The sequence below is a fragment of the Rhinichthys klamathensis genome, unplaced genomic scaffold (genome assembly GCF_029890125.1).
Source record: "Rhinichthys klamathensis goyatoka isolate OS25496 unplaced genomic scaffold, OSU_Roscu_1.1 h1tg000090l_1, whole genome shotgun sequence".
Lineage (NCBI taxonomy): Eukaryota > Metazoa > Chordata > Actinopteri > Cypriniformes > Leuciscidae > Rhinichthys > Rhinichthys klamathensis.
In genome coordinates, this window is record NW_026606629.1 from 4067703 (window position 1) to 4306254 (window position 238552).

General features: G+C 39.5%; 9 protein-coding genes across 11 annotated transcripts; 4 read left to right on the forward strand and 5 right to left on the reverse strand.

Moving 5' to 3' along the window:
* The first annotated feature begins 1023 nt into the window (after positions 1-1023).
* Positions 1024-22405, forward strand: rif1 (replication timing regulatory factor 1). Its single transcript, XM_056251890.1, has 38 exons — positions 1024-1196; positions 2469-2590; positions 4933-5011; positions 5186-5282; positions 5372-5502; positions 5586-5677; positions 5771-5960; positions 6048-6140; positions 6245-6383; positions 6714-6865; positions 6999-7113; positions 7589-7765; positions 9116-9226; positions 9399-9461; positions 9555-9655; positions 11476-11562; positions 11687-11760; positions 11934-12114; positions 12209-12316; positions 12409-12558; positions 12652-12751; positions 12834-13113; positions 13194-13236; positions 13317-13516; positions 13654-13747; positions 13880-14011; positions 14115-14257; positions 15590-15679; positions 15754-15814; positions 15928-16150; positions 16409-18270; positions 18319-19188; positions 19312-19434; positions 19537-19623; positions 21194-21309; positions 21486-21639; positions 21719-21839; positions 21927-22405. Exons 2-38 carry the CDS (start codon positions 2478-2480, stop codon positions 22160-22162), a joined length of 7188 nt encoding a protein of 2395 aa, XP_056107865.1. The 5' UTR covers positions 1024-1196; positions 2469-2477; the 3' UTR covers positions 22163-22405.
* Positions 22406-55741: 33336 nt separating this feature from the next.
* Positions 55742-61127, reverse strand: LOC130085896 (nebulin-like). Its single transcript, XM_056251894.1, has 8 exons — positions 60652-61127; positions 60132-60224; positions 59664-59771; positions 58548-58734; positions 58284-58376; positions 58052-58195; positions 56711-56814; positions 55742-56577 (listed from the first exon to the last, which is right to left on the reverse strand). The coding sequence occupies exons 1-8, from the start codon at positions 60688-60690 to the stop codon at positions 56404-56406; spliced, it is 942 nt and encodes a 313-aa protein (XP_056107869.1). The 5' UTR covers positions 60691-61127; the 3' UTR covers positions 55742-56403.
* Positions 61128-61291: 164 nt separating this feature from the next.
* LOC130085895 (nebulin-like) lies at positions 61292-123427 on the reverse strand. 3 transcript variants are annotated; one of them, XM_056251891.1, is made up of 132 exons: positions 123360-123427; positions 122550-122662; positions 122211-122279; positions 118399-118458; positions 117422-117538; positions 116755-116862; positions 116467-116571; positions 111729-111833; positions 111524-111628; positions 111253-111357; positions 110817-110921; positions 110540-110647; positions 107966-108082; positions 107415-107516; positions 107228-107335; positions 107025-107129; positions 106845-106943; positions 106270-106374; positions 106030-106137; positions 105838-105951; positions 105544-105741; positions 104638-104745; positions 104440-104538; positions 104237-104341; positions 104034-104141; positions 103621-103932; positions 103284-103490; positions 103091-103195; positions 102874-102981; positions 102443-102754; positions 102133-102339; positions 101934-102038; positions 101272-101379; positions 100830-101141; positions 100493-100699; positions 100300-100404; positions 100083-100190; positions 99664-99975; positions 99361-99567; positions 99128-99232; positions 98662-98769; positions 98256-98567; positions 97937-98143; positions 97680-97784; positions 97478-97585; positions 97079-97390; positions 94881-95084; positions 94674-94778; positions 94356-94463; positions 93961-94272; positions 93525-93728; positions 93289-93393; positions 93056-93163; positions 92651-92962; positions 92217-92420; positions 92009-92113; positions 91745-91852; positions 91326-91637; positions 90981-91184; positions 90782-90886; positions 90591-90698; positions 90190-90501; positions 89882-90085; positions 89549-89653; positions 89277-89384; positions 88836-89147; positions 88531-88734; positions 88284-88388; positions 88063-88170; positions 87661-87972; positions 87366-87569; positions 86912-87016; positions 86689-86796; positions 86203-86514; positions 85999-86103; positions 85809-85907; positions 84688-84789; positions 84479-84586; positions 84081-84392; positions 83782-83886; positions 83586-83690; positions 83380-83484; positions 83178-83285; positions 82861-82971; positions 82539-82736; positions 82356-82460; positions 82155-82259; positions 81943-82047; positions 81748-81855; positions 81535-81648; positions 81250-81447; positions 81005-81109; positions 80805-80909; positions 80610-80717; positions 80416-80523; positions 80223-80330; positions 80028-80132; positions 79835-79939; positions 79631-79729; positions 79418-79522; positions 79200-79304; positions 78576-78680; positions 78374-78478; positions 78177-78281; positions 77982-78086; positions 77761-77865; positions 77380-77484; positions 76367-76471; positions 75154-75255; positions 74902-75009; positions 74704-74808; positions 74514-74618; positions 74322-74426; positions 74135-74239; positions 73924-74034; positions 73705-73815; positions 73523-73624; positions 72821-72925; positions 72289-72378; positions 69219-69332; positions 69031-69135; positions 67485-67589; positions 66817-66921; positions 66290-66400; positions 65104-65214; positions 64550-64663; positions 64347-64451; positions 63951-64055; positions 63535-63639; positions 62924-63016; positions 62410-62502; positions 61292-61607 (listed from the first exon to the last, which is right to left on the reverse strand). In XM_056251891.1, the coding sequence occupies exons 3-132, from the start codon at positions 122256-122258 to the stop codon at positions 61446-61448; spliced, it is 18075 nt and encodes a 6024-aa protein (XP_056107866.1). In that variant the 5' UTR covers positions 122259-122279; positions 122550-122662; positions 123360-123427; the 3' UTR covers positions 61292-61445. The 3 variants fall into 3 exon arrangements, with proteins under 3 accessions (XP_056107866.1, XP_056107867.1, XP_056107868.1); XM_056251892.1 differs by lacking the exons at positions 61292-61607; positions 72289-72378 and having other exon boundaries at positions 61830-62502; XM_056251893.1 differs by lacking the exons at positions 61292-61607; positions 72289-72378; positions 76367-76471 and adding an exon at positions 76896-76997 and having other exon boundaries at positions 61831-62502; positions 123360-123426.
* Positions 123428-125879: 2452 nt separating this feature from the next.
* Positions 125880-140658, reverse strand: arl5a (ADP-ribosylation factor-like 5A). The gene is made up of 6 exons (XM_056251895.1): positions 140314-140658; positions 131381-131441; positions 130326-130473; positions 130166-130249; positions 129037-129188; positions 125880-126413 (listed from the first exon to the last, which is right to left on the reverse strand). The coding sequence occupies exons 1-6, from the start codon at positions 140357-140359 to the stop codon at positions 126365-126367; spliced, it is 540 nt and encodes a 179-aa protein (XP_056107870.1). The 5' UTR covers positions 140360-140658; the 3' UTR covers positions 125880-126364.
* A 677-nt stretch (positions 140659-141335) lies between these two features.
* On the forward strand, positions 141336-144516 carry tsn (translin). Its single transcript, XM_056251896.1, has 6 exons — positions 141336-141605; positions 141926-142019; positions 142102-142198; positions 142284-142399; positions 142488-142567; positions 142978-144516. Exons 1-6 carry the CDS (start codon positions 141540-141542, stop codon positions 143203-143205), a joined length of 681 nt encoding a protein of 226 aa, XP_056107871.1. The 5' UTR covers positions 141336-141539; the 3' UTR covers positions 143206-144516.
* Positions 144517-144764: 248 nt separating this feature from the next.
* si:dkey-91i10.2 (uncharacterized protein LOC555224 homolog) lies at positions 144765-182916 on the reverse strand. Its single transcript, XM_056251897.1, has 8 exons — positions 182785-182916; positions 162169-162319; positions 158524-160046; positions 153449-153632; positions 151617-151815; positions 149142-149719; positions 148414-148559; positions 144765-147094 (listed from the first exon to the last, which is right to left on the reverse strand). The coding sequence occupies exons 3-8, from the start codon at positions 160014-160016 to the stop codon at positions 146290-146292; spliced, it is 3405 nt and encodes a 1134-aa protein (XP_056107872.1). The 5' UTR covers positions 160017-160046; positions 162169-162319; positions 182785-182916; the 3' UTR covers positions 144765-146289.
* Positions 182917-207087: 24171 nt separating this feature from the next.
* Positions 207088-211203, forward strand: eaf2 (ELL associated factor 2). Its single transcript, XM_056251899.1, has 6 exons — positions 207088-207304; positions 207763-207857; positions 207949-208085; positions 208189-208352; positions 209945-210172; positions 210258-211203. Exons 1-6 carry the CDS (start codon positions 207202-207204, stop codon positions 210305-210307), a joined length of 777 nt encoding a protein of 258 aa, XP_056107874.1. The 5' UTR covers positions 207088-207201; the 3' UTR covers positions 210308-211203.
* Positions 211204-212660: 1457 nt separating this feature from the next.
* LOC130085900 (sterol 26-hydroxylase, mitochondrial) lies at positions 212661-219224 on the forward strand. The gene is made up of 9 exons (XM_056251898.1): positions 212661-213039; positions 214141-214331; positions 215187-215386; positions 215799-215996; positions 216821-216984; positions 217139-217305; positions 217607-217688; positions 217777-217980; positions 218600-219224. The coding sequence occupies exons 1-9, from the start codon at positions 212677-212679 to the stop codon at positions 218711-218713; spliced, it is 1683 nt and encodes a 560-aa protein (XP_056107873.1). The 5' UTR covers positions 212661-212676; the 3' UTR covers positions 218714-219224.
* A 3692-nt stretch (positions 219225-222916) lies between these two features.
* Positions 222917-228062, reverse strand: rnd3b (Rho family GTPase 3b). The gene is made up of 5 exons (XM_056251900.1): positions 227677-228062; positions 227440-227527; positions 225501-225610; positions 224366-224494; positions 222917-223865 (listed from the first exon to the last, which is right to left on the reverse strand). Exons 1-5 carry the CDS (start codon positions 227782-227784, stop codon positions 223623-223625), a joined length of 678 nt encoding a protein of 225 aa, XP_056107875.1. The 5' UTR covers positions 227785-228062; the 3' UTR covers positions 222917-223622.
* Between the last annotated feature and the right edge of the window lie 10490 nt (positions 228063-238552).

Here is a 238552-nt window from a genome sequence, read left to right on the forward strand (position 1 = left end):
TGCTTCTTCTGAAATTAGGGCTATGACAAAGATGATTGCTTTAAAAAAAACATTTTATTTATGGGACAGTTTACAAAAAATGAAAATCCTGTCATCATTTACGTTGTTCCAAACATGATTTTCTTTTTCTGTATAACATAAAAGAAGATTATTTTTTTCAGGGATTTTTCTTGAGTGTTTTTTGTGTGTGTATGTAGGCCTACATATAATATAAGTTAATGGTAAGTTAACCAAAGCATTTTTTGCATGTTGGTTTACCAACATTCTTCATAATATATTATATGCCTGCATAAGTCATACAGGTTTAGAACGCATAAGGAAGAGAAAATTATGACATAATTTCATTCTCTTGAGGCAAAATTTGTTACTGTGTAGACATTCTTCGTAGCAACTCTGCTTAACAGAACATAACTACTAATAAAAAAAAACATAATTTGCCAATACAAAGTTATTGAACACTGCAGCGAATAACTGATGGAAAAAAATTGTTGAACGAGAACTTAAGAGTGCATATCAAATTCTTGATTTTTCTTCAGAGTAAGAATTATGATGCAGGTTACACTTTATGGAGTGCCATCTGAAATTTTCTTCTAGAATGATCATTTTTATCAAGCTCGTATGTTTATATTCAGTTATTTCACTTTAATGGCAATGACAATTACCTATTAATTGTCATTAAAGTGAAATTACTGAACTTTAATATAGGAGCTTGATAAAAATGCTCATTTTAAAAGAAAATTTCAGATGGCACTTAGAGGCTTTTGCATCTGAAGTCTTCATATTTTACCTTATGAAGGTAAAATATGAAGATACCTCAATATGAAAATACCTCAATTCTCTTTCCCTCGATCAGAGAATTGAGGTATATCTTTAAATGTACATTTGCAAACTGTAATGTTAGGTGAGCAATTTTACTAATAATAAACTAATCAAATGACCATAGTGTCTTAATTTGATGTCTTTTCATTCAATAAATAATTTATGAGAGGGCGGAGTTGACGTCGGGTTGAAGGTGACGCGTCAATCGCGCGTCATGTTTGGCGCCAGCATTTTCGCGGGGAGTGAGGAGTGGACAAACGCAGCGCAGTCTTGATCGTTTACAAACACTGTAGTATAAACCCCTCCAATTTCTCTGATATACATCGTGTGTCGATGATATCGCCTTCATTGGTTGTTAGCGTGTCCTCAAGCGCGAGGTGAGACATCTTGAGTTGTGTCTGTTCATGAGTGTGTTCAGGGGGTTGGGTGGGTAACATGATGATGGTAACTAGCTCGCTAACTCTGCAGTCTTTGTAGGGGAAGTTCCTGTTGGATTAGATTGATTACAGCAAAAACTTACATGGCGTTTTAAAGTTTTCAATTAACGGCATATTTTGACCTCTGTATTTTTCTGCTCGCGAGGTGCCCACAAGTTGTAACGTTACGCTCAACGCACATGTTAACACAATAGCTTTAAAATGCAAACGATAATGTGTACTAATATTTGCACATTAGACAGATAAGTTAGACATTAGTGCACACCCATCAGTAAAAACTTTATATTTCAAAGCAAAGACGTTACGATCTTTCGCAGAGAGGTTTAATAAAGATGGACGGCGTAACGTTATTGTTATTAGCCTCTCTGGCTAGCTAAACGTCGTATTTAGGGTTTATTCTCCAAAAATGTGTCCTTAATGAATAGTAGATCAATACAAGAGCACAAAATAGAAATGTAGTCAAGTCATTAGTGCCATTTGTGCGTCTGATATCTTATCATAACAAGAGAACACGATGTCCCGCATGCATCGATCTATTCTAGCTCACTTTCACTACCAATATAACATGACATGGTTAAAATATTAACTTTTCATACATGCTGATTAACTTATGCATAGTTTTTCATAATCGACTATTAATCGCAGGAATGTGTGATGCAAAACTCCCAGCCAGGGCTGTAGCATGTGAGGTGGAAGGTGAGAGTCACTCTAGGGTCCTAAAGGTCCAAGGGGCACAGTAGTTTCTAAATATATTTTGAAAAGATTAAGAGGTCCAGAATTTAAAACTTCAGCCCTTCTCCGGTTACTCAACTGAATTGGTACTCCTTAAAATTGAAAACGTTTAATACATTTTTTTTTTTTTTTTGCATTACATTCTCTCTTGTAATTAATGCTACAAGCACATCTTGATTTCGCCGAGTTAGACATATATTGTTGATCCTGGAACAAAATTCCTATCTGAAGCTGTAATCCTAAACATATCCCTACCCCTTTACCTAACCCTACCCACAAGCTATCCCTAAAATCAGAGGGAAATGATAGATGAAAACACTGATGAAGAGGCATCTAACCCTGGTTGTAAGCCTGAATTTGACAAACTGTAAACGCGTCCCTCAAATCTGATTGATTGATTGGCATGTTGTTCCAGGAACATGTACTTTGTGAAATCAGGTTCTGCTGATGTGCTATGCATTGCTTCAATGTGCTTTTCAGGTTGTGAGGATGATGGCTGCAGTGCCTCTATCTAGTGCTAGCCTCCTTCCTCTTCTAGACTGTCTGGAAGATGAAGCAGCTGGGCTGTCAGAGCAGACAGATGCCTACATCACCATCGCAAAGTAAGTGTTAGCTTACAGTTTTGGTGTCTGTCACTGTTGAGTAGGTTTTAGTCAAATGTATGTATTTCTGCTTTATTTTATAAGTTCTTTTAGCATTGTAGTGTTAGTTTTGTCAGCAACTACTGTATACACTGAATTTGAAATTGCAATTCAGAAGCTGTTTGATGTGTAGTGTTAGTTCATTTAAAAAAATAGCATTTTTGTCATTAACTCACCCTCTTGTCATTCCAAACCCATTACACTTTAGTTCATCTTCAAAACAAGTGAAGATATTTTTAATGAAATCTGAGAGATTTCTGTCCCCGTTTACTTCATTTTTTTCATTTCACCAAAGTTGTCTCGCTTAAAAAAGTTCTTAAGAGGTTGTAAACCAAGTCCATGTAAATAGAGCGATTTAATCCAAGTCTTCTGAAGAGACTTAAATGCTTTATAATGTGAACAGATTTCATTTGGGTTTTTATTCACATATAAACTAGGGCTGGCCAAAAAAAGTTATTTTTCGATTAATCGTTTTTTAAAATGTGGTTGATTCGATATTGATTCTCAAAAGCCATGAATAGATTTTTTTCCCCCGTATTTCTGCAAACGAACTATCTGATTGACGTTAATCTTATTACTAGTCTTCTCCACTAGATGTCATCGTCTTTTTTTGCCTTGTGCAATGTTACAGTGGGACCCTGTCATTCATTCAGTTCTTAACATGCTGGATACAGGTGCGCTTTTCAGTGTGAAAGACGTTTGTTGAAGGAACTGTCAGTGTCCCGATCGGGCCAGTACTGCATGGTCACGAAAGTTTACCAATTTAAACATTGAAGTGAAAGAGAAGTTTTGTGAGCGCGCACACCCAGCACAGACAGCGTCCAAATAATACAATTAATTCTTTCACGTCTCCTTGCACCTAAACGGACAAATTCACACATTTATCTCAAAATGCGCGCTTTGCGAGTATCCAAGTAAACATAGTCAGTTATGGCTTAAGTAAGCAGTAGAGAAAGAACGCATGTGTATCCTTATTGGATCCGTGCTTTAGTCTTAAAGTGACAGCAACCTCATATCCTTGTTGCTGTCTGTTTTTAATGTTAATCAAACTGCAAAAGACAAAGAGAAAATCACTCTCTGCTCTTCACTTAACTTTTTTGTAACTTTAATAAGGATTAACCTTTATTTAATTTGATTTTTTACTATGAAGATTATATGCAGTGTTATTTTACATTTAATTACTTTATTCAATTTCTGTACCTGAAAACTACTGTTAGACCTACCTGAAAAACTTAAAAAGCACTGATTATTTCATTTGTATCTTTGTTCTAAATGTATTTTTTTGTGCTATTGCTTGTAGTTTGATTATTTGCTCTTTTGTTCTTTTTTTTTATTAATGAATGTTTTTGTCTTTAAAAAACTTTGAAATTTATATTAGTAGTTTTAGCTGTGGTATAGAAAATGGAATCGAGAATCGTTAAATTTCACTGTTATTTAAAATATTGGGTGTCAAACTTATTTATTACAAAACAAAGATACATTGGTAAAAAAAAAAAAACCTAATTTATTCACTTATTACTTTTTTGTGGTGGGGCTAGTGAATTTAATCATTGAATTCATTGAATTGAATCGAAAATCGAATTTAATTGAGATCTTGTGAATCGAATCGAGACATCTGAATTGATACCCAGCCCTAATATAAACGCACATACTTAATGGTATAGCGGAGGATCTTTCCGAATTTTAGAGAAGACCCGCCCTCTCCAATTTTTTTAAAAATGCACATGCGCAACACTCTATTTGCTCCCGAGAGGGAACGCCTATTAAACTTTTACTAGCAGTGATTTTAAATGGATTTCTCCAAATAGCATGACAAACTTTACCTGTCTAGTAAAATCTTCGCGACTGCGGCATCAGTGGGAAGCCCAACCTGTGCTTTTAGCGCACGCCAGCGTGTGAAATATTCACCCAAAATCATTCTGGTCTTGTTTCTATATTCTGCGGCCTTTCTCTTATCATACACTTCGTATAAATTTTTTCTCTTTCGACCCTCAGCCATTTTCAAAGGAATGGCTGAAACCGTAACTCATCACACATAATACACCTGAAAGTGCGCATGCGCAGAAAGCGAAAACTACATAGGGACGAGCACGTACGACGGCCTTACGTAAACATATCACCAGAATGATTGACACTTAGGTGGAGCAATAGTATAGGCTACCCACCCGGAAAAAGAAAATCCTCCGCTATACCTTTAAGCACATCAAATATTGTGTAAATAATGCTCAACTGTTTTTGCTTGATGTATGATTAAGTTATTTATAGATTGATTATAAGTCTTTGTCGTTCTTTCTTTCTCCTAGCCGTCTCAATGGAGAGGAAGGGCGTCAGTTTCTGCCTGTGGTTGTAAAGCATTTTGCACGTCTTAGTAAAGTCCTTTTGGTAAGTTGTCGTCTCTGTGAATTAAGACTCATTCACTGGCACTTTGTGTATGTAACTGAATATTTAGCATTATATTTCTTTCTCCAAAATAAACAAGAAAATGTTATTTCAGAAAGCTGTATATCTTAACTACGCATCAACCCTGTAAACCTTTTTTTTTTTTTTTTTTTTTAGGTTCATATCTCCAGTGAGAATGAGGAGCTGTGTCAAGCTGCACTGCAGGCTTTGGGATTCTGTGTCTTCCACTCACACATCGTTTCAGTCATACCAGGTATATAAAAAGTTTAATTCTCTAGTATAATATACCCCCCCCCCATAATAAGTAGCATCCATAATCCTTTTTTTCATTCTTTCCTTCAGCAAATATTTCAGAAGATATTCTGTCTACACTCTGTAATGTTGTGGTAAAGTCCAAGGAGAAGTTTACGTGTACACGAGCATTATGGGTGATTTCAAAACAGAATTTTCCGCCGGAGGTGGCATCCAAAAAGGTTTGCTTGAAATAAACTTGTTTTTAATGTTCTTTCCCCCTGATTTTCCATCTTGTGTGGCTAAAATGTTTTCTACATTTCAGGCCCCAGAGATTCTCAAGAGTCTAGAGGCCATGCAGACTCGAGAGGTTCAGTCAATCCTCATTGACCATGAGTCCCTCAATGTTGTTATAAGGTTTGATGAAATTTCTCTTTCTTGGTACTGCCATCTTGCAATGTCCTTCATACTTGCGATAATCTGTAAATAAGATTTTGTGATGACCGTCAGGTTGCTGGAGCAGGCCCCCACTCAGATGGCTGCTGGAGCCGTGTGCTGGGCCAAGCTGGTTGTTCCTCTCGTGGTTCACTCAGCCAATAAAGTGCGCTTGCGTGCGGCAGCAGCACTGGAATTGGGCATGCCTCTTCTTCTGGAGAAACAGCAGGAGGTGGCGGCCATTGTAGAGCCAATGATGTCCTCTGTAAGTGTTATGCGGATGTACACAGCAGCTTTTTTTTTGTTGTGCATATATTTATGTATGCACTCTCTATTGCTCTGCTGCCTCCAGATGCTCATCCCTGAAATGCAGAAGCTGTTTGCCTCTAAGAATGAGACAAATATGCTGAAGCTCTGGCCCTTGTTTGTGAAACTTCTGGGGAAGGTAAGATTCTCAGTCACCAAATGCTGCTCTTCAAGTCTCCCTTTTTCAGTTCTGAATCTTGATGTTGTCAGTGTCGATAAGGATGTGTTTCTGTCTCTTTTCAGTTGCTCCACAAAGGCGGTGCTTTTATTAATTCCTTGCTGTATTTAGAGGAGCTGGGTTTCCGCAACTCTTCCCCTAATATTAAGAAGATTGCTTTCATAGCTTGGAAGAGCCTCATTGACAATTTTGCCCTTAATCCAGGCAAGTTTCTTTTGAATTTTGGTGTAATAGCCACTGTCATGGAAAACCTGAGAATATCAGAGAATTACAAAATTGTGTTTTGTGGAAAGTCATGATAATAAAGTCATGGATATTTTTTATGCTTAGCTCAAATATTTTATTGGTTAAAAACTGATGTTAGTGAGTGTTTAAAAATCCTCGTCTAGTGATCATGACTGACATGCCATTGAAATGTATTGGTCAATAAGTGTGACAACTCTTAGTAACCGGCCAGCGACAGGTCATGATTATTTAGCATTCTACATTTTCTCCCCTTATGTTTTAAAGTCGTAACTGGTTTCTCTTGAGCAGATATCCTGTGCAGCAGTAAGCGTCTGAAGCTCCTCATGCAGCCCCTCAGTTCCATCCAAGTCAGGACTGAAGCTCTTCTGCTCACCAAGCTGGAAGTGTGGTGGTATCTCGTAGTCAAGCTCGGGCCCAACTTGTCCGCTAACTTTGAGCAGGTAAAATTCACTGTTTATGTTGATAGATGATTTTTGGTCTTTGCAGACAGTTGTATCTAATGTATGGCCATGGTTCCAATGGTTAATTACAGCAACAATTTCTCTATCCTTTCTTTCCACCTCCTTCTTAAAGGTTGGTGTGCCTCTACTACACAGCACACTTCCTCCTGATTCTCCACTGCAGTCCCCCACTACACCTGCTCGAACCCCTAACCCAAGCAATGGCACCCCTAATACACCTAAAACAGGTACAGCTCATTTCCTCTCATTGTTCCTTCATCATAACATCATATAAAGGAGATGGAATGAGACGGCAGCTTAGATTAGTTTTATATGTAAAATGTAAAAAAAAAAAAACCCACTTCTACTTAAAGGTACAATATGTAAGAATTTTGTAATAAAATATCCAAAAATCACTTGCACAGTGTGATATATTTCCTGCAGTTGTGTACTTACAATATCCCAAAAGTCTCCAAAGATTTTTTATTTCAGAGAAATTCCAATTTTAAATAAGTGGCCGTCGCGGAAAAAAATGTCGCCTGTCAATGACGCAATATCCACGCTTTCCTCGGTTTCCGCTCGTACTGCCATAGCCATGACGTAACCATGGCGACAGACGTGGACATCTGCGTAGTGCGTAACGTTTAGCTGCACGCTGTTGTTGTTGCGTTCAAACATTATGGACCATGGCAAGCAGACTTTCTTCATTTTCCTGTTCTCTAGGCATTCCCTCCTGCAGCACGACGAGCACTACTCCTCGCATGAATCTGAACAGCAGCATGCAGGCGTCTCAGTCCTACCGCTCCATTCAGCTCCTGGGACTAGAGATGATTCTGCACTGGCTCCTGGGTCCAGAGGTCACGGCCATAGCTGCTAAAGAAAGTCTTCAACTCAGCTTGGGTAATCATACACAGTATTGTCTGAGCTTTGGAAATTGTTTTCTATCAGTGATGCATTGGGCATCAAGGTCTGTACAAAATTTAACATGTGTGACATAGGGGTGTAACGGTACACAAAAATCACGGTTCGGTACGTACCTCGGTTTTAAAGTCACGGTTCGGTACGTTTTCGATACAGCAAAAAGCAATAAATGCCAGAGAATTTCCTATTTGTTAAAAGAAAGCATATTTTTTAAATAAGTGTGAGTTTTCCTACATCTTGAAATTTTCAGGTCTATAAATGGGGGTCATCTTTGAAGGATGAACAAATAATGTTTTGGTCATCACATTAAAAATAACATTTAAATATATGAAGAGTTCAGATGCAAAAGCCATTTGAAATTTTCTTCTAGAATGATCATTTTTATCAAGCTTGTATATTTAAGTTCAGTAATTTCACTTACATGGCAATGAAGATTACCTATTAATTGTCATTTGAGTGAAATTACTGAACTTAAATATACAAGCTTCATAAAAATGATCATTCTAGAAGAAAATGGCATTTAGAGGCTTTTGCATCTGAACTCTTCATATATTTATTTATATAATATTTGAGTTTTGAAGTGCTGGAAAAAGATGTGTGAAGTACTTGAAAGCATTTCACTATTCCAGCCAAACTGGTTACAGTTAGTGTTACTGTATTAAATCCATGGTGAATGTTGCTGGTCTGTGGACGTAAAGTATTACTAGTTCATTCACGGCACAATGTTTCTCCTGGTTTCCACGTCAGCGTTGTTTGATCTAATAGAGATCTACGGTTAATAACGGAGAAATGTGAATGCTTCTCACTAGATCTCGCCGCGATGTTATTTCAGTGGCGAATTCAAATGTTTTCTTTACTGGATCTCATAGCGCTGTGTAGTAACAGTGTCGCTTGATCGAGATCGGCTCGCGCTGCACAGATGTTGCTGGTCCGAACTTATAAACGGTCCGTGAAGCACAATAATGAGTAGCGCAGTTTCGTTCCGCTTTCATTACGCTTGCCATTTGATGTTGCGCAACGTTGTGGTGATCGCGCCAGCGCGAATTTTGTCGGCAGGAAAAATGGTCCAAGGAATCGTTCGGTTTGTTTGCGTACCGAACCGGAAGCCTCGAACCGAAACGGTTCAATACGAATACATGTACCGTTACACCCCTAGTGTGACATAAATGTGTATTTGATTTGTAATCTAGAGATGTTCATGTACTACTACAGCCTAATATGTTGAACCTCACGTTACGGTGAGAAGTTCATATAATTGCAGTGATGAAACGAAACTTCAGATATAGCAGATGTCAACATATCATGTCTTTTTTTTTTTTTTTTTTTCAGAGCCCTTGACACACCCGTTCCTCACCAGCCCTTCCTTCTTCAGCAGACATGCCTCTACCCTCATATCAGCCATCAGCGATGGCTTCATTACTGTGGGAAAACATGCTCCAGGTATTCAACAATGTCATCTGCATAATGTAGCCTAGACTCCTGATGCCAACTTAACTTTCATCTTTAGTTGTTTGTCTTTTTAAGGTTGTTTATTGTTATTTAGATCAGTCAGTTAAGGAAATGTATGCTAATGCTGTCCATGTTCATCACTTTGAGTATTTATTTTCCACAGAAGCACTTCTTAATCTCATTTGGAGCAACCTGATCGGTTCTGTCAGCACAGCTATAGAAGCTGGTTGGTGAACATTTAAGTCAAAGATAATTTGCACATTCTTTTGTTGTGAATACTGGCTAATTTAAAAAGTTTTCCTGTCACACTCGTCAACAGGTAACAAGAAGGAACGGCAGGGTTCAGAGGTCCTTACGCTTCTCCTACAGGCTCTTCAGTCCATCTTGTCCTCAGATGCTCTGCCTGCTGAACGTGCACTGGTAAGATGGCACTTCATGGTGAAAATGACCTGTTAAATTACTTTGAAGCTGGGTTAAGCATCACTGTTTCAGCATCAGTCTACCATGCTGCTCACTGAACATGTACTACTTTTTTACTAAGTTTTTAACTTTCTTTTTTTGTTAAGGAAATTAATACTTTTATTCAGCAAGGATGCATTAAACTGTTCAAAATTGAAGTAAAGACATTTGTTACAAAATATTGATTTTAAATAAATGCTTTTCTTTTGAATTTCTATTCATCAAAGTATCCGGATTTCCCCCAAAATATTAAGCAGCACATCTGTTTTCAACATTGATAATAAGACATGTTTCTTAAGCAGCAAATCAGTATATTAAAATGTAGGGGTGTGACTAGACACTTATCTCACAAGATGAGACTAGACGAGATTGGGTTCACGAGAACAAGACGAGATTTTTCAGAAATCCTCAATGACAAAATTCATGACTGGAAAAATAGTATGCAGGTGCATTTTGAAATGTTTTAACTAATAATCTTCTAATGCATGTCATTTCAGGTCTACTTTATGAGTATGAATTATCAAATGCATTGAAAGAAAACAATATACAATATACAAGCACTGTAAAATGTTTTTACTGACTGGCTTTTCTCCTGTATGATTTCACATGAGTCTCTTCAGACCTTACTGTACATTTGAGCTTTCAGAACTTCTGATTGAGGCTGTGTGTGACGACCTAACTGAACTCTTTTACACAAATTGAACACAGAAATAAAAACAGTATAAAAAACACAAATAAATAAGTTTTCTCTTAGTCTTATTAAGTGCAAAACAATAAGTGCAGTAAATCGGTTTATCAAACAATAAGTTCAAGTGCAAATAATCAAAGTACTGTAGTGCACAGACTCTTTATAATTGTTGTGAAATTGCCGTTTTATTTTGCACCGGCAGTTATAGAGTTCGTAGCGAGAAGCGAGAGAAACGAGGCTGGTACGTTTGTGTACAGTTGTTCTTGCGTTCCGATTTATACGGAGCCTCCTTTGTCTGTTGTCCTTAACGTTACAGTACAGTCCAGAGATGGGTATTGTGAGACAGACTATTGTCTTTATGCAGCCTAATTTGTGCTCATCAGGGAGCTTGTGTTTTACTTTCACTTTCAAATTCGTGATCGCGCATACTACGTGTATAGGGATTCTACAAGATAGGACATTTATCAGACGTTTTCTGTTGCGCAACGAATCCTCCGCCATCGTCACGCGATCAGTGAATTGTGATTCCTGCTGCACTGATTGCGACGGCAACTCGTGCTGGATGAGCAGAGCAGACTTTTACATTAGTTAATGGTTTTTATTTTTTATAAAAACAGCAAAACGACAGTTGAGGTGAATGTGAGTGTAGCGGTGGAATATTCTATGCTTATTTCACCCTCACGCTCCGTCATGGTGATATATCGCGAGACAGCTTTTCACTCAACGGGAAATCCTGTCACATTTTAGTCTTGCGAGATCTCGTCACACCCCTATTAAAATGATTTCTGAAGGATCAAATGACACTGAGGACTGGAGTAATGATGCTGAAAATTCCACTTTGCCATCACAGGAATAAATTACTTTTTCACATTAAGATTATTACTTGAAATAAGATTTTTAAATTGACAATTTGGCAATATTAGAGTTATTACTATATTTTTCATTACATAAATGCAGCCTTGGTGAGCATAAGAAACTTGTTTCAAAAACATAAATATTTAATAAAATAGACTACAATTCAAATTTTTTTATGTAGGTTGTTGGTTCGATCCTGCTGTTCTAACATTTTCTTTGCTTAAATTATTTGCTGCAGCTTTTGTTGGAAGCCACCATTAAAGGAATCCCTCAGAAGGTGCTTGGTTCTGCAGCTTATCAAGTGGCAAACATGGATTTGTTGAACGTAAGTTCTGTTTTACCACTTATGGTAAAGCCTTGGTAAATTTTCAATTTTTCATCCATTGAATTCATGCACATCTTTGTATTATGAATGTGTGAATAAGATTTTTCCACATGTACTTTTCCAGGGTACACCTGCACTTTTCCTAATACTGCTATTTTACAAAAGTAACCAGCTTTCATCATTTCTTGAAGATGAGAGGTAACCATAAGACTTTTAATTTTTAAGTCTTTTAATACCTAATATCAAGACCAAAAGTTATATTTTGGAGAACTTTTTTTTTTTTTTTGCATTAAACCTAAGAGTTATACTAATTGCTTTATTTACATTGAAATTGTTTGCTTGCTTAACTTGTTTTCTTTGTCATCTGGCAGGTTTTTCTCAAGCCTGGAGACCCTTGTGAGCTGTGGGTTTTGTGGACCTACATCGCCCCTGGCATTTGGAGAGGCTGTTTTAGGAGCGGTTAGTGGGAGTGCGGAGGTTGTAAAGAACAAGAAACAGCTCTGGAGGATGTGGAGTGTGGTGGTAAACCCTCTGACGGACACAATCACTCAGGTACTAAAATCATCTGTGGTATAGAATGAATGCATTTAAGTGCCAGTCAAACCTTGTATTTCACTACTATTGATAAATCATTGTTCCAACATAGACCAATGAAGTGAATCAAGGAGATGCTCTGGAGCATAACTTCAGTGCCATTTACAGTGCCTTGATGTTTCCAGTCTTTCATCTGCTTCCTGGTTCAGCCCTACCCCAGGTAAGAGCCCGTCATAGCTTTTGTACAATGATTTCTCCAGTATTATGCAAGTATTTAATTTTATTTGTCCTTTGACTTAATTTCTTGAATAGATCACTCAGAAAGCCATGATCAGTACTTGGTCCAGGCTTTACAAGGCATTTGCTCGCTGCTCCGCTTTGGTAGCCACAGCTGAGGAGAATATATGCTGTGAAGAGCTGTGTGCCAAGATATCTGCCTCTCTTGAAAGCGATGCTCTGAAAGTACGGCACTTCCAACATTATATTTGGAAAATGTTATTAAATTGTGCGCTGAGTCTATTATAATTGGTCTCATCCTTTATTTATTTGTTTTAGAGTTTGCCTATGCTAGATGCAATAGCAAACATCTTGCTGGTCATCATTGAGAGTATGGACTTTTCTCCTTACACCCCACAATTTCAACAGAAGATGAAATGTAAGGATTTTGCTTCAGTTTCAAATGGGTAAAGTTGTGTTAATGGCACTGTGTGACCATATTTTCATGTGCTAATCCCTAGCTCCTCATACACCTTTGAGTTGGGTACGCAAGAGAAGCAAAGCTCTGGGGAATCTCTCAACCTTCCACACTCTCCTGATGCAGACTCTAGATGCATTTCTTTCTGTGAACCCCTCAGAAGAATCTGTGGAGCCCACCTGTGGAGCTTTAAATGGACTTGGCTTGGCGATGGTCTCCATCTTGTCTACTCTTTTGACTAATATCACACTGCCCACGTTCATACAAGAGGTGCTGTCCACCCTCACCAAACCACTCTCACACCTTTATGAACGGTTCTCCAGGTTTGTGGAGTCTTCTCATCCTTCATACATTCGTCCCCCCCCCCCTTGTGTGACACTGTTTGTTTTTTCATTTATAAAAGTTATGATGAACCCTCAAAGCCCAGTGCAACGCTCGGACACAAGGTAAGAATTTACCCATGTATAAATTTTAAATCGAAACCACAGCAGCTCTGATATGTATATTTATGTTCTCTCTGTTCTAGTTGGAGAAACTGGCCACAGACCTGCTTGGCTGCCTTCAGACACAATTGACTCTGCACAACGATGAGATGCTTGGTCTGTTGTCACCCTTGCTCTGTGTGCTTTTTCCGCACAAGAGCAAGCAAATTCGCACTGTGGTCACTCAGTTCTGGAATGCCACCTTTGGAAATGCACTCACCTTGACTTACCCTGAGCCTCTGAAGTACGTTTTCATGCCATTGCTGGGAATTTGTGTAACATGTTGTGTAGGCAGATTTTCAGATCTTTAAATCAAGTATGCAATTTTTTCCCTTTTGATACTGACAAAGAGACACTTTTTTTCTTTTTCTTTTTTTTTAGGTCTGTTTTAAGTCAGGCTAAGCAGAAAACTCTCTTGATTTTACCTGGTTTTGAAGCTGTTGATGCACCAGATGATTGCAGTGGACAGTATACGGTGCGTATAGTGTTGCTAACAATAATGCAAATCCTGAAGAACGCAGAGCAGTTTACCTTAAACATGTTGTCTCCTCTGTTAGTTTTTAGCTTTTGTTCCTAAGAGCATACTAAATTTATGTTCTCTAATAAGGGTGAGAGTTCTCAGCTGGACACACAAATTAGTGGGGTGAAGATGACCTCTTTGGGAAAGAGGGACTCTCTCCTGGCGAGGGCAGAAGAGCTTAAAGGAAGAGGCTCTGTACATGTAGCAAAGCCAGTGTCTGTAAGTAAAAACAAAAAAAGCATCTGAACTTGAAAATGTCAATGGTGGTGCTTAATTGGCTACAACAGCACGTCCCTCAACAAATCATCTGGTCCCTCTCTAGGTGAAGCTGGATTTTGGATCGCCCAAGCCTTTGCGACGAGAAGCTATTGAGGAGGCGGCATCAGTAGATTTTGTTTTCATTCCACCTGAGACAAAGGAGAGAGTGCTGACTGAGCACCAGAAAGAGGTCAAAAGGACTAAACGGTAAGTTTAAGTTCTCAAGTTTAGACCTCTGCCATGTCATGAAAAAAGTGTGTAATTGTGCAAGGCAGTAAAGTTTTAATTTTATACTTATAGGTCCAGTTTCACAGACAAGCTTGGATTAAGCACGGATTAGGCCTTAGTTTATTTAGGATATTTAAGTACCTTTTATAACGTGCCCTAGAAAAAAACATTACTGGTGTTATATATGTCAGTGCAAGTTGCTTTCAGTTAAGACAGTTCAAACATGCATTCTAGTCTGGGACTAGGTTCAAGCCTTGTCTGTGACGGTCTGGTAGTCTGTCACCTTTAAAGGGATAGTTCACCAAAAATGTTTTAATTGTCCCATGATTTAATCTCAAGCCATCCTAGGTGAATATGACTATTTTCTTTCAGACGAACACAATCGGAGTTATGTTAAAAAATATCCTTGCTCTTCCAAGCTTTATAATGGCAGTGAATGGCACTCCTGATTTTGAAGTCCAAAAAAGTACATCCATCCTTCATAAAAGTAATCTATTTTCTAAAATTTAGTTTATACTATATAAACTAAAATAACTAGCTTTCGACTTGCAACTTGCGCTAAAAGAGTAACTTCTGATGTGATGTAGGAGTAGCTTAAGCTTACTTACTCTTGCGGTTAAAACAAATATGGCTCTTCTCTTATATCGAAATACATTATACCTCTGATATTTATTTTTTAAAATTCTCGTTTTAGACTTCTAATTCGTGACCAGTGTTTTGTTTTGCTCTATCCTCTGTGCTTCCGTGTTTGTCAATGTGTCAGGCGTCAGGGCAGAGATTACTCTTTTGGCGTAAATCGATTTGCATAGGCCGTCTGCCGGAAGCTAGATATTTTAGTTTGTAAAGTTTTAAATATGGATATTTTTCTTACAAAAACCCATCGCTTCGCTTCAGAAGGCCTTTGTTAACCCCCTGGAGCGAAGTGAATTGTGAATTACTTTTATGATGGATGGATGCACTTTTTTTGGACTTCAAAATCAGGAGTGCCACTCACTACCATTATAAAGCTTGGAAGAACCAGGATATTTTTTAATATAACTCAGAAATCCAAATGTAGTAAGGTTTTTAGAAAAATGTATTAAACATCTTTTAGTTTTATTTTTGAATAACTAAACCTGCCTCTCGCCATGAACATAGCCATAGAAGCTGAAATGGTGTCAAAAAAGGGAAAGAAAAACAATTATAACTCTGATTGTGTTAGTCTGAAAGAAGATACTCTTTTGGGGGGTGAACTATCCAATTAAGATTCTCTAAGCATTTTGAAAAGAAATTGTCATTTGTTTTTTTGATTGGTTATTTATTTTGCATAAGGGTTGACATTCCTGCTCTCTATAATAATCTGGATGCCTCCCAGGACACCACAGTCTTTTCACAGTGTACTCAGAGTCAGGAGGAGTCCATGTACGTATTGGAATCATGGTTTTGCTTTTACTCCAGTTTTTTTACCCACTGTATTAAAACATGTTTCTTCTTAGGGACAAATTGACAAAAGATGAAAGCGATCAACCTGAGGAAGAGGCTAAGGTGCAGCTGAAGGTAAAACGGCAATTTTCAGACTCTGGCACTGCTGATTTGATTATGTGGGGGATATGCGTGCATGCTTTCTCTTATGTGTATTAATTGGTTTTAATGTTGTTTCCTCCCCCAAGGAGATTACCACAAGTGATGAACCATCCCCAGATGTTAAAGTAACCCAAGAAGGCACCAGATCAGACGTAGAAACACCAGAGAAATCTGTGCAAAATAAAGATCAAACTTTAGAGAAGGATCAGTCTCCATCCAATGGCATCACAGTTGATGCGAGTGGGCATGAGAAAAGTGGACTAGAGGGGACCAGCCCTAATGTTTCGGGTTCATCTGATATGATATCAGGTACACCTCCTAAACCCAATAGCAGACGTCAATCGTTTGTTACCACAAGTGAAGAACCATCCACAGATGTTAAAGTAACCCAAGAAGGCACCAAATCAGACGTAGAACCATCAGAGAAATCTGTGCAAAATAAAGATCAAACTTTAGAGAAGGATCAGTCTCCATCCAATGGCATCACAGTTGATGCAAGTGGGCATGAGAAAAGTGGACTAGAGGGGACCAGCCCTAATGTTTCGGGTTCATCTGATATGATATCAGGTACACCTCCTAAACCCAATAGCAGACGTCAATCGTTCATAACATTAGAGAAATATGTTGAAGGGAAATCAAGTCCTGCAACTGTTGCATTTACTGGTCCACTCACCCGGAAATCAGGTAGACTGGATTCTTCAAAGGAATCAGAGTGCACGCCAAATGACTCACAACCTCAGACTACAAAAGAGGATTCTCAGAAATCTCAAAAGATAAGCAGCACTGACCCATCTGCTCAAAATGAGAAAGCTGGGGAAGAGGCAAAAGATGAGATTAAGTCAATGGGAGGTCATCCTTGTGAAGGTACTGATGAGGAAGAGGATGATGTGGTCCCTGACACCCAGACCCAAGTATCTAGTGAAGCATCAGGTGTTAAGAGCAGTCCTGTGTCCAAAGCCAGCATGGAGGAAGACTCTCCTGAAAAAGATTCACAAAGTCTTGCTAATTCTCAATCTAGTCAAGAACCAAGAAGGTCGAGCAGACGGCGAAGTAAACCTGTTCGCCCAGGGGAAGATCCAGGGGAGATGAAAAGCAAAGAACAAGTCAGTCAGGTTGCAGACTCAATGACAAATACACAGAAGTCAATACTAACGCCACCAAGTAGCACTTTAACTGGAAGAAGAATTAAGGTTCTGGAGGACAGTAAAGTTGAAGGTGACCTGCAGAAAAGTAAAGGGATGAAAGGAGAGCTTAGCCAAAGTGGTTCACAGATTTTCTCTGCAGAGTCTTCACAGGCACTTCCACGGGTAAGTCAAGCTGAGACTTCTCACGAAAGTTCACCTGTAGCCCAATCGGATAGCCAAAGCAGAGAGAGACTGCCAACTCTCAATGAGTCTAAAAGTCTGTCATTGGGTAGACCTACGAAGAAGACTAGAACACAACATGACGAATCCACAGACAAGGAGGCAGATGAAAACTCTCAAAATGATTCTCAAAATGCCACATCCTCTTTGAAAAAGAAACATTTACAGACACCTCTTTCTGATTCTGAGGCTGATGGCCAGCAATCTGTACGAACACGAAGAACAAGGAGATCTGAATCTCAATTACTGCAGACCAAAGAAGATTCGAGTCAGACAGATTCCCAAACAATGACAAAGATGAAGGGAAGAGCTATGAGGAGGAGAACTGCAGAAGAAGAGAACGACTCTAGTAGAGATGTTACATCAACTGTAAATGCTGAGGAGTTAAGTGCAAGCCAATATTCCTCTCAAGGGCTTGGTAGATACAGAACTCGACGATCTAAAGGTTTGTTGGCTGCCGACAATATGGAGTCTGAAACCCCTGATAGCCAAGAAGATGGGCCAAGGCCTAAAAAGAGACTGCGGAAACCCCTGTCAACTGAGGTGCTACCAGTTGCCACAGAACCTAAAGTTACTGAGATGCTGCCAGATAAGGAGGATGCTAATATTCAATCAGAAGTCTCAATGGAGATGTCACAGGATGAGGTGGATCCTGAAGCTAGTTTGGGAATTTCAGTTAGTGAGACCAATGAACTTAAGAAAAACAAAACAGAGATTCCTTCCCCTTATAGTGTACCACATGAACAGATCAGCTCTGAAAAAGGAGCAGAAGATGACAAAGTTGAGACAAAATTGAAAACTGAAACTGATGCAGAATTAAAAACTGAAACTGTTACCGAAGAAAAAGAGATTATCAGTGATAAGGGAGAGGGTGAAGAAGCAAATTCATCTTCACAGGCTGGATCAGAAGATTTAAAGTTTGGCAGTTTGCGTAAATGCCCACATACCAGGGGACGGGGCCGTGGACGTAGGCGATCTAGAAGCTGCAACTGCTTTTTAAACAACCAGGAAGTGTTCTCACAGGGCAGTGACGTCCAAGAATCAAAGGATCTGAAAAATGAGCAGGTTCCACTTGCTGTTGTCACACCGAACTCTCAACCTGAGCATGAGCAGGTTCCACTTGTTGTTGACACCCTGAACTCTAAACTTGAGCAGTCAAGCCCAACATCCGTATTGGAGGAAAGCAAGAGCTCACCAATTGTAGATTTACCAGTTGCTGATGTTCAGCCGTATTCAACCTTGCCTGCTCAACTCCCATGTGAGGTTTTGTCTTCTGAAAGCCCCATTACAAAGCTTGGTGTAATTGTTTCTCAGCTGTCTGAAGCAGAGGAAGGAGCACAGCTTGAATTATCCAACCTGAGGGATGAATCAAACAATGTGTTTGTAAAAGTCCTGGAGGTAGAGTCAAATCAGTTTGAGAGTTCTGGGTGCACAGATAGTCCAAAGCACAACAAAGAATTAGACAACCCTTCAGTAAGTCAAGAACCTCCCCAGAGTTCAACACCTCAAGACACCTCTCCTAGTCAAGGTCGCCCAGTGGAAGATGCACCTATATGCCAAGAGCAACTAGAGTCTTCCCATGTCCATCAGGAGGATGCAGTGAAGGAAAGTGAAGACCTTGCTGTTCCAGAGCCGAGTGAAGAAAAGGTTGTGTTGCTAGAAGAGTCAAATGGCAAAGAATTGCTTGACAAGGATGTTGGTCATATCGAGAAGGATGAAGACACTCAGATTGACAACCGGGCTCTTTCTGCTGATATACAAGAGTTGTCTGTACCACCTCAAAGTAGTACCTCTAAAGCCTGCTTAGATTCTCCACCCAAGCCTAAACCTTTAGACGCTCTCAGTGGTGAGCTAGAGCCTGGTCAGAGCCCGAGCAGAAACCGATCTCGTGTCTGGTCTCCATCCGCTTCTCCATCTACCAGTATTCTGAAGAAGGGACAGAAGAGAACATGTGAAGAAGATACCCCATCCCCCCTTCAAAAGGTATTGGACAGTATTCTTAATTTGAGTCCAGTTATCTAAATGTTCAATGAAACAGCTGTAATGTAAGCTTATAGTGGTTTCATACAAAGAGAAAATCATCTATGTAACGTTGTTGTTGTGCAGTCTCGTCGAGTGTCTTTTGCAACTCCAATTTACCATCAAGAACTGGCTGATGATATTGATCGACGTAGTCCGGTTATTCGCACAAGCTCACCTAGGTCAAAAGTCTTGAGTGGACAGTCGAAGGTGTGTGATAAGAGTTTTGAAATTATTAGATCTAGATGTAAAACTGTGCTTGAATTGTTTTTACATTTCTTTCATGGCCTGTTGTTAAATGTCTTCATACAGTATATCACTACACCCACAAAAGGCTATTCGAGTCTAAGTCCACGTAACCTCCGTAGCCCTGGATCCAAAAGCTCTAAAAAATGCCTGGTAAGTACTTTAGTACTCTTGCAATGTACTAAAATTTTTTATTCTGTTTATTTTAATCTCATACAGTCTACTTATTCAAATCATTTATTTATCAAATTCAAAGCAATTAAGACAATGTGAAAGTTGCTAATGTTTGATACAGTTCATGTTAGAGGTTGAACGACTTTAGATTTTTTGAAGTCGACTGTTATGACATCAAAGTCGAGTCGACGTCGACTAGTCGCTGACGTCATTCATAAAAACACAAATGAGACTGCTGTGCAACATGCCACAATTTGCAATTTATTAGCAGAAAATTATACAGATGCTGACAGACAGCTCATATTGGGGCTGTTTACACCTGGCCACTTCGTGCGCTTTCTCAGATCGGATAGCTATCTGATTTATCAAAACGACTCCATTTACACCTGGTCACATAAATGTGTTTTCGCAAAACGGATATAAATCCAATCTTCAAACCCCGCGCTATATGCAGATTTAATGGAGTGCACGTCACCGAAAGCAACAGTTCGAGTTGCATTTTATTGATCATCAGCTAAAATTCAAAATCAAAGACAGCAATAAGAGAGAGCGGCAACAGCCCTGGTAAGATCATTTTGTTTCTATACTTTCAACGAAGATGATTGTGTGTTAAGCGTCTGCGACTTACTTTCACTTTGATTTGCGATAGTGCACGTTGGCTTGATGAATAGATGCTCATCTGCGGTGATGCGTGTTGCCATAGCTTCGTCATATCTTACTATAACATGACATATAGCCTATAACGCTCTCACACGTTTATTTTTAGCATTGTTGGGAGGAGACGAGGAGTCCAATTTACATATGTGGTTTCAACAACCAGATACATTTACACTTGTCCACCAGTTTTGTCTGGAATGCGGCCCAGATCTCCTCCTGAAGTGGTTTGGGCGATCGGATTTAAATCCGTCTCGAATGCGTTTCGGAGGGAATTTAACTCCTGGTCTTTTCACGATTGGATAGCTATCAGATAACAGAAACATATGAAGTGGCGAGGTGTAAACAGCCCGCTGTTTACATCATCATTTAGGATGAAAAGAAAAAAAAAAGCTATAAATTCACATCTGCGTGTTAATGATTCGCAGATCCAAGTAATACAAAATAATATTCCAATTAATTGCGGGTGAATTCGAGATAAATAATTAATGTTTAAATAAATATATGAAAAAAATAATGTGTTGATTTTAATAAAGAGACTGAACTCTCATTTCCCGATAAAACACAATGAGCGTGCGTTTTCAACAATATCAAGTGTTAAGTTAGTGAAGTATTTCCACGCAATTGATGAACCACTGCTGCTTTCTTGCTGCAACGACCCTCTGGGCTCTTCATATGCTGTCGTCTGCAACGCGGCCATGTTGTTAGTATCAAAATAGCGCAATCATAGTGTCACATGATCAACGCGACTAGTCGACGTCAAGCTTAAAGCGTCACGGCATTGCATTAAAGTCGACTAATCGACTAGTCGGTTCAACCCCTAGTTCATGTTATTTAGTTTGAGCGGTACCTCCAATGGAAATGGTGTTAAAATGTTCCTGTTTCTTTATCATAGATTTCGGAAATGAGCCAGGAGCCACGTCCTATTGCTAAAGATTGTGTTTATCCAGCACTTGTTGGCTGCTCTACCCCTGTAGAGGCAGTTTTACCGCAGATATCCTCCAACATGTGGTAAGCCAGATTTCCTCTTCACTAGGGTTTGGGTTCAGTTTAAGGTCATTTCTCATTTTTAATTTACTGACATTTTTAGAGGATTTGGTGAACTCCTAATACATTAGTTTTTTCTTCTTCTTTGATATCTGTAGTAAGAATGTAACTAATTGCTGTTTATTTCTCTGTATGTTCAGGCCTCGTGGCTTTGGCCAACTTGTTAGAGCCCGGAACATTAAAACGGTTGGAGATCTGAGTGCCCTTACCCCTAGTGAAATCAAGTCCCTTCCTATTCGTTCACCTAAGCTGTCCAATGTGAGGAAAGCACTTAAAACCTATTATGAACAGCAGGTAATGTGTAGCTTATTTAAATAGTGTCTTACACTTTATTATGGAAGATCATTCTTACACCTCAAATTTGGCTGTACAGAGAAAAGGGCGTTCTGATGACCTCAAGAGTTTTGACGAAATGGAGAAAATGACATCTGAGCCTGAAGAGATGGAGCTTCCTCAAAACCAAGATGAGGAGCAAACACCAGGAGAGGCTCAAGGTAACCCCACCCCAATCAAGTTCATTGGTGATACATAATACATATTGATGACTTGCCTCATTACTTTTTTCTCCGAACTTTTGCCAGATGACAAACCATCAGAAGCGGGAGTAGATTCAGGACTGATGGCTGAGGAGAACAAATCTAATGATTTGCTCTCAGATGTTGTAGCCCTTGGTGGACGCTTAACTTCAGAGGAACTTGGTCACTGTTCACCCAACCAGTTGGGCCTGATGCACGAACATCTGAGCGGAATGATGAGAAGCATTGTGACCCATCTGCAGTCCCGCTTGCTGAGTAATCTTGATGATAGCTTGCCATAAGGACATTGAGACATTTTCCTGACACAAGAATTCACTTTTAACTTGAATATTAACAGTGGACTGCTCATCCCTCAAGTTTTAGCTTGAATTTTAGAGTAGATGTATTTCTAATTATGCTCTCTCAGAGAATAGACTTAAATGGTCAAAATGGCCATTTCCATTGCTACTTAAGTGTCTGTGTATTTTATGGAGTGATTTTTAAGACTGTAAAATTGTACGGAGATGCCAAGGAACCTTTTTTTTTTAAAATAAAACTATAATATTAATCATTTGTTTTCATTTAACATTTGTTGCATTTTTTCCCAGTCTTTTATTCAAACCACAAAATTGCAAATTAGATGATTTTTGTTGCCAAAGACACTGGCTTGATGATATTTTACAATGTTTAATTTAACAAATACATTAGTTAAAAAAAAAAACTAACAATGGACTGCTTCTACAGCATTTAGAAATTAACATTAAGATTAAAACAAATACATTTTAGAAATCGCAATGTATTTTTTTTAGCATGCACTGTGAAAATGAACATGTAAATAAATGAAATTGTATTTTTACTTGACGTTAGCAATAAGCAATTTATTTTTACAGCATTTATTAAAGGTAGGTTAGGCAGTTTTGGAGAGGCTAGCAATAGCAAGCTAGCTTTGAAAGCATGAGATCCCACCCTCCCTTTATAGCCAAAGCCATGCCTCTTCCAAAACATAAACGCACAGCAGAGTCTGCTAAGTGTAATGAGACCTGGGGCTTATACCATGAAGCCAGTTTAGGTGGCTAGCCTGATATGTTTCAATTTAGTTTGCGCCAACCTTGGGTTTTAGGCACCATGAAAGTGGTTTGGCTTTTAGCAGTGTTCATCGCCATAGTAATTTGCGCTCAATGGCTAACCTGGTCCGGGTCAGGTAAGGGGTTGCAAACCGAACTTGGACCAATCAGCAGTGAGCAAAGTGACATGTCTGATGCTGTAAAGTCACTCCACCTGTTTCCACTCGAAGTTATAAATCAAATAGATCCCTACGGTCCTCTGATCAGTCACTTTTAACGATCCCTAGATCCAGATTTAAACATAGGGGGGATCGTGCTTTCTCGATCGCTGCCCCGAAACTTTGGAATCTGTTACCAGTTCACATTAGATTGGCTCAGACTATTTCCAGTTTTAAATCATTACTGAAAACCCACCTATTAACTCAGGCGTTTAATTCCTCTGGGTGTTGAGGCTAAATCCTCTGTTGTTGTCCTATATGTATGTGTGATGTCTATGTATTTTACTTTTTATTAGGGGTTCAAGGACTTCAGTGCTGAAACCCTATTGTTATTGTTAATTTTCCCATCATGCAACATTCTCCATGTAAAACTGATCGGGCAGGACGAACCGTAAGTCGTAGAGACTTGAAACTTTGGGGGCTGGTATTACTCACACCGCCTACAGCCTCACCAAGGCACGCCCCGATTGGCCCATAGGTGGCGCTACAGCGGGCAAAAGTACGAAATGGCTCATAACTCCTCAACCGTCGGGCGTAGGCTCAAGTGTCTTACATCGTTGGAATCCTTGGCTCGAGCCGGACAAGATGCATACCTCCGATTGGCTCGCCCTTCAGGCTCCAATTTCGAGTAAATTGCGTTTTTGTGTAAAACCTACTTTTGCAAACTACTCCTAGGTTTTTGGCCTGATCGGAACCAAACCACTGCAGAAATATTCTCTGGAGTCCGATTGTCAATAATCATAAAAAAAAAATTTCAATTTCAATTGTCGGTTGCTAAGGGGAACCAAAACGTTTGATGGCACCAGAGCCACTTTTACTTAAATGGTTATAACTTGTGAACGGAAAGAGATATTTTCGCTAAATTTGGGACACATGTTCATGAGCACAATCTGAGGTGGCATGAAAAAAATTGCGACGATTGGCCACTTTGTGGCGCTATAACATGGAAAAAAATCATGACAATGGTTATAACCGCATCCAAACGTTAGTCTAATGAAAGATGGCATGCAGTGTCTTTGTCCAGGGTACCTTGATAGTCTATGAGAACATTGGTGTAGCTAAAAAAACTCAGTATACGTCATCGGCAAAATGCCCTGAAGGAGCCTGAGACTTTTCAAGCCAGCGTTTTTTCACGGGAGTGACCTCCTTATACTCCTGCTGAGTCCAACAATACCAAACATGCCAGGTTTTGCCTTTTGGTTTTGTAACGTGTCATTTAGAGCTTAAAAAGAATTACTGTTATCTTCAAAGACCATTAGTCCGATCGAGACAAAAAAAAAAAAAAAATACAGGCAATTTGAAAACATAAGTAAATAGCTAAACAATAATGCCCAAATGTCAAAATTATGATAGGAACTGAAAAAAAAAAAATCCAATCAATATCACCGATGCATAATTTTTATGCTCTCATAAATATAAGTGTCTCAACTTCAAAACAAAATGAGATATTTACAACAAATTTGAGACATGTATATGGGCACACTTTTAGGACTACTAATAAAAGTGGTGCAGATCAGGCAGGTCAAGCTGCTATAACTGTCAAAAAAAAAACTTACAAAAAATATCATTCCTTAGTAAATTGCCTGTATTGGCTGTAAATGGTCTTTCCTATGATCTAAGATCATTTATTTATTTATTTGGATCCCCATTAGCCAGTACAGAGGCAGAGGCTTCTCTTCCTGGGGTCCCAACAATTAAATACAACTACATTTAATCAAAAAAATAAAAAGTTAAGTCAATTAACCTAACATTCATTCCAAATATCAAAATCATCAATTTACTATATATAGTGCTTTTAAATGTTCCTTAAAATATTTTTTAAAACTCATTTTTCTTGTGTAGAGTGTCTCTTGTCAAAATGTGTAATATCAATGGTAAATCCTTCAATAGTTTCATTCTTCTTTACATTATACAGTCCGATGTTTTGCAGTGGTTTTCGAAATAAAATAAAAATCCCATTTATGCATGCCTGCTGTTAAAATCATGACTAGCACTACTATACAAAAATTGAGAGTATCGGAAATTAGAAATTCTAGACACAGAAATATTTCTTCAGAGACAATCTTTCACCTGTACATTTTTTGTCTATATGCACTCGACCAAACAACTGGGCAATAATCTAAGCTAGAACCATTGTTTTAGAAATACATTTGTAACCCAGGCCACCAGTAAATGACTTGAGAGTTGGAAAAAGTTAATAAATATAAAGAATTAAAGTGTTCTACAAAGAAACGCGATTCATCCAATCACTGATTGCGCTGCATTGACTGACAGCCCTAAGAACCAACAGTAGCGGCATATTCATTAGGCCCGCCTACAGTTCGCGCCGGTGCCGTCGTCAGCATTCAACAGACGGAATCAGATGAGAACAGGTCAGACAATGCAGCAGCACACGGAGCATTTCTCCACAAACTTCTTTCACAAAATCATAATCGAACGGGAACTGTGATTGAGTGCACTTGGAAACTTTGGATATGTCAGGCTGGTGTGTTGTCATAGAGAGAAAAGTGGAGTGGAAATCTGTATTGAATTTGGTTTTGGTGAGTGATTTTTTTAAAATATTAAATCTGAATATAAAAAGACATGAAAGATATAGCTAGATATGTCAATTTCAGAAATGATTTGATATGAGTAGGCCGCACTCACAGCGCGAGCTGAGCTAGTTAGCTAAAGCTACCACGTGTAACGATGCTTATTGTATCATGAGTTGAGACAATGAGTGATTCATGAGTGTTGATCTGTTCTATAAATGTCGATAAGTTAGATTAATGTGTCATTTGAGATGCGCATACTTAATTATTGTACGTTTGTCTTGTGTTTTGCAAGGCTGTGTTTCCTTGTTCTGTTTTTTCCTATGTGAACGTGATCCACAAGTATCCTGTTTTGAAACTATCTACTGGTAAAGATGTTTCCAATTTTCTTTTGTTTTTTACGGACTCAAAGGACTTTGATTCATGGGATTTAGTGATTGATTGGTTTATTTTTGCTTCTGAAATGGACAGACTTTGTTTTTTGTACTTGAACTGATCGGAGAAGTTTGAACAACTCTTTAAACTGAATCCTTTGATTCACAAACTTTGTTCAACTGAGTCGTTTTATTCATGAACTTTGTTCAACTGAATCTTTTCATCTTTCCAGCATTTCCAATTCATATTGTGGAACATACTGTTTACTATTGACAGTAAATGTGTTTATTGGAAGGAATTCTGAATCATTGTGTTTTGAGTCGAATCCAATATCTGATTACATTTCTTTTTTTACATTTCATCATTCATTCATCCCAAAATAAATGACTAGTCGTTAAGGCTGTAAGGTTAGTCAACCAGAGAAATCCTTAGTCAACCAAAGTCCTGTCCTGTACAACGATCAGTAAAAAAAAAAAAAAAAAAGTGACGTTTTGCATTTTTATTGAACATTTATTAAACAATTGTCATAGAGCATTTATAAAACAACAACGAAAAATCAATACTACATAAAACTATAATAATAAAATTACTTGAAAAGTGATTTTAGTAGTGATTTTTTTTAACTGCAAAGTGAGAAGTTCTGTCCTAGATCTATAGTGTCACAATCACGCACCTGATCACACCACACGCTACAAAAAATATAACTGCTAAAACTGCCAAATAATGAAAAATCATAACAAAAGCTCTAGTTTATACTGGTGTATATTCTTCTTTACTTTCAAAGCTTTGGGTTAACTTTTGTTCAGCCGATCTAGGCATTTTAAAACACACAAACCCAAATAGCCTAAAAAACAATCCTAATAATTATAGCCTGTATAGTAGGAAGGCATATAGGTTTATTTTCATTTTGTTACATTATTTAGGCTATTTTCAAACGCGTCAAGTGTACAAATAAAAACAAAAACATAAAACACAATCTATTGAGTGAGTCTAATAAAGCCGTTAAGGCTACTTACAGATTTGCAGGCCTAGTCCACCTTTTTTAGGTTGTGGACCAAAAACACTAACATGTCCACATTCTTGGGTAAAAGACAGCTCCTCGACTTAACAATAAATCCTGCTTTGGAAAATATGTGCTCTGCAGGAATGGAGGTTGCAGGGATGCAGAGCAGGCGTCTTTTGCGCTTAAGTACGTTATTTCAAATGTAGGCGCACGGCATGCGCGCTCATAATGGAAGCGACGCGCTCATTTTTTCCAAGCGCGTTCGCGTCGCATCAAGATAAAAACATCTTAACTTTTCAGAATGCTGCAAGCGCACCGTAGGTCACGTGACAAGAACCTTAACAACAACAAGCTTAGAAACGACAGACGCCTCCGGAGCGCAACCGCCCTAGCGCTTTGGAAAAAGGAGAACGCGCCGCGCCTAGCGTTTTCTACGCCTATGTGTGAATGGCGCAGCAGCATAGCTTGCACTCCACAGTCTTGTCTTTTTTTGTAAAATGCAGCCAGACAAAAGATTTAGATTTCTTGGAGATTTTGTTGACTAAAGCCAAAACAAATAGCGTTCTAACTGAATGAATACAGCAAAACTACCTATATTCCTTACTGAGCACAAAGCAGCAGTGCAGCCAGCCGCAGGTGCGGTTCCCGAGTGTTCTACGTGGTGCGCTAAACTGGCGCAGAATAGCCTAAATTAAAACATTTAAATTTGGGGATAAAACATAGGCTAATTATATTTAAAATACAGTAATATATAACTGCTTATAAAGGAATAAATATCAGTAAATCAATTAATTTATTTCTGTTGGTAAATTATGCAACTGGTCGACCAATGAGAAGACGGCATCAACTGATTAGTCGACTAAACGACTAAAGTTGACAGCCCTACTAGTCAGTGATGTCTGTTTTGATTTATTGACTGTTATAAATTGTTTATATTTGTCACTCATCTTTCTGAAACAAACTACAAAGAGAACTACCGGTAATTCCTTTTTATAAGGAAATAAATATAATTTTCTATTTGATAGCAATACCACTGTCACATGACGACTACCACAGGTCTGAGCTCGTCACTGTCATCACTGCAAAAAACAAAACAAAAAAAACCTTTACATGTTAAAGGTATAGGGGAGGATTTTCTTTTTCTGGGTGGGTAGCCTATACTATTGGTCCACCTAAGTGTCAATCATTCTGGTGATATGTTTACGTAAGGCCGTCGTACGTGCTCGTCCCTATGTAGTTTTCGCTTTCTGCGCATGAGCACTTTCAGTTGTATTATGTGTGATGAGTTACGGTTTCAGCCGTTCCTTTGAAAATGGCTGAGGGTCGAAAGAGAAAAAATGTATACGAAGTGTATGATAAGAAGAGAAAGGCCGCAGAATATAGAAACAAGACCAGAGTGATTTTGGGTGAATATTTCGCACGCTGGCGTGCGCTAAAAGCACAGGTTGGACTTCCCACTGATGCCGCAGTCGCGAAAATTCTACTAGACAGGTAAAGTTTGTCATGCAAACTTTTTAAAATCCATTTAAAATCACTGCTAGTAAAAGTTAATGTAAGCTATGATTAGCGATGCTAGCCCTGGCACAAGTCATGCACCGCGTAGACACGGTAAACATCTCAATTTGTCTAAAGTAGCCTTATGACCAAATGGTAAATGATATCACGCTGAAATATTCTAAAACCTTGTGTGTTCATTTTCGATAATTCCAATGTATTCACCATAGTATTTATTACACAAATGCAACAAGCTACTTCTCCATTGCATATCATGTCTTGAGTCCTCGGTCACTCAATCGATCAGTATAATAAGTAAATAAAACACAGAAGGGCATTTGACATTTTGTCTTGCATGAATGTTTTTGAGTTAGTTTATAATTTGCAACATAATTGTGCCACCAAACGTGACTACCCAAATTTGGATGCCCTTCCAAACAATCTACTTTGCATATCTGTGCGCCCTCTCGGGAGCAAATAGAGTGTTGCGCATGTGCATTTTAAAAAAAATTGGAGAGGGCGGGTCTTCTCTAAAATTCGGAAAGATCCTCCGCTATACCTTTAACATTGTGTCGAATAACATGGATTCATTGATTGTAATGACATGGATTGTGTCTAATGACATTGTGTCTTACATGGATTCATGGTTTTCTAAACAAACCTTATCAAAACATGGAGCAAATCTGACCTTTCGCGAGTTGGGGCGCGCAATGTTCCATGACGCATAATAACATTCCATTCGTAGGGTATTGACTGTAACCCCTTATTTACACTCTTAGTGCGTTAGAGCTGTGATGCTCGGCTACCGGAGCTGATTGCGCCCAATCTAATGAATGCTTGATTGACGCAGCATTTCAGAAGCATCTCTCCACGCCACTTCCCTAAAGATAGGCACCTAGTTTATATTCGACGGACACCATGTCCAAGCCACACCACACCGTATACAAAATAAGAGTAAAAGTCAATTTCAAATATTTCGCAAACTAGTCCCTGGTTTTTTGCCCAAACGGGACCAGACCAGTCTAGGACAATTCTCTGGACTCTCTAGGTCAATAATTATCGAAAAAGTTGAACTTTTGCATTTTTCATATTGTTATAACAGGATGATTTAGAAAAGGGGCGTGGCAATAAAAACTCAAAAGCCTATAAATCATAAATAAAAACTCAAAACTTCACAAATTGGTGAGCATGTGACAACATAGTTAACAAACATGCTACATTTTATGGAGATCGGACCATAGGTGGCGCTATAACTGTTAAAAAGCTTTAAAACCATATATTTCTTATGGTAAATTGCCTGTATTGGCTGTAAATTGTTGTTTCCATCTATTATGTCACTGGTTAGGGTTAAGAGGTGCAAAATGAACGTTTTGGGAGGAGCCTATTTTTCTAAAATGGCTATAACTCGAGAAGTAAATGATATCTTCACCAAACTTGGTACACATGTGAATGAGTTCAATCTGAGCTCACAGTAAAAAAAATTGCAATGATTGAACAGTAGGTGGCGCTATAACATGGAAAAAACATAAAAATGGCTATGACCACGTGACCGTTAGTCCGATTGACCTGAAATTTGGTGTGCAGTGTCTTGGTACCATGTATGTGTAAAAGGATAATGGCGTATCTAAAAAAACAAGGCCGCCATCGACCAATGAAGTTTGAGCACCTATTAAACAAGGTTAACGGAGGCCGATCAGAACGAAACTCGATGGGCATGTTCAACTCGTGGCCCTAGAGGTCTGTAAGAATTTTGAAATAAATCGGCCACTTGTTGGCGCTAACGAGTTTTACAGCTCTGTAATCACGTGGTGTAGCACACATCCACACAATATGCATATCGTTTGATACATCTAGTTATCAACGAAAATGTTAAAAACCTACTTTTGCGAACTAGTCCTAGCTTTTTCCCTCAATCGGAACCAAACCAGTCTAGGACAATTCTCTGGACTCTGTTGAATTTCCTATGGTAAAATGCCTGTATTGGCTGTAAATGGTCTTTTACATCTATTATGTCAGTGGTTAAATGTATGCTAAATAAAACTTAATGTCTTAAATGCTTATGTGCTTAAAGGCCTTAACTGCTTGAACCCCGATAAATGCTGCTTGCAGCTTTAATTTTTTATTTGTTATTGCTGGAAAGCACATTGGTGCAACTGTAGTTGCAATAAATTGTGCTATATAAATACAATAAAGAAAGAAAGAAATTAAAGATCACAACACATCAAATGATTTTTAAAGACAAAATTGTCCGGCTTTAAAGGTGCCCTAGAATGTTTTTTTTTATTATTTTATAATGTTTCCTGGGTTACCCTTATAATGTTAGTATGTTTTTTAGATAAAAAATAATCATAATTTAGAAATAAATGGCATTTTTCCTAGCCTGCTTTTAGCCTCTGATTTGAACACTCTGTTTGAAGGGGCGTGTCTGCTGTGGGATTCAGTGTAACCGCGGCCACTGCTGTGATTGGCTGACATGCTTGCATATGAAATAGCTACGCATTACATGTGAAACTCTCTCCCGAATACTTTTACTACTGCTATTATACGTTTTTACTATAACAGCTATCGAGATTAACGAATCGTGAGATGTTTTTAAAGTATTTAGATCTATTCCCATCACATAAAATGTTGCCGTGATGAGCATTGAGCAGATGACAGTGTGTTGATCGCGAGAATGAAGATCTTATCATTGCAAAGCAGTTTCTGCACTCTCTCTGCTTTCACCAATGCAAACACGATGATGTAAATACAGTAAGAGCTTCGTTGTGCAGTAACGTGCGTCATTGATTTCATAACGAGTTTGGCAAGTGTCCAGAAACTCGCGCTGTGTGGAAAGATTGTTCTTTGATCGCTTTCTAATTTGTTCACAATTTAAATACGATTATTTTCATTAGGGGTGGGCGATATCTCGATATTTAAAATATATCGAGATATTTTTTAAACACGATATGGATTTTGACATATCGTATATGTCGATATATTGTTTATATTTAATCCTGATTTCGCCACTTTGCTTGTTTGCCTTCTCTGTGCTGTGCTCGCCCCCGCCTCCTTGCTTTTGTTCCCCCTCACCTCGCGTGTTGTCTCATTCAACAATTGTCTCATCCGCAACCAGCCCGGAGGCTACAGAACTCCGAGTGTGTCTGCGCGCGAGCGACAGAGCACGAGAGAAACCGAGTGTGAGCATTAATTGCATTAGTAAATTGGTAGCCTACATACTACAATATATAATTACTATATAAGAGGCATGGAAGTTCGATTAATGGACTCCAGTAATCAGAAGGCTACTACAAACGTCTTGTATATTGCAGGGCTCGAATTTCGGCGCGGGTATTGCGCATAATTCTAATCATTCCCGCAGGTCTCCCATTTATAATGCGGGAAATTCCCGCAATCGTAATCCACACAGATTATAAAATCAAATCATTCTTTTAACAACTATCTGCCAGACGCAATTTCACAAACAGCGTGAGTGTTCAGCGGTGCCGCTTCTTTCTCGTCTCTCATAATGTGTTGTGCAAGGCAAGCATCAAGAGCTGCGGCGATAAAACACACTCGCGTTTAGGAGTCGGGACATGATGGATATTCACTCGCACAATCGGGCCAGCAGTGCATCGTGACTGAAGTTTACCATTTGCACGTCTTTTTAAGTCTTACCAGTTTAAACATTCAAGCGATTTTAAACTAATCTCGCGCGCTCTCTGAGAGATTATTTTCTATGCGCACATTCATAGAAAATCCGCCTTAAGAACAGCTGGCCAGTAACAAAAGTTATTTTTCGCGGATTATATTGCTTTAACACGCAAAATTGTCAATTTCGGTCGTCGTGAGTATACTCTAAACATAGTCGGTTTTGTCTTTAATAAGCATAAAACGCATGCCAGTATAATGAACACAGGATCCGTGCACTAAGTTACCTCTTAAAGTGACGGCAGCCATATGTGTCATTCATTTTGTTGTCAATACAACAAAAGATAGCTTTAAGTTAAAGGAATCAGGATTAATAACCTATGTATTTAATTTATTCAGGACTAAAATACTACTCAGTGTTATTTTCCATTTGATTACTTTATTCAGTTTCTGTATATGAATCACGTGATTAATAATGATGACGAAATTCAGGCCCTGTGTTTAATTTTTCTCATTTGGTTACATTCTGTTTTGGAAAATTAATTTTCTATTGATTGTAGGCCTATATTTTGAGTTGTATTCACATCCATTTTCCTGTAAAGATATCGAGATATATATCGAATATCGAGATATAGCAAAATATATCGAGATATATTTTTTGCTCCATATCGCCCAGCCCTAATTTTCATCCTACTAAAAGAAACGATGTGAAGCTGATATTTTAGTCACTGGCTTGACTTACTAATGCATAAACAGTATTGAACGATTTTGAGAGAAAGATTACCTGTCTGAACTTGAACAATTACACATCAGAAAGTGTTGCTTGGTAGCTCGATCCGAGGCCAGCTCTGTATTGGCCCAAGTTGAGGAAACAGTCAGTTAAATGTTTGGAAATTTCCAGAGAAAATAAAATTAACCCATTGTTTCTTCAGAGGCTCAGATGAAGGAACTAAAAAATACTTTTGTGTTCATGTGTACATCCACACTGAGCAACTGCCATGCTTCGGCTGCGCAGTTCCGCCTGGCATTGAGGGCTGGCATTATGCAAATATTTGGAGGCGTACATATTAATGATCCCGACTATTGCGTCACAGTCGGTATTGTGTGGAGAACCGACCGTTTTTCAGGGGTGTTTTTCATAAACGTGAATTAAATGAGAACGCGAAAACAGTCCAGTTTGAGATTCACTCTATGTCATGTCCATGCACTGAACTCTTGTTATTTGACCATACCAAGGTAAATTCAATTTTGAATTATAGGTCACCTTTAAGTAATGCTTATCTAAATCATACAAAATTATTATTCTAAATATGTAATTATTGTACCCTAAGCTTAAGCCTGGTTCAGACGGGACGATTTTAAAATTGTTGGCCGATTTTCCAAACCTGAGAGACCCCACGCGGCGATAAAAAATCACGGGTCTAACAGTTTTGGTCGTACAGTGTGTGGTGCGCTGCCACACAGCGTAATCAACTGCGGTCACGCCATCTGTGCTTCAGAAAAGCGCGGTCACGCCATCTACGCTTAAAAATATATTGCGCGTCTACACGAGGTTGCGTGGTAGGCTCAAGGTGTATGCGCTTGGTGTCGGCAGACTTTTAAAAAAAAAAATCATAATAAAATAAATAAAATCTAATTGTTTTCTGCAAACTCCACCAGATTATTGTTCTACATCTCACAGACTACCACTGTGGTGATTTTCATGTTGATCTACTGTTTTATTATTTAATAATTAACTGCCAAAGTCCTATACTGTATACCTTGTTATACAGCAATATTTAATAAATTCATAAAAAAATAAAATCAAGTTGTTTTCTGCAAACTCCACCAGATTATTGTTCTTCATCTCAATGACTACAACTGTGGCGATTTTCATGTTGATCTACTGTTTTATTATTTAATAATTAATTGCCGAAATCCTAGACTGTATACCTTGTTATACAGCAATATTTAATAAATTCATAAAAAATTCTAATCAAATTGTTTTCTGCAAATTCCACCAGATTATTGTTCTACATCTCACTGACTACCACTGTGGTGATTTTCATGTTGATCTACTGTTTTATTATTTAATAATTAACTGCCAAAGTCCTATACTGTATACCTGGCTATATAGGCATATTTGATAAATTCATAAAAAATTTAAATCAAATTGTTTTCTGAAAATTCCACCAGATTATTGTTCTTCATCTCACTGACTACCACTGTGGTGATTTTCATGTTGTTCTACTGTTTTATTATTTAAGATTTCCATTACACGAGAGTAGATGTTAAAACTTCATGCTGATTTGTACTCGGCTTTCGCCAAGATAAGCAAAACTAAGACGTAGCTTTACAGTAAACTATGCTTCTCCATCCATTTACGCTTCTTTCCATAAGGTAGTGTGACTCCCCTTCTGTCCAGCGTTAACGGCAGCAGTGTACTTGGCGCGTTAGCGCACGCGACGGCTGCAACTACAGGACCAGCACGACAACCGTCTGGATTGAACCGAGTAGGGGACATCTCTAGGGTCTTCAAGTGGGCACCTTCCGTCCTCAGTGTTTCGTCGACTAGCCCACGACACCTCAAAGAGGGCTCGACAGTGACTCTGGCGTCCCAGAGACACCCCCCTCCGTCCCCCACTCAACTCAGCCCAGCTTACTGACCTCTACATCCCTCCTGCTGCTGAGACCTAACCACAATATCACAATCTCTCCGCGACCCAACCATACGCGCCAACCCGTTGACTAAGGCTGTCGAGCCCCACTGGTGCGTTAATATGCAGTTTCAGTGGACAACGGTTCCGTATGGCATACCACCTACCGCAAAACACAATATCTACCCAACCACCCGTCATTCACGCAATATCCACAGGAACGTATACAAACAAACCAACAGACTCTTCAAGTTCCCTTTCGAGAGGTTCCTCCTATTGCGTAAGCTTACGCTATGGGAAAACTCCTTTTCTCGAGAAATATTGAAGTCTTTATGTAAAACGCATTGCAGCTGCACAGCATACAGCAATGAGCGAGGCAGCTCGGTCATTGGCTGTGCTGCGGCAACTTGCACGAACCAATGACGGGGCGACTCTGAACCCGCTTCCAATGAGCGTGCTTCGCGCCCACGCGCGTCAGAGCCCGCCAAGATGGGCGTGGCCAAGGGCTATATATTGGGCGCCCCGTCGTCTGAGTTCTTTAGATTTAATCTCCTTCAGCAAAGAACCTTCTCTTCGCTGGATCCTCCGGATTTGTTGGAGTCTTTTCGCCGCCGCCGTCGGCAAGCCTACAGCAGGACTGCTTCGAGGACGCCGGCGCCTTCAGCCGCCTTCGATCGCCCTTCTGCTAAGCCATCCGGCGCGCATCATCTATATCCTTTTTAAAAGCTTTCAGTGTTCGCCCCCGCGACACTTTCTAAAAGAGCAAATTTAACAAGGCGTTGTTTCAAATGCCTTCCTGCGCCTCGTGTCGAGGCCCTCTTCAGGACGGGGATCGTCACATCATTTGCGCCCGCTGCCTGGGACCGGACCACGCAGAAGCTGCCCTTACTCGAGGCGGATGTCCCGAGTGTGACGCCCTGGGCCTCACCGAGCTGCGCGCTCGCTTCGCCGTTTTCACCGCGAAAGAGCCCACCTCTTCCGTGCTGCCATCTCCTCTAGTCGAGCCGCGAAAGAAAAAACGCCGCTCACAGAGGCCGCCGGAGCACGCGGTTTGCAGTGATGTCACGCCGGGCCAATCCCCGCGTGCTTCACCACCACCCGAAGACTCCCCGCCGCCAGTCCAGTTCACACAGGCGGACCAGCACCCCTCCAGCGGAGCGATGGGGCTCGTCTCGTTTGGCGCGTCAGGGGATGACGATGATAAGGATTACAGTTTTTCCTGTTATGCTGCATCCGACGACTGGCCGGGCTCGTCCTTCGACCCCGCGCCATCGACATTAGCGGGCACGAGTGCGGGCTCCAGCATGGACTCGGAGATCGTCCGCATTCTCTCTAAGGCCGTGGAAGACCTCGGGCTCGATTGGTCTTCCCCGGAAGAACCCGCCCGCAGCCGACTGGACGAGTGGTTCCTGCAGGGGCGCCGACAGGCCCCTCGACAAAGACCCTCCCCCTTCTTCCCGGAAGTTCACGACGAACTCACGAAGTCGTGGAAAGCCCCGCACTCCGCTCGCCTGAAGCCTTCTTTTTCTTTGTCGCTCTCCTCTGTGGACGGCGCGATAGAAAGAGGCTATGAGGGGACTCCGCCCCTCGAGGAGGCTGTGGCCAATCATCTGTGTCCACCCTCCAACGCTGGATGGAAAGCTAAAGCTTCTCATCCCTCGAAGCCTTGCCGGTCCACTTCAGCTCTCGCCGGTCGCGCATACGCCGCCGCCGGCCAAGCTGCATCAGCGCTTCACTCTATGGCTGTCCTCCAGGTGTTTCAAGCCAAACTTCTCCGCAGTATGGACGAGTCTGGACCCGATCCTGAGGCATTTAAGGACCTACGCAGCGCCACTGACATAGCGCTGCGAGCTACAAAAGCCACCGCCCAATCCATCGGCCGTGCTATGGCTAACCTGACTGTCCTTGAGCGCCATCTGTGGCTGACGCTAACAGAGATGAAGGATGCAGATAAGGCGTCATTTCTCGACGCGCCTATCTCCCAAAGCGGCCTGTTTGGACCAGCGGTGAAGGAGTTCGCCGAGCGCTTCACCGAAGCCCGTAAGGACTCACAGGCTATGCGTCACTTCCTGCCCAAGCGATCTAGCTCATCGCAGAGCCGGCAACGGCCGCCTCAGCAGCAGCGAGCTAAGACGGCGCCCCCCGTCTCTCAGCCCAAACCTGAAACGGATTTTCGACGCCGCTCGCGCTCTGCCAACAGGAGACAACCGCCCGAGCGACGGGGACCTCGGCCCAAGATTGTGCTGAACCCAGAGCCTCGTAAGTCCTCCTAGCTACAGGGAGGAAAAGGGAGAGCGCGTGTCTCGCAAGAGCCGGACCGTTCTCTCCAAAACGTTTAAAGCATTACCCAGTCCCCTTACAGGCGGCTGGAAATGTCTATACAGCAGCCAATGTGCCAGCCACACAGCTCGCCCACCTGCAAACAAACGCCGTTTTTACGGCGACACACAGAAATCACATAAAGAGCTATTGTCTGCCTGCGTCATTAAAGGGTCACGTGTCCACACCAAAGTGCGCATTCCCACATATCAAAATTGTAAACACAGTGCCAAATGCTTTCCCAGCTCAGGCTGGACGCCCCATAAATGTAGATTGTGTGCCAACTGTCACGTACGCACCACTACACACAAGCACTGTTCCCACAGTTATAAACACTTCCCCAGTAAAAGCGGGAAGTTGTTTAAGAGTAGCGCGTGTGCCCGCTGTTATGCACGCACCCCAACTCACAAACACTGTTTATATGGCCAAAAACCTCCCGCCACGAGCGGGAAGTTTTATGAAAGTGGCGCGCGTGCCTACCACAGTCTATGCACCCCCACCCATAAACACTATACACACAGTGTTAAACATTTCCCCATCTCACTCTGTGAGCATTACAGCGAGCGTGCCTGTAATCTCACACGCACCCCTGCACTCGGCATTCAACAGAGCTGCTCAGCGCGCGCCCGCGCCGCTGAGAGCTGTGAGCTCGGTATTAACACAGAACGATTCGCTGGCGGGAGCCATACGTCACTGCGACACGCCCCCGGCCAGCATTCAGCCCATATCTGTGCGAGCGAAAGCTTGGGAAAATATCCCCGACATGCCGAAATGGGTTTTGAACATAATAAAACACGGTTACTCGCTCCAATTCGCTCGCAGACCGCCCCGCTTCACAGCAGTGGTAGAGACGAAAGTGAGAAAAGATGTTTCACATGTTCTACGCACCGAGATGCTCAAACTGATAGAGAAAGGCGCTATAGAAACAGTCCCCCCCTCTATGAGCGAGGCAGGTTTTTACAGCCGCTATTTTCTCGTCCCGAAAAAGGATGGCGGTCTCCGCCCCATTCTAGATCTCAGACATCTGAACAAAGCTTTAATGATTCGCTCGTTCAGAATGATAACAACCAAGCATATCCTCGCGCAAGTTCGCCCGAGGGATTGGTTTCTGTCAGTGGATCTGAAAGACGCTTACTTTAACATTCCAATAGCGCCTCATCACAGGCCATTTCTGAGATTCGCTTTCGAGGGACAGTCATACCAGTACACAGTACTACCTTTCGGCCTGTCACTGGCACCCCGTACATTTACGAAATGTATGGATGCAGCACTTTCCCCCCTGAGACAGCGGGGAGTGCGAATACTAAATTATCTCGACGATTGGCTAATACTAGCACAATCAGAGAGCCAGTTAGTGACACACAGGTCTTGGATTATCAGTCATCTAGAGTGCCTAGGTCTAAAAATAAATTTTGCAAAGAGCATGCTATCCCCCAGCCAGAATATTTCTTTTCTGGGAATAGTGCTAGACTCAGTGCAGATGACGGCGCGCCTCTCATCAGAGCGCACGCTCACTATCCGGCGCCTTGCAACATCATTCAGAGCGGGTGCGCGCGCCCCCGTCAAGCGATTTCAGAGGATGCTCGGTCTCATGGCCTCAGCATCAGCTGTACTCCAGCTAGGATTGTTGCACATGCGTCCTCTCCAACGCTGGCTCAAAAGCCGTGTCCCCACTCACGCGTGGAGCTCGGGCCACTTTTTAATCAGAGCAAATCACGGCTGCATAAAAGCCCTGACGCCCTGGAAAGCTGTCGACTGGTATCAGTCCGGTGTGAGTTTGGGCGTGAATGCAAGGAGAAAAATGATCACGACAGATGCCTCCAAAATAGGTTGGGGGGCCCTTTACGAGGGCAGGCCTGTCTCCGGTTTGTGGTCAAACCCGGAGAAGCGCCTACATATAAACTGTCTGGAATTGAAAGCGGTCGCTTTGGCTCTCAGAGCCCTGCTCCCGTACCTGAAGGACGAGCACATCCTAGTCCGAACGGACAACATGACGGTAGTCTCGCATATAAATCGTCAGGGTGGACTCAGATCGAGCTCCCTGCACTCGATGGCCAGGGAGCTCCTCCTATGGTCCCAGCGCAACCTGCGCTCGCTGAGAGCAGCGCATGTGCCAGGTGTTCTGAACCAGGGAGCGGACATGCTGTCCAGAGACAAAGTTCTCCCAGGAGAATGGTCTCTCCACCCCCTGACGATTCAGTGGTTATGGCAAACCTTTGGCAGAGCAGAGGTCGACCTCTTTGCCTCCAAGGAAAATGCGCACTGCCCTCTCTTCTTTTCAAAGAGCACAGACGCGCTCGCCCAAGTCTGGCCGAGCCGCCCGCTGTATGCCTTCCCTCCGGTCGCGATGCTACCTCAGGTCATCAGTCGGATCAGGGAGGAGAAATGTGCAGTGCTCCTGGTAGCCCCACTCTGGAAGAACCAGACGTGGTTTCCAGAACTGATGCAGATGATGCAATCTGCCCCATGGCCGATTCCACTGAGGCTAGATCTCCTCAGGCAGGCCAACGGGACGATCCTCCATCCCCGCCCCGATCTGTGGGCCCTCCATGCGTGGCCCCTCAACGGATTCCCGGGAACCTCCCCAGTGGAGTGCTGAGAACCATCACTGAGGCGCGAGCGCCCTCTACGAGGCGCTTATACGCCCAGAAATGGAAGGTGTTCAGTGAATGGTGTAAATCCAGGAACCTGAATCCTGAGACATGCGAAGTACTGAGTGTGCTCGTTTTCTTACAAGAGCTGTTGGAGGCAGGCCGCACCCCCTCCACGCTCAAAGTATATGTGGCTGCCATAGCGGCATCACATGAACCGGTCGAAGGACGCACACTAGGAAAAAACTACCTAGTTGTTCGTTTCCTGAGGGGCGCCAGGAGGATAAATCCCCCACGCCCCCCCTCGGTGCCGATTTGGGACCTGGCCACGGTCCTGGACGCACTTAAGCGTGCCCCGTTCGAACCCCTCCGAACTGTGCACCTTCAACAGCTCTCGCTCAAAACTGCTCTCTTGCTGGCTCTCGCCTCGGTCAAGAGAGTGGGCGACCTGCACGCGCTGTCATCAAGCGCTACTTGCCTGGAGTTTGGACCTAACGACAGCAGGGTTGTCCTCAGGCCAAAACACGGGTATATTCCTAAGGTGCTCTCTACTCCTTTCAGAGCACAGGTGATATCTTTGGCCGCGCTATCGTCCCCAGCAGACGAAAGTGACGCTAATTTACTCTGCCCGGTCAGGGCACTCAGAGTATATTTGGAACGCTCTGCCCTGTTCAGACAGACAGAGCAGTTGTTCGTATGCTTTGGCGGCCGCACTAAAGGTCTGGCTGTGTCAAAGCAAAGAATATCGCGCTGGATAGTTGATGCTATAGCGCTGGCTTATGAAGCCAAGGGCCTTCAGTGCCCCTTGGGCATCAGAGCTCACTCTACGAGAGGCATGGCCTCCTCGTGGGCGTGGTCGAGTGGGATACCCATTCAAGATATTTGTGCGGCTGCAGGCTGGGCCTCACCGTCCACATTTATCAGGTTTTATAACCTACAGGTCCCCTCATTGCACTCTAACATACTGTCGGTCTAACCATGCATAGGCTGGGGTGTGTACATGCTGAGCATTGTCTCCTCCCTCATAGAATCACATCTTTGAAACTGATGTGGAGGATTTTTCATACATGACAGTACATAAAAATGTGCTTGTGTGTGTCTCTGGTCGCCCATCGGGCCGTTCCACGTTGTCCTTTTATAAAGCCCGCCTTCGGCTGGCTCGTTGGATAATTACTTCGCTCAAAGGCTCAGGCACCGGCCTCCGGCTTAATAGAAGCGAAGTCAGCACGCACGGCGTTTTACATGGCGTTCCCATAGCGTAAGCTTACGCAATAGGAGGAACCTCTCGAAAGGGAACGACTCGGTTACTAACGTAACCTCGGTTCCCTGAGAGGAGGGAACGAGTATTGCGTAATCTGCCGTGCTTGTGCTTGGTCAGTTTGCTTCAGTCGATTGAACCTAAAGAACTCAGACGACGGGGCGCCCAATATATAGCCCTTGGCCACGCCCATCTTGGCGGGCTCTGACGCGCGTGGGCGCGAAGCACGCTCATTGGAAGCGGGTTCAGAGTCGCCCCGTCATTGGTTCGTGCAAGTTGCCGCAGCACAGCCAATGACCGAGCTGCCTCGCTCATTGCTGTATGCTGTGCAGCTGCAATGCGTTTTACATAAAGACTTCAATATTTCTCGAGAAAAGGAGTTTTCCCATAGCGTAAGCTTACGCAATACTCGTTCCCTCCTCTCAGGGAACCGAGGTTACGTTAGTAACCGAGTCGTTTTCAAGAACTCTACGAAACCGTAGCGTGGCGGCCTGTACACAGCCAGCTAGAATCTTTCCGTCTCAACCACAGCCAGTTGCTGCTCCTTTCTGCTGCTTCAGATAAGTTCTTTACTGTGCGACGCAACTCTTGGCCACTGAATCCGACGTCTCTGAGGAACCGGGTTGTAGAGTGTGCCACAAAACCTCGACAACCCACTTCCACTGGATAAACCTGGACTCTCCATCCTCGCTGTTCTGCTTCAGTGGCCAGATGAGCATACCGCAGTTTCTTCCTCTCATATGCCTCATCTACCGCATCCTCCCATGGCACTGTTAACTCTATCAGTTGAACAATGCGTGCTGATCCAGACCACAAAACAATATCTGGTCGTAGGTTAGTGGTGGCAATCTCAGGTGGAAAAATAAGCCGTTGGTCAAGATCAGCCAGCATCTTCCAGTCCCTAGCAGCTTCCAGTTGTCCTGGGCGAGAATTGGTGTTAACACCTTTTCTTGGTGGTTGCTCGCCTGGGCGGAGGAATATTGTCTTCTGCGTGTAATGTTTTGCTAGAACAGGTGGCAACTTATTGGTCATGTTACGCTTGCCTTCTAATGCTAAAGCCAAACATCGCAGTACTTGGTCATGGCGCCAAGTAAACCGACCTTGGCTAAGAGCCACCTTACATCCTGTCAAAATGTGCCTTAATGTGGCAGGTGATGAACACAAAGGACAAGAGGGATCCTCTCCTACCCAGAGGTTTAGGTTCTGCGGTGATGGGAGAACATCATATGTTGACCTAATAAGGAAACTGATCCTACTCTCTTCCATTGACCAAAGGTCTTGCCAGCCCATCTTACGTTGTTCCACACTCTCCCATCTCATCCACTCTCCCTGCTTGGCCTGTGAAATGGCCTTTATACACCTCATCCTCTCCTCCTGCTGTCGCACCTCGTTGACTACCAGCTTCCTCCTTTGAGCTGGGCCTGCCTTGTGCCATTTAGGAGGAGCTAAACTGAGCCCAAAACCCCCTCTTCCATGCTGTACCTGTCCCACGATATCCCTAATTTGAAGGGCAGCCTTTGCCTCTACTACAGATTTCTTTGCTGACCACTTTCTACCAGTTTTTAACACAGGGGCTGCCTCCCTTACACATTTGTCGCGTGACTCTACTAAGGTCATTTCCAGTCTGACCTTGGCACACTTGAACTCCTCGGTTAAAGCAGAGACTGGCAGCTGCAATATTCCTTTACTATAAAGTCCTACTCTGCTGAGGCAGCGTGGAACTCCCAACCATTTCCTGATGTATGAACTTACCAACGCTTCCAGCTTATCCACTGTTGTCAAAGAAACCTCGTACACGGTCAGTGGCCACAGCAACCTCGGCAGTAGACCAAACTGAAAGCACCAGAGTTTTAGTTTACCAGGTAGAGCACAGCTGTTTATGCTCTTCAACCCTTCCACTGCTTGTCTTCTAACTTCTCCCACCCGAACTGTGTCCTTTAGATCCCCATCGTACCATCTCCCAAGACTCTTCACTGGCTTCTCAGAAACTGTTGGTATTGCCTCACCATTAATGAAGAATGTTTTATCTACTACCTTTCCTTTAACTATCGAGATGCTCCTTGATTTAGAGGGCTTAAATTTCATTCGTGCCCATTCAATATTATCTGTTAACTTCCCCAATAACCGATTAGTGCAGGCTACTGTTGTAGTCATGGTTGTCATGTCATCCATGTATGCTCTGATTGGTGGTAGTCGCATCCCAGAAGCCAAGCGCTCTCCTCCTACTACCCATCTTGATGCCCTCATGATTACTTCCATCGCCATGGTAAAAGCCAGTGGAGAAATGGTGCATCCTGCCATTATTCCAACCTCTAGGCATTGCCATGCAGTGCTGAATTTTGGAGTTGAGAAACTGAATTGCAAATCTCCAAAATAGGCTTTCACTAAATTTGTTATTGACATTGGTACTCTGAAAAAATCAAATGCTGCCCAAAGAAGCTCATGTGGCACTGAACCATATGCATTAGCCAAATCCAGGAATGTCACATGGAGCTCCTTCCTCTCCTTTTTAGCTGACTGAATTCGTTGCCAGATAACATTGATGTGTTCTAAGCATCCTGAGAACCCTGGAATACCCGCTTTTTGAACTGAGGTGTCAATGAAGCCATTCTTTAACAGGTAGGTGGACAATCTCTGGGCAATAATGCTGAAGAAAATCTTACCCTCAACGTTTAATAGTGAAATAGGACGAAACTGACTGATGCTTGTAGCATCTTTTTCTTTAGGTATAAAGACTCCACCTGCTCTGCGCCATGCTCTAGGTACAACCTGTTTTTCCCATGCCACTTTTATCAATTTCCACAGAATTCGCAGAACTCCTGAAGCACTCTTGTACACTCTGTACGGAACTCCATTAGGCCCTGGAGATGATGAAGCCCTTGCCTTTCTCACAGCCTGCTCTACCTCTTTCCACTTAGGTGCACAGACCTCCATTTGGTATTCTGGTGGGTTGATAGGTGGTATGTCTGATGGAATTGACATAGGCTCATGCCTTTTTGCATCTGTATGCGTGTCCTCCAAATATCTCTCTAGCTCAATCCTAGGTTTTTTTAAAAGTACCATTCTTCTAACTGGTGAATAACTTCTTTACGAATTTGAATGGGTCTTTATAGAAATTAGCCCTCGCACGTTCCTTCTTTTTGTAGCGTTTCCGTAGGCGCTCAGCTCTGCGTAATGTTGCCAGCTTATCTTTTATGGCCCTTTGTAAGAGATTGAGTCCCTCCTTCTGACTTTGTTCTGCTCTTTTCCATTGCTTCCTCAGCTGTCTCCTTTCTCTAACTAACCCTTCAATTTTCTGCTGCCGTCTAGACATTCCAGGAGTAGTTTGTACTTTTTCCTTCCTTTTTTCCACACCAAACCTCTCACTTCCATATGCGTAAATGATGTCCCCAAAGTTATCCAGCTTCTTTTCAACTGTACCAGTTAATCTTTCCAATGCAAAGCATAGATCTGTGTTTACCGTGTCCCATGCAGTTTTCTCACAAGCTCTTGGCCATCTAACTCCAGGCCTATGCCCGTTGAGGTTCTTTTCTCTCTTATGCTGGTTAGCCTGACCGGGTTCACAAGTATGAATATGTTCATCACTAACTGTGCAAGCCCTCCTTTCGTCAATGACAGGGGTGCTGATATCCTGCGAGCTGTGGTTTGCTTCCTGTCGCTGGATTTCATTCGACTGACTTGACTGACTTCGTAAGAAGTACTGATCAATGCGAGGCCCTTGTCCCTTCTCCCTCAAGCATTTCATTTTCCCTTGATGAACCTTCAAACCCCTGACCGTTGTCACCTTGCTCCAGCCACAGACACAAACTTGGAGTTCAATGACTTTACTTACTGCAGATCTTGAACTAGTCTTACTCTCCATACTCATATCCGTTTCCATTCCTAAGTCGTTAACCATGTTGTCCAACATTGAGTCATCTTCCGCCCCCGCTCTCGCAGACTCTAGGGGTATTTTTCTCTTTAATTTCTCAGAAGCCTTGGGCGGGTGTCTCCAGCATCCTGTAAACACGGAGCTGGATACTGCCGACAAGGGTAGCTAACCCTTACCAGCCCCATTGGGGTCTCTTTCCTCCTGTCAGCTGTCTCTCCAGGCTGTCACAAGGTCTTTCCCTGGTTGCCAGCAGCACTATTCACCGCAGTCACTGGATGTATCCAGATCTTCATGATTTCCATTACACGAGAGTAGATGTTAAAACTGATTTGTACTCGGCTTTCGCCAAGATAAGCAAAACTAAGACGTAGCTTTACAGTAAACTATACTTCTCCATCCATTTACGCTTCTTTCCATAAGGTAGTGTGACTCCCCTTCTGTCCAGAAGCGCACGCGACGGCTGCAACTACAGGACCAGCACGACAACCGTCTGGATTGAACCGAGTAGGGGACATCTCTAGGGTCTTCAAGTGGGCACCTTCCGTCCTCAGTGTTTCGTCGACTAGCCCACAACACCTCAAGAGGGCTCGACAGTGACTCTGGCGTCCCAGAGTCACCCCCCTCCGTCCCCCACTCAACTCAGCCCAGCTTACTGACCTCTACATCCCTCCTGCTGCTGAGACCTAACCACAATATCACAATCTCTCCGCGACCCAACCATACGCGCCAACCCGTTGACTAAGGCTGTCGAGCCCCACTGGTGCGTTAATATGCAGTTTCAGTGGACAACGGTTCCGTATGGCATACCACCTACCGCAAAACACAATATCTACCCACCCACCCGTCATTCACGCAATATCCACAGGAACGTATACAAACAAACCAACAGACTCTTCAAGTTTTCAAGAACTCTACGAAACCGTAGCGTGGCGGCCTGTACACAGCCAGCTAGAATCTTTCCGTCTCAACCACAGCCAGTTGCTGCTCCTTTCTGCTGCTTCAGATAAGTTCTTTACTGTGCGACGCAACTCTTGGCCACTGAATCCGACGTCTCTGAGGAACCGGGTTGTAGAGTGTGCCACAAAACCTCGACAACCCACTTCCACTGGATAAACCTGGACTCTCCATCCTCGCTGTTCTGCTTCAGTGGCCAGATGAGCATACCGCAGTTTCTTCCTCTCATATGCCTCATCTACCGCATCCTCCCATGGCACTGTTAACTCTATCAGTTGAACAATGCGTGCTGATCCAGACCACAAAACAATATCTGGTCGTAGGTTAGTGGTGGCAATCTCAGGTGGAAAAATATCAGCCAGCATCTTCCAGTCCCAAGCAGCTTCCAGTTGTCCTGGGCGAGAATTGGTGTTAACACCTTTTCTTGGTGGTTGCTCGCCTGGGCGGAGGAATATTGTCTTCTGCGTGTAATGTTTTGCTAGAACAGGTGGCAACTTATTGGTCATGTTACGCTTGCCTTCTAATGCTAAAGCCAAACATCGCAGTACTTGGTCATGGCGCCAAGTAAACCGACCTTGGCTAAGAGCCACCTTACATCCTGTCAAAATGTGCCTTAATGTGGCAGGTGATGAACACAAAGGACAAGAGGGATCCTCTCCTACCCAGAGGTTTAGGTTCTGCGGTGATGGGAGAACATCATATGTTGACCTAATAAGGAAACTGATCCTACTCTCTTCCATTGACCAAAGGTCTTGCCAGCCCATCTTACGTTGTTCCACACTCTCCCATCTCATCCACTCTCCCTGCTTGGCCTGTGAAATGGCCTTTATACACCTCATCCTCTCCTCCTGCTGTCGCACCTCGTTGACTACCAGCTTCCTCCTTTGAGCTGGGCCTGCCTTGTGCCATTTAGGAGGAGCTAAACTGAGCCCAAAACCCCCTCTTCCATGCTGTACCTGTCCCACGATAATAATTAACTGCCAAAGTCCTATACTGTATACCTGGCTATAAAGGCATATTTGATAAATTCATAAAAAAATAAAATCAAATTGTTTTCTGCAAACTCCACCAGATTATTGTTCTTCATCTCATTGACTACCACTGTGGTGATTTTCATGTTGATCTACTGTTTTATTATTAAATAATTGTCTGTCAAAGTCCTATACTGTATACCTTGTTATACAGCAATATTTAATAAATTCATAACATTTTTAAATCAAATTGTTTTCTGCAAATTCCACCAGAATATTGTTCTACATCTCTCTTGACTACCACTGTGGTGATTTTCATGTCGATCTACTGTTGTATTATTTAATAATTAACTTCCAAATTCCTATACTGTATACCTTGTTATACAGCAATATTTAATAAATTCATAAAAAAATAAAATAAAATTGTTTTCTGCAAACTCCACCAGATTATTGTCCTACATCTCACTGACTACCACTGTGGTGATTTTCATGTTGTTCTACTGTTTTATTATTTAATAATTAACTGCCAAAGTCCTATACTGTATACCTGGCTATATAGGCATATTTGATAAAAAAAATAAAATCAAGTTGTTTTCTGCAAACTCCACCAGAATATTGTTCTTCATCTCAATGACTACAACTGTGGCGATTTTCATGTTGATCTACTGTTTTATTATTTAATAATTAACTGCCGAAATCCTAGACTGTATACCTTGTTATACAGCAATATTTAATAAATTCATAAATTCTAATCAAATTGTTTTCTGCAAATTCCACCAGATTATTGTTCTACATCTCTCTGACTACCACTGTGGTGATTTTCATGTTGATCTACTGTTTTATTATTTAATAATTAACTGCCAAAGTCCTATACTGTATACCTTGTTATACAGCAATATTTAATAAATTCATAAAAAAATAAAATCAAATTGTTTTCTGCAAACTCCACCAGATTATTGTCCTACATCTCACTGACTACCACTGTGGTGATTTTCATGTTGTTCTACTGTTTTATTATTTAATAATTAACTGCCAAAGTCCTATACTGTATACCTGGCTATATAGCCATATTTGATAAATTCATAAAAAAATAAAATCAAGTTGTTTTCTGCAAACTCCACCAGATTATTGTTCTTCATCTCAATGACTACAACTGTGGTGATTTTCATGTTGATCTACTGTTTTATTATTTAATAATTAACTGCCGAAATCCTAGACTGTATATACCTTGTTATACAGCAATATTTAATAAATTCATAAATTCTAATCAAATTGTTTTCTGCAAATTCCACCAGAATATTGTTCTACATCTCTCTGACTACCACTGTGGTGATTTTCATGTTGATCTACTGTTTTATTATTTAATAATTAACTGCCAAAGTCCTATACTGTATACCTTGTTATACAGCAATATTTAATAAATTCATAAAAAAATAAAATAAAATTGTTTTCTGCAAACTCCACCAGATTATTGTTCTACATCTCACTGACTACCACTGTGGTGATTTTCATGTTGTTCTACTGTTTTATTATTTAATAATTGCCTGCCAAAGTCCTATACTGTATACCTGGCTATATAGCCATATTTGATAAATTCATAAAAAAATAAAATCAAGTTGTTTTCTGCAAACTCCACCAGATTATTGTTCTTCATCTCAATGACTACAACTGTGGTGATTTTCATGTTGATCTACTGTTTTATTATTTAATAATTAACTGCCGAAATCCTAGACTGTATACCTTGTTATACAGCAATATTTAATAAATTCATAAAAAATTCTAATCAAATTGTTTTCTGCAAATTCCACCAGAATATTGTTCTACATCTCTCTGACTACAACTGTGGTGATTTTCATGTTGATCTACTGTTTTATTATTTAATAATTAACTGCCAAAGTCCAATACTGTATACCTTGTTATACAGCAATATTTAATAAATTCATAAAAAAATTATCAAATTGTTTTCTGCAAACTCCACCAGATTATTGTTCTACATCTCTCTGACTACCACTGTGGTGATTTTCATGTTGATCTACTGTTTTATTATTTAATAATTAACTGCCAAAGTCCTATACTGTATACCTTGTTATACAGCAATATTTAATCAATTCATAAAAAAATCAAATCAAATTGTTTTCTGAAAATTCCACCAGATTATTGTTCATCTCACTGACTACCACTGTGGTGATTTTCAGGTTGTTCTACTGTTTTATTATTTAATAATTGCCTGCCAAAGTCCTATACTGTATACCTTGTTATACAGCAATATTTAATAAATTCCTAAAAAAATCAAATCAAATTGTTTTCTGCAAACTCCACCAGATTATTGTTCTTCATCTCACTGACTACCACTGTGGTGATTTTCATGTTGTTCTACTGTTTTATTATTTAATAATTGCCTGCCAAAGTCCTATACTGTATACCTTGTTGTACAGCAATATTTAATAAATTCATAAAAAATTTAAATCAAATTAAACAGTATTGGTCTTTGGCAGGCAATTATTAAATAATAAAACAGTAGAGCAACATGAAAATCACCACAGTGGTAGTCAGTGAGATGTAGGACAATAATCTGGTGGAATTTGCAGGAAACAATTTGATTTAAAAATGTTATGAATTTATTAAATATTGCTGTATAACAAGGTATACAGTATAGGACTTTGGCAGTTAAATAATAAAACAGTAGATCAACATGAAAATCACCACAGTGGTAGTCAGTGAGATGTAGAACAATATTCTTGTGGAATTTGCAGAAAACAATTTGATTCGATTTTTTTATGAATTTATCAAATATGCCTATATAGCCAGGTAAACAGTATAGGATTTTGGCAGTTAATTATTAAATAATAAAACAGTAGATCAACATGAAAATCACCACAGTGGTAGTCAGAGAGATGTAGAACAATATTCTGGTGGAGTTTGCAGAAAACAATTTGATTGAATTTTTTTATGAATTTATTAAATATTGCTGTATAACAAGGTATACAGTATAGGACTTTGACAGACAATTATTAAATAATAAAACAGTAGATCAACATGAAAATCACCACAGTGGTAGTCAGAGAGATGTAGAACAATATTCTGGTGGAATTTGCAGAAAACAATTTGATTTTATTTTTTTATGAATTTATCAAATATGCCTTTATAGCCAGGTATACAGTATAGGACTTTGGCAGGCAATTATTAAATAATAAAACAGTAGATCAACATGAAAATCACCACAGTGGTAGTCAATGAGATGTAGAACAATAATCTGGTGGAGTTTGCAGAAAACAATTTTATTTTTATTTTTTTATGAATTTATTAAATATTGCTGTATAACAAGGTATACAGTATAGGACTTTGACAGACAATTATTAAATAATAAAACAGTAGATCAACATGAAAATCACCACAGTGGTAGTCTGTGAGATGTAGAACAATAATCTGGTGGAATTTGCAGAAAACAATTAGATTTTATTTATTTTATTATGAATATTTTTTAAAAAGTCTGCCGACACCAAGCGCATACACCTTGAGCCTACCACGCAACCTCGTGTAGACGCGCAATATATTTTTAAGCGTAGATGGCGTGACCGCAGTGCAAAATCAACACATCACACACGAACCGATTTGACTCCCGAGCATTCCCAGATCAGACGGAAAATCTCGCAAAATCCCTCGAGATAAACAATCATGGCGGACGAAGAGGATGCAGTGGCGATAGTTTGTTTTTAACCGAAAAAAAACGTTATCAAAAGAAAAGGCGATGGTCAAAGAATCTCCGACGTCCACCGGACTTTCTGGTGCGCCTTGCCGCCGGCTGTTTTGATTTTGTTTCCCGGTGCTTCCTCTGTGCCTCGTCACCTCGCTTTCTGATTGGCTACATGGCACAGTCCACAGGCTGCGTGCTCGTTTGTCCCCCAGTCTATGGTCCCCCGCGGACACCACACACGAGGACAAATCGGGCCAAAAAAATCCAACATGTTGGATATCCCCGATTGGAGATCGGAGCGGTCGTCCTTCCGAGCAGACGAGAGCAGTCTTAACACACCACACACTGCAGGAATATGTGATCAGATTATTTTACGATAATCGGAGCATCCTTAAGATTGTCGGAAGGGGTAAATCGGGACTAAAATCGGCCTAATTATCCTGCCGTGTGAACCAGGCTTTAATCGATCACACATACTGTCTACAACTCTGCATGGCCTCATAGAACGAGCTGATGACGTGTGATGTCTGTGAGTAGGGTGCGCGGAGGTATAGAAATATATGTTGATAGGCAGGTAGGAGGACATTCGGAATGCAATGATTGGATAAACAATTTTTGGTCCTGACACATCTACAGAAGCAACATGACATCATGACTTTGCGTAAACATACACGCCACTTTCAATTCAAGTGGCGTGTTATCTATACGCATTTTGATCTATCCGCGTGTATGTCCACGCCGAAATCTTTTGCGTGTATGTCTACGCCATTAAACGTCCGAGTGATTCCGCGTGTATGTGTACGCCGTTAAATGTCCGAGCGAAACGAAGCAAAATCTATATTCTACATCTGTGGAGCGATATTTCTTTTCCTAGGATGGTAGGAGAAGACTCATAAATGGTATTAACCCCAGTGACGGGTAGGTTTAGGGACGGGGTTGGGGTAGGTCATATATTTATATGTACATAATACAGTAATATAACGTTAAGTCAAAGGCGTTGATAAACACGCTGAAAAGCGATTATGCGTGTTGATAGCACGCCAAAAATGGAAATACGAATTGGCGTGTCATACATACGCCATTTCATGAGATCAGTCTGACAGAAGACCTAGTCTCAATTTCAGCCTAGCGTTGCGCTCACGGACCGGTGGCTGAATGTCTGATGCATATGGCACACACATTTCTTGAAACACTTCGGGAGTTTCGAAGTCAGGACAGAGCCCGTCTAACGGAGAGCCTTGGCACTTCCTATTAGCCCCATTGTGTATCATATTGGTTGCAGTTCCATTAGAATTCCACTGGAGGTGATGAATGAATGGGAGTCTATGGAGCAAAACGGCTAAATGTATCTCTTTCTCCTGCTTGTCGTTGAATCAACATAGATTTTATTGTTGATTGCGCAAGTTCAATATAGATTATTGGCCAAAAGTCGAATGAACGAGTACTTATGTCCTTTCGATTTCTTACAGGTTAGGCCGTTGTTGGCCGGAACACGCTAGCATTCTGCTATTATGTGACGCCATCACATTTTTGAACGGATTTTTAGAACAGATAAGTGAACTTAAAAATGCTATTTTCAGCTGAGTGTATTATCTTAGCCCTCCCTTTTGAATGCAACTTTCAAATTACTTGACAAAAATTACATCCTGAGAAAAGTGGATTTCTGGGGGTGAAACCCCATAGACTCCCATTCATTCTGCACTCGCCTGCGAGCGCCCCCGCATGGACAGAGACGTGTTACTGCAGCCAGTCCAGAAACCGGAAGTAACCAGGTCAGGATCTGACTGGTTGAATTCTACAGGATGTCCGGGAGGCGCGTGTGTCGCGTTCTTTACTGGTCCGCCTGGAAACAAATGTCGTGACGTCAAAACAACTCGTGGAAGAAGAAAGCCGTCGTGTTTACGACTGTGACTGTGACTGAGCGCTTACCAGGATCAACTAAACGCTGGATTTTCAAAAGTATGTGAGGTTCGCGGCTCCATTGTTGCAGTAAACTTGTATAACGTTCTTGAATTAGCCTAATCATTTATTAGATGCACGCCGGTCAGTTATTGTTGGGACATCGACATTATATTTTCATGCCCCTAAACATGAAGCGGAACAAAACGAACTGTGATTGATTGCGTTACATGTGTGGCCTGTGAGTTTTGAGCATAGGCAGTAAAAGAAAAGTCGTCTATTCACTGTCTATTCACCCAATCACTACTGCAAAAAGGTACGTTATGGCTCTGATTATAATGTGTTTGGTAAAAAGTAAAGCGTGTAACAGTTATGTGCTCAATGGTTCTTGTTGAAAGAAGTAATGGTAGAGGACTTTTCTCTTAGTAATTCTATCGGCTCACGTCTGGCTAGGACATACCAGTATTCAATTCATGGGTTTTGTGTTCGGCGTGTGTTTAGTAGCCATACAGTGGGGCCAAAAAGTATTTAGTCAGCCACTGATTGTGCAAGTTCTCCTACTTAGAATGATGAGAGAGGTCTGTAATTTTCATCATAGGTACACTTCAACTATGAGAGACAAAATGAGAAAAAAAAATCCAGGAAATCACATTGTAGGATTTTTAAAGAATTTATTTGTAAATTATGGTGAAAAATAAGTATTTGGTCACCCACAAACCAGCAAGATTTCTGGCTCTCACAGACCTGTAACTTCTTCTTTAAGAAGCTCTTCTGTCCTTCTGGCACCTGTTTGAACCCGTTATCTGTATAAAAGACACCTGTCCACAGCCTCAAACAGTCACACTCCAAACTCAACCATGGCCAAGACCAAAGAGCTGTCGAAGGACACCAGGAAGAAAATTGTAGACCTGCACCAGGCTGGGAAGAGTGAATCTGCAATAGGCAAGCAGGTTGGTGTGAAAAAATCAACTGTGGGAGCAATTGTAAGAAAATGGAAGACATACAAGACCATTGATAATCTCCCTCGATCTGGGGCTCCACGCAAGATCTCATTCCGTGGAGTCAAAATGATCATGAGAACGGTGAGCAAAAATGCCAGAACTACATGGAGGGACCTGATGAATGACCTGCAGAGAGCTGGGAGTGGGACCAAAGTAACAAAGGCTACCATCAGTAACACACTACGCCGAGAGGGACTCAAATCCTGCAGTGCCAGACGTGTCCCCCTGCTTAAGCCAGTACATGTCCAGGCCCGTATGAAGTTTGCTAAAGAGCATATGGATGATCCAGAAGAGGATTGGGAGAATATCATGTGGTCAGATGAAACCAAAATAGAACTTTTTGGTAAAAACTCAACTCGTCGTGTTTGGAGGAAGAAGAATGCAGAGTTGCATACCTACTGTGAAGCATGGGGGTGGAAACATCATGCTTTGGGGCTGTTATTCTGCAAAGGGGACAGGAAAACGGATCCGTGTTAAGGGAAGAATGAACGGGGCCATGTATCGTGAGATTTTAAGCCAAAACCTCCTTCCATCAGTGAGAGCCTTGAAGATGAAACGGGGCTGGGTCTTCCAGCATGACAATGATCCCAAACACACCGCCCGGGCAACGAAGGAGTGGCTCCGTAAAAAGCATTTCAAGGTCCTGGAGTGGCCTAGCCAGTCTCCAGACCTCAATCCCATAGACAATTTGTGGAGAGAATTGAAAGTCTGTGTTGCCCAGCGACAGCCCCAAAACATCACTGCTCTAGAGGAGATCTGCATGGAGGAATGGGCCAAAATACCAGCTACAGTGTGTGCAAACCTGGTGAAGACTTAAGCCCAATTTATACTTCTGCGTCGAACTCACGCCGTAGCTACGTCGTAGGCTGTGTGTAGCGCGCGTACCCTTCGGCGTACCCTGACGTGCACCTCTCCAAAAATGTTACAACGCGTCAATTCTACGCGTATCGCAAGCACTGTGATTGGTCTGCTAGAACCGCTCCCCGGCTTTCACATGCTCCCTCTGCATGTGTAATTGCGCGTAACGCGGACAACGACGCAGAAGTATAAATGAAAACCAACGCGTAGTCTATAGCGTAGAGGCTCCGGCGTAGGTCCGACGCAGAAGTATAAATCAGCCTTTACAGGAAACGTTTGACCTCTGTCATTGCCAACAAAGGTTATGTTACAAAGTATTGAGTTGAACTTTTGTTATTGACCAAATACTTATTTTCCACCATAATCTACAAATAAATTCTTTAAAAATCCTACAATGTGATTTCCTGGATTTTTTTTTTCTCATTTTGTCTCTCATAGTTGAAGTGTACCTATGATGAAAATTACAGACCTCTCTCATCATTCTAAGTAGGAGAACTTGCACAATCAGTGGCTGACTAAATACTTTTTGGCCCCACTGTATGTAAATAGACTGACTGACTGACTATGAATCTTAGGCGCACAGAGCACTCAACTGGGTCTCTTGTTTCTTTTTTTTATATAGAGGCTACAGCCAATCCGATTGTCGGCTGCTGTTCTCTTGAATGTGTATGAATGTGCAGGTGCTGCTTTTTAGACACACTTCCGTTTTGTTTATATATATATTTTTTCTTTTCCCACTAGCCGGTGGGCTGTAAGAGATTTGTGTAGTGAACTGATTGTGGCCACCGGCTAGCGTTTTTTATATATATATATATTTATTTCACCCCCTTTGTAAAATAGAGTCCCCTTACTCTTACCAGTCTTGTTCAAGGGGTGGCGTAGGTAGCACTGCCATAGACTTGCAGGGGGCCACACATGTCAGTCAAACATCCTCTTGGGCAGTCCTCCTTGGCCAAGAAAAGCTGCAATAGAGTCCAGACCTTCTGCCGTCAGTCTGAAGGTCTGGCTACAGAATACCTATGTGTTTTAATATTTAGACCACTTCTATTATTGATAGCTATCAGGATGTCAAGGGAGTTTCAACCAGTATAACAAAAAGTGTTTAGAAAATGAATTGCCTACCCTACCTTTAACATGTGTTAATGTTAACCAGCTCTTGAATTAAGTGAACCTATATTTAATATCAAACTGAAATAGTCTTTACAGAATCAAACATTATGTGATGGTTTCACAGATTAAATGAATATGGGTTAAATACTATTAAAGTGGTATTTCTTAAAAAAAAATTTATTCTGTAATTTACTCAAATGGACGGACAAAAAAAGTGAATATTAAAAATGTTGTCATTTGTGTTGCAAAGATTAATGAAAATTAGAGGTTTGGAACGACATGAGAGTAAAAGAAAGTGTACATTTTTATGATATATTTTAAACTTAAAAAAAATGTCAACCCTTTGTTGTTGACCAATATTTAACAATAATAATCTTATCACAAAATCCATGACAGGAAACAGATTTACTGCAGAAGCGTGGTGTGCTTTATTGGCTACTGATTCAAGGTATACATCTTCCTCTAATCCTACACCCACAGAATCAAAGAAACAAAACACACATGCAAATAGTGGCCAGCCTTCAGCAAGGGAGGGAGGAGGCTTGGTTTAAATCAATACATTTCACGTTAGAGTAACTGATGGCTTGTCCTCAACATTCTCAAGTTTTTTTTTGTTTTTTTTTGTTCATTTTCATGTGGCAACTTTAGTGCCTCTGTTCGGTTTTTATAAAACACTGAACTTCTGGTTTTCCTTTTCACATATAAAGTGAACCATGAGCCCATCTCTCTTTGTGCAAAAGTTTAATTGTTAAAACTTTCACAATGGCCTTCTTTGAATGTTGTGTAATTGCAATATACAAAAATAATGGGCTCCAGTTACTTAACTGTTAGAATAGAAGAAAAAGATAAATACAATTGTCTGTGACTTAAATAGGTATGTATAGTTTCTCATGCCACAACCACAATAGACTTAGTGACATGGGCACAAACGAAATTGCATAACAGTAATGAGGACAAACAGTAACGTAACTACTTAGACTAACAGTACACATAAAATGCTTGTTTCTGTCTTAGTGGATATCAAACTCCCCTATCCACAAGGAGTTTGACAGGGCAGTAGTTGTATTTAGATGGCTTCCACATAGTTGGCGGGCAGCATACCGGTTTTTCCAGTACGCTGCACAGTGCCATACATCCAACCCTCATCAATGGACTGCACGTTCACGATGACGTCACCATCCTTGAAGGACACCTCATCATTGTCAGCACCAGCGTAGTCATACATGGCACGGACAGTTTTCTGTTTAGGGCAGAGGGGAGAATATTAAACGAACAGCTTCACTTATGGAATATGCTGTTACTATTTAGACTAAGATATTGTAAAGTATATGCATAGAGCTTATTAAAGTTGCCATTGGTCTCTCAGTACTTACTCCAGTGGTTGAGGGATGTGAGGGGACAGAAGAAACAGTGGTCTGTTGTGTTGCCACAGAGGAGGATCTCTGCTGAACCTCTGTAGTCTTGGTCTGTGTGTATCCTAAATGAGAAAACAGCAGATTTAATAGCATATATATCTCTTCAGATAATTAGCATTCAGATTTTGGCTCCTTACAGGCAATTTTCAACGGTCATTAGTACCACTGAGATGGTAGACCAGATGAACACTTTTACATATCACTTTAAAGGGGAACTTGGCAACTCTAGTCATTTCTTCGCTGATTTTCACTTTTGTTGTCGCATGTTTTCTCAACAAGCTCCCCCTACAGCTGTGCAGCGTATATTTTCACAACACTGTCATAAAAAAAACTCACTTGCGGCACCTTCCTCCCGCTTTCTACCACTGTTCATGTGCATTTGTTATTATCGGAGCCGGCCAACTCTATCGTGTGGAGCTATGTCTACCAAGGTAGTAATACATCATACACAGTGTCATAGAATTATGTCGAATTGCCATAAAGCAGTACGTGTTTCTCGCTCGTTCTCGCTTCTCACGAGACTTCCTATTTCCAATTTACCGGGACGTTAGTCCCCATGTTGCAAGTTTGGTTTTCCGCCTGGGAACGCTGGGGGGAGCAGGGAAAGTCACCATTCTCTCCAGAACAGGTTATTAAACCATTCAAATGATTTCTAAACGGTTTTATTAAGTTGAAATAGTTGCCAAGTGCCCCTTTAAAGCCTCAGCAGTTACATAGAATGATATGATGTTGCATATGGTGCACTAAACAGTTGATGTGCATAACAGCATGGAGCTTATGTTGTAATGGATTTTGAAGATTTTTCAGGTTAAATCAAACAATTTAAGATAATTTAAACTTTGCTCAGTTTTAAAAAAAGACTATAATATAAAAAAGATTAAAAAAAATCTAAAAGAAATAAAAAAAATGTTTAAATATATTTGTTAATTTATTTTTGACCATCCTTAATGTTGCAATCTAACTCTATCCATCGGTTCCTGATTGGATATTGAGATGTGGACATTGCACTCAAAATTATGAGCTTGCAGTCCATTGTGGAGAGACAGGGTTTAAGCAGACTAAATGACTGGATAAGTCCGGCATACGTCAGAGAAGTCTGTAATTTTCACTGAAAGATCGAGTTATGATATTTTGAATAAACATTACGAGGTCAAGTTCAACGTTTTTTTTTTTAAATGAACAATGAATAATTTACAAAAAGATCAATAGCATGCAATGCATTAAAAAAAATAGATACAGTTGGCATGAAATGAAAATTCAACCTAAGGACAAAAGAAATGAGGCACTTTAAACATGTACCGTGTAAAGTGGAGACACCAAAGCCATTGCTGTAGAGCGATGCATGGTGGTCCACGTTCTCAGACACCTCGGACTTCTCATCGCCCACCCCACTCATTGCGCTGGTGGAGCGGGAGTGCTCCTTGCTGCGGCGCTGGGCTTGGACTGAATAATGGGACAAACATGTCAATGCTCCCTCCTCTTTGAAAGACTGTCTTCAATCGTAATAACCCTTTTATGTACAGTGACCCACCTGACATCATGTGAAGACTTCTGGACTGGATGTTGTCCTCGGCAGGGTCATAGTCAAAGACAGAGCCAGGGTTTGTGCGCCACACACGCAGGTCTTTGAGAACGTAAACTCAGATTTAGTGAATGTCTCTATTCAAAACTCATTTGGTTTCTGTGTATCATTTATTACATAGGCGTCATGCTTTTCTAGATTTACAGGAAGAGAAATCAGTTTCTAAACTCAAGTGTGTTTAGTGTGTACAGGAAACAGTATGTGTCAGCTGACCAGTGATGGTCTCCTGATCGTGTTCCTCTGCACGTCTCCTCTCCATCTCCACCACACGTCGCTGGATGCCGCGGTAGTTGATGTCACTGAAGTCCTGTGTGTTCCTCTTCACACGCTCAGTTATGGGGTCAGAGATGGTGGGGGTGAAGCTGCCCTTACTCTTCTCAAAGTCCTCGTGGTATCTGACCTGACAGGACCAATAGACAGCAAAACATGAGTCAGGACACTAAGAACCTGCTACAGCAACAATCCGTTTATAGTCCGAAGTCTCGATTGGCCTTTCGAATGGCTTCTCAAATGAGAAAAAAAAAAATGTAGGGTGGGACTTGATTTTGTCCAATGGAAATTGATAGGGTTGTTGGATGGTTTTGGTTTGCTGCTGTGATCTCATGTGAGTGACAGGATGTCCCACCCTCACGCCAGTAAACATGTCATATTATAGAACAGAAGAGATGTCGCTCCAAGAGGGAGGGGAAGTTATTTTGATTTAAGATTACGAGGGCACATGAATTAAAAAAAATAATAATGATGTCAGTGTCAGAGCCAGTCTGCAGATTTTGGGAGGGCGAGTTGACAGATTTTGCAGAAAACTGTGTAGTGAATGATGGGTACAGACTCTGATTTTTTTTTAGCTTCAGACTTTGATTCCATCCAGGTGGAGGATATCACACATGCTTGAACTTTTTAACTGATTTTAGAACTCACATTGGCTTCATTTGTCATGCATCTCCAAGCAACGATGTACATGTTTCTGTTTGAGTTTGTTGTGTTCAGAACGACTTGAAAGTCTGGTATTGTGTGAGTGTGTGGTAGACAGTAGTAACTATTTACAAAGTCACAAGTGTATGATGCCTAGTGTTTTAAAAATGTTCAGGGGCCATGTGCATAAATATAAACATAGTCACCGTTAAGACCTAGTCTGCCTACTAGCAGTTCGTTTTTTCAGCATCTACTGACTGTTGATAATATTACATCCTGCATTTTTTTTGTACTGATCCTCAACCTTGTAACATTTACCTCCCATTTTGAATGCAATAGGGTTGACCTTCATATAATATCGAAAAATCAGTACATTGCAGTATAATGATAAAGGTCAAGATGTGAACGTCATCTTACTCCAGAGATGATACGCTGGGTTTCTTTAACACGTCTCATCTCAGGGGTGTCCAGCACAAAGGCGGCCTTGCCCTGCACCTGCTTACGGAAGCTGTCAGAGTACAGAACCTGGACAAAAGTCACAGAAAATACTTGCATTATAAACCTGGATTATGATTATGTATCAAGACCCTGTGGAAATCAGGACATTAGACAAACAAAGAACATGAATATGACATCCATCAGCAAAACCCTGGGTGTTATTGTGAATTCAGACAGATGAATTAGAAGGATCTTCAGAGGGCTGGATTAAAAGTCGGTGGGTCCCGAGATGAAGCTTTGTAGTCATGATGATCAGTTACTGAATTAAATTCAGCAAATGGAAGAATAAAGTTAATATTATTAGCCTCCTAAGTGAAATGAGGGTATTAGAGCAGTTACGTTTACACACGGCAAACACACACACTCGTGTCCTGTGGCTGTGAGTACCGAGCTAATCTGCACTTGGTTCCGTTTGACCCGTTCCATCTCTGGAGTGAACACCACAGGCGTTCCCTTGGCAGAGAGGTCCTTATACAAAACCTAGAGTAGAAAAGAACAGCGCCCCCAGAGGCCAGTCAGACACAAAACACCACGGCAGATGCAAGAGTCTCTGGAGAGTCACACACAACACACAATGAGTTTATAGCCCAGAATTAAAAAGAGGAAACTGGTTGGGAAGGGAAAACAACAAATATGGGATATCTGGTGTTGGTTTAATTTTGGATTAGGAACAATGTTTGGAGTTGAATAATTCCCATACGTTTGAACTCACAGCAAAGGGTACCTAACTATGGTGGAATATGATGTGGTGAATTACATTAGATGAAAATGAGGTTTAAGCATTACATATGCTTCATTTGTTTTGCATCAGCGATGGCATTGTAAGAGTGGAAAAGGAAGAAGTATACTGGAAGCGTTAATGGGGTACAGAGCCACTCTCAAGTAAACCCTGTGGAGCTTCCACTACCGAGCTGATGTGCTTCTGATTCTCTCTGACCCGCTTCATCTCGGGGAGGTCCGGTATGGCTGTGCCTTGACCCAGCGAATCCTTGTATTTTATCTACCCAAGGATTAATTACGACATATCAAATAAACAACACACACATGAACCGAACAGCAACAGAACGAACATCCACAAAGATGAAATACACAAAATCATTAGCTCTGTTCCAAACCCAAGCCTCCTTGCTGCCTACGCAGACGTCTGCCTTTTAAAATTGCATTATAAGTGCCCATAAGAGGCATACTTGTACATCTCTACATAGGCAGCAGTTTTATATACTACACAAATAGCATTTAGCATCAGAGACTCCACCCACCACGTAATACTCAAGTTTAACAATCCATAAAGTTGCCAACTTTTCATAACAGCCTTTGGGTCAGGAGTGTGCCTATGATGCCTTCAAATGCTCCCTTGGTAGGCAGCTTACTAGGTTTTGGAGCAAAGCAATTGTGTTGGCAAATAACTGATAATGTTGCTGATCAACAATACAAGTTTAAAACTAGATATTACCTGCAAGGTTTTGTAAAAAAAAAAAAAAAGGTATGGTACCTAATTATTACATGGGGGAATCAGTTGCTAATAATTAGCCTGCAGCTAAATAAATACTAAGTATTACTGATAAAAGGGAATACAGGATTTTGTCACATGAGCTACACGAGAGTTACAACTATTGTTATGAATGATGGATTTGATGCAGTGACTTCTTCTCAGGGTCACTAGAGGGACTAGTATAAACAGATGGAGGCTAAAGGGTTTTCTTAGATGATGGAGAGACGAGGAAAAGGGAATGTTTTATGGGTGGGATAGAGGGTCACACCGCAGTGTACCGTGCTAATATTTTGCTGATTGCGTTTAACTCTCTCCATCTCTGGCGTTTCTGAAATTGATGTTCCTCCTCCCAAATCTTCCTTGTATTGGATCTTTAGAGGCAATGAGGCAAAAATAAACAAAAAACAAAGGTAAAAAATGACTTGAAATCTTATGTCAATATTTTTCAGATATCAGTGTGTAAAAATAAATAAAAATAAATCAATGACATACAAAATGCATGAAAACAAAAGTTTTGAAGATGTAAAATGTCAGAATACATCATAAAATGTCTCTAGCAAGAAAATTATTTGGTCATATACTGTGAGGTATAAACACTACCGTTCAAAATTTTGAGGTCAGTAAGATTTTTTTTTAAAGAAGAATCATGAAAAAAATATATCACCGTTTCCACTAAATATTAAGCAGCTTAAAATGTTAAGCAGCAACTGTTCCAGCATTGATAATAATAAGAAATGTTTCTTGAGCACTAAATCATCATATTAGAATGATTTCTAAAGGATCATGTGACACTGAAGACTGGAGTAATGATGCTGAAATTTCAGCTTAGCCTTCACAGGAATAAATTACATTTCAAAATATATTCACAGTTCTTATACATTTTAATAGTATTTCAGAACATTTCTATTTTTACTTTATTTTTGATTAAATAAAAACAGCCTGGGTGAGCATAACATCTTACAGACTCCAAACGTTTTTTGAATGGTAAAGTATGGAGCAAAAATATACATAAAATAGTGAAGGGGAGCTTTTGGTTTATTTAGGGACGTTTATCCTTACCAATAAGCTGAAGAAGGGGTAAAATGAGACTTTAAAGAATGATAAAGATGAAGAATGAGAGTATACAGTAAAATGTTTAAAGCAAGGAGTCTTCCTCAAAGAGAAAAACACTACCGAGCTGATGTTCTTCTGGGTGTCCCGTACACGCTTCACCTCAGGAAGGTCAGGTATAGAAATGCCTTGACTTAGTGAATCCCTGTATTTAATCTAATACACATTTCAGGTCCATTAAGAGCATGAAATAATTGACAGGATCAAATAAGTGATAAAGTCAGAGAATTGACACATTTATGCAGAAACGGGATGAAAGGGGTAAAAAGAGAGGAGAGGTTGAGTGTTTTTAACAATGCAACACTAGTTAAAGTCTTGGAACCACTTTAGGATGAAGATGGATAAATATATGGATCATGTTATAATATGTTATTAAAAATGATGAGAGGCGTGGCTATTTATTTCAAATTATTACTTCATATTAGATGCTCTATATTAAAATGAATCTTTGACATTACATTTTTTAGAATGCTGTCAGAATTTGGATTAAAATCATAAATAAAGGAGGCATTATGTTGTTTTTTAGGGGCTCTCCAATGGGAAGGAGGGTGAATGGTTGGGTCACAACACTGAGTACCGTGCTAATAGCCTCCTGATTGCGTTTAACCCTCTCCATCTCAGGGGTTTCAGCTATGGCTGTTCCTTGCCCAAGCTCCTCCTTGTACTGGATCTTTAGAATTGTACAAGAATAATGAGGCATTAACATTTGGTTTTTATCTCGTAGGATAAGTAGCTTTCATTTGTTTTGTCTGGGGACGCTTCAGAATGTGCCCTCGCACATAAAAACAGACCAAACATTTGAGAAGAGATGGACAAACAAAGAAACTACAACATTTCAAACACACAAGACAGATACAAACCAAACAGGTAAAATATGTACATATTAAGCTTGTAAAATAGTTAGAGCTACTGTTTAGGATGAAGAAAGGTCAACAGCATCAAATTTGATGATTACTGTTAGTGGCTTTGCTAGTTTATGACTAAGTATTAGACTAAGGTCTGCTATATTTATATTATGTAAAAAGAGCTGGATGTCAAGAAATGTTAACTTGTGGTTGTACAGAAAAAAAGGAAAAGGTGGTGTAAAGCAAGAAATGAGAACAGAAAAATAACCAAAAACAAAATAAAATAAAAAATTGTGGTTAGAATGTTGAAAAAAAAAACATATACTCATTAGACAGTAAGTACCGAGCTGAAATTCTTTGTATTTTCTTTAACACGAAGCATTTCAGGAGTGTCCTTTACCGCGGAAACTTTGCCCTTACTGTTTTTAAGGTCAATCTGGTACTGAAGCTAAAAAGAAAAGAGCACAAAAGCAGTCAAAACTGACACAAAAATGCAACGAGAAAACAGTTCTCATTCAAAATCAAGAGAAGTGTGTATTATTAAAATGGACAACTAACTAAGCCACATAACAAATCTGTCTACACTTTAATATTTCTCTCTCTTTTTTTTTTTCCATACAAAAACACATGAAAGACAGGGACCAAAGACAACAAAGGATTCAAATACCACATTTAGGCTAAGATGAATAAAACAGAAACATAATATGGACTGAACAGACATAATATGGACTGGCTCAAAGCCCGCGGAGAAACACTTACGGTGCTGAAGTTCTTCTGGTTCTCACGCACTCTTTGCATCTCAGGAGTGTCTAACACAGGCACATAGTGTGACATGGTCTTCTCAGCCTCCTCCTTGTACTTTTTCTATTTGGTTAAATAAAAAGTTGAATCATAAAAATCATAATAATAAACAGAGCAATTCCAATAGGGTCCTCACACCATCGGTGGTCAGGCCCTAATAAAACAGGTAATATTTTCTAGTTTGTTTTCTATTCATTGTTATATGGAGTTTTGCAACCCTTTTACCAAAATGTGTCTATATACAGATCCAAACGTCTTAATAATAAGAGTTTAAAAATAGGTAAATGTATACCAATACACTAGCAATAAACATCAAAAAATGACTTTTTTTCTTCAAAGAAGCAACCCTCATACCTGGCTCACAAGGTTCCTGATCTGCTGAGCGTGGAGGATGTCAGGGGTGTCAATGACTGTGGTGTATGTGGCTCTGTCATGCTCAGCATTCTGCTTGTACTTGGCCTGGAAAACAAATTAACCAGCAATCAATGTATTGTTGAAATGTTGGTGCTAATAGTTGAGGGAACACTGAATTGATGGGTTGGAGATCATCTGTGTACCTGACTGAGGATATCTGTGGCGTTCTTTGCCCTCAAGAAGTCTGGAGTGTCAGTGGCCAAAGCCAACATGCCTTTTCCCTTGATATCTTGCTCCAATCCTTTCTTGTACTCTCTCTGCAGGAATTGGGCAGAAATGAGATCATGTTCATATGTTTGTTTATCAGTCATCTTAACATTCACACCAATAAACATTCCTGTGGGCTACAAACACAAAAGCAGCATACATTTAAAAAAAAAAAAAAAAATTTTAAAGGAGAAGAGGAAGAAAAATTAGATGATATTAACATCAAAGCTGTAAAGGGAAAATAAGGGAGACCATTTAGAATTGAAAGACAAAATGACATTTAGTGGGAGTCTCAGTCGGATGAGTTGAATTGCTTTACCAAACCTGGTTAGATGGCACATCATAGAGAAAGTCCATAAGCTTGATTAGTTTTCTCATTAGCAAGAGGCAAAATGACCGGTTTCTGCCTGATTAGTGTGATGAGGAGGAAGTGGCGTTGTGGGAGATGACTACAGGTAAGATAAGTCAGTTTGAGCTTTAGCCATCCTACCTCACAAAGGATATGAGTAGCATTCTTTGCTCTCAGTAACTCAGGAGTTTCCTCCAGCACTGTAAGCCCTTTACCCTTCACCCCTTCCTCTAGATCCCTCCTGTACTCTTTCTACAGGGCGGAGAAGAACAGAAATACTGCAGACACATAGCACACACAGACACAGACACAGTACTGCGCCCACTGACATTTCAAAGTCACCAAGCATTTGCTCTGGGTTTGAGATAATGCTTCACACACAGCATATAATCAAGGTGCATGTTGTCCATACACAACAAGTAATTGAACATAATCTACTTGGAGCAAAGGCATTGCTGAGTTTGAAAAGCAACCTGATAAAGACGTATACAATATTGATCACAAATGTCACAGGCAAGAATATTGACAAAACAATGTCTGAGATTTTTTAACATGTAGCCTACATTCGTTTTGCAGCATTCGTATAATTGTAAAGCCAAACCAAAATCTAATGAGGTTAAAATAAAATAAAATGTTATGTCATGTGCATGCTCAGGGTAACTAAATATTCATGGTAACCAAGATCTAAAGAGGTTAAAATAAAATAATCAAAAAATAAATAAAATATAAAATGTTATTTCATGTGCATGACCAGGGAAACTAAAGTACAGTGTAAATAGGTTTAAAAAACAAGAGATTTGATCATAAAACAAATGTAAACATTAATAACAGGGTTCCCACATCTTTTGATCAATGAATTTTAAATGACATTTCCAGTCAAACATTAAAAATTAAAATATCAATACAAATTATTTGAAAGATTGCATAGTGATATATTGTGAGATTGAATAATGATAACTTGGCGACAATAAAAAATTTCGTAGGATTAAAAATAAAAGGATTTTCATAACTTTTCCTGGACTGCAATCACAATTTGGAAATCCAGGCCTGGAATGACATTCCCTAATATGTCCAGGTTTTTCATGACTGTTGGAACCTTGTTAAAACCAGCAACAGCAGAAAACACACACACACACACAGATGTTGGAAGGAGAAGGGAATTACTGAGAGTGTATTACAACGGAAGGATGGTTCATGCATACTAACCATAACCTACTTGGGTGTAACTGGAAACTTCAAAGACACTCATGTAAAGGATTATAATGTGTATGTGGTCTTAGTATTATTACCAGGATGGAAGGAAGATGATATAAGGGCTTCATGTTACCTCGCTAATAATTTTCGTGGCGTGTCTGACATGTATCATGGCAGGGGTGACCTCCAACCCAGAGAGGTTCTTTCCTTTCATTGTCATCTCAAAGTCCTTCTTATACTCTTTCTATCCACCACAAATATAGAAGAGTGGGAGATACATGAAGCTTCAGGCATACGGGTCTAGTACACCATGGTCACACTGGTTCCTCAGTCGAAGAGTGTGACAGTTCATATAATGTTTTGAGTATCTTCTTGATGTTAATTTAAAACATTTTCTCCAGTCAGTGTGTTGTACAGTGACACTTTCAAAACAGCCATAAGCATCTAACATACATAAATGCCTACCATAAATCCATGGGTCCTGGTTGGAAATTGTGGTCTCCCAATTACTTACTAGCATTACTAAGTAAGATTCAAACAGTGTGCTTTTATGTGGATACAAATATTGTATTTCAAAGTCATTCACAAAGTACACTTGAGCAATATACGCTACCAATCTGTTTTGCATTGAATACACTGAGCTTTGGCATCAGTATTTACCTGACTCTGCATATGTTGAGCCTCCTTAGCAGTCACGTAAGTAGGAGTCTCAAAGTCCAGCATGGCTTTGCCTCTTTCTTTCTCATATTTCTCCTTATACTTCACCTGTAGTCAGACAAAATCCCAAAGGTGAAAAACATACAAATAGAAAAAAGCTGAACTGATTAATTTAATGGTTTACTAAATAATGATTGCCAAGCAAAGACCACAGATTTGTCTGCAAACTGAATCTTTTTGAAGAGTCAAGACTATATATATATATATTTTTTTTTTTATACTGGATATCAATTAATCTGCCATTTTATGTTCCTAAGCACTGAGACTCCTGAAAGAGAGTTTACCATAGGCTCAACAGTGTGGAAAATTCATTAAAAATACAATGGATGTTTATGATGTTTTCGCAATATAAAATGTCTCAGACTTTAATGATGGAGTGACTCACTTTTACAACTTTGTTCTTGCATAACGCACAGACAAGTCCTTATAAAGCAGTTTTACAGCACAAATTAACCCAAACAAATAAAATGTAAATGATAAATAAATCTAATTTAGCTGCATAAGACTGACAAGTTAGCTGAAATGAAATAAACAGGTCCAACATGTGAAGCATCACACACAGAGAAGCAGGTGACGTCAGCTGCAGAAAGCTCCAGAACTGTAAGACTTACGTGACTTTGCAGCTCTGAGGCCTCTTTGTGGTGAAGCTGCTCAGGTGTGTCAGCTATCATAAGGTAGTGACCCCTACTCTCCTCAAACTTCTTCTTGTACTGGTACTAAAGAGGAACGCCCAATAAAGCAGCTCAATAAAACAAAATGGAAATCCAGTGTTTCATCTCTCCCATATTGAAAAGGCCGAAATTGGCCAAAAATGAAAAAGAAAGTGGGGACCAAAAAAAAAAAAAAAGAAGAAGAAGAAAAGACTGATGGCTGAACACATAACATAATGACACTGATAATGGAATGAGGTAGATTTATTTAACTTCATATGATCTAATCATACTAATATTGTTATATCATAATAAATGTTTGGTAACACTTTACAATAAGGTTTCATTAGTTCACATTAGTTAACATGAACTAATAATGAACTGTACTTCTAAAGCATTTATTAATCTTAGTTCATGTTAATTTCAACATTTACTAATACATTATTAAAATTAAAAGTTGTATTTGTTAATATTAGTTAATGTACTGTGAACTAACATGAACAAATGATGAATGACTATTAATATTAACTAACATTAACAAAGATTAATAAATACTGTAACAAATGTACTGCTCATTGTTAGTTCATACATTAACTAATGTTAACAAATGAGACCTTATTGTAAAGTGTTACCAAATATTCTAATATCACACGTTGGAGCCAATGTTCCCCCAAAAAACACAGTAGCACCTCAATGCAGTACATGAGATCCATGGGGAGGAGTCGGATCAAGATCCAAGGGGTGGAGATGGGTAGGATTAGGGGTGGGTTTAGGGATTAGGGGTGGGTTTAGGGATCAGGGGGCGGAGATGGGTAGGTTTAGGTATATGTAAGGTGGGAGGAGTTGGATCTGGATCCGACTCCTCCCCGTGGATTTCATGTTCTGCAGTGAGGACCATCTCAAAAAACACCTTCCCCAAAAACCTCTTAGACTTCATTTAAGGTTATACATAACAATAACATTTTAAAATCAGTTTTAGATAGATAGATCGTTTTAGATTTTAGATATAACATAAGTGTATATGTTTATAGAGATATGTTTAGATAAAAGCTGTCAAGTCAACATTCAAGTATAGTAAGTTATTTTCTAGTTTATATGCACACATCCCAATGAAAATTAAAAAAGGTTGATGAAAAAATGAATAAAAAGGCATCCAGGGAAGTGGGTTAAAAAAATATGTATCAGGGATTGTTATTAAAGAAAAAAATGGAAAAATGAGATGTTAGAGTGCTTTTAGAATAGCACTAGGCATGTTAATAAAAAGAAGAAGAAAAAAATAAAATAGGGTCAAGTGAAAGCAAAAATGGAGCTAGTGGTAGTATGTTTAAAATCGGATGATGAGGGTCACTACCAAATGATAGCCTGGAATGAGTAAATAGATTAAATGATAGCTTTCTCTGAGGATGATAGATGGCTCATGTGAAATTACATGAAGATGTGATATTTCACAGTTATAGTGTTACAGTGTGTGATGGGAGGGAAATGAAGCCATCAATAAAACTCTTACATCACTGGACAGCTTGCTAGTGCTCAGGTTGTGCTGCATTGACAAAGACTCTGCCATGTCAGTGACAGGTTTGTGAATCTTCTTCAGGTCACCTTTGTACTTCACCTGTAAGAAATATCCAGGCAAAAACACACCATGATAAGAAACACTCTCAATGTGATATGAGCAGGTCTGAGAGTTTAAAGCACCTCGCTTGCAAGTTCATTGGCATCCTTCAAAGTCTGGTAAATCTTGCTGTTCTTCAAGTCATACTGTGGTCTCTTTCCTTTCATCTCCTTGTCAAACTTCTCCTTGTACTTCACCTTTTGAGAGAGGACAGTGACAATGTTAGTTGCTGTTAGTGATGCATTTTCTGTCGTATGAGCCAAAATGCTTGCAAAAGCTCAGAGACATGAATCGTTTCATGCAATCATCAGTGGAAAGAAAGGGAAACTGAAAAGAATCTCGTTACAACAGGGTTTCAGTTGGGTCTAATTCAGTACAATTCAGATCAAGTTCACATTGTACTAGCCCCAAATGGGATGACCAACACAAAGTTCAGAGCATTCAAAAGCATCACATCCAACATATACTGTTTGTGTGCACATAAAGCTGAAGTGTGTGATTTCTGTTCCACTAGCATCACTGAACCAACGGGGTGCAACAGGGCCAAGACTGACTCGATTATGTCATTTGCAGTGCTTCATGGGAGTGAATAAGCACTAAAGAGTTCTTTTGGTGAATGTTCTTTGATTCTCTGATTGGTGGAGATTTCTTTACAGAATCATGGGTAATGTTTAACAGAAATTACACAGTTACACAATTATTTTAAAAATAATTTGGAAAAATGCAGGCTGATGGCTTCAACAAAAGCACATATCGTCGGTTAACCTTGTTGCTCACAGTAGGTCTGTCTTTAAAGGGGCATTATGCAGAAATCCCGTTTTTGTCAAACAGCGACCCCTAGAGTTACTGTGGAGTACTTGAATTTAACGTTACTGTCGTAAATACCACTCACAGTATACAATAGTACATTGTGTTTAATTTGTCGTTTAATGAGATATAATATATGTTGTTAGTGGTGAGAATTTTCACGTGATTAAATACATAGATCCGACAATTTTAATGGTCCAGAGGCAGAACTTTTGCCAAGTGTGTCAGAGGTTCTGGGTTCTAATCGGTACTAGTAGTATAGTTTATTTTCCTCATCAAAACCGATTGTTTATTAGTGGTTGTATTTCAAGCAGGGATATGTTTTTTGTGCATTAGATTTTGTGATTTCACCATAACAAAATATAGAGAGTCTCTCAGTCCCCGCAACGGATTCAGGCGCGCGTCACAACAGAACACTGTAACTTATCTGCACCACTGATCGCAGAGGCAACGAGCACTTTGGTCACTTGATTTCAAAAATAACACATTTCAGATCGCCTCTTATTTAACAAACGAACGAAATGAATGCTCTACTAGAGTTACCTGGAGATGTTTTATTTGTTTGTAATGGTACATCCGTGCCGCGAGAAGTTTCAATGGGGACATAACACACCCGCAAATTATGCCTATGCTCGTGTCCGACTCCTCGCTCGGTCAGTCTGCCGTTTCCTCTTTCTCTGTTCCTCCGACAATGCTTTCCTAGCTTTCTGCATCTTATATGCCGGCTCAGCCATGACGATAGTGTGACAAACTCCATCCATCTATACCTTGTTCCTGTGTGTATGTGTGAGTTGCCGTAAAGGAATTTGTTACATCGCGAGAGCTGATATCACGCGATACTTCCTGACGCGGCCCGCCGCACCGAAGTTGCAAGTGAGATTTTTGCGCTCACAGGCACCAGGGGGGGTCGAGACGCCCACCATTCAACCCGAAAGAAGTTATATAACCATTTCAATAACTCTGAAGCTGTTCAGTTAAGCTAAAAAAGCTGCATAGTGTCCCTTTAAAGGTTTAAAAGTTATTGTTAACTTGAATGAGATTTTTACTTTCAGAACCCGACTCACACTCTATTGCTAAAGAAGTGACTGTGCTCAAACAGGTTTCCGAACACTTCATCTGTTGAAGTGCCATTGGTTAAACAAACAGTCCCACCCCAAACTCAAGCTGTTGGTTAAGCCAATGTTACTGTATATGTCAATGTTTTGATTGTTCCAAAATGTTTTTGTGCTGGTCTTTAATGGGTTAGTTCGCCTAAAAATATAACACAAATTAAGATATTTTTATTTAAATCTGAGGGATTTCTGTCCCTTCACTAAAAAATCCATTCACCCTAACCTCTTCAGAAGACTTTGATTAAACCGCTCCACGATGTATATGGATTATGTGAACTATGTCTTTATTAACTTTTTAAAGCATCAAATATTCGGGTGAATGGAGGTTCAAAAGAGGGACAGAAATCTCTCAGATTCCATTAAAATATCTTCATTTGTTTTTCAAAGATGAACAAAAGTCTTATGGATTTGGAACAAAATGATGGTGAATAAATTATGACAGAATTTTCATTTTTGGGTGAACTAACCCTAATTAAAGAAAAATTACACACTTCGGCTTTAACTGGAGGGAAGGTGGAAAAGAGGTTGAATCTTTTCCCAAAGATTCTGAAAAAAAGCTACAGATCTGTGGAGGAATCAAATTTGTGACATCAAGCAAAGAGAGTCACATGAGGAGTGTGTAGACCAAATAATTGATGATAACAATAAATCATTAAGTGTGTTTTTGGTTTCTAAAAAGGTAGCAGTGCCATGAATTAGTATTTATTTAATTCTGTAAATCATATAACTGATGAATAATAGTGTTGCTAATTGAATCTGCACACTCCTCGATACAACAGCAGGTCAAAGAATGCAACACCAGCACCAATCGACACCAGTTTTGACGATTTGAACAAGAGATACAGGTCATTCATATGTCCAAAAAATGTTTGCATGCTAGACAAATAGTCTGAAATGGGGGGAAAATGCTACAGATGACAAAAAACTGTGATAGAGTGCCGGTCTTTAAGCCTATGCCTGGCAACAAGGCAAAAGCTTGCATGACAAACACAAAAAGAGACCAAATAAGCAACAAAAAGACGCAAAAAACGAAATGGCTGGGAATGTAAAATTGAGTGGGCAAAAACATTGAAAACCAACAAGAATATTTCAATGTCTGCAGGACCCAAAAATCTTATCAAATTCAGTGCCACTGGAGTACAATGACTAGGTCAGTCCGAGGGAAAGAGAACATAGACACTACACAGACAGAGAAGTGCAAATGTCACTCCCAGGGGCCAGGGGCCCTTCTTACATCACTAGTCAGGGCACTCATTTTCTTAATGTGCCGCATCTGAGGAGTGTCAAAGGAAGCCGCACCATGGAGAGATTGCGTTTCCTCTACCTAAAAAAAGTGCAGTGAAATGGCAGGGTAACATCAATGAGATGGGACAAAACAGAGAAAATGAATTAATGGAAAAACAGATGGATGGATTACAGAGTCAGATGGATAGACATGAATAAATACAGGGCAGATGGGTAAGCAGATGAGGTGGAACAGATTACAAGAGACACTCAGGGCTCGCATAGACAATGACGGTATTAATAATGATGGGCATGAGAAGCACTGCAAAGGCGTTCTACCAGTACATTACAATGAATCTACCACTACAGCTATCTTTGAGTATTACTGCATATGCAGCTGCCATGATGGTGAAGGTGTAAGGAAAACCGTGTCAAATATATATCCAGTGGCTTCAAACTAAACCCCTGTATTCCTTGCGGATGAATACAATGAAAGTCTATGGACCACATCATATCTAGTGTGGAGTTGCTAACGGCATTACCTGACTGGTCAGTTTGGACACCTCAGTGGCCAGGGCGATATCAGGACGGCCGAGCAGCGTTCCACCACGGCTGGCTTCCTGACGAGCTTTATCACGGTATCCAATCTACAAGAACAGATTTTGCAACCTTTACTACTTACAATTATAATAACAACACATACTTTTTTGTCAAGACTTCACTAGTACAGAGGTTTGAATACTACACCCAAAAAATAAATAATAATTCATTTACTCACACTCAAGTGGTTCCAAATCCAAAAAGACTCATTCAACTTCGAAACACAATATTTTTAATAAAACCTGAGAAATTTCTTACCCTGCATTGAAATTTCAGTCCATCAAAACTTTCAATGCATAAGTGATTAAGAGATCGTAAAAGTAATTCATATAAATTGTGTGGTTTAATACAAGTCTTCTGTTAAGACATGATTGCTTGCTTTATATGATTTAATTTATGCTTTTATTCACATATAAAGATTTATCAATATACATTCATGGAGCACATCAAATATGGTAAACACGGAAGCGCAAATGTGCTGCTTAATGTAAACCAATAAGGTTTGCTCTCGGGCGTCAACCAAGCATGGTTGAGCTGCCATTGACCATGTTTGAAAGTCTCATGGGTTTGGAACGCAATAAGGGTGTGTAATTGATAATAGAATAACATTTTTTGGGTGAACTGTCCTTTTAAGTGACCCTCACCTCACTGACAAGCTTAGCAGCTTGAGTGGCTTTCCTGATGTCTGGGCGGTCAGCAACCGAGGTGTATGTCAACTTGGCTTTAGCTTCCTGCTTATAGGCGATCTACACAAGGAGAGACGAGAGATTTAAAATGATCTCTGTCTAAGACTATTAGTTGAAGGAGATACATGTTAGTTCCTTACGTTGCTTTGGTTTTTGGTCACTTCCATGGCATGTTGAACATCAGGAGGAGCAATCATTTGATTGTAATTAGACTTGCCTTTCTCCTTCTCAAACTTTTCCTTGTACAATTTCTGTGGAAAGATCGTGTGAGATTATGATTGGTGATCGCAATACAGTATAATTTCCTACAATTGAGGTTTCTTATAATAATGGGGTGAAAACTGAGTATTTCAACTTACAGCACTTGTCATTTTGGCAACCTCTTTGCTGTGGGCAGTGTCACGAGTTTCAGCAAGTGTAGTGAAGCCACCCGACTGATGATCCTTTTTGCTGGCCTCCTTGTATTTGGACTGCAGAAAAATGTATAAAACATAAATTTATATATGATAAATGAAAAAATATTTTACGAGGCTTTATATTGGTTATTATTACATTATATTGGTGCTATACCTCAGACACAAGATTGGCCACTGATTTAGCATGAAGGATTTGAGGCGTGTCATGGACAGCCACATAATGGCCCTTGGCCTTCTCATACTTCTCCTTATATTTCACCTGAAGAACAGTGACATTTTTCATTAGTTTAGCTGACATATATGTTGATTTTCAAATGTCCTGTATGGAAAATGGCACTCACGTCACTAGCGAGGTCAGTGTTCTTCTTAGCCAAAATAGTGTATTTATCATCAGCGATAGACATTACGCAGCCCTTCAGCATTTCCTTATCGTACTTATACTCAACCTATGAATTACAAAAAAAATCCGTTCATTAATCTGTAATGATTCTCTCTAAAACTGAAACTATGGTTGAAAATGGAGCGGTACGAACATCACTCTGCTGGAAACTGTTCCTAGCGGCATGGATGAAATCAGGTCTGTCCACAGTCCAGATCCACTTGTTCTTGGTGGCCTCATACTTCTTCTTGTAGTCGAGCTACAAGTCGGAGAAACACAAATAATGAGATGCTGACTTGTGATTCAACTTCACAGATGCTCAGTGTAGATCAATGCAGACTCACATTGCTTATGTTCTTGTAGGCCTCCTTGGCGGCACGGATTTCGTGAGCATCAGGTGCCATGTTGATGTGAGCCTTGTTTCTTTCATACACTTCCTTGTATTTCAGCTATAAAAAAACAGAAGTTTAAAATGAAACATACTGACATAAATAGTCTTGAATTTGGTTCCTTTTTGCAAATGTACAGAAGGGTAAACCTACGTTGCTGGTGATCTCCTTGACCTTCTTCATGTGCTGGCTCGCAGGAGTGTCATGTCCAAGTGTGTAACCTCTCGCTTTGGTCTTGTTGTATTCCATCCTATAGATGATCTAAAGAAGTGACCAGAGATGCCAAAATATAATGCATTCCCATACAATGACTGGATTATTAACTGAACATTAGGAATGTCTACTGTATGCATGTATAAATGATTTTTTACATGAAGGTGGAAGGCAGATGGTGATGATACTCACATCGCTGATTTGCTTGCTGCGCTTGGCAACTTGGTAATCAGGGGTTTCCAGCACTGAGGTGTATTTCGACTTGGCACGTTCATACTGCTCTTTGTACTTCCACTACAGGAAGTAATGGATAAGAAATGATAATCAGAGACAACACTTTTCCATTCAAATGAAGCATATCTTATATAAAGCGATTACGAAAATAAGAGTGACCTCACATCAATGGAATTTTTACAGTATTATATTTACTGTTATAAGGATCACTAAGTAAGACACTGTGATATTTAAGTTGTATAACAACTGTCAATATCATGCATTAAAAGGGAAGGTTCAATCATGACAGACTTAAGTTAAAGTACATGTAAGTTGTATAACAACTCAATTTCGTGCATTAAAAGGGAAGGTTTATTCAATCTATTCAAAGGAGCAAATAATTACTTATGTTTAGCAGTTAATAAAGACGCACACATACATACATGCAATAGAGAACATGCAATGTGCTGTCAAACAAAATGGAGAGGGAGGTGGAAAGCAGCTTCAGACAACAGCATACAGAAAGACATCGACAAGTTACAACTTATTACTACTACTGTATAATGTCTTTACCCTTTATGCTCATACTCTCTAAATGTTTGTCTCTAATTTTCCTTTTATTAGTGCTTCTATTTGTAAAAATTTGTGTGACATTTTGAACTAATTGTTTTTTATTAATTAAAGCAAAGCTATTTATTTTATTTTATTATATTTTAATAAAGTAATTCATTTAAACAAAAAAAAATGCATCATTGATTCTTTGTTCATTGCAAAATAATAAACTGATTTAAAGAAACTAAAGGAAAACACTACCATGACACCTTAAAGTAGGGGAGGTTTTTGCTAGTTTATCAATATTTTTCCGAATAAAACGTGTGACAACTTGCTCTGAAAAATTGTGACGACCTGACATTTATACAAAACATCCATATTCTAACATTGTTTACTTTTCAGTTAAAGTCTACTTCCATTATATAGCTAACTACTGTATGACTGCAGCACACCTTTTCTCCTAAGAAAGTTATGGAAAGTGATCAGTGGATGTGTTTTAAAAGCAGGGTATGGTGGAAAAACCAAAGTAGTAATAGTTAAAGGCTGGATATTACCACTAAAGGTGACGTTAGGGGTGCATTAATGAAGAGATGAGATTTCTAGGGGGCTTGGAAGGCTCTACCAGTGGGCAGGTGGTTACCTTACTCCACATGCCAGAGTTGTACATGGCAACGAGAATATCAGGACGGAGCAGCTCATTGCAGCCACTCTTGAGTAACTCCTTGGCCTTGCATTTATATTTTTCCTGTCCATTGAGGAAACACACAAACACAGATGCGCAAAAATCATGCCACAATTGAAGACAGAGACAGAGAGTAGCTCCTGAAGTCCAGAAAGAGAAGCTCAGTACCAAACTGTGTACTCCAAATACGCAATTTCACAAGAGTAAACTGAACCTTATCCCCACCTTATGACCTATCAAACTGTTTAGATGGAGCCCTATCTGGAGCACACAGATATGGACCTAGCTGTGCACACTCAAAAATTCCCATTTGGGTTTTTTGAATGGCAAACTAGCAGACACCTAAATCAGGGGAGAGAAAGAGACACAATCAAGTGACGTTGTAGCCATGCGACAGAGCCATCCATTGGATCGGAGACGACCTCATGCTCGGGCCCCTGTAGCAGGCGATGGACCCGCAGGGGACGGCTGGAGCTGGTGGCTTTACCTGACTCAGCTTGCTGGCCTCCTTAGCCAAGATGTTTCTAGGGTCATCTACAACTATGGTGTACTTATCCTTAGACTTCTCATAGCTGGCACGGTAGGACCTCTGCTCAGGATTTCAAAAAAGGAGTTAAAGACAACTGCCTTGAGAGCAGTGAGGATGAACATTCATTCAGGAGGAGAAAATATGTCATGACAGGTAAATTCAAAGTGAAATTTTAGTAAAGATATGGAAATATATATATCATTTTCATGAAATATAAAGGAAACAAACAGTTTGAGGTGGTATTAAGCATGTTGCAATAGTTTACCTTTAAAGATGTAACCATTATAGAGGCAGTGGAAGAAACACAGGTTATGTACGCAATTGTTTATGTTGTATTTTTACAGCATTCTTGCCAGGGTTCTCTTGCTTCATTACTCACATTGTGTTTAGCATTTAATATACCCCAGTATTATGATATGAAGTCATGCTTCTATTGACTTACATCATTAATCAAAAGGGAAGCGTTCTTGGCAGCCTCAAAGAATGGTGTGTCACATGTGTATTTGAAGTTGGCTCTGTTCTTCTCGAATGACGCTTTGTATAGTCTCTGTCAAAAAAAAAGATAGAAGAGAGTATGAGGCGGCTTTTGTTGTATCCCATTGTACTGAATATTCATTGTACTTTCACGGTAAACCAATGTTTACCATGTTTTCTGTATCCCCCCCCCAAAAAACAACTTTTGGTTAGGGAAATATGAAATCTGATGCATTCATTTTTTTTATTGATGGATGCATCAGATTTCAATCTGATGCGAAAAGGGTCCATAACTGTACCCATTAACGCATCTGTAGTAAAAAATAGTAAAATTGTGGTTGCTCTTTACTTCGCTGTAGAGGGTCTTGTTGTGTTCAGCCTGCACCATCTCAGGTGTGTCCCACACGTAGCAGCCGATGCCCTTGATCCAGTCCAGATCTTCTTTGTACTTGACCTAAAGGGAAGAAGAACACGTGACAGTGGTTAAACGGCACTATGAGCTTCTGTTAATGACACTGTGAGCTGACGAATTACAGAATAAAAAGAGAAGGTGGGTTTAGTTATACTCACATCACTGATGCAGTCCCTCACAATCCTGCTGTGGAAGAACTCAGGGCGGTCAGGGATGGACTTCCAGGTGCCCAATGTGCTGATGTACTTCTCCCTGTATTTGACCTGAGAAAAGGAGAGAGTGAGTGACAGGATTCCTCACTAAATCACATTTTACATTTTCAAGGCAAACAAAAAGTCTCTTAGTTTACTAACCTCACTGATGTCATCTCTGACCCTCTTGGCACAGAGAATATCCAGTGCGTCTTTGTCAGCGTGGTAGTGTCCCTTAGCAAGCTCAAAGGTCTCCTTGTAGCGCAACTGGAGAGAAATGATATAGATTGTTAGGGCGGCTCTATAATTGATATTGAACAGGCCAGTAAAGGAAGAAATAAAGCATCTGGCTGACTTACATCGCTGGCATTGAGGTAGGCCTTCTTAGAACGAACCAGGATTGGTGTGTCATGAATGGGAGTATACTTGTGCTTCATCTTCTCATACTGTTCCTTGTACTTTTTCTAAAGATGACACAAAAGATGAATTACAGGCTTTTCTGCATACATTACACACATGTTATACATTGCTAAAAAGGATCTTGGTGTTAAAAAAAATTACCTCACTGTACACCACTTTCATGGAACGGGCATGATCCATGATGGGAGTATGTGATTCGGGGGTGAAGAAGGCCCTCTCCTTAGATGCCAGATCAACGTACTGGTACTGTGAAGAGACACCAGTATTATATAGGCAAATCTGTATAGGCAATTTTTTTTCCAGTACATTGAGAACATTTATTAGAAAAGATTTAAAAACACTAGGCATCATACACTTGTCGACTTTGTAAATGGTTACAGAGAAAAACTGGGTTTTACACTAAATGACTGAGGATCACACACTACCACAAACAACCAGAAGTCCATCTGAAATTAACAAACTCACACAGAAATATGTGCTTGTTGCCAGGAGACGCATGACAAATTGAGACAATTTCAGCTCAAAATATCAATATCTTCCAACTGAACGGAATCAAAATCTGAAGCTTGTGACAGATGCTTTCTTCAGTAAAATGCATATCTTTGACTGGAAATCGCTTTTGCCAATTACATCAGCGAGGGTCTGACTATCATTTGTAAAACCTGACCCATTTAATTTTGAACCCTTAGTATGATCTTTTAATTTGACATATTATAACAAGTAATTATTTATGTTTAATTAGGGTTTGGGCTAAAAGTGATTTACCTTGTTGGTGAGAGACTGCGCCCACTTGGCTCTCTTAATCTCCAGGCCATCCACAGTGGTGGTGCATTTTGTCTTTTCCTTATTTCCATCAGCTCGATACACCATCTGAGGATAAAAACACATAAAGAGACAGTGAAGGATGTGGATAGGCTTTAATACAGGAATGATGAAGTCTATAACTGAGAAATAAAGCCTGAGGATGCAACAAAATCACTTACATTACTCATGTGGGTCTTGAGTTCAGACACACGCTTGTACTCTGGTGTGTCCAGGACCACACTGAAGTTGGAAAAGTTCTTCTTAGCATCAACTTCATATGATTTCTAGCAAATAGATAAAAATAAAAAAAACTGAATAGTACCAAAAATCAATAGAATAAACCATTATGAATGAAATGTGGCATGCATGATAATAAGTGAATGAATAATTACTCTAAACTTGGTGATCTCACGGATTCGGTTCATCTCAGGGGAGTCCACCATAAAGCAGCCAATACCTCTCAGCCAATGCAGATCCTCTTTATATTTCAGCTGCAGGAGATATAAGAACAGTTATTATACCTGAAAATGTCAAGAGGGCAAATACAACGTTTCCAGTATGCAATGTGTCACAGTAAATGTATGGGGGACACCTACATCGCTGTTGAGCTCATTGACATGGAAGCAGTGCAACAGCTGTGGGGTGATGGGCATTGGCAGAAAAGATCCTCTGCTGTTGTAGTACTTTTCCTTATAGCACACCTGTAGAGGAAAATAAACCATCAATAGAGCATCTGATAATTTTGGTGGTATCGTATTAACTCATATTTCACAATAAAGACATACTTACATCACTGATTGCTTGCTGAGTGGCCTTAACCTGTCTGATCTCAGGTGTGTCATACTCAGAGTGGATCTTGTCCTTTTCCTTCTCATATTTCTCACGATACAGCCGCTATGACAAAATGCAACCTTGTTAATATTCTTGTTCATGATAAAGTTAAAAATTCTAAAGTGAAACGCTATACATGGATATTGTACTTACTTGGTTGGTGACCTTGTTGGCATTCCTGATGGTGAGAAAGTTGACACCTTCAGGATCTAGTTTGTAGCTCCTGGCTTTCATCAGATCATAGGCTTCCCTGTACTTCATCTACAGAGATTGTAACATCAGATGAGATGCAATCCTAACATTTGACTCTTTTTTTTTTATTTTGAGAATTGAGGTGTTCTCGTACATTACTGGTGACGATGCTGTTGGCTTTGGCCTGTTTGTTGAGTGGAGTGTCATAAGGCAGAGTGTATCCGGTAGGCATTAAGATCTTATTGGCCTCTTTGTAGAAGTTCTAAAAAGAAAGAAAGGATGTGATTTAAACATTCATCAATGGAGAGACCAGTACATATTCTTATGAATTGTTAAGAGACGTCATACTTCGCTCTGGATGTAGTTGGCTTGACGGGCCCTTTCAGTATCGACAGTCACAGCAGGAGCAGTGTTTTTGCCCATGACATTAGTGACATAGTCATGACGGTAGTTGAGCTGCAGACATGAAGGATATGAGTTAAAAGATTCTGCTTCAATCAAAATGCAATAAAGGTATTCTGATACATGTTTTTGAGGTGTTACCTCGCTCAAGTTCTTAGCGCTCAGCTTGCATGTTTCATAGACAGGGGTGTCCATGACCACAGAGTACTGCTTAAAATGCTCGATTCCCTTAGCTCTGTACTGATTCTGAAAGACAGTATCACACAGGACAAGAAGATCCGATGTGAGATGATTATGGGGTAGGAGGAGCATGCAAGAAAATGAAATGAGGCTACACTTACGTCACTCTGCAGGTTCATAGATTGCTTGCAACGAAGAATCTCAGGAGTGTCCCAAGCATAGCAGCCAATACCCTTTAACCAGTTGAGGTCATCTTTGTAGAAGATCTAAATTAGATGCAATAATACAGGGTTACAACAACAAAAAGACCTCAAAACATCTCAGGTAGTGGAACCTAACGTGCTTGCCATTTGCATATGACAATACACAAAAATATGAAACGTGTTTGGATGTAGGGATAACTCACGTCGCTCAGTTGCTCGTTGACCTTGCGGGCATGTACGTACACCTGCATGTCAGGCAGGCAGATCCACTGATGCAGGTATTTACGGTAGTCAACCCCACTAACAGTCTTCTGAGTATTGCGTGCGGCTACAATGTCAAGCATGTCGGGAGGTATATTGATTTTAGCCTTGGTCTTCTCATATTTGTCTTTGTACAGGCGCTAATGAAAAAGGTGTTACAAAGAGCTTTTAATTGTTTGTACATTTGGTAAGTTACAAAGCTGAACCTCAGCTGATGCTTTACTCACATCCAGAACCAGTTTTCCAGCTTTTATACATCTTGCAGTGCCGGGGTCGTCCTCAAGACACTTAGGCAGACTGTACAGGGTCTTGAACTTCTCATAATCTTCCTTGTATTTAACCTACAGAAACCAAGGAAGGTTTAACGGGCAGTATGTTTAGGACACTCAGGCAGTTCCCTCTATATGGAGGCATAAGTAAGCACTGGAGAAGGGACTCACATTGCTCAGGATGACCTTCTGTTGTTTGGCATGGGCTAAGGCATGGGAATCATGAGGGATGTTGTAGCTCTTGGCCTTGATCTTGTCCCAAGCAGCAGAATATGCTTTCTGAATGTAGACAAAGAACATTTCAAGAACTGGGACAACAAATAAAACCAGGAACTCAGGATTTTAGAGCTTTTCTCGCAGGCTTACGGTGCTGTAGATCTCCTTCAGGTTGAAGCATCTTGCGTATTCCTGGGTGTCCAGAATGGTGGTGTAAATATGCTTCTCCTTATGATATGCCTCTCTGTAGTTCAACTGAAGATGAAACATAAAATATGCAGCGTATTACCATTTAAACTCCAGAGTATAGAGCTCTTGATAGTACTCAAGGATCTGACTTATCAGTTAATGGGAGTACAAACCTCACTGGCCCAAGTGTGGCCCAGGATGGCAGTCACATATACAGGGGTGTCTGTCACAATGGAGTAGTTGTTCCATTCCTTCTTGCCTTCTGCTTTGTATTTAATCTGTTTGGGGGAAAAAAAATTTAACCTTCAAACAGGTGGAAACACAATAATGTGTCTTTATTGTAAACTACAAGATGAGTTGAAAATGTTACTCACATCACTCTGTAGCTCATATGATTTCTTGGCACGTACGATCTCAGGAGTGTCCCAGGCGTAACAGCCAACGCCCTTCATCCAGTTCAGGTCTTCTTTGTAGAACACCTGCCAGGGAGAAATTAGTCAAATGTAGCCATTGAACAGGTCTGACACATTCAAAATATCACTGTAATCATAACCTACATCACTCAAGATCTCATTGGCCTTGCGTGCACGGATGGCATCGTTCTGATCAGGGTGGCATGTCCACTGGTGCAGGTGTGTACGGTATAGCACATCACTTAGGATTTCCTGGCATTTCTTGGCAACCACATGGCTGATCATATCAGCAGGAATGTGGAGCTTAGTTTTGGTTTCATTGTAGCCTTTGTGGTAGTCTCTCTGATGGACAGATTGAAAAAAGTCTGGTTGATGAGGAGTTCAACTATAAGATAAGTCAAGTGGATATCAAAGTACAGCGATGCCTTAGACCTCAGGCATGGTAATAATAAAAACAACAACTCACCAGATTTTTCATCTTCTCCATTTGGCCAGAGCGAACCACCTCAGGGTAGTCAACCAGAGTTGAAGCCATGTAGTGGCCTTTGGCTTTCTCATGGGCATCATGGTACTTATACTGCGGTGTTTCAATACAAGAAAGAATCAACAATCATCCCTTCTAAACCAGTATTTAACAGTGTTTGAAGCAAACAATCAATATAGGTATAATATTTTAAAAAAAAAGCCTTTTTTAAACACTGCACTGTCAGTAACTGACCCAAGTTATGTGGAAATAAGGAAAGGGTCTATTTTATTTCATTTTAATTCATTTTTGATACTCACATTACTGATCATGTCTCTGGTCCTCTTGGCTATTTGTACTGGCATATATTCATGGTTCAGCTGGTAGCCAGTGGCTTTGCTCTCATCCCAGTTGACTTTGTACAATTTCTAGAATAACAACAACAAAACATCCTAAATGCAATTCATCACATATACATAATATCTAAACATATACAAACATGTCTGAAATGGACTTTGTTACCTCACTGATTATCTTTGCAACATCTCTAGAGTGAGCCAGCTGTGGTGTATCTTCAGATCCAATGTAGTGACCCTTCTCCAGGTTAAATGATTCTTTGTACTTTAGCTGAGTAACAACAGAAAGATCGACCCAGTCGATAAGTTAACCTCTTTCACATCAGCATTCCCCAATGAAGATGAAAATGCCAAAATCTGAGAGACACTTACATCGCTGAGGTTGAAGGCATTAACCTTTGCAAGGACAACCTCAGGGCGATCCACAATGTGAGTAAATTTGCTAAAGTTGTCTTTAGCATCCTTCTTATAAAGTCTCTGCGTGGGGAAAAGAAACGGGCATTGTTGTAAGATAATGGAGGTTTTATTATAACAGAGAAGTTAGACAAAAAAGTGTGGTCAAACTTACTTCGTTCATAATCTTTTGGGCATTTCGGACTTTGACATGATCTACACAATCAGCAGCCACCCATCCACAACCACGTAACCATTCCAGATCTGCTTTGTAGACATTCTGGTGGGAGAGCATTATTACATTACATTACATTATGTTACATTGCATTACATTACATTATATTATATTAAAATCAGTTAAATCATTACATTGCATTACTGTTTTATATAGTAATTGAAAATGTAAATTTATTCCGTATTTCAATAAACGAGAACAATTATTTTGATTTAAAAACCTCTTCATCCAATACTTACGTCACTGGCTAATTCATACGCTTTACGGGCCTGAATAACATCATTTTGATCGGGCATGCATGTCCACTGGTGCAAGCGAGTTCTGTAGTTGTCATCATTGACTTGGATCTGGCACTTCTTTGCATGCTCAAAAGCTATCATGTCCACTGGGAGGTTGAACTTGGTCTTGGACTTGTTGAAGTCCTTCTTGTAGAGAGCATCACTAGCAATTCTAGCTGAGTTCAAAGCCAGCACAAGCAAAGGATCATCCTGGACACTGAGGGCTCCAATGTGATGACCAACTTGCTTACGATAACCAGCCTTGTACTTGTACTGCAAAAAAGGAGGAAGATTTATTTGCATACATAAATAAAATTAAGGTGAAATGAGTTTAGGATTAGGATTATTTATTTACTTACATCACTCTGCACTTTACTGGTGTTGATGCATTGTTTAATTGGGACTGCATCTCCGGGCATGAAGTATGATGTGGATTTGGCCTTGTCCCAGTTTTTGGTGTACAAATGCTACAAGTGATATTTAAAATGTCATTTTTGTTACTATTCAACTTTTTTATTCAACAATTCATACAGACAATATTTTTTCTCAAAAAGAAAAAAGGCTTTACCGGGTGGTGCATTTTGGCCACTTCCCTTGCTGTCGCTAGAACTGGGGAGTCTGTCAAGGTGTATTTAGTCTTGTCCTGGTGCCAGGCCTCACGGTACTTAGCCTGAGAAGACAAAACAAAGAGGACACTTAGAGAACAGTCATATGTTTGGAGAGAACATGATTTTGGAAACTATATATACTGTAAAAGTTCTGTTGTTTGAGTAACTACATGGAAAACCAATGCTTATTAGAGGTTCAAGCATGAAGTGTGCCCTAAAAATCTCTTACTCCATTCATTCACTATTAAAAACAATATAAAAAAATAATAATTTGTTACATTTATATAGCACTTTTCTGGGTACTCAAAGCGCTTTACATAGAAGGGGGGAATCTCCTCTACCACCACCAATGTGCAGCATCCACCTGGATGATGCGACGGCAGCCATGTTGCGCTAGAACGCCCACCACACACCAGCTTACTGGTGGAGAGGAGACAGTGATGAAGCCAATCAGTATTTATGGGGATGATTAGGAGGCCATGATGGACAGGGGCCAATGGGCAAATTTGGCCAGGATGCCGGGGTTAAACTCCTGGGATTTTTAATGACCACAGAGAGTCAGGACCTCGGTTTAACGTCTAATCCGAAGGACGCTGCTCTTTGACAGTATAGTGTCCCCATCACTATACTGAGGCGTTAGGACCCACACAGACCACAGGGATAGCACCCCCTGCTGGCCTCAATAACACCTCTTCCTGCAGCAACCTAGTTTTCCCAGGAGTCTCCCATCCAGGTACTGACCAGGCTCAACCCTGCTTAGCTTCAGTGGGCAACCAGTCTAGGGCTACAGGGTGATATAGCTGCTGGCCAATATCACCCTGTGCCAATATTAGGAAGCATTTTAATGATATGGCTTTGAAACTGAAAGTTATTATTATTATTATTTTTACATGTATGGAAACTACTTGCATAAATAAAGTACATTGTTTGATGATGGCTATTTAATTTCTCTTTTCATTAAATGAAAATGTAAAATTAAATGTAAATTTAAAATTAACCGTAATTACAATTTTATCATTGTTTATCATTGTTGTTTTCCTTTGTATGAATGGATGCTTGCAAATTATGTCGTATTGCTTACCTCATTGAGCACTTCAGCTGCGTTTTTGGAGCGCACAAAGTCAATTCTTTCAATGGGTGTTGTATATTTCTGATCGTCCAGCTTCACACGGTAGCCTCTCTGTGAATCAGAAAAAAAAAACAATCACACCTCTGTGTTGCATAAACTCATTGGTAGAAATAGCTACAGTATATAGTGCCAAAAGACTTACGTCAGCCAGGATCTTTTGGGCATTCCTCACTTTGATAACTTCAACAGACTCATGGGGAATCCATCCACATCCCCTGAGCCACTCCATGTCAGCCTTGTAAACAGCCTAAACAACAAAAACAATCAAATGAAAGAAAGTATCACACTATTTCCTAGATTTTTTTCAATGGAACCATTTTAACCGTTTAATCAAAGCTCAACTTACATCACTGCGCAGATCATAGACTTTTCTGGCCTGCACGACATCATTGGAGTCTGGCAGGCAGGTCCAGTTGTGCAGGTAGGTTCTGTAGTTGAAATCATTGACCTGGGTCTGACATTTCTTGGCCAGCTCAAGAGACAGCAGATCCGCTGGGAGGTTGAACTTGGTCTTGGACTTGTTGAAGTCCTTCTTGTAGAGAGCATCACTAGCAATCCTAGCTGAATTCAAGGCAAGCATGATCAAGGGATCATCCTGGACACAGCGGGCTCCAATGTGATGACCAACTTGCTTACGGTAACCAGTCTTGTACTTGTACTGCATTTGAAAGATTTGAAGTATTCATATTTACATTACTCTTAAATAACAGAGGAGAACATTTCAAAGCCAAAATTAAAGATAGCTAATCAAAACCTTTTACAATATAAGAGAGAGAAAATACTACAAAGTTTAGAAAACAGACAGAAAAAACATGACTTTGCGTTTTCTTACGTCACTGGCTATGTCTCTGGAGGCTTTAGCCTTGATCACAGAAACGGCATCCTCTTTGATCTGGTAACCCTTTGCCTTTCCAGCATCCCAGTCTTTGGTATACATTTTCTGCAACAGGACAAAAAAGTGGAAAGTGTTACCCAATAGTTTAATAGCATAATAAGCTCATAAAATAAAGTTAATTTTAGCAATACTCAGCAATTCTGCATGTGAGTTTGCTTACATTGCTGACAGCAATGGCATTGGCTCTGGACAACTCGATGGCAGGTGTATTTGGCATGATGTGGACAGATGTCTTATCTTTTTCCCATGCTTCTCTGTATTTTCTCTGTGAAAAAAAAAAAAAAAGGTTAAGGGCTTTATTTGGCACACATTGACGCAAAAACAAAAAAAGACACAATTCAATTCACAAGTCTATTACACTAATTTAGAAATATTTTACATTTATAATTAACTGTACACATAGTCGTAATTACTATCATTACTACTACAACTATATTCTTCCAATATTTAAATGTTTTGATTAATAATAATATTTGTAATTGAAATTAAAATAAATATAATTTTACCCAGTGTTTGTGCTATTCATTTTTATGCTTCATAATTTTTAAGCAGTCTTCAACTGTAATCTGAACATAAATCTGAGTGAAGTACTAAAGGAAAGGCAATAATCTTACATCACTGAGGATGTCAGCATTTTGCTTGGCTAGGACGATGACCGGCAAGTCCACAGCACTGGTGAACTTGACAGTACTGGGAGGCTGGCGATACAGATTCTCGTTGAGGATCGTCTGAGCATTCTTGACTTTGATGACATCAATAGATCCTTGCGTCATCCAGCCACACCCACGGATCCACTCAAGGTCAGCTTTGTATACAGCCTAGTTTGAAAGTTTACAACAAAGATGTTAATTTAGTAATATAACAAACCAATGTAAACAGCACAGTGTGTGAAACTAATCATATACGTACATCACTGCGCAGATCATAGACCTTCCTGGCCTGGACGACATCATTGGAGTCGGGCAGGCAGGTCCAGTTGTGCAAGTGTGTTCTGTAGTTGAAATCATTGACCTGGATCTGACATTTCTTAGCCAGCTCAAGAGACAGTAGATCCGCTGGGAGGTTGTACTTGGTCTTGGATTTGTTGAAATCTTTCTTGTACAGAAGATCACTAGAAATCTTGCCTGAGTTCAAGGCCAGCATGATTAAGGGATCATCGTGGATGCTGAGGGCGCCAATGTGGTGTCCTTGCTGCTTCCTGTATCCGGTTTTGTACTTGTACTGCAAGGTTTTAATGCATAAAAGAGATTGAGCACTATCATTTAACAGAGTGTGTTTAATGTGTTAGATAAGATCCACAATGATACTTGCATCACTAATGATGTCTCTGGAAGCCTTGGCAGACTTCACTGCGACGGCATCCTTAGGCAGGAAGTAGCCCTTCTTAAGGCTGTTCTCATAGTCTTGACGGTAATATTTCTGCAAGAACATGGGGAATCAACACTTATTGATTTAACAGGATTTGAAACATTAACTATTGTGCATTTATTTCTGATTTATAAGTCACTACGAAACAGTGTTTCTATACTTACGATGCTTGTGTTGAGTTTGTTCTGTTTTCCAAGCACAATCTCAGGGGTGTCTGGCATGACATGGATATGGATCTTATCCTTATTCCAGGCATCAACATATGCACTCTGCAATGCAATAATAATGAAGACAAAAATTTAGACGCATGCACCTATGCACTACACAACCCCAACCTGCAACAGTGATTTCAAACAGTGATTAAATTTTTTTTTACCTTTACACAGTGAAATCTTCTATGAAAAAAAATACCTTGTCCATGGTCTTGGCATTGGCTTGGGCAAGAGCAAAAGGTACGGAATCTGTCTTGCTAGTATACTTTAAGGTGCTTGGATGCTGTCGGTACTTCCTTTCATTCAGAATCTCACCAGCCTTTTTAGCCTTCTCTACATCAACTGAGCCAATGGGTACCCATCCTGTACCTCTGATCCAATCCATATCAGCCTTATACACAGCCTGATGGCAGAAAATACATGATAAATAGCAAGAAAGCAGACAATGCTGGTAGTGTAGATCTATTGATTACGATTACAAATAAAAAAATTACAGAAACTCACATCGCTCTGAAGATCATAGACTTTCCTGGCCTGGACGACGTCATTGGAGTCGGGCAGGCAGGTCCAGTTGTGCAGGTAGGTTCTGTAGTTGAAATCATTGACCTGGGTCTGACATTTCTTGGCCAGCTCAAGAGACAGCAGGTCCGCTGGGAGGTTGTACTTGGTCTTGGACTTGTTGAAGTCCTTCTTGTAGAGAGCATCACTAGCAATCTTAGCTGAGTTCAAGGCCAGCATGATCAAGGGATCATCCTGGACGCTGAGGGCTCCAATGTGATGACCAACTTGCTTACGGTAACCAGCCTTGTACTTGTACTGCAAGAGAAAGATGATTGCAGCATTAAAGATGTCTCCTATTTATACTTACATGACAGGGCAATAAGAGAGAAAATGTATCAATCAGCTTGTAATATCAGTGTGACTTTCTAGACAGTATATACTCACATCACTAATAATTTCTCTGGATTTTTTAGCAGCTTTGATGGCGACAGCATCGGTTTTGATGTCATAGCCTTTCCTGAAAATGTCCTCAACCGCTTGTCTGTATAGTTTCTGTAAGCAGAATTTTATTTTGTATTTTATGTTTTTTTTAAGTGAAATGTTAAATTGGAATATTTTGGAAATCAAACAGAATGCATGAATTTGAGAGGCTTAGTTTAACAACTTAAACAAAAAATATAATGAAGAAAAAAAAATCATTCAAAAGTGATACTTACCCTACTATTGGTAATTGCATTAGCCTTTGAGAGCACAACCTCTGGGATATCAGGAGGGATGTGGATCTTTATCTTGTCAGCCTCCCATGCTGCATGGTACTGACGCTAGAATGAAAAAAATATGTTGTCCGCAACAATTTCAATACCGTGTCAGCTGTTATTAAGGACAATAAGAACATCTTGCAACGGATCAAAAATAACATAAAAGAGTCATATATGCAAATTAATGTATACTAAACCTTATGTAGTAATTGATATTGACTAAATTGTTCTCCAGAGAATTGTTGACATAGTTCAGTCGGATTCCAATCATATGACATTTATTCTACTAACCTGATCCATAGTTTGAGCATTTGCCTTTGCAAGCACCAAAGGCATGGACTGCATGTCTTGTGTATACTTGAATGTTTGTGGTTTCTGTCTATAAAGTCGCTCGTTGAGGATCTCAGCTGCTTTCTTTGCTTTCAGGACATCAAGCGAGCCAATGGGGACCCATCCTACACCAGTCATAAACTCCATGTCTGCTTTGTACACAGCCTGAGGTGAAGAGGAAATGTTACTTTGCAAAACAAAACAGTTCATATTTGATTAAAAAGTATCTGTAGAAATAATTGAATGCCATTTTAGCTTGACAAACGTACATCGCTACGGAGATCATAGACTTTTCTAGCCTGGACGACATCATTGGAGTCTGGCAGGCAGGTCCAGTTGTGCAGGTAGGTTCTGTAGTTGAAATCATTGACCTGGATCTGACATTTCTTGGCCAGCTCAAGAGACAGCAGATCCGCTGGGAGGTGGAACTTGGTCTTGGACTTGTTGAAGTCCTTCTTGTAGAGAGCATCACTAGCAATCCTAGCTGAATTCAAGGCAAGCATGATCAAGGGATCATCCTGGACACAGCGGGCTCCAATGTGATGACCAACTTGGTTACGGTAACCAGTCTTGTACTTGTACTAAAAATAACAAATAAAAAGTTTTTAGAAAGTAATTGTGAATAATAATGTGTGCGTTTGACACAAACTGTTTAAAAAAAGTCACTCACGTCACTGACGATATTCCTGGATGCCTTAGCTGCTTTGATAGCAATAGCATCACCGCGCAAATCGTAGCCCTTCTTCTTAGATTCTTCATTGGCAAGTTTATACCTTTTCTAAAATTGGAAAATATTTTATAGATTTAGAGTTATCAGAAATTTTTTTAAATGTGAATATTTCAGACATACACTGTACATACCTCACTGTAATTTATATTGTTTTGCTTTGCCAATAGAACATCCATACAGTCAGGCATAATGTGGATTTTCGTTTTATCCTTTTCCCAGGCTTCAGTGTAAAGTTTCTATAAGAGTTGAATAAAATTATATGTCAGACATTTAAAACTTGAAGCTATTTGTAAGAGTTCTTGTGTTCAGAAACCTACTGACAAGATTTACCTTGTTTGCATTAGTAGCATTATTTTTAGCTAAAACTAGTGGCATGTCTTCAGTAGTAACGGTGAACTTAAAGTTGCTTGGGTGCTGACGGTACTTCCTTTCATTCAGGATTTCCCCAGCCTTTTTCACTTTCTCAACATCAACTGAACCAATGGGAACCCATCCTAATCCTTGAAGCCATTTCAGATCAGCCTTGTACACTGCCTAATTGCACAGACAAAAAATAAATAAATAAATAAATAAAAATAAATAAATATATATATATATATAATATATATATATGAATAATTTGACATGATTGTAGCAAGAAATAACAAAAGTCTAGAGGACTTTAAATAGACGTACATCACTCTGGATCTCATAACATTGTCTGGCCTGGACGACGTCATTGGAGTCAGGCAGGCAGGTCCAGTTGTGCAGGTAGGTTCTGTAGTTGGCATCATTGACTTGGATCTGGTTCTTCTTGGCCAACTCAAAAGCTATCATGTCCACTGGGAGGTTGAACTTGGTCTTGGACTTGTTGAAGTCCTTCTTGTAGAGAGCATCACTTGCAATTCTAGCTGAATTCAAAGCCAGCACGAGCAAAGGATCATCCTGGACGCTGAGGGCTCCAATGTGATGACCAACTTGCTTACGATAACCAGTCTTGTACTTGTACTACAGTTGAATGAATAAGGGCAATTAGAGTGAATAAAAGACTAGGAGAACATTCTGGACCATGAACTACGAATGACTATGAATAAAGAAAGGACAAAAGCACTCACATCACTGATGATATCCCGAGAGGCTTTAGCTGCTTTAATAGAAATGGCATCACCACGCATGTCATAGCCTTTCTTTTTGGCCTCCTCATTTGCAAGCGTATATTGTTTCTGGAAATAAAAACAATAGTTAAAGAAATTATGTTATATCAATAAATATAATATAATTTAAATGCCCACAATTATTAAGAAAGTAACAAAAGTAAATATGGGAAAAAATATATAACTTCTCATTAACAGTTCAATGACTTGAACCGAATGACTCACCACACTGTAGTTAATTTTATTCTGTTTGGCAAGCAATATCTCCATTGTATCTGGCATGACGTGGATCTTGGTCTTATCCTTTTCCCAAGCTTCCACATAGCTTTTCTATAGTGTAAAGGAAAATAAAAAGAATCATAAATGCAAAGCATCTATACACATTACAATGGAAAAGAGAAGAAATTTAATGATTCTGATCAAATCAGGCTACCTTGTTCATGATGCCTGCATTGTTTTTGGCCAAGACCAGAGGCATATCTTCAGTTGTGCAAGTGAACTTGAAGTTGCTTGGGTGCTGACGGTACTTCTGTTCATTTAGGATTTCTCCAGCCTTTTTCACCTTCTCAACATCAATCGAACCAATGGGAACCCATCCGAGTCCTTGGAGCCATTTAAGATCAGCTTTGTACACCGCCTGAGAACAAACATAGCAAAAACATTGCCATTATGTACAGAAATTATATGCCTGTATAAACTGGATGTTTTTGAAAAATGGAGATCTCACTTTTTAAAATCCTAAATATAGCATATCTATGTAGCAGCTTACATCACTCTGAAGATCATAGACTTGTCTGGCATGGACGACATCATTGTATAACAAACCAATGTAAACAGCACAGTGTGTGAAACTAATTATATACGTACATCACTGCGCAGATCATAGACCTTCCTGGCCTGGACGACATCATTGGAGTCGGGCAGGCAGGTCCAGTTGTGCAAGTGGGTTCTGTAGTTGAAATCATTGACCTGGATCTGACATTTCTTGGCCAGCTCAAGAGACAGTAGGTCCACTGGGAGGTGGAACTTGGTCTTGGACTTGTTGAAGTCCTTCTTGTAGAGAGCATCACTAGCAATCTTCGCTGAGTTCAAAGCCAGAACAAGCAAAGGATCATCCTGGACACTGAGGGCTCCAATGTGATGACCAACTTGCTTACGATAACCAGTCTTGTACTTGTACTGTTTAAAAGAAAGAGTGGTTTATGACACGAGTTAATTTTATGATTTGAAATGTTTTGTTGACTTTTTAATGCTGTAAATCAAAATACTCACATCGCTGACAATATCCCTGGAAGCCTTGGCTGCTTTGATGGCGATGGCATCACTTCGCAGGTCATAGCCCTTCTTTTTAGCTTCCTCGTTTGCAAGCTTGTATGAATTCTTAGAAAACATTCAAATAAACAATCATTTTATTACAAAATTCACAAAGTAGAAAATAATATATAAATTATTAATCAAGGACATCCATTATACACCATTAGGGGCTAATGCTGTGTCATACTTACCACACTGTAGTTGGCCTTGTTTTGTTTTGCTAGTACAATGTCCATAGCATCTGGCATAACATGGACCTTTGTCTTGTCTTTGTTCCAGGCGTCAACATATTGTTGCTATCAATAGGAGCATGAAATTGAAAAATAAGAAAAACACTTCATATCCACACATCAACTGTCTACACACTTAAAAAATTAAATAAATGAGAAAATTACACATGCATATGTAAAATCTGATCAGCAGTTACCTTGTTCATGACATCATTGTTGGCTTTAGCCAAGACAATCGGCATGTCTTGAGTTGTCATGGTGAATTTGAAGTTGCTTGGGTGCTGACGATACTTATTTTCACTCAGGATTTCTCCAGCCTTTTTCGCTTTCTCAACATCAAGAGAACCAATGGGGACCCATCCGAGACCTTGAAGCCATTTTAGATCAGCCTTGTAAACAGCCTAAGAGCATATTATGTTGAAAGAATACCTGTTAGTGACTATACAGCTTATTTATTGGTATCTTGGTAGCTTTATCTCTTTATGTCTTATCTCTAAGGACTCAAGCAATCCCTTTTTCTATTTTAATAACACTCTTGCATACTGGCTACAAACTAAAAAAAAAAATGGAAAGTCAATTCCATGAAGATCCAGAAATGGATAAATGGATCAACAGAAGATGGATATCACATACATCACTCTGGATGTCATAGACTTGTCTGGCCTGGACGACGTCATTGGAGTCTGGCAGGCAGGTCCAGTTGTGCAGGTAGGTTCTGTAGTTGAAATCATTGACCTGGGTCTGACATTTCTTGGCCAGCTCAAGAGACAGCAGGTCCGCTGGGAGGTGGAACTTGGTCTTGGACTTGTTGAAGTCCTTCTTGTAGAGAGCATCACTAGCAATCTTAGCTGAGTTCAAGGCCAGCATGAGCAGAGGATCATCCTGGATGCTGCGTGCTCCAATGTGATGACCAACTTGCTTACGGTAACCAGTCTTGTACTTGTACTGCAAGGAAAGAAAATATTCTCAGTGTAGCAAATTATATCCTCAATGTGTCATATATTGCCTTATCAGTTTGTTGTACTTACGTCACTAGCAATGTCTCTGGAGGCTCTGGCAGCGATGATAGATATGGCATCACTGCGCATATCATAACCCTTCTTCTTGGCCAGTTCATGGGCGAGTTTATATTGTTTCTGAAGAGCAAATCACACAAAATATTTGAACAAACTTGTGGGAACAGCAGAATATAATGTATCCTTTGTTGTCTTCACATAAAAGCAATGGTCATTGCTCTTAATCTGTCTATGTGTCATAGTCAATATTTATAATATTTGTTTCTGTTTTACAACTGGAAATACTTTGATATACAACTGAGCATTCAATTTTAAATATGAAATACTGACCTCACTATAGATGACTTTGTTTTGCTTGGCAAGAACCACATCCATTGCATCTGGCATGATGTGAACCTTCGTTTTATCACTGTTCCAAGCTTCAACATATTTTGACTGCCGGAATGGAGAGAGAATTAAACACCAAAATTAATGTCAAAAACAATATTCTAGACCTGTCCCATATGTGTCTAGATATCAAATGTACAGCTACAGTACCTTGTTCATGATGTCATTATTGGCTTTAGCCAAGACCAGTGGCATATCTTCAGTTGTGCAAGTGAACTTGAAGTTGCTTGGGTGCTGACGGTACTTCTGTTCATTTAGGATTTCTCCAGCTTTTTTCACCTTCTCAACATCAATCGAACCAATGGGAACCCATCCGAGTCCTTGGAGCCACTTCAGATCAGCTTTGTACACCGCCTAAGAGCAGACATGTGTGAAAAGAGTGCCTATACAAGCCTCATAAGGATGACCCTTTAACCTTATTTATACATGTATAAACAGAGGTGTAGTGGTAAAAAAAGAGGTGGGTAAACTATAAATTCTGGTGGACCACGACGTGGTCACCCGGTAAGGTGGGCCACTGCCTACCGGTGTATGTGTATCTCCTGATGACATTGCTATAGGCAGGGCTCGACATTAAGCCTTTTCATACGCTTGTCCTTCGGACAAGTAAATCTGTCATTCACTTGTCCGAGTAAAAAAGTTTCTCGTCCGGATTTTTTTTTGTGTTAATTTATTCTGAACAATATTCTCATCAGTGTTCAATCAGCTTTGATATTTAAATTCGCATTTTGTAATATCTGCACCTTTAAAGGGCATCACCTCCCCCAATATTATGAAATGTATGCTTCATCTTTCATTTTAAATTCCTAAATTTGATCAATAAATTAAATTATTTAGAATAATAAGACACTATAGGGCTGTTACCCTAGGTAGGGCTAATTAAATTAAATCATTTACAATTGCATAAAATAATGTTATGAAATTGATTTAAATTTACAAATAAGAAACGTTGGAAAGAATGATCTACTTTTAAACATAACACTAAACCGCCAGTAGGTGGCGGCAGGCGACCGTCTTAATGAGTGAGTCATTGATTCATTCATTCAAACGATTCGTTCAAACGGCTGATTCATTCAAGAATGAGACAGATGTTTATGAATGGGTCATTGAATCTTTGACTCAATCGATTCGTTCAAAATGCTGAATCATTCAGTAATGAAAACAGGTTGAGTGTTCCTGTGAGATGCGCCGTGGTTCTGCTGTGATTTTTGTTTGGAACTATTTTCGCTGCTGAAACAGAACAAAAACAGCCATATTGCATCTAAAATGTAAGTGACTTAATTTTAACTGTTTATTAAACTGTTGTAGGAAATCAATGTCACATTTTCACATTTTGTCACAATGTCACATTTTCAATCGTGATGGTGTTCAGGAAAAATAATTGAGGTTGCTTATTATGTTAAAAATATAAACTCCACATTTAGATTTTTTATAGGCAGTATGAGTGTGTGTGTGCGCTCATTTGTGTAGATTTCTCCTCGAGAGGCTGCGCGAGCGTCAACAGCGCAACCTTACCGTCAGTAATAGTCAACAACACTGACAGTAATGCAGCGCAATATGAAAGAGTTCGTCTTAGGTTTAAAGGGATACTCCACTTTTTTTGGAAATAGGCTCATTTTACAACTCCCCCAGAGTTAAACTGTTGAGTTTTACCGTTTTTGAATCCATTTTGAATCCATTCAGCCGATCTCCGGTTCTGGCGTAATGATATGACGCAGCGCCTGAAAATAGTTCCGATGTGTTGACGGAAGGTGGCCTATTTTCAGGCGCTGCGTCATATCATTACGCCTGCTGCTCTCATGGTACGGCAGTGAAGTTTCTTGATTATTACGCAGGAATGAGAGTATAGTTCCTAGCCATATCAGCCTAGAAAATCGCAACTTTCCATTTTCCGTCGGTCTTAGTGCACGATGTAACTACAGAAGAGTCAAGTTTTAAATAGGAAAAATATCGAAACTCTTTGGTGATTTTTGTTTGAGAACTGCTAATGGTCTTGTCCACTTCAATGATGTATGCTAAGCTATGCTAAAAGTGGTACCGCCAGAACCGGAGATCGGCTGAATGGATTCAAAAACGGTAAAACTCAACAGTTTAACTCTGGGGGAGTTGTAAAATGAGCCTATTTCCAAAAAAAGTGGAGTATCCCTTTAACAACCTATGAAACTAATAATGAACAATATGAAAGTAAAACGACATACGATTAATTTATAGCTATTTCGACTGGATAAACGCACTTTGGAGGTGGGTAAACGCTATTTCCGAATATTGGGAGGTGCGTAAACGGCGTTTACGTGCGTTTAGCCTCCACTACATCCCTGTGTATAAAATTGCAGTAAATTCAGACTTACATCACTCTGGATGTCATAACATTGTCTGGCCTGGACGACGTCATTGGAGTCAGGCAGGCAGGTCCAGTTGTGCAGGTAGGTTCTGTAGTTGGCATCATTGACTTGGATCTGGTTCTTCTTGGCCAACTCAAAAGCTATCATGTCCACTGGGAGGTTGAACTTGGTCTTGGACTTGTTGAAGTCCTTCTTGTAGAGAGCATCACTAGCAATTCTAGCTGAATTCAAAGCCAGCACGAGCAAAGGATCATCCTGGACGCTGAGGGCTCCAATGTGATGACCAACTTGCTTACGATAACCAGTCTTGTACTTGTACTGTGAAAAGTCCATTAAAACATCTTTTACTTTCTGATAAACTACACAGTAATCATATGCTGGGTCCAATAAGGAAGAAAGACTTACATTACTAGCAATGGCACATGATGCTTTAGCAGCTTGAATTGCGATAGCATCAACGCGTAGATCGTAACCTTTTTTCTTTGCTTGTTCATTGGCAAGTCTGTAAAGTTTCTAAAGGAGAATAAGAAATGATTATTTACTATTATACTTTGACAATTACTGCTTGCAATCAATCAACAATTATGAATCTGATGGATTCACTTACCTCACTGTAATTAACTTTATTTTGACGAGCAAGAGTCACTTCCATCGAATCTGGCATAATGTGAATTTTGGTTTTGTCCTGTTCCCAGGCTGAAATATACTTTTGCTGTAGAAAGAATAAATGGGTCAATTTTAAATTATTAATTTATACTGGCTATTATTAATTATGTCACTAAAAGAAAGTCAGTTGACTAAACATAATAGTCAAGATAATCAAAAGCAAAGCGCAGTGTCAAGTCAAATGATTTCAATTTTCACCTTGTTGTTGATGTCATTGTTGGTTGCAGCTAGGACCAGATCCATAGAAGACATATCTTTAGTGAACTTGTGGTTACTGGCAGGTGTGCGGTACTGTTTCTCGCTGCCTATCCGGCCAGCAAGTTTTGCTTTCTCCACATCCAGAGATCCAATGGGAATCCATCCAACTCCTTTGATGTAATTGTTATACTCAGATTTGTAGATGTTCTGCAGAATGAGAAAGAATGCTGTCATATCCACCATGGAAAAACTAATTGAAAAAGAATAGCATTTTATCAAAGACATTAAAACATAAGAAAATGCAAAGATCCCGACTCACATCACTTGCGATCGCCTGCATGTTGCGGGCTAGTACCAGGTTCATGGCATCAGGCAGAACTTTATTATGTGCAACGATATGCCTGTATCCAGCAAAGGTCTGAGCAGCCGTAGCCTGCTTAGCATGAACAACGCTCAACATGTCCACGGGGGTGTGGTACTTCAGCTTGGACTTGTGGTAATCCTTCTTGTATAGTTTATCACTCTGAATCTTAGCCACCTGCATGTAGTGCACCAGCAAGGGGTCGTCCTGGATGCTACGGAAGCCAATATGATGGCCTCTTGCTTTATTGTACTCCTTTTTGTACTTGTACTGTAATGAAAAGTATATGTAGAGGTCAGAACTGGTAATACTTGGATAAAGCTAGTGACAGAAACATTTGATTATCTATTTGAAAAAAACTCACATCGCTGGCAATGTTTGTGGAGGTCCTAGCCGCAATCACTGATACAGCATCTGCCTTGAGGTCATAACCTTTCTTTTTCAGGGCTTCCAGTCCTGCTTTGTAGGCTTTCTGTAGACAAAACGTAATTCCAGTACAGGTTATACACGTTTTTAGGCATGACTTACCTCATTTCTTTTACAAAATGGCTACAAAATCATCATGATAGAAGACACCAATGGCTCAAAGGGTAACATTTATTGTCAATAATTATAGGAATAAACAAACCTTCCACCACGAAATATAGCCTACATCATTATCCAAACTTTAGGCTGTTGCCAAACAACGTAGCAAAATGGCATATTAATATTAATTAGATTATATATTAGTTAGTTCCAGCAAAAGCAGACAAAGTGTCTGGAAATATTCTGTTGAAAATGTATTTTACTCAATTTGAACTTCGTGTAAACAATTTAAAGATTACACCTACCTCACTCATGTTGATAGCATTAGCTTTTGCAAGAATGATTTCCGGAATGTCAGGCATGACATGGATCTTTAACTTGTCCTTGTTCCAAGCATCCGTGTAAGCTTGCTGCAATAAAATGCATTTAAAATATTTTTTATTAATGGGACCAGCCACATAATCCATTAGAAATTACAAGCAGACTAATCTCAGAATTTATAATTACCATAAGAGTTAATTACAAAAGTGTAACCTACCTTGTCCATGATTTTATTGTTGGCGGTAGCCAATGCGAGATCCATAGAGTCCATAAGTTTTTGGAACTTGTAGTTGGAGGGGTGAGTGCGGTACTTGTGGTCACTCAGGATCTTTCCTCCAATCTTTGCAGTCTCTACTCCCAATGAACCAATAGGTACCCATCCCACACCCTTCATTGTGCAGTTGTACTCACTCTTGTACTCAACCTGAAAAATACAAGTTTCATTTAGACAATTTATAGTGACAGAAGTGGAAGCTTTGCTAAAAAAAAATGACACGTAAAGTCGAAGAGTATGACTCACATCACTGGAGCTGATGTTCATGGAGCGAGCTAACGCCAGGTTCATGGCATCAGGAAGCAGGGTGTAATTGTGTAAATGCTGCTTGTATCCTGCATATGTCTGAACCTTAGAGGCATTTTTGGCCTGCACCACACTTAACATGTCCACGGGGGTGTGGTACTTCAGCTTGGATTTGTGGTAATCCTTTTTGTAGTTCCTCTCACTCTGTATCTTAGCCACCTCCATGTAATGCACCAGCAAGGGGTCGTCCTGGAGGCTACGGAAGCCAACATGGTGGCCTCTTGCCTTCTCAAATGCCAGTTTATACTTGTACTGTAATGGCAGAAACATGGATTAATCAGAAAAGATTCCAACACATCAAGAATTTTTGCAAACATACAGTATAAGAGCAAGAGGACAATGGCTGATGGGATACTTACATTGCTAACAATATTTCTGCCGGCTTTGGCAGCCACAATCGAAATAGCATCTGGTTTGAGATCATAGCCCTTTTTATACATTTCCTCAAGGCCAGCTTTGTAGAGTTTCTGAAAATACACAGAAAAGGCAATGAAATATACTGCACTGGTGTTTTTTGCTTTGATTATTAATGAGACTATTTTGAAGAAATGCAAAAGTCAGTCTTGTGAATCATACCTGGCTCATGTTCAATGAATTGGCCTTGGCCAGGACAATTTCAGGACTGTCAGGCATCACATGGACCTTAAGCTTGTCCTGTTCCCAGGCAGCATGGTAGGATTTCTGCAAACAAAAGCATTTAAATGTTCATTGATTGACGATTATTTTTTCACCAGTCAAACCAATGAAAATAAACAGAATCTAGGCTTGCCTTGTCCATGATCTTATTGTTGGCGGTAGCCAATGCGAGATCCATAGAGTCCATAAGTTTGTGGAACTTGTAGTTGGAGGGGTGAGTGCGGTACTTGTGGTCACTCAAGATCTTTCCCCCAATCTTTGCAGTCTCTACTCCCAATGAACCAATGGGTACCCATCCCACACCCTTCATTGTGCAGTTGTACTCACTCTTGTACTCAACCTGGGAGACAACAAACAAAATGTTCAATCCTTTGTTTATCCAATTGCACTTCAATTGTAATAAAGATCACACAAGTTATGAGCTACCCCCTCCAGGTGGGATGCATGGGTCTTAAAAATTATGGACTTACATCACTGGAGCTGATGTTCATGGAGCGAGCTAACGCCAGGTTCATGGCATCGGGAAGCAGGGTGTAATTGTGTAAATTCTGCTTGTATCCTGCATATGTCTGAACCTTAGAGGCATTTTTGGCCTGCACCACACTTAACATGTCCACGGGGGTGTGGTACTTCAGCTTGGATTTGTGGTAATCCTTTTTGTAGTTCCTCTCGCTCTGTATCTTAGCCACCTCCATGTAATGCACCAGCAAGGGGTCGTCCTGGAGGCTACGGAAGCCAACATGGTGGCCTCTTGCCTTCTCAAATGCTTTTTTGTATTGATACTATGATCAAAGAACAATAAATTCTAATCAATCCAATATTATCCATTTACATCATTTTTTGGTTTAGATTTTTCGGACCTGCTGAACAGCCCTTTCAAACATTTTAATGCAAGATGCACTTTGCACTTACATTGCTGGCAATGTGCCTTCCTTGTTTAGCAGCAAGAATGGAAATAGCATCAGATTTCATGTCATAGCCTTTGGCAATGTCCGCAAGCCACTGAGCCTTGTAGTTTGACTATAAAAAATAAGATTTTTGTTAATATCTACATTATATTAGTCTTTCAAAACAAACACAATCAAACAAACAAACAAATAAATAAATTTAACTTCAATAAATTAAATGTAATTAACCGATCATGTCATAGTATATAAATAAAAAAACAATTAGAAAAAAAATATGCTATGAAAATACATTTAAAAGAAAAAACTTAAACACTTCAGTGGTAAAGACTGCATATGTTAAAAAAAAGTGTTAATGCAATAATTAAGTTGAACTATCAATGAACAAAACTTCTAAAGCATTTAATTTCTACATACACAATTTAACATCAAAATAGGTATATGTTAACATTAGGTAATGCATTAAGAACTAAAATAAGCCAAGATTAATAAATGCTGTAAAAATGATTTTTCATTTTTATTTCATAATATCTAATATTAACACATAGAACCCTACAGAAAAGCGTTTCTCTTTTATTCAATTTAGATTGTATTTGCCATTACAAGTAAACACTTTGTACATGCACAGAACATACAAACATTTTGTCATTTGAAGTTCACTTCATTCACCTCACTCATAGTCTGGGCATTATATTTGGCCTGGAGGAACTCTGGGGCATCAGCTGGTAGATTGTAGGTGTGCATGAATTTCTCTCCAGAGGCTTTATAGGCCGTCTAAAATGCAATAAAAATAAAACAAGAACTTGTGAGTCAGTTCTATAGCATCATTGTGGTTATCATTCAGAATAGATCCTTGAAGTACTCTTACTTTATTTTGTAGTTTTGTGTTGCTCATGGCCAAAACCATGTTCATCTGGTCTGTTAGACTGGTAAATTTCAATGCGCTGGGGTGAATTCTGTATGACTTCTCATCAAGGGCTTTGTTGGCAGTCTTAGCCCTCTCAACATCTATAGAACCTATAGGAACCCAGCCTGCTCCTTTGAAGATGTTGTTGAAATCTGATTTGTACAAATTCTGAAGAGATAAAAAGAGATCTGTTAATAATTTGTTCAAAACATAAGTAATCATTTCAGGTTTACAATAAAAGTACCACATATCCTTTTTCAGTAGTTCTTACATCACTCTGGATCTCCATCATGTTGCGAGCCAGTCCAATGTGCATGGCATCAGGAAGGAGGATATAGTTGTGATGGTGCTGCTTGTATCCTGCATTTGTCTGAACCTTGGAGGCATGTTTGGCCTGCACCACACTTAACATGTCCACGGGGGTGTGGTACTTCAGCTTGGATTTGTGGTAATCCTTTTTGTAGTTCCTCTCACTCTGTATCTTAGCCACCTCCATGTAATGCACCAGCAAGGGGTCGTCCTGGAGGCTACGGAAGCCAACATGGTGGCCTCTTGCCTTCTCAAATGCCAGTTTATACTTGTACTGTAATGGCAAAAACATGGATTAATCAGAAAAGATTCCAACACATCAAGGATTTTTGCAAACATACAGTATAAGAGCAAGTATAAGAGCAAGAGGACAATGGCTGATGGGATACTTACATTGCTAACAATATTTCTGCCGGCTTTGGCAGCCACAATCGAAATAGCATCTGGTTTGAGATCATAGCCCTTTTTATACATTTCCTCAAGGCCAGCTTTGTAGAGTTTCTGAAAATACACAGAAAAGGCAATGAAATATACTGCACTGGTGTTTTTTGCTTTGATTATTAATGAGACTATTTTGAAGAAATGGAAAAGTCAGTCTTGTGAATCATACCTGGCTCATGTTCAATGAATTGGCCTTGGCCAGGACAATTTCAGGACTGTCAGGCATCACATGGACCTTAAGCTTGTCCTGTTCCCAGGCAGCATGGTAGGATTTCTGCAAACAAAAGCATTTAAATGTTCATTGATTGACGATTAATTTTTCACCAGTCAAACCAATGAAAATAAACAGAATCTAGGCTTGCCTTGTCCATGATCTTATTGTTGGCGGTAGCCAATGCGAGATCCATAGAGTCCATAAGTTTGTGGAACTTGTAGTTGGAGGGGTGAGTGCGGTACTTGTGGTCACTCAAGATCTTTCCTCCAATCTTTGCAGTCTCTACTCCCAATGAACCAATGGGTACCCATCCCACACCCTTCATTGTGCAGTTGTACTCATTCTTGTACTCAACCTGGGAGACAACAAACAACATGTTCAATCCTTTGTTTATCCAATTGTACTTCAATCGTAATAAAGATCACACAAGTTATGAGCTACCCCCTCCAGGTGGGATGCATGGGTCTTAAAAATGATGGACTCACATCACTAGAGCTGATGTTCATGGAGCGAGCTAGCGCCAGGTTCATGGCATCGGGAAGCAGGGTGTAATTGTGTAAATTCTGCTTGTATCCTGCATATGTCTGAACCTTAGAGGCATGTTTGGCCTGCACCACACTTAACATGTCCACGGGGGTGTGGTACTTCAGCTTGGATTTGTGGTAATCCTTTTTGTAGTTCCTCTCACTCTGTATCTTAGCCACCTCCATGTAATGCACCAGCAAGGGGTCGTCCTGGAGGCTACGGAAGCCAACATGGTGGCCTCTGTCCTTCATATACTGCTTCTTATACTGAACCTGAAAGGCATCATCATAAATAAACAGTGTATTTAATATTATTCGGTTCCACACTGCACTTTTCCATCCATCCCTCTCTATGAAAGGGGCACATCACTTACATCACTAGCAGCATGTCTGGCTGCCTTCGCAGCTTTTACGGGTATGGCGTCAGACTTCAGATCATACCCCTTTGCAATAGTCTTCAGCCATTCAACCTTATAGCATTTCTGAAAAAGCAGATACACAATAGATAAACAGAGTCACTTTTGCAAAAAAAGAACATGCCAAATATCATAAAACATATTAAGGCATTTCCACTTACATCGCTTATGTTGTAGGCATTACACTTGGCCTGAATGAACTGTGGGACATCATGAGGCAGGGAGTACTTCTGAAGGACTTTATCTAGACCTTTCTTATAGTGCAGCTATAGTGAGGAAAATATTCACAATTTCACATAAATGTGCTGGTTTGGCATTATTCAGAATAACATTTAACCAAGTTTGGTTGGTTGTTTTCCCTTACATCACTTCTTATCATCTGGTTGGCTTTAGCCTGCAGCTGGAGAGGGTGGTCATCTATAGCAGTAAAAGGTACAGTGTCTGGATTCTGCCTGTACATTTTCTAAGTAAGAGAAATATATAAATATTAGCCTACATGATTGATGACAACATAAATCCAATATAGATTAACAAAACGTTGCCTCTTTCTGAAGTGCCATACCTCACTTAAGATCTGCCCAGATTTTTTGCACTTCTCAACGTCCAAGGAGCCGTAAGGGACCCAAGGCATTCCTTTGACATAGTTATTGTAGTCTGACTTGTATTCATTCTGTGGTTACAAATGAAGAGACAAATAAATATCACAAGTTTCACAAAGTATCATAAGTTTCACAAAGTATCATAAGTATCACAAAAAGTATCACTTTTCTAGTTAATGACCAAAAACATAACTAAAATGAAAATATATATATATTATATATATATTTAGATTATAAAAATGACTCCAAGTTCTTTCGAAATAGAAACAGTCTGTACATTAAAGACCTCGTCAAGTTAAAATTGTGATTTGTGATTTTAATCTGTCTTTTGGAATAGATGCTCCTAAAAAAGATCGTTTAGCAGATATATGAATGCAAAATTAAATGTTTTTCTTTTTCAAGATCAAAATAGACAAAAAATACATCAAAATCTATAGATAACTCAATGCTCTAAAATTTGGTGTACTTAAATATTTTAGAACAACAACATCCCCTCACCCTGATACCACCCATTTCTGACTAAAATGTAATTATTTATAAAAGAACATCAGTCAGGGCTGGGGTGGGGGTGGGGGGGGGGTTGCTAAATCCTAATATTTATGTTGATAAATGTAATGTAAGACTTCTGCCAAGAAAAGCATGGTTTGCATGGTTAACAGCAGTGATGTTTGACTATTGGCTAATTTTTTTTTTTTTTATTATTTTTTTTTTTTTTTAAAGACAAGGTTTTCGAAGTCCCACCTCAACTATATGTTTTAAGGAAAATCAGGAAATCTTAAGGAAAGAAATGAAAACTGCACTTGTCAACACTAAAATTGTAAATTTGTGCTCATTCTAATCTAGTGTGTAAGAGCTGTAGGGATCCTTACATCACTCTGAATAGCATTGGCCTTCTTTGCCTGGTCCAGTGATACGCTGTCATAAGGGAGGAGGTAACGGTTTGGGATCTTCTTATAGCCAGTCATGCTGGCAATGGCCTGAGATTTCTTAGCAAGAGTCACAAGCATCATGTCCAGGGGAGCATGATACTTGGTCTTCATCTTCTCATAGTCTTTCTTGTACTCACGCTGTATTTCAGAGGATCAAAAATGGACTGTTAGTACATAAAACAAGCTTTAGGATTGTGTATATAAGTTATCAGTAATGTGCTAGTTGAACCATACCTCACTTTGGATCTTAGCAACATGTACTGAGTGCATGATCTTGGGGTCATCGTTGATGCTGAGGGCCCCGACCATCTGTCCTCTGTTCTTCTCATATTCCTTCTTGTATTTCACCTAACATTAAAGACCACACCAGTGTCACAATGGCCTGAAATCTGTCAGGGAAACAACCCAAATATCCCATTTACTTACATCACTAGCGATGTTAGTGTGAGCACGGGCTGCAAGGATTGAAATTGCATCTCCTTTCACCTCAAATTTCTTTGCTTTTGTTTTGTCCCATTCAAACTTGTAACACGTCTGTGAACATGAAATAGAGAACCATTCCAGTGAATACAAAATAGTGTATTATGGTCAGGTTTCAGTTCAATCTAATGCTATGAACTCAGGAACAGCATTTTATCAATTAAAAGGCAGATTGAATGAACTCACATCACTAAGGTTATACGCATTAACTCTAGATTGAATGAAGAAAGGGTAATCAGGAGGGAGGTTACACTTAAACTTCTCCTTCTCATACTTTTGCTTGTAGTTGAGCTGTAGAAAAGAAAAGAGAAAAGTGTTAATGATAATATTCTACATCTTAATATATATATATATATATATATATATATCATATTAATAGGCGATTATATAGCCTATATATATATATATATATATCGCAGATTAATATTATTATCTTATATTATTATTATTTTGGTATATATTTGCCTAGTAAATACAATGTTTCCATAGTGCTCTATGGTTGTGGTGTTCATCGGTTTCAGTTGTTTGTTAGGCTTAGACTGCCTGCAACTTTCACTCGAAATAGCACAAAAAACAGTTCTAATAATATGTCTAGGGATTGACTCTATTGTCAGCAGCAATTGACAACTGTGCTCTAATGATGAATGAGGGGATTTTTCTAGGACAACATTACGATTCAACAGAGTCCATAAATCACCTGGTAAACTTTTCACAGATTGTTTGGTTTTATTCAGTCATAATAATGAAATCTTTTTACGTACATCACTCAACTGGTGGGCGTTGATGGCAGCTTGCAATTGAACAGGTGAGTCTGTCACCTGTGTGAACTTCACCTTGTCTGGATGTTGACGATAAACTTTCTGAAAAGAGAAACACGCAAACAAACATCACCTAAAGTCAGGTTCTGTATTCAACTCATTAAAGGGAGTTTATGTACTTACATCTTTACATTGATCAAGCTTCTTATTGACTTCGTATTCTGGTGTAACAGTTTGAGGAAAGAAACATCTTGTCTTTATGTCCTCATAATCAGCTTTGTAGATTTGCTTTTAAATGAGAAAGAAAGCAAATGTGGATACACAAATACATTTTTTTGTGATCAAGAAGATGAAAATATATGCATATCCACATTATGGAAACTTACATCATTCTTCATTTCTTCCAGTTTCCGGCAGTGAACTGTAAATATATCTTCATAGCTACCAATATAATGACCCTTCACCTGATTTTCATACTTCTCTTTATAACGTGACTGAGGAAAGAGAACGATAAAAACTTGAGATGTGAGGAAATATGAAATGTTTGTAGCAAATGGTGAAATTATCACTTACATCACTGAACTTCTTCAATACACTATCCATCTTGAATTTGGGAGTGTCGCAGTAATTGATGCTGAATCCCCTTGATTTCTCATAACTAGCTTTATATACTTTCTAGAAAAGACAAAAGAAAGGAATGTCAGAAATTAGCCAACAATTTGAGATAAACTTGATGAGAGGAAAATGCTTCAAAATACTCATACATCATATATCATACAACAGATCAAATCATACAACGTATGTGCCAAACAGTGGCAACACGGATAAAATCCCATCCAGTTATCAGGTCTAAAGAGAACTACATGTTTACACTAACTAATACTTACACTAATAAAGCTATAATCCATGCCATCATTAACTCATTATTAACACTATGACACCAAGCATCAACAAAAAAAGACGCATTGGTTTTGTAAATATTAGTATTTCCCTAAATAATTTATTTCAGCTGTCTTGTGGCAATATTTAGTATGAGAAACCTTAGTAAAGTCCTCTTAGACCATAAAAATGTCCTGCCAAAGCAGACCACTACAGTATAATGATTAAGGTCTGGATTAACATACATCACTCAAGATGGTGCCTGCGTATCTCAGCTGTCTGAGAAGGGGGTTCTCTGTAGCAGGGAGAACGTTGTAATCGCACACTGCTTTTGTCTTCTCATAGTCCTTCTTATATTTGACCTGTGAAGGTGGAAAAAAAATGCATATATTAAAGCTCCAGTCCGTAACTTTTTTAAGTTAAAAATAATCCAAAATAATTATATTAAAAAAAACGTATTCTGCCAGTGGTCAAAACTATCTGCTTGCCATAGCTAGATTCAAAACGGTTAGCTTGTAATAATGATTTTAATTCCAGTGGTACTGGTGGGTTTCCGCGGGAAATTCGAGCATGTCTTTGCGTCATTACGTCACACCCGTACACATAAAGGAGTTTCGGCTAGCCGGCTATACTGCGCGTGACGAGATGTTTAGATGTATAGGCTTTTCTCGCAGCACTTTACATAATTAAACTTATGGCATCCAGAAAGATCCAAACAACAATCATCAGTGTCAACTGGAGATTCGGCAGTTATAAAACCCAAAAGACTTCGTACTTCGGATTTAAGGTGGCTAGAGAAAGAGAAAGAAACCGTCTCATGCGAACACAAGGATTTAAACATCGGCGGGGCTTTTGAAAAGTGCGTGAACTCCGTGTTTTGAAGGGGTTCGAAACGGAAGAAGAGACGGCTTTTTTTCTGCTGAACAAGTAAGTTAAGACATTTCAATAGTTCAATCGTGTAACAGTACGTTTTCTTAATTCACACAGTTATGGAGTTTCCTTTGTTGTGCCTTTCTCGTTTTGCTATTATGGAGAATATGAATTCTGAACTACACAGGTAACCATAAAACACATTAAATTTAACTTTAGTCACGCAATGCTGATGTGATGTTGTTAACATGAACAATTTGAGAACAAATTTGCACGGTTGCTGTAAATCGCGTTGATTAAATCTAACGAAGCTTATCATGTCGAATGCTTTTTCCCCCTTAGTTGGTCAGAACAAAAATGGATTTTACTTACTTGTTCAGAAGACATTTTCTTATGAAAATTCTTATGTTGGTCAAACTTTCAAAAAGTGAATCTGTGATTCTGTATGACAGTATCCACACAGCGCGGTGACTGACAGCACCACTCGCCTCAAAGCACTGTGTTCATCCGCGCTGTTTCATGCCGATTTACAACCCACGTAAAGATGATAATTCCGCGAATCACTGCAGTTACAGATTTCGAACAGAGAGATGGCGACAAAGAGGAAAAGCTACGTACTGCAGCTTTAAATGACAAATGATTCTGAAACTAATGTGAGTCATGGGTTCTTCTTCAAGTGTTTAAAGTTTATAAGAACTCAGAAAATTCTTTATTTTTAAGACAACACAAAACGTTCACAACAAGTCCAGGAACAAAAATTCGTCTCTGTTTTGATTCTCATCCCCGGTTTGTTTTACACAAGGTTCCTACACATTTACAAATTCAAAATTCCTTACTTTTCCAGACTCAAATTTTCAGACCAAATATAAAATAATGTGCATTATATTTGGTATATAGTACAATCATCAGTAAATATTTTCTCAGGTTATTTTTCATTGGTTTTCTCGAAGTGATATGCTCATACATAATGAGAAGAAACCAGTTTGATATTGTAAATGTGGTTTGATGTTACACTATCTCCAAACAGCAAAGTACAGTCTGAATTAAATGATTATTTGCTCCTTTATTTGTTGCTGGTTTATCTGTCGCACATTCGTTTAGTGAAGTTCAAAAGAAACTCACTTATGGTAAAGAAAGACAAACGGTTTGCATAATGAAAATGTGCGCCTTGAATTCATTCATTCGTGTTTTACAGTCACTAAACAATCACTAAGCTTTTGCCATGAAATCACTCTGCTTGTATGATATATTTATTTTTAGAAATGATTAATTTTATATTTTAGAAAACTGAATAGGGGAAATTGTCTGGAAATTGTCTTTTTTCCATACTTATCCAGAGCAGGAAATTAATTACTCTAATCAAATTCTATAATTTTGCAAACTGCTTGTATAAAAATACACAGGATCTAATCCTGTTTGTTCTTTCATGTCCTCACTTGTGATGCAGCAATGAGAAATTAGTAAGCAGGGATCAAAAGAGATAACCAGATCACCAGTCATGTGAATCTCTGGATTGACTCATGATCTGTTTAAAGAGTCATCACAGGAAGGTTGTTTCCATACAATGAGAAGAGATCTAAAAAAGTATGTCCATTGATATGTACTATCTCACTTTTATTTTTAATCAGGAGGCAATGCACGAATGCTGGAATGTTCTAAAGCTAGTCTGAAAATACAGTGACAAAAAGTAAAAAACACTAACTGCTAGTCAAAATGCTATATTCTCTCATTTATAGATAGTGCATCATTTTAAATATTGCTTGTGTACTTTACATCATAACATTTCTTTGTTTTAATTTTATTTTAAAAAAAAAACATTCTGCATATTTCTAGGTTTATATAAAAGAAATCACCAGGTTTTCATATGGTATCAGACTCCACTATATGTGTGAAGAAATAAAAAAAAAAAAGAAAAAAAAAAAGAGTGTGAATAAATTCGCAAAACTTACCGTACTTGCAGCTTCGCGAGCCTTTTTATTGGAAGCATACGTTGGTGTGTCTGTTTGCATGAAATAAATTTGGTCTTTCATATCTTCAAATTCAGCCGTATATTTTTTCTGGAAAGAAATCAAAGTGTGACACTCAATTAACATTTTTTTAACATTTGATCTGAATATTAAGAATGTTTTATATTAATAATGTGCATGTTTCACTTTGATAAATATATTTATTTGAACTATTCCTTCAGAATCTGTTTTTGAATAACGCTGAGTTTATGGCACTTACGTCACTGATGTTGTCCATAACCATTCTAGCGATAGCGATATCAAAGTAAGGGGTTTCACACCATTTGCCCTTGACGTTCTTGTTGTAATCCTCATGATATTTAAGCTGTGAAGAATTTAAGGGTTTTATATTATTTCTCACCTTCTGCGAGCCTATGGCTTACATGCACAATCTATTGTTGCAGGGACAGACAAATTTACATTATACACAATTTCTGATGTTCACTTCGTAAAATACAATATAATATAAAACTACAATATAACTACAAATAAAATGTATTGCTTTGGGCTAAACAAAACTTAAATAACTTTGATAGATGGAACTTTGATAGATTGATTGATGGAAACTAAAAAGACCATTTGTGGTAGGACTCGTTATTAACACTTCAGGAAAATGGGAATTGATTCAGAAGGCACAAAAACCAGGGAAGTCTTACATCACTACGATTGGCAAAGTTTTTCTTTGCCAGTTCCATCTCCGGGGAATCAGCCAGAGACGTGTACTTTGCCTTGCGCTCATCATGGCCCTTCTTGTAGACAATCTGTGAAGGTGGAGCACAACAGATTTGTGAGACAAGGTATGCAGTAAGAGCATTTGTAATAATGTTTTAGGTAAAATAAAATATTTAGTTTAGAGACAAAAAGCTTTTGTTTTTCCATATGACCGTTAAATGATAGTTGATTTTGAAATTTTACAATTCGACTTACATCACTGACGTCTTTTTGGGCCTTGGCCACCCTGCGCAGCTCTGGGCTGTCACTGTATGGATAGTACATGGTCTTATCCTCATCCCACGCCTCTGTGTACAATTTCTGATAGGGATATTAAATCATTGTAGAGGGTGAATCAGCCAGTAATGTCAGTATACATTTTACTTTAGCGCTAATACCAAAATAGGAATCAGAGATCTACCTTGCTGTAATTTGCAGCATTCTTCACAGCAAGAACCAGCTCAGGGGCGTCAGGAGGGAGCAAGTACTTATCCTTGGTCTCGTCCCATTTCTGCCTGTACAGAACCTGGAGAAGGCGTATATGGAGAACTTATTTTATGACAATAAACAACACAAGGAAAAGAATCGATACTAGTTGGGTAGTCGTTGGGTAATCTTTAGTGTCTTTTCTTCTTCGGACGGGATTAGTTTTACAAGGGTAGATGGCGTAAAGTAATTTTACCATTGGTCGTCTATAATATTAATGGCCAATTGGCGGCACGTGATAAGAAATCTAAAACTAATGCCGAGTTCAGACTGCACGATTTTAGCCCCGATTTTGACTCGCCGACATGTTTTGAGAAATCGCCGACAAATGCCCGAAATCACAGGCAAATCGGTGCTCGTTCACGCGAGTGACAATCACGCAGTGTGAATGAGCAAAGGCGCGATCTGAGAGAATCGCCGACGAGTCGCCGACGCCCGTGAGATATTTGGCATGCTAAATATCTGGACCTGTCGGCGATTCACAATCCTGCTGTGTGAATGTGTTCTGACTGAAAACTACATCGGCGATGACCGACAGCCAATGAGAGAGCAAGATACAGGGAGGAGGAGGAGGAGTTATAGACCAGAATGTCAGTATTTTAATAGATAGGCCTATATTTACAATTATATCAAACAGAAACAAAGCACAAACATTTGCATGACCAGCAGCAACAGCAGGACATTTGCAAAATTATTTATTTACCCCCAACTCTGTTTGCAAAACACAGTCCTTGCTCCCCTCGTCTTCCCAACCATTTCCTGCATAAACTGTTTTTTTTTTTTTTTTTTTTTTTTTTTTTTTCGCTACAAATCAGTGCAGACATCCCAACCTGCAACAAGTCATTTCAGGGAGGTATCCCCCCCCCCCCCCCCCCCCCCCGGCATATCACCACAGAACAAAAGTTTACTTGTATACCGAAATAAAGTTTAATATAACAGAAAAATAAATTAACTATTTACATAAGCGCCAAATGTAGCCTACATGTAGGCCTATTTCCTACATCCAATGCCTTTTACTTTTGTTGCTTGCTTTCGTTGTACTTTGTTGCTGCTTGCTTCGCAGATTTTAGCAACTTCCCAGAAACATTAACATCATAGCACTCTGTGTCAATGAATTTGTTTATCTTGCAAGACATCAGATTCACAAGTGTTTGGTGAGACATCTGACTCCTAAATTCTGTCTTGATGTGACGCACAATGCTGAATGCCCTTTCCACATCACAGTTAGAATTTGGCAGCACCAATAGCACCTTCATCAGCTGACAGATCTCCCTGAATCTCAACTGCCCTGAGCTCACAGATCTTACTTTGGACAGCTTCCCCCAGAACTCATCGACTGGTAAATTCTTGTAATTTGGCACCAGTGTTTCCAGGTTAGTTGAGACATAATCCAGGATTTCTAAATTGAGTTGTTCTCTGGCATCTGCCTTCATCACATTTGGAAATCTCTCTGCCAAAGTCAAAATTTGCTCTGGTTTCACATCATTTTGGTTCTCTGGATTGACCACTGGCAGATTTGTCAAGATCTGGTCTCTTATTGGGAACTTTTCCTTTACTTTTTGAAAGCTTTTGACATAGAATGCTCTGGCATCTTTGAAGAATTGCTTTGTCTTGTGAGTGGAGAGTGCTTCCTCACTTAGCAAATGCCTCCTCGCCAAGAACCCAACAAAGAGTTCTTCATCTGGACAGTGAATTTCAGGGTTGCTCACATCTATCTCCTGCAATTTCAGTTCTCTCAATACCTTTGAAACAATAAATCTGCTTGCTATGTCATGCAGGAGTTCTTCCACACTGTCATTTAACTTGAACAGAACTGGTGCCTTGTTTTGAAAAATCAAATTAAATTTATCAAAGCACTGTGTGACATTGTGGAGAAAACAAGTGTAAAGTTTCATAGTGGGGTCTGTCAACCTCTTCTGAATGTCACAGGACTTCTGATTCTCACTATGCGATTCAAAATAAGAACTAAAGGCTGGCCATTGGTTGAGCAGATGGTCCAAACCTTTTCCCAAAGAAAGCCAACGTGTTGGACAGTGCTTTTGTACTCTCTGCTGGGCTACATTGCAAAAGTCCTGAAACTGCTTAAGGTCTTCTCTTCTTTTTGAACTTTTCTCAAAGTAGTAGTAGATGTCAATTAGCAATTCCTCAGGTGACATTGAGAGCTCTTTAGCAGCAGTTTTGGCACATATGTTAACCAAGTGACTTGGACAGCCAACACTGTATATATATGGTGCCTGTGCTTTCACTCTTGATAAGACGGAGTTGTTTTTACCAATCATGACATTGCAGTTGTCACTGCTGAATCCTACGCAATTAGACCATTCAAGGCCTTTGTCATGCATGGATGATGCAATGCAGTTGAATATGTTGGCAGCTTTGGCATCATTGCACACTGGCATGTCTACAAATCCAACTGTCACCTTATCCTGTGCTTCACTGTAGTACCTGACTAAAATGGCACACTCCTTCTCACACATGATGTCATTGCTTTCATCAACCATAATACTGTATGGCCTTTTTTCTGTCTGGATTAACTTGTACAAATCCTCTGAACATTCAGGTTCCAGTGCCAGGTTCATCATAGCTGCCGTCTTAGTGGAAGAGCAGGCAAAATGTTTTGCAATCTCAGAGTCTGGAAACATTTTCTTAAATAACTTGCCTGTGTGCCTACACACATGGAACGGCAGGTTATGTTCCACAATAAAAGATGTGAAATACACCTCAGCTGTAGTCACCTTCTCAGTGAGACCTTGCCTATCTGAATGGAAGAACTGGGATATATTGGAGCAGCCTTCCCTGCGCTTAGCCTCCCTAACATGTTGTGGTCCCTAAAAGATATAAAAGCATAATATATCATTTCTTTAGGCTATAGTTCTATGCAATTATTTGTTAATTATGTAGATTACATTTAATATAAACTGCTCATACTATTTATGTAAAATGCTTTTATTTATATTCCATTGCAACTTTAAACAGGTCTAAGGAGTTTATTGTTTTCATGTAGCCTAGGTAACTAGCCGGCCTGAATAATATGCACATGAAATGAAACTTGTTTAACTCACCTCAACATGTCTTTTACAATCATTTAACCCGCCATGGGCAATGCTGAAGTCACTGTTACAAACTGTACAGCGTGCAAGACTGTCATTATGTTTCACTCTTATAAGACAGGGGTACACTTTTGTGTAGTCTGGCGTAAAATGTGTCTTATATTTTCGCTTTTTGGGGCACTCTCCCTCTGCCATGATGCCGCTCCTGTGTCTAGATACACTGAACTGATAGGTTCCGCGGGAGAAGAGATAAAAGCCCGCCCACACTGACAATTGATTGGTTGACTTACCAAAACAGGCCAATCAGGATGCTCTCTGTCTTACATGCACTTCTTGATGCACACACGCGCGGCACACACACACGCAAAGTCTCTCGCTCTCTCCCTCTCTGTCGTGTCGTGCGCGCTACACGGTTTGGAGCACAGTCTAACCGCTCTTGCTCGCGCGCTCTTGATTCCGGGAGATTTTAACTAATTTGCGGGCATCAGGGAGCCGCTATCAATATGCGGGAGACTCCCGGAACTTCCGGGAGACTTGGGATGTCTGTCAGTGCACAGACAATTTGTAGGCTATCATTTTTAATAACAAATTCAGTCTTGCGCGAGAACTCCGGTCTCACGTACGCGTGATCTTCCGTTATTTCCTATCACTTCTCGCGTTTGTTTGGTTGTGTTTGCGGACTAGGCAGAAGTTGTCGGCGATTCTTTCTTTTGTAAAGTCATGCAGTGTGAAACCTCCTGTCGCCGATCCATCGTGCAGTGTGAACAACTGAATGTTACCCCAGATAGTCATGCAGTGTGAAAACAACAGTGACCCGATTATTTTGAAAATCGTGCAGTCTGAACTCGGCATAACAGAAGTGGGAGGGGAAACTCGATTTACGCGCACCGCCGTCACCACGTGCGCAAACACATTCATCTACAACCTACATAACAGTTATGTCTGATCGAACGATTTATTAATTTAATTAATTCAATTCTGATTGGATTTTGTTGGTAGGTACTTAACCAGCTAAAAATACCTTCTTTTTGATTCGGAAAACACTTGAGTTTTACCACAGACTTGTCCCACCATCTAGAACGCAACTGAATGCTTTTTCAACATGCCTCAATACTTGAAAACCGCGGAAAACTACGTTTAAACAGGACATGACGGAATATTTACGTACATTTACAGCTGGTATATTCGCACAGGATTAGTATTACCTTGGGTTATTTTTCCGGACCTTTTTATAGAAGGTAAAAGTTGCCGTAATCTTTACTGACATTTTCTGTAATGATTACTGAGATGGCACATTCTTGAGAAGCTCTGGTAAGTACTTTACACCTCTCCATGTTAAACCAATTCAGTCAGAATAGGGCTTTAGAATGCAATATTGAGGACTGACGACTTGAGCCGTATTGTACATGAATACAATAATTTCTGCAGTGCTGAATCATCAGTTCTTTTCCCCACAGTGCTGTTCTTTCTAGCAAAGCATAATGGGGATGCATTCTTAAAGCTTAACAGCATAATAAGACCGTTTAAACAATTCTGTTATTATTATTCAACTCGATTATTAAACATTAATGTGTATTACTCTACTGAATTCACAAGTCTATATTTCTTGACACAAGCACTTACTTTGCTGATGAGCTCAGAGACATGCTTCACGTGGGCAATCTCACGAGCCTCACCATCATAGAGGCTGGTGGTTTTGGCCTTCAGTCCCTCCATACGGTATTTCACCTGAGTTATCAAAAAATGTATTGTTAGCGAAATTCACAGCATCGGCTAGAATTTTGCATGAAGTACATTGTTTATTAGGAGCTTTAGACTAAGAGGTTTCAAAAAGCATCAGTTAAAAAATAGTCCACATGAACATGAAGATTTTGCAAATATATAGTAATATATGATCCACAAAGGGTATACCTCACTCAGCTGCTCCTGGGCCTTCTTGATGCGAATCATCTCAGGTGTGTCAGCTGAAATGGCATAGGGCTGCCCCTTTGATTTATCATATTCCTCCCTGTATTTATTCTACAAAAGCATACAAAACAATACAGTACTGTGTAAGAGTTTGCTGATTTGGTGATTAAGAAACATTTTTTATTATTATTCAAATGGAAAATGCTTGATATTTTTGTGGAAACCATGATTTTTTTTCCAGAATTATTTGATGAATAGAATAAAAAAGAACAGCATTTAGATTTTCTTAAATGTAAAAGTCTTTTGATCAAAAAGCATCCATGCTGAATAAAATGATTACTTTCTTAAAAAAACAAATCTTTAATTACACTTTAATTTTTTTTTTTTTTTTTTATCTTACTATCCCAAACTTTTGAATGGCAATGTACATAGTAACTTCTATCAAATATCTGGTTTTATTCTGATGGTTCTCAAACTGTGACCTACGGACATGATGTGGTAACATTAATTTTATGCGAATCTGTTTCTGTTGTCTCCCACAAATAATGTAGCTAACTCGCAGTTATGAGGTTCATTTGGGACCGTTAACAGTCTAGTTAATTTCAATGAAATAAGAACAAAACATCAGTCAAGGAAACTTGTGGATTAATAGCACAAAATATTTTCCTACATGGCTGTACTGGTCAAGCATCTTCTGGCTGTGTGCCAGGTAAGGAGTCATGAACTTTGAGGTGTCCACCTTCGCCTTCTTCCTGACTGACCGTCTGGGAAGACCACCTGGTGTGGACTTAAAAAAAAAAAGAGCAATTACCATTCAAGAAAAATAGTGCTATAAATGAGAAACATCTCGAACATCTTTCACATTTACAGTATTTCATCGTTGAAGGCCAAACTGTTTTGGAGAACCTTACATCTCTTTTGGGGGCACAGTTTTGTGGGACCAAAATACCTAATTATCATTATAAGCAATCACAAAGCCTGTTTTGGTACATCTAATTTTGTCTGTATGGATTTATTCCAAAAACAAAAAATGGATGGGGTAAATTTAATTTTAACAGTTAATTTTGTTGTGTCTTCAGCAAACAATTCGTTAGTTTAATTTACCATGCAAATTAATACTTGGCTTTTATAGCAAATGAGTCAAAAGGTTAAACAGCATATTTCAAAGACAGGTCAGTAAATTAGTAGTGGCTAGATAGTAATTCAGTTAATGTTTATTTAAGAAAACAAGCAGAAAACTACAGAAAATACACTTTCGGGACAGTTAAACAAAGTGCTTAAAGCATTAGTTACCGCATACAGCTTTATACAAATATAAATTGAAGTAAACATCACATTAACTCGCAAAAAGAAAGCTCTATTACCAGACCCTCACTGTTCACTAACGCTCTGGCATTTGCATGGCTCGGTATCATGGGGGCTATTTTTGTAAATGCTACTCAAAGAATTTAATTTGGACATAATATTACATTTTTACTGACATATGAATTGTTAAACAAGGGAGTTTGTTTAATAATCCACTCTTTAAGTCGGTACCATTTGGATAGTTCTAACCAATACAAACTAAACTAGTCTGTGAAGGAATGGAATAGCCCCCATGGCATGTGGGAGGGACGCAGATCCGTTTCACCAGGGATGATCATTTACCTCAACACCATGAGACATTGAGGTGGACGTGGTGGTGATTGTTGAACCCTCCTCGTAGTACTATAAATATAGGAAAAACTCTGGGCTTTCAAAATGACGATCACACACTTCAGGAAAACACTACAATCTAGAAAAGTGACTTTTTCCAGCTCTGGTTCTCACAGACAAAAAATCCCTTAATCCCCTTCCCTTTAAGGCAATTCATTTCACTCAGCGGCCATCTTTGAAACGCCTCTCGGGCAGCTATTTCAGTCATGAAAGTACAGCTCCCATCTCTCTGAATGGGGAAATATCAAATTCTCCAAAGCTGTTCACCAAGCTTACGATAAAATTTCATAATTGAAGCAAACAACTGTCTCCTAAATTTTGTTTTTAAATGCTCGTGCTTTTTTTCAGGCTGGGCGCATGTGCAGTCATAAGCATTGGCTCTTTTATTTAGAAGGCGGGACTTATTCCGCCATCTTTGCACTTTTTCCTATTCATAGTAATATGAGTGCACCTCTTTGTATATCTAAAGTCTTTCTTAAAATCCACATTTTGACCAGAAATACATTTGATGTAGTTGGATCCTCTCTAGGCTTTTACCGAACTCTATCATTGTACCAGATATATGTCCTGTTATTCATGTTTACATTAATTACATTTCAAAGTCATCCATTAACCATTAATCCGTCTTGCATAATTTCAGCATGCTAATAAGAGGGTTCCATGTCATTTTTACCATATAACAAAATAAGAGATAGAAAAATAATCGGTTTGACTGATATTTCTTGCCAATATTCACACTTTTCTTTTTCTTAGTTTTTTTATTGAACGTTTAATATCAGGTTTATCGACAAATTACTTAATTTGGTGGGTCTCTGAAAAATCAAATACATCATTAGACCACTGTGTGTTCAACAAATAGGTGAAGTAATTTACATATTTAGTGTTTTATTTTTGCATAACTTTTTACACAACTTTTTTATAGCCATTCAGAATAAATGATAAACAACATTTTAAGCTTAACATGCCAAAAATATGTTTTAAACTATGTACTGTAGATTGCAAGGCAACTCTGCATATTATTCCATTAACCATAATAAAATTACATAAAAAATGGTCCTGATATTGGTTTTGTACGAAGTTCTGCAGATGACATGGAAAAAAACAACAACAACAGATGGCCACGAATCAAGAATTAATTCCCACGACTTATTAACTTATGACCATGTAGTACTAATTTGTTCTTTCATTCCCACACTTTAACTAAATTAAAACAAATCAATAACTTGGATTAATATGTCATGGGAGCTAATTCTTGATTCATGGCCTCTGTATCTTGTTTTCCCCCCACATATCATGTATGGGGCTCTGTAGTTTTAGGACATTAAAATAAAAAAAAAAATTGCTTAATGTTGCTCATGTCTTTCTAAACAAAACTAAATTGATAGTTGCTCATAAAAATCGCACTTAGTACATTCTTTAATATTATATTTTTCCACACAGAAAGTTGTTTTACTAAATTTTACTTAATTTGCTGTTAACTGAATACTTCAGTAATTGTTTAGGGAGTACAAATATAGTAATGAGGCTTTTTTTCCCAGTGGAGCTCTGTCGCTGACTGACAGAGCCGTATGACTGGCCAGTGCTAGGAACATTTTAGCGCCCTAATGACCTCAACACTATTATTATTTGCAGCTAACGTTATTGTCATGGTAGTAAATAGAAACAGTGGGTCAGGGAACAAATTCCAATACAAACACTTACATACATTTGACTCCAAACCTGTCCAGAGAATTAACTATCCCCTACTGGTATTTAGTCAGATATCATGACAGAACTCTCTGAAACCGTCACTGACAACAACATCACAAGGCCTAAGATCGTGTAAGAAACCTATGAAACCAGAGCAGGAAAAAAACACTCCAAATTTATGAATTTACAGGAGCTAGAGGCTTCTTTATTTGGACCAGCGGGCAGCAGAAAATTCTTACAGTATGTAGGTTTTATTAGCCTGTGCATTATATATAATTTTTCTTTATCTTTCACTTAACAGACAAGATATGGGAGATTCAATGAATATACTGTGAAGCAAAATCTCTATCTTCGTTTTTTTCCACAGGTCCTCCCCCCAAAGCATTTTAACAGCATGACGTTAACAGCAAAAGGAGTGTAATTTACAACACGGCTCGTCTCATTTGCCTCCCTGCGAGTCAGCCGTAGATGTCCACTTCTATATTTGTATCTCTTCAAAGAACAACTCAGCCAAAGCTGAAGGCTGCTTTTTCCATTAATGGGGAGATAATATAAAAATAATCCACAAAACTTTTGATATGTAGACTTTTATTAGTGCCACATTTATTTATAAAACACTATACCTGTAAATAATAAGTTCTGAAAAAGATTCAATATAATTTTATAGACTGTATCTGAAAAATCAATAAAATAGAAAAGAACAAAATGTGATTCTCTGCTGTCCCCAGAACCAATAAAAGAAGCCATTTTGATTAACACTGATACCTTTCAGGTTCTATTCTAAGTGTAAATGAAAGCAGTAGTGAAATCAGAGCGTATAACGTATATAATCCAAAATATTGTGTTGAGATTTCCATCTGCTCAAAATGCAAGATGATGAATTTCCATTTCCTGCATATGTTAAAGGGGAATCCAAAAGCATTTGTTCTTTCAAAACGTTCTTTCAAAAATAAAGCTCAAACACCTAATCAATGAAAGGTTTGGTTAATGCAATTGTTTGGTAAACCCCTATAAGATATCTACAACAGAAATGGACATGAAAGTATACAAGGTCTACTTTAACTCTATTTCTCTTGGAAATACTGAGTTAAAGTATCAACCTTCTGCTTTCACTCTTCCATTGGTCACTCAGACAGACACATTTATTTGTACATGTACAGACAGAATTTCAATGAATAACATGACAAAAACACATTGAGGTAAACGAAAACTGCTGGAAGCTTCAAGAGGAGCTGTGGTTAAATCTTAAAAATAAGCTCTATTAAAGAAATGACTGGCCGAAATCATATTTAAATAACATATTTCGAATCAGAAACAACATCTGTCATGAACTGTCCCAGTAAATGTTGTTTTAAGTAAATCAGCCAAAATACCTCAAAATATGGTATATTATGCAAAATGATGCCAATTGTGCAACCAATCGATTAAGTTTGAAATAACACTAGATTTTCTGCTCATAATGAAGCTTGCAGGCTAATTTGCTGAACAGAACATAATCCCACTGTTAGTATAAAAGTGAGAGTATTATATCTAACAATGGTTATTTCCATTCAGGCTTCTTTGGTTTGATCAGGAAAACATTACATTAGCATGTTCATAATATCTTATTATCAGATGATGACAAACTCCTGCAGGGGTCATTACATAACTGTCAAGTGAATGATGGTTTGCCACGTATGTAATTGATATCTCGTCAAGGTATTAAATTAATTGCATCTATTGAAAATAAAGCAGTGATACATTTATTGCTGGGAATGAAATATGTATTGAATGGAATTTAGTGGACTAGCCTCCGAGGAAGAGGTCATCTGAAATGGGATCCAATGCTAATCATATACGACATGGCAGCTCCTACTGAACTGCTGACGGTGGAGATATAATAGATCACTATTCATAGGGTTCGCCAGTACACCTATAGGACTGAGATCTATGAGGCGTTAATGTGAAAAGCCTATATAAGCTATTCAAGGGGCAACGTGAAATAATGTAGAGCAGAATTACTGTCACTCTTTCAATGAATGGGGGTAAATAAATAAATAAAATATGCATTGCAATGTATTGAATTTGTATCTTACCTCCTCCTCCTCCACAATCTCATCTTCATACTCTTCTTCTGATGCCATCTTCAAACAGATTTATTGAGTCTAACCAAGCAAATTAAAGACTATCAGACACTAGCAAGAGCTAATCTGTATAGTACATAATTGTAAATATTTACGAACTGCATTAAACTAATTCCTGTTACAGACACTGAGAAATAAACAGGTGTTTTTGAATACTTTAGATGGCAAATAAAGCTTTCAAATTCACCAGGACTTGAAGGACAATCTACAAAGAGGCATTAACAACAGGCTAGGAATGATTTGCCAATTTCAGAGTTAAAGTTAAAGAACCAAACTAAAAAGTTGACGTACCTTTACTATAGAAGGTTACAGTAGAATTTCAGCAACCCTACAGTAAAGAAGGTGCTCGCTTCCCATCCACTCGTGTCCCAATCTCCTATTCCACTTTATGTATTCCTGCAAACCTAAACAAAGACAAAAATGTGTCAGTTTTTCCTCTGACTGAGCTGACACTTTAGCGTGGGTGGATCAACAAAAGCAAAATTTTTATTTTGTGCTGAAATCTTTCTGCAGGCCTTGTTAGTTGAGAGGGTTTGACACCTAAGACCCCCCAAAACGCTGCGCCTCCTGGCTGAAGCCTTGCGACAGCTGCTCTGAATCGCTCCAGCTATTTGTCATGTAAACCAATGCTGCGGGCTGATTGGCTGGCTTTGTTTAGCTAGTGGAGCTCCAATGCCTTCTGAGGCTACAGGTTAATTTTAGGTATGACCACTAACTACCCTTTTTTAGGACCCAACTCCCAGAAAATGATATGAAATAATGCTTTTCTATGCTTTTTCATCAGAAAGATTGAGAGGAATGTGGATGGGACTTTAACAAACTCCTGTCCATGAGGTGAGTTGCTTCAGAAAGTCTTCCAAGAAAAACAAAGTCCAGGAATAAGTTCCAGCTTTGAGTAATTGGTTGTTCCTGCAATGGTGGCCAATACATTCAGATGACTTTTATCAGGCTGTGGTTAAAGGACCAGCATCGCCCTCAGCATCACTTCCATCTACCAACAGGCTGTAGAAGGTGGTCAATCCAACAGAGCAAGCCATGCAAAGAGTGCTGGAGAGTAAAATCTGGTGTGCTGTTTGATTTTGTGGTTTTTCCTTTGCTTACCGGTGACTTTAAAGTTAAAACGTTTCCCAAACTGCCAGAGCCTCCCCAACTCTTCCCTCCTGAGAAACGCCGGGCAAAAGCTCACAGCTGCAACGGCACTCCGGTTATCATGTGCCCCTATCCACCAATCAGTGGGCAGCATTCTCAGGTTTCAAAAGCTAAATATACACTAGCGACCCTTCAGAAAAGTGCACCTGTTCAGCAAATCATCAGCAATAAAACTATGAGGAAGAGAAAAGAAAACACTGGAAAATACCTGGTTTGTCTGAATGAGGGAATGTAGGGATGCAACATCCAGCAAGATGTTCTGTGGAGGTCTTGGGAGTAGTGGAGATCCTGGGGGGAAAATGGGGTCTTATCTGTGAAGATGGCTAGAGAAACTTCTTGAGGTCACTGGTTTACATCCAAATGTACATGGAACCTAGAGGCTGAAATCAAGAGTAAAATAAACTGTTGACTTGTCCACCCAATTACGAACCCATCTAGAGTGACTCAGGAACAGATAAGAATGATTTGATTATCAGTCTATATTCTATCTATAGGCATTATGCTCAATGCATGTGGACTGTCCATTATACAGCTAGTATAATGATGATCTAAGGATGAGTCATTATTAAATAGCTTTTTAGAAAGTGCCACTACAACATCTCCCAAGTACTTTTGAGCAGACAGACAGCTGCTGTCTCACCCAAATCTAATCCTGATGAGTACCTTACAGTATTAAACTATTCAGGGTCACTCAAAAATACAGCAGACACTATTTTTAAAGCACCCTGAGTGGCAGTAAGGGGATGATGTTTAGGCACAGGTATGTTTCCTTAAACCTATCATAGAGTGGAACATTTTGAACAATACTTTGCTGATACACAAGATATACAACAATTTTATCATGATGTGCTCCAGCCATTTCCACTCAAAAGTCCTACAGTTCTCCACTTCTCCATGGTGGGGCAGCATGACTGAGCTGAACGTGAATGACAGAGGCAGCTGTGACTGTGTCAGCTCAGTGTTTCCCACTGTCCTCTATTTCAGAACTCCAAACAGTGATGGAACAGTATAAATAAAGAAGTATAAAAACAGAACAATAAAATATTTTTTAAAAATGTATCTTTTTTCAGCTAGTTGCCAAGGCAACAATTCTCATTTTCATTTATTTTAACTTGATATACTAAAATAACTCAAATTAAAATAAATTATTAAAATAAATATTTAAAAATAAACAAATGACAAAAATACACAACAAACCTTCAAATTAAAATATAAAAATAAACAGTCATGGACTAAAAGGGTGGAAATAACATCAATTCATTTCCTCTATATTCCTGGCTTGGAAATTAATATAAGATACAAAAATGGGGTCAAACAGGGAGGGAATTTGCAGGGAGATGAACTCTAGGTTGATGATTCTATTCAACTGTCACATACTTTAAGATTTGAAAATTGTATTGATTTTCACATGCAATTTGCCTAACAGGGTGCATGTATGGGTGGCACAAGTTGCCATTAATAATAAAACAAATGTAATATTGATTGGATTAATATTTTAAAGATTGGACTAATTAGTTCATACTAACAGCAAAAGCAATCATTTCATCTGGGAACAGAGGAAAACATGGACAACTGTTGACTAAGCTTATGAACAATACTTCAATCCAGTGACATTTGCTTTGAGTGTCATAAAGCTTAGTCACTGGAAAATTTGTAAGTAATATGGGGGTCTGAACAGCTGAGGATGGGTATTAAAACACTTTCAATGACTCCTAATTTAAATAAAAACAATATCTCTCACTCAGGGAAACGGCATTTCAAAACACAAATCCAGGATACGGTGCCAGAGAAAACCTGTTTACCATGACTCATGAAATTAAACTTTAAATATAAGTAGCTACACCGCAACATCAACATGTTTTTCAGTACTAACAACCGTATCAAGTGTGTTGTCCTGCTTCAGATGGATACACAAATAACTATCAACAATAACAAACAACTATCTGTTAAGTGTCAAGGTCTGTTCACCGTGATGATCCACATTACAGAATACCAGTGCCTAATCTAAAGACAATGCAGTAAATAAGGCATTCTGCATATTCTTTGACCAGTTTTTAAGCACTAGATTTAAAATGCAGTTTGCCACCAGTGACAAAGTTGCAAAAAATCTATACACATAAAAATATAAATAAAAAAAACACCTTCTTTTTACAATGTAAACGTTTAGAAAGTAATTATCTGTACTGTGCAAATAATTACAGAATTAAGTCCAAATTCTGTGATAATATTATGTGTATGGTCTACTCAGTGATATGTATTAAAATGCTATAATTTTAGTACACAAAATTCTATCCAGATTAAGTTCATATCCTCCTTAAACATATCAGGTTTTTGTTCAGGTTAAACAAGTACGCTTTTTTTTAAAACAGACACTGTCCTTTCAAACCATGCGAAAGAGCTGTGGAACGTAACAAAATCTGTCGAGAATAAGAAATAAGAAAATCTGTCGAGAAATAAAATGTGAAACATCTGTCATGACAGATAAAAACACTTTATTTAGTTGTATTTTACATGAGCGCAGTCTCCCGTTGCATGGTAATGTGTCTCCTCAGCCCAGAGGAGACAGAGAGTCAGGTGCAGGCACAGGCACAAGGTTAATGAAAATACTGGACTGCACACACTGGGCAACACCATGTCAGGTAGATGGGTAAAGCAGCGAGGCCACAGCGAGGCAGGGATCCGCTCAGCTAGAGACAAGTTCTCTTAGTCCAAGGTCTGTGCCACCCTATTCCTCTTTCAATGGCCATCCGTGCAGAAAAACACTGGGTTTATGCTGTCTCGCAAGTCCTGACTTATTTTAGTGAGTTAGTTACAGATTGTTCATTCACAGTTCTCAATAATCTGTAATAAATTAATCAAACGAGTTCTGGTGACGTCGCTGAGTCACCTTCACAATGAGCGACACCCGGTGGGAAAGACGGAGAGAGCACACTGCTATCTGAGGTCTGAGTCTGAGGTCATCTTACTCGCAGCCGTGACATCATCCATTCTAGACCCTGGCAGAGCCTGCGGAGAGGAAAGAGACATTCAGCTCGGGCAGTTAACAATGCTCCTATTTTCTTTCTTTCACTAAAGAAGACAAAGAAAGACATTTGTGCTTTCTGCCTGTTAGTCAAGGAAAGGCCTCTGAACTAATGACCTTGGCCATAAAATGAGGTGCGTTTTAGTTAATGACCGCTCATACATTCCATTATGAAATCTACAGACTTTCTGAATCATATTATGGCTTTTTTTTATGGCAACACATTTTAAATATTATTTTCTGTGCATCCAGGTATCTGTATGCATCCACAAAGCAGTCAGAATGGGGTTAGAAAGGTACAATTTGAATTTGCTTTACTGATACATTGTGAAATTCTGCATTTGCCAGCATGGTTGGTCTATGAAAGCATATATTACTGCCACATGAGAAAAAAAATCATGCTTTGGTACATCATAATTATGAGATTAGTTAAAATTATGAGATAAAATCATTATGACACGTCAAAATGATCTACTTCTTAATTTGCAACTTTTTGTTATAATTGACCCTTCGCAGGGAGCTTGATTGACAGGTGATCTGACCAATCATACTTCGCCATCCGCCATTTTGTCCGACAAAGCAGTCAGGAGAGTTAGTAGATTAACATGGGAGGATTTGAACTTGAAAAACGGAATGTACTGATGCCTTTCTGCGGTTAAAACAACATTCCTTCTTATGTTCATTCATGTTTATTTGATGCTATAAATGAACTAGAAGGAAGAGATGATCGGATCACGAGCAGCTTTAACTGATGCTCTACAGCGATCTGTCACGACACATTAAAGAGCCACAAAACGGTATTTATTGTTTAAATTTCTTTTAAAAAAAGAGGACCAAATTTGAAAGGTGAGACTTTGTTTAATATGTTTAATATCAAAAGTAACCGAAAAGTAACCTGGTTGGTCCTGTCTGTCAGCGTGTTGTCAGTCCGCGATGTATTTTTCACTGCGTGAGAAGAGAACATGGTGTGTGTGTGTGTGTGAGAGAGCAGCGTAGCTTGTCGGACATAGCGACAGTAACTAAGGGGGGCGGGTCTTTGCGAACGGTCAATTATGATGTAATTTGAAATTATGAGATACTTTTTCCTCATAATTTTGTTTTACACACACTGAGTTGCAATATTTCTTTTCGTGTCTCCAATTGAGTGCAAAAGCAAGAGCCTTTATCCTGGCTCAAGCATCACCGTTTAGAGCAAAATATGCGTCTTAACGGGGAAGATTTCTGAGACAGCAAGAGCTTCTCTCCGATGTTGCATTACGACTGCCACTAGGGCGAATTCCGACATCCGTGCCCAAATCTTGTGTGCTGTGGAAAGGCTGCTTTTAAAGGCTTTAAGCAGACAGCTGTGGAAGCCCATTTCCGCACCATTAGAAAAAAATCATGCTTTGGTAAATCATAAGTAAAAATGTACTTTAAAAGTTTAATTTATGTTGTTATTGTCTGTTTTACAATTTCTCATTATCACATAAAAGTTATTTTTTCTCATAATTTTGACCTTTTATGTGATAATGAGAAATAGTAAAAAAAAAAGACAATAACGACACAAATTAAACTTTTAAAGTACATTTTTACTTATGATTTACCAAAGCATGATTTTTTTCTAATGGTGCGGAAATGGGCTTCCACAGCTGTCTGCTTAAAGCCTTTAAAAGCAGCCTTTCCACGGCACACAAGATTTGGGCACGGATGTCGGAATTCGCCCTAGTGGCAGTCGTAATGCAACATCGGAGAGAAGCTCTTGCTGTCTCAGAAATCTTCCCCGTTAAGACACATATCTTGCACTAAACGGTGATACTGGAACCAGGTAGTGTTTTACACACACTGACTTGCAATATTTCTTTTCGTGTCTCCAATTGAGTGCAAAAGCATTTTGCACTCAATCCTCCTTTATCCTCCGAAATTTCACCATGGTGGAATGAATAAATGAATGCAAATAACAAACAGCTATGTATATAGGACAAATGACTGCCAATAATTTGACAAAAAATATGGAGACAATTTTTTTTATTAATAATTTATTATTTATCAATAATCATGCCTTTTTAAAAGTTTTTTAAATAATCAAGTGTTTCTGATAAAGTAAAAAAAAAAGTATTAATAATTCTCACTTTGCGCAACATCGCATCCGATCGACATGTTGAATACTATGTAATCGCTCAAGTTAAATATTTTTTACGTATCTAAAGCTCAAAACCGATGCAAAAATTCCACATTCGCAGATGGTCAACAGCCCATGCAGCCCCTGTGCAACTCTCCATAGCAAATGAATGACTTCCGGTTCATTGGCTGTCGTTTGTTGAGTGCAGTGGAAAGGCGGCTAAAGATGGAAGATTCTTGATTAATATTAAATACAAGCATGGACTGGAAACCAAAGGACATGTCTGCATTTGTCTGACAGCAATTGCTGTCTATGCAACTTTTAGACGCCTAATGCTGATTCATCACTTCTATCGGTGCTAGTTCTATATTCAGCCAAAATGACTAGAACAGCAGAAGTTTACACAATCTGTGACTCATTACATCATCTCGGCTGAACATAACATTGAAGTGGATCTTTGTATGTACATGTTTGTCATGTGGCTCTGCTGTAGGTTTTTGTGACCTTACCCTTCTCCAGTGAGGGCGCAGCAGGCCTGGATGTGCCACTGATGGTCTTTGATGGAGGTAAGCTGAAGACTCTGGGAAATCTCAGCAACAGTCATACAACCCTTCACATCTTGTTTGTTGGCGAAAATCAACAAACCAGCTTTTTTCAGATCCTAATAAAGAGAAAAGAGGAAGTGGAATCAAGAAGTCATGGCACAAAAGAGCGAACCAGACAGTCTCAGTACAACCTAGGGATGGGTGATATGACCAACATCTTAAATCATGATACGAGTCATTTTATTTCACGATAACGATATATATCGCAATAGTTACTTTTGCTTTAAATAATGTTATGATGTAAAAACATTGATAACATTTAAATTCCATATTTCTTATCACCAAGTAAAAATTGATAAAGAACAATTAAACTAAATACAAGCATTTAGGAAAACAAACTACAATAGAACAAAGACACAAATGAAATAGATCTACTTGAAAAACTTCAAGGACTAGAAATAAGAAATACTACATGAATTGTATAAAGTAATCAGATGTATAAAAAAACACTGCATTGTCTTCACTGTGTAAATTAAATATACATTTATTCTTATTAAAAAGTGAAGTCAAGTCAAGAGCAGTGGGAGATTCTCTTTTTCTGTTGTTCGATTAACATTAATGACACAGATGACAGCAGGTATATTTGGATCCAATTATACTTGTGTTTTCTTTCTCAACTGTTTAAGTTCACTCAAGACATAAATGACTGCGTTTACTTGCAAAGACGGTCATTTTGACATATGTTGTGTATTTAACGTTAAAGCCCAATTTTGTGGCAAAAAGAACTCAGTTCAGTGCTCACGCGTATAATGAGCATCGGCTTCATGTGCGCCATCTCTCAGACAGAGCTCAGAAACCATCTCTCTGACAGCGCGCAAACATATTCAAATGATAAGCTTTCGTGACCGTGCAGCACAGCAATGTCACGTAAGCGTAACCGCAATAGAGACGATGGTCCAAAACCAATTGACAAATTTCTACCAGTTAATCATGCCTACCGGTATATTGCCCACCTCCTGTACAACCCCTTTAGCATATGTGTGTATGAACACTCATGCAATACCAGTTCTCATACTGATATACATATACTCGCCTCATGGGCTAACATCCTGTAGAGCTCCTCTCTGGTCACTGAGATTCTCTCTCTGTCTGTGCTGTCCACCACCACGATCACAAACTACACAGGAGAAACAAGTTAATGCGACACAGCCTTTACGATTCAAGATAACTTTACAGTTGTCTTAGGTCGCTACCTCTGTGTTAGTGTAGTAAGTGTTCCAAGAGGAGCGCAGTGATTCCTGTCCTCCAATGTCCCACATCAGGAAATGAGTATTATTGACCACAATCTCTTCCACATTGCTGCCTATGGTGGGTGAAGTGTGCACCACCTCATTCATAGAGCTGGAGATTAAAACATCGACATGAGCACAAAATGAACAACAAATAGGACAACACCATAAATATGAAAGCACTATAAAATGAGGCTGTAATTTGCATGATGTATTCAAGGCATCATGTGTAAATATATAAAAGTGACAAAGACTTTTATAATGTTTAGTGGTCGACCAATATAGATTTTATTAATAGCCAATACAGATACGTTGCTGATATCTTAAGCCCCTTTCACACAAAATGTTGCTCCCAGAAAATTGCCATATAATTGCGTGAATGCCTCAAACACGTCCTGGGATCGATCCCGGGATGGGGACCTAGTAACATTGCCAGGATCAGTCCCGGAATGTGAACAAAAGGCAGGATCAATGCCGTAAGGGGTGTGTCGTAGTGATGATGCTAAAGCTGAGATCTTTCGCCAGCTTAGTGGTACGATGCACTAGTTTATTGATGGAGTCAGAAAAAAAATGCAAGAGCGTGGTTTCTCAAGAGAGAAATCGCAGATCATAAGCAAACTGAAGACGCTGCGGAGACATTTACACATCACATCCTGATGTCATGTGTCTTTAAGGGATCTTTATGGGACACACAAATCCCGGGACACATTATCAGTCTACTTTCCGGAATCTCTGTTTGAAAGGGGCTTTAGAGTGCAAGGTGGCCGATATATATTTAAAAAAAATGTAGCGTTTGAGAGCCCCTATATACAGTATATATATACAGTACTGTTCAAAAGTTTGGAGTCGGTAAAAACGGTAATATTGTGAAATATACATATACAGGGTTAGGGGATGTGCCATGTTATGAAGAAAGCAAGCAAATTACAGCCATATTATGTTATTATATTATATTATATTATATTATATTATAAAATGAAGAATGAACTGTTTGATTTATAACTAAGTGCAATACTTACAACTGATAAAGTATGGTGGTCTTTCCTGCATTGTCCAGCCCAACAATAATGACTTTGTGCTCTAGGGGAACAACAGAAAAACTGTTAAATATTTTAGTAAACAATTTTCATCATACCCAGCATTGCAGACATTCGTCTTTGATTTTGAATGTTGTCTAACTAGCTAGAATATTAACACACAAACACATCCATGACAGGTATTTTACCGTGTCATTGAGAAATGTGCCATCCTTAAGTTTACACTAACAATAGCAAGGAACTGAGCCGGTTTAAAGAACAGAATAATGGCCAAACCCACAGTAAAATATGCATGTCAAACTTGTTTTAGGCTGGAGACCAATGGAGCCAGTGCTGCCCTTACAAGCACGTTTTACTACCTACATTATTACAAACAGTGGTGTATGTGATAATACAGTACACTTTCCACATACGGCCTCATTTCAACTGAGCTAAACAATTGTGAATTTGACACAAAAACGCTTAGGCCTATATTGATCATTCGGATATAATGATAAATATAATAACAACAACAACAACAACAAAAACAAATAATAGGAAGGAAGCAATTTACAAGTTCTAAAACCTTTAATTTTGATAAAAAAAAATAGGTTTTCTATAGCCTGGTTAAAACCAGACCATTCTCAGTTGTAACTGAGTTATGGTCTGGCAAAGGGTCATAGACAAATAATTTCCAGAGGGGCGTCACCAACGGACGTCGCGGATAGACCTAAAACCAATCAGAGCAATGAAGGAGATGACGTATGCAGAGCGGAGGAGAAACATCTCCGAGTGTTGTTCTTTGCTCGGTTTTTAACAAAAAGGAAACGTTCAAATCGCTTAAAACAGACGCGATAGCTGATTCAAACGAGTGATGTTCGACGGCGGCATCCATCTTTGTAATGTAGGCTACAAAATCTGCTTCAAAATCCCAGCGCTGTCGTCATTGTGTAAAGCCCGCCCCAACGTTTCTGATTGGTGCCTTGATTTCGACGGATTGGAAATGGGCTTGAATGAGCTCTTTGCCAGACTAACTTTCAGAGCAAATTTAAATTTTCCGGAAGTTGTCTGGGTTTTCCCAGGCTAGGTTTTCTACTGCCAATAAAGTGCTTTATATACTACTGGCATTAATTAGATTCAGATTCAGATTATTTTATTTAATGCCATGTCAGCATTGATTCAAAGTTCATGGCAAAAATTAAATTACAAAAATACAAATATCATATAAATACAATAAAAACAAATACAAAAACAGCAAGTCATATTATACAAGATTTTTTGATAAAAAATCCAAAACTGTTTCAGGCATAATCTTATTAAATATGTCCTTAAAGGTACAATATGTAGGATTTTTTGCAGTAAAATATCCAAAAACCACTAGGGAAATGTTATATATTTTGTTTAGTTGATTACTTACAATATCCCAAATGTTTCAAACTATTTGTAAATCGTGAGAAAATTGCGATTTTAACCAAGGAAACGGGGCGTGTGAGCAGGGGTGAGGAGTCGCCAGTCAATGGCGTCATATCCGTAGTTCGGTAGAATAAAATGTCCTTATTCCTTTATATCCGCGGGACTCGCGTTGTGTGTGGCGCTGGTAACGTTATACGTCTAGCAATCGTGCCCTGCTTCATACCACAGTCATGTTAAAAACATCAATGTATTCACTCTCCATAAAAGATCCATCAGCTTGACGACAAGATCCATAATTCAGCTTAATGTGGAATATACGTCATCAATATACGCCTTTGTTATTGTAAGAGGTTAGCGACCCCATGTGGCGAAAAATCCTGCATATTGTACCTTTAAGTGAAGTAAACTTCATAAAAGAGCATTCTGCTTGTATTAAGTTCAGGACAATCCAATAAAATATGTTTGACAGATAAGGGAATCTTACAAAACATGCAAAAAGTTGGGTCTATACCTTTAAGTAAAAAACCATGGGTCAAACTTGTGTGACCCATACGACATCTGGTGTAGACCACTTGATTAAGTCTACTTTTAAGAGTGATAAAAAGTCTGTTTGTACTTTCCGGATGAGTTTCGTACAACTTATTATTCTTGCACATATTCCATTCTTCTTGCCACTTATTTAATATGTATTGATTAATAATCAGTCTGATATCTGAGGGAAGAATTTGACATTCATTAACTTCCTGATTAAGAGCTTCCTTAGCAGCTGCATCAGCTTGTTCATTTCCTGAAAGTCCAACATGGCCTGGAACCCAGCAAAAGATAATACTGAAGAACTGAGTAGATAATGTCCATTGCTTGAAGGCAAGATTTCAAGTCTGTAAAAATGATAGAACCCTTTTGTTGTGTATTTTCAATATGTTCCAAAGCTAAAAGTAAAGCACGTGCTTCAGCAGAGAAAATTGAGCACTGTTTTGGAATACGGATTCTATAGCGTTGATTGTCCAGTCACCATTGCTGCCGTTACACCATTTTCTACCTTCGAACCATCTGTGAATATAGGTACATGAAAAGGGAATTGGTTTCTTCATATTAGACTGAGAGCTTCAATCGTCTGCATTAATTAGACTCATTTTGCCTAGTACACTTAAACATACAGCTGTATAATCTGTATTATTGTAATCCAACTGAATTTATTGCTTCTTGATAAACCACACACTTTAAAAATTAACTCTTGCCCAGCATCTTGCCAATGCATCTGTATTTTATTATGATGATGATTAAGCTGTGCGGCACTATTATAAACCCACTTTCACACTGCAACCTATAACAATTCAAGCTGTAACTGACTCCGGATATGGCTGTTTGCACCTGCAGACACGTCAGAGCAGAGGCATTAGAGACTAGGTGACGTGGCAACACTTATAAGTGTGTGTAAAGGTGGCCAAATAGTTTCCACAAGAGAAGACAATGCTTAGTTGCAACCGAACTTCGCATACTGCAGTTTATCATGCATGACAATAGACGACAAGCACATGCATAGCTAATGCAAATATCTCAATCTAATTTAACTGACTGCCACATGCAAAAGAGCCAGCGCTTTTTTCAGCCCCACTGTCCACAAAAAGGCCCAATAGAGGTTTAGGTTTGATATAATACATATCAGACACCTTTTTGTCTTTATTTTGTGAAATTCAAAACTTATTTAGCTAGAAATAAACTCCAGATAATTGATGCATGCACAATTTTGATAAAAACCATTTAAATGAAAAAGGGAAATTTAATCAGAGTTCACTATATAGGCCGATCTTCATATCACGATCTTAACAAACAATCACAAACCACGATCTGAATTGCGTGCTTTCCCAATTTTGAGATGTACTATCGAGAATATCCAGACTGGAACAACCTATGTGCACAATTTAAAACACAGTATTGCATTAAACAATCAGTTGTCAAAATAGTAATTAAATCCTGAGTTAAACTTTAAAACACTACACTTATCATAAGTGACTGTCTTTATGTAAATACTCGCCAAAACGGACATTTTGACATATTTATATGTATATTTGACTGTTTATGGAAGTGCCTAAAACCCCCCCAAGTAGGCTTTACTTTGCTCGTCCATTTTCCGCTCCATCTCGCAGCGTGTGCACACAGAAAGCGTGTGGGGATCAGTCTCTTTCGCAGTTTAATGCACTTTTAATAACTCTTTTTTAAATAATTTGGACGTTAAGTTTAGGGTTTTAAGGAGGGACAAACGCGCACCACTTTAAAAGAAAGGAACGGCACGCAGCACAATGATAATTTTATCCTGATTATCACGTTTTCATAATTGTTGGAAGCCAAAATCAAAACCGAAACAACCAACTGATGTTGAATTGTTTTTCAAATGTGTCACAACCACGCATGAAAGACACATGATGAAATTTGGCCAGTCAGCAAAGACATCTACGGCTGCGTTTACACTGGCACAAAAAATATGATGTTTTATTCATATCTGACACCGATCGGAATTTGTTGCTCTTGTGTTACACAAAAATCCGCTCGAGATCCGATTTTTCCGCAGCCGATCTGAGCCACTTCCAAATGTGGTTTTAAATCAGATACATATCCGATATCTGAACATCCGACCTATAGTGCTTAGCATAAGTGAATACACCTATGCTAAAGTTGACTAAAAAGAGAAAGAAAGAAAAAATCACCTTTTGGATTTTGATCTTAAAGGTGAACTAAGTAACTTTTTTACCTTAACCGAGTAAGGTAAAATTTCGTGATTTTCGATTTCGTGAACCGATTTCGTGTTGAATGGTGGTCGTCTCGCACCCCCCTGGTGCCTGTGAGCCGCAAAACCACCCTTGCAACTTTGGGCCGGCGAGCCGCCGGCCTGAGTGTTAGGAAGTATTGTGTGATATCAGGTCTCGCGAGGTAACGAATTGCTTTACGGCAAAAAACAGATCTGATAAAATGAGCATCAAACAGAAATAACCCGGCGCCGTATACATGTGGTGTTGGGCGCGCGCAGCTCTTAAAGGGGCCATACCTTATTTCCACTCGTTACAGCGTCCATCCTACTGAACAGGTACCGGTGTACAGGGGGAAGGGATCCGGCCGTGAGTGCGAGCCATCTCTGCGTGAGTGCTATTCACGACAGTACAAGTGCTCCACAGCGACTCTAGGGGTCACTGTTTGACAAAAACGGAATTCTTACTGAGTGCTGCTTTAATGCCTTAATTAAAAAAATGAAGAAAACTCTAACCTTTAAGGACACCAATTTTCTTTGTGAATGAATAATGTATTGTAAATAAATAAATGTTCTTCCTTAAAATACAGGGTTCATAAGTCAGGACACCCCTATGTTAAATTCCCATAGAGGCAGGCAGATTTTTATTTTAAAAGGCCAGTTATTTCATGGATCCAGGATACTATGCATCCTGATAAAGTTCCCTTGGCCTTTGGAATTAAAATAGCCCCACATCATCACACACCCTTCACCATGCCTAGAGATTGGCATGGTTTTATTTCAGTTAGCCTAATAGCTGGTTTGATTTGCATTGAAAGATGATCTTATGGAAAGTAGTAACCCATGCCAATCTCTAGGCATGGTGAAGGGTATTTGCCCCCTTTTATTAAATACTTTTTGCAACCTCCTTTTTCCAAGATAATCTCTGAGTTTTCTCCTATACTGCCTGATGAGTTTGGAGAACATCTGACAAGAGATCAGAGACCATTCCTTCATACAGAATCTCTCCAGATCCTTCAGATTCCCAGTTCCATGTTGGTCCTTCTCTTCAGTTCAGCGCACTCATTTGGGAACATGGATGGCCATGGCAGAAGCTTCATTTTGTGCTCAGTGACACATTTTTGTGTTGATGTTTGTTTTGGATCGTTGTCCTGATGGAAGATCCAATCACGGCCCATTGTACAATTTCTAGCAGAAGCAGTCAGGTTTTTCTATCTGTTGAAATGTGCTAGAATCCATGATACCATATATCTGAAGCTGAACAAGTTGTCCAGGACCTCCAGCAAAAAATAGGCCCACAACATTAAAGATCCAGCAGTAGCCTATATTTAACCATGGGCATGGGGTACTGTTTATCCCTGGTGGGTTTGCTGTCAAAAAGCTTTTTTTGTTTCATCCAAGTCCCTTTGGAAGTTCCAGTCGTGTCTGACAACTGAATATGCTGGAGTTTGTTTTTGGATGAGCAAGGAGGATTTTTCTTCAAACCCTCCCAAAAAACTTGTGATGATGTTTGATAAAAAAATTAGGCTTTCTGACCCCAAGACTCAACTAATCTCTACAATTATCCAGCTGTGATCCTTGGAGAGTCTTTGGCCACTCAAAATATCCTCCTCACCAAGCATTTCCTCATATTTATACTCCTATGGAACAGGAAGTCATGGCTAGCCAATTTCATACTCCTAGTCACCCTGGTGTGCTAAAAATAAACGTAAATGAAAATATACTTTCTAGGGGTACCAATAATTGTGGCCAACATGCATTGGAGAAAAACATTTATTTCATAATATGAGTTCTCCCCCACTTTCAATTGTTTTCAATGAAAGGTTAGAATTTTGTGATTCTTTTTTAATGAAAGATCGAAAAGGATAAACAATGCAGATTTATTTTCACAGCTGCCTTTGCTCATATAGGGTGCCAATAATTCTAGAGTTGACTGTAAATTAAAAGATGCCCTGAACTTGAAGGGGAGAATAAAGAAAAAGAAAAAGAAAAAACTAAAGATGAAAGACTAGCTACCTCTTATCTGAGTCAACACCATGAATAGACTTGCAGCTTGAAAGCATCAGGTATTCAAGGACATTCAGACACCCATTCAGATGTGTTCAAAATGAGTCACAACTTACAAGTAGCTATACATGCACACTAGATAGACCACTGTCTTTGTTGAGGACACTATTTGATTAATCTGAGATAGAGACAGCTTTCAAAAGATTATTTTCTGTAGATATGATCTTAGTCTTGCATCTTCTCAGATTCTCCCATTTAATTTGAAAATAATTAACAAATAAGAGTAAAAGCTCAGTCAAATAAAAGTATTCTGAAAAGAGATGCTTTTCACAAAGACACTTTGAAACTGATGACACAGAGTTTAAAGCTGATATAATCATGTCAGCTAAGCTTTTGCCAAAGAGGGTCTAAAGGTCAAGATGTATTGTAAAGATGTGCTTTAGCACTTCAATTAAATGTTTTCTTTTTCTCATTCCTTGTATTCACAAGAACATACAAGAAAGTAGCCTGATACCAAGTCCTTGTCTTTGTAGTAAAAAAAAAAAAGATCATACATAAGTATGAGTTGTATCACATTCAAATGTACAGTTGTGCTGACATTTAGATTTAAAGAGGTGGCTAAAGTCACATGGTTCTGGATCTCTCTTTCTCTCTGAACTCAAAGACAAGAGAAGTTCTCAACAATAAACGTTTTTTTTTCTCAGTAATTTTAACGTTCACAACCACACCACATTAAATAATCTTAACAACTTCTTCACAAAAAAACAACAACACTTTTTTAATAACAACAATGATATCTGTAAATTACTGCTTTAAAATAAGCTTTTGGAAACTGTAAAAACAGTGGAATACATGTGTATGATTTTCAGACCATTCTAGCTTACAAATATCACAAGTCATTTGTGCAATTTCAACTAATCATAACCTATGTAACTGGCCAGGCAACTTCAATATGTGACAAGATTATTTGTAGAAGACACAGCACCAATTTGCAATACCTCACAGAATTGTTTTTATTTGCAAGGCATAAACACACGTGCATGATTAATGCATAGTTGACAACTAAAACAAAAAGACAAAATAGCCGGTTCATCACAATGTGGGGTTGCATTTACAGTGTCAACTTTCAAACATTTAACCTAAAGACTGAGAAACATTTCAAAGACATTCTTAAACTCAAATTCTCAAAGTTCGTTCCTGGAAAGTTGAATACTAACCTGCACAAGAAGGGACATGAAACTGAGGAATAAAAAAAAAGAAAAATCAAAGGGGTAAAAATAAAATGTGTATGAAGGTTAGATTCTACCCATTCACATGCTCTGATTATATCATCTTATCAGTTCTGTCTATGAAATGTTTTGAAATAATTTAAGCAGTTTTGTGTGATGCAGAAACAGTGACCACGACAAAAAGGTGAAACTACTTTAACATGGATTTAGGGTGAAAGTCTTTTAGCATCTTAAAAGTTTGGGGTAATTAAGATTTAGATTTTTTCAAAATAAATTAATACTTTTAATCTACAAGGATACACTAAATTAATCAAAAGTTACAGTAAAGACATTTATAATGTTACAAAAGTGGAAATATATATATATTTTACTGTATTTCAATCAAATAAATGCAGCCTTTGGCCTTGGTCAGTATATGAGTCTTCTTTAAAAAAACAAAACATTTTTTTTCCCTACACTACATCTAAACAAAAAGAATTAATACAGACTGATGGTACTGCATCTGACTGCAGGCAACAATCTCTAAACTCTCATGTTACACGGCTCACCCATATCACAATGATCTATTCGGCTAATGAGTAAGGTGAGAAGAACTGAAGAGAAATGTTCCACTGGGTTATGTTGCAATTTGCACATGCTCAGTACCTCATTCACTGATGTGCGAGTCTTTCAAACAAGATTATGCTTTATGAATATCCCACACCATTTATTATAAATGAGAGACCACTGGCTATCACACGGACGTTGTGTAACAAGAAATGCTGACACAAACTCCAGCGCTTTGAGGATTAAACCACTGTCAGAGACACACAGGCTGACCAGTGTTGCAAAATGCCCAGCATGCACATATCACAGAGGAAAGAGGCACAAATTATCCAGCTAAAAAAAAGCAAAGAGTGCTGCAATGGGTGTTTCACTTTTGACTTCTACTGGTGCAGGTTCATCTATACTCAGTGCTGATATTTGGTTTTCACATTCACTTTATATTGATATGTCCTTACTGGTGAGTTATGTTTTATCAATACCAGACGAAGTACATAAAACCAAACACGTATAACGTTAGGGGAATATAATATCAATATTCTACCCACAGCAACGGTAAAATGCGAACAAATACATTTCCTACCAAATTTAATCTTACATGAGAATTACATAAGTGTGTCACAGTGCTTGACACGTTACACAACAATTATCTATTAGTGAAAAATAAAGATATCAGGGCTCCATCCTACACAAACACAGAGACTGACCCTGACAGTAGAGTATCTGTCAACAGCCAGTTTGAAACCATATTAGCCAGTTTATTGAAGCCTTGCCGACTGTTTTAATGTAATGACAGTCGTTCACGGAATATTTCTACCTTGAAGAATGTATATACAACATGTTTATATTTATTTAAGTCGTATATAAGCGCCAGCGTCGCTGTTTTAAAGCGAAACTACAGTAGCAGTTTAGCAAACACTTGCTAGCTAATAAAAACCCATATAGCAGGTCAATGTTTAAATATCATCCAAATATGTTTTAAAATATACTGCTTGACGTACCTTGGTGGTTAAAAAGCCTCCATAACTTTGTAAAAATGATTCCCATCGCTGATGTCCGTCCTCGGGCAACACCACCCAGCAGCAGCAGAGACTGAAAATCTATCTGCTAACCAGCTAAGCTAACAATCCGGTTCAGTACAAAATAGTGCTCACGGTAACAGTTATTCACTCCTTTAATATTATCCTGTGGATGTTATCCATGTCTCGTGAGGATGGGATATCTAAATACTGCATCATTTCAGTGCTGTCATGTCTGGAGGTAAATGAAACGAGGGCGTTCATTTGGCTCTGCCGCAGAGACGAGCGTCTGAATCTGAAACGCTGAACTCAATCAAAACAGTTTACAGCCACGCAACACTCACCGGAAGTCTCGCTCGCGACCTGTCTGTCTCAAAAGCTAGTGCGGAGCCTAGCTGGACAGCACACTTAGATGCACCATTTAGGGCATCTAAAACGCGAATGTTCGGCACTTTTGGGCTGTAAGGGAATGATGTCTAGATAGGCAGCTCACTAGGTTTTGAGATACAGTTACACTCTCACTGACAGCATAGTGGACTGAGATAGCATTACTTGCATGCATGTATAATAAATACGTGACGAGACAGTTGATCTGTGTAAAAAAAAAACAAAAAAGACAACAGATGGCAAAAAAGGCACAATATTTGGCATAAGTCTGTATGGCTCTAGTCTTCATAAATACGTTTGTTATTATAAAATCAATTGTGCAACTCCTTAGGCTTACATTTGTAAAATGAATTAATCGGATCTTTCAAAACTGTCCTTTTAATTAATTAAGAAGAGCTATTCTTGTGACTTGCTGCTTCAAGTTGTGACCGAGTAACTGCTGTCATTTATTTGTGATATCATTTTTTTTCCCGGCTAGGCAACTCAGCTCACGTTTTTTTTTCTTAAAAAGCCAGAAGCTTAATTATTTGAGAAAAATATCTAAATAAAGGAAAGCGTTGGATTTTAGCAAGGCCAGTAGAGGGCGTCCAGGAGACAAGCGAGACGATCAGTACATCATCATCATGCGACGAATTGAGGAAGGACAGATGAGAATGTGCATGCATGCTGATGATTTGAATTATAACTGCAGGCTGTTTGGTTCGCGAGGAAGACCATTGATAAATAGTCTCTGTGTACATCCTACCGTTATCTAAATAGTGTATATTTGGATCAGCTAATCAAAGTATACAACTAAAGCGCACAAGAGAACACATTTGAAGATGTCTGTAACGGAGATGTTTAGCTATATCCAAGGCTTTCTGAGCGCAGATCAAGATATCCGAGAGGTAAACAACTGCACTGACACATAAACTGGCTTTTTGCAAAGCAAAATAACTTTACTAAAAATAAATGGGGTTTTAAGAAGCAATGTGTAGTCCGTTTGGAATGTCATGTACTGTCGCAAAACCTCTGAATAAATGATTGCTAGTATTATAATATGTCCAGTCATATTATCAGAGGATTTGTGACTTGTAAATTAGACTTGATAAAATGCAACAGCTATCAAAGTCTTGATAGAAAGTTCAGCGGATCTCTTTATGAATTTGTGTCGTGTTTAATCCACATGTGCTGTCGGCTGACTCATCTTTCCATGTTCTTCCTTTAGGACATAAGAAAAGTTGTCCAAGTTCTGGAGCAGACGGCGCGAGAGATCCTCACTGTTCTTCAAAGTGTCCATCAACCAACTGGTTTCAAAGACAGTAAGACAAGTTTAAATTCTTGATCTAAGTCTTTTGATTTACACGATGCCTTTTTATAATGCGTTTTCATTCCCTCCACCAGTTCCCAGCAAGTGTTTGAAGGCCAGAGAGCTGTTCTGCACCGTGAGAAATCACACTGGAGAGCTGAAAACTAAGTTCCCTGCGGAACAGTACTATCGGTTAGTGTAGATACCTCTTGAGCAATTCCAATTTTCTAGTGTTGATAGTTATATTAAAGATTTACACGTCCTCACCTTTCCCTAGGTATCATGAACATTGGAGATTTGTTCTTCAACGACTTGCCTTCCTTGCAGCTTTTGTGGTATACCTGGAAAGCGAATCCTTGGTTACACGTGAAGAAGTGGCAAAAATACTTGCCAGTATGTAATGTTCATGTTTATTTATATCTTTTCTATAGGATATTTGTGTGAGACTGTTGTAGATTAATTTTACTTTACACTTATGCAGTTGAAATCGACAGAGAAAAAGGGTTTCATTTGGATGTGGAAGACTATCTAGCAGGAGTTCTCATTTTGGCCAGTGAGCTGGTAAGTTTTTTTTTTCCCCTCTCAAGTTCATTCAGACTACCAATCTTATAACCTTTATCAATAATATTATACCTGTTACTGTATTAAAACATTAAGTTAACATTAAGGAGTTTTAATTAAGTGTCAATGAGTGATTACATTGACAGTAATTTGCAGTGACAAATTAATCATTTTCGTTTAGTTTTTGTAATGACCTAATTATGCAAAAATCACTTTTTGACTTTTTGTTTGAACATAAATGTGTGTCATAACCACCCCGTATATTATCCACATAAATCATAAGCAGTGTCTCAGAACAAGCGAGCCATTTGCAGTTTATATGCAATGCAATGCATTATAGTGGATTTTGTGTGACCTTGATGTGTAACAAATTAAAAGCACAATGTACCTTTTGCATTTTTTTCGTTTAGTCAAGGCTGGCAGTGAACAGCGTGACCGCAGGGGACTATGGACGTCCGCTTAGGATCTCAAACTTTATCAATGAACTTGACTCTGGCTTTCGCTTGCTCAATTTAAAAAACGACCCTCTTCGCAAGCGCTATGACGGCCTCAAGTACGATGTGAAAAAGATAGAGGAGGTGGTGTACGACCTTTCCATCCGAGGCCTTGCCAAGGAGCAGGAGACTGGAGGAGAATGAGTAGAGCTGTGGCTGGGATTCTCCACGACTGGAAGAGGTGGTCGGAGGAGGAGGAGGAGGAGGGAAGGGATGGAGGTTTTGAGGCCCCGGTATTTTTTAAGCCACTTGCCTACCAGGACAGAGATCAGTTCAGGTTTTAGTGGGGAAATCTTCTCTTTCTCACTTCTGTTCAGAGATGTTTTTATGTACAGATGCATTTGTTTGCCTGTTATTTTTGATTGGATGTTTTTTTACTAGTATTGATTGCTTTTGTCTCGGCCATTTATCTTGTGAATCATTGTACAGTCAAACAAGAAAACATTGTTTTGGGGGAGATATTTAAGAATTAATACTGAAATATTGATAAAGAGAGGGAAACAATGGTAAATGCTGGTAGAAACAGAAGTTATTTGCCTATGTTTGTTGTTTTCTGACCAGTAATGACATCAAGACACTTTCTTGATGTTGACCTAAACAAATATTAGCCTACATATGAGACAAACTGATTCATTAGATTCGGTGTTCTACACTCATAGCACATTTCTTGAATGTAACTGACTAAATCACGTTAATTGTTTCTTGCTAAGGTGTACATGAAGGTAAAATTGATAAACCTGTGCCAAAATATTTAGTTCCATACTGTAAAGACATCTTGAGTTTGTTGATCATCAGTTTCTTAAAGCACCGGCTTTGGTGCCATATTTACACTGATGTATTTCTCCATTAAAGAGAGAGTTCATCCAAGAATAAAAGTTCTGTCATCATTTACACACCCTCCTGTCGCTCCAAACCTGTTTGACTAACTTTTTGCAGAACACTGAAGATCATGTTGAGTATTTTTTTCTTTCCATACAATCAAAGTCAAAAGGTTTGGACCCCACTGACTTTTACTATATGAACAAAAACAGTGGAAACATTTTTCAAAATATCTTTTGTGATGCACAGACCAAAGTCATACAGGTTTGGAACAGCACGAGGATGAGTAAATGATGACAGAATTTTCATTTTTGGATCAATAAGTTCAAAGAGATTTCTTGCGGTATATTTTTGACCACCTGCTTATCACTTCTACTTTTCAGTTCATATGTTCCTTTCCCTGTTGTTCTGGCTCTTATGTTGTTCTGGATGTTGTTGCATGTTGAACTCCACCTGCAGATAGTCTCGTATCTGGAAGAGCTTTGGAAAAATAACAATTGTAACAGTACAATACAACTTTCAAGCAAATGTTTTAAAGAGCAAACTGACAGTGCATTTGTTTTCCTTTGTAAATATTTATGGAAATTGTTATGTTCCTCCCTATTTTGTTTGTGGATTCTCAGTGCATTGAACTTCTTGTTGTGTGTTCTCTGTGGGTGCATGTTTTACTTAAAATGGTTCTCAGTAATTTTCAACAATAATGCTTTGTATTCTTATTGTTTCTCCCCAAAGATAGATTTCTGTCTGACAGTATTAGCATTTGAAATGCCTGTTCATGTGGTGGTTCAACTGGGAAATCATTTGCTTGTTCAATAATGCTGTGTAATAAAGATTGTCATTGGGAATAATGTTCTCAGAAAACATGGAGTCATTTGAGAGAGATGGATACTTGTCATTTTTATTGTAATTCACAATATTTTACACAACAAAAAATAAAAATATTAAATTAGGATTTTTAAGAATGGAAAAAGTATTTAACAGCTCGATTGGTCTCAGGTAAAAATAACATCTCTGGCAGGTTCAACTCCTCTTTTCATTGTGTAATGTGGAAGCTATGGTATTTCTAACAGTTTCAATGCCGTTGGAAAAACAGTAAATATTCATGTTGAAACCTAAATGTCAAGATCCAGTGATAGCGACAAATCTATCCATTAGAATTGACTTTAAACGCAGAGAGAGACCAGGGTGAATGTGGTTGATTGCTATTGCTCAAGTCAACTGTGGTTCATTTTCTTTTAAAGCTCAAACAATCTTTAAAACAAAGTACAGTAAAGCTTTGTAAACTGCAGAACAATGTCCTCACTCCAGTTTTAGGACCTTCATATTAAAGTGCATCAAACAAAAACAGGTAACATTTAGCAGGTTGTCATAAAGCACAGTTCGTATATCAATGGGGAAGTTGGAATATTACAGCAGCTACTGAAAAATAATATTTTTCTCAATAATTTGACATAAGGCCCAATTTTTAGGTAAACGTAGAGGGAAAACTTGAACGAATAGTAGACTCATTTAGTATAAAATAAACAAAGGCACGTATTTTATCCCCCTCAAAGATTAAAGGAAAGCAACATTGTTATTATAAACTACAAATTTGGGGGGGGGGAAACATCAAACTGAGATTTTCTAATTCAGGATCTGGCCACAGATGGCTTCAGCACAACCATTAATGTGGCAATACTTGATGTTTAGATTGATGCTACACCCTCATTTATGGAGAAAACATACCAAAAATGTTTTGTTACATCATCGATCACAAGGATACCAGCTTTACTGCCGCTACATAATACAATGAATATTATTGCTGTTTTGTAAACCAGCACAGTGATACAAAAATGAGAACTGCTCCTGGGCGGCAGTGGAAATAGTTGCTAATGGAAGAGAGAAAGAGGAAGAAGGAATTACAATGGTCCGAAAACAAAACAGCTTTACCCCAGTTTTCACACAACACAGGTTTCCACTCTGTAGTGCATACTTAAAAGTCCACATAAGGTCCATCCAATCAAAACATGTTCCCTCATGCTTATCACAAAAAACATTTCACAACTGAAAAGGTTTCTTCTCAGTCGCAAACTAGTTGTACAATCAGTGTTTTACAAGTGCAGCATTGAGGCACCTAAGAAGGCCCTCATTTTGGTATGCCAAAGGGCATTACTTTTTGCTTGACAGTGGATTTTTCCTCTTCCCAAATGTCATTTATTTGCTTTCCACTCATACAAAGTGCCCCTTGCGGTCTATATTAATATTCAGTCTTTTAAATCACAGTAAAACCTTGCAATTTAAAAGTCCATTGGTGGAGGAACATCCAATCAGATCCGATTCCCCCACACAAATACTGTTTTCTCAACAAAATATTGATTTTTTAAATTATTGTTTACATCAGAGTTCTGCTGGGAAGGGATGAGGGATGTCTCAGGACCGGCTCTGGGTCGTGTTAATCATAATATTAGGGAGAGCATTGCGTCGTTTTCTCCAGGATCCCAGATCACAAGCGTATCTCTTGATCTGTCGAAACCACTGCTGAGTGCGAGGTTTGTCGGAGGCACGGAAAACGAAGGCCTCGCGCCGGATGTCCAGCACCTCAAAGGTGTCTTCACAGTCGGGGTCGTTGGACACCACGGAGTTCGCCAGACAGATGGGCTCCCGTAACACAGTGAACTTCCCGCTGCTCTTGTCCTTGATGAGCACCAGTACACCGTCCTGCACCGTCTCTGAGGTCTCCAGACTCCCATCGGTCACCACCTCTGCGGTGCGCAGGGTGCGTACCATGAGTAAACCCTGAACGTTCTGGAATTTGAGGGATTTGCTTCCCTTCTTGAGCCACTGGCCATCGGCGGGCTGCGCCAGCTGGAGCGCCCCCTCCATGATGAAGCGCGTGCTCTCTCGTGTCCAGCCCACCGTCTTCATCGACAGCTCTCTCATCTCAATGTTGATGACCTCTCGGTTCTTGCGGCTGTCACGCCGGAAGGAACGCAAGGACCACGTGGCGGTCCCCTCCTGTTTAGTCTTCATGTTGATGTGCTCTAGATGGGACTCCACGCGGCTCTTGGCTTCTTTTAAGCGGGAATAGTCTGGATGACACTCGTTGGTGGCCTTGCTGATGCGACTCAGCAGCAACGGGTACTTGGTCACACGCTGAAGCGGCGCCATGAGGAAGGAGCGCAGGTTCATGCGCCTGAGCGCAGTGTTGTCGTTCTGGGACACGTCGAGGAATATCCTGAAGGACGTAAGGGAGGAAACATAAACATGTGACAATTAAGAGAGTTCCTTCTAATGGCATACGCTACTGTTCTATTCATCAAATAATCCTGAAAAATACAAATCACTGTTTCTACAAAATTATTAAGCAGCACAACTGTTTTCAACCTTGTTAATAATTAGAAATGTTTCTTGATCAGCAAATCAGCATATTAGAATGATTTCTGAAGGGTCATGTGACACTGGAGACTGAAGCAATGGTGCTGAAAATTCAGCTTTGCCACCTCAGGAATAAATTAAATTTTTTGATACATAAAAATAGAAAACAGTTATTTTAAATTGTAATAATATTTCACAATATTACTGATTTTACTGTATTTTTAATCAAGTAAATGCAGTCTTGGTGAGCATACAAGGCTGCATTAATAAAAAAAAATAAATAAAAAATCTTACCAACTCCAAACTTTTAAACGGTGGTGTATATTGTATACATAAGATTGGTAACATTTTCAAATAAATCTATGGGCTATGTCACTTCCTTTTCAAATGTTTTTTTTTCTCAAAGTAAAGTTGTAAAAACTAATGAAGGAAGACTTCTCACCTAATTCATTGCAAAGTAGTGTACTACAAATCTGATTTTCACTTCAGTGTTGCCATTAAAAATTTAAAACACATTAGCAGGGCACAACAAAGGATGGGCAGATGGCAGAGTAGCCAGTGTGCCAGTATTTCAGGCTAGTGCCTAGTTCACTGTCACTTGCCTAGTTGGTCACAATTGCATTCATTGATCATAATACATGTGGGTGCAAATGTTTTGTGATGATTTAAGTATGTCACCAAGTTATCTTAATGAGTGACATAACGTGAAGGCCAAGTATGGTAACCCATACTCGGAATTTGTCCTCTGCATTTAACCCGTCCAAGTTAGTGCACACACATTAATTCATATGGCATACACTACTGTTCTATAGTGTTCACTAGCTAGCTATCTAACATGATGTTAGGATGAGTTGAATAAAAAAAAGTAAACTATCACATTATTCCTTTGATTTCCAGCAAAAGCTAGTTTGAAATCATTACTGTATAATTTTCAGCTATTATTGCAAAATCAAAAAAATAATACATTATTAGGTACAGGTTGTAATTTGACACATCTTATTAAAATATTTTATAGATGAGCCGTGGTTGGAAATACATTTGAAAAGACCTACTAACTAACAATCTACTTACACTGCTGATGCTTAACTGCCTTTATTTGAAAACCCTGAATGGCTTTGCAAATAAAGAGGATAATCTACAGTACTTTCTAAAAGCAATTAGAGAAAGTAATATGTGTACCTAAGAAGCTCTTTTTCTTTCTCCAGAGTGTTGAGCATGTTGACAGATGTGGACTGCTGCAGGCAGTAGGTTTGAAACGCTGGAAGCATGTTGACAAACTCCAAGAAGATTTCTCCAATGCACACAGTCTGCAGGTCCTCATCGCCCTGTATGAGCACAGAAGATTCATTATTGTGAATAATGAATCATATTATAACATTATAAATCAAAGTAGTGACCACCGATGGGGTTTTTTCAATGCAGATATCAAGAGAGCACAATGCAAGTTCGCTACAATATATAAACAAACTGTTTAAAAAATGTAGGGTTGGTACGATTTCCTTTTGGTAAGTCTCTTCTGCTCACCAAAGCTGCATTTATTTGATCAAGAATACAGTAAAAACTGTGATATTGTGAAATATTATTACAATTTAAAACAACTGATTTATATTTTAATATATTTTAAAGTGAGTCTTCGAGTGTCATGTGATCAGAAATCATTCTTATATGCTGATTTGCTTAAGAAACATTTATTATTGTTATCAATGTTGAAAACAGCTATGCTGCTTAATATTTTTGAGGGAAATATTTTTCAGGATTATTAGATGAATAGAAAGTTCAAAAGAACAGCATTTATTCGAAACACAAATGTCTTTATATAAATGTTATATAAATGTACTGACTGTTTTGATCAATTTAAAGCAACCTTGCTGAATATATCTAACTCTATCACTATACCTGCTCCATACCTGATCAAACGCCTGATCAATGCTGTCCTGCAGATGCTCTGTGAACCTGTCATTGACATCAATGAGCTCTTGAACATTGCTAAAGACCACGGCCAGCTGCTCTGCTGTGAGCAGTCCTGCACTCTGCATGGGGCAGTAAAACTCTTCCTTGATGATGCGCAGGTCCTCTCCATAACTCGACTCCGTGTTGAGAAACTCCAGGATGGCTTCTTTGCGCTCGGTGCGCAGCTTGGAGCAGCGTTCGCACATGCCCTCCCCGTGGGCACCCTCTTTGTGTCCGCAATCGGGACAGGGCTGCTGAACCTCCCAGGTCCTGAGGGATGGCGTGGGTCTCCTCCAGCACCGAGCCAATCCAGGGCCGATGCCGCTGTCCACACGTTCTACCTCAGCTCCGGCACTGTGGCGGGCACGACGGGGCTCTTCCTCGTCTTCGCGCTCATCACTCAACCCTACGACACCACTGTCTGCGCTCAGGCTGCTGACAGTACTCCAGCGGTGCTGTGCTGTGCGGCTCACACCCAGGCCCCTGCTCCTCTCCTCACCTCTGGGCTCCGAGCGGCCCCTGGCTGTGCCTGGCACTGATGACAAGGAACAAACAAACATCAGGAGATCAGCTCTCAGAATTTCATAACAACCCTTACACAAATGAGAAAGTCTAATATAATAATTAAAAACTCTTTAAATTGTCAGTTTTTAAAGTCATATACATTGAAACAGAACAGATCAAACTAAATATTTTAATATTTAAGACAATGCATTTGAGGTGTCGTAAACTTTAAACAACCCCATAAAGTTATACAATAAGCCAATACTTCTTTGGCAGCAGTAAATTTGCAGAGTATAAATAGTGGATACTAGGGATGTAACAATATATTGTGTCACAATATATCGCAATACAAAAATATTTATCGTGGATAGTGCAATATGTATTGTGTATAGTTCACTCAAAATAAAAATTACTTTGTGAGAAAAAAATTCAAGTTTTCAGAGTTTTAGTCTGTCAGTACATTAAACTAAAACTAATATATATAATGTTGAATATAATGTATAATAATGCAATGGGGGAATATTTGTGGGTCCTGATAAAGCCAAATTTTTTTTCAGCTTCAGAATCATGAATATTTTTATTCTGGTGTCACTATTGTCCTGTGCATTGGGTTACCAGCACCAAGTCCAAGCCTATTCATTTACACCCACAATGTAATATCAAATTTTGCATTTTAATCAACAGTAACATTTTTGTTAACCTTTTATCATATGTCTTGGAGTATCGCAATAATATCGTATTGTGAGGCCAGTATCGTAATATGTATCGAATCGAATCGTGACATGAGGGTATCGTTACACCCCTTTTAGTATACACTACTGTTCAAAAGTTTGGATTCAGTTTTTAAATGTTTTTGAAAGAAGTCCCTTTAAGGTGATGATACACAGGGCAACTTTTTGAGCAATGTTGCTGGGCAATGTTGCCGTCAACGGGCAACCAGATGAGACACAGGGCCCACGACTGACCTAAATTATCCAGATAGAAATGTATTGCCCATTTTCAATGGGAAAGTACCCAAACAACAATTGCTCGGCAAGATTGCCCAGCAACATTGCTCAAAAAGTTGCCCTGTGTATCATCACCTTTAGTATGTCTGCTTGGAAAAAAAATATTTTAAATTTTAAATAAATTTTTTCTATTTTAATATATTTTAAAATGTAATTTATTCCTGTGATACAAAGCTGAATTTCAGCATCATTACTCCAGTCGGCAGTCACATGATCCTTCAGAAATCATTCTAATATGCTGAATTTAGTGCTCATGAATTATTATTATTGTTGAAAAACAGTTGTGCTGCTTAATATTTTGGTGAAAACTGTCATCTTATTTACACTAAGTACACAATAACTGATGAATGACAGATATGATAAATATCTACTTTCTTTAATCTATAATTAAAAAAAGAGAAAATGATGAAAGTCTGCTATTACAAATTGTACTGTTTGAAATAAAAAAAATAGCGGCTCATTATAACAGAGGACGGACCTCTGGGACAGAGCTCAGAGTTAAATAATTACAATAATTTATAGGTATTCCTTTTAAGCTAATGCTACACGATGATCTAAATCTAAAATCAAAAACAATTATATATACAAATTCTGATGATACCAATACATTTATAATATAACAAATAATGGCAAATAAGCAATATGGTGCTGGAAAGATATGCATTTGATAGTTGCCTTTTAAGTGTGAAAACAAAACAAAGTACAGACACAGAGTATGGATGCTGCAGAAAGATAAAAGCAGTCCTCAGGTCATGCATGTGACGGCACTACAGTAAAGACCTAGTAGCAGAGTCTCAGGATAACAACTAAAGTGTTACCCTTGGGTTAAATGAAGGATTGTCAAAACAAAACTAGGACGAGAGTTATTTTACTTACAGCTAGAACTGTGAGCAAAGCTGGGTGCAGTTGAAAGAGTCTTACCACTGTCCCTCTCTCTGCGATGAATGTGCAAACGTGCCGCGGCGGCGATCTTCATCTCCAGCTGCTTACGCTTGGTGGCGTCTGCAGGCATGGGGTCGCTGTAGTGGGGCCGCAGGCGGCACTCACGCTGGGCCCTCACTGACTCAGACAGCTCATAGGCCGCATCTGAGCTGGAGCGTCTGCAGCCCGCCCCAGAAACCTGCCGATAGGACAGACATCTGTTAATCATCCGTGCACATGACAGAGAAATGGTCCGAAATGTATGTGTGTGTGTAAAGGGAAAGTTCAATGTGTAAAACTTCAATGAAGGCAGATTTGATTTCTAAGCACATCTAAGAATTAATGGAACCACTAACTGTTTCAGATATCGATCAGAGTCACTGCATTACAGTACATTCAAAGGGTGTTACATTACCAAAGCTTTTAATATATTGTGGTGGTAAGAGGATTTTTTTTTTTTTGCTGTGGGTTTTCATGCCCATTTACTGTTCATAAAGTCTATTGACAGATTCCAAGGACATAAAATGCATCTATTTTATCAATAGAAATGGCTCAGAAAACTAGTTTCCTTTCAAAACTGGCCTGTTGGAAGTCACTATTAATGGGATAGTTTACCCAAAATGATGTCAACATTTATTCACCCTCATGTTGTTCCAAACATTTTGACTTTCTTTCCTCGGATGAAAATAAAATAAAACATTTAGAGAAATGTATCAGTCAATGGTAACCAAAAATGTTCAGTTACATGCTTCAAAATATTTTCTTTTGTTTTCCACCGAGGATTTTAATTTTTTGAGTGGACAAACCATTTAAAAAATGTATCCTATTTGTTTAAAAAAAAAACATTCCTAGTCTTATTGTGTATAATATACTTTGCTTTTGTAATATATTTCATACAATTTTTTTAAAAAATGGGACAAATATAAACTCTATGAAACACATTTCTACACTTCCTGACACAACTGTCCTTTTCGGCTTCCCTCAAACTACATGTAATACTTGAGACTTTTCTTGATCCAATCAAGGATAAAATCAGGTCAATTATTTTATTTTCCAGTTGAAATACATATTTCACTCAACAATACAGCACAATGCGGAAATAAAATATGTTGTCAATGGTTTCATGTTGACTTTAAAAGTGTTCACACTGACTGACGGAATTGATAACCTTTTACCTTTTACACCTCTGAAACACTAGATAGCTATTCCAAAATGAAGTCAGTACATAATGTGTTTCAGTTGAATCTAATAAAAAAAAAAAACACAATCTATGGGGTAAAACCCTCAGAAGGTCACTTGACAGCATTAGGTTCTCAAGTGTTATCAATGTACGAGAAACAAGACACCAAGGGTTCAGGTGACGTACAGAATTATTAATAAGGCAGCAGTTATCTTAATTAAAAACACTGAAATGCAGAGACAGAAGAAGAATCTGTGCGCAAGGGGCTGACCAATGAATCATAGCAACATTGCACACGAATGCCAGCATTCTTTGATATCACCCTTAAAAACATGCAGCCAGTCAAATGGCGTGAATGAACGTGGCGCAATGAAGAGCAGGTCGGCATCTCAAGCAGCAGTGGCAGGACGCACAACCTGACACAGAGAGGAACGGAAAGCAGTTACCACCATGAAACCTGGCTCTAATCCTTCCTGCGTGTCGCTCTTAGCTGCGGCTCTGCGTGCTCCGCTGCATGTCTGCAGTCGCCTCTACCGTGCAGATTCCCCTGCAACCTCAGGCTCCCATACGCGCTGATCACGCTCACATGCATGCATGACAGAGGCGATATTCAGAGATGTGCGAGTGTGAGAGAGACGGGAGCATTCCTTACGCATTCTGACGCCGCTTTCCCCTGTTGTCCCGTGGGCTCGGTGCAAGCCTCCTCTCCGCAGGCCGACGTTGTCATGGCAACGTGGGCAGATTGATGGCTGGGATGGGGAGCGGTGATGTCAGTGACGTCATTCTGCTCACGCGACAATCGGACGGGAGTCTCGGCTGCAATCTCTGCACTGCAGCTGGGGAAGCGAGGGAGAGAGAACACAAAGACGGAAAATGGGAGTGTTAAATCGGAATTACAAGTATGTATGTGTGCTGTGCGTTCAACCCCCATTTCTCTAGGGAGGACCAGTGCCCCACAGAACAGAGGGGCTCAGGGTGGACAGCAATTAGACGCATCAATTCACATTAACACCTGAACTCCTCGCTACAAGGTTCTGAATGGGAACAAGCACAATCAATCTTTTAGATTCCTTTAAGTAAGGAATCTATGTATCTCTGGATGACCCCACACACCGCAGACGATGAATAAATAACAGCACATAGCAGAGTGAAACTGCTTAAGATAATATGATTTGATTTCAGAGAATATCTGTTGAATTTTAGTTTTCTTACCCTTTTGTCAAATTTATATTTTTTATTGTTATACATTTTGTAAGATAATAAGACTTGTTATTAATGAATGCGGAAAATTCAGCTTTGCCTTCACAAAAATGAATTACATTCTAACATTAAAATTAGTGCTGTCAATCGATTAAAAACTAATCAATCGCACATTTTTCTGTAGTTAATCGCACCTAACATTCCAGTTTTCAATATATTTTTATATTGTAATAACTTCATATTCAATCTCTAAATTAATGTAACAAAGACAGTATATTTAAAATATTTAATCTAACAGGTAGGAAATATACAGAAATTGAATAGTTATCAAACACTTCGCAGTTTACGGCATACATTATAAATTAAATATAGATACATTTTTATTAAAGCTACAAAAGTTATTCAGTCAAGAACAGTGAGTGATTTTCTCTTTTTCTTACGTTTTTTGATTAATTTAATTAAACTTTTATTCACATATAAACATTCACCAACGAACACATCAGTTATGATAAAAGGAAGCTCAGACGTGTTTACTTGACGTGCGAGAACCAATGAAGTTCATTCTCGTGTGTTACACAGCACGTTTGAACTTCCGCAAGAACCAACGAGGTTCATTCTCGTGTGTCAAGCAGGTTCGGTTGAGCTTCTGTTTGTGTTCGCTGATCAATGTTTATATGTGAATAAAAGCCTCAATTTAATCTGTTCATCATCTAAAGTGATCATGTCTCTTCAGAAAATGTGGACTAAACCACTCAAATCATGTGGATTAGTTTTTACGATCTCTTTATAAACTTTTTGAAGCGTCAAAATGGTAGTTGCGTAGCTGTCAATGGAGAGTACAAAACTTGCTCAGATTTGATTAAAAATATCTTCATTTGTGTTCCGAAGATGAATAAAAACGAATTTGGAATAACATGAGGGTGAGTAAATGATGACAGAATTTTAATATTTGGACGAACTATTCCTATAACATAAATGACACAGAGGCTGATTAGGCTGCTGTCACTTTAAGACATGTCGCACATGGGAATTTTGGCATAAATTTGTGTGTTTTTGTCTATTCAAGCGTGAACGAGAACTCAATGCAGCTGTGTCATGACAGTGCGCTAATTTGTGTCTTGCCGCACTTGAATGGTTTAAAAGCATTTGCATGAATAAGAGCATGATAATTTTTTTTTATTCATTTAGCAGACGCTTTTATCCAAAGCGACTTACAAATGAGAACAATAGAAGCAGTTAAACTAACAATAGAACAACAATATGCAAGTGCTATGACCCTTCCCAGTTTAATCTAATGCAGTAGGTGTACTTTTTAATTTTTTATAAAGATAATAGATATAGAATAGACGATAAATTGTTAGTAATGGATCAAGTGTTGCCGAAAAAGATGCGTCTTCAGCCATTTCTTGAAAATGGCTACGGACTCAGCAGCTCTGATTGAGTTGGGAAAGTCATTTCACCAGCATGGAACAGACCAGAAAAAGGTCAGAGAAAGCGATTTTATAATGTAACGCTGGCTAAAGGATGACGGGAAAAATGGATGCTACATTAATTGCGTAAATAGGCTATTTTTAACGCGTTAAACGAGTTAATTTTGACAGCCCTAATTCAAATAGAAAACGCTTCTTTTCAATGTTCACAATATTTCACAATTTGATTAGTTTTTACTGTATTTTTGATTAAATAAATGCAACCTTGGTGAACATTCAAAAACATTAAAAACCAACCAAAAAAATAGTGATTAAAAATAAAACAATTTCAGTGTATCAAATCAAAGACATGAAAAACTAATATTAAGATTAGTAATACATTTGTGAATGAATACTGATGGATGCACATTCATCTTTTAAACATATTAATCAGCTGTTTGTCTCAGTTATTGTTCATATACAGTGCCGGTCTCTTGGGTTTAAAAACAGGTGCTTTGATTAATTTGTTATAAACTCTTAACTGCCTCTTCTACATCACTTCCATCTCCTTTAATGCTTCAGTACCTCAATATCTGATAATGCTGGACTCATTACTGTCATAAATTTGCATAAATGTCATCTGAGAATAGTGCTGACAGCACAACGAGGAGCTCTGAAGCATTCAAAAGAAAACACACACAAAGACAAAGAAGCCTTCATCTCACTAGGAATAGAAGAATCACTAGGAAAGGAAGAATCACAAAATGCAGATGTTAATTGCTGGCGTGGTCTAATGCCATTTTTAATTCTAACAATAAAACGTGGAAGAGTTCATCCACAAACCTGTAGCCGTGGACTGACAGTAATTAATATCCCGCTCTGAAAGAGACAATAAAACCAATGTCTTTCACACGTGAATGAAATGATCATTAAAGCACTGCAGATATATTGCCTGTCATTTCAACAGTGCTGTGTGAATTCATTCATTGAATGTTTTCCCCTAAATTATTTTATAACTTATTACCGGTAAGTCACTTTATTCCAGTGTACTGTCAGGCTTAGATAAAAGCACTTTCAGGCTGATATTTTACTATTTATTTAAAGGTACAATGTGCATCCTGTCCAACAACACTGACTCAACTAATCTATAAAAATTACATTTACACCATGATAAAACAAATAATAATAATTGTATCAGGGCAATAACCTTCCTATGAAATGCTCATCTATTCTAGTCAAAGAGATTAAGTGTCTGTAAGCTTAAATAAGAACTATGGCATGTGACTTGTTCTTCTTTCTTCTATCAAGCACACAATAAATGAAAATAACTATATAAATGTCTCATAAAAACGACCTGGAAGCCCCCGAGCTGCTCTGTAGTAAATGAATACCCACACTTGAGGCACTACGGTACAGCTGGGATATTGGATGTTATATTTAGATGGTTCGCAGCCTGGATTGAACTCCTGCCCTGGAGGAACATAACATAGAGAAAGGCTCTGCAGTGTCGAAAAGCCTCTGACGCACCCGCAATTAAGCTCTGTACTATGTCTGGAGCAAATTCAGCTGAAGGAAAATCTATACGGATTTATGCATGCTAAATTTGAGAAGACTGTCAGGGCCAGAGTTATGTGCTGTTATGTTAATCAAATTCCTGTCAGGTTCGCATATTTTACACTTGTGAGATTCTGTGAGTAAACGTGCTGTTGGTGGACAGGTGTGAACCGCCACAACACAACACAACCACCGAAGAATCAGTATAATACAGTTACTGCCTGTGTGATTCAGTGGGGAATTAATGGGGTTTATTGCTATAGCATCCAGTCCTTTACCTTAGGTTGTTGCTCCTACAAAAATCTGGTTCTTCATCTTTGATTTCCAGTAATGATATTTATCCATAAAACAACATTAATTTACCTGAAGCTTTACCCAAATTTAATGAAGTTTATACTTAAATCTAGTCTGTGGATTTTGTTGGGTTGCAATTTTGTACTGGAAAACAAGACAAAGATACTGATTAGGGCAGGATATTTAATAGAATTTCTAATAGCCATGTTTTCACATTCCTGATATAGCTAAACCTGATAATCATCATAGAATATGGCACTATATGCAAATATCACATCTGCTACCGTGTGCCTGACATAAATGAAGACATTAAGAATCACATCAGTAATGATACATTCACTCTGTTTCTCTGTATACAAGCTGTGCAGAGATGCTGGAATAAATCCGTACCAACACAAATACTGATCCAAACGCTGCTGGATTCATTTTCACAGTTAACAAGCAAAACTGATAACCAAGAGATACACTGTTCCAGCAGATGTCCATTTTTACTCAGCATACTATTTTTCCCATTTAAACTCTAAATGATAACTTACATGGTACCGAAATGTTGGCAAATATTGGAGATTTTGAATTAATTGGCAATGGTCAATACTGGATGTATTGACTGATATTTGAATGGATATATTTATTAATTTAATTGTTTACGCTCATTTCCTCTATTTTTACAATTAAATTCCCTTTGCCATTATCTTCTAACTCTCAGTTCATAAACAACTGTCAAATATTAAGATGAATAACAATATAATATTGAGGTGCATTAAATCACGTGTGCCATTTAAAGTTATTGATTTAAATGTTTATTTTATTTCTAATTCATTTAGAAAAAGTGTATTGGATTTTAAATGTCAGACATTTATTAATACCCAATCTATTCTCTAAATGCGACTTAATTATCTTATTGTGAACAATTCATAAAGGCATAAGTTTCCTTCAAAATATCATAAATTGATCTTCCATTGAGACAGACTTCTCTCCTGTGGAGTATGCCTGACTTCCCCAATAATTTAGTTTGCTTAAACTCCGCCGCTCTCTTACAAACAACCTCAAGCTCACATTCAGATCTTCGTCCATCCAATCAACAACCAATGGATAGAACCAAGTCCATGTCGTACATTTTCTTTTCTGTTTCAATAATTCAATTCTCTCTGATGTATCTCACAATACAGATAAAATGGTCTGTCGCTGCTTCCGTAGCATTGCAACTTTAAGTACTAAGTAAATGACCAAGTGTACCACTACCAATACATCTACTCCTTCATCCACTCACCTTTTTTTAATAAGGTCCAGGGCGGATCCCAGGAAGCCATCCTTTATTTTGTAGATTTTGGCTCCGTAGCTGGAAAGGTCTTGGCCGTCCAGAAGGATTGCGGGGCAGCAGCTGGATGGGCCATCGCCACACTCCCTGCGGGGCGGGAAGGGGAGAACATTTACATCTGTGGCCCCAGGGCCTGCTGGGCCCTTTGTCTCCTCCTCTCTTCCTGTAGCAGCTTGAGGGTGTAATGGAGAGCGAGCTACTGGGCCTGTGCAGATGGGTCCTCCCGGGACATCTGTGGTGGAACTGGGCTCAGAGATCTCTCCTCCCCTCTCTCCGCAAGGATGGTTCGAATCTTGAGCGGTGTTGACGTCAGTGTCAGTCCTTTCCACACTCTGCATTTTCTCTGTCTGTTGTCTTTCCTCTCTATGCTTGTCGCTACTCGCCATTTCAGACGACCTGTGGTTCTTACTGCCCTCCCTTTGCCTCATTCTCTTAAATTCCTCAAATGTAGGTATGTGCAGGCGGCCCACCGGGGGTCTTTTCCTCTCGGGGGTTGACTGGGCAGAGTTAGTGCAGATGGGCTCTGTGGTATGAGCTTTACTCATGGTACTAGACTCCTGTCTGGAGTTCAGAGCCAGGTTAGGGGTGCTTCTTTGCCTTCGGAGCTGCAGTCGTCGCATTGCTTCCTGTTTGATCTCCTCAGGACTGGTGATGCGACGGGCACTCAACTCTTGCTGTCCATTCGTTTGCAACAATGCCGTCCCAAGCCGAACTGCTACATCCTGATTGCAAGGATACTGCGGACAAGGTGCATTACCAAGCACAGGTTGAGGACGCAAGGGCTTGTGGGGCTCCGTCACACGTGTGCTCTGGAGCCGCAGCTTGTCTCGAAGACCCTTTCGGGCGTTTCCGTTCATGCCCCAGTCCTCAACCGCAGGTAAAAGCCATTGCGGGAAGAGCGGTATATCCTTTCTGACCACTCCTCGGCGGCCGTAGATCGCCATTCCGTCGAGGGATGGCATTAAGCCATATACCTGTGGTCCCTGAGGAGGTCCATCGTACCAGTGGCTGCTTGAAGTGCAATGAAGAATAAACTCACTGTCCACACTCCTGTAAGGATACACATTGGGGTCGGACACAGCAGCCCAGTGCAGGTTTTCCAGGCTGCGGTAAAGTCGGGTACTGCCGGTGTTCACGCAGCCTTGTGGAATGCGCAATGTCCCGTAGCCAGACTGATCGTCAGGCTGTTTGAGAGGATGCATACTGCTGGTGGAGCAGTAGAGCCCCAGGTTGCTGAGCAGGCCATTGTTGTTGTTGCAGTGGCCTGGCGCAATGTCCTGGGTAGGGAAGGGGGGCATGCCATGATGAGTGAAAGCAGACAGCGGGGGGCTGAGGACGGACAGGTCCATGGACAAGTCCATGCTGCACCCTGCAGGAGAGCCTGCTGGGGAGTACTCACATTGTGAAGCTTTCACATCCGGCATGGCCACAGAAGGAGCTGCCATCTTCCAGAAAGGAGCACTAGGATCACAGCCCTGCAAAAATGTACAGACAATACATTGACATTACATCAGAAGAACAAGGTCATACTCTCTGCATCTCAACATCAGTAATTCACCAACACCTGGTGGTTAAAAATGGTAAAAGGGTCAAAAATAATGAAAGTGTGTGGTTCATTTGCACTATAAATTCTGTCCACTTTAGCTTTTCTGTCCGCCTTTAGCTTGGCCAAATAAAAACGCTTTACTAATTAATCAAAAAAAAAAAAATGTCTTAATACTAATCTACTTGCATATACTTTAGGTTTATACATCTAACAGTATTCTAAGTAGAAAATACATACATAATACAGCATTACTATAAAGTAAATATTTTCAAGATAATATTTTGGGTTTTCATTTATTTTGTCTTTAGTACAATGACATTAAAAAGACAAGTTTCTCACACAGCATGAATGGGTTTTTATATATTGCTAATAGCTGAATGTTGTGGCAAAAAAAAAAAAAATTTAAACTGGCATTTTGTTTCTCCATTGCGCGTTTTGTCAAAAGAAAAGAAAAGAAAATAATTTTACAAATACATAAGAAATATATTCCAATGATAATCCTTGGGTATACGTAAGCAATTGAGGATTTTAAAATACCAGATGAGATTTACAATTTCCTCAGGTTACAAAATTAATCATGAGGATGTGCTACCAAGGATTTCAGTAGGTGATCCTGAAAATGCTAAATTATTTCCTTGAAGCGACGATTGTATGCAACCTGTGGTAATGGCTTGTATGTAAGGGATTCAGTTGCTCGCTTGTGTTTGCAACAAGCTCTCCCTTTCCCTATCTTAGTGCCCTTCAAGGGTGCAAAAATATAATTCACCCAAAAATTCTCACATATTTAAAAATGGATTGTGTATACTGCACAACACTAACAATATTCCTCATATCATAGAACTGGTTGTATTAATCTATATCACATCAAATGATCCTACCAAAGACAAAACTACACTTAAGGTAAAACCAGTACATTTAATAGTTCAATAATCACTGCAGCATTTATGCTCATGATGCGTAGTTCCTATGACTTGTATAATCATATTAATATTCTAAAAATGGCTCGTTCTTTTGTATGAATCAAATGGTAGGGGGAATCATGTCTGGAATTAAAACATAAAACCGAGAGGGAGGAAAATCAGAAGGGACAGTAATGAATAGAGCCACAACACTCGCCCGGGGCTCTTGTTCCACTAATCAGATGAGAACTCTGGATTAGCTAGGAGAGCGCTTCTCTTTCAGTAATTAGTACAAATTGCCTTGCTTTGGGCCATATTAATATCCGACCCGCAATCTTAAACAGAAATCAGGGTCAAGCCAGGAGTTACAATAGAGCATGTCACAATCATTCCAGGCAGCCAAATCCTAGATGAATATTTATCTTGCCGGTCAGAAAACAACAATGGTATGTGATTAGATTGAAAAAAAGCCAGGAAACTAGTGATTTTTAGAGACAAAAAGTGGGGGAATCCCAGCATGTCCAGGTGTTCAATTAACGTTTGGCCCAATTTAATTAAAACTGAGCTGTTGAAAGCCCTCTGGTATTATCAGGCTAATTTCAACGCTCCATTTGGGAGATAAGGAGAGCGAATCCCCACTTTTTGTTTTTCTGTGAATTGTACAGTGGAGCGCAGGGAGGATTTATCTTTGTGGGCGAGTCGACTCACTGTCTCAATAGCACTGCCAGTGTTTTCTTAGCTTGTGCTTGAAAACTGCTGACGTGTGAATAAACAGTCAATTAGCATAAGGAGCTTGTTTAATGAGCCTGTAGCACAGGATCAGCTCACGCCGGGCCCACTATGTCCTCTCTGTGTGTGACAGACAGACAGATGCTCCGTTTCCTATTTGAGCAGAATTATTACAGACACAAGAAAGCGTGCGCAGACAGTCCCTCACTGAAACAAGCGCTTCATACAAAGCCAAAATACAGGAAATTCAAAAAACTCAAACCTGAGGATTGGATCAGACCGATTCGTGACAAACTAATCAGGTTGCCTGATTGATTTTAAATTATACAGTTAGCCCATACATGTATCTGCAGGCCTCTGCCGAATGACTGGACCTGGAGGATTGCAGTATGTTAGTCTCTTACGTTAGTCATAAAAACTTACCCCATTTTATCAACTCTGTGTGTGAACCTTTACTCGGCTTGCTTCAGGCTCTCATTCACAGGCTCTGAGCCAACAGAATCCCTTTTGGTTTGGGTTAGAGGTAGACAGACCATCCACAACACCAGACAGCTGAGACCTTACGTACAGGAAGCTACAACAGAAGAGAGAAAGACATCAATACAGGCATCCAAAAATAATACTGATCAATTTCTGGAATGAAATTTGCCTGCAGAATTTCTATGGATCTTGTGGTTCTGTTTTCTCTGAGAGAAAGCATTTGCTTTGATTGAGGAGATTTTGTGAAGTCAAACAAAGCCATCATTGTGGTTTCCCTTATACACAAAGAAAAAGATTTCTCTGGATTAAAGACATTATTAAATGTGATCATATTTATTTTCACACTTTCTAAGAAAGACCTAAATATTTTTGTGAACAATGATTTTTTTATTACTTTTCTCCTAACAAGGCTTTCCTACTTATGAAAGCTTGCAACTTTATAACTCACAATTCTGAGGAAAAAAGGTCAGAATTGCAAGCTATTACATTGCAATTCCCTTTTTTTATTCCGTGAAGACAAGCTTCCATTTGTTCAGAGTATTATGATATTCATAAACATATTAACATAACAAACTGTATTCCAAAATTCATCTCTGAATTATTTTTTAGAACACATGTACTTACAACCTCCTGTGATTCAAGGCTCTGTAATTCAAGGCATGTTGTGGAGTTGAGCCTTACGCAATTTAATCTCCTCTCTCCTTAATATCAGCCAGAAACCTTCTGGAATTACTTCAAGTTGTGATAGTGGATCTCAGTGAATGTAGTTTCAATGATTCCTCATTACTGAGGGAGACACTGCTCAACCTCCACCAGGATGGAGTCAGGCTTTGGTCAATAAACACATTCAGTTGCTCATCCACTCCATCTTTCTAATCGCATGAGCTCCTGGTGTTTGACGAATGCCTGTCAGTATGTGGTCTAGCTGCTCAATAACACATCTCTGAGTAACATAATTCTGAGCAGCAGGACATCAGTAAAAGTCAGTGAAATAATGGCAAAAAAAGATTCTTTCTACCAAATTGTACTCATGATATGCATGCACAAGTATTCTGTGCGTACACTTTTATGACCATATGACTGTTATAAGCGGTTCTTTTAATGAAGGCTGAACTCAGATTAGCACACTAGCATACTACTCTCCTTATTTTTGGAAGAAATACTGTAATAGACTAATATGCTAGTATGCTATTCTGAAGCTACCATTATTGTATTAATAAACCTCGAATTATTGTGCAAAATGTTTTTGTCTGAATTAACTCACTGAATTCGTCAGTTCATGGTTACTGAATAAACATCTGGCTTACTATTATTACTTTCATTCATGTTCGTTTCAAATATAAACAAGTTTTGGATGGATGGATGGATGGATACACAGATAGATACAGGCACGTCCTGATTTTGCAGAGTTAGACGCGTTGATCCTGGAACAACATTCCTGTATAAAAATTTAATCCTACTATATCCCTAACCCTCAACCTAACCCTACCCAAAAATTATCCCTAAAATCAGACACTTAACCTAACCCTGATTGTAAGACTAAACTTGACATGAACTGTAAACTTGTCCCTCAAATCTGATTGGTTGATTGGAATGTTGTTCCAGGATCAAAAAAGATGTTGATCCAGGAACATGTTCTACATGGCGAAATCAGGTTCTGTGAAATGCAGATAGACAGAGCTATCACAAACACACACTAAACTCCTTTGTACCCAATTATCCTCATTATCACCTAATTTTGGCAACTACACTAGGTCAATCCCTTCTTGAGTCAACAAACATAAAGGAAAAAAAGAAGAACTGTATCCACATCCATCTAACTCTGTGATTTACAGGTGCTTCTTCCATATATCTTACACCTGCAAATGTAATATTTTTATTTTTTTCCATTGATCTATGAAGGCTTCTCCATGGAAAATCAAAGACTAAAAGGCCACATATTGATTGTATGTGCAGGTTTGTGTGATAGCACAGTAGGGGTGTTTCTAGGTTCAGGGAGGTGGAAAAACGGAGCGCAGATAGAGATTCACAGTATGATTATTCTGCAGAAGACTGACCTCATGATTGGTAGTAGAGATTGTACAATTTTGTCTGAGGTCACAATGGCCACAACAGCATATATCAACCTATTTCTAACCACTGGATTTGTGCTTCCACAAACAGGATTGTAGGCTGTTTCCAGGAGCAATTTAAGCGAAAGAGGGGAGTCATATGAGTACATTGGGAGGGAAAAAGGAAATGTTGAAATCTGCATGTCTGTGCAGAATGTAGATTCGCTTTAGTTAAAATGGTGATGTTTACACAGTAAATGTGGGTAACATGCTAGAGCTAAGTAGCCATTCTCGGATTAGTACCTGTTGGCGGTTTCATCTAATCCATCTGATCCTGCAGAAAGCCGATATACGGGAAAGATCAGGAAAGTCCACACGCTATTGATCATTGGCTGCTTATCTCCCGTATTTTGCAGTAAGTGGACTAAAGGCTATATTTACTGACAAATTATCCGTATTAGGGTTTATATTGTAAATCCAAAAAATGAATGAACTTGTAATATATGATTTGGTTATTATTATAGTCCTCATATCTTTTCTATCAATCTGTAAAACATATATATAAAATGACCCCAGAATGTATTTAAACACTTAAAGGAGCATTGCGGAAGTTCTGAAATTTCTTACCGTTACTGACACCAGTGGCCGTTAGAGAAACTGCAGCCAGTATCATGCTCGTTCTCGGTGCGCACGCTCGTTGGCCGCACTAGATAAGGCTTTTTTTTTCTTTCTTTTTTTACTTACGAGGAGTTTCCGTGGGTATCTGGATTGTGCTGGAGTCTGGTCGCTTCTTTCCGTCCGCAGAGTCCATTTGAAACACTACTGCTAGCGATTGCCGCTGCTTACTAATGACTGCCGTACGGATGTAAGCCCAAGTAGACGAGAACGCGCATGACGTCACATTTTGTGAATTTTCACGCCAATTCGGACCCGACTCCTCCACACACAATTGAGCCTACAGGCTGATAGAGGCAACCATGGTGGACAGTCAAGGTGTCATTCTTTCTATTACATTATGCTTGGCTCATAAATGTACAAATGAAGACTCTATCTTAAAGATTGTTTTAAGTAAAAACCTACACATAGCCCCTTTAAGTTACACAAAATCAGTTTTATTGCATAAATAATACAATGTAAAATGTGGCATCTTCAAACAAGTTAATACTACTTCATAGTAGAAAACGAAATTGAATAAGAATATATATATATATATACACTCACCGGCCACTTTATTAGGTACACCTGTCCAACTGCTCGTTAACACTTAATTTCTAAGCAGCCAATCACATGGCGGCAACTCAGTGCATTTAGGCATGTAGACATGGTCAAGACAATCTCCTGCAGTTCAAACCGAGCATCAGTATGGGGAAGAAAGGTGATTTGAGTGACTTTGAACGTGGCATGATTGTTGGTGCCAGAAGGGCTGGTCTGAGTATTTCAGAAACTGCTAATCTACTGGGATTTTCACGCACAACCATCTCTAGGGTTTACAGAGAATGGTCCGAAAAAGAAAAAACATCCAGTGAGCGGCAGTTCTGTGGGCGGAAATGCCTTGTTGATGCCAGAGGTCAGAGGAGAATGGCCAGACTGGTTCGAGCTGATAGAAGGGCAACAGTGACTGAAATAACCACTCGTTACAACCGAGGTATGCAGCAAAGCATTTGTGAAGCCACAACACGCACAACCTTGAGGCGGATGGGCTACAACAGCAGAAGACTCCACCGGGTACCACTCATCTCCACTACAAATAGGAAAAAGAGGCTGCAATTTGCAAGAGCTCACCAAAATTGAACAGTTGAAGACTGGAAAAATGTTGCCTGGTCTGATGAGTCTCGATTTCTGTTGAGACATTCAGATGTTAGAGTCAGAATTTGGCGTAAACAGAATGAGAACATGGAACCATCATGCCTTGTTACCACTGTGCAGGCTGGTGGTGGTGGTGTAATGGTGTGGGGGATGTTTTCCTGGCACACTTTAGGCCCCTTAGTGCCAATTGGGCATCGTTTAAATGCCACGGCCTACCTGAGCATTGTTTCTGACCATGTCCATCCCTTTATGGCCACCATGTACCCATCCTCTGATGGCTACTTCCACCATGTCACAAAGCTCTAATCATTTCAAATTGGTTTCTTGAACATGACAATGAGTTCACTGTACTAAAATGGCCTCCACAGTCACCAGATCTCAACCCAATAGAGCATCTTTGGGATGTGGTGGAACGGGAGATTCGCATCATGGATGTGCAGCCGACAAATCTGCGGCAACTGTGTGATGCCATCATGTCAATATGGACCAAACTCCCTGAGGAATGCTTCCAGCACCTTGTTGAATCTATGCCACGAAGAATTGAGGCAGTTCTGAAGGCAAAAGGGGGTCCAACCCGTTACTAGCATGGGGTACCTAATAAAGTGGCCGGTGAGTGTATATATATAATTCAATTTCTTTTTACCTATAGTGGAATGACATTCATACAATTTAAGTGTCCAAACTGTTTTTTGGACCTCTTGAAAGCATGAATAACCCTTCATAGCATTGCTTCAGCATCTGTTTCTCAGGCAGGTGAAGTAGTCATGGAGGTAAGGTTAGTTACAGTAAAAGTGAGTGGAGTGCTGTATAATCAGATGCAGAACTGAAGAGCTTTTCTATTACCTGTCAGCAGAGCACCGCACTCATTCTGACAAGAGCAGCCGAGACAGAGCTGGGTTACGGGCTCTTCAAAGTAAGAGGAGACGGCATCAAAACATGTTAGAGTGAGGCTCAGGAGAGGTGAAGACTCAAGTACCAGCATACCTTAGTTAATTAGGATTCAACTCTGCCATGAGTTCATTGCATTCAACGTTGCACCAAACTAAGTCTGCTGTCTACCATATCTGCAACAAAGTCTGCTGTCTAGCCAAATGAAATACAATAGTTTGTCACATATACTGTAGTAATTAAATGTATCATGCATGGTATCCAAGGTGAACACTTTACATCATGAAGATTAAAAAAAAACATGACAGATAAACTATAGGGTGTCTTTTCCTGTAGCTCAAAATTGTTTAGTGAATATTTTATGCTTGTGCAGTGTTAACTGAGCTGATGAATAATGCATTAGGTAGATTAGGTGAGAGAAGCATTGTTAGTGCACAAGTTTTTCCATAAACATTAGTCTACAGTACTATTCTTAGCGGAGTTGCCCTTTGATAAAAGACTGCAGGTTTGAAGCACTAGTAATTGCTACACATTACAAAGCTGTACTGAAGTTATTGCTATCACTAATTGGTGCACAAAGATGTGACGATCTTGCTGTAAATCATTATATCTGGCCGAGTCTCAAATAACTGGCTCAGATCATGTAATTCTAGCCAGCAATAACAAAAGGCAATTTACAGAGCTTGCATTTCTAAGAGACGCACACATCAATATGGCCATGGATCAATGTCTGCCGGTCGTCATGTTGGTGGATGTGTTTAATTAATGACCAAGCTGCCACATGCAATATCATTAGTGCATGATTTCACCCAGAAAATTAGAGTATACTATGATAGAAATAGTATTCATTGAAGAGCCAGTGTAACCCAATTCATCAGTAAATTTGCCTCCATACCACAAAGTCTTCCAAGCATTAAATGCTGAATATGAGGGCAAAAAATAGTAGGCTAAGTCTTTCATACAGATATCCTCATTCTAATAAGACAGACCACTGCTTGCATAATGCATAGCGAGACATGGGTGAGGATAAAAATCTTTTCCATGAAATGAATATACATTGAAGCCCTGAGTGATAAAACACGGTCATTAGCTGATTTCTGCCTTGAAAAGCAGAGGGAAATGAAGCAAGATGATAATTGCCTTTCAGACTGATGAATCAATGCACCGCAGCTCCCCACAAGGATTTCCCCCCCCTCATCCTCAATTAGATAAGTCACATGAACATGATACGCTGCTCTGAAAGATAAAGCCGGTAGTTACAGACAAAGTGTCAACAGAAGTCGGTACTGCCTTCAGAAACGGTGTGTTTCAGGGAAAAATAATCTATTACTGCAAAATAATACAAACTATAAAAGGAAAAATGACTAATTTCTGCTAAATTAGATGAGTATTGGAAACATGCCAATCTCCTTCTCAGAAGCAGGCAATAAACGCTTTGTATTAATACATCTGAATAAAATTTCTGTTCCAAGTATATTCCTTTTTATTTCTAAAGAATTTTGGACACAGTACCATGTAGCTACCTACCACGATGCATTATCAATAAGTATAGTTGACGTAAAATGTGTCCATGGACTCATTATCAAGATTATATGTCAAACTGTCACTGTATACATGAAACTTTAACCTACTGTTCAAAAGTTTGGGGTTGGTCAGATTTTTTTATGCTTTTGGAAGAAGTCTTGTGCTTTCCAAGGCTGCATTTATTTGATCAAAAATACAGTAATATTGTAGCCTGGTTAAAACCAGACCATTCTCGGCCATTGCACACTGAGTCCGAAATTTTCGTATGCGTTTTTTCGTGTTCGTCAGCCTAAAAATTCGTCATGCACACTGAGTCCGATGCGTATTCATTTGCGGAAAAAAACGCACAAAAATACAAAATGGATTCGTCAAGCAGTAAGGATGATTTTGTTGCCCTCTCTCTTATTGAAATGAGAATAAAGAGAAAATTTTGGGTCCATCCAATCCTGAAATTGCGCCGAGAGGAAGGAGAGTTCCACTTCCTTATCAAGGAGTTGCGAATTTATCCCGAGCGATTCAAAATTTACTTCAGTATGTCAGTGGAACAGTTTGATGCTTTCCTAGCGATTCTGGAGCCACATATTAAAAAGAAGACCACCAATTTCTGTGAGCCAATCGATCCTGAACAGAGACTGGCAGTATGTCTAAGCAGGTATGGACACACACACACGCACGCACACATACACACACACACACACACACACACACAGGCACACGCGCGGCCCGGTGGAAGCAGACAGAACAGCTGTATAGGCTACAGGTTATATGCCTATATTGTACCCAAATAATACATTAGTTATCAAATTGGCTGCTCAATCACACCTTAATCGATCCGAAATTTCGATCTGATTGAAAGGGGAGGTTTATTTCTTTTCTAATCCGATCGAGAGAACATATAAACACTTGATCGAATTGAAAACCGAAACTGAAAGGACTGCGCATGTGCAATGATGTGCGGAACGAGCTCCCCCCGGCCCTGAATTGTCAAAAAACCTCTCAAAATGTCTAGCAACTCTAGCGAGCATCTGGGAGACTGAGGAAGCCGGCCGTCTTCGCCACCTTCAGCCGTCCTGCGAGCTAGCGCCATCCGACGGATTTGTATCCTTTTTACAAAAAAGCTTCCTATACTTATTTGTATCTAAAAGAGCCGAGCGTCTTTTTAAAGATGTCTCGTAAATCCTCCCGCGGTTCTTGCCGCTCTCCCCTTGAGACTGGAGACCGCCAAGTCATCTGCGCTCTCTGCCTCGGATTGGAGCACGCCGAGCTCGCCCTCGCCGATGGCGGCTGCGATCTCTGCGAGGACATGCCGTTGTCGACCCTGCGGGCTCGACTTCAGGCCACTAAAGCTGCTTCCGCGCCGCCTCTGACTTCGCCGCGGAAGAAGAAACGCCGCTCTCAGAGGCCACCGGAACCCCAGCTAGAAGCGTTCATCCCGCCGGAGCCTGTCGCCTCCCGCTCTCCTTCTCCGCCGCTTCCGGACATACAGTTGCCGCCGAGTGGCCGCTCTGTCGCCTCGGATGACGCCGCGGACATCAAGGAAACCTGTTCGCTTCTCGCTTCAGACAGTGAGGAATGGTCCGGTTCTCACGCCTCCTCGGCCCGAGAATCCTCTGGGACCCGCGCTGGAATCGAGGAGGAATTAGTGCGCCTCCTCTCACAGGCCGTCGAACGCCTCGGGCTCGATTGGTCCCCTCCCCCCGAGCAGACCATCAACCGTATGGACGGCAGCTACTTCCGCCAGCGCTCGACTCCCGTCACTAAACGGGCCGCGCCCTTCCTGCCTGAACTGCACGCGGAACTCACGAAGTCCTGGAATGCCCCGCTCTCTGCTAGAACTCGCTCTGACTCTTCCGCCCCGCTTCGCGTTGTGGACAGAGCCGCAGAAAAGGGCTATCTCTCCATTCCCCCTGTAGAGGACCTGGTCGCCGCACATTTATGCCCGCCTTCCACGAGATGGCGCTCATCACCTGTGCTTCCCTCTAAAGCCTGCAGAGCGACTTCAAGCTTTCACGCCCGCGCTTACTCAGCCGCCGGCCAAGCAGCCTCTGCACTTCACTCCATGTCCGTCCTTCAGATACTACAGGGTGATTTACTTCGTGAATGGGACGAGAGCGGAAAAAATCCCCCCACAGTCGCGGATTTGAGGAGCACCACGGACATTGCCCTTCGCGCTACAAAATCTGCTGTTCAAGCCCTGGGGAAATGCATGGCCGCCATTTGTGTGTCTGAAAGACATTTGTGGCTCACACTCGCCGACATGGGAGATTCTGAGCGCGCCGCCTTTCTCAACGCCCCGCTCTCTCCATCCGGCCTCTTCGGATCTGCTGTCACGGGTATCGTTGACCGTTTCTCCGAAGTGCAGAAAGCCTCCCAGGCCATGAATCTTTTTCTGCCTCGTCGCGCTAGCTCCTCTGCAGGCCGCTCACGTGACCAGCCTCCTGCACGAGCCCCACTCCAGCGCCCAGCTCAGCACAGTCAGACTTCTCAGCGACGCCAGGGCGGCCGCCCTCGTTCTCGCTCTGACAGCCGCCACAGACCGCCGCCTCCTCGGGGGCCTCGGCCTAGGATCACGCTGAAACCTGATCACTCGAAGTCTGCCTAGCACAGCTGAGGAAAAGACGGCGCTCTCCCGCCGCGGCCGGACCACCGTCAAAGTTTCGCCCTCTGTTAGTCCCCGCTCACGCGGCTACTACAGCAGTGTACCCCGCCATTACCAAGCCGGTCCCCTTTCCCGCTTGCATGAGCACAAACGCCGTTTTCACGGCGACCCAGAGAAATCTCAAAAAGAGCATAAAAGCCTCCTGTGTAGAAAATGTGCCCACAACACTGTGTTCACTCATACACAAAAGCATTTCAGTTCCCGTGTTTCTCACAGAGCCCACTCTCATAAAGCGGTTCCAACCTGCTCGAGTTTCAGAGTGCATAAGCGCGCCCACGAGCCCGTGTGCGCGTCCCACCTCTGCTCACTCTGTTACACGGCCCTTAAACTCCTCTCTGAGTGTAAGTCCCGCTGTCATAAACACTATGAGCGCGCTCGCGCAGCCCGCTATGTGCAGCAACGGGGACCATGTAGCCATTCACCCCTTAGCGTTACGCTTCAAAGCGTGGGAAGCTATTCCGGGAATTTCCCAGTGGGTGCTAAACACAATAAGGCTAGGCTATCGCTTACAGTTTCACCGCCGCCCCCCACGTTTTCGAGCGCGGCTAGAAACTATTGTGAACCCAGAAGCAGTGACACTGCTCCGTTCAGAGATAGCAAAACTATTGTGCAAAAGGGCTATAGAGAGAGTTCCTCTATCTATGAGCGAGTCGGGGTTTTACGGCCGTCATTTTCTGGTTCCAAAGAAAGACGGCGGCCTCAGACCAATCTTAGACCTCAAAGACCTTAGACCTAGAGAACAAAGTTCTCATGAAGAGACCGTTCAAAATGCTCACTATCAGAAAACTCCTCGCGCATGTGCGCCAGGGGGACTGGTTCATTTCACTAGATCTGAAAGATGCTTATTTTCAGATTCAGATAAATCCCCTTCACAGGCCATTCTTACGTTTCGCCTTCGAAGGCCAGGTTTATCAACCTGGTCTCGACAGACGCATCCAACACGGGTTGGGGTGCGGTCTGCGAGGGCTCACCGGCCTTCGGCCCCTGGTCAGCTCAGGAGAGCCTCCTCCACATAAACTGTTTGGAGATGCTGGCGGTCGAGAACGCGCTCACGCGCTTTCTTCCGCGCATTCACGGTCACCACGTGCTGATCCGTTCGGACAATATAGCCGTGGTCTCCTATCTAAACCGTCAGGGCGGAGTCAGATCCAGGAATCTCTTCCGGCTGACAGAACGCATCTTAGTTTGGTCTCAGTGTCACCTGCTCTTGCTCAGAGCGACGCACGTGCCGGGTCATCTGAACGACGGTCCAGACAGTCTGTCCAGGAACCCCATTCCCCCCGGGGAATGGTCCCTGCACACTCTTACAGTCCAAAAGCTGTGGCGAATATTCGGCAGAGCAGAGGTGGACCTCTTCGCCTCAGAAGAGAACACCCACTGCCCAATATTTTTCTCAAAGAGCGAGGACGCGCTAGCCCAGACCTGGCCCAGCCGCCCGCTTTATGCATTCCCTCCGGTTTCTCTGCTACCACAGGTGCTTCAGAGAATCAGGGAAACACGCCACTTGGTGCTCCTCATAGCCCCGCGTTGGGAGGGTCAGACTTAATTTCCGGAGCTCACTCAGCTGTCACAGACAGCCCCGTGGCCCATTCCAATCAGAGCAGATCTCCTCTCCCAAGCTCGCGGCACGATCTGGCATCCCCACCCAGAGCGCTGGGCGCTACATGCGTGGGTGATCAACAACTACCCGTTGCTTTGCCAGAGGGAGTGTTAAACACGATCATGCAGGCTAGAGCGGCTTCTACTAGAAGGCTCTATGCGTCTAAATGGTCTGTGTTCTCTAAATGGTGCACCGACAGAAACTTGGACCCACGGTTATGCGAGGTTCCTTCCTTGCTAGTTTTTCTCCAAGAGATGTTGGACAAGGGCAGGTCCCCGTCCACTCTCAAGGTGTATGTGGCAGCCGTCGCAGCGTTCGTTGAACCCCGGCGCGGCCAGTCACTGGGCAAAGATGGCTTGGTCATCCGCTTCCTCAGAGGAGCTAGAAGGATGAACCCCCCACGCCCCCCTTCGGTGCCGATTTGGGACCTTTCCATAGTTCTCGAAGCTATGAAAGCCCCTCCATTCGAACCGCTAAACACCGTGGACCTCAAATACCTTTCGCTCAAAACAGTTTTTCTGCTCGCGCTCGCGTCAGTAAAACGTGTGGGAGACCTTCACGCGCTGTCCATTAGCGCTTCCTGTCTCGAGTTTGGGCCCAATGACTCCTTAGTCATTCTCAAACCTAGACATGGTTATGTCCCAAAAGCGATTGGTACCCCGTTCAGGGCACAAGTTATTTCCCTATTGGCTCTGCCTGCATCCGATAGCGAATCTGACTCTAATCTTCTGTGTCCGGTCAGGGCCCTGAGATTATACATTACTCGCACTGCTCAGCACCAAGGGGTTGGCTGCCTCGAAACAGACTCTATCCAGATGGATAGTTGATGCCATTGCAGCCGCATACGCATCAAAAGACCTGCCATGCCCTCTGGGCATCAGGGCTCATTCCACTAGAGGCATGGCCTCATCGTGGGCATGGTCCAGCGGAATTTCCATTCATGACATTTGTGTGGCAGCGGGATGGGCTTCCCCCTCCACCTTTGTCAGATTTTACAATCTGGAAGTTCCCGCCTTGCAGGCTAAACTACTAGCAGTCTAGTATGTTACAGCTCTTCTGGTTGAGCTGCACTATAGGGAGTCATTCACACAGACCGGTTTTCGCTCTGTCCCTCTCTATCATGTGCTTATGTACTACACAATCTCCGGCCCGCTCTGCTGGCCTTTGTCACAGGTACATATAATTATTCCCACTCATAAGGGTTCCCCGGGGTCTCCCCTGGGACTCATAGTGGATGCTTAGCACGCACAGCGTTGACCAGGTGTTCCCGTAGCGTAAGCTAGCTTACGCAATACGAGAGAACCTCTCGTAAGAGAACGAATCGGTTACCTAACGTAACCTCGGTTCTCTCTAGATGAGGGAACGAGTATTGCGTTCCTGGCCGTGCTTGTGCTCCTAGCGTTCTCGCTTCATTCTATGAAAACCATAGTTTACAGCCTGGGACGCTAATTTATACTCTCTGACCACGCCCGTTTCGGCGGGCTCTGACGCAATGAGAGCAGGTCAGACTCTCATTGGCCGAGAGTTCATTCGCGTCTCCTCATAGGCTTAAGCAGTTCTCTGTGAGCGAACCAATGAGCTGCTAGCTAGCCCGCTCATGGTCTGCTGCAGCTGAACTGCGTTGACAATGGATACAAAATTATAGGATAATTTTTTGGCTTCAAATTCTCAGACAAGATGAATCTTTCCCGTAGCGTAAGCTAGCTTACGCAATACTCGTTCCCTCATCTAGAGAGAACCGAGGTTACGTTAGGTAACCGATTCGTTTTATTATTACAATTTAAAGTAAATGTTTTCTATTGTAATATATTTTTTATGATTTATGTGTCACATGATCCTTCAGAAATCATTCTAATATGCTGATCTGGTGCTCAAGAAACATTTTATATATCAATGATGAAAAACAGTTGTGCTGCCTAATATTTTTGAAGAAACCATGATACATTTTTTCGCATTTTTTTGATGAATAGAAAGTTAAAAAGAACAGCATTTATTTGAAATAGTAATCTTTTATAGCATTATATACTGTTACTTTTGATCGTTTTAATGCACCCTTGATGGATAAATTAATTAATTTCTAATTATTTATTTAAAATTCTTAAACTTTAAATGGTAATGTATATGTAACTAGTTCCGTGAACTTGTCAACCCTTAAAGGGACAGTTCACCCAAAAATGAAAATTCTGTCAGTAATTACTCACCCTCACGTTGTTCCAACCCTGTAAGACTTTCGTTCATCTTCGGAACACAAATTAATATATTTTTGATGAAATCTGAGAGCTGTCCCACTCCTCCATATGCTTCTAGGTAATTGCATCTGCCGGCCCAGAAAGGTAGTAAAGACATCGTTAAAATAGTCCAAGTGACTACAATGGGTCAACCTTACGTTTATCAAGCGACGAGAATACTTTTTGTGCGCAAACCCCCCCAAAAATAAAGTTTTTTTTTTGTACAAATTTTTTTTGCCCATATCACCCTAATTTTTAAATCAGCTTTTGACATCACTAGTTCATTTTAAATAGACTTGCAGCCTGACAAATGAATTTATAAATATAATTTAACATGAGATCATAAAATAAACACGCATAATAAAAAGAATAGGCAAAATGCTATTTCATACATTTTGAGTAAAGCTTGTTACACCACAGAACATCCCACATTATTTATGTCAACTACCCATATACCAAAATACCATAGTAAATTCATCAGATGCCATCACTGCACCATGATACCACCCCAGTGCTTTTGTAAAGCTATAATGATTTGTGGAACATTTAGGCTATAGCTGAACCAACAAACCTCAATTTTACTCATTCGAGAACTATTACAATTACTGTAGGCCATGTTATATATACACTCACCGGCCACTTTATTAGGTACACCTGTCCAACTGCTCGTTAACACTTAATTTCTAAGCAGCCAATCACATGGCGGCAACTCAGTGCATTTAGGCATGTAGACATGGTCAAGACAATCTCCTGCAGTTCAAACCGAGCATCAGTATGGGGAAGAAAGTTGATTTGAGTGACTTTGAACGTGGCATGATTGTTGGTGCCAGAAGGGCTGGTCTGAGTATTTCAGAAACTGCTAATCTACTGGGATTTTCACGCACAACCATCTCTAGGGTTTACAGAGAATGGTCCGAAAAAGAAAAAACATCCAGTGAGCGGCAGTTCTGTGGGCGGAAATGCCTTGTTAATGCCAGAGGTCAGAGGAGAATGGCCAGACTGGTTCGAGCTGATAGAAGGGCAACAGTGACTGAAATAACCACTCGTTACAACCGAGGTATGCAGCAAAGCATTTGTGAAGCCACAACACGCACAACCTTGAGGCGGATGGGCTACAACAGCAGAAGACTCCACCGGGTACCACTCATCTCCACTACAAATAGGAAAAAGAGGCTACAATTTGCAAGAGCTCACCAAAATTGAACAGTTGAAGACTGGAAAAATGTTGCCTGGTCTGATGAGTCTCGATTTCTGTTGAGACATTCAGATGTTAGAGTCAGAATTTGGCGTAAACAGAATGAGAACATGGAACCATCATGCCTTGTTACCACTGTGCAGGCTGGTGGTGGTGGTGTAATGGTGTGGGGATGTTTTCCTGGCACACTTTAGGCCCCTTAGTGCCAATTGGGCATCGTTTAAATGCCACGGCCTACCTGAGCATTGTTTCTGACCATGTCCATCCCTTTATGGCCACCATGTACCCATCCTCTGATGGCTACTTCCACCATGTCACAAAGCTCTAATCATTTCAAATTGGTTTCTTGAACATGACAATGAGTTCACTGTACTAAAATGGCCTCCACAGTCACCAGATCTCAACCCAATAGAGCATCTTTGGGATGTGGTGGAACGGGAGATTCGCATCATGGATGTGCAGCCGACAAATCTGCGGCAACTGTGTGATGCCATCATGTCAATATGGACCAAACTCCCTGAGGAATGCTTCCAGCACCTTGTTGAATCTATGCCACGAAGAATTGAGGCAGTTCTGAAGGCAAAAGGGGGTCCAACCCGTTACTAGCATGGGGTACCTAATAAAGTGGCCGGTGAGTGTATAACAGAGTAAATCATTTATTTTTGTTTTTAAAAGCAGATAGACTCATCGGTTGTCATAGTCAGTTCAGGGCTCTTCCCTCTTCATCCTAAGTGTGGCTCTGTTTGTGTTTTCATTGGATAATGACACCAGCAGCTTTGGCAACAGTAACAATAACAAAAACAACCTACGAACCAGCAGACTTCACACTTATCAACCAGAGAGAAAGAGAGAGGGCTATGAATTCAGTGTGAAATACTGTGAATATAACACGAGAAAACTGTGCCAACGACAAAGAGGGATGGGATAGGACAGGACAGGAAAGAGTGATTGATAGGTGAAAGCAGACAGCCTGATAAAAGAGTTAGGTGTGGAGAGCAGGAGACATGAGCGATGAGAGATGAGCGGTGAAGAGAGGAGAGAGAGGTAGAGAGAGAGAGAGCATCCCTGGAGCTCCGCTGATAGGCAACAGCGCTTGTAATAAGGCAGGATTGCTGTAAGAAGCAAATGGCCCTGTGGCAGAGAGAGACAGAGATATGGGCTAAACAGAAAATGATGCTATCATGATAGCTCTCATTTCTCTCTCATTACACTGTCCTGAACTTCACAATCCTGGAGCAAAGCTCTAACCAGTCCAGACCATAGCTTTAGGGAATAAACCAAATAAGTAGTTATTTGCTAAAATATTTACCCTATTCATTTTACCCTGTGAGAGAAATCCAAACCCAAATCCAAGAACCTGCACCACAGGGTTCATAGATTACTAAAACAACGAAGAGGGAACAAAGCTAACTTTTGGCTTTTCAAATATAATGTTTTCGTGACAAAACTTACTTTCTCCAAATCTACATTTGTACACAACCTTTGAAAAGTTTGGGAATTAAGATGTTTTTGAAAGAAGTCTCTTCTGTTCAATAAGGCAGCATTTATTTGGTCAAATATACAGTAAAAACTGTAATATTGTAAAATATTATAACGATTTAATTTCAAATGTAATATATTTTCAAATGTAATTTATTCCTGTGATGGAAAAGCTGAATTTTCAGTGTCACATGACCCTTCAGAAATCATTCTAATATGATGATTTGCTGCTCAAGAAACATTTCTTATTATCAATGTTGAAAAGAGTTGTGCTGCTTAATATTTTTGTGGAAACAGTAAAACATGTTTTCAGGCTTCTTTGATGAACAGAATGTTCAAAAGGACAGCATTTATTTGAAATAGCACCTTTTTTTTGGTAACGATTCAAAAGTCTTTAATATCTTTTGATCAGTTTAATGAATCCTTGCTCAATAAAAAAACCTTACGGACCCCAAACTTTTGAACGGTAGTGGGTCAGCCAAAGTCAGTAGAGATTTTATTTCAATAGATCTTAGTTTACTGTATTATTTATACATAAAACATGACACATCATTTTCAAAATGACAGACAATAAGTATTGGTAACACAGCCATGCATAACTCTGTCATTATAGCAATCTATACTACATTATGGGCTGTGGCATTAAATGGATGATGAACAACAGCATCACACTTCTCTTTCAGTAGAGCAGGGCTGTTCGATGTCCTCAGGAGCTGCCTGTGGCTGTCATATTTCAACAGCTCCATATGAGCCCTAATCACCATCCATTGGGAGAACATCACAAGACCCACACAACCCTGTCTTTAGGGGCCCTCCCACACACACACATCAGCTCCTTTGTTGTTCTTTGTGAATGAAGAAGGGATCAAAGCAGCGGATCTCTACGTGAAGGTGCCCCAATCTCCGTCAGAGGCACTTGGCCGGTAATGGGCTTTCATCGGGGGGTGATGAGGTGAGAGCAGGATAGGACAGACGGGGGGAGAAAGGGGGATTAGGAATTAGAACAGGAGGGGGACAGCAATTGATCAGCTGTCATCTCCGCTTACAGTAGGCTGGTGCAACTTTCACAGGAAAATATCCAATCCAACTGGAAAGATGAACACTGGGCAGAATCATCTCCATTTCAAAGGGGATTCATTTGAATGAGACCGTGGCCCACAAATGCAGCAACAGAATACAGTTCAGCAAGATTACAAAAGCCTCCATTTAGAAAACCCAACATGAGTAAAAAAAAAAAAAAAATGTTGTAATGACATTACTAATGTAGTTAACAAATGGAAATTTATTGTAAATTGTTACCAAATATAAACAAAACCAATGTGAACCTATATCACATTTTGATTCGGCTCGATCCATAATGAGATGGTATAATGCTGGTTTACTGGCATTCTCTGATGCAGTATAATTATTCCAAACATTCATCACACATGAACAATGGCAGTTCAATGCCAATGCCCCACATACTTTGCAACATAACTGTCTCCTCTTCCAGATAACAAAACCAAGTTCTGGCAGTTCACATACTGTAGCAGACCTTTTATTTATCCAAAAACATGCTTAGCATTCTGCATTGAAATAAATGTGAACCTTGCCTCAAACTATTTAGGTACAGACAGTCTGAGACAAAAATGAAGGTTATCTTACAAGTCAAATGATTTACATGGATTCATTTTTATGGAAGAGTTCACTGAGAAATTAAAGGTACAATATGTAAGAATTTTGTAATAAAATATCCAAAAATCACTTGCACAGTGTGATATATTTCCTGCAGTTGTGTACTTACAATATCCCAAAAGTCTCCAAAGATTTTTTATTTCAGAGAAATTCCTATTTTAAATAAGTGGCCGTCCCGGAAAAAAATGTTGCCTGTCAATGACGCAATATCCGCGCTATCCTCGGTTTTCGTTCATACTGCCATAGCCATGACGTAACCATGGCGACAGACGTGGACAACTGCGTAGTGCGTAACGTTTAGCGGCACGCAGTTCTTGTTTCTTTCAAACATAGACATGGCAAGCAGACTTTGGGACAAACAAGGAGAACTAAAATGAGGATCAATATCAGCGTGGCGTTTTTGAGATGCCGAGAGCTCCACGTCCGCGACTAACTTGGACTTGACAGAGCTTCACGAGTCACGACTTGACAGCTTTATTAGACAGGTGAGCAAATGTACATTAAACAAATCAATGTTATATAACGTTAGCTCAACATGATGAAATGTTAGAATATGGTCAGTATGTTATTCTAATGTTGATCTAGCTTACTGCTAGTTTCGTATAGCAAACGAACTAACACGTAGTATAACATTGTAACTTTCAACACACATTTAAATGCCGTTTAGTGTGATAGTGTAACGTTAGACCAAGTGAAGCAGCGCTGTGTTACCTCACAAGTTTAATTCGTCTAATAAACTGACCTGTGTGAGTAATCCAGCACTTGCGGGTAGTTCGGTAGAATTAAATGTCCTTATTCCTTTAACTCCGCGGGACTCGCGTGTGATATCTGTCTCTTTAGCAATCGCGACCTGCTTCGTACCACTGTAATGTTAAAAAACATGAATGTTTGCACTCATCCATAAACATTATTAGATCCATCAGCTTGACAGCAAGTCCCATCATTCAGCTCATCACTGCGTCATCAACCTACGCCTTTGTTATTGTTGGAAACTGCGCCCTCTTGTGGCGAAAAAAACCTACATATTGTGCCTTTAATGAATTATGCCACCATTTACTCACGGCCATTCTAAAATGACACTGTCAGGGGAAAAAAATTGGCAAAAAATTTTAATTTAGTGGTACAACACTGAGGCAATATCCTTAAAGCGAAAACTTTGTGCTTTATATATTAGTACCTTAATAGTACTAATATGTACCCATAATGTACTATTATGAACCTTTTAGGGGTAAATAAGGTACAAAGATCTAGGTCAGTTGCTGCCTTAAATTTTTAAGTATAATCAAATTGGCTGTACAAATCATTTTAACTTAAATTATATTTAACTGACTTAAAAAAAATGTAGTTGAATCTCGTAACTTAAAAATAAGTTGAAATTATTTTAGTTAGTTAACATTAGTTAACATGAACTAATAATGAACTGCACTTCTACAGCATTTATTAATCTTTGTTAATATTAATTTCAACATTTACTAATACATTATTAAAATCAAAAGTTATTTGTTAACATTAGTTAATGCACTGTGAACTCAAATGAACAAACAATGAACAGCTGTATTTTTATCATCTAACAGATTAACAAATTATACAGTAACACATGTATTGCTCATGGTTAGTTCGTAAGTTAGTTAATACATTAACTAATGTTAACAAATGAAACCTTGTTGTAAAGTGTTCCCAGTTAAAGTAAATGTAAAAACATATGTTGTCTAGACTTGTATTGATCATATTTTTTTATAGTGCAGTAACTAGGGCAGTATCCAAATATGCATATTTCCTTAAAGGCAAAAAGAGAGAATTAGGCCTATATCTGAATTCTAAGTATCCATAAAACAGTAGGCAAACAGTACCCGGATGACCTACTACTTCCAGAGAGATTTTAAATTGTGCATCCACCATCAAATGGACACTTTACTATCCCATGAGGCCACGCGGGAGAGGAGTTTTGAACGGCAGTGAAGCAATGCAACTGACGCTGGTAGGTCATGTGACAGTGGCAACATGAAGAATATTGTACGTTCGAATTTCTACACACATTCATGTTATATAGAACACACGTTTTTAATGGTTGCAAAGTAATTAGGCTACTTATTCAAAGTACTCAGAGAGTATGCGATTTCAGCCAAGCTGTTGTACCCCTAAAAGTACAATTCTTGCACAAATTTTCCGAGAGTGTGACTTTATTTTTTACCATAAAACATAAAAGGAATCTGCTCTTTTCCATACAATGACTATGGATGGTAACCGGGTGCTGTCAAACTCCAAAAAGAAAGAAAAAACAACAACAGGAAAGTGGTTCATCGAACTTGTCTACTGTCTTCCGAACTCATATGATAGCTTTTCACGTTGACGAAAAGATAAGCTTGGAAACACTGAAATGAATAACAAATTTTGTGTTCCACGGATACAGGTTTAAAAAAACATGAGGTAGAGTAGCCTAAATGATGCCAGAGTTTTTATTTTACTTCTTTAAATTACAAAACCCTTTAGTCAAAGCAAACTTTTCAGATTATCAGATGCCCACCCAACCTTTCAGCTCCACAGAGAAGGCGTTATCCCCTGATGGATACTATGCAAACCTGCAAGTGTCACTTCAATTTATTTTCCAATTTCCTGTCCACTGAGATACCCTCGCTCTTTCTATCGCTCTACTGTCCGACTAGATAAAATATTGAGGGCTTTTTGCTGAGGAGCAACCTGGCCCATTTTTTTCCCATGTGCGCCAGACACTAAGCTGATGGTGTTGAGCATCCCGGCTCAAGTTCTGTATAGCGCTCAGTGCCCACACAACAACACACAATAAATCAACGAAGCATTTCATTAGGGCAGACGGCTACATCTCCAGCGAGCCTGTGCTCTGTGTATTGTTAAAGTGCACGGTGGTAGACCAGGTCAGGCTCAAAACTAGTATTCCTGTGTTGTCACAACGAAACAGCCTGACCCCTTACTCCCATCGTCACGACGACACGTCAAGGGGTCAGTGAGGCATGACAACTCCACACAACAGAAGGATCGTGTGACAGAGCAGCGAGTATAAATGTATTCAGCTCTTCTCTCTCTCTCTCTCTCTCCCTCCAGAGGTCTATCCTCCGCTTCAGATCTGTCCAATGTCATAAGCAGAAGTATGCAAATGATATTCACACTGCTCTCTTGTACTGTTCAGCAAGTCTGCTCTGCATATTCCAAATGGAAATCTCCTCGGGTGGCATTTCACTCAAAAACCATGAGAAATCACATAAATAAACTGCATATGTTTACTGAAATATTAATTAAAAAAAGATGTAACTTATCAGTGGATACACTAGATTTCATCCCGGCACAAAAACATATGTTCCTTCATTCATTTCTATACAAATCATCCCATTCAACAAGCACAAAATAAATGCTTTTTAAAAGCATAAACCAGTTGTAAAAATAGTCAAAATCCCCCCCACTCTCCATCTAGAGCTACATACCTCTTTCTCATGCAGAAACGTCAGGTAGGAGACGAGAAGGCAGACCATGTCAGCAGAATGAGCAGTGCGCACGCAGCGGTCTATTCCAGTCTGGTGAGATACAGCATGTGAGCTGCTTTAGCCCTCTCAGCTATTGTTACAGCCGCCAGCTCCTCACTGAGCATGCTCCAAACACCACTCCACTCACTGTTGGCATGGGAACCACTCAAGCACAGACCTCACTATAAAGGACCTCCCTGAGATACACTCTCTCTTTCCCCCCACCTGTCCTCTCAAGGGGGTTTTCCTTGTTTTTGCGTCTGAGTAACCCGGTGAACCCAAAGCAAAGCTTGATAAATTGACGTATACAACATCCACTCATGGCCTTTAACTGAGCTAAGATGGAAAGGCAGGAAATTTGCAACATCTTTTTCTTTGTCTTAATCTTGAGTTAATTGCAGCTTAATCCAAACTGTGATGTTATGAAAAAAATATATATACAGGTGAATATCGTGCAAAAGTTCTTGTATTTCAGTAATTCAAATTAAAAGGTGAAACTAATATATTTAGTATATATAACTATATACATATGCATGAATATACTTTTCAGAGGGCCAATATTTCTGCATTTAAAATCCCTTTTTTATTGATTTCATGTAATATTCTAATTTTCTGAGATTTTGAATTTGGGGTTTTCATAAGCTGTAAGGCATAATCATCAAAATTATAACTTTTGCACGATATTCTAATTTTTCGAGTTTCACCTGTATATATATTCACATCACACAATCACAATTTGACCTTAAGCAGTGTAGAATTACTTCACTAAATGAGTGTCACCGCACTTCACCGCAATGACTCGATACTCTAAAATGTCCTAGCTAAATTAGATTAGTGAATTAAATAGATAAAAATGTAAATAAATAAATATCTAGAAATAAATAAGCTATCTATGTTTATAGTTGTATATATTTATATTAAAATAAATATATAACTGAAAATGAATAAATAAATATCTGAATAAATAAATAAACTAATAAAGTAGTTTATCTAGGTTGTTATTATATTTAATTTAAAAATAAATAAATACATATCTTGAAATAAATATTTAACAATAAATAAATAAAGTAGATTTTTGTAATATATTTAATAAATAAATAAACAAATAATCTAAATATATATATAAAAAAATCAACAAGTTAATCTAGGTTTTTAATATTTATTCATTTATTTAAAAAATGACTAATAAATAAATATCTCAAATCTAAATAAATAACTCACAATTCCAAACACGGGCCGTAGTCTCTACTGGAACGCAGTGCAGGATTTTGCAGCATTCCTCCGAATTCCCATGAGAGGGCTTTCAGAGCATATTGGCTGTGCTCTGTAATTACAGTATGTTGCGTGGGGTTGAAGTGGCCGGGCCATATGGAGAGAGCTAATCCTCTACATAACCACACATGCTCCTCGGCTCCTCCAGCGATCAGAGAGACATCAGCTGAGCCTGTCAAGCGCGCACACTGGTTCTCTGGGCTCAGGCATGGAGCGGCCAGGTCAAACGAAGGGATTTCCTCTTTGTCTCTGCCGTACACCTCGGTGATCTATTGGGCCCAAGGCAAGCGCAGGAGGCTGGCAGCAGATGCATTATCCACATTTGATACCAAGCTCCCTGGAGAGAGAGTCAAATGTACTATTAGCTTTTGTTTCAAGGCTTCTAGTGTTACATTAGCCAAAGTGGCACTTTTATCAGAGAATCTAACAGCTTATTTTGTTTTTATTTTATTGTGAAATTTATCTTTATAAGTTATTAATCACGATATGTAGCTGTATTTGGCACTTTAATGGCTAACCGCAGTCGTGGTGGGATCGAAATAAAATCACAGGTCCCTGTGGTTCAGTTGGGGTTGGTTTAATAGACTACAGCCAGTAAATGCTTCATCCATTAGCTTGAATGCTTCTCCAGAGGGACGGATTTATATAGTCTATATAGAGCAGTGGCACACAGTGCAAATAGAAGAAATATGGCGAGTTAAAAATCACAAATATCATCTGATTAACAGTAAAACATGACAAAATGAACAAAATAACTTCAATTAAAAAAACATTCCAAAAAGTACGATGGTAATGTTTTTGATATGTATTTGCATGGTGGTAGCATGGTATGGGTTTCTTCAACTTGGCAATTTTGACCCTGTAGACAAATAAAAACAAACTCTCTTAAAAGTCCCTGTAGTCAATAAGTGTATCCCTTAAAACTCATATTTGATCATCAAAATGACATATTTAAAAAAAAATCCTGTGAAAAAAAATCTTCATGCCTTAAATTAGCTTGAATGCAACTTCTACACCCTTGCTTCATTTAGTACACGCAGATTCTTGAATATGCTAATTAGCCCCCCCTCCACTCACGCCAACTCACAGATTCACTTGCCAATTTACTGAGGTAAACGCTGCACAGTGCACAGTATCGCTCTTTACAACGTTGGACACATAACGGCAATGAATATGATTAGCATTTTTGCTTGACTATGTTATCAAACAGCTATGTGTTGCTAATGTTACACAAACCATGTTCCCGTTCACCATCTCAAAGTCAGACAGCTGCCTTGAATTTCAATAATCATCCGAAACGCTTTAAACAACTCCAAACGTCAGTGGAGAAAGGCATAGTTCTTCATAATATTGTACTACACATCGTACACCTGCTATAGGCTATTATTAACCCTTTCACGCGTACGATCACACCGGTGTGATTAGAACGGTCAGTGCATCACGTGATCAACTGCTAAATTTCGCGCGTTGGCTGGCGCTGAGCCAAGACGGACACTCAGTGCTGTCATATATTACAACTATTGAGTGTTTTCAACCACATAATGTTTATTTTAGGTTTCAGACATTTAAATGCACATAAGTACTAGCAAAACAATGATTTTGAGTTTGTAAAATACATACTGATGTCTATGGAAGCGGCAACAATAATCCTTTCCATTATAATAAGACGACACGTTTTATTCATATCAGATACACATTGTGTAAGTAGCTTTACATTTTACCCTATTCTTCTCCCAGTTCACCGGCCACTTACTTTCATGTATTTCGTGAGAAGTGGATGAATTGACTTGTTGTAAATCCAACAGATCCGATTCTCTGAACTGTAAAACAAACTAAAATGGCGCCGCCCATTGTGCATACAGCTCAACTAACGCGATCGTTATAAAGATGTTTAAACAACAAAACCCATCCACTTGCACATATTTGACAATCGGAATATCAGTGTTTCATGCTATTGCTAATACATTTGTGAATATTTTTAATAAAAAAGGAAAAATAACATAAAAGCAGATCATCATTCATTGTTGTGGTTGCGCTGTGTCACGTGACAAACAATGACGCGTCACCATGGAAACATTAAAGTGAGAAGTTCTAAATAACGGTCGCCTTGAAAAACTCACGCTGGGGGGTCAGTTCTAATATTTTAAACTATATACCTGGATAACCTGGCATATCTCGAGACTCCCCTGCTAGCTCGCTCGCTGATAAATGCTAAAGCCCTCCGGCATATTGAAGTGATTGGTTACAAATACATATTTGAGAAAATACATAACCAGCCAGTGTTCAAAACTATCTGCTTGCCTTAGCTCGATTCAAAGCGGTAAGCTTGTAATAATGTTTTTAATTCCAGTGGTACTGGTGGATTTCCGCGGGAGATTCGAGCATGTCTTTGCATCATTACGTCACATCTGTACACAGAAAGAAGGAGTCTCGGCTAGTAGGCTATATTGCGTGTGGGGATGCTGGAGGTGGAGATTTATAGCCTTTTCTCACTGCACTTGATATAATTAAACTTATCAATTTGATGGCGGATCCAGAAAGGTTCAAACAACAATCATCAGTGACAACTGGACATTCACCCGCTGTAAAATGCAAAAGACTTCGTTCGGACTTCGGAGTGGCTACAGAAAAAAAGAGACTGCAACCGGACCCATGCGAAAACAAGGATACATATCGGAAGGACATTACATGTAGTCACGCAATGCTTACGTTGTTAACATTAACAATTTGAGAACAAAGTATAATTTGCACGGTTTTGCGTGATATGATAACTTATAAGCGATTGTTGGATTTAATCAGCGCGATTTACTGCAATGTCAGAACCAGAACAAAGGTGGATGTTTTTTACTAGTTCAGATGACATTTTCCAGTGAAAATTCTTATGTTGGTCATACTTCCAAAAAGAATAATCTGTGATTCTGAATGCCAGTATCCACACCGGCGCGGTGACTGACAGCCTCACACTCTCCTCAAACATTGTGTTAATCCGCGCTGTGCCGTGTCGAGGGTGTTGAAGTACAACTCACGTAAAGTTGATAATTCCGCGAATGACTGCAATTGCAGATTTCGAACAGAGATGGCGACAAAGAGGAAAAACGCCAGACTGCAGCTTTAAAGTCCCCGTGAACCGGAAGTTGCAAACGACTTTTCTCCAGTGTTGTGACGTATTTCCGAGAGAAACGGAATACTAAATGAGGCAAAATAGTGGGCGTGGATTTTTTTCCAACTAGCACCTGATTGGATCTAGATAAGTAGGTGTTTTCATTCAGCCTGTCTATACTGTCAGTTGGAGGGGCGTGGTTACGGATGTTAAGCAGACACCCAAACCGTCAAACCTACGTCATCAGGGAAGGTCCTCCAATGCAAAGGGGAGGGGAAATTTCAGATTTTGATTAAAGATTACGAAGCCAAAAGAAATTTTTGTGTGGATTGACTTGCATGGATGAATTGTTCAGCACAAAACGATCAATTTAGGCAAACAAAGTAAGTATGGTAAATTTTGAATTCATGGGGACTTTAACTCTCTGGGGTCGGCGGTCTCGCCGGCGATACCAGCTCACTTTTTTCCTTATCAGTGCAAAAGAGACTCAAATTACTCTGTTAATTTTGATCTTACATATAAGTGTTGTACATCATTAGATCCTGTTAAGTTTCTATTTTTTTTGTGGATACTCACAATAAAAACAAAGTGTTGTGCTTTTCACCAAATAAAGAAAAACAAACATGATGCGAGTTTTGCGTTCTCTCTGTCAGTGAAGTCCATTCTGAAACGCGTCCTAAGATTAACTGTAACTCCGCGATTACTTGTCACACAGGCACGAGAGGTTTTTCTTTATGAAGCTTGAATTCTCTTCTTTTAAATGAAGTAATTTATATAAAAAACAAATATTCTCAGTTTATGCAATCTGTATGAAAAGAGAGTGCTGTCAGTATTTTTTCCCCCAGCTCATTACACTTCATTACGCGTTAATCTGACACGCCCACGGACGACGCGCGCTATTCAAACGCAAATGTCGAGGCAAGCCATGACAACGCCCACATCAGCTGTTCCACCGCGGCGGTAAAATGTGTGGTGTATTTGCTGCCTTTTACCGCTAAGAGGCGCTACAATCATAGACTCTGAAAAGTGTTCGTTTATTCCGGTTTATTCTCTCTAATGCGTAATCTGCTGCCGCACCGCGCTGATTCAGAGCGATTGAAAGCTGGTAGCAGAAGAATTCAACAAGTGAAACGTAGTTAAAATAATTCATAATCACAATACTGAAATTAGGCTACTGAAATGTAATTTAATAAATAATGAAAACATTTCAACATAAAACATTGCAATAAAAACATTTAGGCTACATGAACGAGGCTTTACAACTTTAACAGCGTACAGACGATAGCTCAGTGATCAACGCAACGACACGAGCTTCGAGGAGCTTCAACAGACCCGAGATCGAATCTCAATGTATCATAGATGTTGTTAACCGATGTTGTCCTACGTTTATATTTTCCCACCTTGATGCTTAAATAGGTAACTGTTTATATCTGTTTACTTATTTAAAGTCAAGAGTTTTGTTTGATTATCATTACAACATAAATTTGCTACATTCCTGTAGAACCGCAGCCGCTGCACAAACGACAAAAACTGATGAAGATTGTCAGCCGATCAGAAAATGAAAATGAAGAAGCTCGTCTTTAGTCTGCTAAATTATTGTGTAATGTAAAAGAACACTAAAATTACTTAAGTTTGAAACCAAGTTCGAACATTTCAAGGTTTAAATTGTTTAATTTAAAACAGGGTTGCATCTTGTTTAGAGTTTATTTCTTTTGCGATGCAAAATAAGAAACACTAGGCTAATCTTATTCTTGCGACATTTTAAATTTGTATTGCCAAAGAAATTACAGCTAAATTAAACAATTAAAACAGTAGGCCTACAAAACGAAAATTGTCCAAAGAAACATAATTAAATTAAAAACATGCGTTTCTCTTTGCCTCTCTCGCGCTGGATCTCTTTTTAACAAGTTTATTTAGTCTCCCTCGCTGCGCGCGCGGGTCTCTCTCTCGAAATTAATCATTTCAGGGTAAAAACACATCATACAGCTGATAATACTGTATATGTCGCTGCGTGTCAGCCATACAAATCACGAAAAAATTATTTAACCTTTAATTGTTGCTTCAAAGACACAGCATGCCTTGTTGAATTCACCTTACAATAACTTCAATTGAAATTTTGTGTGAAAAAAAAACTTTAAATAGGCTACAATAAATAAACTACAATATTTATAATTTAATAAGATATGGGGCCTACATTTGGACACAGATTTATCCTTACAATAATTTTGCCTGCTCATCAGGCTGGCTATCCGACACTCTCCATATGAAAGAGGAACATTAACACCTTTGTCCAGCAACTGTCCCTCCAACCCCCCACAGGCTATCGGAGTCTGAGGCTGACTTAACACAAAGAGAAGTCGCAATTCACACTTAAATCGCCATTCTAGACAGTGTTGATAATGAAGGAATTAAATGATTTAAGTTACATGTAGCCTAGTGATATTTCTGTCATAAAAGTTTATTACTAAATATTTCATTATTTCAATAATTGATGAAATAAAACTGGTTTGGGGCAGCTTTTTCCAAGCAAAACTAAATATAATCTGAAAAAACGCTTGTGAATTTGTTGTCACTTAATATTAAAGTCTACAGGGATCTTTGGATCCTTACAACCAGGCATGCAATTTGTGAATTAAGTTTTTATTTTATTTTGTATTATTCAAATAAATATCGAAACACGGTGCTTCGTGGTAATGCTGCTAAATTAAATAACATTTATAGAATAATTATGAACTTAAATGAAACAATATCGCAACATTTCGACAAATACATTATTATGTTTTTACATTTTAATTCAGGGCGATTTAGCCTACATTTAATTAGAGCGAGATTTTCACCCATGTCTTGTCATTTTCTCATTGGGAAGCGCATGTTTGAGTAGATCCTCTGTACCTCTCGTTTTCATATGGATTAGCCTACATAATCAGATAACATTTATTAGCCTAAATATTTAGACATTTAAAGGCTTTAGACATAGCCGATTTCTTATCGTGACTGAGCTGAAGTGGCTTTCGGTTCATTTTTGTGACGCGCAGTTCCCGGAGACAGAGAGGACAGATATACTGTTTTTGTCGTTAGCCTAATATGAATACAAGTTTACAGTTTTGAACGATGTAAGCTACTCTACTCTTATCTGTATGACCAAAAAATTACGGAGTCGTCTATTAAGTTATTTTAGCTGTAATAATGAGATAAATAAATTAATCTAAATGAACGCGCCGCCGCGTTTGTCGAACACTAACTCACGATGCCAGAATAAAACCCGACTTTAGAAAAATGCATAGGGTCACTCGGCGTGGTGTGCCAAAACACTTAATTATAAACTTCAATATTTCATTCAAAATAATCTCAACACGCTTTGTGAAATTTTGAAAAGCCGTGCATGCATTAAGGCCACTGGAACTAATGAACAACTGAAACGCTGGTTTTGATTTTATTGTTTTTCGTTTAAACGTGCCTGTTGCATATCTCTATTTTATATATTTGATATTGGTGAAGTAGCCTATAGCATTGATTAGCTGTGGAGGGAGGGGTGTGGGGATTAAAATAATTCAGCAGAAGTAGGGATGTTTAGACCAGAAGGAAATCCCAGTCCCCCCTGGCAAATCACACTTTACTTAAAACCATGTTTTTAAAAACTCTAGGTTGTAGGGAACAGACCTCTCTGCCATGCGCGCGCACGGTTTGGAGCACAATATCTGTCTCGCATGCACGCTCGCTCTAAATAGATTACGGGATATTTTAACTAATTTACGGTATAACTAGTCGATCACGAGTGGCTCAACAGGTAGATCTATAGATAAACTATATCTTTCAGGAATTTGACCGACCGGGTTGACACTTCAGCGTGAGAAATCGGGGGGGTGGCGTGAGAGCCTGGAATAAATAAATAAAAAAATATATATAGCCTATATAAAACAAAACTGTATGGTGTAACAGAGTTTTAGAGCTAGACAAATCTCTCTGCAATAATAAATATAAAATATACAGCAGACCATGTTTGTGCGGGATTTGAACCTGTGTCATCTTGATGATGAACCATCAGTTCTACCGCTCGGCTATGAATTTTGTTACTGAGAAATAACCAAACGTTTGATTCTCACATGAGCGAGAAAACGTTTTGTCTTTAGCCTGTGAGTGTAGGCCTACTTTAACCTTTTACAGTTTTAAAAGATTATATCTTATCTGTATGACCAACAATTTGTTGTAGGCTTATTTGGAAATTACCATAAATTGTAGTATTTCATCCTTAGGCTACTGTTAATAGACATTAGCCCCACTTACGTTTTGCTAAATGTCCCTTTGCGCCACCTGGCGGTCATTTCGCGTACGACTTTGAAATGCGACTGGTTTATTTTTACCGCGGTGGATGGCTAAAAATGGTATGTGGATGGCTAAAATGTGTGACTAAAAATGTGCTTTTGGCTTTCATTTATATTTTGATTGTTTGTATATATATATATATATATATATGTATATGTATATATATATATATATATATATATATATATATATATATATATATATATGTATATATATATATATATATATATATATATATATATATATATATATATATATATATATATATAATGAGCCTTTCATTCAGGGGTGTCACACAAGAAAGAATGCAAGGACAATATATATATATATATAAATAAATAAATATTTATATACACACACACACACACACATATATATATATATATATATATATGTGTGTGTGTGTGTGTGTGTGTGTGTGTGTGTGTGTGTATATAAATATTTATTTATTTATATATATATATTGTCCTTGCATTCTTTCTTGTGTGACACCCCTGAATGAAAGGCTCATTAGTATGCAGTCTGCTCAGGTGAGAACTGCCTAATTATTCATGAGGGGGTTGGGCCGATCCGCCCATCCGCATATTGCCTTTGCAAACAAAAAAATGTTTTTCACAATTTAAAACAATCTATTGTTTTATGTGAATGATTAGCCAGAATGATTTTCAGATCAATTTGAAGCAAATACTCTAGGCGACAACATCCACTAGTCAAAAGTCTTGTGGACAGATATTTAGTATGTTATTTGTGGCCATATATTAGAAAATTTATTTTTTAGTTTTTTCAATAACCACGCATAAACAATATTCTCTCAAAAATACAAACATGTACATACATGTTGCTCACATATAATGGTAGCCCTGTGTGTGCTATATAGAGTGTAATTTCACCTGTGCCATTAATATGTTTATAAGCAACTGAAAAATGCACAAATGTCAGAGCATGCCAAAACATCTCAAGGACCCCGAAAACACCTCAGACCCCAGAGGGTTAAGCAAACATAATAATTAATTTTTTATAACGTCTGGGACAAAAGTTAAACAATAAAAAAATCATTTAATGTATATATATATAAAATAGTAATAGTGTGAAATATTATTACAATTTAAAATAACTGTTTTCTATTTTAATATATTTTATACTGTAATTTATTCCTGTGATGGCAAAGCTGGATTTCAGCATCATTACTCCAATCTTCAGTGATCCTTCAAAAAATAATATGCTGATTTGCTGCTCAATAAATATTTATTTTTATTATTATTATCAAAGCAGTTGAAAACAGTTGTTGCTTAATATTTTTGTGTAAACCATGATATTTTTTCAGGATTATCTGATGATAGAAAGCTGAAAAGAAAAGCATTTATTTGAAATAGAAATCTTTACTGTCATAGGCAGAATAAAATGATGAATTTCTTAAAAAAAAAAATACTGACCCAAAACCTTTGAACAGTAGTGTATTATTTAAAAAAAAAATACTGACCCAAAACCTTTGAACAGTAGTGTATTATTTAAAAAAATAAAATAAATCCAAGACCTTCCAAGGTTCAAAGTTTTGATTTGACCTTCATTTAACAGTTGCAGACATACAAATCAACCCATTGGACATACAAGTGCCTTCAGTTGAAGAAACATCAATTTAGAGCCAAGTGAATTAAGCATTGTTTTGACAAATGCACAAATTAGATCCAGATTTCGAATGCACAGTGTTGCTATGACTGGGAGAGTGGAACCATTAAAGAGATTGAAGGGCCTCAGGGCTGAGAGAGGCTGAGAGAGGCTGAGAGAGAGAGGCTGAGAGAGAGAGGCTGAGAGAGAGAGAGAGAGAGAGAGAGAGAGAGGCTGAGAGAGAGAGAGAGAGAGAGAGGCTGAGAGAGAGAGAGAGAGAGAGGCTGAGAGAGAGAGAGAGAGGCTGAGAGAGAGAGGCTGAGAGAGGCTGAGAGAGAGAGGCTGAGAGAGAGAGAGAGAGAGAGAGAGAGAGAGAGAGAGAGAGAGAGAGAGAGAGAGAGAGAGAGAGAGAGAGAGAGAGAGAGAGAGAGAAGCAGGTGGCCGTGACACCACAGAGCAGTGGCCGTCACCCTGCCCAAAGACTCCACCATTCCTAATTTATGAGGGCTCTACCAAGCCTCAATAATTCATTCACCCAGCTCCACACAGTGATCACTGAAGCACAGACCGTCTTTCACACAAGACCAAAAAAATAAAATAATTCATAAATAAACAATTCTTTTTCAGACAAGGTTCGCCTCTCCATTATGAGATTTTTCTTCTGCAGCGGAGGGAATATATTTGGTACTGCATATGAATCAGCATCTGACGCACAAAAAAAGCTGATGCGGCATTCACAAAACCAAGTGAACAACTGTTAATATGACAGAATAAAAAGGGGTGATTGAAAACCTCTGTTGAATTATGAGAAGAATCAAAGCAAAAAGATTCAATATTAAATAAATGAAATCCACAAAAAAAATGTATTATTGTTTTATGGTGTAAAAAAACAACAACACTATGAATTAACTAAGAATACATTGACACATAATGCTTGTTAGTGATGTCCCTAAAACCTGATCTGATGTCATAAAAATGTATTACTATAATTATAAAAAAATATTATAGCTAAATGACTCTATATCCTATATTTGGCACCATTATGGGACACAATATTGGTATTGAAAAGTGGAAGGATGTGGGACAATCGATTGTATTGTACCATGAGAAAAGGGATCAAATAACACACTGACACAAATACAGAGAGTGGGCAGCTCGGTCTAACACACTGACACGCATTTGATGCATTTGAGCATCTCCAACTAACTAAACAAAGAAACTGTATGGGATGTGCATATATAATGTATCAGATGTAGGTCAGTGCTCTGCTATGCTTCTGTGTGCGGTACATTACCCATATAAATGCATATGTTTAATATGCTGAGGTGGTGGCTGGTGCTGGCATCACTTCCTGTGTTACTCTGAGCCTGGGAAACGACATGGGAACTGTCCCACATTCCTCAGATGAGTCACGACTGGGGACTGCAAACGTGTATAGCAGGAATGTATTGTCATTAGTGCATGGGACCATGTCAATGAGACTAAGGTATTGACCCAACTGTATTCAATGAACCTGCAACAGATACCAATGTTATATCAATGTGTGCAGTTTGTGAGTGGAAAGTTTGATTAGTCCATTGGGGCAGACAGTCGATATCAATGTTTATATAATCAACCATAATAACCAACCCACATTCTCACAGTCAGGTTCTGATGGTTCTCCCTGTTTGTTAATAGGTCTCTTGTTAAATGCTTTACACATGCAGAAAGTCAAAACACAATCAAATTTCTGTCTCCTATAATGATACCATAAATCCATATTTGCCCACATGATCATGCCAAACAATGTTTCCCAGATTCCCACAGCTTTCTAACCTTAATTTAGCTTCACTATTCCTAATACTACTAATACATAACATGCATGATAACATACTTTGTTTAACGCTATAATGCATGTAACTCGTCCCACACAATGTAAGCTAAAACCTTGAATGACACCTCAAAATTCAAATTATGCAGCTTTTAGAGGTGTGCTATAATGTTTCTAATGAATGGACTTATAAAACTGGCTTTAGCAACAGACAACCAATCGCGTACTTATATTTGCATGCTTTGGACAGTCACGGAAACACTGCGCATTGTATAAACAGTAAATTCAGCGTTTGAGAGGAAAACTGTCAAATGCTGACAGAAAACACAACATTTGAGTGAAGAAGAGACCGTTTCATTCTTACCTTTATAGTCTGAAATGTCCATTCAGTATGAACTCTATGGTACAGTCGGCAATACGAGGATGTGCAGAGCTATGTTATGTTTACAGGTCGCATGCTGCGTTCATCCAATCAATGACACTACTGACACCTACTACATAATAACGTTATAGATTAATTGTAAATTATAAGCAGTGTGAAACGTGAAGCAGGATAACCCAGGATTCCGTTTAGCCAGGGTTTAGAATGACCCAGGGTTAACTATTTCAAGTGTGAAAAGCCCTGATGAGTAGCCTGGCAAGCCAGACCAAGGGGGTAATCCATCAGCCGAGAAACTGAAGTCTCCCTGTGGGCCGCCATTGGCTAGCAAGCCTACCACTCTGTAGTTGCCCATTGTGAGAGGCGGCGGGCTGGTGTGGGTTTGCTTATAGGTTAGGGTTAGGGTTAGCCTATTTACCATAATTACCATAGCACGTGAACGCAACCATTATTCCGCCATATTGAGTGTTGGTCTTTTCCCCATTTTAAACAATACGAGTGACGCGTCTTGTGTAATTCTCAAGGGGGTAATCCATCAGCCAGAAACTGAAGCTAACCTGGGGGCTGCCCTTGGCTAGCAAGCCTTCACCTGCTGTTAGCATCCCATTGACTCCCATTCATTTTTGCGTCACTTTGACAGCGAATAACTTTACATCTGAGGCGTTTAAAGACTCCATTTGTCCATTGTTTATTTCTAAAGAAACACGACAATGTACAAAAGGCTCCATTACCTACTATCTTACGTTATGGCCCCTTAGAAGCAGTTTTTTGTAAAAATAGGCTAAGGATTGCATCATAACACACGACTCTCTGTCGCACAGTAGAGAAATGACCGTGTAGACAGGAGGAGAAGCTCGCGTGCAATCAGGGGGACGTGGAGGCATAAAGTCAGGGGAGAAGCCCATAGAGAGTCATAAAGTTGCTCCTGCTGCTAGCTCATGGACAGCTAATACTCACACTCTCAGTCTCTGCAAGATTCGGAAGGGATTCAGATTCCTCTTGGCACAGCTACTAGAAGACGTACAACCGTCAGACAGGTTGCTCACGTCACATCTACGTCGTCAAGCTCAGTTTGAGCCTGCGCAGTACGCTCAGCCATCAGGAAGTGAGTGCTTCTAATTGAATTCACTTTTCTCTGTTGAAGTCTATGGGGTCGCTGTGTCCATTTCTTTTACTGTCTATGAGCCAGACCCACATCAAGATGTTGGGTCTGGGAACTCACCATCGGCAGAGCTCAATCCGAGGGGCGGGATGTCTTTCAAATTCCCTCTGCACGCAATAGGATAGCGCTACAACCAACCAGGGGTGGGTTTCCCGAAAGCATCGTTAGCCAAGTAGGTCGCAAGTTCCGTCGTTATCAAGGGGGTAATCCATCGACCGGAAGTTGAAGCCGGCCGGGTGCCGCCATGTTGTAGCAGAACTTCACTTGCGTTAGCATTTCCATTGACTCCCATTCATTTTGGCGTCACTTTGACAGCGAATAACTTTACATCTGAGGCGTTTAAAGACTCCATTTGTCCATTATTTATTTCTAAAGAAACACGACAATGTATAAAGTGCTCCATTACCTTCTATGTTACATTATGGCCCCGTAGAAACAGTTTTAGTAAAAATAGGCTAACGATTGCGTCATAACCACTCGACTCTCTGTCGCGCTGTACAGAAATTACCGTACAGACAGGAGGAGAAGCTCGCAGGCAATCGGGGGGACGTCCCGTCAAGGGAGAAGCCCACAGATAATGAGTCCATAAAGGCAACGGAATACTTACTCCTGCTCACTCACGCCAAAGAACTCTTTGCTCAAGTTCCCCGTCTCTGCAAGATTAACGTTGGCAATTTTCACGCACAGCTACTAGAAGATTAACGTCTGTCAGACAGGTTGCTCACGTCATCAAGCTCAGTTTGAGTCGGTTTGAGTCTGCGCGTCAGGAACGGAAGTGCTCAGAAATCGCTAAAAATGGGCTTCAACTGTCTCAACTGAGTTCCAATGAGATGGCTCTGTCCATTTCTTATACTGTCTATGGTCGTTATCAGCATAGTTCAACGAGTCGATGATTCCCGAAACCATCGTTCCAACGAACATTCGCAAACAGCATCGCAAAGTTGTGTGGTTGGAACGACAGCTCTCGAGCTGTGGTTAGAACTAGCATAGTTCTAGATTGCATGACATGTGGACTTAATAAATCCTTAACTTGAGCAAAATAAGCAAGCTGACATTCAGAACAACCTGTGTCTTTTATTTAGAATACATACAAATGTCATTTGCTTCTTTGAGTTTGTCAAGAGATTTAAAGCACCGTTTTTGAAGACTGCGCATGTGCGAACGTGCTCTAAGAACGAGCATATGATTGCATCTGGAAATAAAGCGAAATAACTGAGAAAAATGAGAAATATTCCTCAGATGCCATGTCTGTAATTTATATCAAATCATCTAGCATTAATTCGATCTCAAACAGTTTAATTAAAATAAGTTATTACTCCACCACGTGCGTGAAGTCATGAACTAACGTGGTTGAACGACCACTTTGCGACAGTATGGTTTCGGGAAATAGTTGTGGCTAGCTAGTTGATTTCTTCAACGATGCATCGTACTATGGTAGTGAAGCAGCGAGTTATGTTGTTGTACGGGAAACACACCCCAGGGCGTTTTCCCATCAGCGGAGCTAGTTGATAGATTAAAATTTTGCCGTATCTGGTCGGCAAAACTACGAACACATCTTCCTTTTTTAAGAATGACTTAAGTGCCGTTCTTTGTTCTTTTCTCAAAGAAAAGCTTAACTCCATGTCCTCCAGAGTTGCGGCCAAAGCCGATTCGAAAGAAGCAGCAGCCATTCTTTGTTTTCAAGTAGCAGGTAACCGTCGCAACTCTGTCGTCATTATGTTAAGCCCGCCCGCCGACTCCATACACGATGTGATTGGCCTGACTAGAGTTCGGTTTTTCCAGCTCGAAAGCCTACAGAGAGTTCCTAGACGACCCTGGCTGCAAAATAAAATTTGCTGCCGCTAGGGTACGTCTAGATTTCTAGGCTACCTGATGAGTGCTTAACCTTCTAGAACAACAGAACAGAACACCCTAGCAATGACCCATAACACCCTATCAACCACCCAGAAAACCCTAGCAATGCCCTAGCAACCACATATAACACTCTAGCAATGCCCTAGCAACCACCCATCACATTCTAGCAATGACCCAGGCCAGAACACCCCATGAACCACCCAGAAAACCTTAGCAATGCCCTAGCAACCACCCACAGCACTCTAGCAACGCCCTAGCAACCACCCATCACATTCTAGCAATGACCCAGGCCAGAACACCCCATCAACCACCCAGAAAACCTTAGCAATGCCCTAGCAACCACCCACAGCACTCCAGCAAAGCCCTTGCAACCACCCATAACACTCTAGCAATGACCCAGGCCAGAACACCCCATCAACCACCCATAACACCATAGAAATGACCCAGAACACTCTTGCAGTGCCCTAGCAACTACCCAGAGCACTATGACATCATGACAGTGAGTTTTGCATGGACAAATACTATTTGTATTTTCTTCTGAAAAGGTACAAATATGCTCAAACATTGTTACATGTTATACAAAAGGATACTATAAGAAAATAACTAATAATGTAATCTGCACATTCCACTAAATGTCATCACTTTCAGATTTACCAACTTAAATTTTTATAGTCTATTCGCAATCAAATTATAATTCGTTTTTTATGCATGGGAAAACTGCACAGTCAACACATAAAATGTCACGGTCTCAGATACGAACCCAAGCGCAGACAGTATTCTCTAAACACAGCTTTATTTATAAACAGAAAACAAAAACCCACAAGGGGGCAAACGAACATTGACAAGGCAAAACAAACACTGACAAGACTTGATTATAACTAGACGCCGAACTTGACAATGAACATAGAGCAAATCTGACAATAAACTTGACAATACACTAGACTGGATTACTCACAGACAGGATACAAAACGAACAAGCAACAAGTAACAACCACAAGGAGATTATATAAGGGAGATAATCACAAGGGCACAGGTGGCACTGATGAAACAATAATGACAAAACGAGGATAACAAGGGGGCGGGGCCAGAGGACGAGACAACACAAGCACATGGCCCAAACCAAAGGCCACGTGCTTGCACACAAAACATGGTTCTGTCATGATCCTGCCTCAAGAATTAAAGAACACCAAGAACTAGATGGCAGAATCATGACAGAACGCCTCCCTTAAGGAGCGGCTTCCAGACGCTCCTCAAGGGAACGTCAAACACGGGACATGACAGACTGCAAAATAGACACAAGCCAACAAAACATAACAGTTAACAACATTGGCAAACAAGAATACATAATAACAGGATTTGGGTGACACAATAAAAATAACAAACAAGGGAGGGGGGGTGGGGGAACAAAAGAGTTCATAGGCGGAGGTCCAGAGTGGACGGGTGGGAAAAAAGTCTTAGACTCACTGGACGTGGGCGAGGGCTGAGGACAAGGAGACCGAACAGGTCTGGGTGGAGGCACATAAGGTACAGTCTTGGGGAGGACAGACCGGGGTAAAACAGTAGCAGGGGTGACCGGGGGAACAACAGGGGACAAAGCAGGTGCCGCTGCAGCTGGCAGCGGAGACGTAACAGGAACCAAGACTGGGGACCCTGGAACCAGCAACGGAACTGAGACAGGGGGTGCAACAGGCGACTGTGGAACAAAGACAAAAGGCGCTGCGGCTGGCTGTGAAGCTGGAACAGGACTGGACTCCTTAGCTGGAATAGGGCTCGACTCGGTCACTTTCCCAACACCGTCAGCGTGGACAGGAATGGACTCCTTAGCTGGGACAGGGCTGGACTCAGTCAGCTTCCCATTAACCTCCACATGGACAGGAATAGCAGCAGCGGGCTGGAGAGCCAACACGGACCCAGAAGGAGACTGAGACGGAGGACAAGAAGCTCTCTTCCTCCTCTTTCTCCTTGGCCGTGGGGCAGAAGCCATAGCCGGACTTGTGATCGGTAAGGTGATCACCGCAGGGGCCGTTGCTGAAACTGGAAGGACCGCCACAGGCAAAGCCGACTCAGCAGAAGAGGCCTCCGATGCGGACTCCCACGACACCCGTCTTCCTCTCTTTCCACGGAGGCTTACAGCTATGGCAGGTGTTTCGGGAGTCGAGGTCAAGAGAACATGGTCCCCAAGCGTTGCGACAGCTCGGACGCGACCCTCCGGGATCACTGGCAGTAAGAAAGATGGCAATGTCCTAGTGGGACCCTGCAGCACCTCCCGACACACATGGTCCACCACTTCACGGAACGGGCGTCGGATCAGCCCCTCCCGTTCAGTCAAAGGAGGAGGTACATTGAGACCCGCGATGAAGTAGGAATTGAGGAGGATCTCCGGCATGAATGTCCTCCTCTCCTCCAGGGCCTGGGCATATTTCTCCAGGGACTTATCTCCCTGGTGAGAAAACGGAGCCTTGCCCCTCTTCATATCGGCGGTAGTCGACTGCCACCATTGCTCATGGTCATCTAACTGGCGTCTGGCGGGAAGGGACATACTGTCTGCTGGGTTCAAAAATGGCTTGTTCATTCTGTCACGGTCTCAGATACGAACCCAAGCGCAGACAGTATTCTCTAAACACAGCTTTATTTATAAACAGAAAACAAAAACCCACAAGGGGGCAAACGAACATTGACAAGGCAAAACAAACACTGACAAGACTTGATTATAACTAGACGCCGAACTTGACAATGAACATAGAGCAAATCTGACAATAAACTTGACTTGACAATACACTAGACTGGATTACTCATAGACAGGATACAAAACGAACAAGCAACAAGTAACAACCACAAGGAGATTATATAAGGGAGATAATCACAAGGGCACAGGTGGCACTGATGAAACAATAATGACAAAACGAGGATAACAAGGGGGCGGGGCCAGAGGACGAGACAACACAAGCACATGGCCCAAACCAAAGGCCACGTGCTTGCACACAAAACATGGTTCTGTCATGATCCTGCCTCAAGAATTAAAGAACACCAAGAACTAGATGGCAGAATCATGACATAAAATCCTTGTATTCTGTCCAAACAAAACATCAGCTCACATTAATTTTGCACAGCATAAACAGTGTTTTCCCCTCCTAATATGTCTGTTTGTCCTCCGGGGCTTTGCACAATGTAGTAAACTCATTTCACAATGTTGCTTTTTTACTTCAAGTAAATTGTTTTAATAGTAATGCATTTATTTATATTTTATAGTTTAAAAAACTGTAGAATCCAAATCTTTGTATTTAAATCCTTTTTTAATGACGATGATATTGTCATCTGCCTTGAAAGAGTCAAGATCTTCAATATTGTAATGACTTATAATCATCTGCTTACAATTGCTTTTTGTTAATTGTTTCATCCATCCTCAGGAAGTGGGTCGTACCTGGAAATGGCCCATATTTGGTCAGAATCGTTCTTATTAATTGATTTAATTGAATCAATAGGGCGTTATTCAAAGTCAAAACCTGAGGAAGAGCTGAACTCCTCAATGGCATCAGTATTTACACAACAAAAGGGGTCTTAACAAGCCCTTTCAGCAAATATCAAGCACCGGGACTATTATGATGCAGAATATTCAATGCATTTGATGCTGAACGCTATGCAGATGAGGCCCAGCAACAGCCATGGATGATTTTGCGACCAACAATGTGGCCATTTCATCTCTGAAAATTGAGGGGAGGGGGGGTTTCCATCAGCCTTGATGTAGAGAGAATATAAAACTGCACATTGAATGCATTACTAGCCCCTTGATGGCCTTTAGTTCATCAAAACAACTATGAAAAAAACATAGAAATAATTCAAGGCATCCAGGTGACTTTGATAATGTAAAACAACTAACTAAAAGAAACCACAGTCTGTCTAAATTAAGTGTATGCATTGATGCCTCCGCCGAGTAAACATACATAATATGAAAGGTTTCACAGTAGATTCTATTAAAATCATGTTTTTGATCTTATTGTGTGATTTAAAAAAAAATAATAATAACCTCGTAATTTTTCATTAAAAGTCCTAACTTCTCTCCAAACTTTGTGGTGGTCATCTGCTTCCATTTCTGAATGCCACGCTCACATCTCAAAATCCAACTGACAACCGATGCATAGAACTAAGTTCCACCCTACATTTTTTTTTCTTTTTCAATATGGAAGAAAGATCAGTTACTACTTGTTTCATCGCAACTTTAACATCAGCTATGTACAGTAAAAGCAGGAGGCCTGTTAAGTGCTGATATTATCATACAATTATATATTCTGAGCAGAGCAGTTGTGCATATTGTACTTTAGTCAAGACTCAACAGTGAATAAAGCCTATTACAACCTTACTGACATTTTGCAAATTTAAAATAAAATTTTGCCTCAAGGTCATTCAAATTTTTGAACAAGCAAATTACATTTCCAAAATCAAATAAAACATCTTTATCCACCCGACACATATTGGTCCATGTGATAAGGTGACCTACTTTAACAAAACGATCCAAACACACCAAAGGGGACATTCATAATATAGCTGCACAATGATATGTGTTGTGTCAGAGCTATATACAGCACAAGAGGAGTACCAAATTGGCACATTTTGTTCCTTTGCTTTATAGCAAACTTGACTCATTTGTCATGAGCCTTAGATTAAAAACTGTAAACCTAATTATGCTTTAGTCATCAGCATGCTCTTCATAAAATCTATCATCATAACATGACAATGTCATGTGGTATTCTAATTGTGAAACTGTTTTAGTGGCATTTCTGATTATTCTGTCTCTTGAGATAAAGCGACATGCCTCGTATCAAGGGCAAGGCCAGACTGATATGATATTGTTTTTTCGGCAGCGGTAAATGTTCCAGAGGAGATCCACACTTGACTTTAGGCAAAACAAACAGTAGCTATAAAATGTCATTTGCATCTAAGCCATGTTCAATTATGGAACATTAAGAGTTTGTTTAAATAAAACACTCAAAGTATATGTAATCTGCAGGAGATATGCAAATGAGCTCCGAGTGACTCATACTGAGCAGTTCTGAGCTCATTTGTCCTTGCAGCACTCCTGCCACGTTTTCTGCCAGTGAACATGATACATGTCAAGGTCCTTTCATGTGTGTTTTATAGCTAAACACACTTTATATACAAAACTGAAATAGGTAAATGTGCTTTCATTATTATTTGGATCTTATTTGTCTTTCTACCCTCATTTGGGCGAGCTGGAAATTTTGCGAGCCAAATGATGTGTGCTGACACGACCAAACAATATTTTTAACCTTGCTAAATTGTAGTAATGCCCCAAAATTTCAGCAACTGAAAATATTCCATCGAAATGGCAGGAAAAAATATTTATTTAGGCATTTGGCCAAAATAGTTTTGGAGGGCCAAAATTATTGACCGACACAGTAAGTGCTTCTCTGATGATGTGTTTTGACTGTCAGTGTCTATTTCTTAAAGACATATGCTACAACAGGTAAAGACACACTTCACCGTGCCCTAAAGAAATGTATTGAGTAGGCATATATAAAATTTGTTTGGCCGAAATATTGAGTGGTGGCTCATTGCCAAAAAACGTTACGACTGGTTTATCATCTGTGAACACGACACCCTGAACAGCATACCGAGACTTGATTTTCGGCTAAATGAAAACTTTAATTTTAGTGCCTGTGTTTCTGTAAAAACGCAGGATCACTGTGTTTGCTGCACCAGGTGCCGCCATCTTGTAGCAGAACTTCACTTGCGTTAGCATTTCTATTGACTCCCATTCATTTTGGCGTCACTTTGACAGTGAATAACTTTACATCTGAGGCGTTTAAAGACTCCATTTGTCCATTATTTATTTCTAAAGAAACACGACAATGTATAAAAGGCTCCATTACTTTGCATCTTACGTTATGACCCCGTAGAAGCCGTTTTTGTAAAAATAGGCTAACGATTGCGTCATAACACGCGACTCTCTGTCGCACAGTAGAGAAAATTACCGTATAGACAGAAGTAGAAACTCGCACGCAATCGGGGGGACGTGGAGGCATAAAGTCAAGGGAGAAGCCCATAGAGAGTTGTAAAGTTGCTCCTGCTGCTAGCTCATGGACAGCTAATCCGGTTGTTAAGTCGTGACGTAACCACTCTCCGATAATACTGTTTCCGGGTCCAAAGGCCGGGTCCTCTCTACCTACCTACCGCTTTCGCCCGAGTTTTAACGTGTTCCCGTGTTGTTTAAATAGATCGGAGTTAAAAAACAAGTGACATTCAACTGTCATTCTACCGCTTTCCCTGTGACGAGAAAGATAAGAGAAAATGGCTGCAGTTGATAAGGTAAGTTACAAATCTTAAACGAATGAAGAAACTTTGGCGCCAGTGGGTGCTATCCCTTAATCCCTAGTAACACCCACTGGCACTGAAGCGAAAAAAGCCCTTAAGAAAAGGGTTTATTTAGTCTAGGATCTGGAGTGGACGAGCGGAGCGCTTGGGCCCGGAAGAGGCTAAACGTCACGCGTGACGTCAGACTTAACAACCGAATACTCACGATCTCCGGCTCTGCAAGTTTCGGAAGGGAATGATTCAGATTCCTCTTGGCACCGCTTCTAGAAGATTTACGTCTGTCAGACAGGTTGCTTACGTCATCAAGCTTAGTTTGAGTCGGTTTGAGTCTGCGCGTCAGGAATGGAAGTGCTCAAAAATCGCTAAAAATGGGCTTCAACTGTCTCAACTGAGTTCCAATGAGATGGCTCTGTCCACTTCTTATACTGTCTTATACTTTACAACGTCAACAGCGTCAGAGTGAGACTGACATGGAAGAGAAGAAACTGTTGAATAAAGTTGTTATTTTTGTTTGTTTTTTTTACGCACAAAAGGTATTCTCGTCACTTCATAACATTAAGGTTGAACCACTGTAGTCACATGGACTATTTTAACAATGTCACTACCTTTCTGGGCCTTGAAAGTGGTAATCACGTTGCAGTCTAGAGGGGTCAGAAATTTTATGGATTTTATAAAAATATCTTAATTTGTGTTCCGAAGATGAAAGAAGGTCTTATAGGGTTGGAACGACATAGAGTAAATGACAGAAATCTTATTTTTGGGTGAACTAACCCTTTAAACTTTCTCTTCAAGTAAAGCTGTCAGCTCTCATTAAAATTAAAGACAACGTTATTTGTCCAGTAAGCAATTGAGGAAAGAACAGCAATTCTGTAATGACTCCCCTGATGACCATTACTTGGATAAATCAGTCTGTGTGGCCAGTAGTCCTGATCTCAGCCAATCATTTAATGGAGAACAATCATGATCTGTCCACCATTGCTGAGTCTACAATGTCTGTGTATATTACCTGGTAGTGGCCACCAATTGCAAAGAAAATTATTAAAATTATAGTTTCAAAGAGCTGTAAAAAACATATATTTTTTTTTTTATAAAATTCTGACCTTTTGTATAATGGAGTTTGCATGATCAATATCATGTGCCCTGAGCTGCAGAATTTAAAGTATTTCTTATTAATTTTACATCATAATTTCTTGATAAAAACCCCCAACTAAATCAGTAGGCTATATTTCCAGGTTTAAATAAACTAAATCCCATATTTTTAATGTGTTCTTAAACTTTTGGATCATCAAACTATAGTTAAATTAATGTGTAGTGCTCTCAGAAATATATATATATATTTCAAGTCACCCAAAACAGTTACCCAGCAAACTGCTAATTCCTGCCAATCACATCTCAATCAATTGAGAGGGGCAACGCCTTCAGAACTTCACAGAGGCGCGACTAAACATTCCAGAAATAGCGAAAGAGAGACAGCGCAGCTTAGTGTTTGTTTACATTTGAGCGATACGCCGCAGTTTCTTTGGAAGATATGGAGAGGGAGAGAAATGAAAGGGGTTCTATCGGGAGAGACTAAATAACAATGCTAGCCAGCTTTATTTAGGGAAACATCAAAAAAGTAAACTGAATGCGTTATGCATGTTACTTATAATGCGTTACCCCAACACTGCTAATTTCAGATGAGATTGAAAAAAACGTATCGCTAAGTTTTCTCAGAAGAGGACTATGCTAGAAATGTGTCCATCTTGAACATAATCAGAATTATCAGCTAATAAGGGTAAATTGACATACTCTGGTACACTGGAGAGAGCACCTGAGTGGCTTCCACAGTTGTACCTTGACAGGCTGTAGAAAATTCTGATGGAATCACGTCCCCATGTTCTGAATCTGATATCAAAGATGTTTGTGTTTTATATGTTTGATTATTGTATTATGTTTAATACCGTATCTCTTCAGTTTAAACCATTAATGCATGCTGTCCACTCAAGTGGACATCTGGAAATCTCTTTGAAAAAATTGTTTTAAAAAAAATCTAATCAAATCTTGTTTTTCATGCCCTAAGAGCAATAAAAACACATAGGAAAAAAAATCCTGACTGAGGTTATCATAATTCATGCATTAAGGGTTATATTATATATAATATGTTGACATACGTTAAAATATTTATTTTGGAATTAAACTACTGGTTAATATGTCATACTTATTCATATAAATCTTTTTTGTTACTACTGCAAATTTTCTGTTCTGAATCTGTGTGACAAAAAAAGACAATTCTCTTATAGAGCACTAGAGGGCACCCATGGGGTAGGGTAAAAAAAGGACACTTCCGTCTGACGTTGCGTGAGCGTTGACTGACAGTTTTCTTAACTAATTACATTGAAGTTAAGCTCCAATGAGGCGTAACCAAGAGCACAAACGCAGCCAATCACAGCGTAGCAAGAGCAAGCAACGCGTCCAGAAGTGAGGTGTCTATTTCTGCCGTAGATGGTATCGAATCAAGTAGAAAGTTGAAAACTGCTAATATATGGTTGAAAATTGTGATTAGAATGAATGGAACAGCATATTCAAACTTTGACAATCAAGAGCACGTTCTCAAACTAGGCGAAACCTTTGAGAAACAACCTAAAAGTGCATTTCACACGGTACGATGTAAGTGGTATCTTTTACATTATTATATGTATATTATAATATTCATATAAACTCATTAATAGAAAACATATTTTGAAAAAGAAAAGGAGCTGTTTTGTACGTTGCTACTGAAACCATGCGTTGTTTTCAAACAAAACGCACAGGCATATGAGAAGGCAGCTAACTGTTATGTGCTTTTCCACCTTGCTGGATAAAGATCAGATTTGTAATGTTGTTTGGAAATTATAAAAAAAGCATCTGTCTTTGTGCTTATAATGGAAACATCATAAACGAACTGTGGTATCAAATGAAATCTTGGGCATTAATGGGCAACATTAAATTCACGAGGAATTAATGACTTTATATTATAATAGGACAGACACGTGCGCCCTCTGTAGGTTATACAGTAGTACTAGACTACTTAAGTCAGCAATTGCTCATCTGATTATGAATTATGAATGTTTTCTTCCTGTTCATAGATGATTTTAAACCAGCCTCCATAGATACAACATGTGAGGGGGATCTGGAAGTGGGCAAAGGAGAGCAAGTTACAATCACACTACCGAACTTGGAGGTAAGTTTGATAGCCTTATTCTACAAAACAGTTATTTTCTGTAGCACAGGTAATTCAGCTGAATCTTTTTCTCACCCCTCAACCTTCACAGGGATCCACAGCACCTGTTACTGTGTTTAAAGGTTCTAAAAGGCCTTATATGAAAGAATGTATTCTCATTGTTAACCATGACACAGGAGAGTATCGTCTGGAGAAACTCAGCAGTAACATCGCGGTCAAGAAGACCAGGTAATATAGCTTTTGTGTTCCAATTCATATGGATTTATAATTTATTTCATGATATATTTCTTTAAAGCTTGTATTAAGTAAATAAATCCTGCTTTTTATGCAGGGCTGAGGGAAGCAGTAAGGTTCAGTCACGGCTGGAGCAGCAAACCAGCAGGCTCAGTCAGCAGATGAAGACAGGCAGTGGAAGCAAGGCTCCCTCCAGCACCAAGAGCTCTCCTCCTAAGGAGAAAATGTCTCCATCATCTCCCATGGATGATATTGAGCGAGGTAATGTGTGTGTCTTGCTAAAAGCTGGAAGGAAAAAGTAGCAAACAAGGTTTTTGACTAGTTCAGTTAGTACAATTAGCAGGACACCAGCTTGATGAACCAAAAACATTAAAAAAAATACTCTACCGTTCAAAAGTTTGGGGTAATTAAGATTTCTTTTTTAAATGCAATTAACAGTTTTATTCAGCAAGAGTACCTTAAAATGATCAAAAGTGACGGTAATGATTTTTACATTGTAAAAACAAAAACAAACAAAAAACTTTTCAAATAAATGCTGCTCTTTTAAATTTTCTATTAATCAAACTGGCAAGTTGTATTATAATTTCCACAAAAATATTAAGCAGCACAACTGTTTTTGACATCGATAATAAGAAATGTTTCTTGAACAGCAAATCAGCATATTATAATGATTTCTGAAGGATTAATGTTATGATGCTGAAAATTCAGCTTTGCCATCATCGGAATAAATTACTCTTTAAAAATTAAGATAAGCCGGGTGCAGGGTTTTACAAGACTGTCCTGGGATTTACATCATCAATCCGTGACACATTCAGTGACTAAGCTGCATTTACATGTGGGATAAAAATTGTAGCTAGCAAACAAAAACAATCTCTAGCGTTAATTTTGATCGTGGCTTTTCTTAGAAAAGAAAACTGGGGAAAAAGACGTGTGTGGAGCAGCAAGTGGGGGTTTGTTGTTGTCTCACTAATTGCGTCATCTGGTTCTGCGCTACTATTGGTCTTTAATTTGACTATTGTCGTAGTAGAAGCCACACTACAGGACTGTGTGTCAAATCTTCTGAGACTGCCAAAATTTTGTTGGAGGTAAGATTTGATCTTGGTCATTACTCTGCTGTTAGTGAACATGTCAAACTTTTGGCTTAGGATCAGAGGAATTTTTTAGGATTCACAAAATTTGTCTCAGACGGCCAAGTTGTGGCCAAAATCCAGACTGATCTCATGAAATGGCGTATGTATGACACGCCAATTCGTATTTCCATTTTTGGCGTGCTATCAACACGCATAATCGCTTTTCAGCGTGTTTATCAACGCCTTTGACTTAACGTTATATTACTGTATTATGTATATATAAATATATGACCTACCCCAACCCCGTCCCTAAACCTACCCGTCACTGGGGTTAATACCATTTATGAGTCTTCTCCTACCATCCTAGGAAAAGAAATATCGCTCCACAGATGTAGATATAGATTTTGCTTTGTTTCGCTCGGACATTTAACGGCGTACACATACACGCGGAATCACTCGGACGTTTAATGGCGTAGACATACACGCAAAAGATTTCGGCGTGGACATACACGCGGATAGCTCAAAATGCGTATAGATAACACGCCACTTGAATTGAAAGTGGCGTGTATGTTTACACAAAGTCATGATGTCATGTTGCCAAAATCGCACGTTGTGAACCCGGCTATAGAAACAGTCATTTTAAATCGTAATAACAAATTGTAATATTTTCAAATATGTTCAAAACCGACCCTAAACTTTTAGTGTAAATGCTAGTGTTAAAGAATTCTTGAATAGTACTTGAATTCTTTTGCGAATTCTTCTAGTTTTCATGTGTTTGTGCAGAGCTCATGGCCGAGGCGCGTGACATGGAGCAGATGAGCAGTGGAGACAGCTCCTCAGATTCCCACAGTTCCTCCTCATCCAGTAGTGGGGACAGTTCCAGCAGCGACTCCGAGGACGAGAGTCGCCCTCCGCATAATACGCCCCCAGTCCCCCCACAGAGCACCTCTGCCCTCAACACATCTCAAAGCCGCGTGGAAGAGAGCAGCGGGCATTTCATGAACACGCTCAGTGAGTTTCAGGGCTGCTGGGGGATTTTAGTTGGTCTGACGTTATCTTTTGTGTGTCTAATATGCTAATATTTGATTTATTCCAGAAAATGATCTCCAGTTGAGTGAGTCTGGGAGTGAAAGTGACGATGACTGATTGCAAAGACGTGTTGGACATCTGATGCTGAAAGAGTGTCATGTTTTCAGGAAGTACAGTATCTGTTCACTAGTTAAAATTTTATGTGAAACCTGAATCCAAATCACTATCCCTATCAACTTTTTAGTTATGAAATCTTTTCTTTCCCCTAGTTTCTTAGTAATACTTGCATCAGCACAAGCTGTCATTGGACACAAAGCTGGGGGGTTTGCTTTATTAGTAAATTAAGAAAAGGTATTTATTTTGTTAAGAATGCTACTGCATAGATGTTAGTTTTATAGGAATGTCCTATAGATGCTTCCTCAAAGGTTATAGAAATATATCTATTTCTGAGATAACTGTTTAGAAAGATCACCATGGTCATGTTATAATATATATATTTTTTTGAAGCTTAACATTCTCAAGCACATGTGAATCAGCAGAATATTATTAGGAATCTTAAGGAGCATGAGTGCATTAATGTGCCAAGCTCAGTCTCAGTAATCTCAGATACACATTACCCGACCTGCAATACTTGAATTTTTTTCTTTGATGATTCGGAGAGATTTGTTCATAACACACTGTGCCTTGTATATAAGGTGTATTTTGAATATCCATCCCATTCTCTTGCATTGAAGTTTACCCATTGTTTTAAATTCCTGCTTGGATTCCTTAAGATGTAATCTCCATTTCGATGTAGAAGCCTATGTGTCGTGTGTCTTACTGTACGCCTCTGGCAGGCCCAAAAGCAACACTCTTCACTCTTTATCCAGCCCTTCTTGAGCACTAATTGCAAAATATGACGTGCCATCCTATGTATTATACTATAGTAAGGTTGACTGATGTGGTAAATGTAGTTCTGTGGGAGGTGTTTGATCATTAAAATTGTGTATAGACAAAGACTTGTTTTCGCGATGTTTATTTGTTGATCATTTTCATAGAACACCTTTTTTCAGCATCTGAGCTGCAAAGTTTTAACCTGCAGTAGCTTCATGTTGTGGCAAGATTAACTTGATCAAGCAATACTCCAATTATACTGAGGGTTTCAATATGCAGTAAATCTTTTTGAACATTATGCAATCATTGTTTGGATTTATTGATATGACTTTTTAGAGGCACAGACTTTAAAAACAGGCATTGGTTTATTTCTGAAGCAAAGATCATCTCTACTATGGAAATATATATATTTTTTGTGTGTGTGTGCATTCAACCGTCTCTCTATCACATTTAACTTTCACCCTTCCTTCGCACTTTGTAACACATCTTTCCCGCACGGGTCAAAATGACCCGAAGCCCATTTTGTCCAGAAAGCTTATTTCATGTTGATAATATTTCTTCAATTTTTTAATGCAATTTTTTGGGAGATTTTATTTGACATTTTATGCATCTTTAAATTACTAGATTTGAGAAATAAATAGTAATTTAAGCACATTCCTCACATTCTTTCAACTTCACAATAACTCAATTTTTACTCAATTATTAATCAATAATTCAGCTCAAAATATCTTACATTGGGTGTCTTTGCTGACCTCTTGTGGAAAAAAATAATATAACATGATATTTTATGACTCTTGCCACTAGATGGCCTTATAGCTCTATTTGGAGCAAATGAGCTGTTCCGCTGGGTGCTAAAGTCATTTTTCTTCATTTTACTAGTAATGTAATGAGATGGTAATGAGACGCGTTTGTAAACCATGTTTTCCGCCAAAAATAAAAGCTCGATGCAGTTTCCGTTAAAATAAAAGATCACATGTTTATCTCTTTCAAGTTTAGAAATTGGTACAAAACTAATTATGAAAGTTTATTTTATTTTTCAGTGCATTTGTTTTACAATATACGGCTATTACTGTCATGGGATTAATATTATAACTTTTATTATGTAGTAGTGTAATGTAGACACTAACGTTATATCACAAATAAGTTTTGTGATAGTTGCTGCTTACATTAAAAGGTATTTTTGTTGCAACAACAAAAATGGTTATTACTTGATACTTGTATTCAGCAAGGATGCGTTCAATTGATTAAAAGTTACAGTAAAACATTGTAAATTTTCAGCTTTGCCATCACAGAAATAGATAAAAATTTAAACAATAAAAATAGAAAGCTGTTTTAATTATATTATTTTGCAATATTACTGATTTACTGTCATTTTGATTAAATAAATATAGCCTCTTGTGCATGAGACACTTCTTTCAAAAGCATTAAAAACTCTTACCAACTCCAAGCTTTTGAAAGGTAGGCTAATACATTCCCTTGAAATTACAGTAACACTCAGCAAGATTCTTACATCGTTGTTTATTATAATTTGAAGTAGCAACAGTATTTTGTCGGAAACAACGGTTCCCGTTGAGTAATATTGCAACACTGGCGGCTTTTACAGAATCACAACGATGACTAGCAGCGAGTTTCCTCAAATTCATGCGCAGGGGAAGAGCTGCTTCTGGCACAGACTGCCATTACAGGGCAGACCACTGCTGTTGCAGGACTCTTATACATCCACTGTGCTGTGGACTACGGGATTAGATATGTTTTCCAATTCCTTTCTTAGAACTGGATTATTTTTATGTAAGCAGGACAGCAGTGGTATTAAATGCTTGCCATCGATATTCCTCAGCGTTGGGACCCGGACAGCCAGTACGCTGATAGGTGGTGATAAACAAAAAACCATGGACGACTTGGATGGTCCTAGCTTTCTGACATCATTATACTGGCTTTTTGGAAAAGGTTATTTTCAAACGACACATCAAATGCAGGTAAATATTCATAAAAACGTAGTCTATTGGGTTTAGTGTTTATTAGTTTAAACTCAAAATCGTCATGTTTGGTTCATGTTTTATGCCTTTTAACGTTACCACTTTTAATGAATGAGATGTATTTTCCATGAAAATATTAACAATCTACGAATAGCTCTCATACACCCATATATATTTATGTTTATAAAGTTATAGTTTATGAAGACCTCCGATGCAAAAGCCTCTAAAACCCACCTATGTCAAAAATGAGATAATAATATTGAGTGAATGCTCTCCGCACATAGTATACATTCATCAAATACTTTCACTTCAAACTTAAAATAAGGGGGGTTAAAATACTAACGTGCCTAAGACTTTTGCACAGTACTGTGTGTGTGTGTGTGTGTGTATATATATATATATATATATATATATATATATATATATACATATATATACACACATATATATATATATATGTATATATATATATATGTGTGTGTGTATGTTGCGAATTAGCCTTGGCTCTAAACACTGTGATTCAGGCATCGGATTGTTCTTTATGTAATAATCTATGTTCTTTTGTATCTGTCCCTATTCAAATAAACAATAAGTAAAAAAATTAAATAAAACAATATATGTATATATACAGCTCTGGAAAAAATTAAGAGACCACGTCAAACCACTGACAACATTTCTTCCAAATTTCAAATAAAGTCATTTGATAGCTAGTCAAAATAAAGAAAAAAAGATGCCATGTTTTCAGACCTCGAATAATGCAAAGAAAACAATTCTGTATTAATTTTTAAACAACAGAAGTTTTAACTTGGGAAGAGTTCAGAAACCAATATTTGGTGGAATAACCATGACTTTCAGTCACAGCTTTCATGCGTCTTGGCATGCTCCCTATCAGTCTGTCACATTGCTGTTGGGCGACTTTATGCCACTCCTGATTGACACTCAACTCTCTCCACTCGCCTATATAAACAAGAAAACTGATGACAATAAGAAACTTAGTACCTTCTATGCTTTTAGATTTTTTTTTCATGTTGGTCATGTGAGGTTAAAATGTTTTACTGAATCTTTTTTGTTTATTTACTTTAAAATGTGTAATTAATGCAGATAGAGCACAGCAAAATCTACGGCCCACTTTGGAAGTCCAAATATGGACCATTGGTTATTGTTAATGTGGCCAGTGCAGACCTCATAGAACAGGTTTTGCGGCAAGAGGGTCGCCATCCCATCCGCACTGACATGCCCCACTGGAGAGGCTACCGGAAACTCCGGAATCATGCCTATGGACCCCTCACAGAGTGAGTAACACTGGAGACTGGCACAAGCATTCATCTGTCACTTATGCATTCATTGCAAAGATAATGTAAAGCCAAAAAGCTGTGAGCTATGCTGCAAAGGTATAAAGACACCTGCAGATGTTATGAAGCCACAAATATACTGTGCATGTCTAAACATGTTTTGAATAGCAGCTTGCAGTTGATGTACAAAATGGAAACATGTCTGAGGGCGCTGTGCGTCGAACAATAAATCAAAACAGTTTTTGTAATTTGTATGCTTCATAACCCTTTTTAGTGAGGAAAATAGGGAATTGTTTTTGAGATCTTACATTGAACAATGAAATTACAGTGAACCTCCTCTGTAAAGGAGGACAACAGAAGCAATCAATAGATGCAAGTGTAAGTGGGAAAACTGGTTTTGAGGAAACCTATCCGCCAAACCTAAAGCAAAAATAGAGGGCTACACTCTTAAAAAGCTTGAAAATTAACATCCATGTTACCTTTCCATTTCACACAAGGTTCTTTATAGTGTAAAAATATCCCTTGAAAATGTTCTTTACACTACGAAAATAATGGTTCTTTTAAGATCTGTTCACTGAAAGGTTAGGGAACCCAAAATGTTTCTTCCATGGCATTGCTTCGAAAACCTGCTTTGGTGATCTTTATTTTTAAGAGTGTATCTTTCACTGTTCAGAGGTCAATCATAAAATGACCATGAGGACACTGCATGAATTTGATCAAAAATACCTCATACTCAATGTTCTGAACTTATTTTAAATATAAAATGCTATATCATTGCAAATTATCATGTGTGACAGTCATTATGCTTACAGAAATGGCAGTACTTCTCATAATATATGTGTTGTCCTGTTACAGAATGGGAGCGGAGTGGCAGCGCATCAGAAGCATACTGAATCCTCGCATGCTGAAGCCCAAACACGTGTCCTCCTACACTAATGCCATTAATAGCGTGGTGAGCGACTTTATTGAGAAGGTGGCTAAGCTTAAGACAACAAAAGGCAATGACGTTATGGTGTATGACTTGGCAGGAGAATTGTACAAGTTCGCTTTTGAAGGTAAATAATACTGGGTAATTTCAAGGTCAAGATAATTAGGCTGTGCCATAAAGACATTTCCAGGCATTCATATTAACAGAGCTTTAATGAATTGCTGATTTACAGGAGTGAAACATGTGAGTACAAAGGGTCAATGCCACACATGAGATAACAAAGGCCACTGGATATCATAGCTCCTAGTCATGTGCAGCAGACTTTATCTTAATTTCTCTTCCTTTCAAATAGATCAATGTCAAAAGAAGACCTGGAAAGCAATTGTGCTCTCAAATATCTTGGGCTTAAAGTTAAACTCAAATACTAGTATTGTTTTAGATTCATTGTCTTGTTGTACTTTGTTATATTTGATATACCGTATATTTGGTAACAAGCACTGTGTCCATCACAGTAATATTGTTATTATCTTTCTCATCAGGAATTTGCTCAGTGTTATTTGAAACTCGTATGGGGTGTCTTAATGATGTGGTTCCTGAAGAAACACAGAAGTTTATCTTCTCTGTGGGGGAGATGTTCCGTCTTTCTCCCATCGTGATCCTGTTTCCCAAATCTCTCTGGCCCTACATGCCTTTTTGGAAGCATTTTGTGGCTGTTTGGGACCATTTGTTCAAAGTTGGTTAGTCTGTTTTTATTAATGTCCTGTTTAAAAAATATTAAAATTAATGCAATTATTATTAATAATAAAAGTTTTTTTTATTGCCATGTTTATATATAGACTACTGTTCAAAAGTTTGAGGTTGGTAAGATTTTTTGGTTACACTTTATTTTAAGGTGTCCTTGTTACAGTGTAATTATACATTTAAGTACAGAGTAATAGTAATTAACTACATGTACTATAAGGTCAGGATTAGGGTTTAGTTTGGTTTAGGGTTAGTTGCATGTAATTATGCACAATTTATAGTCATTATAGTAACTACATGTAACATGTAACAATGACACTGTAAAATAAAGTGTAACCAATTTAAAAATAAAGTAAATTAATAGTGTTATTTAGTGATGAATTAAACTAATCAATAATGACAGTAAAGATATTTATAATGTTACAAAATATTTCTATTACAAATAAATGCTGTACTATTGAACTTTTTATTCAAAGAAGTTTCCACAAAAACATTAAGCAGCACAACTGTTTCAACATTGATAATAATAAGAAATGTTTTTTGAGCAGCAAAGTCAGCATATTAGAATTTCTGAAGGATCATGCGAATAGAGTACCAGTTAAAATAGAGTACCAGTTATTTAATTTTTTTTATAATATTTCACAATATTCCTGTTTGACTATTTTTACAGATCAAATAAAAGCAGCCTTGGTGAGAATAAGATACTTCTTTCAAAAACTCCAAACTTTTGAATGGTGGTGTAGTAGAGCACCTATATTCAAACTATAGTAATGAGTTGTCAGCATGGCAGTCATCCTTAAATATGCTGTTTTTTGCACAGCGGAAGAACTGGTGCAGAAGAAGATGACAGAGATTGAGGAAATGGTGAAAAATGGGCAGCCAGTGGAGGGCGAGTATCTCACACACCTCCTGACCAGTGAACAGATGTCCTTCACTGAGGTTTTGGGAAGCATAACAGAGCTTCTGCTGGCTGGAGTCGACACTGTAAGTGTCTTCCCTCTTTACTTTGTGTGTAGTTTCATTTTATATACAATTTGCATCACAATTTGCAACATTTGATTTAAAACAAAATAAAATAGTGTCACTGGTATTAGTAAAGTGTTTTCAATTGAGAGTTTCCGATGTGTGCTCAATTTAGACTTCAAACACTATTTCCTGGGCTCTGTATCACTTGGCACGGGAGCCAGAGATCCAGCAGAAGCTGCATGAGGAGGTGATCAGGGTCTGCCCGGGGGACAAGGTGCCCTGCAGTGATGACATCACCAGCATGCCATTGCTAAAGGCCATCGTTAGAGAGACTCTTCGGTACAGCATATACCGTATCTCTCCATTATACTGTTAGAAACATATTTAATAAGAGCAAAAAGAGCTGTCTAATATGTAAGTTCAGCGTCAGAGAGAAAACAGGCCCTTTGTGATTTGTGAATGTCAGTGAGTCAACATGATAATGACCACAAATTTCATTCATACTATATAGAACATACTTTTTTAACGTTTTCGAAGCAAGTCAAACCTAATGTAGTACCATATCGATACAGTATGCGATTTCAGGTGTTGTGTTAGCCTGCTAAATGAATCCTCCAAACATGTTCTCTGACATTCTCAGGTTATATCCAGTGGTTCCTGGAAATGCTCGTGTCGTTGCTGAAAGTGAAATAGTGGTTGGTGACCACCTGTTCCCTAAAAACGTAAGCTGAACTACAAACCTCCATTCCATAAACACACCTGTAAATGGACGTCCAAACTAATCGGCGCTGTGTATTCGGTGTTTTCCAGACTCTGTTCCACCTCTGCCACTTTGCGGTGTCCTATGATGAGAAGGTGTTCCCCAATCCTTCTGCTTTTCTCCCTCAGCGATGGATCCGGGGGCAGAAGCAGTTAAACCATCACCCCTTTGGGTCTGTGCCTTTTGGCTTCGGCATTCGCGCCTGCCTGGGACGCAGAGTGGCTGAACTGGAGATGTACCTCCTTTTGTCCCGGGTAAGAGTGCATATCTGTCAGCACAGTCACTGTCTGCACCCTTCCATAGCTGTGCAGATGTTTGTGTTATTATATTAGTAGTAAAATGTTCTTGTTTAACCTTACCATCAGATGATTCAAACTGATGGCACATTCACATTTTTGGAATAATGTGGAGCACTGAAGATAGCAATGTGCTGAAACGCTTGCTCCTGTTCAGTTGTTTTTAATTCACTTTGCACTTTTTGCACTATGCAATCCAGATAATAAAAAAAACATTTTTTGATAGACTTCTGTAATCTGTACTGAATTCAGTGTGCGGCCAGCCACCTTCTTGCTCATATTCACATTTTTGCCATTACCCAGAAAAACATAGAAATGCAGTTTTAGGTCATTCCGTGAATTTTTAACCCATCCTTATCAACAATGATTGTCCTGACCCAGTTTAGCTGATCATATTAGTGTGTTAGTTTTAGATCTTTGACTAGTCTGCAGTCCTTCACCTTTGATTCAACCTTCTCTGCTATTACAGAGATAATTCTGCTTGTCAATGAGTAACTAAGACTTCTCTAAACTTCAATGAACTATACATGTTCCAGGTCAATATGCTTTTATTTATTTATGTTTATTGTTTTTGCAGTTAATTAAACACTATGAAGTGCGCCCAGACCCTTCAGGAAAGACTGTGAAGCCGATCACACGAACTCTGCTGGTCCCTGCCACGTCTATGGACCTTCAGTTTATTGACAGGTAAAAAGAGCAAGAGGAACCAGTCAAAGCAAAATGCTTCTATATATAGAACTGTGCTCTTCTCAAAGCAGTGTGCTTCTAGATGATGATGTTTACAAATTTGATATGACGCGTATAATTGCAAAATGTAACTACAATACGTAGTGCTGACTAAATTAAATGGCTTTACTGTTGCCTTTTTCAGGACTTTTTATTTATAATAAACAAAGACTTATTTTACTGTTATAAATACGTATATACTGTAAATATAATATAATTTTTGACATTACATTGTATAAATAGTTTTGTTTAAATAGAATTGTATGTGGATTAATTTGTCAAATGTACGTTTTTTAGATCTTTTACAAATAATGTCAACTTGTTTTGTTTTTTGTGAATACACCTTAATCTTTGCAATTATACATTTTTTAATTTTAGAGGAAAATAATATCACAGTTTAACATCTAATTTCGGATTACATTTGTCTTTGCTGATAAGAATAATATTCATATTAAACACATGTTGCAACCCCTGTCCACTGTTTGCATGAAATCCTTCTCTCGCTGTTAAGGCCTCCACACACTACAAGATAATCGGGGCGATTTTGAGCCTAATTCTTACCTTCCGACAATCCCAGGTAAAATCCTGATTATCTTGATGGTTCTACAGATTATTTTATCAGACTTTCCTGTGGTGTGAGAAGCTGCAGCCTGCAGTGGACATCCAACCCAGCCCACATCCAATTGTGATTTCAGAAGCAACGCCCATGTCCAAATACGTCACATTCTCATTACATTAGCGCGACTTTACTGCAGCCGAATCTTAAGATTTATTGGTCATGTCAATCACAGTACTGATTGCTTACACCAAACACCAATCTCTAAACCTACCCGTCACAACCATAGACTGTAAAAAAGATGGACGACGCCCCTTCACTCTCTTCCATTGGTGAAAAGTGAAGCCGCCAAAGTCCTAATACTTGGAATCGTGCTTCCTCCTCATTAAATTTGAAACAGGAAAAAGCATCGAGAAGATTCTTTTTCATTTACTTCTTATATTTCTTTATATATTTCTGTTTTTATGACAGACCGCACTGTCTGAAACCCACTCAAAACCTATCCTTGCGCTTAAAAAACCCTTTTAATCTGGAACCTACATACTGAAACCCACCTAAAATCTACCCTTCCTGAAACCCACTCAAATCCTACCCTTACGCCTAAAAACCCTTTCAATCGGAAACCTACATACAACAAATCAGGTTTCCGGGGCGGACGTATTGGATTCGGGCGGGGCTTCTGACGTCACACTTGGATGTGGGTGGGGTTGGATGTCCAGCGCAGGATGCAGCGAGCCCTTCTTGTGTATTGTGATGTGGTAAGGGTGATTGAATCTGCTCAGAAGAACGTCCGGGCCGCATCGATGTCAAATCGATGGTGGTAGTTGAGGAGATCCCCCCTTCTATGTAAAGCGCTTTGAGTGCAGAGAGAAGCGCTATATAAATGTAATCAATTATTATTATTATTAAATCAGAAATCCTGTTGTGTGGGGAAACCCTGAGGACAAACGCGCACACACACACACACACTGTGGATTGTCACGTGGAACTAACCGATATAAGAAAGCGAGCTGATGGAAGAATAACATGGCTTCATCCAAACCTTTTTCTTTTTTCAGCGAATTTTATGTAAAAAGCAGTACTGACACTATTATTGCCATTTCTTCTTACCCGTCGTTTGCCATGTTTGTTTACTGGAGTCACGTTTGATCGCGAGAGATTTTCCGAGATTTCCCGTGTTGTTCTGAGCTACTTCTTGGAACACTTTTTCATTCCGTTTTGCCCCATCCAGCTCTCGCTGGATCCACTCCTCGGCATCCAACGAGAGGAACGTCTGCACCTCGTCCACTGACCACGATTCAGCCATTTCTTTTTTAAAGTTTTGATCTCTTTTTTTTCCAAGAAAGTAAAAAAACAGATGCTACCGCGTTGGCTGTTGTCTACTGGTTCTTTAAATCTAGCGGGTTTAGTGTCTCGTGTCGCAAATCCAATGACGCTGGTAGTGACGATTCTGTCTGACCAATCAGTGATCTGCAGTGTTTTTACGTCACATTTTAGTACCGGTACGGTACGGTACGGTACGCTTGGAAGTTGGAACCTCAACAGACCAGGTACCATTTAAAGCGAGCCGTACCGTACCGTACTATGCAGTGGAAAAGCGCCAAAGCGTGCCGTACCGAACCGAACCGTACCGTACTATGCAGTGGAAAAGCGCCAAAAGAAAGTCGGGAACCTGGTCATCGCGGCACTCCACACACTATCAAAACTTTTACATCTTTTTAGTTTTTTTTACCGTCATGTTTCTGGTATCTTACATTTTGAAAATCTGATAAAATTTTAAAAAGTCTGTTTAGATATGAAAGGAGACTGACTCCACTGATGCCCTAAACTGAATAGGCTCGTTTAAGATGAGCAAAATCTGCGCAGAAACGATTACCGGTGATCACCTTGCTCTGATGTCATGCTGACGGCGAGGCGGACGTGTCGGATTCTGCAGTCAAACACAGTTGCTCTCCACCGACTGCGCTGATCAAAAGCACGATGGAAAACGACTTGCTGACGACACAGCTTAATGTTCTTTGGTTTAAACAACCGTGATGTTTTGTTCTCTTTTAAAATGTTTGATTTTTAAACTCTTATATAATTTTTTTTATGTGTATAAATTATGTGTGAATATTCCTAATCTGTTTCACAGTGCTATCTCGGATGTGATTGTTTTCATATTTCTAAAAATATTTAAAAACATGTCTGTATTAAAGCAAAAATGATAAACACGTCTGGAATTAAATAACAAGTAGCCTACCTTTGGTGTCTTTTTGATCATATTTATTTTCATATAAAAACAACATAACTTAAATTACATCTAGTTTATTAGCAACACCGTACATGAGCGTGAATCCCGCGACATCTGCCTTTGATCTCGCAGGTGTCTGATCCACTACGAGAAGAGAGAACTTGTCAAGCTTGCTTGCACTTTTTTCACTCCTCCACTCACTGCAGCCGCCTACTCTCGCATACATTTCAGGCGAGGCCAGGCTTAAATTTACCGTCATGTAAATTTGAGTTTGTGGTATCTTACTTTTTGAAAATCTGATAAAAAACATTTAAAATCTTTAAGTTTGGGCCACCCTTTAGTCTATTTAGATATGAAAGGAGACTCCACAGATTCCCTAAACTGAAACATATTTGTCATTTCCTGCTCCACTTTTATCTCAACAAATAAAACTAGATTTTCAAGTTCAGTTGGACACTGTAGACCTTCACAGTGCACATGTCTAAGAGCTGATAAAGAAAACCATCTGGAAGAGAGTTCAAAAGGAATGTCTCAGTGTGAGTTTGAATTCTATGATTATGATTTTTAACATGTTTTTCTTTTTTCTATCCCAACATAAAAATAAATTTATCATAAAGCTAATTTTGCAAGCACTGAACAATCATCCAGTTGCATTCCCCCTCCTTGCTAAAATTATATTCTAGATGATTTGCATTTTGACTCCTTAATCTGCATTCTCAACTGGATACATGTGAGGGATAGATTCCAGTATAGGCTACTTAAAAAAAAAAATACAAGGATTTTTAGCATACAGTATTTTTAGGACAGTATGTTTTTTTTTCCCCAATTTACCAGAATGTCCAATTATGCCCAGCAGATGGTAGTGTTGGACCAAACTGAATGCGCTAGAATGCTGTAGGAATCACTCATTTTGCCAGACACTTTTGGATAGCTAACATTTAAATAAATAAATCACAGCACGTGATTTATTTCACAATTGTGATTTAAATGAACCATCAGTAAAGACATTATAAACTTGCTTTTGGTCACAAAAATGAGTAAAGATGACAATAATGGAAATAATAATTATATGCTTTATAGGAAATTGTGGATTCATTTACATAAATGCAGTTACAAACCTTTTTCTATTTTAATGTAACGCTTGTCACATTTTAAAATGTTAAAAAGTCAAAAAGACATTCATACAGACACTTTTTATTTATTTATTTAGTTTTAGTGTATCATTTATGTCTGTAGGCTGTTTTGGGGAAAGATCCACAATGCTATATTCCACATGACGGCACCAATTTTGCTTCACTTGTGTAATTATCATCTCTTAGAACAGCACAAATGATCCTTTTTTTTCAGCTGAATGATCAAGAGACATTCAACAACACTGGTAAAGTCATGATATAAAATATTTTAATGGTTGTCATGCAAGTTCTTTTAAAGAAAGAATACAGGCAAACCTTAAAATCTGAATACATAAAGGACTTTAGAAAAGTTTTTAGGCTTTTTTATATAGTGTTTGGAATGTGTTTGCATATAATGACAAATTATCATCGACACAACTGTTTGCGGCAGGTATGCTTAATTTATTGCCCCGTTTATTTCATATAGAAAAAAAAACTACCTACAATGTATATCTGTGACATTATTTGACACTTTTTGGTGAAGTCAGATCTAATAGGGCAGGACTGAGGTTAGCAGCACTGAACACATGTTAATCCAACAAGTTAGTTACGCCCATAAACTGGGGGTCATTGCAATGAAACATTACGACACAACAAAATCCAGAGGAAATTCTTCTTTGGACGGCTTCTACAAAGTTATAAGTGCTCATTTGGCAGTACATAGGAACAGATGTTTTCCCTGTTTTAGTTTTTTTATGATGGCTAAAATGTTCTGAGGTGCTTTTAAATAGGGGAGAATAATGCATCATCATCATCAATACATGTCGCTCACTCAGTTCACCGGTACATATTGTGAATACTAGTGAAGTGCAAAATATCTCCCTTCAGTTCAATGCCCATTAATTCCCCAATGGACTTTTAGAAGGAATCCTGATAAGAGAATGCATGCATGCAGATGAAATGGCTTCTGAAATCACATGACTGTGCAGGTTTTTGTCTTGGTCTTGTGTAGACATGACACTGATCCCAGCTCAGGCCTAGATACGTGCGAGGTCCTCTTGGTGGCTCTGCTGGACTTCATGCGCTTCACATTCTTGTTGCTTTTACTGATGCAGGCCAGTGTGGCTATGTGAAAAATGTCCCTCACGCTGTTCTCAGACTGCTGCGCTGAGCACTCGATGTAAGGGGCCGAGATCTGCTTGGCCATGTTTGAACCCTAAAAGACACAAGAAGTCAAAAATATACTCATATAGACAGTTAAAATAAACTAAAATAGCTCAAATAATAGACAACTAAAATCATTTCTGATCTTCTAATTAGGGGTCTTCAACAGGGGGACACCGAGGGGTATATGGTGGTACTAGATGAGGTCTGCCAATTAATGTTAGATTTAATGCTCATGTAAGATAAGAACATGTATTTTAGAAATACAATAAAAGTTAGTTACATTTTAGCCAAATGTATCATTGTCAATGTTTCAAGTGTAATATGGGCCTCAATAATGATTATTTTAATTGTTTTGCAAGCTACATTAAGCATCATAACAACATCTGTAAATACACTAATATGGAACTGTATGCATGTTATTATTATGTTTCACTATCCACCACCTAGTACACCTTTGGTTGAAGATACCTAATTGCATTATTTTGTAGTACAAGCTTTTGAAATTGTATGTTAACTTACATCTGTTCTTTCTTTTTTTTTTAAACTCACCTGGTCATACGATGAAGGAATGTCATTGGACAGCTGCACAAATGTGGCCAGATCTGCACGTAGGTCAGACTTGCATCCAACCAGAAGTACTTTAGTATTGGGACAGAACTCCTCAATTTCCCCTTTCCACTAAAGGATTTAAAAAACATGGTGTTAGACTGTTGACAAACATATAAATATTCAATGAAAAACCTAAACGAAAATTAGAAATGTTGGCAACTAACTTAAACTTGAAGTTGAAGTACTAAAAGTAAAATAAATAAAAGCACATAACAAAATGACTAAAAGTAAAATAAAAACAGAAAAATATATGAAATATTAAAAAATGCATTCATTATTTTATAGCTTTATATAATTATCATAATATCAGTAAAACTACAAAAATTAAGATTAGAAAAACTAAGAAAACAAAACCTAAAATTCCTTTGAAAGACAAGAATATAATATTAATTTTAAGTAATCTTTTATCTGTCTAATACGATTTGGCTGTTTATTTTGAAAATGAGAGTCCCACAAATTCCTTTCCACATTGTTTATAAAACATCCAGCGATTCTAGACCATGTTTGTTATCCCAGGATGTCTAAAAATCTGTGATCTTCATGACCCAGTTATTAAAACACTCATCCCGTTTTAAGTATCATCCCTACTTCTAGTCAGTGGAGGACCCCGGCATGGGTGAAATGGGCATTTGTCTAGACTCTCTAGTAGTTCACCTAGAATCATCCGATGACATCAGTGTAGAGTTGCACAGACCACCTCAGTGGGAACACCAATGAAGACCGAAGCGGCCCAAAACGGGTGGCTAATTCTTGCTCTCTTAAAACCTCTTGTCTCCCAATGACATCAGAGGTTACAAGGCTTTCTGCGGCACAAAGGCTCTCTGATTCTGAGGCCCAACGTAAACAACTCTTATTGGTTGTCGTTCTCCCCCTCATGTGATAGTCAAAGGATCAAAGCCCTCCCACACATTCCTTCTCTCATTCATTGGACTCTTGTCTCAGATGTCTGGACTTTTGTTCTCATCACCACAAAGACATCAGGGATTGTGAGAATATCCCAAAAACAGTTCAGGAGAGCTACAACAGTTTATAAACAATCCGCACCGATGAACAAATGTCTTGAAAATCAGCGTACCTTCCTTAGCACATTCTCCAGAGTCTCTGGTCGACCGATATCAAAACAGATAAGAACTGCATCGGCGTCCGGATAAGAGAGGGGGCGCACGTTGTCATAGTACGGAGACCCTGCAAATAGACACCAAAACACTGTACTAATAAATAAATTATTACTTATTATAACATAAATGAATAATAAGTAATAATCTGAACAATAACCTGACAGTGCAATGGAAAAACTTGTAAGTTAAACAATGAACACAGCATGTTAGCATGGTATTTATGCAACTGAATTGTTTTAAGATGGTATATTGCTATTAGATTTACTCCATATGTACCGCAATGAAATGTTATTTATATTCACAATCTTTCAAAGTTCAACAGTATACACATCAGTGTTATTTGAGTATGATACTATTATACTATTTTGTAGTTTTAGTAATGTTATGTTTTGTCACTTTTGTTACTTAAATTATTAAATAGTTAGTAGTTAAAATATTTTTATTTAGCTTTAATTTATTTTTATTTCAGTTTTAGTTTTAGTTACTTTGCCAAAGACAACATTTCTCATTTTTGTTTTAATTTGTTTTTCTCTCTTTACAGTGCAGTGTCAGAAACCATGCACATCTGTCCTAGAAAAACATAATTTAGGAGTATTCTTTTCTTTTATATATATATTCATTTATAGCATCCAGTTTGAATAGAACAACGTCCCCATAAACTACAAACACTATATTACTACTGTCATTGAACAGTAAAAAAGTATATAATTCAATTCAATGCAAATAATTCTATCCATTTATTTATTCAGTGTCGCTGTGAGTAAAGTCTTCTTAGGACATTCTGAACTGGTTGGACTGATACTGGTTGATATTCTATGGGGGTCCCTGTGCAAGTCACTGTCCCTCTACATAGGAAGACAGCACATGTATCCATGTTTCAAGCCCAGCAAATTAGGTTACAGTGCTATTCTGGGAGGTGAGTGTTGAATCTGCTCTAGAAAGTTTGTAGGGCTTGAAATGAGTTCAAACCTCAGATCATTAGCCATCATTACTGAAATATTTAAAGGTCTCATTTTGAAATGTCAGTCCATGGCGAGTCATGGGTTGCTCGCAAAAACATGAGGAAGGAAAAGATGATAACCGTCAGTTCAGATTTGATAAATATAAACAACTGTTTAAAGAAAGCATTATTTGCAAACAAACTATGCTATGAAAAATACTACCACATATGTGTAGTTTATTTTGAGATAGTATTACCTAACATTAACAACATTCATGAGTCATTCTAGAAGTGTGGGAGACAAGAGTGAGTCTGCTGTGAGAACATCATTTGCAATCTTTGGTGGTTTGGGCTAGTTTACACTCTTAAAAATAAAGCTTCCACTTAAAACCAAACACAGTTTTACAGCTTGATTCCATTGAAGAACCTTTTTAAGTTCCACAACACTTTTTATTCTTCATTTCTTCCGAAAACCATGGCTCTTAAGAGAGAATCTAACATGCTGACAGTGCAACATGAAGAGCTTATTTAACTGAACTGCATATATAACCCAAGATATCAAACATTGTTTTTGATAAGAAAAACCTGAACCAAATCCGAAACCAAAACCTAAAAGTGTATATTAATAAAATATAAAAGTGCTCATAGCACTCACTTTTCTTCTTCAACCTCATCATCACATATTCAAGATTTGTATTTATGAATTATATCGTAAGTGATGAATCATCAGTCTGACAAGAATATCTGTGGTCCTCATCCAGTCTCCAGTCCACCAAAAATAGAGGGAGGTTTATGGGGACATGACATTTAGAAAACTACATCACATATCCCACAACGCCCAAAATCTCAAAAACTGCATTACAGCTTCTCTGGCGACCAATAAATTCATAGGCTATGTGCATGTGTGTATCGAGGCTTGGATAAAAACAACATCAAATTGCCTTTCCTTCTCTTACCTGAAGTATCCCAAAGACTGAGCTCAACTCTCAATGTGTCCACCTCAAAACTGGCTGTGTAGTTCTCAAACACTGTAGGAACATAGTTCTGCAAGAGAAAGATCCAAAGTTTAATGTTTAACCAAACAAAATGACCAACTCATGGCTAAAACGTTCAATAAATGTTGCACTCATGACACAAATAACATTAAAGATCAAATTAACATTCATATTTATTGGCGACTTTTCTCTACAAACCTCTGGAAAGGAGTCTTTGGCAAAAACATTTAACAAAGACGTCTTCCCACACTGAGTGTCCCCGACCACAACTATTTTACATTTCATATCGTGATGGTGATCCATCATGGACTAACGTTAACTGAACCTCATCTTCATTCACCGTCGCTGAACATCAACCGGGTGACCTCGAGACTGCAGTCTGTCCATGATGTTACAGTATAGTAAGAGAGAAAGATTCCAGTTCTCTGTGCAAAGTGTTTAAGTTCTCTTCGGTGCTCCTCAGGTTGTGATAAAGATGAGTTATTTGTTAAGCTGAAGGCGAGAGGCGCATCCTCTTTACGCTGCGCTGAGGAATAAACCGCTTGAAACGTCTTGCTTTGGAGTCTGTGAAACATCTACATACTTGTGTGATGAGCGCAGCGCGAGACCGCCCCGAGCATCAGCTCGCATTCCAGCGCGCGAGGGCGCGCCGCGCGCTCCGAAGAGACAAATGCTGCTAAGGAAACAGGATTTTCTGCAAAGCCTAAAGAAACGCAGATGTAGTCAAATCCCAGGACTGTGATGTGATCAATTAAACAGTCTGGTTGTAACATGGAACTGTTTTCACTAACACTGCCGTTTGTTAGGCTCACAAAGACTGCATTTATTTGAACAAAAATAAATTAAAAACAGTTGGCTATTGTGAACTATTATCTATTGTAGGCTAATATATTTTAAAGTCTAATGTATTCCTGTCTAAATCTGAAATTTCTGCAGCCATTTCTCCAGTCTTCGTTGTCACATGATCCTTCAGAAATCATTCTAATATGCTGATTTAGTGTTCAAGAAACATTCCTTATTATTGTCAATATTGAAAACAGTTGTGCTGCTTAGTAGTTTAGTGGAAACTGTGATAGGCCTACATTTTATACATATTACATGCTCAACACTAAAATTTCAGTAACTGTCTTTATTTTTACTAACCAAATTATAGGATGGGCCCATAGTTCATAATGATGATTTCACACTCATTGGCCCATTTTGAACCCACTCATTTTGACTTCTGATTTTTGTTATATTTCCTACATAAAATGGTAAAAGAGACCAGACATAACACAAATGCGAGTACACACTTTAATACTGTTCTAGATTATTTAACAAAATGTGTCCAATTTTGCCTAAATTAATAGGCAATCAATATATCTATAGTGCCTAAGAAAACGCTCAAATGTCCTTGAAAGCATGATTCAGGGAGCAGACTGTAAGGATACAAGATAGAAAAATTACCATGAGGAGGAATTTAAGTCAGTCCTTTTAGTCAAGTCAAGTCACCTTCATTTATATAGCGCTTTTAACAATATAGATTGTTTCAAAGCAGCTTCACAGTGATAATAGGAAATTAAAGTAACAGAGATTGTTTTGGCTTTACAGCAGCTCTAGAATAAAGTTATTGTCCAGCTAAAGTTAGTTTTGATTGATTCACTTCCGTTACAACGATCATTAGTTATTAACTTAGGGGCCACTAACACGACACCGTTCTAACAGAAAACCCTTAATGTGATTTGCACAAAACAGTGCCTGGTGGCTCGAGAAAGCAAACCATGAAATAGGTTCCAAGGTACAAGCCTTTAAAAAAATGTATCGCTTCCGCGTAGCCACGTGAACCGGAATTATCCCGACAATGTTTTATCTGTACAGAGTTAAAGGGAAGGGAAGGAGGCCTTCACAGGGGAGAGACTAGTTGACACTTCAGGACTGTGTTGTCGTCGTGTCCAGGCGCAGGTCCTTCATCAGATCTGGATACGGCTTGGATCCGGCGGACTGCGGTAAACCTCGGGATAAACAGAGAGACCAATATTAGCGTAGACGTCATCCTTCTTATGATGTAACAACTACATCAGGATTTATGGGAAGTGTTCCCGGTTCCGGCTGATCTATGCAACCTAACATTGAATTATAGAAGTCTATAATGTGTTATGTGTATGCTAAGTCAAAGAGATGTGTTTTTAGTCTAGATTTGAACTGACAGAGTGTGTCTGCTTCCCGGACAATGTTAGGAAGACTGTTAACCCATTCATCCACTCATGGACACCTCGACACTTGGTCAGGTGGAACCGGGGATTGAACCACCAACCTTGCGGTTTTGTAGACAATTGTAGACAAATTAGTCATCCAGTTTTTTATATCAGCTACATTCTGTTGATTTTGTGAATTGGTAAGTTTCGTCAGGGTGTGAAGAAATATAGAGCTGAGTATTATCAGCATAACAGTGAAAACTAATGCCATGCTTCCTATCTCCTAAGGGTAGCATGTACAGAGTGAACAGCAACGGTCCTAGAACTGAGCCTTGTGGTACGCCATACTGAACTTTTGATCGATAAGACATCTCTTCATTTACTGCTACAAACTGATAACGGTCAGATAAGTATGATTTAAACCACTAATGCAATTCCACTAATGCCAACATAATTTTCAAGTCTATTTAAAAGAATGTTGTGGTCAATGGTTTCATCAAATGCAGAACTAAGATCGAGTAACACTAATAGAGAGATACAACCACGATCGGATGATAAGAGCAAATCATTTGTGACTCTGATGAGAGCTGTCTCAGTACTATCGTACGGTCTAAATCCTGAATGAAAATCCTTGCAGATGCCATTTCTTTCTAAAAAGGAACATAGTTGTGAAGATACTGCCTTAGTATCTTTGACAGAAAAGGTAGATTCGAGATCGGCCTGTAATTGACTAATTCTGTAGGATCAAGTTGCGTTTTTTTAACAAGCGGTTTAATCATAGCCAGCTTAAAAGTTTTTGGTACATATCCTAATGACAAAGATGCATTAATGATATTAAGAAGAGAATGACCTCTGGAAGCATCTCTTTCAGTAGCTTAGTCGGTATAGGGTCTAACATATGTTGTCGATTTAGATGATTTAACGAGTTTAGAAAATTCTTCCTCTCTGATAGCATTGAATGTATCATATTTTTCCCCAGGGAGACTACAATGCACTGCCTGATGCGATAATGTAGTAGATGGTTGCATAGTTATAATTTTCTCCCTGATATTATTAATCTTGTAAGTAGGCTAAAGAAGTTCATAAAGGCATTACTGCTGTGCTGCTTGGAAACGTCTGGGGTTGAAGTTTTATTTTTCATTAATTTAGCCACTGTTTCAAATAAATACCTAGGGTTTTGTTTATTTTCTTCTAATAGGGTTGAAAAATAAGCAGATCTAGCAGCTTTTAAGGCCTTTCTGTATGCAATCGTGCTCTCTTTCCATGAAATGCGCAACAACTCTAGTTTTGTTTTCTTCCAGTTGCTCTCCATTTTTCTGGCTGCTCTCTTAAGGGCCTGAGTGTGCTCGTTGTACCACAGCGTTGGACTATTTTCTTTAATCTTCTTTAAGCGCAAAGGAGCAACTGTGTCTAAAGTGCTGGAAAAGAGAGAGTCAAAAGGTTCTTCTAAACTATCTGGGATGCTGAGGAGATGAAACTGATCAGGAATATTATTATTAAAGCGATCTTTAGTGGCAGAAGTGATAGGTCTAACATATTTGTAACACGGAGTTGACTTTGCAGCCTTGGCTAAATGAAGTACACGAGACTAGATAATGATCTGAGATGTCATCGCTGTAGAATTTCAACGGCATCAACATTGAAATTCTACAGGAGAGAGATGACATCTCTAGTCTCGTGTATACTTAATTTAGCCAAGGCTGCAAAGTTGACTCTGTGTTACAAATATGTTTCCTTACAACAGTTACCTTAAAAACAGCCGATATGGTAAATCACAGTCATATGTGTTTTCATGTGGATTTTATGTCAAATATGGGTAATAAAAAAGCCTCAGTCCAGCTATAACAGTATTTGCAACAATGCACTATAAGTTTAAAATGGGTTGAATGTCCTGATCTTATGTTCTTGAGTATTCCTGACAGTGTCATTTGTCCCAAAGAGCACTCACTGTGAGGTCAATATACAAGATATTTTAAGAGAAAACAGCCATGAAGGGACTTTTTAACCTTATAGGGAGGGCTAGCTTTTGATGAAATGTGAAAAGAATGTCCTGTGGTTGGTTTTTCCTCTTTTCTCAACAGTTTCGCAATATTGCTGGCTCCACACGCCTGTGTCTTAACACAAAAATCACATGAATCATATGTTTTGCTTTTCGCTCTGTGAGGGTGTAAAACATGATCATCATAAGCAGTAATAATGAAACCATATGTCCTTTTAAAAGACATTAGTAGCCTATATACTGTTCTTTTTGTAAACAAAATATTTCAACAATAATTTGATCAAATGTTGTGGAATCTGATATACTGCAAACAATTGATTAAACCATATATTTTTTCATTAATATTTATATACGCTGAAAATATTAGTGAACGCCCTCCTGTGTCAGCAGCAGTTTAAGAGCACAACCCAGAGCAGGAATGTTCTCAGAATTGGAGGACAGCCAGAGCAAGAAGCTGCTCCATGACTGAATGAATACCACATCTTCATAGTCAACCAACAAGAACTGTCTCCATCCTGGATCATTTACAAATCATGATAGAAATGCTTTTAAGAATACTGATCACATATGGAAACACTTCTGATTTTCCCTGCTAAAAAATTCAGCATTTCTGGTCACCAGCATATGGTTTGTTTTGCATGGGATGCCGGTTGCTGGTTTGCTGGTCATCACCAGCATGGGAAACAGGAGTGCTGATTGACCAGCTCAGTTTTGCTTGTGAACTTCATATGATGGTCCAGAGCACTATACCAGCTCTAAACATGGAATTCATGCTGGTTTATACTGGATTTTTCAGCTGGGTTTCCACTTCAACTTTTTTCAAATGTACTAACCACGTCTATACTAATACTAACTCATGTCTCTCACCATCACTGCATGTTTGTGTCATTTCCTTTTCTGTCCCTAGAAACCCTATTGGCTTCAGTGTAGCTTTGTGCTGAGTGAGCAGAAATACCACATGTGCTCTACGCAGAACTCAACAATTTGAGAGGTGGCGGTCAGTCGTTGTGTGTGGAAACATATGGATCTGATAACACAATTTTCGAAAACGTTATTCGCAACCCCCGCTGGACCACCAGAATATAGAATAACAAACTGTGTGAGTCTGTGGAATGTGAAAGTTAAACATCAGACATGGGCCTCTTCTGTTACAAGGCAGCTTCTCACCTGATAAAAGAGCTCTCTGATTTTAGATTGAACCATAAGGAGGGTAAGACTCTGAGGTGGAGGCAATTTGCCAGAATCTGCTGTTCCAACAACCGAGACATGAAACAAACTAAAATAACTACAGCATACTAAGTGCAAGGACAGTCTAGAAGGAGGGGGAGTATATTTATATTGTGTCAATTTCATGAGAGCATATGAGTGATTGAAAGTTTGTGGCAAACCCAGGGTCACCATGAAGGCTTTGCTTTTTTCTTTTAGGGTGCACCAGTGGCTGTCCAAGGTTTGTGCTAAAGGCAAGATAAAACATGACCAAAGAAAAAATATGTACACTTCCAGTACTAAACAACATAATAGTTTATGTAAGTGTAAAAGTTTCGTTTAGCATGCAAGGGGACTTTAATATCATACAATTACCAAAGACTATAGAGAATGAATATTAAAAACATGCTGTGTGAAGACTTCAGATGCAAAAGCCTATAAGTCCGTCTAGAGTTTTTGTTTAATATTAACATTTTTATCAGGCTCCTATGTATAGGTTTCTACCTAAGTACCGGCATTTCTGAACAGGTTGAGGCTGGGATTTAGTGAGTTTGAAGTGAAAGTATTTGATGAATGTATATGTGCAGAGAGCATTCACTCAATATTATTATTGTCACGTGTCTGTCCTGTCCTGTGTGACACTTGGGTGTTTGTTATGTTGGGCCATGTGCTCATGTCATTGTCTGATCCCTCCCCCTCGTTACCTGATTATTGTTTGAGTTCAACCACCTGTTTCCCTCTTGATTTGTTCCCTTTATAAGTCTCCCCTTGTATGCAGTCTTTGTCGGATCTTTGCTTTATGTTTCCCCGGTTTTCCTTGTCATGCTCATGTTGTTCCTTGTTAGGTTGGTTTTCTAGTTTGGTTCTGTTTTATGCTTTATCTTTTATGTTTTCCCGCTCGTGGGGTTTTGTTTTGTTAATAAATATACCCCTTATGCTGCACTTGAGTCCTCTCCTTCACTTTTGGTAACCAAACCGTGACAGAAAGATCCGACCACTAAGGGACTCAGTAGCATGGAGGACGAGGAGTCTTACTGGGCGAATCTGGTTGATCATCACATGGATGATGAGTATTTGGATTGCCCGGACTACTTCATCGCTACGTTTTGCTCAACCAAATTTTCATCGGTCCATGGGGACAATTCGAGATCTGCTTCTCGCCGTCGCGGACGGAGAAGGAGGAAATACCCGTCTGCCCAGCGAGAGACTGTTCACGTCCCGTCTGCCCAGCGAGTGACTGTTCCCGTTCCGTCTGCCCAGCGAGAGACTGTTCACGTCCCGTCTGCCCAGCGAGAGACCGTTCACGTCCCGTCTGCCCAGCGAGAGACTGTTCACGTCCCGTCTGCCCAGCGAGAGACTGTTCCCGTCCCGTCTGCCCAGCGAGAGACTGTTCACGTCCCGTCTGCCCAGCGAGAGACCGTTCCCGTCCCGTCTGCCCAGCGAGAGACTGTTCCCGTCCCGTCTGACCAGCGAGAGACTGTTCACGTCCCGTCTGCCCAGCGAGAGACTGTCCCCGTCCCGTCTGCACAGCGAGAGACTGTCCCTGTTTCCTCTGCCTTCCTGAACGGGGACTACCTGGAGCGTCTGGCTCGGATATTGGATATGCCAGTCTCAGCCGTTCCTGAGCCGGAGGCGGAGCCGGTGCTCGTTCCAGAGCCGGAGGCAGAGCCAGTGCCTGTTTCTGAGCCGGAGGTCATGTCGGTTCCGGACCCAGTTTTTGTGTCTGTGTTTGTGTCTGTCTTTGTGACTGTTTTTGTTCTAGTGTCTGTTCCCGAGCCGGTGTCTGTTCCCGAGCCGGTGTCTGTTCCCGAGCCGGTGTCTGTTCCCGAGCCGGTGTCTGTTCCCGAGCCGGTGTCTGTTCCCGAGCCGGTGTCTGTTCCCGAGCCGGTGTCTGTTCCCGAGCCGGTGCCCGGTGTCTGTTCCCGAGCCGGTGCCCGGTGTCTGTTCCCGAGCCGGTGCCCGGTGTCTGTTCCCGAGCCGGTGCCCGGTGTCTGTTCCCGAGCCGGTGCCCGGTGTCTGTTCCCGAGCCGGTGCCCGGTGTCTGTTCCCGAGCCGGTGCCCGGTGTCTGTTCCCGAGCCGGTGCCTGCTGCTGCTCCCGAGCCGGTGCCTGCTGCTGCTCCCGAGCCGGTGCCTGCTGCTGCTCCCGAGCCGGTGCCTGCTGCTGCTCCCGAGCCGGTGCCTGCTGCTGCTCCCGAGCCGGTGCCTGCTGCTGCTCCCGAGCCGGTGCCTGCTGCTGCTCCCGAGCCGGTGCCTGCTGCTGCTCCCGAGCCGGTGCCTGCTGCTGCTCCCGAGCCGGTGCCTGCTCCTGTTCCACCGCCCTGGCCGCCCGAGGGGTCCTCACCGCCCTGGCCGCCCGAGGGGTCTTCACCGCCCTGGCCGCCCGAGGGGTCCTCACCGCCCTGGCCGCCCGAGGGCTCTTCACCGCCCTGGCCGCCCGAGGGCTCTTCACCGCCCTGGCCGCCCGAGGGCTCTTCACCGCCCTGGCCGCCCGAGGGCTCTTCACCGCCCTGGCCGCCCGAGGGCTCTTCACCGCCCTGGCCGCCCGAGGGCTCTTCACCGCCCTGGCCGCCCGAGGGCTCTTCACCGCCCTGGCCGCCCGAGGGCTCTTCACCGCCCTGGCCGCCCGAGGGCTCTTCACCGCCCTGGCCGCCCGAGGGCTCTTCACCGCCCTGGCCGCCCGAGGGCTCTTCACCGCCCTGGCCGCCCGAGGGCTCTTCACCGCCCTGGCCGCCCGAGGGCTCTTCACCGCCCTGGCCGCCCGAGGGCTCTTCACCGCCCTGGCCGCCCGAGGGCTCTTCACCGCCCTGGCCGCCCGAGGGCTCTTCACCGCCCTGGCCGCCCGAGGGCTCTTCACCGCCCTGGCCGCCCGAGGGCTCTTCACCGCCCTGGCCGCCCGAGGGCTCTTCACCGCCCTATGTTCCTGTCTCTCCCGTGCCCCCCTGGTGTGTCCCTCCCGTGCCACCGGATGGAGCGTCTGGTAGCCGCTCCGTAGGGAGGGGGTAGTGTCACGTGTCTGTCCTGTCCTGTGTGACACTTGGGTGTTTGTTATGTTGGGCCATGTGCTCATGTCATTGTCTGATCCCTCCCCCTCGTTACCTGATTATTGTTTGAGTTCAACCACCTGTTTCCCTCTTGATTTGTTCCCTTTATAAGTCTCCCCTTGTATGCAGTCTTTGTCGGATCTTTGCTTTATGTTTCCCCGGTTTTCCTTGTCATGCTCATGTTGTTCCTTGTCAGGTTGGTTTTCTAGTTTGGTTCTGTTTTATGCTTTATCTTTTCCCGCTCGTGGGGTTTTGTTTTGTGTTTTGTTAATAAATATACCCCTTATGCTGCACTTGAGTCCTCTCCTTCACTTTTGGTAACCAAACCGTGACAATTATCTCATTTTTGACATAGGTGGCTTTTAGAGGCTTTTGCATCGGAGGTCTTCATATATGTAAATATATATTTGAAAATATTTTCAAAAATGTATTTAATCTCAATGACAAAGTATCAAATTTTCCTCAAGGTACTGTCACCATAGTTATAATAACAAGCAGGGGGGTAAACGGAAACACTGAAAATATTCTGATCTGTCTCACATATCAAAAAACAAGTCATATCAACTAAACTTACACCATAACAATTAAGCAACTGTTTCAAGTTATAGTAAATGTGTTGCAATGCACAGAAAGCAGGTATCTCTGATTCGACTGGTTCATCTGGTGCTATATGGGAAACCACGGCATGTGGTGGCTTGTCTTAACTCAGGGTGTTTTGTCTTTGAAACCCCAGAGAGGAACAATTTCTCATCATTGGCATCAATGGCATCATTCTGGAATCTCTCAGGCATTCCAGTCCTTCAGTTACACATTCTTCATGGGGAACGGCAACTTGGATGATTACTTGGTGTCTACAAAACACAACTAAAATCCATCCAGTGAGTAATGAAATAACATTAAATAACTTTACATTATCATTATCAGTTATAAGTTTACCTCTATTGGCTGATCCATAATGAAATGCGCAGTTCCACTAAACACATCTTGTTGCCTCATCTTATAAGGCAGCATATTTTCCATTAGAAGTTTTCCTGTGCCTACTGTAATTAATCCACAGTTATTTGTGAATGAGACCCATTGTCATGCTGGAATTGGAAAGGGCCCTCCAACTCCCCAAACGGTTGCAAAAAAGTTGAACTCAAACAGTTCTCTAGATCTCTAGTGTCACTGTACTGTGCATGAAGATAAGAATGATCTTCATTGGAATTAAGGGGCCTAGCCAACACACTTATAAGAAAAAGAGATCACAGGAAATCCTGCCACTGTGCAGAATGGTCTGTCTATTTCTCATTTGATATCTAACAGAAACACATGTCTCTATATCCAGTTTTGTAGCCCAATTGAGAAATTCAAACAGACTGATTCATGACTGTAGTTTTAGAAGAGGAAATCATTTACTGCACACAAGGGCATGGAGCCTATGGTTTTTGGTTTTGAGAAATAGATATGGAGGTATTGAGCATGAACATGATTATGGATATGCTTAACAATAAGGAACAATTCCCAACAAGCTTTAGGTATCATGAACTAATACATTTCTAAACAGATTTATTTCAGGTTAATGTTCATTTACAGCATTTCATCAGTACACACATTTGACATTGAAAGAACAAGACATCTTAGGACATCTTTTGTGTTTTTCTTTTTTATCATGAGAAAAATAAGGCAGCCAAGTGACTAGGGCCACTAAAAGAACACTAGGGGAAAACCTGAAGCTATTTAATTCCATTACACTTCATTTGAGTAAGTGCAGTGCTGCAGTTTTTAACTGTGCCTTTGTCGAGGAGAAACCCTTTGGCTTTGGTACAGCTTTTAGATATTGAGTTGCCACATGCTCATTGATAGGACTGACAAACAGCGCCTGGTAATGCAATTCACTGCTTCAGGGTGACCTGGAATGTTCTCCGAGTTTCAGAAGAGCATGCGAGGCAGTGAAAGCCTTAATAGGCCCCGACAAAAGCCTTCCGTCCTTTACAGAAATGGGCTCTGTTGCTGTTTTTAGTATTGGTGCATCACACTTGTAATGTAAAATAGGCCAAAAAAAAAGGAGAGAGAGAGAGAACGAAATACCCTACCAGTGGGACACTATTATGTTTGTATTTGCATTATATTTTTCATATTGTAACACTAATCATAAACTCGTGTAATGCAGTGCTTCAAATGTGCTGATTATTTTGGTTTTACTAGAGAGTGAACTTGGATACATTTGTCTGTCAGTATCTTCTCATTATTCAACAGAATAATTTGTTCCTTTGTTGTTTGTTTATAGGATGGACAATCTTTAATAGAACAATACATTATTAAGCCTTTGAGGATTCTTTAATGTATTTGGCTTTTATTAATGTCAAAAGCATTTGGTGCAACTTACATTTGCTAAAAATACTACAGTGAAAGATGAAACAATAAATCACGTTTTTTTTATTGTAATTTAGTGTGAACTTTGAAAGCATGCTGTACTGCAGAAAAGCCACATATTGCTTTCATGTATTTTAAGCTGGCTTTAACAGAATAAAGGAAGAAATGCCAAGACAATTTTTAATAGACTATAAATCACATTCTCTGGCTGGTCTTACACGCTTGAAATGGAAAAATCTATATAAATTTGTTTGGTTTTCAAATGTCAAGTTTTCTTCATGGCTGAAATTAATGAGGT

Excerpts from the sequence above, each read along its gene's own strand:
- tsn (XM_056251896.1), top strand. The coding sequence starts at position 141,540 with ATGTCTGTAACGGAGATGTTTAGCTATATCCAAGGCTTTCTGAGCGCA. Across the intron at positions 142,020-142,101 it reads ACCAACTGGTTTCAAAGACA|TTCCCAGCAAGTGTTTGAAG; the intron begins GTAAGACAAGTT and ends TCCCTCCACCAG. Across the intron at positions 142,199-142,283 it reads CCTGCGGAACAGTACTATCG|GTATCATGAACATTGGAGAT; the intron begins GTTAGTGTAGAT and ends ACCTTTCCCTAG.
- si:dkey-91i10.2 (XM_056251897.1), bottom strand. The coding sequence starts at position 160,016 with ATGGCAGCTCCTTCTGTGGCCATGCCGGATGTGAAAGCTTCACAATGT. Across the intron at positions 151,816-153,448 it reads GGAAAGCGGCGTCAGAATGC|GTTTCTGGGGCGGGCTGCAG; the intron begins GTAAGGAATGCT and ends TCCTATCGGCAG. Across the intron at positions 147,095-148,413 it reads AAAGAAAAAGAGCTTCTTAG|GATATTCCTCGACGTGTCCC; the intron begins GTACACATATTA and ends TACGTCCTTCAG.
- arl5a (XM_056251895.1), bottom strand. The coding sequence starts at position 140,359 with ATGGGAATCATTTTTACAAAGTTATGGAGGCTTTTTAACCACCAAG. Across the intron at positions 131,442-140,313 it reads GAGGCTTTTTAACCACCAAG|AGCACAAAGTCATTATTGTT; the intron begins GTACGTCAAGCA and ends TTGTTCCCCTAG. Across the intron at positions 130,250-130,325 it reads CTTACTACACTAACACAGAG|TTTGTGATCGTGGTGGTGGA; the intron begins GTAGCGACCTAA and ends TCTCCTGTGTAG.
- rnd3b (XM_056251900.1), bottom strand. The coding sequence starts at position 227,784 with ATGATGGATCACCATCACGATATGAAATGTAAAATAGTTGTGGTCGGG. Across the intron at positions 225,611-227,439 it reads CAGTCTTTGGGATACTTCAG|GGTCTCCGTACTATGACAAC; the intron begins GTAAGAGAAGGA and ends GTCTATTTGCAG. Across the intron at positions 224,495-225,500 it reads TGGAGAATGTGCTAAGGAAG|TGGAAAGGGGAAATTGAGGA; the intron begins GTACGCTGATTT and ends TAAATCCTTTAG.
- eaf2 (XM_056251899.1), top strand. The coding sequence starts at position 207,202 with ATGAATGGAACAGCATATTCAAACTTTGACAATCAAGAGCACGTTCTC. Across the intron at positions 207,305-207,762 it reads TGCATTTCACACGGTACGAT|ATGATTTTAAACCAGCCTCC; the intron begins GTAAGTGGTATC and ends TCCTGTTCATAG. Across the intron at positions 207,858-207,948 it reads TCACACTACCGAACTTGGAG|GGATCCACAGCACCTGTTAC; the intron begins GTAAGTTTGATA and ends CAACCTTCACAG.
- LOC130085895 (XM_056251891.1), bottom strand. The coding sequence starts at position 122,258 with ATGGCATCAGAAGAAGAGTATGAAGATGAGATTGTGGAGGAGGAGGAG. Across the intron at positions 92,963-93,055 it reads CCAGGGATATTGTCAGCGAT|TACAAGTACAAGACTGGTTA; the intron begins GTGAGTATTTTG and ends TCTTTTAAACAG. Across the intron at positions 63,017-63,534 it reads ATACAAAGAATTTCAGCTCG|ATCCAGTACAAGGAGGAGCT; the intron begins GTACTTACTGTC and ends ACAATTCTAAAG.
- LOC130085900 (XM_056251898.1), top strand. The coding sequence starts at position 212,677 with ATGACTAGCAGCGAGTTTCCTCAAATTCATGCGCAGGGGAAGAGCTGC. Across the intron at positions 214,332-215,186 it reads GCCTATGGACCCCTCACAGA|AATGGGAGCGGAGTGGCAGC; the intron begins GTGAGTAACACT and ends GTCCTGTTACAG. Across the intron at positions 215,387-215,798 it reads GTACAAGTTCGCTTTTGAAG|GAATTTGCTCAGTGTTATTT; the intron begins GTAAATAATACT and ends CTTTCTCATCAG.
- LOC130085896 (XM_056251894.1), bottom strand. The coding sequence starts at position 60,690 with ATGAAGCGGGTCAGAGAGAATCAGAAGCACATCAGCTCG. Across the intron at positions 59,772-60,131 it reads ACCAAGTGCAGATTAGCTCG|GTTCTGTACTCTGACAGCTT; the intron begins GTACTCACAGCC and ends ACTTTTGTCCAG. Across the intron at positions 58,377-58,547 it reads CGATCAGGAGACCATCACTG|ACCTGCGTGTGTGGCGCACA; the intron begins GTCAGCTGACAC and ends ACGTTCTCAAAG.
- rif1 (XM_056251890.1), top strand. The coding sequence starts at position 2,478 with ATGATGGCTGCAGTGCCTCTATCTAGTGCTAGCCTCCTTCCTCTTCTA. Across the intron at positions 11,761-11,933 it reads TCATTTCTTGAAGATGAGAG|GTTTTTCTCAAGCCTGGAGA; the intron begins GTAACCATAAGA and ends GTCATCTGGCAG. Across the intron at positions 15,680-15,753 it reads CAGAGTCAGGAGGAGTCCAT|GGACAAATTGACAAAAGATG; the intron begins GTACGTATTGGA and ends GTTTCTTCTTAG.